Genomic DNA, 208,713 nt, shown 5'->3' with positions numbered 1-208,713 from the left:
CAGGTGCAGAGCAGGCCCCTGGCCAGCACTGAGGGCTCAGCAGGAAGCACTGGGCCTCTGGGGAGGGAGGATGTGAACCTTGACCCCATGGTGGGTACAGGGCTGGGTCCTTAAGGAGTCATGAGGCGGTGAGGGTATCTGTGGCAGTACAGACTTGGAGCTAGGCCAGGCTTCTCCTGCTGGGGATGGGTCTCAGCTTTGGTGCCAAGAATGGCTCCCCATTCACCCACAGGACGTTCTAAGGACCGGCCAGCACCACGTCCACTGGGACAGCAGCAGGGATGGGGAACGGGGATGCTGAGCTGGAGAATATGGTCCCCTTACCCCAGTCGGACCCCCAGTGACTGAGGCCTGAGAGGCAAAGTCCAGGAGCTGCCCGTGTTCTGGAGGACTCCACAGGGGCAGGAGGGGAGGAGGTGGCTGGTCTTCCGTGGAGGGATGGACTGGGGGCTGGGGGCAGGACTGGACAGGACATCAGAGCTCCATGCTGCAGTGACCTCTGTCCCCGACTCTGCTGAGACTCACAGGGGACACAGGGCCCTCTCCTGTCACCCCATCCCGGAAAGGGTTGTTCTCTCCAAGGGTGTGCTGTGACTTTGTCCCAAACAAGGCCTTCTGCAGGTCCCTCTAGTGGGGAGTGTCCTGCCCCCCTTACACTGTACGAAAGGGAGCCAGGAGGATGGCACCACCTCCCATGCGGGTCCCACCACATCCACACGCCCCGGGGCCTGTGCTGCTAAGAACTGAAGACAGCAGGAGCCTGTGACGGACACACAGACGGACAGACGGCACGATGTGAGGACAAGGATGGAAAAGGGAAGACGATGAGACCATACCCCGCTGTGCTTAGATGGCGACCCACCAGGGAGGGGTCTGCCCCTACGGACTCGATCACAGAGAGATGGACACCCATTCGAGGGCATCTCTCTGGTCAAGGTCATAATAGGGTCAGGGTCTGGGTGAGAACTGTCATCCTGTCTGTGAAAGTGACTGATGAACAGGGTGGAGGACGGTATCTCCTCCCAGGTTGGTCCACACCTGTGGACATAGGATTAGTGACCTTATAAGAAGAGACCAGAAACACACCCCCAACCCCGAGTGAGCCACTGAGACAGACCATCTAAGGACAGAGCCAGAAAGTGCCTTCAGGGAGCCGGGAGAGAGCTTGCACTAAAAACAATATTAGGGCATCTTGATCACGGACTTCTGACCTCCAGAACCTTGGTAAAGAAATTTGTGGTGTTTTAGCAACATATGGGTGGTATTTTTCCATGGCTGCCTGAGCTGACTAAGACAGGAGCTGGGAACACTTGTGTGTAGGTGTTTATGGGAGCATTAGTCTTCATTTCTCTGAAATAAAATCCCAAGGGTACAATTCCTAGATTGTACAGTAATGGCATGTTCAGTTTCACAGTAGCTGCAAAGCTGTTTTCTAGGGTGGCTGTGCCACTTTATAGTCCTACCAGCAACACCTGAGCCACCAGGCCCTCTTCTGCGCAGCCAGCATTGGTTCTGCCACTGTTTTTTACTTTAGCCCATCTGCTCCATTCTGACTGGTGTGTAGCGGCAACTCTTTAGGGTGTGATTGACATTCCCCTAATGACTCATGGGGACCATCTTCCCATGTGCTCATCTGACATCTGTACATTCCCGAAAAAATGTCTGTTCACATCATTTCCCAAATTCCACTTGGATTTTAGTTGTTTTGTTTATTGATTAGTTTTCAAACATTTTTCAATGTATATACAAGTTTTTGGATGAATATGTGAGTGGAAAGTATTTTCTCCTACTTTACTGGATTTTTCAACTCCATAAAAAGGACTTTTATAGAAAAATGCTTTTCAATTTACTGTATTTCAATTTATCTTCTTCCTTTCACAAATCATGCATGTATTGTCAAGTCCAAGAATTGTTGCCTAGGTCTAGATAAGGAAGACAATTTCCCTTTTTTTCTTAAACATAAAATGAAAAAGAATGTATATGTTGATTTGAATCACTTTGCTGTGCACCTAAAACTAAAACAACATTGTAAATCCACTATACTTCGAAAAATAAAAATTAAAAAACTTTAAGGAAATAGAATGAAACCTCTGCCAGACGTACCTGACCAGGGTCACTGTGTCTGCTGCTGGGATTCTGGGCTCTCGCAGCAGCATGACCGTGGTCCCCGCAGTGCCAGCTTCCAGCACTGTCCAGCCCACCACACGATAACCTCATCCCCAGAGAGGACGCTTGTGTGTCCCCAAGGCCCAGAGGGGAGCCCAGGATCGGACTGAGAGGTGTGTGCACACGCTGGGGCAGGGGCAGCCTTTCTCACTCAGCACCAGAGAGTTCTGGGGACCTGGGCTCAGGTCTGGAACTCAGGTGCCAGTTTAACTCCTCCTTGGATCCCAGCTGTTCTCTGCTCAGCAGGGAGCCGGTCACAAGGCCAAAGGTGGCAGGAAGGAGATTTGCATGAAGACACCCCTTCTGAGCATAAGAGAGGCCCAGAGGCCCCACCCCAGCTGTGAGCTCAGAGGCAGAGCTCGGGCGTCCCCACCATGGCCTGGACCCGTCTCCTGCTCCCCCTCCTCGCTCTCTGCACAGGTGCTGCCCCCAGGCTCAGCCCGAAAAGTGACCAGAGCTCAGCCCGGTCCAGAACTTCAGCTCAGCACAGGAGCTGCCGCAGGGGGCATGAGGCTACAGGGATGAGACCCTCTTCCTTACCCTCACTCTCCTCTCCTCTCTTGCAGGTTCTGTGGCCTCTTCTGAGCTGACTCAGCCACCTGCGGTGTCCGTGTCCTTGGGACAGACGGCCAGGATCACCTGCCAGGGAGACAGCTTAGGAAGCTATTATGTTCAATGGTACCAGCAGAAGCCAGGCCAGGCCCCTGTGCTGGTCATTTATAAGGATAGCAACCTGGCTTCAGGGATCCCTGACCGATTCTCTGGTTCCAGCTCAGGCAAAATTGCCACCCTGACCATCAGCAGGGCCCAGGCCGAGGACGAGGCTGACTATTACTGTGGGTCAGCTGACAGCAGTGGTTATCTTCACAGTGACACAGGCAGACGGGGAAGTGAGACACAAACCCCCTCCCCGTCTCTCTCTCACTCTCCTCCAGCCCCCAGGAGGATTGTGGAAGAACAGTGACAGGTCTGGCCCAGTTCCCCCAGATCTGAGACCCCCAGGCTGCCCCTCTTCCCAGCCCTCCAGGCAGGCTCTGCACAGGGGGCTCAGGGATGGATTATGGCTGGCAGGACCAGGCTGTCTTAGTGCTGTCTGGCCAGGTCGGGAACTTTGGACAGAGGCCCTGTATGGAAGGACAGACAGAGGGACACGTCCCTCCAGTGGTAGTTTTCCCCACATTTCCATATCGTGGTCCCTGGGCCCCTCTTGGCCCAACTGTCTAGGATTTGACCACAGAATGTCCTATCCCATCTGATGCTGAAGCCCCAGGCTCCCATGGCAGCTGGGATTCTGAATAGAACACGCCAGAGCAGTGGGCATTCTAGCATCTACCTCCTTCTCTCTTCTGGCCTCGTCTACTCATCCACGGCTGCTGGGAGCCTGTGAAAACTCACAGCGGCGCCCTCACTGGGAAATGCTGTTGGTGCAGAAAATGGCCCCCCACCCCGGTTTATCCCCCTGGTCAGAGAGGGTCAGGTGCGTGATGCCTGAGGCCACCATCCCCAGGCTCTGATTCAGTTTAGGACGACCCGAACGGACCAGCTTTAACTCTCCTGCAGAACCCCGAGTCCTCATTTGTGTGACCAAATCCCGGGTCCCCTCCCCTCTGCCGAGTCTCCCCTCCTCATCTCCTTCCAGATTTCCAGGACATGCACTTAACATCTCAGAATCAGCTTCCAGGGAACCCGATCTAAGTTGGCCAGCTGTTCCCAACATGTTCACAGGGTCCCGAGGAGGTTATATATACCCCCAAGTCTCTGTTTTCCTGCCTAAATCCACAGTGTGCTCTTCAAAATCCCCAGTTAGATCTGATTGTCCTTGAATTTTTATAAAACTGTGCATTGGAGGCCAATAAGCTATGGTGAGAATGTTTGTGAAAGAAACTGGCAAAAAACGATTTCTCTATCCAAAGTGATGACTGAAAACTCACCACTATCACGCTGTCCTATGATTAGGTGTTGTAAGTGATGGGGACCACCAAGAACATCTGTTCTGTTTCAAAGTAGGGCCCCAGTTTCACAGTAGACACCCCCATTATACCAAAGCCTCAGTCTTCATCTGAAACAGGATCCAGGGAGGAACTGGGTTGATTTTTGCACAGCTATTGACCCATCAGTTGACTGGATATGTTTCTCCTTCTTGTAAAGAAATAAAACCTTGACATCCTACAATGCATGGCTTTCCTCACAAAAAAAGTCAGTGTCCAAACTCGTAGACGTACAATGAGGAAATTTCTGGGTGACCTTGGAAAACAGTGAATTTACACCCAAAGACCATTTCCCTGGAAAATGCTTAAACAAACATGTGACAACCTGAACAATGGCACATAGATCTCCTGCTTCACACAGAATTCTAGATTCTCCAGGGGAAAGGTCCACATTAGAAATATTAAAATGCCACCTGTGGATTTTTTTTAAAAGAAAAGCCAAAAGTTTCCTCCAAGTGCACTCCTGTCTTGCATGAGGGTGGATGTCTAATTTGGAGGATGGAAACCACATGGGAAAAAATTACGTTCAAAAAGTATTGACAATTACAGATTATTAAATGTACAATTAACTTGTCACACTAATGGACCATGAACCAGCAACAGATGATACTTTATGCACCGAATCCCTAAGACCTAAGCAGTAATTCCAGGATTCCTCCAGAGGAGAGATCATGAAAATGCTGCACTAGTTGCTTTGAATCTGGAGTGTGTTGTTCTTGGGCTTTCTGTTCAGCCCCACGGGGAGCAGGGCGCTGTCAGCCTCGCAGGTGTCAGACGGCCCCAGGGGAGGTGCAGCAGCGCCCCCAGAGGCAGTGGGGAGAACTGACAGGAAGAATCTACAATTTAGGTTGAGAATTTCCCACACCCCCTCCTAACCCAGACATGTTCTAGAACACTCAGAAGAGGCTATTATTTAGGGATTAAGACATCTCTCTTCTCTCTAGCCCCCAAGTGACCTTGGCGTTGTCATTCCCTCTCTCAGCCTCTGCCTTTCCCTGTCAAGTGAGCTCCTCGAGTCCTGGGCTCCAGTCACAGAAGCAAATCTGCAGACATTTATGGAAGACAGTGACTGGTCAGCCACATGGGACAGTAGACAGGGCTCAGGACCAGAGGCACATGCAGCAGCTAAAGCCCCAGCATGGCTGCATGGTGGATACTTGGCAGGGGAGAGGCACTAGTAACCCCCCCGAAGGTCTTCAGCCCTCAGGTAAAGTAGGGAAGGCCGAGGGGTTTGTCTCAACCCACCTGTGTCAATCCTGTTCCTGCTCCCTGGGCTCCAGCCTGTGCTAAGGAGCTGCAAAGACCCGGATTTATTACGTGTGAATCCCCTTTGCTCCACCTGAACACATGTCACTTCTACCCCTCAAATTCTTAACTCAGAGAACATATTACACTGGCCCTGGAGCTGGGTTTACATCCCAGATCCCTCAAGTTTGCCCTGTCCTTTCAGATCCTCCAACACACCGACTCCTCCCCACTGGCCAAGTCTCAGCCCTTCCCACACTCACTTCTTACTACTTGGTTCACCCCAGTCCTGAGGGCAGCTCCAGAGTTATCCCTTTGGAGAGGCCCCCAGCCTCTGATTACAGGACAGCCTGCCTGTCATTGTCTGTCTCTTCTCTGGATTAATTATCCCCACAGCACGCACCACGATGGGGTTCTTTCCCCATCACTAGTTTCGTTAACTGATGCATTTGTGCTCAGACTTTTCCTGCTTGGTCGGAATACATTTTTTTCTTTTTAATTTCAGGACTCACTGATGAAAAGCAGAGGCATGAACAGGCGGGGACCTATTGTAGTCTCACCAAGATAAGTTCTCTGGGTGATCACAGATTCCACGTGGGACCCAAGATCTTGCCAGCATCCAGGTCCCTTGTCCCTATATGTTGGCCTTGCTTTCATTCTTGTGGATGACAGACCTCAGGATGGCTGCTGCAGCTCCAGCTATCACACCATGTTCAAGAGGAAAGGATCTGCGTCAATTCCTGCTATTTCTTTCCTTTACAAGAGCAAGAGTTCCCCGAGATAAACTCCAGCCAACTGACCCTTACATCCCATAGAACAGTGCTGGGCCACCTGGTCAAACCTGATAGCCAGAGACCTGAAAGAAGCAAGTGTTTGGCTTTTAAATAAACACTGCAGGCAATGTGTAGGTGACCGTGGTGGAGATTCTCTGCCAGGTGTGCAAAGCCACTGTGTCCCCTGCACTGCCCCCCACACAGGATGGAAACACCCTTCAAGCAGGGACTGTGTCCTGTTCATGCTGAATTCCCTGGAGGGAATGTGCCAGCCCAAAGTGGGTCTGAATGAACATTTCCCAGTGGGTGTGGTCCTAACCGTGCCTTTGGAACTGTAGCCGCCACCCCGCATCAGGCCCATACCCAAAGCTGGCACCAATAAGAGTCACCCCCTGAGGGAGGTGTCCCCAACTGCCCATCCCACCTGCGTGACCTCCCACCACGCCACAGACAGGAGCAGGGATGCCTCCGTGAGCCCAGCCCCCTCCTCTTCCAGATGAGCCTGTTCATACCTTCACGGGTAATCTCAGCCCCTCGTGCCAGGACGTGAGGCAGACAGAGCCATGGAGGGGGAGTAAATCCTGATTGGGGTCACCATCCCTGGATCAGGGAAATCACCACCTGAGCAGTGGGCTCTGAAATCTACACCTAGAACTGAGTCTCCGCCTCCAGTGTGGAGCAGCCACCAGGGGGCAGCAGAGGTAGCCCGGCAGAGCCACCTGGAGGAGGGGTGTCCTGGGCATCAGGGCTCCAGTACAGGGGAAGAAGTAACCAGGACCTCACACCTGATGACAAGTGTCCTTCCGTTTCTACAGTGTCACTTCACTCTCAAGTACATGTTTCTGTCTCCGTGTGTCCCAAGTCCTGCTCTTGGAGGACGGTGCCTGTTTCCTTGCCCCACACCCACTGCCAGCACACCTAATACTGCTAAAAAGCCACCGCTGTCCAGAAACGCTCATCCTCCCTGTGACCACGTTGCCCCTCCCTTCCCTGTACTCGGAGGCCCCGTCCTCCAGACACAGCTGCTCCTACTCCCTGGAAGCTCTCCCACTGCCCCCTACCTGTCCCTCCACTTACCCCTTACAGGGAAGGGGGGGAACCAGAAATTTCCACACTTCCTGTTTCCCAGTGTCTGACACACAGCAGTCACTCAATCATCTTTCCGTAATTGTGATGTTTATGACATATATATTTTCCCCAGCAACTGAAGGGAAATGGATTAGGACTGACATTCCCTTGCAGAGTTATTAAACCCTGAAGCCCCCTCTCATTCTCTCACAGAGCAAACGTTTCTTTTAGCCCCTTGTCTGTTCCTGCCCCTGAGGCACAATGGGGACACTACAGCCCCGGGAGCTCACAGCCCAGGGTAGACACAGCACCGCAATGGCCTGGAACACTCCATGTGCTTTGTCAAACCGTGAATTTTATTCAGTCTTGGGCCCAGGAGCTGTGATGGGGGGGAGAATCCTGTACAGTCTAAGCCTCTTAGTGTCGCCCATGGAATGAGTTCAGAGAATACAGACCCACCTCTGAGCTCTCAGTGGCCAGGCCCATCCAGGAGTGAGGCCAGGACTCAGACTGGAGTGGAGACGTCACCCCCAGACTACGGGACAGCAGGTGGAGGAGGATCCCCCAGGCCGAGGCGGGGTCTGCAGGGGCCACCCCTCCCTCTCCGTGTCCCTGGGGGCTGAGCCCTTCTCTGAAACCACAGAGCTCTCCAGGCAGACCCCCTGGGCCCGGCTGATTTGCACCCCCGGCAGCTCTCTCTCCAGCAAGGGGATAAGAGAGGCCTGGGAGCCACCCTGCCCAGCCTAGGCCTCGGGGAGCAGACTCGGGGTGCCTCCACCATGGCCTGGACCCCCTCCTCCTCGGCCTCCTGGCTCACTGCACAGGTGCTGCCCCCAGGCTCCGCCCACCCCTGGCCCAGGGCTCGGGGACAGACCTGGCCCTGACTCTGAGCTCAGCAGGGCGCTGCCCGTGGGGACAGGAGACTCCTGGCCCTGCTGCAGGATGGGGGGCTGGAGGGGCTGAAATCTCCCCACTGTGCTCACTGCTGTGTGTGAGCCCCGAGGCGCTGCGCCTGCCAGAGAAAGTGAGGCTCCATCCACCAGCCAGGCCCATGGGCACCTGGGGCTGAGACTGACGGGAGGGGGCGCCCTCGGGGCCCAGAGAATCTTTGGAGCTTAGTCCAGGCCAGGCAGGTGGGGGTCTCTGGACATGGGTTCTTCACCTCCAGCCCACCTGTCCTTTTCTCTCCTGCAGGCATTGTGTCCTCCTATGAACTGACTCAGTCGCCCTCGGTGTCGGTGCCCCTGGGACAGATGACCAGGATCACGTGTGGGGGGAAACAACATTGGAAGTAAAAGTGCTTACTGGTACCAGCAGAAGCCGGGCCAGGCCCCAGTGCTGGTCATCTATCATGATAACGAGAGGCCCTCTGGCATCCCTTACCGGTTCTCAGGATTCAGCTCAGGGAACACAGCCAGCCTGACCCTCAGCGGAGCCCAGGCCGAGGACAAGGGCGACTATTACTGTGCAGTAGCTGATGGCAGTAGGAGCAGCTGGCAGTGACTCACGGTGACACAGGCAGATGGAGAAGTGAGATCCTGACCTCCCTGCCTGGCTCGGCGCTCACTCCACCCGCCTCGGAGCAGCTGGAGGGCAGGCCTGAGGCTCCGGTGTCCTCTGTGCTCTCAGGACCTCTGTTTATCCTGCTGAGAAATGGCGAGTGGGATTCGGTCCTGAGTCATGGAGACTGTCGTCAGCACCCTTGAGCCAGAGGGTTCCCCTTGCCAGCTGTGTCCTAGGACAGCCGTGTCCCCTCTCCAGGCTCAGCTTCTCCACTGGCTTCTCTCAGGAGTGGGGGGAAGATTCCAGATACAGGAAGGAAAGCTTCCGGCGCCTGGTGGCTGCTGGTGGCCCCTGACCCACGGAGGTCATTCTCGTCACTTGTGCCTGATCATCCTGCACTGAGACCCAGGGCCTCCCTGCAACACCCTGAGGCGGGCCCTCAACACCATTGCCCACAATCCTCTAAGAACTGAGCTTTCCCGCGATGCCTGTTCCTTTGTAATTTGACATCTGAAAATTGTCATCAGAAGATTGCAAAATGTTCACATCACTTCTTTACATATATTCATCGGAGTCTAAAAATCGTCATGATTTGATATCCACTGTCCTTAAAATTCTTCTATAACATCCATCTTTCCTTCTGCTTAGACTTGTTTCCATTCCACATCCCTTACTACATTTGGTCTGCTCATACATTTTCATACCTGAAAATCTCATTCATTATCCTGTCATACATCTCTGTCATAATAATGTACATTCATTTAAAATTTTTGAATTTGTTTCATTTCCCGTGATTTTAAGCGCTAAAAGGTTTCTCCCACATTGTTATATCCTAATTATTAGCAGCAGAGTTTGATCAAAACAACATAAATGCATTGACATTTTCATAAATAACTATTAACTAGTGTTGATTCGTGGATCCATCAATTAATATAATTTACCTCTAGAATGAAGTAAGTCCAGCAACAAAGTTGTCCTGGCTTGCGTTTCTATATGAAACAGAGAAACTTTGGTCCATCAATAGGAGTCTTGTAATACAGTGTCACTGCCTGATATGAACTCCTTCCTAGTTATACGCCAAAAATCGTTCTTGGTTGATGGTCAAAAATAGTTTCTCTAAATGATTTATCAGCTGACAGCTCCGTTTCATACTCTTGTAATTTTGTGGAAAGCAAAGGATTGGACGGACACCACCCGACTTCAAGAGGACTCGTGTGGGAGGCAGTTCGATGCACCTCCAGACCCCTCAGGGATGAGGGCTCATTGCCTCACATACTGGGAGAGCCTGCAAGCCGGCTCCATCCCAGAGTCAGCTTTTCGGGGAACCACCCTCAGAGAGGTGTCACCCGGCCACTTGTCATTCATTTTCTCGGGGATAAACACCGAGAAGGCTTGAGCAGAACTTACTAGTTAAATGTATTACTCCTTTACTTAAGAGGCCCCTTGTGTAAGAAGATATAAAGATTGGGGAAAATTTAAATATCACCTTAGTGCAGCTTTGCCAATATGATATCTTTTGAGAAAAATACTTGCATCTTATCATGTGTTTTGAGTATATGCTTCCTCCAAAACCTGAGGCTGCTGACTTGAATCATTTAATCTATGGAAGAGTCTGACCGAGTGATCTAATTTGCACAGCCAGTCCTCACTGCCAAATGTACTATTCGGACGAAGTCCTGTTAGAAGCCTTCCCACTGTATTTGTCAATACAAGTAAACGTGTTAGTGGGCATTTTGAGGAACATCATAAATCACTTTTAATCAAAAGATGTATCTGGTGAGATCAACATTAAAATGATGTAGATCTTCTGCGTTCACTTATCTACATTTATAACTTTTTAAAAACAAGGTAAGTCACAAGGCTATTTGTCGTTATTTAATTAGCCACAGATACTATTGGACACCATGTGAGAAATAAATGTCAGAGTATTTAGCGGTTTGGCTTTTAGTAAGAATGAAGTAAGAATCGAATATAAATCACATTAGTCTTGTTACCCATCAGGACGGAAGCATTTCCTATGAATGGAACAAGGATGTGAGAATGTGTAAGTCTGGACCACCCTCCCAGGGTCCCAAGAGGATTCACCCGGCTGATAGCTGCTGGTGGAACAGTTAAAGGACCAATGGCTGCTACAAAGCCACCACCTGCCAAAGTGGGGTCTCCTCACCGTGGGAGTGTACCCCTCCCAGGTGTCAGTCCAAGCCTTTGGAAAGGACCTGGAAAACAGGTTCTGCCCTACAAATATAAACCCACCTGGTCAGGTGGGGCAGGACCTGCTGGGCACTGGCCATGCCCACTCCAGCACAGGGAAGGGTTGGGCAGACCCTGCAAAAAGCAGTTCCTTGAGCTGGAGGTAACTAGTTTCTCCCAAGTTCCAGACACAGCCAAGACTAGAGTGAGATGAGTAAGACACCCTCCTTGTCTGAGAAATTTAAGGAAGTGCCCCAAAACTCAGTAATCAAGAAAAATAATATTTTGGGAATTCCCTGGAGGTCCAGTGGTTAAGACCGCATGCTTTCACTGACGAGGTCACTGGTTCAATCCCTGGCTGGGGAACTAAGATCCCATAAGCTCCATGGCACGGCCAAATTAAAAAAAAAAAAAAAAAGATAAATAATACTTAATGCAATATTTTTAAAAATTGAAATTAAAGCCCCCCCAAATCCATATGAGTAAAGCACTGAAACAGTAAGTAAAATGAGGATCTGACCATGCACTGGTGTGACTCACCTTAAGCACCCCCACCCCAGGACAAGCCGGGACTCCAGGAAGATGAAGAACAGAGTCCAGCCCCTGCACCCCTCCTCCCCCTCACGGGAACCCCCCGCCCCCACCCTCAGGTCTCACGCCTCCCGCGAGCCACATTTTCTGGGCGTTGCCTCCCTTGACAGCTGGTTTCTGCTGCCCTGTACCGGGCCCTCCCCCTCGGGCTGCATCCCCGGTGGCTGGACTGGGAGAGTTAGAGGTTAAAGCATGGAAATTTTCCAAAGCCCCCAGTTCCAGGCTGGGTCCCACCACCATGTCCAAAAAGGCTGGTCCTCCCAGGTCTCCGGCTGGTACTGGTAAGTCCCAGGACACGGTCTTTACACCAAGTAGCTGTGTGTCTTAGGAAAGAAACTCTCCCTCTCTGTGCTTCAGTTTCTTCATCCGTAGAAGCTACCAGGTTGGTGAGTCTGTGGCGTCTCCAGAAGCAGCAGGATTCTCTCCCTATTTGCTGGAGGACAGTGCAGGTAGGGGGCTGTACCCCCAGGATCGCCAGAGGAGCTGGGATCTTCAGGGTTCCCCGGGCACCCTTCAGAGGGGGCTCAGGAACCACAGAGCCAGATCCTGATTCCAGAAACTTTGTCATATCTCCAGATGGACACTTTGTCCCCCTCTGCCTCAGACCCTCCAGGCCCCAAGAGTAAAACGCTGAAGATGTTAAGAGAAGGACCAGCCGCTTAAGTTTTGGGGATGGTGGGGAGTGGGAGCTGGGGAGACCTAGGCCTGGGAGAGAAGACTCCACTGTGACTATAGGCAGGTGTCTGGGGCCTGTGGGATGGAGAATGGGCAGGGGGCTGACCAGCAGGAGGCAGGGGGCGCCCCTGACACGGGAGCAGGGCAGAAGTGACGGGGCATGACACACCCCTCCACTCCAGGGGAGATGGGTGGGGGCGGGGCACAGAGGAGCCAGGGACCCTGAGTAGGGGATCTGCTGAGCAGGACAGCTGGACCCAGACCTCTCTGGCTCAGCCTGAATCCAGCCCTCGGCCATTCTTGGTCCAGGGAAGGGGTGGGGAAAGTCTGGGCGGCCAGAGCTGCAGCTGCACCAGCTGGGAAGGCCCTGCCCATCCCCCGAGGGTTCCCAGCGTCCAGCCAGACCAGAATTTCCAACCATGGCCACCACAGGAGGATGTGGTCTGCGGTGGCGGCTGCCCAGAGGCCGTGGCAGGTACAGGGTGGAGGATGGGGCACAACTGGAATCACCGAGTTCAGGGACAGCCCCTTTTTCTCCCCGAAATCTGGGGCTGTCCCCAGTGGGTGGGGGGAACCACAGCTTCTGGGCTCCGGGCAGTGGGTGAGTGTCACACCCACACAGGGGTGCGGGGAGGGAGCAGATTCAACCTGGACTCTGGGGCAGGGGCAACGCAGCCCCCAAGGTGCAAGGGGCCCAGGTCCCATGCTGGAGTGGGCCAAGCACCACAATGGGGAGAAGCTGGACTGAATCAGGGCCTCCCAGGGGCTCCCCCATATCCTGCATGATGGCTGGTAGGGCACCCACACCCCGTTACTCTTCAATGCCTGGCCCATGTCCAAGGACAGGGATCTGTCTGTGTGTGCTGTATAGTCCAGCCCTCAGCACCCGGCCCGGCAGCCTGGGGTTCCTCCAAAGCTGCTTTATGAGTTTGGTCAAACTGTGAGGTTTTGATCACCATCATCACCTTCCTTCCCTCCTTCCCCCATCACAACCGTCATTATCAAGAGCTGTGGAGGGTCTGGGATTTGTTCCCGCCCACAAGCTAAAAAGTGAGCCTGCCGCAGTTGCACAGATGCTGGCGGACACAAGATGCTGGGTTGGAGACAAAGGCCAGCATGTTACTCCCAGCAAGAGAGGCAGCCGGCATATCGGCATCACCCTGCACTGGTTCTCTGAGCCCCACAGGGAGATGCAAAGGGGCCAGGAGACACCTGCACATCCACGCTGGGGACCTCAAATCTTTTCTGCCGGACAGTAAGCATGTTTTGCTCCAGAGGGAGACGCTATCTCTACCCTCCAGGGTCATTCATTACACACACATACTCGAAAAGATGATCCAAAACAAAGGCAATCCGTTCCTTTGCTCGTGAGACGTGCAGAAATACAGAGATCCGTGGACATTGTCTCCCAGGGACCCTTATCTATATGAAGAAAATGAAGTCCCAAGCTGTGTGCCTGTTAACGCATCCCATGGAACAGGCTGGACTGATTTTCACCAGATGTAGCAGGAAAGATAAGGAGCATCGGCCTCAAAACATGGGCCAGGGCTTCCCTGGTGGCGCAGTGGTTGAGAGTCCGCCTGCCGATGCAGGGGACATGGGTTCGTGCCCCGGTCCGGGAAGATCCCACATGCCGCGGAGGGGCTGGGCCCGTGAGCCATGGCCGCTGAGCCTGCGCGTCTGGAGCCTGTGCTCCGCAACGGGAGAGGCTGCAGCAGTGGGGGGCCTGCGTACCACAAAAAAAAAATCACGGGCCAGACACCTCTGAAAGGGCCCTCCCAGGAAAGTCACTTTGGGGTCCATCCCTGGGAGGCCTCTTTCAGATTTGCTGAAACAGAAGATTGGGAGGGCTGCAGAGCTGGACTTAAGTTGACATAGGTATTAGGGCTCCTGTGGCCAGAGAGCAACTGGAAAGCCAGAGGGTAGGTGCTGGCTGTGACGAGTGGAAACTTGCAAGCTGCCACTTGGAGTTCTTCCTATACCCAGCAGCCTGACAGCACCAGGACCTAGAGGGAGGGGCATGCCCTGGAGCTGTGTGAGGGCCAGGCCTCTTGACGGTGTGGCATCAGGAAAGTACGGAAGCTGCTTGAACATCAATTTCTTCGTCTTCAAACAGGGGAGAAAAAACAAAATCTCAGCTCAGCAGGGAGCCGGCCCAGTTGTCAGCACTGGATAAACAGCACCCCTCTCATTACTGTATCATGTGTTATCTTCCTGGGCTTCAAAACGGACCCCAACCTAAGCAGACACGTGATCACACTGATCCTCAAGGCCTTCCTACGGCAAAGGAACTGCCCCTATTTTACAGATAAGGAAACTGAGGCCCAGAGGGAACCTCGGTCTGATTGGTGTCAACATTCATGACTTGACATTTCTCATTGAACGCGGGGTATAGAATCACTCCCGCAGGGCCCTTGCCTGGCTGAGAAGCTGAGTGAGGAGTTGACCAGGGACACTACCCAGGCTTGACCAAACCAACCAAGGAAGGGCGATCTTGACTGGCCGGAGTGAAGGCTGCAGGGACCAAGCCAGAGGACTGGTCAGAAGAGAAGCCCCAGCCCACTGCACTCAGGCCTCACTGACTCTTATTCCACGGGAACTCGGCTGCCCTCCCCGGCTCCTCCAGGCCCCAGGGAGATGCTCCACAGCCCAGGGACGCAGTTGCAGAACAGGGAAGGAGAATAGGGCAGGTATGCCCGACCCAGGGACCCGGGGGCGGGGCTGGTGGGCGGGCTTTGCTGTGAAGCCCTTGAGCCCTGGATCCTGACCACAGCAGAGCAGTTAGCAAAGGCCCCCCTGGGAGAGGCCCCAGGAGTAACAGCCATTGATCCTGAAGGGGGCCAGGTGCTGGGGGCAGGGACAGAAAAGGCCCAGGCAGAGGACAGGGCCACGAGGGCCAGGATGCACTGGGACGGCCACTGCCAGTGAGAGGAACTGGGGGCACCTGCCGATCCCCCTCCAGGGAGCCCACACCAGCAGGTCGGCCGAGGCGCCTTTGACCCTGAGGGCACATGAGGCCCAGGTCAGGCCAGGTGGGCCCATGAACACCCCAGGGGTCAGAGCTCTGTCCCCAGGCAGTCCTGGCCTCTAATAGTACTGGGCCTGGCCATGGGCACCCATGGCCTGCTGCCCCCGAAGGCAGCATGGCCCCCCACATGGAAGCCCCGGGAAGTCTCCAGCCTCTGGAGACTGTGGGACAGGTAAGAGGCCGAGGGAGTTGTGGTACAGGGGGACTGGAGGTCCCTTTGACGGGGTGCAGGGGTGAATGACTATAGAAGAGAGGGACAAGAAGGGAGAATCATCCGTAAAGAAGGGGCCTGAGCAGACAGTGGCTTTATTTAAAGTGTTGACATTTTGTCTAGTGTGAATTTGTTTGTATTGATTTTTTTCTTAATATTGTATTAAAGTATCATTTATCTCAATGACTGGATTTTTTTGGTGCCCCTTAAGTTTTGTGCCCAAGACTGGTGCCTCACTTGCCTCGCCCTGGACCTCTGAGCAGGGAGAAACAGGGCAGCAGGGGCAGGACGTACCCAGAAGACACTAATCACTTTAGGGGCAGCAGCCCCACAAGGCAGGTCCTGCCATCATCCCCGTCTTACAGACAGGGATAGAGGTCCAGAAAGGTGAGGCAACCTGCCCAAGTTCACACAACACATGGGCACGGTCCCAGGACTGTGGAAATCCCGGGACTGAACAGGCACCAGCATGTCCTGTGTTTTAAGAAAATGGTGCAAGAGAAGGGGCAGTTTACAAGGCGTCCAGAGAAGGAAGCAAGGGTTTGGCTTGTTGTCCCCCAAGGAGGCCAACTCCTCAACTAAATTCCTGAGTGTTTAACTGGGGCCAAGCCTGAACCAAGCGGGGTCATGTCCAGGCATTGGGCAGACCCATGGGTCATTTTAGGAGCAGTAAGATGGGAGGGGGGGATGCCCGAGCTGGTCTTACAGATCCAGGGTGCTGACACGTGACGGGGCGCTCCAGGCAGAGGGAATGGTCGGGGGTCCGAGGAGGACAGTGAGGTGGCACAGGCCCACAGGGAGCCTCCAGAGCCGGGGAGAGCGGGGTGCAGACTGCTGGGGTCTTGTACACCTCATCCTTTATCCTGGGGTCCAGGAGGAGTCACTGAAGGATTCAAGTGGGGAGCTGTCAGAGTCAGGTTCATGTTTTGAAAAAATGGCTCCAGATAGGAGACCAGTGTGAGTGAGGCCAGATTAGAGGATGGAGAAGGGGCAGTGGAAAGGGGATGGGGAGGGGGTGCTGGTCCATGGTGACCAGGTACCGATATCTCCTATGGAATTGGCAGCTGAATTTAAAGTGACATTATCATGGTAGGGAGAAACGGGCACAGTCACGAACTGTCTATAAAAGACTAAAATGTCCACCCTTTTTAGCAATATGCAATGAGTCATAAAAGAAAGCGTATTTCTTTAAATTGTGTAATTCCACTTCTAGGAATTCACCCTGAGCAGAGGGTGGGGGGAACAACCAAAGATGTAACCAAAGGTTTACAAGCAAGAAACTCAACATTATTAATGATGGGAGAAAACTGGAAATAACCTAGAAATCCAGCAGAAAGGGTGTGACAAAATACAGCATGGAATATCCATCATAAGGAATCTTGCACAAACCTCCAAAATTGTATTTCTGAAATTGGGTTTTTAAAGTATGCGTGCATTTTCAAAAGCCTGTCAGAAAATGTAGAAAAATGTCAATGGTGTGTCTCTGGCAGGTGTGATTTCATCTAGTTTCAATTTTTTACTTTATAATTTTCTGTAGTTATGAAAATGTTCACAAGAAGATATATTTCATTTTTATCTTCAAAAATAATTTTTAATACCAGAGTACTATGTGTTTTTAAAAAGATTAAGTACAGAAGTATATTAGCCTGCAACTAGCTTTTTCAACAGTCTGTTGAGATTTTCTGTATCAGCCCATATGAATCCCCCATGTTCTCCGCACAGCTTTGTAAGACTTCAAAATTTGGATGAAGCAGCATGTCTATAATGATTCTCCTGTTAATGAACATTTAGGTTGTTTCCACTTAAAAATGTGAATTACAAGAGATGCTACATGGAGACCCCCAACGTGTGTAGCTGTGTATCCATACTAAGTACACTGTGTATCTCCACGGGATAGATACCTAAAAGTGGGATTGCTGGATCAGAGAGAACAGGCTTTGAAATTTTCATAGGAGATGCCAGTGGTCCTCCCAAAAGTCTGTTCCAACTTACTCTCACCACAGTGAATGACAGTGCCTTTCCCTCTCCATTGTTGCCAATAATGTGACAGGGTGGATCTTTTTTTATTTTGCATGTCTGATGAGCAAAAATGAGAACAAATGTGTTTGTTTATTTGATCGTTGGTGAAACTTATTTTTCTTTCATATTTTTATTGACTGATTTTATTTCTTCTGTGAATTTCACCAGTCATAATTTTGCCTGGTTTATTTTTCATTCGTTTGGTTGTATTTTCTTAAAGATCTATAAGAAACTCTCCATCTATTTGGGATAGTAACCCCTTATTAAGTATGTACATGGTAAATATTTTTCCCTGATCTGTTTTACACCTTTTGTTTGTGGGGTCTTTCACCATAAAACCTTTTTGATTTTTATATGTCAGATTGGCGGTTTTTCTTTACAGTGTCTGTGATCTGCGGCAAACATAGGGAAGGCATATTCATTTCTATTTTTTTCTATTTTATTCAGGTATTTTCATTGTTTTGGTGTTTGTTTTTACTTCACCTGGAGTTTATTTTTGCGTAGGTAGGAATATAACCTTATATATTTTCCAAATGGAGAGCCAATCATCATATGTTTGTTGAATACAAACATAGCTTTTATCCAATACTGAATTATGGATTTATCACATCCTCTCTGTGGTTCTGTTGATCTAATGATCAATTCCCACATCCTTTCCACCCTGTTTTAATTATTGTAGCTTTACAATGTGTTTCTGTACCTGGTAAAGAACAACCCCGTCGTTATTATTCTCATTCAGAATATTTGTGTCTCTTCTCCATTATTATTCTTACTGTTGGACTTCAGAATCGGTTCGCTAATTTTCAAAAATTATTCCTTTGATGTTGTGCTTGTAATTTCATGAAGTATATGGATTCATTTGAGGGGAATTGATGTCTTTGCTGTTGTGTCCATTAGTCAAGTTGTGTTATATTTTATCCATGCAAATCTTGCACATTTTGTGTTAAGTTTATTCCTAGGACTTTTAATAGAATTTTCATTGAGGTTGTCAGTGTTTCCCAAATTTCATCTCCTCAATAGTTACCTATTGCTCTTGTGTTCAATCATTTTGGTTAATTCTTGTATTAGTTCTAATAGTCCTTCAGCTGATTGTCTTGGGTTTTGTTTTGTTTGTTTGTTGAAGTAAACTAGCCCATCATCTGCAAAGAACAATTTTATCTCATTTTTCCTAACACACTCTTTCCCCCACCTCATCTCACTTCATTGGCTCGAATCTGTAGAATATGATGAATAATAAAAGTAAGAGTGGGAACCCTGACCTTTAAGATGGTTTTACCTTTAAATGTGAGGGTTGCTATAAGTTTTGGGAGATACTCTTTATCAAGTTGAGGATGTTTCCTTAGATAATTAACTTAATAAAAGTCTGGATATTTGCTTTATTTAATCAGAAATAAGTGTTGAATTTATACTGCAGTTCTGTTAAATTTTGTTTCAAAAATCTTATGTGCACACCTTAAACACAACCATGAACAAATAGTTCCACCGCTGAATTAAAAAAATTCTTGTCCCAATGCAAAGGGTTACCTTCTGATTTAGATAAACTGCATTGGGAGATACAATCAGATTTGTCAAAGTTTGAGGATTCTTGTCATCATAAACTCTCAGGGTGAGATTTGGGTGTTTTTTCTTTTTCTGAGTATTTTAAGGGTATTTTGTGTTTAGTAGGATGCCTAGAACACAGAGGGTGATTCAATGAGGGGAAAGCATTCTGGGATGACTCCAGGCCTCTGGCTTGAGGAGAAATCTACTGAAGTGAGAACAATGAGGGGCAGCAAGTTTTCGGGGAACTGTGAGGAGTTTAGATGGGGGATGTTGAGTTTGAGGTGTCTGGAGGGCATTCAAGCAGAGATGCATTCAGGAGGCAGAATGTGCATAAATCTAGAGCCAGAAAGAGAGGTCAGGACTGGAAATAGGGATGCAAGACCCCTGGGCAGTTGTCAGAGTGCACAATGTGGGTCAGAGGCAGAGAGAATGGGAAAACACAGGGGACTGGGAAGGGACCTCAGACTTGACCAGGATGGGGACCTTGTTGGCGTTGACCTGAGAAGTTTCAGGGAGAGATGGGGGTGAGAGGAAGAGGGCTCCCCATACCACATCCCAGCCTGTGAAACAGTGCCAGGCAGACAGGTGCTTGGGGACCATTGTTGGACAGATGGACAAATGATGGATGGATGATGGATACATGGATGGATGGATGGATGGATGGATGGACGAATGATAGATGGATAGATGGATGATGGATGGACAAACATACGGACAGAAAGACAGTGAACTGAGAGAGCAGAGAAGGCTTCATGAAAGAGGAGGAACTGAACTGCATCTCAATGTATGGAGACAACAGGGCAGGGGGTCCCCACATGGGGGCCCCCCAGGAATGACCTGGTGTCCACAGGCCCAGGGAGGAAGCTACCTGGCTGGACTGTGGGAAATTATGGGGAAGGAACACCCAGAAGCCCTAAAATGAGGCCAGGAGAGGTCGGGCAGGTCCAAGCCAGCTCAGGACTCACTCTGCCACACCACATGGCCACCCGAGGGGACTGGGCACTCAGCAGCACCATCAGCACTGAGGATTCAGTGGTCACAGGACAGCCTCAGAGTTGGGGGACACACTGGGTGACAAGGTGTGAGTGGCTCCTTCCTCAGACAGGGGGCTGGGCATGGGGACACCCAGGCGTGCCCCAGCCTCTGGGGGGCTGGCTGCCCACACCCCAGCCCGAGGACACAGCTCCGCCTGCTACAGCTCTGAGCCCGTCACGCCCAGCAGTTCCCTGCTCCATCCTGGCCCCCGGAGGGACAGGCCCCAGGTGCTGGCCCGGCGGGTTTTGGTCCGAGTCTCAGTCACCCTGCTACGTCTTCGGCGGCGGGACCCAGCTCACCGTCCTAGGTAAGTGGCTCTCACGTCTTTCCCAGTCTGTCCCACCCTTGGCTGTCTCGGGAAAGTCACTTTTTTCTCTCTGGGGGCTGCTTCCCCTCTGCCCTCCCAGCTTAAGGACCGACCCCACCTTTCTCCTTGGGGCCTGGGGAGGCAGGTTGGTCTTGGGGTAACCGGCAGGAAGGACCCCAACAGCAGGAGCAGCCACCTCCAGGGTCCAACTGTTGGACATGGCCCATCCAGGGGCCTGGGCTGGGGTTTGGTCCAGGAATGGGGGCTCCTTCCCCTTTTCTAGGGCAGACACTGGCGTAGGGACCAGAGGCTTGTTCTGACAAGAGGCACTGGGGTGGCCTTGGAGACAGTCTCCAAGCCCCAGGGTCTGGGCTGAGGGCCACAAGGGAGGTCAGGGACATAGCGGGAGCTATGACCCAGCCTCCAGGGACACAGAGGAGCAGCCCGAGGGAGGCCCATGGAGGGCAGAGAGACGGGTCCCACTCACTCTGGGCTGAGGCTCTCTGGGCCCTGGCTGGGCTGTGAGGACACAGGGACATGGAGACACAGGTGAGATGGGACAAGGTGACCAGAGGCTCCCAGGATGGTGGTCAGAAACGAGCGGGTCCTGTAGGGCAGAGACTTCTCCGTCCCTGGAGCGCCGACCCCCTGGGGCGCAGGGATCACACCTGTCCAAGGGTCAGCCTCCACCTGCCTCAAAGATTTCATTAGACTCAGGAGATCATGAACAGGGGCTCAGAGCTCACAGCAGCCCCATAAAATCAGAGTCGTCAGAAGTGCTGCATGGGGGCAGCGGTGCCATCCTCTGGGGGAGCAGCTCCAAGAAGACAGCCAAGGTGGGGGGCCTTGCAATCAGAGCAGAGGGATGGGGAGATGGGCAGGGCCTCGGAGGAGTCCCTAGGGCTTTGGTGAGGCAGACCCAGCCCTCGGCGGAACGGCTGAGGCCAGGCTGGGGCAGAGCCATTTCCCGTCAAGGAGAGGAGGCTCCAGGTCCCGCTGTGCAAATGGCTCTGCTTCGGTGCCTCTCCATACACAGTCAGGATTCTGGCACGTGGGGTGGGGGACCCCGGTTGACAGAGGAGGCATCTGGGCTCCTGAAGGATGAAGCCATGTGGGGGCCAGATGCTGGGTTGAGGGCTCAGGAGGTCGGGACCAGATTCCAAACTCAGACTCCAGGTACCAGGAGGAGGGAGGAGAGCTGCCCGGGTTACACACAGGGACACTGAGGCTGCAGATGGAATGGCTTGGCCGGGTCACCTGGGAGGGTGACATGGAAGTTTCTTAGGATCCCCCGACAGAAGGTGAGCAACCCCAGCCATGGCTGCCTGACCTCAGGGGAGCAAGGGCCCGCCTGGGATCCATGCACTGGACTTTGGGCACCTGCGCCCGCTTCTCCTGAGCTCAGGGGCTCCCGCGATGGACGCTGCCCCAGTGACCTCCCGTCTCCCCCTCACTTTGCAGGTCAGCCCAAGTCCCCGCCCTCAGTCACTCTGTTCGCGCCCTCCACTGAGGAGCTCAGCGCCAACAAGGCCACCCTGGTGTGTCTCATCAATGACTTCTACCCGGGCAGCGTGACGGTGGCCTGGAAGGCAGGCAGCACCACCATCACCAGGGGCGTGGAGACCGCCCAGCCCTCGAAACAGAGCAACAGCAAGTACGCGGCCAGCAGCTACCTGGCCCTGACACCAGCGAGTGGAAATCTTATGAGAGCGTCAGCTGCCAGGTCACGCACGAGAGGAGCACAGTGGAGAAGACAGTGTCGCCCTCCGAGTGCACTTAGGTCCTGGTCCTCACATCCTCAGGGGACTGGAGCCACAGGACCCCTGGAGGGTCTACCCACCCACCCTGGTCCCCCCAGCCCTTCCTCCTGCACCCAGTCAATTCTCAATAAAATGTCCTCATTGTCATTCAGAACTCGTGCTCTGCTCATGTTTCTTTCTGCATTTGGTGTCCTGAACTCAACCATCCTCGAAGGGGAACAAAATCCTCCTATCCTTTAAGAAATCAAGATAGAGGATGGAGTCTTGGGACTCTTGTGAGGGATGGTTTCACTGTCACCCAGGAACCCCCTCCTCCAGAGAACATTCGAGAACAGGGAATTGGGTCGCTGCAGGAATGGAAGTCTGTCCACCCTCCCCACCCTCTTCCATGTTTCCTCCTCTGTGTGGACCACCTCCACATCTGATTGTCCCGGTCACACGGTGTTTGGTTGCCAGGGTCCCCAGGACAATACCTCAGCTCCCTTCCCTGGAATCGTCAGCATCACATTCTGGGTTGTGTACCCCTCAGGAGTCCGTCGGTTCTGTAGATGGTGACCCACCGATTCCACGTGTCCTTTTGCTCAAAACCCACCCCGGTAATTCCGCATGACCTCGTCCTAGAGTTCCCACCCCTCCTCATGGCACCTCCTGCTCGCACCTCCCTAGGGAAACAGCCCTGTGCCCCTCCCCCAGGCCTTCCTGTCACACTCTGCACAGGACCCACAGCCCCTGACCCTGGTCCCTCATCCCACACTCCCTCTAGACAGTCCTCCTCCCACTTGCGTCAGGAGGGTCCCGGCTGCCTTCAAGGCTCCTGGGATGAGGCCAGCTCTGCTCTCACCAGTCTCTCGGTGGCCAGCCCACCACCGACCCCACCACAAATGCCAGTAAAAACCATGTGAGTGGTCGACGGGGCCATGAGTCTAACGTCAAGTTTCGGTCTAGGACGGTGCCGTGGACTTGACTGTGTACTGATTCACCATCTTAGATCTGGAATGAGATCTCAGATCAGTGAGATTATTGCTGTAGGAGCTACACAGGACAGGGATCCGAGTGGTTAGAAAGGCAGACACACACGCACATGCACGCACACCGGCACACACACGAGTTACTGCAAACTTGGCCGTGTTGGACATGCCTCTAGGGCACTGGAGCCTCCAGAATCCCTGTGGCCTCGCTCTGCAGAGAGCACAGCTCCATCCCCTCAGGATGCTAAACAGGCTCCTCACCCTCCCACCATGATGCCCCCCATGCTGCTGACCAGGGGACCCCACCTCCTCCAGGAAAGGAAGGTCCCTGGGATGTGATGTGACACCCAGATGTCTCTCCTGCACCTCCCATGCCTGGGGATGGATGGAGCCCCGCTTCCCAGGGCTGAAGTTGCTGGTGGGGTGGGGTCCCCCCACATCCTCCCCGAGGACAGACCAGCCCCCATGACAAGGAGGGTGGCCCTGGGGCCTCTGTGCAGCTGCAGCTGGGCCTGGGCAGGGGGTGGAGGGGTTGTCAGGAGGGTTTATGTTCGAGGCTGTGTCACTGTGTGATGTGTTCGGCGGAGGGACCAAGCTGACCGTCCTGGGTGAGTCTCCCCCTTCCCCTCCTCTTCGGAGTCCACAGTGAAATTTGGGCAGATTTTCTTGTCTTTTCCCTCTTCTCTGGGGCTGGGGTCTCACTCTCCGGGGTCTGTCACCTTCACCCTCTAGGCTGTCCATTGCCCCCAAGCCTGTCATTCTTCACAGAACCTGGTGGCCATGGTGGGGACAGGCTCAGTGACCCTCCTGCCACGCCTCGCTCTTCCCATCCCGAGACTTCCCTCCAGGCCCTTCTTCTCTGGATGCTGGGATGTCAGCTCCCTCCTCAGGGTGCCCAGCCCCAGGGTCTGAGGAGAACGGAGGGGCTGAGGCCCAAGGAATGGGGGTCTCAGGCTGGGGCACTGGGTCCAGGGATGTGGGAAGGACACTGGAAAGAGCTGGACAGAGTATGGGTGTCATCCTGGGACCTTTCTGCTCAGGGACCCCAATGGGGGCTAGTGAGGGACCCCAGAGCCAGGGGCCTTGGAGAGTGGAGGAGGGAACAGTACACGGGGGAAGGGTAGACGAGTGTCCCGTTGAGAAGGTGGCCTCAGGGTGCTAGGTTCCCATCATCCTCCCAGCAAGCAGGCCACCCCAGGCCGCACACATCTCAGGACACTTGGACCTTAAGGGTCACTGCACCAGTTACACACTGGACGTGAGCCCCTAGCTCAGACGCCCAGGGTGGGGACTCCTCATAGGGACAGGTGACAGGAACTGACTCAGCCAGGCAGACAGATGTCCCAGGACAGACAGATCCCCAGCGGGACTTCACAGGTCAGGGGACCCCTCAGAACAGACACAGCCCCAGGCTCAGAACATAACATTTACCCACATGGAAACTCTCATTTGTGGGACTCCCTGGACCCCAGCCCTGGGACTGACGCTCCCTCCACCCTGGCAGCCCTGGAGGGGTCTCTGTGGTCTCTGTGGCAGCCCTAGAGGGTTGGGGGCTGCGAGGCTGGCATCAGGGGGACTGTGCGCAACAAACCCCCCCCGCCAAAAGGGAAGAGAGCCTAAACGGGAGACAGGCAGACGACCTGTATGAGGACACCGGACGAAAACCAGGGGAAGATCTCAGACAGACTGATGCCCAGGACACACAGACACCCAGAGGAAAGAGAGGACCTCAGGGTAGACGCCAGGCAGCACCAGGGAGCAGAGGGTGGGATGTGGTTTATGGGACGTGGGAGCCTGAGGAAGAGATGGAGACTTGCAAGGGAGCCCCGAACTCCCAGGAGTCGGGCACTGAGGATCCCCCGACAGAAGGTGAGCGACCCCAGCCATGGCTGCCTGACCTCAGGGGAGCAAGGGCCCGCCTGCGATCCATGCACTGGACTTTGGGCACCTGCGCCCGCTTCTCCTGAGCTCAGGGGCTCCCGCGATGGACGCTGCCCCAGTGACCTCCCGTCTCCCCCTCACTTTGCAGGTCAGCCCAAGTCCCCGCCCTCAGTCACTCTGTTCGCGCCCTCCACTGAGGAGCTCAGCGCCAACAAGGCCACCCTGGTGTGTCTCATCAATGACTTCTACCCGGGCAGCGTGACGGTGGCCTGGAAGGCAGGCAGCGCCACCATCACCAGGGGCGTGGAGACCGCCCAGCCCTCGAAACAGAGCAACAGCAAGTACGCGGCCAGCAGCTACCTGGCCCTGACGGCCAGCGAGTGGAAATCTTATGAGAGCGTCAGCTGCCAGGTCACGCACGAGGGGAGCACCGTGGAGAAGACAGTGTCGCCCTCCGAGTGCTCTTAGGTCCTGGTCCTCACATCCTCAGGGGACTGGAGCCACAGGACCCCTGGAGGGTCTACCCACCCACCCTGGTCCCCCCAGCCCTTCCTCCTGCACCCAGTCAATTCTCAATAAAATGTCCTCATTGTCATTCAGAACTCGTGCTCTGCTCATGTTTCTTTCTGCATTTGGTGTCCTGAACTCAACCATCCTCGAAGGGGAACAAAATCCTCCTATCCTTTAAGAAATCAAGATAGAGGATGGAGTCTTGGGACTCTTGTGAGGGATGGTTTCACTGTCACCCAGGAACCCCCTCCTCCAGAGAACATTCGAGAACAGGGAATTGGGTCGCTGCAGGAATGGAAGTCTGTCCACCCTCCCCACCCTCTTCCATGTTTCCTCCTCTGTGTGGACCACCTCCACATCTGATTGTCCCGGTCACACGGTGTTTGGTTGCCAGGGTCCCCAGGACAATACCTCAGCTCCCTTCCCTGGAATCGTCAGCATCACATTCTGGGTTGTGTACCCCTCAGGAGTCCGTCGGTTCTGTAGATGGTGACCCACCGATTCCACGTGTCCTTTTGCTCAAAACCCACCCCGGTAATTCCGCATGACCTCGTCCTAGAGTTCCCACCCCTCCTCATGGCACCTCCTGCTCGCACCTCCCTAGGGAAACAGCCCTGTGCCCCTCCCCCAGGCCTTCCTGTCACACTCTGCACAGGACCCACAGCCCCTGACCCTGGTCCCTCATCCCACACTCCCTCTAGACAGTCCTCCTCCCACTTGCGTCAGGAGGGTCCCGGCTGCCTTCAAGGCTCCTGGGACGAGGCCAGCTCTGCTCTCACCAGTCTCTCGGTGGCCAGCCCACCACCGACCCCACCACAAATGCCAGTAAAAACCATGTGAGTGGTCGACGGGGCCATGAGTCTAACGTCAAGTTTCGGTCTAGGACGGTGCCGTGGACTTGACTGTGTACTGATTCACCATCTTAGATCTGGAATGAGATCTCAGATCAGTGAGATTATTGCTGTAGGAGCTACACAGGACAGGGATCCGAGTGGTTAGAAAGGCAGACACACACGCACATGCACGCACACCGGCACACACACGAGTTACTGCAAACTTGGCCGTGTTGGACATGCCTCTAGGGCACTGGAGCCTCCAGAATCCCTGTGGCCTCGCTCTGCAGAGAGCACAGCTCCATCCCCTCAGGATGCTAAACAGGCTCCTCACCCTCCCACCATGATGCCCCCCATGCTGCTGACCAGGGGACCCCACCTCCTCCAGGAAAGGAAGGTCCCTGGGATGTGATGTGACACCCAGATGTCTCTCCTGCACCTCCCATGCCTGGGGATGGATGGAGCCCCGCTTCCCAGGGCTGAAGTTGCTGGTGGGGTGGGGTCCCCCCACATCCTCCCCGAGGACAGACCAGCCCCCATGACAAGGAGGGTGGCCCTGGGGCCTCTGTGCAGCTGCAGCTGGGCCTGGGCAGGGGGTGGAGGGGTTGTCAGGAGGGTTTATGTTCGAGGCTGTGTCACTGTGTGATGTGTTCGGCGGAGGGACCAAGCTGACCGTCCTGGGTGAGTCTCCCCCTTCCCCTCCTCTTCGGAGTCCACAGTGAAATTTGGGCAGATTTTCTTGTCTTTTCCCTCTTCTCTGGGGCTGGGGTCTCACTCTCCGGGGTCTGTCACCTTCACCCTCTAGGCTGTCCATTGCCCCCAAGCCTGTCATTCTTCACAGAACCTGGTGGCCATGGTGGGGACAGGCTCAGTGACCCTCCTGCCACGCCTCGCTCTTCCCATCCCGAGACTTCCCTCCAGGCCCTTCTTCTCTGGATGCTGGGATGTCAGCTCCCTCCTCAGGGTGCCCAGCCCCAGGGTCTGAGGAGAACGGAGGGGCTGAGGCCCAAGGAATGGGGGTCTCAGGCTGGGGCACTGGGTCCAGGGATGTGGGAAGGACACTGGAAAGAGCTGGACAGAGTATGGGTGTCATCCTGGGACCTTTCTGCTCAGGGACCCCAATGGGGGCTAGTGAGGGACCCCAGAGCCAGGGGCCTTGGAGAGTGGAGGAGGGAACAGTACACGGGGGAAGGGTAGACGAGTGTCCCGTTGAGAAGGTGGCCTCAGGGTGCTAGGTTCCCATCATCCTCCCAGCAAGCAGGCCACCCCAGGCCGCACACATCTCAGGACACTTGGACCTTAAGGGTCACTGCACCAGTTACACACTGGACGTGAGCCCCTAGCTCAGACGCCCAGGGTGGGGACTCCTCATAGGGACAGGTGACAGGAACTGACTCAGCCAGGCAGACAGATGTCCCAGGACAGACAGATCCCCAGCGGGACTTCACAGGTCAGGGGACCCCTCAGAACAGACACAGCCCCAGGCTCAGAACATAACATTTACCCACATGGAAACTCTCATTTGTGGGACTCCCTGGACCCCAGCCCTGGGACTGACGCTCCCTCCACCCTGGCAGCCCTGGAGGGGTCTCTGTGGTCTCTGTGGCAGCCCTAGAGGGTTGGGGGCTGCGAGGCTGGCATCAGGGGGACTGTGCGCAACAAACCCCCCCCGCCAAAAGGGAAGAGAGCCTAAACGGGAGACAGGCAGACGACCTGTATGAGGACACCGGACGAAAACCAGGGGAAGATCTCAGACAGACTGATGCCCAGGACACACAGACACCCAGAGGAAAGAGAGGACCTCAGGGTAGACGCCAGGCAGCACCAGGGAGCAGAGGGTGGGATGTGGTTTATGGGACGTGGGAGCCTGAGGAAGAGATGGAGACTTGCAAGGGAGCCCCGAACTCCCAGGAGTCGGGCACTGAGGATCCCCCGACAGAAGGTGAGCGACCCCAGCCATGGCTGCCTGACCTCAGGGGAGCAAGGGCCCGCCTGCGATCCATGCACTGGACTTTGGGCACCTGCGCCCGCTTCTCCTGAGCTCAGGGGCTCCCGCGATGGACGCTGCCCCAGTGACCTCCCGTCTCCCCCTCACTTTGCAGGTCAGCCCAAGTCCCCGCCCTCAGTCACTCTGTTCGCGCCCTCCACTGAGGAGCTCAGCGCCAACAAGGCCACCCTGGTGTGTCTCATCAATGACTTCTACCCGGGCAGCGTGACGGTGGCCTGGAAGGCAGGCAGCGCCACCATCACCAGGGGCGTGGAGACCGCCCAGCCCTCGAAACAGAGCAACAGCAAGTACGCGGCCAGCAGCTACCTGGCCCTGACGGCCAGCGAGTGGAAATCTTATGAGAGCGTCAGCTGCCAGGTCACGCACGAGGGGAGCACCGTGGAGAAGACAGTGTCGCCCTCCGAGTGCTCTTAGGTCCTGGTCCTCACATCCTCAGGGGACTGGAGCCACAGGACCCCTGGAGGGTCTACCCACCCACCCTGGTCCCCCCAGCCCTTCCTCCTGCACCCAGTCAATTCTCAATAAAATGTCCTCATTGTCATTCAGAACTCGTGCTCTGCTCATGTTTCTTTCTGCATTTGGTGTCCTGAACTCAACCATCCTCGAAGGGGAACAAAATCCTCCTATCCTTTAAGAAATCAAGATAGAGGATGGAGTCTTGGGACTCTTGTGAGGGATGGTTTCACTGTCACCCAGGAACCCCCTCCTCCAGAGAACATTCGAGAACAGGGAATTGGGTCGCTGCAGGAATGGAAGTCTGTCCACCCTCCCCACCCTCTTCCATGTTTCCTCCTCTGTGTGGACCACCTCCACATCTGATTGTCCCGGTCACACGGTGTTTGGTTGCCAGGGTCCCCAGGACAATACCTCAGCTCCCTTCCCTGGAATCGTCAGCATCACATTCTGGGTTGTGTACCCCTCAGGAGTCCGTCGGTTCTGTAGATGGTGACCCACCGATTCCACGTGTCCTTTTGCTCAAAACCCACCCCGGTAATTCCGCATGACCTCGTCCTAGAGTTCCCACCCCTCCTCATGGCACCTCCTGCTCGCACCTCCCTAGGGAAACAGCCCTGTGCCCCTCCCCCAGGCCTTCCTGTCACACTCTGCACAGGACCCACAGCCCCTGACCCTGGTCCCTCATCCCACACTCCCTCTAGACAGTCCTCCTCCCACTTGCGTCAGGAGGGTCCCGGCTGCCTTCAAGGCTCCTGGGACGAGGCCAGCTCTGCTCTCACCAGTCTCTCGGTGGCCAGCCCACCACCGACCCCACCACAAATGCCAGTAAAAACCATGTGAGTGGTCGACGGGGCCATGAGTCTAACGTCAAGTTTCGGTCTAGGACGGTGCCGTGGACTTGACTGTGTACTGATTCACCATCTTAGATCTGGAATGAGATCTCAGATCAGTGAGATTATTGCTGTAGGAGCTACACAGGACAGGGATCCGAGTGGTTAGAAAGGCAGACACACACGCACATGCACGCACACCGGCACACACACGAGTTACTGCAAACTTGGCCGTGTTGGACATGCCTCTAGGGCACTGGAGCCTCCAGAATCCCTGTGGCCTCGCTCTGCAGAGAGCACAGCTCCATCCCCTCAGGATGCTAAACAGGCTCCTCACCCTCCCACCATGATGCCCCCCATGCTGCTGACCAGGGGACCCCACCTCCTCCAGGAAAGGAAGGTCCCTGGGATGTGATGTGACACCCAGATGTCTCTCCTGCACCTCCCATGCCTGGGGATGGATGGAGCCCCGCTTCCCAGGGCTGAAGTTGCTGGTGGGGTGGGGTCCCCCCACATCCTCCCCGAGGACAGACCAGCCCCCATGACAAGGAGGGTGGCCCTGGGGCCTCTGTGCAGCTGCAGCTGGGCCTGGGCAGGGGGTGGAGGGGTTGTCAGGAGGGTTTATGTTCGAGGCTGTGTCACTGTGTGATGTGTTCGGCGGAGGGACCAAGCTGACCGTCCTGGGTGAGTCTCCCCCTTCCCCTCCTCTTCGGAGTCCACAGTGAAATTTGGGCAGATTTTCTTGTCTTTTCCCTCTTCTCTGGGGCTGGGGTCTCACTCTCCGGGGTCTGTCACCTTCACCCTCTAGGCTGTCCATTGCCCCCAAGCCTGTCATTCTTCACAGAACCTGGTGGCCATGGTGGGGACAGGCTCAGTGACCCTCCTGCCACGCCTCGCTCTTCCCATCCCGAGACTTCCCTCCAGGCCCTTCTTCTCTGGATGCTGGGATGTCAGCTCCCTCCTCAGGGTGCCCAGCCCCAGGGTCTGAGGAGAACGGAGGGGCTGAGGCCCAAGGAATGGGTGTCTCAGGCTGGGGCACTGGGTCCAGGGATGTGGGAAGGACACTGGAAAGAGCTGGACAGAGTATGGGTGTCATCCTGGGACCTTTCTGCTCAGGGACCCCAATGGGGGCTAGTGAGGGACCCCAGAGCCAGGGGCCTTGGAGAGTGGAGGAGGGAACAGTACACGGGGGAAGGGTAGACGAGTGTCCCGTTGAGAAGGTGGCCTCAGGGTGCTAGGTCCCCATCATCCTCCCAGCAAGCAGGCCACCCCAGGCCGCACACATCTCAGGAGACTTGGACCTTAAGGGTCACTGCACCAGTTACACACTGGACGTGAGCCCCTAGCTCAGACGCCCAGGGTGGGGACTCCTCATAGGGACAGGTGACAGGAACTGACTCAGCCAGGCAGACAGATGTCCCAGGACAGACAGATCCCCAGCGGGACTTCACAGGTCAGGGGACCCCTCAGAACAGACACAGCCCCAGGCTCAGAACATAACATTTACCCACATGGAAACTCTCATTTGTGGGACTCCCTGGACCCCAGCCCTGGGACTGACGCTCCCTCCACCCTGGCAGCCCTGGAGGGGTCTCTGTGGTCTCTGTGGCAGCCCTAGAGGGTTGGGGGCTGCGAGGCTGGCATCAGGGGGACTGTGCGCAACAAACCCCCCCCGCCAAAAGGGAAGAGAGCCTAAACGGGAGACAGGCAGACGACCTGTATGAGGACACCGGACGAAAACCAGGGGAAGATCTCAGACAGACTGATGCCCAGGACACACAGACACCCAGAGGAAAGAGAGGACCTCAGGGTAGACGCCAGGCAGCACCAGGGAGCAGAGGGTGGGATGTGGTTTATGGGACGTGGGAGCCTGAGGAAGAGATGGAGACTTGCAAGGGAGCCCCGAACTCCCAGGAGTCGGGCACTGAGGATCCCCCGACAGAAGGTGAGCGACCCCAGCCATGGCTGCCTGACCTCAGGGGAGCAAGGGCCCGCCTGCGATCCATGCACTGGACTTTGGGCACCTGCGCCCGCTTCTCCTGAGCTCAGGGGCTCCCGCGATGGACGCTGCCCCAGTGACCTCCCGTCTCCCCCTCACTTTGCAGGTCAGCCCAAGTCCCCGCCCTCAGTCACTCTGTTCGCGCCCTCCACTGAGGAGCTCAGCGCCAACAAGGCCACCCTGGTGTGTCTCATCAATGACTTCTACCCGGGCAGCGTGACGGTGGCCTGGAAGGCAGGCAGCGCCACCATCACCAGGGGCGTGGAGACCGCCCAGCCCTCGAAACAGAGCAACAGCAAGTACGCGGCCAGCAGCTACCTGGCCCTGACGGCCAGCGAGTGGAAATCTTATGAGAGCGTCAGCTGCCAGGTCACGCACGAGGGGAGCACCGTGGAGAAGACAGTGTCGCCCTCCGAGTGCTCTTAGGTCCTGGTCCTCACATCCTCAGGGGACTGGAGCCACAGGACCCCTGGAGGGTCTACCCACCCACCCTGGTCCCCCCAGCCCTTCCTCCTGCACCCAGTCAATTCTCAATAAAATGTCCTCATTGTCATTCAGAACTCGTGCTCTGCTCATGTTTCTTTCTGCATTTGGTGTCCTGAACTCAACCATCCTCGAAGGGGAACAAAATCCTCCTATCCTTTAAGAAATCAAGATAGAGGATGGAGTCTTGGGACTCTTGTGAGGGATGGTTTCACTGTCACCCAGGAACCCCCTCCTCCAGAGAACATTCGAGAACAGGGAATTGGGTCACTGCAGGAATGGAAGTCTGTCCACCCTCCCCACCCTCTTCCTCCTCTGTGTGGACCACCTCCACATCTGATTGTCCCGGTCACACGGTGTTTGGTTGCCAGGGTCCCCAGGACAATACCTCAGCTCCCTTCCCTGGAATCGTCAGCATCACATTCTGGATTGTGTACCCCTCAGGAGTCCGTCGGTTCTGTAGATGGTGACCCACCGATTCCACGTGTCCTTTCGCTCAAAACCCACCCCGGTAATTCCGCATGACCTCGTCCTAGAGTTCCCACCCCTCCTCATGGCACCTCCTGCTCGCACCTCCCTAGGGAAACAGCCCTGTGCCCCTCCCCCAGGCCTTCCTGTCACACTCTGCACAGGACCCACAGCCCCTGACCCTGGTCCCTCATCCCACACTCCCTCTAGACAGTCCTCCTCCCACTTGCGTCAGGAGGGTCCCGGCTGCCTTCAAGGCTCCTGGGACGAGGCCAGCTCTGCTCTCACCAGTCACTGGTGGTGGCCAGCCCACCACCGACCCCACCACAAATGCCAGTAAAAACCATGTGAGTGGTCGACGGGGCCATGAATCTAACGTCAAGTTTCGGTCTAGGACGGTGCCGTGGACTTGACTGTGTACTGATTCACCATCTTAGATCTGGAATGAGATCTCAGATCAGTGAGATTATTGCTGTAGGAGCTACACAGGACAGGGATCCGAGTGGTTAGAAAGGCAGACACACACACAGACACACACGCACATGCACACACACCGGCACACACATGAGTTACTGCAAACTTGGCCGTGTTGGACATGCCTCTAGGGCACTGGAGCCTCCAGAATCCCTGTGGCCTCGCTCTGCAGAGAGCACAGCTCCATCCCCTCAGGATGCTAAACAGGCTCCTCACCCTCCCACCATGATGCCCCCCATGCTGCTGACCAGGGGACCCCACCTCCTCCAGGAAAGGAAGGTCCCTGGGATGTGATGTGACACCCAGATGTCTCTCCTGCACCTCCCATGCCTGGGGATGGATGGAGCCCCGCTTCCCAGGGCTAAAGGTGCTGGTGGTGTGGGGTACCCCCTCATCCTCCCCGAGGACAGACCAGCCCCCATGACAAGGAGGGTGGCCCTGGGGCCTCTGTGCAGCTGCAGCTGGGCCTGGGCAGGGGGTGGAGGGGTTGTCAGGAGGGTTTATGTTCGAGGCTGTGTCACTGTGTGCTGCGTTCGGCGGAGGGACCAAGCTGACCGTCCTGGGTGAGTCTCCCCCTTCCCCTCCTCTTCGGGGTCCACAGTGAAATTTGGGCAGATTTTCTTGTCTTTTCCCTCCTGTCTGGGGCTGGGGTCTCACTCTCCGGAGTCTGTCACCTTCATCCTCTAGGCTGTCCATTGCCCCCAAGCCTGTCATTCTTCACAGAACCTGGTGGCCATGGTGGGGACAGGCTCAGTGACCCTCCTGCCACGCCTCGCTCTTCCCATCCCGAGCCTTCCCTCCAGGACCTTCTTCTCTGGATGCTGGGATGTCAGCTCCCTCCTCAGGGTGCCCAGCCCCAGGGTCTGAGAAGAACGGAGGGGCTGAGGCCCAAGGAATGGGGGTCTCAGGCTGGGGCACTGGGTCCAGGGATGTGGGAAGGACACTGGAAAGAGCTGGACAGAGTATGGGTGTCATCCTGGGACCTTTCTGCTCAGGGACCCCAATGGGGGCTAGTGAGGGACCCCAGAGCCAGGGGCCTTGGAGAGTGGAGGAGGGAACAGTACACGGGGGAAGGGTAGACGAGTGTCCCGTTGAGAAGGTGGCCTCAGGGTGCTAGGTCCCAATCATCCTCCCAACAAGCATGCCACCCCAGGCCGCACACATCTCAGGACACTTGGGCCTTAAGGGTCACTGCACCAGTTGCACACTGGACGTGAGCCCCTAGCTCAGACGCCCAGGGTGGGGACTCCTCATAGGGACAGGTGACAGGAACTGACTCGGCCAGGCAGACAGATGTCCCAGGACAGACAGATCCCCAGCGGGACTTCACAGGTCAGGGGACCCCTCAGAACAGACACAGCCCCAGGCTCAGAACATAACATTTACCCACATGGAAACTCTCATTTGTGGGACTCCCTGGACCCCTGCCCTGGGACTGACGCTCCCTCCACCCTGGCAGCCCTGGAGGGGTCTCTGTGGTCTCTGTGGCAGCCCTAGAGGGTTGGGGGCTGCGAGGCTGGCATCAGGGGGACTGTGGGCAGCAAACCCCCCCCGCCAAAAGGGAAGAGAGCCTGAACGGGAGACAGGCAGACGACCTGTATGAGGACACCGGACGAAAACCAGGGGAAGATCTCAGACAGACTGATGCCCAGGACACACAGACACCCAGAGGAAAGAGAGGACCTCAGGGTAGACGCCAGGCAGCACCAGGGAGCAGAGGGTGGGATGTGGTTTATGGGACGTGGGAGCCTGAGGAAGAGATGGAGACTTGCAAGGGAGCCCCGAACTCCCAGGAGTCGGGCACTGAGGATCCCCCGACAGAAGGTGAGCGACCCCAGCCATGGCTGCCTGACCTCAGGGGAGCAAGGGCCCGCCTGCGATCCATGCACTGGACTTTGGGCACCTGCGCCGGCTTCTCCTGAGCTCAGGGGCTCCCGCGATGGACGCTGCCCCAGTGACCTCCCGTCTCCCCCTCACTTTGCAGGTCAGCCCAAGTCCCCGCCCTCAGTCACTCTGTTCGCGCCCTCCACTGAGGAGCTCAGCGCCAACAAGGCCACCCTGGTGTGTCTCATCAATGACTTCTACCCGGGCAGCGTGACGGTGGCCTGGAAGGCAGGCAGCACCACCATCACCAGGGGCGTGGAGACCGCCCAGCCCTCGAAACAGAGCAACAGCAAGTACGCGGCCAGCAGCTACCTGGCCCTGACGGCCAGCGAGTGGAAATCTTATGAGAGCGTCAGCTGCCAGGTCACGCACGAGGGGAGCACCGTGGAGAAGACAGTGTCGCCCTCCGAGTGCTCTTAGGTCCTGGTCCTCACATCCTCAGGGGACTGGAGCCACAGGACCCCTGGAGGGTCTACCCACCCACCCTGGTCCCCCCAGCCCTTCCTCCTGCACCCAGTCAATTCTCAATAAAATGTCCTCATTGTCATTCAGAACTCGTGCTCTGTTCATGTTTCTTTCTGCATTTGGTGTCCTGAACTCAACCATCCTCGAAGGGGAACAAAATCCTCCTATCCTTTAAGAAATCAAGATAGAGGATGGAGTCTTGGGACTCTTGTGAGGGATGGTTTCACTGTCACCCAGGAACCCCCTCCTCCAGAGAACATTCGAGAACAGGGAATTGGGTCGCTGCAGGAATGGAAGTCTGTCCACCCTCCCCACCCTCTTCCATGTTTCCTCCTCTGTGTGGACCACCTCCACATCTGATTGTCCCGGTCACACGGTGTTTGGTTGCCAGGGTCCCCAGGACAATACCTCAGCTCCCTTCCCTGGAATCGTCAGCATCACATTCTGGATTGTGTACCCCTCAGGAGTCCGTCGGTTCTGTAGATGGTGACCCACCGATTCCACGTGTCCTTTTGCTCAAAACCCACCCCGGTAATTCCGCATGACCTCGTCCTAGAGTTCCCACCCCTCCTCATGGCACCTCCTGCTCGCACCTCCCTAGGGAAACAGCCCTGTGCCCCTCCCCCAGGCCTTCCTGTCACACTCTGCACAGGACCCACAGCCCCTGACCCTGGTCCCTCATCCCACACTCCCTCTAGACAGTCCTCCTCCCACTTGCGTCAGGAGGGTCCCGGCTGCCTTCAAGGCTCCTGGGACGAGGCCAGCTCTGCTCTCACCAGTCACTGGTGGTGGCCAGCCCACCACCGACCCCACCACAAATGCCAGTAAAAACCATGTGAGTGGTCGACGGGGCCATGAATCTAACGTCAAGTTTCGGTCTAGGACGGTGCCGTGGACTTGACTGTGTACTGATTCACCATCTTAGATCTGGAATGAGATCTCAGATCAGTGAGATTATTGCTGTAGGAGCTACACAGGACAGGGATCCGAGTGGTTAGAAAGGCAGACACACACACAGACACACACGCACATGCACACACACCGGCACACACATGAGTTACTGCAAACTTGGCCGTGTTGGACATGCCTCTAGGGCACTGGAGCCTCCAGAATCCCTGTGGCCTCGCTCTGCAGAGAGCACAGCTCCATCCCCTCAGGATGCTAAACAGGCTCCTCACCCTCCCACCATGATGCCCCCCATGCTGCTGACCAGGGGACCCCACCTCCTCCAGGAAAGGAAGGTCCCTGGGATGTGATGTGACACCCAGATGTCTCTCCTGCACCTCCCATGCCTGGGGATGGATGGAGCCCCGCTTCCCAGGGCTAAAGGTGCTGGTGGTGTGGGGTCCCCCCTCATCCTCCCCGAGGACAGACCAGCCCCCATGACAAGGAGGGTGGCCCTGGGGCCTCTGTGCAGCTGCAGCTGGGCCTGGGCAGGGGGTGGAGGGGTTGTCAGGAGGGTTTATGTTCGAGGCTGTGTCACTGTGTGCTGCGTTCGGCGGAGGGACCAAGCTGACCGTCCTGGGTGAGTCTCCCCCTTCCCCTCCTCTTCGGGGTCCACAGTGAAATTTGGGCAGATTTTCTTGTCTTTTCCCTCCTGTCTGGGGCTGGGGTCTCACTCTCCGGAGTCTGTCACCTTCATCCTCTAGGCTGTCCATTGCCCCCAAGCCTGTCATTCTTCACAGAACCTGGTGGCCATGGTGGGGACAGGCTCAGTGACCCTCCTGCCACGCCTCGCTCTTCCCATCCCGAGCCTTCCCTCCAGGCCCTTCTTCTCTGGATGCTGGGATGTCAGCTCCCTCCTCAGGGTGCCCAGCCCCAGGGTCTGAGGAGAACGGAGGGGCTGAGGCCCAAGGAATGGGGGTCTCAGGCTGGGGCACTGGGTCCAGGGATGTGGGAAGGACACTGGAAAGAGCTGGACAGAGTATGGGTGTCATCCTGGGACCTTTCTGCTCAGGGACCCCAATGGGGGCTAGTGAGGGACCCCAGAGCCAGGGGCCTTGGAGAGTGGAGGAGGGAACAGTACACGGGGGAAGGGTAGACGAGTGTCCCGTTGAGAAGGTGGCCTCAGGGTGCTAGGTCCCCATCATCCTCCCAGCAAGCAGGCCACCCCAGGCCGCACACATCTCAGGACACTTGGGCCTTAAGGGTCACTGCACCAGTTACACACTGGACGTGAGCCCCTAGCTCAGACGCCCAGGGTGGGGACTTCTCATAGGGACAGGTGACAGGAACTGACTCGGCCAGACAGACAGATGTCCCAGGACAGACAGATCCCCAGCGGGACTTCACAGGTCAGGGGACCCCTCAGAACAGACACAGCCCCAGGCTCAGAACAAAACATTCACTCACATGGAAACTCTCATTTGTGGGACTCCCTGGACCCCAGCCCTGGGACTGACGCTCCCTCCACCCTGGCAGCCCTGGAGGGGTCTCTGTGGTCTCTGTGGCAGCCCTAGAGGGTTGGGGGCTGCGAGGCTGGCATCAGGGGGACTGTGGGCAACAAACCCCCCCCCCCAAACGGGAAGAGAGCCTGAACGGGAGACAGGCAGACGACCTGTATGAGGACACCGGACGAAAACCAGGGGAAGATCTCAGACAGACTGATGCCCAGGACACACAGACACCCAGAGGAAAGAGAGGACCTCAGGGTAGACGCCAGGCAGCACCAGGGAGCAGAGGGTGGGATGTGGTTTATGGGACATGGGAGCCTGAGGAAGAGATGGAGACTTGCAAGGGAGCCCCGAACTCCCAGGAGTCGGGCACTGAGGATCCCCCGACAGAAGGTGAGCGACCCCAGCCATGGCTGCCTGACCTCAGGGGAGCAAGGGCCCGCCTGCGATCCATGCACTGGACTTTGGGCACCTGCGCCCGCTTCTCCTGAGCTCAGGGGCTCCCGCGATGGACGCTGCCCCAGTGACCTCCCGTCTCCCCCTCACTTTGCAGGTCAGCCCAAGTCCCCGCCCTCAGTCACTCTGTTCGCGCCCTCCACTGAGGAGCTCAGCGCCAACAAGGCCACCCTGGTGTGTCTCATCAATGACTTCTACCCGGGCAGCGTGACGGTGGCCTGGAAGGCAGGCAGCACCACCATCACCAGGGGCGTGGAGACCGCCCAGCCCTCGAAACAGAGCAACAGCAAGTACGCGGCCAGCAGCTACCTGGCCCTGACGGCCAGCGAGTGGAAATCTTATGAGAGCGTCAGCTGCCAGGTCACGCACGAGGGGAGCACCGTGGAGAAGACAGTGTCGCCCTCCGAGTGCTCTTAGGTCCTGGTCCTCACATCCTCAGGGGACTGGAGCCACAGGACCCCTGGAGGGTCTACCCACCCACCCTGGTCCCCCCAGCCCTTCCTCCTGCACCCAGTCAATTCTCAATAAAATGTCCTCATTGTCATTCAGAACTCGTGCTCTGCTCATGTTTCTTTCTGCATTTGGTGTCCTGAACTCAACCATCCTCGAAGGGGAACAAAATCCTCTTATCCTTTAAGAAATCAAGATAGAGGATGGAGTCTTGGGACTCCTGTGAGGGATGGTTTCACTGTCACCCAGGAACCCCCTCCTCCAGAGAACATTCGAGAACAGGGAATTGGGTCGCTGCAGGAATGGAAGTCTGTCCACCCTCCCCACCCTCTTCCATGTTTCCTCCTCTGTGTGGACCACCTCCACATCTGATTGTCCCGGTCACACAGTGTTTGGTTGCCAGGGTCCCCAGGACAATACCTCAGCTCCCTTCCCTGGAATCCTCAGCATCGCATTCTGGTTTACTTTCCCCCTCAAGTGTCCTTCTGTCCATTGATGAAGACCCACTGATTCCATGTTTCCTTTGGTTTAAAACTCACCCTGACTATTCCGCATGACCTCGTCCTAGAGTCACCCCCACTTCACCCCCTCCCAGCTCCCTCCTGCTCCCACCTCTCCAGGGATACTGCCTTCTGCCCCTGCCCCAGGCCCTCACTGTCACACTCACAGGAACCTCCATTTCCTGAGCCTGTCACTCATCCCACACTCCCCCGGGGTATCCCTCCTCCCGCTTGTGTCAGGTGGGTCCTGCCTCCATTCAAGGCCCCAGGGCCGAGGTCAGCCTTTCTCTCTCTGATCCTTAGAAGTCAGCCCAGCACTGACTCCACCACAACTGTCTCCTGTCCAAGTGTCCATGGTGGTCGATGGGCGCCATGAGCTCGAGGTCTGGCATCATTTTCTAGGAAGGTGCCGTGGGTTCGTCTGTGAACTGGAACTGTGGAATGGGATCAGAGACCCTCCCAGATGACTGTCCTAGGTGCTAACATAGGATCTCATAGCTGCCCCTTTCATCGCACACACACACACAAAGTTACTAGAAACATGGCCCTGTTGGATGTGCCTCTAAGGAAATGGAGCCTCCAGAATGCCCCGTGGCCTCGCTCTGCAGAGAGAACAGCTCCATCCCCTCAGGGTGCTAAACAGGCTCCACCCTCCCACCACTGACACCCCCCTCAAGCTGCTCTCCTGAAAGGGAGTTCCCTGGGATGTGATGTGACACACAGACATCCCTCCTGCCCCTCCCACAACTGGGGATGGATGGAGCCCCGCTTCCCAGGGGTGAAGTTGCAGGATTGGAGAGGTTTCCCCTTCCCTCCCCAAGGCCAGACTAGCTCCCATGACAAAAAGGGTGGTCCTGGAGCCTCAGTGCAGCTGCAGGTGGGCCTGGGTTAAGGGCTGGGTGGCTGACAGGTGGGTTTATGCTTGAGGCTGTGTCACTGTGTACTGTGTGGACCCAGCTGACCATCCTGAGTGAGTCTCCCCCTTTCCATCTTCTTGGGGTCAGGAGTGACAATTGGGTAGATTTTTCTGTTTTCTCTGTCCTGTCTGGGGCTGGGGTCTGAATTGCTCTGGGGCCTGTAACCCTCACCCTTTAGTCCGTTCACTGTTCTTAGACCCCGGTTGGCGGCAGGATGGGATGGTCTCAGGGAGCCTCTTGCTCCCGGTACTGTGACCCCGAGGTCTCTCCCGGGGACCTTCTCCTCTTGATTCTTCATGTTTCCTTGAGGGATAGTTTCACTCTCACCCAGAAAAGCCCAGAGAATATTCCAGAGCAGGGCACCAGGACCCAGGAGAGCCCACCTCTGCAACTTCCCTACACTTGCTGTTCTTGTGTGGACCTCGCCCACCACCAGCCCTCAGGCCCTCTCCCCCACTCCCCTGCCCCCAGGATAATATCTGAACTGCTTCCCTGGATTCTTCACAATCTGAGACTATGAGGCAAGAAACCCCCTCCCCAAAAGGGCGGAGACCTGACACCAATACAAATGGATGGATGGACATGCTGTATGAGGACATGGGGAGAGGGTCTGGGGGGAGGGGATCTTCAGGCAGACAGATGCCCCGGGAAGGATGAGAGGTCACAGCTGATGTCGGCAGCAGCAGGGAGCACAGGGCAGGAGGTCAAGTTATGAGGACGTGTGAACCTGAAGGGTCAGGGGCCAAAGAGGGTGCCCAGAGCTCCCATGATTAGGGCATCGAGGACTTCCAAGTGGGTCCAATGGTTAAGACTCCGCGCTTCCGCTGCAGGGAGCACAGGTTCCATTCCTGGTCGGGGAACTAAGATCTTGAATGCCACACAGCATGGCCAAAAAAAGAAATTAGGGCATAGAGATTCTCCCAACAGGATCCGGTAGGGTCTCCCCGTGCCCGACCTGGGCCCACCGCAGCCCTCTTCCTGCACCAAACAACCTGCAATACAATGTCCTCATCGTTATTCAGAAATCATGCTCTCTGCTCATTTCTTTTTTTGTCTCGTATTTAATTTGCACCCTCTCCAGAATTCTGGGGGTGGGGTGGGGAATCCTAGGCGCCAGTGAGAAAGTAACTGAAGGGAGAGGCTCACAGTCTCCTGGTTGCCTGGGCATCTCCCAGGCAACCAGCCAGGACACATCACCCATCCGCCCTCTCCTTCTTTCCACTCCTCCTCCAGCACAAGGCCGTGCCCACCCCCTGCCACCTTCCTGGCCGGAGCTGCCCATGACTGGTGACCTCCAGATGAGCCCTCCCTCCCTGCCCTGGTGGGGACGCTCTAGACTGCCCCCCAACCCACATCCTGTCTTTCCTGCCGTAGCCTGGACCCCCTCTGCTTCTGGCCCTGCCCCCAGGATGCCCTCCTCCCTGCCTTCCCAGCTCAGCTCCTGCCCCCCCTCACCCTCCCTGTCACTCCCTAGGGCTGGACCACCCACGGGGGCCAGGACACTCCAGCAACATTGGATTCATGGGCTCTTAAACCTGGGGTCCACCTCAGTTCTTCACCCGATGGCAGGTGCAGGGCTGCAAGAGGAGTAGGAGGAAGCTAGGAAGGAAACTGTCCCACAAAAGCCCTGCCTGGAAGCTCGGGCACGTGACAAAGATCAGCTCTGAGCTCCCCAGGAGCCAATGCGAGGAGGGAATAGGTGCCTCAGAATCTCTGAGATTCAACAAAGCTTTTGCTGGAGGGAAACTGGTATCTCAGCACTGAAGCCAGGTGTCTTGTACCACGGTTAGAAGTGGGGACATGTTTTACCCAAGGCCTCAGCGTTGACGGGAACCGGGCTCTGACACACACACAGGTGATCACCTGGCAGTCTCATGACATGGTAATGACCACCAGGTGGGACAGCTGCCCCTGTATGGGGAGCCCTCCATGTTCCTGTCTCCGGTACAACCAGGTTACCATCTCTGGGGGGTTACATAGTAACTGTACATAGTACTGTTAGGTACATAGTGTAGTTACATAGTAACAGTCCCCTGATTTGGCTCCCAGGGGTGTAGCCAGGAAAGTCCCTGCCCCTGGACCCAGGGTGGACCACCACCCTGCACACACCACACACCCAAGTCCTCTCCCACCCCTGCCTGAGGCCCTCCTGGGTGTCCTGGCACCCCCAAGCTGCCCCCCACTCACAGCCCAGCTATGCCAGGTGGGAGCAAAGAGGTGAGGGGCGTTCTCGCAGGTCTGTGCCAGAAAGGCACGTGCCACCTTTCTGGGGCTTGTCTACTGGACGCCTCCTCCCTTCCGTCATGTTGTCAGTGGGAAAGCCCCGTCCCGTGGAGGGACTTGGTGTCTCTGCAAGGCCCCTGGGGTCTGGGGGCTCCAGCCACTTTGACGATGAAGGGTGTGGTGAGAGACCCAGCCCCAGCCCCGCCCAAGCCCTTCATGCAGGGACCCTGGGCTGTGGAGACCCCACTGCACTTGGGAGTTAGAGGGGTGGGCCATAGAAGTGGGTGACTCTGTCCCTCGGCTCCTGGCTATAATGAATCACCCAAACTCAGAAGCTTTAAACAACATTTATTCTTACAGGTTGGGGGGCAGAAATCCAAAATGAGTCCTACAGGCTGAATTTGAGGTGTCTCAGGGCCAAGCTCCTCCCAGAGCCCGTTTCCAGCCTCTAAAGGAGCCCTAGTCCTCAGCTCGGGTCCCTCCCTCCTGCTTCAAAGCCACAGCAGCTTCTAACCTCTCTCCCTTGCCCCCTGACCTCTGTCCCCATCGCCACACCCCGTCCCCTCCCTCTGACCCTCCCTTCTAAAGCCCCTGCATGGAGCCACCCAGATAATCTAGGATAATCTCCGCATTTCAAGGCCCTTAACTCCATCACATCTGCAAAAGCCCTGTCGCCCCATAAGGGATGTACTCACAGGGTCTGGGGATTAGGACGTGGACAACTTGAGGCCTTATTCGTCTGACCACAGCTCCAGCTCCCAGATCCCCGAGGCCTCGGGGACCTTTGCCCACGTTCCTCTCCCTCTGTGTCCTTCCTGGTCCCTGGGCTGGGCCACTCCTGGGGGCCTCCCAGCCCAGGATCCCCCCCCGTTCCTCCCTTGCCTCCTGCGGCCCCTTCTCCTGGGCTCACAGGAGGAGCCCGGTGTTAGCTTCAGCTCTGGGGCACTGCTTCCCTCCGGCCCCAGCTAAATGCTCTCCAGGCCTTACTTGTCAGTCATCAAACCTCCCTCGGAGGAAGACCCTATAATGACACACGCCCTACGGATGGAGACACAAGGCCCAGAGACCCTGAGTGACCTGCCCACGTTCACGGCAGGACTGAACCCCATCCGCCCACCCGACCCCAGAGCTCAGCTCCTGCCCCCAGGTTCCCAGCCGCCCCCAGTGCCCTGCCCACCCTGGCCAGGCCCTCCTGACTCATCCAGCCTCCTCCCTGGGGACCTCCGAGCCCACCTGAATCAGGTCCCCCTCCCTGGGACCCACGGCTTAAGGGGACAGAGTTGCTGGGGCCCGTGAGGGACCACGGGGGACAGGGGCCTTAGGTCAGAGTGGCTGGCTTCCTCATGTTCTGGGTCAGAAATCAGGGTCAGGGCACTGGGGGAGGGGCCGAGAGAGGGTCGCCTCTTTCTGAAGACCCCACCTCAGTCCAGGCTCCCAGGGAGGGTCACCGCAGGGCTCACCCTTGGTTGCCCCAACACCAGGAGGGTCAGTCCCCAGTAGGTGGCTTCCCAGGCCCAGCCACCCCCCCCCAACTCCCTGGTCTCTGAAGATGCAGGAACTGTCACGACACCTTCAGTCAGGGGCTGCTCTCCGAGGAGCTGTGGATCTGGGGTCCAGGGAAGGGAGCCCAGTGCTAAGCACAGCAGGAACTCAGAGGCCAGGACAGCCCTCCCGCAGCCCCCCAGAGCAGCAGGCCGGCTCCCCTTCTCCCCCAATGAGGCCCCTGTGTCTGCCTCTGCCTTTTCCTGCCAAGAACCTTTGGGGTCCCCACTTCCTCCGGGATGTGAGACTTCACCACAGCTCCTGGGGGGCATGCAGAGGGGCATACGGAAGAGGGGCCCTGAATTCGGGGAATCTCAGGCCCCATGATGGACGGACGCCCTGCCGCGGAGCAGCCACTGGGCTGTCAGCCGTGGGGATGCTTCACCCCTCGGATGTCCCAGCCCATCCGTGAAACCTCAGAGACACCCCACTTCCCTGCGGTCACTGTGACTGCATCCCACTCCAGTCCCCTTCCCTGCAGTTGACACTGGGGCTGGAATCACTACCAGCCCGCGCATGACTCAACCCCTTCCAGGTCTCAGACCACTGGCTGCCAATCAGCTGCTGTTTCCCAAGTGCCTGAGCAAGCCCTGCCCCAGCCGGGACCAGTCCTGGCCCTGCCTGGCCCCGATATGGCAGTAACGGAGGACCCAGACACCAGGCCAGCGGTCAGAGAGCTGGAAGGCCGTCTCCGGGGCCCAGCACCAGCTTTCAAGCCTCAGCAGCTCCCAATTTCCCTCCCGATGGCCATTATAGGCCCACAGACATGATCCTGGGGAAAGAAATAACCCGGAGGTAATGAGATGCCCAGACTCGAGGATGGCCTCTGTGACCTGACAAAATCCTGAGGATCGTACTTCCTCATATGAAAGCGGTAGGGCCACCGAGTGTGAACCCACCCCCCTGAGCCCACGACACAGGGCCCCCCGGCAGGGCCCCTGACTGTGACCTCACTCAGTTAGCAGGCAGCCCCAGTGGCTTCCAAGGCACTCGGTCACTCCAGGGTAAGCCATCTGGCTCACCCAGGCTGCCCCTCTTGGCAGCCATGCACCCACGCTCTGATCCTCAAGGATGGCACCTTGAGGCCAACCCACTTTCCTGTCACCCCCTCCGGGTGGACCTGTCTCCCACCCATGACCCAACTCGGGGCCACGTTCTCTCCAGCCACATCCTCCTCCCTTCAGCCCCTTACAGCACAGCTCTGGGGGCTCCACATTTCCCTCCCTTCCTGCCGTCACCCCATCTTTCCCTGCACTCCTAGGTACCAGTGACCTCCAAGGGGCCCAATCCAACCATCCCCTCTCTGTCCTCCCCACTGTCGGCCTCTGAGTGGACTTGAGAACCACAGTCCGTTCTTTCTCTCTTGAAACTCCTCAGCCCCCAAATCCCCTCTCCTGGGTCCTCTTTCCTCTCCTCTCTCATCCCCTTCCCCATTTGTTCTGTGTTGTCATCAGGTCCCGGGGAGCCAGCGGCCTGGATGCCCTTCCTTCTCTGTCCACGGGAGCTAGAAACTGGCTGCATCTAAAAAGGGCTCGTGGAATATGACTCAGCCATTAAAAAGAATGAAATAATGCCATTTGCAGCAACATGGTTGGACCTGGAGATTATCATACTAAGTGAAGTTAAGTCAGACAGAGAAAGACAAATATCATATGATATCACATATGCAGAATCTAAAAATAGCGACACAAACGAACTTATTTACAAAACAGACACAGACTCACAGACTTAGAGAATGAACTTATGGTTACGGGGGGCGGGGGGGGGCGAGGACGGGAGGGATAGATTAGGAGTTTGAGATTGACATGTACACACTGCTGTATTTGAAATAGATCACCAACAAGGACTTACTGTGTATAGCACAGGGAATTCCGCTCAGTATTCTGTAACAACCTAAATGGGAAAAGGATTTGAAAAAGAATAGATACACGTATATGGATAACTGAATCACTGTGCTGTACACCTGAAACCAACACAACATTTTTAATCAACTGTACTCCGATATAAAGTAAAAAAAATTTTTTAATTAAAAAAAGAAAGGGGCTCCTGTTTCTTTATCCATCCAATCTCCCAGCCCGACCAGGGCTCTGACCTCGCTCCAGGAGGCAGGTGCCCTGAGGGCAGGGGCTGCACCCCCACCCCCTCAGTGCCTCAGAGGATCAGCTGGGTGCTGGACAGGCATCAGGGAGCCTCTTGACGATTGCTGTCAACTTACTGCAGAACTGTCCCCAGCTCTGCCCAGTTGTGGGACTGACCATCCCCAGCTCTGCCTGGTTATGGACTGATTGTCCCCGGCTCTGCTGCAGGTGTCTGTCATCTCTCTGCCACGAGGAAAGAGCCCCAGGTGGGTACTGCCTGTGGATCGTGTTCTAACTCCCCCATACCAGCCCAGGAAGTGGGTGCTAACACCCCCTCACCTAATGGATTAGGAGACAGAGGTTCCAGAGCTGGGGCAGCTGCCCAGGTCCCGCAGGCACTCAGGGCCACACACACGGTGGGCACCCGGGCCCCCCTCATGAGGTCACCTTCCCGCCCCGAGGAGGCTGTGCTGTGCCGGCCGGGAGATGGTGCTGAGCACACGACCCCGCAGCCTCTGGACATCAGAGGCAGCCTAAGGCTCTGTGGTGGGGGGGGGGGGGGAACCCTGGCTCCTCAATCTATACTGACTCGGTGCAGGTAGGGGCAGGCAGGAGGGGGTTCATGGACCTCTGAGTCCATACAGCAAAGCAGTGTGGGTATTGTGGGCCCAATTCACAGAGGAGAGAACTGAGGCTCTGTCAGTGGGATGGGGGTTGGGGGACCTGCCCAGGGTTACAGGGTGAGCTGCTGGCTGACCTGCACCCCCCACCCCCAGCTCTTTCCACGGCTCCTCAGCCCTGCGAGACATGTCATTCATCCATTCACTCACTCATTCATTCAGCAAACCGTCAGCGAGCACTGCTGTGGGCTGGTGCTGGGAGCAAGGAGACAGGACCACCTGCCCTGGAATAGCTCATGCACTGGGGGGACACCCGTAGAGCCCACCGCTGACCCCACCGTGTCCTCAAGCACCCAGGTCAGCCCCCCGCCCGGGGAGCATCTCTCCGCACACCTGAGATAAGATTTCATCCACTGCCCGACCCCAAGTGGCGGATCCCCCAGCAGCCGGCACTGGCACATCTACAGGCTCATCACAGCCCCTCAGGGAGCCTTGAAGTCCCCATCAGGGCTGCCATTGCCCACTTCACAGAGGCGACACTGACCATGAGGGAGGCACCGGGCCTGCCCTGCTCAGCTCCGAGCCGGGACAGCCCCTGCGGACTGGTGGCCCCAGGGCACCGGCAGTGGGGGCGGGTGTCCATGCTGGGCTGACTCTTTGTGGAATAAAAGAGTGTCAGGTCAGGGGAGGGGGCTTGGCCTGGCCCTGCCCTGCCTGCTGTGCAACCCTGGGCAGTGCGCTCTGTCCAGGGCTTCCTTGTGGGAGGCCAAGACTGGGGGAGGTGACTGATGGGGGAGGGTGGTTGTGGCTTCCTTCACAGCAGAGCCCGGAATAGCCCGGGGGGAGGGGAGGGGAGGTGACTGCTGGGGCCCTGGGGGTGGCCTGAGCTGAGCTGGGTGATTCTCCCGGCCCACTGTGAGACTTGCAACGTCACCAAGAGAGCGCAGCCGGGCCAGGTCTGGGCAGGGGGACACCCTTGTCCTTCACCCCACAGTGTTCACCAGAGTGCCGCAGTGGTTGCAAGGGGCTCTGCCCCGGCCTGTGTCTCTCTGGATACAGACCCTCACTCCCAACACAAAGGTCTAAACCCAGGTTTCCAGCCGCTTTGAAAATACAGCTTCCAGGGGTGTCCGCGGAGCAGTCAGCTGTCTGCTGCCACACCCGCTGGTTCAGTGACACAGGACACAGCAAGGTGATGTCTACATCTCTCAGAGCGTGCTGTCCTCCTCCTGGTCAGGTCCTGCGTCCCCAGCCCACCTGTGCCCGTGATGGGGCATCAACCTCCTCCCTGCAGCTCCTGAGCAGGACGGGTGGGAGGAACGGGCCAGGTTACCAGGGTCCCTGGCTGCGCACAGAGGAGCATCCCCCACTGGCATCCACGCGCCAGGCTAAACACTGCTGTGCAGGAGACTTTGTGAGGCTTCGAGGGGACGCGCTCCCTCGAGGTGGCCAGAGAACCCCCGCTTCTGTATGGTCACCTGGAGGTACTGCACACCAGTCTCACGGACACAAACGCAGTGATGTGACAGAGGGTAGTTGGTCCTGGCAGGGCCAGTCTTTGGACCAGTTTTTCTGAAAAGCCAGTTGGTCACCTGGGATCACAGCAAACCTAGTCCTATTTGGCCAGGAATCCCCCAGTGACAGCCTCCCCCAGAACACCTGGCCCAGGGAGGGGTCCAGGGGGTGACCTGCCTCCTAGATTTCACTGACGTCCCCAGTTCATGCCCATGTCTTGGTGTGATTATTTTTTAAATTAATTTGTATTGAAGTACAGTTGATTTACAATGTTGTGTTAGTTTCTGCTGTACAGCAAAGTGCATCAGTTACGTTGCTGAAACCCTGGCCTCTGTTCACCGGTGCTAGATAGAAACGCGGAGACAGAGCTTTGGAAGACTAGAAAAGAACAGCTTTATTACTTTGCCAGGCAAAGGGGGCCACAGCGGGCTAACGTTCTCAAGACTGTGAACCCCTTCCTGGGAAATAGGAAAGGGTCTTACGGTTTCAGGGTGGAAAACAGGGCTGTAGAAAAGGATCGGGACTGACGTAGTCTTGCATTCTTCTTCCCTCCTGGAAACATTGAGATCATTAGGGCTGGCGTCCGGTGGTTCCGGAACAGGTTCTGGTGGTCCTCGAGGTTATCATCCCGTCACCTTTCTGGAATAAAGAATGCTCCCAAAGGAGAGGAGTCTTAGGGAGTGTCGTCTTGGAGAAGTAAACATCAGGTGCATAGTACAACTTTAGCTAGAGGGCAATCATTTTCAGCGGGCAATTAAGCAAGAAAGAGAGGGGAAAAACATATCTGTAGGAGACAGTTTGAACAGGCAGAAAGAATAAGGGCTGAATAAGGGCTAACATAATGGGGGTACCTCAACAAACTTCTGCTACAGCAGTTATACATATACATATATCTACTCTTTTTCAGATTCTATTCCCGCGTAGGTCATTACAGAGTATTGAGTAGAGTTCCCTGTGCTTTACAGTAGGTCCTTATTAGTTATCCATTTTATATATAGTAGTGTGGATATGTCAATCCCAATCTCCCAATTTATCCTTCCCCCTCCCTTACCCCCCGGTAACCATAAGTTTGTTTTCTACATCTGTGACTCTATTTCTGTTTTGTACATAGGTTCATTTGTACCATTTTTTTGGATTCTACGTATACGTGACAAACCCACAGCAGACATCATCCTCAATGGTGAAACACTGAAAGCATTTCCTCTAAGATCAAGAACAAGACAAGGATGTCCACTCTCTCCACTTTTATTTAAAATGTGTTGGAAGTCCTAGCCATGGCAGAGAAGGAAAAGAAATAAAAGGAATCCAAATTGGAAAAGAAGTAAAACTGTCACTGTTTGCAGATGACATGATACTATACATAGAGAATCTAAAGATGCTACCAGAAAACTACTAGAGCTAATCAATGAATTTGGTAAAGTTGCAGGATACAAAATTAATACACAGAAATCTCTTGCATTCCTATACACTAACAACAAAAGATCAGAAAGAGAAGTTAAGGAAACAATCCCATTTACCATCATATCAAAGAGAATAAAATACCTAGGAATAAACCTACCTAAGGAGGCAAAAGACCTATACTCCAAAAACTATAAGATACTGATGAAAGAAATCAAAGATGACACAGATGGAGAGATATACCATGTTCTTGGATCGGAAGAATCAATACTGTCAAAATGACTATACTACCCAAAGCAATCTACAGATTCAATGCAATCCCTATCAAATTACCAACGGCATTTTTTCACAGAATTAGAACAAAAAAGTTTACAATTTGTATGGAAACACAAAAGACCCCAAATAGCCAAAACAATCTTAAGAAAGAAAAACAGAACTGGAAGAATCAGGCTCCCTGACTTCAGACTATACTACAAGATTATTAATAGCGCTCCTTCCACTCCCAGAAATGTCCCAGTGTGGACGATAAATTTTGGTCGTCTGAGTGCAGGGAAACTGTTTGCTGAATGGCTGAATGACTCTCCTTATAATAAGTTAAAATGTGGGGCTCAAGGCCAGCACCAGGCTTTGTGGTCAGCTGACTGTGCAGCGCCATCGAATCCCCTGACAGAGGTGCAGGATGGGGGCAGCAGCCTCACCAAGGGCCACCCCCAGGGGGTCACCATGGGGCTCCTGAGCCCTGTGGACCTTGGCTGGAGCCCTGGTGTGAGCTCACACCGTACCAGCCCATGAGAGCCCTGAGTGTGACCCTGACACCATTTCCCACCCAGTGATAGATCCGCATGTGTGGAAACCTGCAAGGGACGGACCCTCTGGGCAGCCCTCGTCCCCAGGGAAACTGGGAGGAATCAGGGAGAATGTCTGGGGCAACCAGGACAGGGGCCAGGGGAGGGGCTCGGTCATCAGACGCCCTGTGTCCACTCCAGGGACAGAGTAGCTAATGGTCAGCGCGACCCACCAGGGCACTGCCATGTGTGTGCTTCCACACAGATCGGAGTGACACTCTCTTCCTGTGGCCACTCAACCCCCCAGGTCCCTTCTGCTCCTCAGCACGTGGCCTGGGGACACGTCACGTCAGGGCTGGCGTCCACTGAGTATTCTCTGTGCCCGGGCTGTGCGGGGCACCAAAGTCTGGATCCCCCTCCTGTCCTCACCAGGATGGGTAATCCCTGCCCGCCCAGGGCCCGGCCTCCTGGGGACATGCTGGGGCCTCCAGATTGTGCCGGGAGAAAGGAGGAAGCCTCAGCCAGACCCCAAACAGGCTCCCTAAGGAGGACGGAAAGGCTGCTGTGGGCCGGCCGAGAGCAGCTCTCCAAGGGAAGGTGGGACCCCAGAGCAGCCTGGTGAGCCCACCCGCAGCGTCTCTGGTCACACAGGGCCTCCAGCTCAGCGCTAGTGTGGACCAAGTCCCTGCGTGGATGAGACCCACTGCGATCACTGCCCAGGGCAAAGCCACCACTCAGCAGCCCTTTCCTGAGCACCTACGATGTGTGGGGACCTCGGCGGTGGCAACGCAGCTCTGCTGGGCCTCCTGTGGGCACTGGGAAGCAGCCTATAGAGAGGGAGTGGTGTCGTGGAGGATGGCCTCATGCCTTGGAGAAACCAACAAGAGTGAGGGCTGAGGGTGCCCAACTGGGCCTCACAAGGGGCCACGGCCGAGCCTGGAGGTGGCCAGGGGGCAGGACAGCCCTGACTCTGGGTTGGCGGCTTGGGGCCTGTGTCCCCTCCATGCAGCCGGGCTGGTGATAGTGGAAACTCTCTCCCTGGGGTCCAGGAGGGACGGTCAGATGGAAACTAGATGTTTACTGGTCTCTAAGGTTGACTGTTGCTGCCATTAGCATCGGCCTGATCGGGCCCAGCCGGCCTCAGGCCAGCACCCCTGGGCTCCCCATGGGCCCCACCCTCACCCTCACCCCCGCGCAGCTGGCCTGGTGAAACCAAGAGGCCCTGACGCCCGAAATAGCCGGGAAACGCCAACCGGCCCAGCCCGGGGAAGCAGGTGCCTCCCTCTCCCAAGGCTGGGGGGAGGAGTGGCTCCAGTTCTGGAAGCTTCCACCAGCTCCCTTGGAGAAGAGACCTGCGTCACAGCACCCAGGTTGCCCAAGCCCCTGCGCCCAGGCCTAAGCCTGGCAGAGATCACGTCAATCAACCATCAGAAGGGGCATCTTCTGTTCCAGAATCTTGTGTCTGTGCAGGTCATACCCCCTCCTCGGGGTCCCCAGGGACCTCTCTAAACGCTGGGCGTGCAGCTGTGGCTGATGTGGGACACAGCCAGACACTTGGGGTTCAGAGGAGCCCGGGGGGCAGGGCTGGCCAGGGCTGGACACGGGGCACTGCAGTCACACCTTCCCTGCTGTCCCCACACCTAGGACTCTTCTTGGGGAGGGACTGGGCCAAGGATGGGGAAGGGGGAGAAATGGGGACCCTCACAATCACTGCACTGGGACCCCTGGGTCTGGGGTAATAATGAGGAGCCCAGAGCACAGATGTCCCCCAGGAGGCCTCATGCGGTCCTTCCCCAATGGACAGGACCTCAGATTGGTCAGTCACTCATCCATCTGTCTGTCCACCCATCCATCCACCCATCCATCCATCTACTCATCATCCATCAATCCATCCATCCAAAAAGCCTCCCTCAGGCCTCCTGGAGGCCTGGCCTGTGTGGGGCTCTCAGCTACTCATGTCCCAAGCAAGGCAGGACTGGCCCAGTCAAGGCCAAAGTCAGACCTGGAACGTGCCTGCTTCACCATGGAAGGAGGGGCCTTTGGACACTGGGTGCCCTGTTCCCTGCCCAGTCTGCCCTGTGCTTGGTCGATACGCTGAGGTCAAAGAGAGGGCAAGAGGTGTGACAGATGGGCCAGCGTGGTGAGGCCAGCTGCCTCCTGCCCTGTGGGTGACCTGACTCCCCACCTCACCCCCACCCACAGTTACAGGCCTCCCCGATCCACCCTCCAGGCTGACCCTCCCATTCTCTCCTCTCCTCCCCTGTCCTTCTCCAATCAGAGAGTTTCCCAGGACATTCCAGGGCTCCAAGGTCCTGATGGGAGTGGAGATGGGGGACAAGCACCCAGCCACAGTTTCCTGAGTTCACCCCCAAAGACAGCAGATCACTTCCACAGGGTTGACTCCACCAGCTCGTTCTCAGGGGACACTGCCAGTAGGTCCCCCAGCCCAGGGAAGCCGGGAGCCAGGCCACAGGCCACAGCCATAACATCGCATCACCTGACACATGAGCCGTGCAGTACCCGGGGGGCAAATGCTCCCACCCGAGAGCCTGGGGGAGTGTGGCCCTCACCCCAGCACTGACCAATCAGCTCATCAGCCAGTGCTCACTCCCATCGCCCCTCACCGCCTCTGCGGGCCCAGGTCGCGTCCTGGAGGTGAAGCTAAGACAGGGGAACTCGCCCCTGCCCAGCCCAGAGCCCATGGCGCCGAGAGATCCTCCCCCACCAGTAAACATTAGCAGGGAAGACAAGGACGGCGGATCCCGGGGTCCTGGGGGGTCAGCCAAGAGGAGCAGCAGCAACTTCAGCCACCTCAAAACAGGGCCTGGCGGGCTTCCCTGGTGGTGCAGTGGTTGAGAGTCCGCCTGCCGATGCAGGAGACACGGGTTCGTGCCCCGGTCTGGGAAGATCCCACATGCCGCGGTGCGGCTGGGCCCGTGAACCATGGCCGCTGAGCCTGTGTGTCCGGAGCCTGTGCTCCGCAACGGGAGAGGCCACAACAGTGAGAGGCCCGCGTACCACAAAAAAAAAAAAAAAAACAGGGCCTGGGAGCTGGACCCCCAGGGCTGAGGGGCAGAGGGAGGAAGGGCCTCCCGGGGGGTCAGCATGAGCAAAGGCACAGAGCGGGGGGGCCGCAGCAGCCCGCGGCTGGCGCACACAGGTCCCCAGTGGAGCACCCTGACCCCTCCACCTCGGAGACTCCAGACTCCTGTCTCCCGCACCGCCTGGCCCACCATCCTGCTCACCGCCCAGCAAGCCCTTGCATTCGGTGTCACACGGCAGGGCCCTGCCCTGGGGAGGAAGAGGAATCAGACACAGACTGGATGCCAGGCAGAAAGGGACGAGCAGAGGGTGCAGGGAGCAGGCCCAGGGAGGGACCGGGGTTGGGGGGGGGGGCGGGAGTTCTCCAGGGGGGACGGTTCTCTGTGCCGCACACAGTGAGGCCGGCTGGTTGGCCAGAGTGTCCCGAGCCCCGGAGCCCAGCAGAGGGACAGGGACGGGGCTCAGAAGAGGTGAGGCGGGGGGCAGAGGCCCTGAAGGCCTCAGTCCTGACCAGATCTGAGATTCCAAAAGGCAGCTGCGCCCTGAGGCTACTGAGTGGCCTACTGTCCCGAACCATTTACGAAACACGCAACATGAGTTACCCAGCTGAGCCACTTCCGGATTCTATGGGGCTCAGCTAGCATCACCGTCCCATCTCACAGGTAGGAAAACTGAGGCCCAAAATGATTAACATGCCAGAGAGCGAGACAGAGCCAGCCCCCGGCGTTCCCCCTCCCAACCTGGGGCCTCCCCTCTGAGGGACAGGAAACTGAGGCCACACAGGGACAACCGGATGGAAAGCGGCCCTCTGCAAGGCCCCAGAAGCCTTCTGTGGGCAACCTCCCCCCATCACCTCCCAGCCCCAACCCGAGTCAGGGGAGCAGAAAGGAGGCCAGAGAGTGGACCCAGTGGCCACCCCCACTCCATGGCTGGAAGGAGGGAGGGCTGGTGGCAAAGGGCTTGGGAGTGTCCAGACCCCAGGGTGGACAGGGTGGGTCCCCCTCACCCACAGCCCTTCTCAGCCCTTGACCTTAGGCCATTTGCTTCCCTCTGTGGGCTCAGTTTCCTCATCCCATCTGTACAGGGGGTGATAAGTCTCTATCCCAAAGGGTGGGCTTGGGGATTAAAGGAGCCAATGTCTGTGAGGTGCCTGGACCATGGTGACCCTCACCCACCCCAGCCACTGCTGTCACCTCCTGGGCTCTTGCCTGGGGCCTGCCTCTGACATGCTGTGTGACCTTGGGCAAGATAATTCCCCTCTCTGGGCCCCAGCTTTCCCCTCTGCTCAGGGAGTGCTGGGTGAGGGGCCCTGTGGGCCAGAAACTACAGGAAAACTGTCGGATTCCTGGATGAAGGGGCTGAGCAGGGAGGCCCCGGGCCTGGAGGGGCAGTGAGGCCTGAGGTAGGAGCAGGGTGGGGGCCAGGCCAGGACAAGGAAAGGGTGCAGCGGGGGCCCTGCCTGCAGCTGGCCACCGCTGGGAATCCCCAGGCTAAAGTTAACCCTGCGTTGGCCGAAACCAGAACTCAGGGTGACGAAAGGGAGAAGTAAGGGGAAGAGAAACTGAGCCCGTGGTCAGCGGGGCGTGGGACGGGTGACAAACAGGGCCAGGTGTGGCCCGGGACGACGGGACAGGGCAGTTTCAGGGCCGTAGCCGGATGTTTGTGCAGCTCGCAGGTGGGGGTAGCAGAGCCCTCCCCCTCCCCCACCCCCTCCCAGCCCCCTCCCAGCCCCGCCTGGCCCTGATGCCGCCCCCTGGCTGCCTCCCCACAACCTCCCCCAGCTCCATCTTGGGTCCTGGAATCCTGGAGGTCCCGACCCCAGGGGATCTCAGAACCACTCAGGGGTGGCCCCCACTGTCAGCATGGCCCTGGGAAGGGAATAACCCGGGGCACAGAGCGAGTCAGCATGGGAAGGGAGGGGCTCCGGTCCCAGAGTCCCAGCCCTGGGTCCTTCTGGCAGCAGAATGAGTGGATGGGTGGGCAAGGGGGTAAGCACAGGCCTCCGGCTGCCCAAGACTCCGTGATCCTGAGGGGCCCCAGGGAGCCGGACGCATCCCATCTTTTCAGGAGGGAAGGCGTCCCCGCGTCCGTGGGCTGGGGACGCACTCTCCTTTGACCAAGCAGACCCAGCAGTTCATCACCGGCCCAGGGCGCAGAGACGCCGAGGTACCCTGCCCTGCATCTCTAACAGAGATACCGTCAGACAGCCTGACATCCATAGCTCCAAACAGCCTTGGAGACGTGCCATGGGTGGATTCTACCGTGGGGGCCAGGGGACAAGGGCAGGTGACAAGAGGAGGTCTCGTCTGAGCCCATCTTTGTGAAAAGAACATGACTGTTATAGGGAAATGTCTGGAAGGATACACACCAACACACTGAATCCTCCCTGGTAGCAAGATCAGATGTTTATTTTCTTCTTTATGCTTCTCTGTACTTTCTCATTTCTCAAAGAGCGTGGATTACTTTTATCATCAGAAAACGAAACAGTAAACTGATTCAAGATCAACGACACTCTAAAAATGGTGTGTTAGAAGGTTTGAAAGGCATTGTGAAAATAACGTTATCCCCAAGAGGTCACAAGACAGGACCTGGCACGTGTGAGCGTGTCTCTGTATCTACATCCACATCCATGTCCATATCTCTTACCTGTGGCTACCTGTGGCAGTGGACCTACAGGTAGTGTTGGTTTTCATTCGGCACATTTGACTTTTCTGATTTATTGGGTAATTATGAAAAACAAGATTCTTTTCACTTAAGTAAGGGTATTTATTCCAACTCACTTAACGTTCAACAAATATTTATTGCTTGCCTGCTACATCCATGACAGGCTGGGTGCAGGCTTTGGGACTACAGTGATGAAAAGACAGAGAATCATCCCTCTTGAGCAGTGGTCCAATGGGAGAAATGTATGTGGAAAGAGGTCATTACAATGCTGAGATGGATTCTTACCTCTAGGTCTTAGGTCATGTCCAAATCCACGAAACTCTCTCACTGCGCCAGCTCCACACCCAGGCAGGAAGGTTACTGAGCCCCTAAAAACAGAGAGAAGGTGTTCCGGGGGTGCTGAATACCTAGCAGCAGGCATTGAGCAAGGAGGATCAGAGAAAAGCACCCCCCTTTTAAATATAGTTAAAAACAGAAGCCTGAGCGATTGTAAACAAAAAGTTTAAGCAATTTCTGCAAAGAGCAATAAAAACCTTCCCACCAATAAAGCAAATTGGCGTGGGACACAGTCCAGGATCGGCAGAACTTATGAAGGAAAGAGGCGCTGTCTGAAGCAGACCAGAATAGACTTCAAGAATTTTTACCCAGTTCTTTGGACAGGAAGAATTATGTGGTAGATCAGAGCACAGTCCATGTAGGTGAGAAGACCTAGGGTGACAAACTTCTCTGCCGTGTAGGCGACAACTTATCTTGGCAACTAATCTCTCTCCCTGTGTTCTGATCTGGCCGATGTTGATAATATTAGTGGCCACCTCACATTTCCATCTTGAGGAATGCAAGAGGGGATGTACCTAGATCCTTTCACAGAATACCGGGTTCAGTGAATGGAAGAAACAGGTTAGAAATGATTGTTGGAAACTCCCTCTCTGTCACGTAGAGTTTGTTAATCCTAATTACATTTACAGGTGCCATAGGAGCTTGTAGATATGTCATTTCTTTTCTTATACTCCTAAACTCTCTATTTAAACTCTCCACTTAAGGTCATTGCTAGCTAGCAGTCCTGTAAGTGACATGAAGACACCTCAGTTGTCCACTCCTCACTCTCTCCAGAGAAATACAAGTGTTTAACCCCACTCAGTGAGTCTGGTGCTGTGGCCCAGAGCCCCAAAAGGCAGGGACTCAACAGCCATCTCTCTAGCCTGCCTGCCTCCTGCCCCAGCTCCAGCTCCAGAATCCTCATGGACGAAGGAAGAGGTGCAGCCCCCTTCCTGGGCCTGCAGACTCTGCATGTCGCCCCCAGCCCAGTGCCTGGCAACTTCGAGCTCTCAATAAACAGTTTGAATGAGGGAGGGAGGAAGATAAGGACAGGTGAATAGATGGATGAGTGGGTGGGTTGGTGGGTGCATGGGTAGGTGGGTAGTTGGGTGGGTGAGTGGATGGATGGACAGTTGGGTGGATGGGTGGATGGATGGGGAAATAGCTGGATGATTGATGGATGTGTGGGTGGATGGGTCAGTGGCTGGCTGGCTGGCTGGATGATTGATGGATGGGTAGATGAGTGGGTGGATTGGTGAGTTCATGGGTAGGTTAGTAATTGGATGGGTGAATGGATGAGTGGATATTTGTGTGGGTGGGTAGATCCTAATTATGAGAAACACAGAACCTTAGTGCCTGGCAACTCTGTGGAAAGGGGCTGAACGCGACACCCAGGTTCCAATCCCAGCTCTGATCCTGACTTGGTGTGACCTTGGGCCATTTCCTTAGTGCCTCTAAGCCTTGTCCCCTTGCAGGCAAAGATGATGTCAACCCCTGCCCTGCCCATCTCACAAACTGCTGGGAAGAACACCGAAAGGACACATATGCGTGAAGATGTTTTAGAAACCCGAGAGGCTTCTCAGGTGTACTCTTAGCCTTCGAAGGACCTTGCAGGGCATTGAGCTGACTCACCCCTGGCTTTGGAGCACAGCTGTGGAAGAGCCTGAGCTTGGAGCCCCAGACAGACCTGGGTTCCAATCCTGGCTCCACCACTTTCCAAGTGTGTGACCTTGGGCAGGTGACTGTCCTTCCCATGTCCTCCTCTGTGATGCGGAGGTGATGACAGCGGCAGCTACCCCTCGGGGCTGTGAGAGAAATCAGGGGGATCATTCAGGAAAGCACTCAGCACAGCACCCAGTAAAGGTGCAATGATGGATCTGAGGTCTACCATCTGGGGTCACAAAGAAGAGGCTCAATCCTGCCCTCTCTGTAGCAGTGTTCCCTGGAGGCCTGGAGGTGTTCCAGGACATCTAACTCAGGGGTTCAGAAACCCTGAAGTGTGTCTGTAAAAATGCTGATTGTGGGGAGAGATCCAGGGCTTTGTGCAGAAGAGAGGCCATGGCCCGTGGAGGACTAACCGCACTGATCTAATCCAAGGCCCTCATTAAGGAAAAACAGAGACTCTAAGCCACCACAAGGGCACTCGGTGGGTCAGAGGAAGGCCAAGTACACAGGCATTCAGTCCAGCGTGATACCTTCCTTACCCAGCGGCGGGGGCCTGCCTTGGAACACAGGGCCTGAGATAGGATTACCGCCACCTGGTAGCAGCATGTACCAGGCAGAAGCCCCCAGGATGGGGGGGATGGCAGGGGGACCACAGGGGTCACCATTTGGATTGTGCAGTAGGATTGTGAGGAATTTCAACTTTCTTTTTAAATTTGTCTCTCAAGTTTGTTATAAGAGGACTTTAACAATAAATTAAAGTTGAGGGAGAAAGAGGTAGTGGCTGGTGGCAAAACATCTCACCCACTCCCCCAGGGGACTCACAGTTCATGATCTTGTGCTGATGAAAATCAACCCAGCGAGAGGCCCAAACAGAGGGAAATAGAGTTTATCAAACACAAGTGTGACCTGCAGCGGATAATCCAGGGAGGGAACTGCTGAGCCTGGGACAGATCTGTGTCCTGTCTCAGGGCCATCCTGGCAGAGAGGTGCAGGTGCCTCTGGGGCCCCAAAACTCCAGGCCCAGCTGGAGGTAACAGGATGTAGATGAGCTGCAAGGACACAGGTGTCAGCTCAGCATCAGGGAGAATCACGTTGTTTGTTTTCTGAGTTCCTCTTAAAATAGAGTTTACTGGTCTTGGTCTTTGGTTTTAAAATAATAACTGCTCACTGTAAACAACGGGAAGACTACAGAAAAACAAACAGGAGGAAACAAAATGCACCCCATGTATTTCACCCAGAAGAGCCGCCACTAATATTTTGATGGATTTCCTTCGATTTTAATTGTAAACTGTAAAAGCCACGACATAAATCAATAAAATGTATCTGTAAAGTTTAAACAGTAAAAGCAACAGTGGCGATAGTTGCACAGCGCTGTGAATGTGCATTTCGAAACGGTGGATTCTCTGTGATGTGCATTTCCCGTGAACTAACTTCACAGGCTCAGAACGTGGCCACAACCTCAGGAACCCTGATTTCATCATCTCTACTTTTCCTTATAGCTTTAGGTCCTCTGTGTCTGCCCTTACACCAACCACTTTCAACTTCACCTGTTTTTGAACTTCACGTAGATTAAGTTAGAGTGTGTGTCAGGGAACTCCGTTCAGTATTCTGTAACAACCTGAACGGGAAAAGAATTTGAAAAAGAATAGACACCTGTATATGTATAACTGAATCACTTTCTGTACACCTGAAACTATCACGACATTGTTAATCAACTATACTCCAATATAAAATAAAATTTTCTTTAAAAGTTAGACTGTGTGAGTCTTCTTTCTCTCAACACTGCATCTGATACCACCCACACTGCCCAGCGCTGCTTTCACTGTGGACATGGAGGGGCTCCCACCCAGCTGTGTGCCCGGCTGGCCACCACTGGGCAGATCTGCCCCCGGAGTAGGACCACCAACACTGAGGTGGGAGGGAGGGGTTCTCCAGGGCCTGTCATTGTCCAATGCATTGTTTCTACTTGTTTTGTTTTCAAAAATGGAGACAGCTTAATTTTTTCCTGATTATAAAAAGATATACAAACATTCTTTACAAATAAAATGGGGAAAAAGGTATAGAGATGGGAAGTTTCCAGCACAGCCTGAAGATCCCGTTGGTTGTACCGGGTGTGTGTCCTTCCAGACTGGACCTCACATTCCACGCAGACAACAGATCAATGATAGATGATAGATAGATGATGGATAGACAGATGATAGGTACATAGATACATAGATGAAAGATGATAGATAGATTGATAGATAGATACATAGATGACAGAGAGAGGAGAGGAGATAGATGGGTAGATATTTTCCTTTCGTCACTGAACAGCCCGCCCACGCATGTGTGGTAACCTGGGCATGCATCACGCTTGTGAACCTGCGGCTCTCGTGACACTCAGTGGGTCCCTCCGGGCACTACTGTCCCGCACAGGATGCAGCCAACGCCCCGACCTCCATCCCTGGGCAGGGATCCCACCACTGACTGCAGGTTGACCCTCCCCACAGGGATCAAAGGTCATGCCCGTCTAAGGCTTTGAGAGCTCATTCCAGAATGACTTCCAGCATTGCCCCCCACCCCTCAGAGCCCGGGAGGACCCCTGGATCCTAGGGAAGGGATGGCACAGGTGTAGACAGAGAGGGGCCTGAGGATACTGCCCCCTCACCTGTCCCACCCGACCCCTGCTCTGCTCTGAGGCGGGGGTCAGACAGGGGCCTCAAGGCCTCTTCCCAGCTCTTCAGAGCACCCACCACAAGCTGGCCTGAACCAGACGGAAGCCCCCTTCTCAGGGAGTCTTCGGACCCCTCCCCTCCAACTGCGGTTGCCCTGCGTGTCTCCCTGGCAGCACGGAGCCCCCGGTGAGAAGAGAAGGTGCAGAGCTGTGAGCTCAGCCCTCCGCTGCTCTTGGGTTTGACGGGGGGGGGAGTGTGTGAATGCTGGGAGTGGGGGGCTGTGGGCTGGGGTCTGTGGAGTCTGCACAGGTGGAGCTGTGGGAAGGCCCTGTCGGTGGTCTCCACAATCAGAGCCAAAGGAAGGGGTCTGGCCCCTCTGCCCCAGATAACGTCTGGTCCCTCAGCTTCTGAGGCCAGAGACCGCCAGTTTGCCCTTGATGGGGGAGCGTTGGAGGGGAGGTCCCCAGCCCCAGCATCTTCAGCAGCAGGGCCTGATTCCCCATCTCCCAGGCCCTGATCTCAAGAGTCTGGGGTGTCGGGCCCACTGGGGGTCCCGGCTGCCCAGCCCAGCTGCCCCAGGAGCCAGAGTGGGGCGAGGGTTACTGGGGAACCTGGAAGGGGTCTTAGAGATTGGGCCCCACCCACTCAGTTTTCACAGGAGAAACCGGGCCCACAGGGGGCAAAGGACTTGTCCGGGTCACACTGTGAGCCCAGCTGCTGGACTCAAGGCCCAGCTCTCCCCCGCCACACCCGTGATGTTCACACGCCCTTGGCGCTGAGGGGCCCCCTCTGCTCAGCCAGGCTCCAGCCCCGCGACCTGCACCCCAGCACTCAGCACTGGCCATTGTGAGCTGAGGAGTCCTCAGGTTCCGCACCCAAGGCCACAGGGCCAGCACTCTCCCGGCCAGGCCTCCCAGCCAGGCTCCTCTCTGATCAATGGGCCCTGGCCTGGCTTGACTCCTGCAGGCCTAGTGCCTGTCTTCTTCATCTGGGCCTTTGGGGTCCCACCCACACCCCCAGCCACCATCCAGGCTCAGAGGCAGCCCCTGTGCGACATCCCCATAGGTGAGTCTCGGTCCCACCCTGAGCAGACAGCACATGAGGGGGCCGCAGGCATGGTGTCCTGTGCTTATTTATCAGGAACGAGTGGGTACGCAGTGTCAGAGAAGAGAGGCCTTCCAGGCCTCAGGGAGCAGACTGAGCCCCCAGACCAGGGTCCCTTCTGACGGGCCAGGCCCCAGCCCGGCTCTCCCCCAGCCCGGGGGCCTCAGTCCTTGGCTGGGGCCTGGAGCTGGGCCTGTGGGGAGCTGGCCTGGGGGCAGGACGGCCGAGTTTGGGAGCACGGCCAGGCCGTCACCATGCATCGCATGGAGGGTGTCACCCACACAGGGATGTCACCGTCACCTGACTGTGCTCATGGGCCACATGGAGGTGTCCGGGCTGCATTCCTGGTCACATACTCATGTCCCCATACTGTGCCACCCCAACATAGGCATACACACACATTCACACACCCCCACACAGGTGCACACACACGCACACATGCACATACATGCACACACCCCCACACAGGTGCACACACACACGCACACATGCACATACATGCACACACGCTCACACAGGTGCGCACACAGAGGCTCCGGCCGACAGTGCCCTCTATTGGCCACTGTTGTCATTTCTCTGAAAGGTCGCAATCACACCTGCAAAGACCCAGGATGGTTCATTAGATATCCCAGATGCACAAGTCTGGGAAGATCGTTCTCTCCTTTCACAGGGTGGGGGATGTTACCTGGGCAACGTCACACAGCAGGTAAGCGGTGGAGCCCTGGCCCCCGACCCAGATTCCAGCTCATTCCAGCTCCCAAGGCCCTGCCAGAGCCCAGAGGCTGGACCCTCTGGGGCAGCGGAGCTGGGGGTCTTGTACTCCCACCCCCCTCACGTGCACAGGTGCACGGACCCCCAGGAGGGAAGATGCACCATGGGGAGAGGAATCTCCAGACCAGAGAGTCCCCAAGACGGGCCTCCTCGGTGCTGATGGCATGGGGTGTCGGAAGGGGAGGGGGCTGGACTTCACAGAAACCCCAAAATGCCAAGAACACTGACACAGGCGTGCCACACGCACCACACAGAAACAAGAAATGCTAACCTGTGGTCCAATAGCTTAGGTCTTCTCGCAAGAGAAGGAAACTGGTCATGACGGGTCCCCTTGTCCCCCAGGCCCATTGTCCCTCATTCCCCAGGAGAAACAAGCACCATCCACTCCATCCGAAGCCCCTGATCAGCTCCAAAGCCCAGCGCTGCCTTGGGGCCTGCAGACGCAGCAGGGGCCCAAGAGACCAAGTCCTGGAGCAAAGTCCCAGTGGGTGAGGCAGGCCAGACAAACACATTGTATTTACTATAATATGAGGTGTGACAAGCTCTTTAGGAAATGAAGGGGTTGGGGTGACAGCAGTTGGTTTAGGGGGATGGTCAGGAGAAGCCATCCCTGAATGAAGGAGGGGACCCCCGGGAGATGCCTGGGGAGGAGTGGTCCTGACAGAAGGGACAGCAAGTGCAAAGGCCCTGGGGTCATATGTCTGTTGCAGGAACAGCAAGGAGGTCAGTGTAGCCTGATCCAAGGAAGGGGACAGGGGAGGGAGCAGGGCCCTCGGGTGCTTGCAGAGCAGGCTGAGCACCTTAAAATTTGTCCACGTTTTCAAAGGTACCTGGACGATATCATGCTGCCATACCTGCTCCTTCTAACTTCCTGCACATACATCTCTGGGTCTGGGATCCAACCAGTCAAGCAGGGGGAGCCAGATGGCTCAGCGTGTGGACACGGCAGATGCCAGCCAGTCTGCGCAGATGGACATTGGGCAGTTCGATCCTCCCCTCACAGACACGGCCCAGGGAGCCCTGTGCATCCCTGGTGTGCGGTCAGCACTCCTGGAGGGCACACGCCCACCTGGAGCTGCGGGGACACAGCGTCTGCGACCTGTGGCAGCCGGACTCACGGCCCCGGGGACAGCCAAGCCAGGTCCTGCATCTGCGCCACTGCTTGGATTGTGGCCCCTGGACGTTGTCCCCAGCGGTGCACCTCCCCCATGGGGTTAAGTGAGAACCCGGGCGAGGTCCACGGGAGTCACTCGCAGGTCCCTGAGCCCCGCCATCTGGGACCTCTTCCTCTGGGTGGTCGCTGTGGGTCCCCCTGCCATTCCAACGAGGGGACAGCGACCCCTGGCGGCCGAGGAGGGGGAGGCAGGAGGGCCCAGGTTAGAGGAAACGGGGCGGGGCGACACCCGCAGGGCACAGGGAGCCCCCCCTCCCGGTCCCTACTCTCTGGGCTGAAGCTGGGACGGGTGTGCCCATGAGGAGACCCCCACCCAGGTCGCCTCTTCAGACAGAGAGGGAGAAATCTGAGTGGGTGACGCAGGGAACCAAGTCCTTCTGGCCATGACCTTGAAACTGCCCAGGTGACCAGGAAGAAGGAGAGCGCTCCTCTCTGTGAAGAGGATCTGAGCGTCTCTTAATTAGAATCGGCTCTTTGGCTTCTGCTCCCTAAAAAAGGTACAGGAATTCTGCACCTTGAACCAGTTCTGGGGGAATTTAGCAATCAATTTGGGGGAAACTGGCATCTTTACCACATTGAATCTTTCAATCCGTAAATAGCCTCTCTCTCTCTCTCATTAACAGGTTTTAATAATTCTCAATGAAGTTGTATGTAGAATTTTCGCCATAAACAAATGACTTGGGCATGTCTTTAGATTCATCCCTAGTAAACTTATATAAAGTTTTTTGAGATTTTATTGAAATGTAGTTGATTTAGAACATTGTGTTAATTTCTTCTGTACAGCAAAGTGACTCAGTACATACATATACTTTTTCTTATTCTTTTCCATGATGGTTTGTCACAGGATATTGAATATAGTTCTCTGTGCTGTACAGTAGGACCTTGTTGTTTATCCATACTACGTATACTAGTTTGCCTCTGCTAATCCCAAACTCCCATTTCCTCCCTCCCCTACTCACCCTCCCCCTTGGCAACCACAAGTCTGTTCTCTATAAACTGATATTTTTAATGCAATTGTAAAATGTATCCTTCTTAAATGCTATTCTCTATTCATTTGCTGTTATATAGAGATACAGTAAGTTTCTATATTTGAAATTGGACCTGCTAAAGTTGCTACAATTTTTTATAGATTCTGTTAATTTATCTACATTCTGTGGGACTTGCTACATACTTAAACTTATCATCTGTGAAGAATGACAGTTTTGCTGCTATCTTCCCAATTCTTATACATTTCATTTCTTTCCCAGTTATTTCAAAAGCCAGTTCGGGAGGGGGGAGAGTTCCACTTCTGGAACAGCAACACGAAGATTTCCACAGACCCATACCCCAGCCAAAGGGGTGAAAATTATTTTTTAAATTTCTGTATTTATAATAACATTTAAATGTATTTATTTATATGTTTATAATTATATATTTATAATATACAATATATCTATGTTTAGATATATATTTATAAATATATTTATATTTATTATAATATATGTTTGTTATAATTATGTATTTATGATAATATATAAATATATTATATGTTTATAATCGTGTATTTATAATATATGCATATATTGGTTTTATATATTAATTTTAAATTTATGTATTTTAATAATACATAAATTTAAATTTATGTATTTTAAATAATACATAATTTTAAATTTATGTATATATTTTAAGAAATAATATAGTCTTTTTATAAATTTATTTATTTATTCATTTATTTAATTTTTGGCTGCATTGGGTCTTCGCTGCTGCACGCGGGCTTTCTCTGGTTGCTGAGAGTGGGGGCTGCTCTGTTGCGGTGCGTGGGCTTCTCATTGCGGTGGCTTCTCTTGCTGTGGAGCACAGGCTCTAGGCGCATGGGCTTCAGTAGTCGTGGCTCGTAGGCTCTAGAGCACAGGCTCAGTAGTGTGACGCATGGGCTTAGCTGCTCTGCGTCAGCTAAGATGTGGGATCTTCCTGGACCAGGGCTCGAACCTGTGTCCCCTGGATTGACAGGCAGATTCTTAACCACTGCGCCACCAAGGAAGCACACATAGTCTTTACATATAAATATTTAAAGTCTTTAAATATCATTAAAGTCTCTCTATATATATTTAAAGTCTCTGGAAACAGACCTAAGGGCATACAAAAAAAAATGTAATATTTATTCAAGAAAGTCTACTAAAACTTGGCAAGAGCAGTGAGAGTCTGTAACATTTCACCTATGACCTGTTTCCTCCCCCCTCCCAGCCCAACACGACGGCACCTCCACCCCAAGTAGGTGCAGAAAGAACACAGGGCACCCTCCCCACCCAGCTCCAGGTCTAGGTGATATCTTCCTGACATTTTCCCCAGGATAAATGGTTGCCTCTGGGCACGATGCAGGCTGATTGCTCTGCCCCTCAGCTAATAAGCTCCAAACGTGCTTCCTTGTAAAGGAGGATCATACTCACCTGGTCAGACATCATAAATAAAAGACCTGACAGCTACCCCAAAACACCAGGCTGAGACCTTTCAACGCTAGAGAGCGCCAGAGACCGCCCAATCCCATCCAGGCTGCAGGGGCTGCCGCTCAAAACTTGTAAAAACGAATGTAGACTAGGTTTGAATTTCAGAAAAACAACGAATAATAGTTTCAGTATAAGTATGTACCCCGCAATATTTGGAACACACTTATACTAAAAAATTATTCACTGTCCGGGCATCCTGTATCTTACCTAGCAACCCTATTCATGACCGATGAAAAAAGGGAGAACGGCGGTGACTTTGCGTCTTTTTTTCTTTGCTCCTTATTGTGTGTGTATTTGTATTTATCAAACACGTTTTCTTTTCTTCTCAGTACTATTTTATGTAGGAGTTGTTGGAGGTCCGCAGAATATTCAGTGGAACTGTGACTGAGTTTCAAGAGGAATTAACACAGTTGGCTGTGGATACAATGACTCCTGGGAGCAGGTGTCCCTCATTTTGAGGAGAGGGCGAGATCCGGACGCCGAGGTTTGGCCAGCGGTTGCAATGCATGGCTATGCCAGCAGAGGGTGCTGGAGGAACGCGCAAGGCCACAGCGGCCAGAAACCGCCGCCCTGTTTTCCCGCTTTCCTTCCCTTTTACTGAGCACAGGAGCCAGTGATTGGTGTGAGGATGGCCCCGGGTCTGCTCAGCAACCCTGACCGACTGTTTAGCGTAAGTATGTCCCAGATCTCAGCACCTATGCCCCCACCCACGGTAGGATAGGTGGGGGATGAGGGCAGCCCCTGAGATAGTGAAACTGTGGGTCATGATTAGTCAAATCCATTCCACCTGCCGTCACTAATCAAGGCCGTTTTAAGACTTGCACGTCTTCCAAGCACGGAGCCCCAAAGATAAAATATCTGCCCTGGTTGTTTTCTAGAAACTGAGAGTCAGCTGCATCTAGTTGGAGCTGAGCTGGCTAAGACTGGATGGGACACCCCTGACCCTCCCACTGGGCGTGCGCGAGGGTCCGCTCCGTAAAAAGTCCGCCCCCAGATCGTGCTGTGAGCGTGCAGAGGCCGGGAGTTGGTTACACCTGCGCAGAACCACAGTCCCTGCTCCTTTTTCCAATCATTTCCCCCCACCACGCCTCAGACCGCACTGTCCTGCTGCTTGGTTCTCCATCCTGTAAACACCCAGCCCCTTGCTTTCACGGAGGCAGATTTGAGAGTGTTCTCTGGTCTCCTCATTGGCTGCCTTAAGGATAAACCCTCTCTTTGCTGCAAACCTCTGGTTGTTTAAGCGTTTTGGCCTGCTGCACTTTGGGAAAAAAAAAAAAAAAAAAAAAAAAAAAACCTGGTTCCGTAACAATAGCAAAACCATTACGCTAATCCACCGCAATACCCCACAGATTTCTGACCACCAGAGGTTTGTCCTTGAATCCCTACAATAGTGTATTCTTCTAGAAAGCTTCTGTTTAGCCCAGGCCTCCATTTTCCAGATCCCTGGAGGGGCAATGGGGGGAAAGTTTATTAATTCAAACTAATTCAAAATTAATTCAAAAGCAGAAATCCCCAGCTGCCATTTCTGCAGACCAGCTCCTGCTGTGTCCTCAGACCAAGTCTCCCCACCCGGGGGGCTGCTGACCCTGCAGACCTGGGCAGCGCTGCCCCCCCAAGGCCCTCCACAGTGGTGGCACTTCCAAGGCCCACCTCTGGCCACGTCCTGTGGCACGTGGCTTTGCCTCTGGCAGGCTGCACATCGCTGCAAAGTCACACCCTCTTGGGAAAGGTCTGAGTCTCAGCCTGTGTGAGTCCCTTCACTGTCCAGCCTCCCTCTGCCTAGAGGTGGCAGGTAGGACATGAGTGAGCCTCTCAGCCCTCTGTTTCCCTTTTCATGAGCTATCTACTCTTTTTTTTTTTCTTTTGGCTGAGTTGGGTCTTCGTTGCTGCACGCAGACTTTCTCTAGTTGTGGCGAGCGGGGGCCTCTCATTGCGGTGACTTCTCTTGTTGAGGAACACAGACTCTAGGTAGGTGCACGGTCTTCAGTAGTTGTGGCTCGCGGGCTCTAGAACTCAGGCTCAGTAGTTGTGGTGCTCGGGCTTACTTGCTCCGCTGCGAGTGGGATCTTCCCGGACCCCAGCTCGAACCCGTGTCCCCTGCATTGACAGGCGGATTCTTAACCACTGCGCCACCAGGGAAGTCCCGAGTTATCTACCCTTTATAGTAAACATTTCTCCTTCAAATAACTGGTGGGGTTTGTGTCCTGACTCGACCCTCATTGACACAATACAGCATCAAAAGGTGGCCGAGAAACAGAGGTCATTTCCAAACAGTTGCTGTCACTGATCTGAAAGTGAAAACCAAGATGAAGACACCTTCCAGAGAGAAGTGGGAGATGGGGATGGGAGGTGGCCTGAGGTTACCAGTGCTCTTTACCCCAAAGGGCTCAGAAAGTTAGAATTCAAGGTAACAGGAGTTTTAGTCTATGAACTAATGTGTGACCAGGCAAAAAACAAAATTAATTCAAAAAGAAGGTAGGTATGACTCACTAGGGGCATCTCTCCTCAAGTCTTCCTGCAGTGAGTTCTGTAAGCATCTGCTGTGTGTCCACTTCTAGAGTTTCAAAAGCCAGTTTGGGAGGGAGACAGTCCCACTTCTGGAACAGCAACAGGAAGAGCTCCATAGACCCACCCCCAGCAGAAGTGGTGACAGTTATTTTTTAATTTATATATTTATTATAATATTTAAATGTATTTATTTATATATTTAGAATTACATATTTATAATATACAAATATATTTATATGTTTATAGTTACATGTTTATAATATATAAATTTATTGTTTATAATTATATATTTACATAATGCATAAGTATATGTTCATAGTTACATATTTATAATAATATATACATACATTTATTTATGTCTATTATTTATACATATTTTAAATTTGTATGTATAAATTTTAAGAAATAATATACTATTTATATATATTTAAAGTCTCTATAAATTCAGTGTCTCTGGAAATGAGTCTAAGGGCATAGAAAAAATGAAAGATTTATTCAAGAAGTCTATTAAAACTGGCAAGAGCAGTGAGAGTCTGTAGCATTTCACTCATGACTTGTTTCCTTCCACCCCGCTCCCAGCCCACTATGAAGGCACCTCTACTCCATGTAGATACAGAAAGAACACATGGCACCCTCCCCACCCAGCTCCAGGTCAAGGTGGCATCTTACTGAGAGGAGCAGTCTTCAGCACTTTTCATCCCCCCCTCCCACACCCCAGCTACCTGTTGCAGTGGCTAAATTCCAGGTGAGTATGGTTTGTGACACAGAGGCTCTGCCTTGGAGGCAGCACACTGAAAACACTGGGACACCTATCAGCCTCGCCCAGCTCATTTGTAAAGTGGGGATTCCATGCTGGAAGAAGTAAGCCAAGAAGATCAAAGGTGCCCTGATGACTGCCAGATCCTAAAACAGGGTTGTCATTCAGAGAGAAGACACCCAGAGCTGTGGCTCAGAGATTTTTTCCAGGGAGAGAGGTGGGACAAAATAAAGTGCTCTAAGCCCTTCCATAAATGAGCTAACTTTATTTGCAACAGGCTGTGAGAATATTCAAAACTATTGAGCTTGTGGTGAAAAACAATTAAAAGGAGACTGGTAGTGTCTTTAGATATAAGCTGAATCACAGGCCACTAATTTACCAGAGAGAATCAGGAAAAGGGACAACTAAAAAGAGATTAGAACAAATCCCAAACACTGACCTCAAACACAATCCCTGCAAAAGAGCCCAGATTTAATTGGACCAGCCTGTGAAGCAACTGATGCCCCAGGACATTGTTGAGACGATAGAGCAATCAGCTGCAATTAATGAAGCTTATCAGATGGCTATGGTCAGGAAGAGAGGTTCTGGCAAGGGCAATCAGGCCACAGAAAGAAATAAAAGGCATCCAGATGGAAAGGGAAGATGGTGTGACCTTATACATAGAAAATCCTAAGGAATAAACAGAAACACGACTAGAGCTAATGAACACGTTCAGCAAGGTTGCAGGATCCAAGATCAATAGACAAAAATCATTTGTGAGGGCACAAATGGGTACAAAGGTTCAGTTATTCTGGATGAATGAGTTCTGGTGATCTAATATATAGAATGATGGCTGTAGTTAGTAATACTACATTGTATACTTGAAATTTGCTAAGAGAACAGATCTTAAATGTTCTTATCACAATAATGTATAAGTATGTGAGGAGATGGATAGATTAATTGGCTTGATTGTGGTAATCATTACACAATGTATATGTATATCAAAACACCATATTGTGTACCTTAAATATATATAATTTTAATTCGTCACTTATATCTCAATAAAGCTGGGGGGAAAATTCAATTGTATTTCTATACACATAGCAATGAACTATCCAAAAATGAGACTAAAAAAATAATCCCATTTACAATAACATCAAAAGGAGTAGAATACTTAGAAATAAATTTAACAAATGTAGTACAAGACTTGTATTCTGAAAATGGCTAACACTATGGAAAGAAATTAAAGAAGATCTAAATAAATGGAGATATATCTTCTGTTCATGGATTGGAAGACTTAATACTGATAAAATTAGAATACTCTCCAAAGTGGTCTACAGATTCAACCCAATCCTTATAGGAATCCCAACTGGCTTCTCTGCAAAATTAGCAAGCTGATCCTAAAAATAATATGGAACCTCAAAGGACCCAGAGTAGCCAAAACAATCTTGGGAAATAAAAACCAAAGTTGAAGCACTCAAAGTTCCCTGTTTTAAAACTTACTACAAAGCAACCATAATCAAGACAATGGGGTTTTGACAGAGGGATAGATGTACAAATCAATGGAACACAATAAAGAGTCCAGAAATAAACCTGTATTGCTATGGTCAGTTGATTTTTTATAAGGGAGCCAAGCCCATACAATGGGGAAAAATAGTCTTTTCAACAAATGGTGGTGGGAAAACTGTATATCCACACGCAAAATAATTAAGTCAGACCCCCTACCTCACACCATATAAAAAATTAATTCAAAATATGTCAAGAGTCTAGATGTAAGAGCTAAAACTATAACTCTTAAAAAAAAATATATGGGAGTTCCCTGGGGACCTAGTGGTTAGGATTCAGGGCTTTCACTGCCATGACCTGGGGTTCACTCCCTGGTTGGGGAACTAAGATTGCACAAGCCATGTGGCGCAGACCAAAAAAAACCCAAAACATATAAGTAAATCTTTGTGACCTTAGATTCAGCAATGGTTTCTTAGATAGGACACCAAAAGCACACACAACAAAAGAAAAAAAATAAATGAATGGGACTTCATCAAAATTTAAAACTTGTGTGCTTCAAAGACACCGTCAAGAGAATTAAAAGACAACTCACCAAATGGGAAAAATATTTCCAAATCATATGTCCGACAAGGGGCTTGTGTCTGGAACATTACCATTAGCTAGAAATGGTAACGATATGGGTAAATATAAAGACTTTTTAAATTATTTAAATCTCTTTAAAGGATGATAAGTTGTTTAAAAAAGAAATAATACATTTATAAATTAAAATGTAAAATTTATAACAATATATGACAACAATATTGCAAAGGCTAGGAGGGGAGAGACGGAAGTATACTATTGTAAAGGTCTTATATTGTATGTGATATGGAATAATATCACTTGAAGGTATGCTGGGTTAAATTGAAGATGTATACTATAAGCCCTAAAGCAACCACCAAAATAACACAAGACATTATAGTTAATAGGCCAATGAAGGAGATGAAATGAAATCACATACATACACGCATGCAGGCACACACACACACACACACACACACACACACATCAATTAATACAAAAAAGGACCAAAAAAAGAAAATAGAAAACAAATAGCATGATGATATGTTGAAACACCACCACACTAATATTCACATTAAATGTAAGTAGTCTAAATGTGCTAATTAAAAGTCAAGATTATATGATTAAATAAAAGCAGGACCCAACTATATGCTAGCTATAAGAAATCTATATACTTTAAATTAAACTGTACAAATAGGTTAAAAATAAAATGATAGAAAAAGGTATACCATGCTAACACCAAACAAAAGAAAGCTGAAGTAGTTATATTAACATAAAAATTGGGGCTTCCCTGGTGGCACAATAGTTAAGAATCTCCTGCCAATGCAGGGGACACGGGTTCGAGCCCTAGTCCAGGACGATCCCACATGCTGCGGAGCAACTAAGCCTGTGCGCCACAACTACTGAGCCTGCGCTCTAGAGCCTGCGAGCCACAACTACTGAGCCTGCATGCTGCAACTACTGAAGCCAGCGCTCCTAGAGCCTGTGCTCCACAACAAGTGAAGCCACCACAGTGAGAAGCCTGCGCACCCCAATGAAGAGTAGCCCCTGCTCCCTGAAACCAGAGAAAAGCCCGCACGCAGCAACAAAGACCCAACACAGCCAAAAATAAAATAAATAAATTTATTAAATAAATAAAATAAAAATTGACTTCAGAGCAAAGAATATTGCCAGGTACAAAAGGGGTCATTTCATAACAACAAAGGAATCAATTCATCTAAAGGACATAATGTTTATGCATCATGGTATGGTAGACCTATTTGTTGGGTGTGTAAAAAATAAAGATAATAAAGTGAACAATATTAAGACAAATTTTTAACCACTACATAGTGAATTTGATATTAAAAAATGTTCCCTCTCAGTGGTTAAGAAAAAATTATAAAATTAGTTGCCTGGAATCAGAAATAAATGTCCAAAACCAATTGTAATGATTTTTAACAGAATTTGAGTTTGTAACTTTGGCCAGCTTTAAAACAGCTTGGATTCTTACACTAAAAAGAAAAACAACTTAGATGGAAAGATGACAAAAGGAATTATTGCAGTTGTGGAAATCTGTTAGAAAATTATGAGGAAAATGCTATAAAAAGATATTTTACAAAAAGTGAAAGATTTTTAATTAAGCCTCAAAACAATTGCCCATAGAATACAAGGTCTTTCCAATGATACCAAAGATGAATGGATTTGAAATTTGACAATTCACAAGTACCTCTCTGTAGCTTTATTTGAGTCATGTGAGACCCTACCCAGTTAATATTTTGAATACTTTTTGTATCAAAGGACATCCAAACCTATGAAGAAATGTTGCCAATTAGTGACCTAAAAGATGGAACTTGTGACACAGATCTTTTAAACCTTTGACATTTATCAAGAAGAATTCAGCTAAATATGGGAAAAATAGTTTTTTTATTGATATCATGACAGACACTGTTCTACCTATGTTCAGGTTAAAACTCCAGATTTAATGGAGTTTCCCTTGCTTCATTCAATTGTGTGATACATATAAAATCTTGTGCTTAGTTTTTATAGCAGACTTTATGTAAAACATCATGGATGGGTACCATTGTTTAAATCACTCAGTGTATATGTGCAAATAATACAAATCATCACCATGTTATGGAACTGTTGAAAGAAATAGGTGATGAATTTAACGATGTGCTTTTGCCAATGCCCATTGGCCAAGTATGGGAAATTTTACAAAGAATTACTGTAATGTCAGCTGCAATTCAAGATTTTCTTTAAACAAAAGGAATGTTTGTTGAATATTCAATAATCAAAGACCCAAAAATGTTAGTCTGTACTTATATTTCTCACTAATACACACCGTATAAGAATGAGCAAAATTTGAATAGTCAAAAGAAAGGAAAAGCTTATTTGTAACCTAGCTACCCAAGTATAAGAATTTATGTTGAAATCAAAACTTCATAATACGAATCAATAATAATAATTTTACAACTCTCCTAACATGAGTCAGTATGTCAAAGATTTTAATTTTAACTGGCCATGTTATATAATTGGTGGCAAAAAAAATCCAAGATAAACTTGAAGAATGCTTTGCAATATTGATCAATTTAGAAATGCTTTTCAAATTATGCCACGCCTCTGAATTCGATGTCAGTAATATTGAGTCAACAACAAGAGTTAGTGAATTACTTAACTTGGAAAGACATAATTTCGAAACTGATAGCCTTTCGCTTCAAAGTCAGATCAATTCTTCTAAAAAGATGAACTAGTTTTATCATTGACTTAAGGGAAAAGTAAATTTTGGTACTATATTCAGCTACTGGAAAACTTTCAAGTATATTTAGAACAACTTAGTAGGTGAATCTATTTTTTTCAACTGTGAATTTAATTAAATCTAAAGACAAATCAAGTATTTCTAATGAAAAGTTAGCGTGTAAATTGAGATGTGCTGTAAAATATACACCAGATTTCAAAGACTTAATGTGGAAAAAAAAGAATATAAAATATCCCAACAGTTTTTACATTGATCATATATTATAATGTTAATATTTTGGCTTATTGGACATATTGGCTTAACTATTAATAAATTAATTATTTAAATTAATTCCACCTGTTTACTTTTTTAATGTGGCTACTGGAAAATTTTAATTTTTATAGCAAATGAAACAATCAACAAGATGAAAAAGCAACCTACCGAATGGGAGAAAATATTTGCAAACCATAAATCTGATAAGGGGTTAATATCCAAAATGTATAAGAACTCATACAACTCAATAGCAAAAAAACCCAACCCAATTAAATATTAGGCAAGGGCTTCCCTGGTGTCACAGTGGTTGAGAGTCCGCCTGCCAATGCAGGGGACACGGGTTCGTGCCCCGGTCCGGGAAGATCCCACATGCCGCGGAGCGGCTGGGCCTGTGAGCCACGGCCGCTGAGCCTGCGCATCCGGAGCCTGTGCTCCGCAACGGGAGAGGCCCCAGTGGTGAGAGGCCCGCATACCGCAAAAAAAAAAAAAAAAAAATTAGGCAAAGGTCCTAAAAAGACATTTTTCCAAAGAAGACATACAAATGGTCAACAGGGATATGAAAAGATGCTCAACATCACTAATCACCAAGAAAATGTAAATCAAAATCACAATGAGATACCACCACACACCTGTTAGGATGGCTATTAACAAAAAAGTCAAAAGATAACAAGTGTCAGCAAATACGCGGAGAAAGGGGAATACCAGTACACTGTTGATTGGAATGTAAATTGTTGCAGCCACTATGGAAAACAGCATGGAGTTTCCTCAAAACATTAAAAATGGAACTATCCTATGATCCAGTAGTCCCACTTCTGGGGATATATCCAAAGAAAATAAAATCACTATCTCAACATGATATCTATACCCTCTTGTTTATTACAGCATTATGTACAGTAGCCAAGATACGGAAACAACCTAAGTGTCCATGGACAGATGAATGGATGCAAAAATGTGAAATCCTGCCATTTACAAAAACGTGGATGAACTTGGAGGACATTATGCTTAGTGAAATAAACCAGACACAGAAAGACAAATATTGCATGATCTCACTTACATGTGAAATTTTAAAAAAACAAAACGAACAAACAAAAACCCTCCTAGTAACAGAGAGTAGAAGGGTGGTTATCAGGAGCAAAAGTGTGGAGAAAAAGGGGAGATACTAATCAAAGGGTACAAATTTCAGTTATAAGTCTAGAGACTTAATGTGCAGCATGGTGACTATAGTCAATAATAATGTATTGTATACTTGAAATTTGCTAAGAGGGATCTCAAGCGTTCTCACTACACACACAAAAAATGGCAACTGAGGTGATTGATATTCAATTAGCTTGATTATAGTAATTATTTCACAGTGTATACCTGTATCGAACATTACATTGTACACCTTAAATAGACAACTTTTATTTGTCAGTCATATCTCAATGAAGGTAGAAAAAAAATAACATCCGTGATTCACATTATATTTCTCTTGGACAGCACTGAACTATACTAGGACATGGAATTCTGCTCAGGAGGCTGAGAACATAGACTTCTGACCAGCTGCAAGCCTCCTGCCTTGTGGTCAGACTGACTGCTTATTAGGATAATCAAATGGGTTAATACACACAAAGTACATATACATGCAAAGGGTATATCGTATCTTAATATAAATCAGGAATCAAGTCCATTCACCAAACTTCAAATTGATGTTTACTGTTTTTGTGACAATGTAAAGAACCGATAGTGGGTAAATTAGACACCATTAGCATATTATTATTTAATGTGTTTATCACTGGATTTTTTGCCTTCTTTAATCTGGTTAATTTTTTTTTTAAGGTTTTTTTGCCTGACTGTGTCAGGTCTTAGTTGTGGCACGTGGGCTCTTCATTGCAGCACATGGGCTTCTCTCTAGTTGTGGTGGGCTCCAAAGTGTGTGGGCTCTGTAGTTTGCCTCACGCAGGCTCTCTAGTTGAGGCACACAGGCTCAGTAGTTGAGGCGCGCAGGCTTAGTTGCCCTGTGGCATGTGGGATCTTAGTTCCCTGACCAGGGATCAAACCTGCGTCCCCTGCATTGGAAGGCGGATTCTTAACCACTGGACCACCAGAGAAGTCCCTGGTTAATATATTTAGATTAGTTTTTGTTTGTTTATCTGAAGGCTCTGTTTATAGTATTTTATGACACTGTTGTGAAATTCAGCTATATCAAAAAACAAGTTCGGAAAGTTAAAAAAAAAAAAAAAAGTAGGTCTGGCACCTAGCAAGAGCTATATAACTGTTATCTATTATTATTGTTACTAGTATTATTGACCAAGATTTCTAACAGCTCAGCAGAGAAGCACACCAAGGAGAGTAAGGCTTGGCCCAGACTGAAACTTCACACATCACCTATGAAAGATCAAAGTGCAGAAAACTGAGGAGCCTCTGTAACCAGTTGGTCCAACCAGGGCCATGATTAGGGTGAGGCAAGCGAGGCACTTTCCTTGGCGCAAAATTTAAGGGGAGAGGGCACCAAGGAAACTCAGGACTCGGGATAAATAATATTCGAATGCAATCGTTTACTAAATCCAAATCAATGCCCTAAACCCACAATGCACAAAATTTCGAAATGACAAAGACAGGAGGGGTATTGCTGGTTTCTGCCGCCTCAGGTTTCATGTGGTTCGTTCGTAAAGACACGGGTACTGATGCTGCCCCGGTAGCCTCGACCCAGACCCACGCCGCGACCAGCTCTCCGTCCAGGGCGAAGCGATTCCGACCGCCAAAAGGACGGCGTTGTGCCGGGACTGGCGGTGATGGCGTCGGCCTTCGTGCAGCGGAACCCCGAAGGCGGGAACTGGGCCGCGCGAGGCCTGCCCGGAGCTCCCAGGCTGCCCCGGGGCTGTTCCCAGGGTTCCCCGCGGCCGCGCCCCTGGAGCCCCACGGAAGCCATTGCCGCTTGCCGGAAGCCCGCGGCGCTCGCCCGCCCGGGCGCGCCCCCATGGGCATTCCGTGGTATGGCTTCGCCTGGGCTGCGCATGTCTTCACCGCCTGTAGTGCCCTGGACGTCCTGGTGATAGTTTTTTTTTGTTTTTTTTTTTGCGGTACGCGGGCCTCTCACTGTTGTGGCCTCTCCCGCTGCAGAGCACAGGCTCCGGACGCGCAGGCCCAGCGGCCATGGCTCACGGGCCCAGCCGCTCCGCGGCACGTGGGATCTTCCCGGACGGGGGCACGAACCCGCGTCCCCTGCATCGGCAGGCGGACTCCCAACCACTGCGCCACCAGGGAAGCCCCTGGTGATAGTTTTGTACGGTGTTGGTCCTGGGCATCGCGCTATGGGTACGTGGGGCCCGGGGGCTGGGGGGGTAGGCCTGGACACGAGATGGGTTCGATCCTCACCTGCCTGTCACCTGATCCCCACCTCACATCCCTCTCGTTCCCGCCCCTGCACAGCCCTCAGCCGGGACCTCTCCACCCTCCCTGCGCCACCTGTTCCCTACCGAGAGTAAGGGCGCATCCAAGCCCATCTTCCCTCCCCACCCCACAAATAAACAAGCCAGGTGCCCACCGCCTGGAACCCAAGCCGTGTGTAATATGGGGTCGTTCTGATCGATCGTCGTGATGGTGGTGGCAATAGTGACAATTACCCATCCTTAGGCGCTAAAGTGCCTGGTCTGTGCTGAGTGCTTTAAGTGTGTCACATTCTCACAACCAGGCTGTGGATTACAGATGAGGAAACAGGTTCAGAGAGGTCAAGTAACCACAAGGGAATGATGGAGTGCAGATTCGAACCTAGAGCTGCCTGATCTGACGCATGAGCGTAACCACTGCCCAGCAAACAAGACCTCAAAGGTCACATGCAATTTAGGGCCCTAAGTGTTCACTTTGAATTTGAATTGGGCGCTTATATATTCTACTCTAGTATAAGGTTCTCTTAGTAGGGTGGCGACTGGATCTCCTTTACTACCATCTGCCCGCTAGCACTTAACCTGTAGGCACTCACAAAGGTGTCTCGTAACTATACTCCCCAGGGCCAGGCAGTGAAAAGTCCGAGGGCAGGTAGAAAGACTTTGGCCTGTGTCATGGTATCGCCCCTCGGCTAAGCTGTTAACCATCAGAAGCCTCTCCTCGGCCTGCTTCATAAGCAGGAGTATCTGGTGACAGCGCCACCATTCGCTAGCTAGTGGGAGAGTTCATTGCGGGCTGCCCCCACCCAGCTGAGGCTTTCATGCCCATGTGACCTTTACTTCGGGGCGCTTCACCAGGTCACAAGCAGGATCTTACTGTGCAGAATCTGGTCCTTCAAAGCAAGATCACTGGACAGTCTTTTGAGTGCTTACCATGCTGTGAGTGGGCAGATAGAGTAATGAGAATATGGTCTCCATCCTCTTAAGAGAATTTCGTATCTCTCCCAACTGAAAAGAAGTCGGAGGTATTGATATTTATCCAGATCATTCAAACAAACAATTTTTTTCAAATTGGTCTCAGTTATGAGAAACATCCTTCTAGGTGGCCCAGGCCGGGCTCTGAGTAGTGGGCACTTTGGGATCCTTCCCCCAGCTGCTCTCACTGAATTAGGAAGCCCCCACCCAACCTTCTTCCGGGTCTAGTTGGAGCCTAGGTGTGGCCAAGGTCTGAGGACCCGTAAGCCATCCGGCCGCTTCCAAAGGAAACCTACTGTTCCTTCTGTTCTTCTAGGAGCCATAAAACATGTGCTGTTATCCAGAATGCTTTGATCTTTTTCCTTCTTTGTATTGTTATTTTTCCTTTGGTCCTTTTTAAAACTCGTATATTGTTTTTAGTCACGTGCTCACTGTAAGAACTGAGGAGATGCATAACTGTCTAGAGGAGTTATGGTTCCTCCCTCAGCCATTCCCATCCCTCTGAGGTACCCAGGGCCTGTGTGTCCCTCCTCCCTTCCCAGTGCTTACACAGACACATAGGTAAAGGTTTTGCGTTTTTGTCTTTACAAAAAATGTGATCGTATGATACACATTACCCTGCAGTTTGCGTTTTTCCGTTACTACATGATGTGGAGTCCTTCAGGTCTATAGATAGAGATCTAGCTCATGGTTTTTTGTTTTAAATAAATAAATTTATTTATTTATTTGTTTATTTTTGGCTGCATTGGGTCCTCATTGCTGCACCTGGGCTTTTTTCTAGTTGTGGCGAGCAGGGGCTACTCTTTGTTGCAGTGCACAGGCTTCTCATTTCAGTGGCTTCTCGTTGCAGAACACAGGCTCTAGGCATGTGGGCTTCAGTAGTTGTGGCACACAGGCTCAGTAGTTGTGGCTTGCGGGCTCTGGAGCTCAGGGTCAGTAGTTGTGGTGCACGGGCTTAGTTGCTCGCAGCATGTGGAATCTTCCTGGACCGGGTCTCAAACCCATGTCCCCTGCATTGGCAGACGGATTCTTAACCACTGCACCACCAGGGAAGTCCTAGCTCATGTTTTTATTAGATACACAATAGTCAAACACCTGTGTGATTCAGCTCTTCCCTACTCACTGACACTTAGATTGCTGCCAGGTTGTTGTTTTTTAATAAGATTTTTTAAAATATATTTATTTATTTGTTTGTTTATTTTTGGCTGCATTGGGTCTTTGTTGCTGCTGTTGTTTTTAATGTGTTGGTGCTTTTAAGCTGTGTAGCATGGATTCCCGAAATTGGAATTTCTGGGTTGGAAGGGTGTGTTTACTTGAAATTTTAGCAGATATCACTAAATGGCAATCCCCAAAGCTTGTTGAGATTTACATTTCTCACAAGCAGCATATGAGCACATTCTTTCCCCAGGCCTTCACCAGCCTGGTTTGTTACTACTAATTTAATTTTTGTGGGGGGGGGGGGTCCCAGGGTGATGAGTGAGTAGTGGTATGTTACTGCAGCTTTGATTTGCGCTTTCCAGACTCAGCCTACTATGAGATTGACCATATTCTTGTGAGCCTGCTGTCCTTTGATCTTCCTCTTCTGTTGAATAGCCAGTTTATGTGCCCATTTATGAATTGAGTTGTTCGACTTTGCTTTTATCACCTTGTCTGTCATTTGAGTTGCCAATATGTTTTTCCTAAACTCTCATTTTCTAGAGCAGTTGTTCTCAACCTCAGCACTACTGACATTTGGGACCAGATAATTCCTTGTTGTGGGAGGTCTGTCCTGTGTATTATAGGATGCTTAGAAGTATCCCCAAGCCCTGCCCCTTCACAGCCAAAACTGCCTCCAGACATTGCCACATGTCCCTTGGAGGAGTGGGGCAAAAATCACCCCTGGTCGAGAACCACTGGTCTAGACTCTGTTACTGTTGTCTCTCTGTCATCTGATTTGTTTTCACTTTGAAGAAGTCTACTGTCTCTCTTTTCCTTTGCATCTAGATTTCCTGGCTTGCTTAGGAAAGTTTTTACCCACTCCAACATTGTACAAATACTATTCTAAAATTTTTTCTAATATTTTATAGGTTTTAAAATATATTTAGGGAATTCCCTCATAGTCCAGTGGTTAGGACTCCGCGCTTTCACTGCTGAGGGCCCCGGTTCAATCCCTGGTCAGGGAACTAAGATCCTGCAAGCTAAAAAGAAATTTAAATGTCCAGAACATCTGGGATTTCCTTTTGCATATAATGTGATAAAGGAGTCTAGCTTTATTTTCTTTTGTTTCTTAAGCAAACCACCCTTTTCTCACTGAACAGAATTGCCCACGTTTGCACAGATGGGACTCCTGAAATCCTTCATCAGCTTCTGACCGCTGAGCCCCCACAAGGAAATCTTGTTCTTTGTTGCTGGTGCCTTGGCTCCTGCAGGATGTTAAAGGGGAAAAAACCTTACACTTTTGTTTGTTTGTCTTCTCTGTTATCAGTCTCAGCCCCAAGATCTTTGAGAAAGTGGTGGATGCACCTTCTGCCCCAGCAGCCTGGCTGCTGTGGTTGGTGGATTATTCCAGAAAGAGCAGGGAGGAAGGAGGAAGCAGGGACATGTGCATAACCACCCTCTTCCCAGGACCTCCTCTCTTCCTGTCTGGTTCTTTCTTTAATGGGAAGACAGAGTGATTTTATTCATCTTAGAACATTTTGTAAATTCCTTTTAAAAGTTTTAATGCACCTCTCCCTACATACCGCTGATACCTTCCTTAAGAAAGATCAGCTCTGAACATAATGGGCTCTTGATAAATATTTAGTTAATGGATGAAATGAGACTAACTTAATGTGTCTGATTTAGAGTTGTTCTTTGGTTTAAAGGTTTATGATGTGAAAGGACTCCATTAAAAGGCAGATACCCCAGATGGTGGTAATAAGTTCACTTCTCCCACAGAAACACTTTTTTGTCAACCAGTGGTCATCCGTGGGTCCTGCTAGTCCTAGGCAATCCAGGAAATCCCCAGGAATATCTTTTGACCGTACTGGAGTCTGGGAATCAGAGCTGGGGACCTGAGGAGAGAGCCCTTGGGTGCGTTGGGAGGACATCATAGTCTTGGCAACGTGACTGCTCTCCTGGAAAAAGCTAGGCTGGTGTTCAGCTTTGCCATTCCCAGTCAATTGATATATTCGCTGAACCACTCATCTCCAAGTCTCTGCTGGGAGCCATGCACTGGTTAACTATTTGGGGAAAAAATAAAGCAATATTATTTTTACACTAGTGTAGAGAAATGGACAGGCCCATGTGATCTCATAGCTGGGAGAGACCGTGGGCCCTCCTCTAACTCAGCAGGTAGAGACCTCTGTTCCTAAAAAGAATGAAGGGGAAATGGGATCTCTGCAAAGGACATTTACCCATAAGTGAAGGTCATCTGTTTGTGAGACCTGTGTCTTTGAAGCAGTTTGGTTTCTTGGATTCCCCCCCAACACCACCCGTTTTTTTAAGGCTGTATTGTCAAGCAGTCGTGGGACAGTAGAAGACTTCTTCCTGGCTGGCTGAAATCTAGCATGGTGGCAGGTGAGTGTGCCTTGCATGTGCAGTCCAGTTTGGGGGCTGCGTGTGGATTCATTTATTACTTTAATTTGAATGTCTTTTACCCCCAAATAATTTGAAGTTGCTAAATCAGGAAAGTCATTTCATTAGTACTTCCCTTAACTCTTCCATTCAGCTCAGTGTAGTTCAGTAACCATTACTAGGTGCCTGGTAGTACAAGGTATTGCTCTAGATTCTGGGACACAGATAGAACATAGTGAGTCCTGCCCTCTGGAAGCACACAGTGTAGAGTGGGAGTCGGATGTGACTTCTTTTTTTTGGTTTTTTGGTTTTATTTATTTATTTATTTTTATTCAGCAGGTTCTTATTTATCTATTTTATACATGTTGGTGTATAATATGTCAATCCCAATCTCCCAATTCATCCCACCACCACCACCCTTCCCCCGCTCTCCCTCCTTGGTGTCCATACGTTTGTTCTCTACATCTGTGTCTCTATTTCTGCCTTGCAAACCAGTTCATCTGTACCATTTTTCTAGATTCCACATATATGCGTTAATATACAATATTTGTTTTTCTCTTTCTGACTTACTTCACTCTGTATGACAGTCTCTAGGTCCATCCACGTCTCTACAAATGACCCTTTTTATGGCTGAGTTCCATTGTATATATGTACCACATCTTCTTTATCCAGTCATCTGTCGATGGGCATTTAGGTTGCTTCCATGACCTGGCTACTGTAAATAGTGCTGCAATGAACATTGGGGTGCATGTGTCTTTTTGAATTATGGTTTTCTCTGGGTATATGCCCAGTAGTGGGATTGCTGGGTCATATGGTAATTCTATTTTTAGTTTTTTTAAGGAACCTTCATACTGTTCTCCATAGTGGCTGTATCAATTTACATTCCCACCAACAATGCAAGAGGGTTTCCTTTTCTCCACACGCTCTCCAGAATTTGTTGTTCGTAGATTTTCTGATGATGCCCATTCTAACCAGTGTGAGGTGATATCTCATTGTAGTTTTGATTTGCACTTCTCTAATAATTAGTGATGTTAAGCAGCTTTTCATTTGCCTCTTGGCCATCTGTATGTCTTCTTTGGAGAAATGTCTATTTAGGTCTTCTGCCCATTTTTTGATTGGGTTGTTTTGCTTTAATATTGAGTTGCATGAGCTGTTTATATATTTTGGAGATTAATCTTTTGTTGATTCATTTGCAAATATTTTCTCCCATTCTGAGAGTTGTCTTTTTGTCTTGTTTATAGTTTCCTTTGCTGTGCAAAAGCTTTTAAGTTTCATTAGGTCCCATTAGCTTATTTTTGTTTTTATTTCCATTACTCTAGGAGGTGGGTCAAAAAAGATCTTGCTGTGATTTATGTCAAAGAGTGTTCTTCCTATGTTTTCCTCTGTTTTATAGTGTCCGGTCTTACTTTTAGGTCTTTAATCCATTTTGAGTTTATTTTTGTGCATGGTGTTAGTGTTCTAATTTCATTCTTTTACATGTAGCTGTCCAGTTTTCCCAGCACCACTTATTGAAGAGACTTTTCTTTTCTCCATTGTATATCCTTGCCTCCTTTGTCATAGATTAGTTGACCATAGGTGCATGGGTTTATCTCTGGGCTTTCTATCCTGTTCCATTGATCTATATTTCTGTTTTTGTGCTGGTACCATATTGTCTTGATTACTGTAGCTTTGTAGTATAGTCTGAAGTCAGAGAGTCTGATTCCTCCAGCTCCATTTTTTCCCCTCAAGATTGCTTTGGCTATTCAGGGTCTTTTGTGTCTCCATACAAATTTTAAGATTTTTTTGTTCTAGTTTTGTAAAAAATGCCGTTGGTAATTTGATAGGGATTGCATTGAATCTGTAGACTGCTTTGGGTAGTATAGTCATTTTCACAGTATTGATTCTTCCAATCTACAAACATGGTATATCTCTCCATCTGCTTGTGTCATCTTTAATTTCTTTCATCAGTGACTTATAGTTTTCTGAGTACAGGTCTTTTACCTCCTTAGGTAGGTTTATTCCTAGGTATTTTATTCTTTTTGTTGCAATGGTGAATGGGATTGTTTCCTTAATTTCTCTTTCTGAGCTTTCTTCGTTGTGTATAGGAATGCATTAATTTTGTGTCCTGCAACTTTACCAGATTCATCGATTAGCTCTAGTAGATTTCTAGTGGCATCTTTAGGATTTTCTATGTATAATATCATGTCATCAGCAAACAGTGACAGTTTTATTTCTTCTTTTCCAATTTGGATTCCTTTTATTTCTTTTTCTTCTCTGATTGCCATGGCTAGGACTTCCAAAACTATTTTGAATAATAGTGGTGAGAGTGGACATCCTTGTCTTGTTCCTGATCTTAGAGGAAATGCTTTCAGTTTTTCACCATTGAGAATGATGTTTGCTGTGGGTTTGTCGTATATGACCTTTATTATGTTGAGGTAGGTTCCCTCTGTACCCACATTTTGGAGAGGTTTTATCATAAATCAGTGTTGAATTTTGTCAAAAGCTTTTTCTGCATCTATTGAGAATGATCATATGGTTTTTATTCTTCAGTTTGTTAATATGGTGTATCACATTGATTGATTTGCATATATTGAAGAATCCTTGCATCCCTGAGATAAATCCTACTTGATCATGGTGTATGATCCTTTTAATGTGTTGTTGGATTCTGTTTGCTAGTATTTTGTTGAGGATTTTTACGTCTATATTCATCAGTGATATTGGTCTGTAATTTTCTTTTTCTTTGTAGTATCTCTGTCTGGTTTTGGTATCAGGGTGATCGTGGCCTTGTAGAATGAGTTTGGGAGTGTTCCTTCTTCTGCAATTTTTTGGAAGAGTTTGAGAAGGATGGGTGTTAGCTCTTCTCTAAATGTTTGATAGAATTCACCTGTGAAGCCATCTGGTCCTGGACTTTTGTTTATTGGAAGATTTTTAATCATAGTTTCAATTTCATTTCTTGTGATTGGTCTGTTCATATTTTCTATGTCATCCTGGTTCAGTCTTGGAAGGTTATACCTTTCTAAGAATTTGTCCATTTCTTCCAGGTTGTCCATTTTATTGGCATAGAGTTGCTTGTCATAGTCTCTTATGATGCTTTGTATTTCTGCAATGTCCATTGTAACTTCTCCTTTTTCATTTCTAATTTTATTGATTTGAGTCCTCTCCCTCTTTTTCTTGATGAGTCCTGCTAAAGGTTTATCAATTTTGTTTATCTTCTCAAAGAACCAGCTTGTAGTTTTATTGATCTTTGCTGTTGTTTTCTTTGTTTCTATTTCATTTATTTCTGCTCTGATCTTTATGATTTCTTTCCTTCTACTATCTTTGGGTTTTGTTTGTTTTTCTTTCTCTAGTTCCTTTAGGTGTAAGGTTAGATTGTTTATTTGAGATTTTCCTTGTTTCTTGAGGTAGGATTGTATTTGATATAAACTTCCCTCTTAGAACTGCTTTTGCTGCATTCCATAGGTTTTGGATTGTCGTGTTTTCGTTGTCATTTGTCTCTAGGTATTTTTTGATTTCCTCTTTGATTTCTTCAGTGATCTCTTGCTTATTTAGTAACGTATTGTTTAGCCTCCATGTGTTTGTGTTTTTTATGTTTTTTTCCCTGTAATTGATTTCTAATCTCATAGCGTTGTGGTCAGAAAAGATGCTTGATATGACTTCAGTTTTCTTAAGTTTACTGAGGCTTGATTTGTGACCCAAGATGTGATCTATCCTGGAGAATGTTCCATGTGCACTTGAGAAGAAAGTGTAATCTGCTGTTTGGGGATGGAATGTCCTATAAATATCAATTAAATCTATCTGGTCTATTGTGTCATTTAAAGCTTGTGTTTCCTTATTAATTTTCTGTCTGGATGATCTGTCCATTGGTGTAAGTGAGGTGTTAAAGTCCCCCACTATTATTGTGTTACTGTCAATTTCCTCTTTGATAGCTGTTAGCATTTGCATTTGCCTTATGTATTGAGGTGCTCCTATGTTGGGAGCATATATATTTATAATTGTTATATCATCTTCTTGGATTGATCCCTTGATCATTATGTAATTTCCTTCCTTGTCTCTTGTAACATTCTTTATTTTAAAGTCTATTTTATCTGATATGAGTATTGCTACTCCAGCTTTCTTTTGATTTCCATTTGCATGGAATATCTTTTTCCATCCCCTCACTTACAGTCTGTATGTGTCCCTGGGTCTGAAGTGGGTCTCTTGTAGACAGCATATATATGGGTCTTGTTTTTGTATCCATTCAGCAAGCCTGTGTCTTTTGGTTGGAACATTTAATCCATTCACATTTAAGGTAATTATCAATATATATGTTCCTACTGCCATTTTCTTAATTGTTTGGGGTTTGTTTTTGTAGGTCCTTTTCTTCTCTTTTGTTTCCCACTTAGAGAAGCTCTTTTAGCATTTGTTGTAGAGCTGGTTTGGTGGTGCTGAATTCTCTTAGCTTTTGCTTGTCTGTAAAGCTCTTGATTTCTCCGTCAAATCTGAATGAGATCCTTGCCAGGTAGAGTAATCTTGGTTGTAGTTTCTTCCCTTTCATCACTTTAAATATATCATGCCACTCCCTTCTGACTTGTAGAGTTTCTGCTGAGAAATCAGCTGTTAACCTTATGGGAGTTCCCTTGTATGTAATTTGTTGTTTTTCCCTTGTTGCTTTTAATAATTTTTCTTTGTCTTTAATTCTTGACAATTTGATTACTATGTGTCTTGGTGTGTTTCTCCTTGGGTTTATCCTGCCTGGGACTCTCTGCACTTTCTGGACTTGGGTGGCTATTTCCTTTCCCATGTTAGGGACGTTTTTGACTATAATCTCTTCAAATATTTTCTCAGGTCCTTTCTCTCTCTCTTCTCCTTCTGGGACCCCTCTAATGCAAATGTTATTGCATTTAATGTTGTCCCAGAGGTCTCTTAAGCTGTCTTCATTTCTTTTCTTTCTTTTTTCTTTATTATGTTTTGCAGTAGTGAATTCCACCATTCTGTCTTCCAGGTCACTTATCCATTCTTCTGCCTCAGTTATTCTGCTATTGATTCCTTCTAGTGTATTTTTCATTTCATTTATTATATTGTTCATCTCTGTTTGTTTGTTCTTTCATTCTTCTAGTTGTTTGTTCTTTAATTCTTCTAGGTCTTTGAATTGTTTTTTTAATTTAAAAAAATTTTTTTATTTATTTATGGCTACGTTGGGTCTTTGTTGCTGCACATGGGCTTTCTCTAGTTGCAGCAAACGGAGGCTACTCTTCATCGCAGTGCTCGGGCTTCTCATCATGGTGGCTTCTCTTGTTGCAGAGCATGCGCTCTAGGCACGCGGGCTTCAGTAGTTGTGGCTCGCGGGCTCTAGAGCACAGGCTCAGTAGTTGTGGCACACAGGGTTAGTTGTTCCGCGGCACGTGGGATCTTCCCAGACCAGGGACTGAACCTGTTTCCCCTGCATTGGCAGGCAGATTCTTATCCACTGCACCACCAGGGAAACCCTCTTCTAGGTCTTTGTTAAACATTTCTTGCATCTTCTCGATCTTTGCCTCCATTATTTTTCCGAGGTCCTGGATCATCTTTACTATCATTATTCTGAATTATTTTTCTGGAAGGTTGCCTATCTCCACTTCACTTAATTGTTTTTCTGGGGTTTTATCTTGTTCCTTCATCTGGTACATCATCCCCTGCCATTTCATTTTGTCTATCTTTCTGTGAATGTGTTTTTTGTTCCACAGGCTACAGGATTTTAGTTCATCTTGCTTCTGCTGTCTGCCCTCTGGTGGATGAGGTTATCTAAGAGGCTTGTGCAAGCTTCCTGATGGGAGGGACTGGTGGTGGGTAGAGCTGGGTGTTGCTCTGGTGGGCAGAGCTCAGTAAAACTTTAATCTGCTTGTCTGCTGATGGGTGGGGCTGAGTTCCCTCCCTGGTGGTTGTTTGGCCTGTGGCAACCCAGCACTGGAGGCTACAGGCTCTTTGGTGGGGCCAATGGCGGACTCCAAGAGGGCTCATGCCAAGGAGGACTTCCCAGAACTTCTGCTGCCAGTGTCCTTGTCCCCACGGTGAGCCACAGCCATCCCCCGCCTCTGCAGGAGACCCTCCAACACTAGCAGGTAGGTCTGGTTCAGTCTCCTGTGGGGTCACAGCTCCTTCCCCCTGGGTCCTGATGCGCACACTACTTTGTGTGTGTCCTCCAAGAGTGGAGTCTCTGTTTCCCTCAGTCCTGTCAAAGTTCTGCAATCAAATCCTGCTAGACTTCAAAGTCTGATTCTCTGGGAATTCCTCTTCCCGTTGCCAGACCCCTAGGTTGGGAAGCCTGACGTGGGGCTCAGAACCTTCACTCCAGTGGGCGGGCTTCTATGGTATAATTGTTCTCCAGTTTGTGAGTCACCCACCCAGCGGTTATGGGATTTGATTTTATCATGATTGCACCCCTCCTACGGCCTCATTGCAGCTTCTCCTTTGTCTTTGGACGTGGGGTATCTTTTTTGGTGAGTTCCCGTGTCTTCCTGTCGATGATCGTTTAGCAGTTACTTGTGATTCCAGTGCTCTTGCAAGAGGGAGTGAGCGCAAGTCCTTCTACTCCTCCATCTTGAACCAATCCTGGATGTGACTTCTTTTTACGCTATTAGAATTATTGCTTAGTGAACAAACTGTATTATGGTATTGATAAAGAAAATGGAAATAAAAGTAATTTTGCCACTTCAACTTTCTTTCTTTTATACTTTTATTCAGTCAGCAGATATCCGATGGGTATGAATTGCTCTTGTCTGGGCCCTCCATGTGGCTTATTCATGTGGTCGGTGCTCAGGCCTCCTCTTACCTAGCTTGGCGGTGGTGAAACTGAAATTCAGTCCTCCCTCCCACCCCACGTTGCCGCCTGGCTCTCCTCCATTCCTGCTGCTTCACCAGCCACTCGTTCGAGGTCCCCCTGGCTGGTTCTTTCCCATCTCCCTGGCTGCTGAATGCTGGACCTCCCCAGGGCCAGACCCTGGTGTCTCCTTTCCAGTTACACTCACACGCCTGGCGACATGGCATTAAAGACAACTTGCTAGAATGGTAGCAAGTCCCAGCTCTCTCCCTCAACTCCAGTCTTGTGCATCCCGATGCCCGTTTGACACCTGACTAGAAAGGTCTGTCAGGTCTTGCACATGGAACATGCATTCTGCACATCTTCTACTCCTGCCGTCTTCCCTGTCCCTGAACGGCAACTCCATCCTTCTAGTTGCTCAGGTTGACACCCGTGGAGTAGTGTTAGACTCTATTCTCTCTCACCCCAACTTCCAATCCATCACGAAGTCCTGGGACTCGATTTAAAAAACAGATTTGAGATCCAACCCCTTCGCATCAGTGCCTCCAGGCCCATGCTGCCGTCACCCTCACCTGGATTGATTGTAGTAGCCTCGGTGCCCTCCTTCCACTTGTGCTCCTCCACGTCCAACCTCAACAAAGCAGCTGAAGGGTCAGACCATGTCACCTGACTGCTTAAAACCCTCTGGGGGCTCTCATGTCACCCAGAATGAAGGCCCAGCCTGTGTTAGGCCACAGATGATCTGCACCTCCTTACCTCTGTGACCTTGAACAATTTAGCCGTGCTTCTGCCTCAGTGCCATTGCCCCTGCTGCTTCCTCTGCCTGGAGGCTCTCTGCTCTCACAGGTACCCTTGGCTTGCCCCTCACACCTCCTCAGAGAAAGTTGGCCCTGCCCACTGTACTGCACAGCACTTCCTGCTTGCCTTCTTTCTTTTTTTTTTTTTCAATTGGGGTATAGTTGTTTTACAATGTTGTGTTAGTATCTACTGTACAGCGAGGTGAAGTAGAGTTCCCTGTGCTATACAGCAGGTTCTCATTAGTTATCTATTTTATACATATTAGTGTATATTTGTCAATCCCAATCTCCCAGTTCATCCCACCCCCCCTTTCCCCCCTTGGTGCCCGTACATTTGTTCTCTACATCTGTGTCTCTATTTCTGCCTTGCAAACCGGTTCATCTGTACCATTTTTCCAGATTCCACATTTATGTGTTAATATATGATATTTTGTTTTTCTCTTTATGACTTCACTCTGTATGACAGTCTCTAGGTCCATCCACGTCTCTACAAATGGCCCAATTTTGTTTCTTTTTATGGCTGAGTAACATTCCATTATATATATGTACCACACCTTTTTTATCCATTCGTCTGTTGATGGAGATTTAGGTTGCTTCCGTGCCTGTCTGTTTTCTAACCTTTCTTCTTCTCTGTAGGACTTTACTATTTATCACTGTCTATTGTGCTATAAAATAATCCCCTAATTTATCTTGTTCATCCTCTTCTTCCTAAGAGAATGTTAGCTTCATGAGGGCAGGGATTTGTCTGTTTTACTCACTGATGTATTCCTAGTATGTACAACACTGACACATAGTTGGCAGTGGACATTTATTAATAGTTACTGAATTAATGAAGGTACATTTAATGTACTAATGTCTTCCTAGGTCTATATAAACATAGGTAGGTAGATAGAGATATTTTATATTTATACACAGTTGTATAGTGTTATATCATATGGACATTCCACCATTTATGTAACATATTATTGGGCAATTTAGATTGTGTATAGTTTTTCATTATTATGATAAAGGTAGCAAACATTCCTAATAGTAAAAATAACTGCTTGAGTAATTATTACGTGCCTCTTCCAAGATTTTTTTTGCCTTATATTTGTTGGTGCTACAGTGTTTGGGTGCCTGTATGTTCCCAGTTATGTCTTACTAGTGCATTTTATGTTTCATGGTTTAAAAACAAAACAAAAGAACCTCTGTCATATTTAATGCTTTTGGTATTGAATCCTACTTTATCTTATGTTAATATCGTCAATGCTGTGTTTTTTGTTTGTTTTTATCTAAAAGGCTTTGTTATTTTTAGTCTCTCTTAATAATTTGGTTTTAAGTGTATCTTGTGTCAAATATAGCACAGTATTTGGATTTGGATTTGGAATGGAGTGGCTATCTCTACTCAATTAAAATTGGTTTAGGAGGGATTTTGTTCATTTTAAATGCCTCTGGGATTTTTTATTTTGAAAGTAACATATGCTGGTTGTAAAAAAAAAAAAAAAAGTTACAATCCAAGTATGGAACTTGAAATTTTCTTACCATTCTATTTCTATAACCATGATTCCAGTCCCCAGAAGTATTTTTATATATATACTACCAGAATCACTCCCATCTATATATAAACATACATGTGCATAAGTGTAATATGCCCACACAAAATTTTAATGAGATTATATTATCAATATTGTTTACATTATTTTTTATCATTTAATAGAGTTCCTTTATTCTTTCTGTATGCTACATTGTATTTCATCATATTCATGTACCTTAGTATTTTAACCATTCTCTTATAATCAGTTAGATTGTTAATATTTTTAAATTACTTCAAACAGTGATGAAATTACACTCCTGCTAATATTTCTGCAGTTGCAAATAAGTCAGTGGAGCGTGTGGAGGGTGGCAACATAAGAATGCAGTAATACTTTTTTCCCTTCATCCCTTTTTACTTGGCTTCTAATTTATGGTTAGGGTTTGTATAGAAAAAATATGAATGGGAATTCTGCCCAGGGTATAATCCCTTTTGAGGAAATGTATTGATAAAACTCAGGTTGGGTTTATATTTGTGAGAATTAGTTTTTGAAGTTGGACTAAAAGTTCTGATCTGTAATTGTCTTTTGATTTTCAGATAGGTGCTTTTCTTTTTGCCTCGGATATTGGCACTGGGCACTTTATGGGCCTGGCTGGAAAGGGGGTGTCTTCAGGGATTGCTGTTGGGGCCTTCGAGTGGAATGTAAGTAGTGCCTTCTGTAGCAGCTAACCTCCACCTTTATCATTGTCCAAATGAAACATAAAAGCTTGCTTTCAACCCTGAGTAAATATTAAAGACTCCTTGAGAAGTCGTGGAAGAAGGGGACCAGGTCTATGATTTCTCAACAAGATTGTGCTAGTTTTCATTCCTCTTAGTAAAGTAATGAAGAGATAGAGAATGTTTACATTCCAAGGACCATAGGAATACAGTTAGGAGACTAGTCAGGTAGGGAAAAGATCATATTAACACTTAAATACATATGTACATAAACATATACATACATGCATGCACGTATATGTGTGTGTGTACATAGACATACAGATATATTTGTATATATGTGTGTGTATTTATCGGTATGTACACATTTGCAGTATGCAGTTGACCCTTGAAAAACATGCATTTAAACCATGCACATCCGGTTACACGCAGATTTTTTTCAATAAATATAGTACTTTTATTTTCATTTCACAGATCTTTAAATTGACTAAGTGTGGGGAAAAGTTTGTGTTCAATTAGAGATCACAATATGTGGAATCAAAAGAACTAGGGTTTGAGTCCTGATTCTATCCAGATTGTTTCAGCTTCCTGCCCTTGGATGAGTCATTTATCAATTCCTTTGTTTTTGAGACAGATTTAGCTTGACTACCTGGGAGTTGGCACCCCTAACCCCCACATTGTTCACGGGTCAACTGTATACTGAGAATAGGTTCAGCTGGGTTCTTTGAGATATTCAGCTGGTTACTACAAAACTCCTAACTGATCGCCTATGAATACCAGGTTTCAACTATAAAACTTATAAAATGGATTATTTATCTAATCTGTGGAATATATTTGTTATAAGACATAGAATTTGTTCACCTAAATTAATATAAGTGAATTTATGTGTCTTGGGTTAATTAACCTATCTCTATATAAATCACCTGGCCCTTTTTTTTTTTTTTTTTTGATAAATCAGAAAGCTCCCTACTTTCTGGGTCTCATCTTTTCCTCTGGTAGACTACAGAAATAAACAATACTTCTAACAAAGTTAATTCCAGACCTGATAAGGCACCCTGGTCTGTACCACCATTTAGTTCTCAGAATTCGTTCACATCTACTTCATATATTCAACTTACCCCTTCTTTGTAAAGAAAGCCAGAGACAAATGCATTACTTAATTTCAATAGCTTGTGTAAATTTTGGTGTAGTTTCTCTATTATTTCTCTGAATGGTTTCTGATTTTTTCTTTTACTATCTTTTTTGTTTAATTATAAGCCACCTTCGTTTCTATCTGGAAGTAGGCAAACAATAAATTTTAATAAATATCTTGAAAATTGGCTCAGTTAACCCCCCCTAAATTAAGAATGCACCCCTTTATAGGCAAAGATCAAGTGCCTATAAGTTAAGTTTGTTGTACTGGAAGGCTTATGCTTGGGCTGTTATTTGCAAGGTCCCCAGTAATTATGACATTTATTGGGCTCAAAACAGCAACTGAGCTTGCATCTCATTTAAGAGCTTAGCCTAGGTGGGACCCTGATTTAATTGCTCTTCTTTTCTTGGTTTCAGGCTCCATTTATGCTCTGTGTTCTTGGTTGGGTATTTTCTCCCATTTACATTAAGGCTGGGGTGAGTATCCATTAGCGGTTACTCTTTTCTTTACAATATTTTTCCTTACAAATACTGCATATGTACATAAAAACATCCTAGAGGGGGCTTCCCTAGTGGCACAGTGGTTAAGAATCCACCTGCCAATGCAGGGGACGTGGGTTCGAGCCCTGGTCCTGGAGGATTCCACATGCCGCGGAGCAACTGAGCCCATGCGCCACAACTGCTGAGCTTGTGCTATTGAGCCGGCATGCTGCGGCTGCTGAAGGCCGCGTGCCTAGAGCCTGTGCTCCGCAACAGGAGGGGCCGCCACAATCAGAAGCCTGCGCACCGCAGCGGAGAGTGGCCCCCGCTCGCCACAGCTAGAGAAAGCCCGCGCGCAACAACCAAGACCCAACGCAGCCAAAAATAAATTAATTAATTAAATTTAATTAAAATTTAAAAAAAAAATCCTAGAGGACAGGTTAAACTTCTCAGTGTTCTGATCCTTGTACTGATTTCCCTAAATCCTAAGAAATGTCTGAAATAACATCATTCTGACTGGTAAACAGAAGCCAGTAACTGCCTACTGTTTCACTCTGGACCTTACTCAAGAGTTCACTTCTTAAGGCTTTTATAGAAAACATTTTAAAACTTTGTTAAAAAATAAGACCTAAATTAAGAGAACAATTCTGTTAATGACTGGAAGACAACATCCTAAAAATATTAGTTCTCCCTAAATCCAGAAGAAGATGTTTGAGGAACTTGACAAGCTGATTCTAAAATGTATGTAGGAGATAAGGGGACAAAGATGTCAGTGCCTGGCTGAGAGAGAACAAAGAAGAGACTGTCCAGGCCTAGCATCCCCAGGGGTACGTGGCATGATGTCACCAACATGGCAGAATAAGAGTTCTGTCAAAGAACTCCAGTTTAGACTGTCACCCACAGGCAAGAGGGCCTTTGTGGAAGTACAGGAGTCATGCTGTTGGAAAAAAAAAATACCCACGACTGGATGCATTGAAGAGGGTGAGAGGGACAGGTTCACTTTACCCATGTCACCACTCCCCCGAGGTGGCACAGCTCAGTGCCAAGAGAGACCTTCTTAGCCTGAGATTTGTCCCATGGGGGAGAGCGACAGCGTGTAAGTGCCCAGCTACTCTAGCTGCGCAGACTGCTGCCAAAAACACCTACTTCTTTCTCACTCCATCTAGAATATTCAGGTGTGCTGTATGACCGGGGGTGGGGAGTGGCTGGGAGAGCAGCACTCAGGGCTCTCAGATGGCATCAAAGGAACACAAATCCTACTAACCCCCTTGCAAACTCTATCAGGAAGCCTGCCTCTTCACTTGCAGATCTCCCCAGCTGGCCCTCAGACACCCCAACATTCTTCACGCCTCACCCACATATGCCTGCACCTTATGGCCAGCTCCCTTAGCTTACCTCCAATTGTGGCAGTGTTGATTCCTGGCATAAAGCTAGTGAGCACACGTAGAAAGCCAGCCTGACCCTGTGGGATTGGGAAAGCACACAGACGAGCATTCAGCACCACCCTCAGTAAGGCAAGCAAACTGGAGGCTGTCAGCACTCAGCCTGGCTTTGTAGGATCAAGGAAGACATGTGAAGCAGGTGTATCCAAGGAAAGGTCTGAAAAAGCCTCAGAATCCCTAGCAGGACTGATGGAACGTATTTCTCTCCAAAAACCAGTCAGTAAAAAATGGAGGCGGTGACTGCTTCCTCAAATGCAGAAACAGCAACACAAGACTTCAAGGAACTTGAAAAATCGAGGAAACATGACACCACCAAAGGAACACAATAATTTTCCAGTAACCAACTCCAAAGATTTGCCTGATAAAAAGTTCAAGACAGGGGCTTCCCTGGTGGCGCAGTGGTTGAGAGTCCGCCTGCCGATGCAGGGGACACGGGTTTGTGCCCCGGTCCGGGAGGATCCCGCATGCCGCGGAGCGGCTGGGCCCATGAGCCATGGCCGCTGAACCTGCGCATCCGGAGCCTGTGCTCCGCAACGGGAGAGGCCACAACAGTGAGAGGCCCACATACCGCAAAAAAAAAAAAAAAAAAAAAGTTCAAGACAGTTGTTTGAAGGAAGCTCAGTGAGCTACAAGAAAACACAGAAGGACAGCTCAGCGAAATAAGGAAAACAATATGTGAAAGAAATGAGAGGTTTAACAGAGAGATAGGAATCCTAACCATACAAATTCTGGAGCTGAAGATTACAATGAATGAAATGGAACATGCAACTGGGACATCAACATCAGGCTTGGCAAAGCAGAAGAAAGATTCTGTGAACTCAATGATAGGTCATTTGAAATTACGCAGTCAGAGGAGAACAAAGGAAAAAGAGTGAAGAAAGCCTATGTGAGCTATGGGACACCATTAAAAGAAACAATCTACACATTACTGGCATCCCAGAAGAAGAGAGGGAGAAGCAGGCAGAAAGCTTATTTAAAATGGAGAACTTCCCAAATCTGAGGAGAGATTTGGATATCCAAGATGACAAAGCTCATCGGTTCCCCCCCGTTTTAACCCCAAACTATCTTCTCCAAGACACATTATAATAAAACTGTCTGAAATCAAAGACAGAGACGAAATTTTAAAAGCAGGAAAAGAAAAAAAATTCCTCACATACAAGGGAACCCCCATAAGGCTATCAGTGGATTTCTCAGCAGAAGGCTTGCAGGACAGGAGACAGTGAGATGATGTATTCAAAGTGATAAAATAAAAAGACTGCCAACCAAGAATACTTCATCTGGCAGAGTTGGTCTTCAGAAATGAAAGAGAAAAAAAGACTTTCTCAGGCAAACCAAAGCTGGGGAAGTTCATCACCACTAGAGCTGCCTTATAAGAAATGTTGGAAGGAGTCTTCAAGCTGAAATGAAAGGATGCTAATTAGTAACATGAAAACATAGTAAGTAGATAGTCAAAATGAGACTACTCAAATACAGTAAGATGGTGGTACATTAACCACTTAACTCTAAAGGTTAAAGGACAAAAAAGTATTTTTTAAAAACCATAGCTACAATTATTTGTTAACAGATACATAATATAAAAAGAGGTAAATTGTGATATCAAAAACATTAAATGTCAGGCGGGAAGTAAAAGGGTAGAGTTTTCATATGCATTCAAAGTTATCACCTTGAAATAGACTGTTATATCTATGGAAGCCTCCCGGTAACCACAAAGCAAAAAGCTATGCTAGATACACAAAAGAGAAAGGAGAGAACCAAAGCTTACTACTATGGAAAATCATTAATTCACAAAGGAAGGTAGTAAGAGGGGAAGAAAGTAACAGGGAAACTACAAAACAGAAAACAACTACCAAGATGTCATTAGTAAGTCCTTACCTAGCAATAATTACTTTACATGTAAATGAATACTCCAATCAAAAGGCACAGAGTGGATGAATGGATTAAAACTTAGCATGGTGGGACTTCCCTGGTGGTCCACTGGTTAACACTTTGCCTTCCAATGCAGGGAGTAAAGGTTCGATCCCTGGTCGGGGAGCTAAGATCCCACATGCCTCATGGCCTGAAAACCAAAACATGAAACAGAAGCAATATTGTAACAAATTCAGTAAAATGGTCCACATCAAAAGAGTCTTTAAAACAAGAATTAGCATGGTGACTATCATTAACAATACTGTATTATACACTTAACAGTTGCTAAGAGAGTAAATCTTAAATGTTCTCACCACAAAAAAGTGGCAGTTATGTGGGGTGATGGAGATAGTAACTTAAACTTACTGTGCTAATCATTTTGCAATATATACATGTATCAGATCACATCACATACCTTAAACTTGTATGATGTATGTCATAGCTCAATAAATCTGGAAAAAAGTAAATAAAGTGTATGTAGAAGAGCAAAAGCATAAGAATAGCAAAGATATTCCTATCAAAGAAAAATAAGAACTTATCTGACCAAATAGCATGACTTACTATAAAGCTGTAGTAATTAAGACAGTTTGGTATTGGCACAAGGATAAACACATTGACACAAGAGAGAGTGAAAAAGCCCAGAAACACTCATATGTATGAACACCTGATTTATGACATAGACGGCATTGCAGATGACTGAGGAAAGGAGGATCAATTGGTTATCATACGAAAAAAATAAAATTAGATCCCTATTCTACACAAAAATAATTTTGGATTGATTAAAGGCTTAAATAGGAAAGGCAAAAATTCATCTAACTTTTATAAGAAAGTAAAAAATATCTTTATATCCTTGAAGTATGGAAGGATTTTAAAATAATATACAAAAATCCCAAATCTCTGGCTAACCACTAAAGTACACAGGCATAGCTGAGAGCCCAGGGAGCCCAGCCAAAAAAAGATCTGTCTTGCAAAGACAGGACTGTTCCTGGAGAGATTTGTGAGTTTGCTGTGCCAGTGACTGAGCACATTCCCCAGCCCGCACAGGGCAGGCAGTGGAAGACAGAAGTCTTGCTGGTTGGAGGTATCAAGGACATAATTGAGGGCTGGCAAAGCAACCCGAAACTTAGGAGGGGAGCTCCAAAAACGAGGGAGCCAAAGAGAGGGTTAGTCCCCAAATCTCAGTATAAATTCTGCCCAAACCCTTGACTGACTGCCAGGCTACTCAAGTGCAAAGAAAACCTTCAGAGGACCAGGCTAAGTCAGCAGCAGCTGGAAGCTGGAAAACCAAGTGGAGACCTCAGCTTCTGCACTGCAGGGTGGGGGTCAGGGTGGCATGGAAGATATGGTAGTCTGAGTCCAGACACATTCAGTCCCTCCTCAAACAAGAGCACTAATCCTCGGAAGAACAAAACGGATTCTAGAGTGCTACATCATATTATCTATGATGGCCAGTCTTCAACCAAGAATTATTAGATATGCAAAGAAATGGGAAAATAAATATGACCCACACTCAGGGAGAAAAAAAGCAATAAGTAGAAGCTGACTCTGAGCAGGCCCAGATGTAGATTTAACAAAACAAAGACTTCAACTTGCTATTATAAATGTATTCCAAAATGTAAAGGAAAATGTGATATTAATGAGTGAACAAATAGGGCCTCTCAACAGAGAAACTGAAAATGTAGAAAAGAACCAAGTCGGGACTTCCCTGGTAGCGCAGTGGTTAAGAATATGCCTGCCAGTGCAGGGGACATGGGTTCGATCCCTGGTCCAGGAAGATCCCACATACCGTAGAGCAACTAAGCCTGTGTGCCAGAACTACTGAGCCTGCACCACGACTACTGAAACCTGTGCGCCTAGAGCCCATGCTCCGCAACAAGAGAAGCCACCGCTATGAGAAGCCTGCCCACCACAGTGAAGAATACCCCCTGCTCATGGCAACTAGAGAAAGTCCGCACACAGCAATGAAGACCCAATGCAGCCAAAAATTAAAAAAAAATTTTAAATAAAAGTAAAAACCAAAAAAAACAAGTCAAAATTCTCAAGTTGAAAAGCATAGTAGCTGAAATGAAGACTTCACACGAGGGGTTCAACAGCACAATTAAGATGGCAAAAGAGAGAATCAGTGAACTTGAAGATAAGAATTACTCAGGATAAAGGACAGAGGAGAAAAAACTGAAGAAAAAGGAACAAAACCTCAGAGACCTGCAGTACAATATCAATCAATCAGACATGTAATTGGAGTCCCAGAAAGAGAAGAGAAAGAGGCAGAAAAAAATTTTTGAAGAAATAATAACTGAAAATATATCCTTTGGTGGAAAATGTTAATTTACAGATTCAAAATGCTTGACAAACACTAAATAGAATAAACACAAAGAAAACTACACATAGGTTTACATCACAGTCAAACTGCTAAAAGCAAAGATAAAGAGAAGATTTTGAAATTGGTAAAAGAAAAGCAACACATTACATGCAGGGAAACAATGATACAGTTAATAGACGACTTCTCATCAGATACAGTGGAGACCAGAAAACATCAGAATGACATAGTTGGATGCTGAATGGAAGAAAAAGCTGTCAACTGATAGTTCTATACCCAGCAAAAGTATTCTTTAAAAATGAAGATGAGGGGCTTCCCTGGTGGTGCAGTGGTTGAGAGTCCGCCTGCCAATGCAGGGGACACGGGTTCGTGCCCCAGTCCGGGAAGATCCCACATGCCGCGGAGCAGCTAGACCCGTGAGCCATGGCCGCTGAGCCTGTGCATACGGAACCTGTGTTCTGCAACGGGAGAGGCCACAACAGGGAGAGGCCCGCGTAGCGCAAAAAAAAAAAAAAAAAAAAAAAAAGATGAAATATATATAAATAGGGCTTCCCTGGTGGCGCAGTGGTTAAGAATCTGCCTGCCAATGCAGGGGACATGGGTTCAAGTCCTGGTCCAGGAAGATCCCACATGCTGCAGAGCAACTAAGCCTGTGCACCACGACTACTGAAGCCCGTGCGCCTAGAGCCCTGTGCTCCACAACGGGAAAGGCCGCCACAATGAGGGGCCTGCACACCGCAACAAAGAGTGGCCCCCGCTCGCTGCAACTAGAGAGAGCCCATGCACAGTAACAAAGACCCAACACAGCCAAAAATAAATTAAATAAATAAATTTAAAAAGAAAAGAAATACATATAGATATTGAATCATTATGTTGTACACCTGAAACCAATGTAAGGTGATAAGTCACTTATACTTCAATTAAAAAAAGAACTTATTGCAAAAAAAATTTTTTTGAAGGTTATTGGGTAGGTAAAAATTTCTTAGGACACAAAAACCACAAACCATAAAGGAAGAAATAGATATATTGGACTTCAAAGTAAAATTTTAAACTTTAACTCTTAGAAGTATATTTTTAAGAAAGTGAAAAGTCAAGCTAGAGACTGGGAAGGAGTATTTGTAGAACATACTGACAGTAAAAGACTTATATCCTGAATATACATATTTTTTAAAACTCTTAAAGCTTAACAGCAAGAAGACATTTCACCAAAGAAAATATACAGATGGCAAATAATCACATGAAAAGATGTTCACTATCACTGACCGTTAGGAAAATGCTACTTAAAATCAGATCCCGTGCACACCCACTAGAATGGCTGAGATTAAAAGGACTGATGCTACCAAGAGCTGGAGAGGTTGTGGAGCCCCTGGGGCCCGTACCTTTCTGGAGGGAACGTTGGAAAACAGGTTGGCAGTTTCTTACCCAGTTACACCTTAGGATCTAGCCGTTCTGTTCCTGGGTGTGGCACTTCACCCCATCCCAGAGAAATGAAGACGCACGTCCACACACAGACTGATACAGGAAGTTTTAGTCCTAACAGACGAACCTAGAAATAATCTGAATTGGGACAGACAGCACGTGCCATGGTACTAGGTGGCACCGAGGAGCCGTCGAGTGACAGCCCGGGTGAGAAGCAGGATGTGGTACCAGGTGAAAGTAGCAGGACATAGAAGTGCACACACTCTTCTTTTTGGGGGGGGGGGTTGCATTTATTCTTTATTGATTATGGATACTTTCCTTACTAGCCATATGCATTAAAAGAAAATTGTGAACCAGTAAAATAAACCAGACAGAGAAACAAATATTGCATGATATTAATTATATGTGGAATCTTAAAAAAAAAATGTCAAACTCATAGAAACACACAACAGAATGGTGGTTGCCAGGGTTGGGTTGTGGAGGAAATAGGAAGGTCTGCTGGTCGCAAAGGGAAATTCATGAGTGATTTGTGAGCAGGGACTCTGGTGGTTCTGTGACCATTCACACTGGTTTCCCCGGAGCTGTGTGACTCCATGGGTTTGAGCTCCAAGGAAGGCGAGTCTGGCGACAGCTGGTTTTCCAAGACTGGGGTGGTGAGGGTCTTGGCCGCACACCCTTGGGGGCTTAGCAGGGTGTTAGAAATGCCTTATATTTTGAATGTGGTGGTGATCACACAACTGTATACATTTTCCCAAACTCATCAAACTTTACATTTAAAATGGGATAATTTTACTGTGTGTAAACCATGGCTCACAAAACTTAAAAACATACACTTGTGGAGAGGGCATTAAAATTGTGGAAGGCTTTGTCTGCCGTGCAGTCTAAAGCTTGCAGTTGTGAAGCCATAATCCCAGGAAAATCACCTCAGATTGTGACGGATTTTGAGATAAAGTCTTTGAAGAAGTAATTAAGTTAAAATGAGGTCGTTAGGGTGGGTCCTAATCCAGCATGACTTTATGAGATGAGTATATTGGACACAGACACGTACAGAGGGAAGGATGAGCAGATGCAGCGGGGAGATGGTCTCAGCCAGCCGAGGAGACAGGCCTGGCATGCATCCTTCCTCACGGCCCCGCGAGAACCAGCCCCGGACACTGCGAGCTGCCAGCCCCCAGAGCTACAGGGCAATGCGTTTCTGTTGTGTGAGCCACTCTGTCGTACTTTGTGACGGCAACCTTGGCAAACTACTATGAGTAGTGAGTGTGAAACAGCTTAGAGCCTGACTGAGAAGTCAGCCGTGTGTGGTAGCATATGATTAAGAACCAAATGAAGAGGAAATGAATGAAAGCTCCAGGTGTTTAGGAGGGGGCGTGTGGTCCCTGCCAAGCCCCCAGCTAAAGCTGCAGAAAGCAGATGGGATTTGCATGTGTGAGGTGGGGGAACAAGAGCACAGGAGCATATTCGGGACTGGAGGTAGGATGGTATTCAGTTACCGCTGGTTTATTCACTGCCATGAGCCAGGCACTGTGCTAGGAGCCAGGCATCTGATGAGCGAAGAGCGCGCTCCCTGCCACCGAGCACACACAGCGTGAGATGGTGGAGGTAGAAATGAGCAGGGCGGTCTGGGGCACCAGCTCACACACGAGCGGCATTGGCACAGAGGACCAGGTGTGAGAGCTGTGGAGTCAAGTTGTGTCTCCCTTGAGCCCTTGGTATATTTGTAATATGTGATAAAAACATTTGATTTTGCTCTATGATTATTTCATGAAAGTGATTTGTCATCATTTGACATATTCAATTAGCTGCATTTACTTCTGCTTTCCAAAGGTTGAACAGGAAGCTAAATTCCAAGCTTCTTGAAGACAGCGGTTTTGCCTCTTCTTTCCTAGTTCTCCCATCTTAACAGGGGTCCGTGTAATGCAAAGCGAGAGTTGGTGACCCTGCACCTGGTACTCCTGGGCCGCTCCCACCATCAGCCGCATCTCTGTGACAGCCAGCACCTTGTGAGCGCTCTGCCTGATGGTGGCTTCTCTTGTTGCTCCTACAGGTAGTAACATTGCCCAAATATTTGAGGAAGAGGTTTGGTGGCCACTGGAACCAGTTCCTCCTCACTATTCTGTACTTATTCCTTTATATCTTCAGTAAGATCTCGGTGAGTTGTGTAAAAGCCAGCCCAAGGAAGAAAAACACAAAAAAATCGATAGGCAGGACTATGCTAGGTTTGTCGCAGCAGTTCACTCTGGGGCCTCATAAGTTACTTGTCAGCCTCTGCTGTCTAAGCTAAAGTGGAGAAAAAATAGCTTAATGATACACAAAATGAAAGGCAGAGGCATCTTCTTTGCTTCCCAAGCCTGGGTTACAGGCCCCTCCTGTGTGTTCCCAGAGAATGCTGGGCGTCATGTCATCAGGTGATGCCACTCCCCTGCTGGAAACAATCCAGGCACCCCACCACCCTTACAAGAGAACTGAACCTTGTGTTATGACCTGTGAAGCCTTCCTACCCTGGCCCTGCCTCTGGCCTCGTCTCCTCCCCTGTACTCGCCATATCGTTTCCCAAATCCAGCAAGCTTATTCCCACTTGAAGCCCTTGACACCTGCTCTGTACTGTGTCTGGAATGTTCTTCCCCCAGAGTTTTGAAATGTCACTTCCTGGGAGAGGCCTTCCTCGGATGTGCCCAGTCAGTCTCTATTCCATTACTGTTTCTGTTTCCTTTGTAATACACGCCACCATGTGAGAGAATTTATCTGTTTCCTTGCTTGTTATCTGTCTTCTCCACTCTGGTACGAGCTTCTTGAGCCCCGGGCCCTTTCCTGGCTTGCTCCCTGCAATCCCCCTCTGCTGAGAACATGGTTAGCACATAAGGCACTTGACAGGTGTTTTTTTTGAATGACTGAATGAGTGTCACTTATCACACTGCATGGAAATTGCCTATTTGGTGGCCTATCTCCTTCATTAAACATAAGGTACTTGAAGACAGTGACTGAGTTTTGGTAACCCTTGGATCTCCTGAACCCTGACGAGTATCTACCGCATGGCTGGTGCTCAGTAAACATTCGGTGTGTAAATGTTGGGTGTTGGGATAACCTCTGCCCATTGTATCCCTGGCTGTGGAGACCAGAATACCAAAGCACGAGGTTAGCCAGTAAATGACATGCAGGTGCTTCAGAGTCATTGTCAACGAAGCCTGGGGTTAACAAACCCAGCCCGCAGGCCAGTCGGACTAGTGATCTGCTTTGTACAGTCCTTGAGCTAAGAATGGTTTTTACAGTTTTAAAGAGTCGTAAAAAAACAGAAATGGTCTGTGTGTCACAAAGCCTACAGCATTTACCATCTTCCCTTTACAGAAAAAGCTTGCCAGTCCCTGATAAGCAGCCCCCTCTGCCTTTCCCACTGGCGGGACTGCAGGAACAGCTCGCTCCCTGGGCACACTCCCCACTCTGAGGCTCCAAGGAGGAAGAGGCTAAGTTGCATTAACTTAGCCTAATGCTTAAAGTTCCTGACCTTGGCTGAACTCATGGGGCACCAGCTGTGTTGCCCAACAGAACTTGGGTAGACCTCACCCAGTGTCCACTAGGAATGGAGTGGACGTGCTGACTTCAGATGGCCTCTGAGGTCAGCGTCTTTATGGGACAGCTGTTGATAGAGCTGGAAATGAAAGTGCAGCCTGCTACGTTTGTACCCATTTCAGGTGGAGATCTGCACTGGCGCCATGTTCATGAGGCTGGTTTGGGGGTTGGATGTTTACCTGGCCACCGTAGTCTTGCTGTCAGTTACCGGCATTTATGCCATCACAGGTGAGGTTACTCTAACCCCACAGGTATTTGTGTTGACACAAAAGCTCTACTTCTTAGTGAAGTCCTAAAGACATTGAGACAGGGATCTCCAGCTTTTGCATTTTCCCTGAGTCTGTAAGTCACATTGCTGAGGCCTGAAAGGGCCAAACACTGAAAATAATTGAGGCAGGGGTGCCCGAGTTGTGCCCTGCTCCTGGAAATCGTATCAGACCGGCAGAGGCTTTCCAAGAGGATTGACAGGGCCAGCAGTGTTTGGGGTGGGGCAGGCCGCACACTGAAGTCTGCCTGGTGAAGGGGTGAAGGAGCCGGAGCACAGAAAGGGACTGAGAGGAGGAGCTGCTTCAGGGCATCCTGGTTACCTGGTAACCTGGTCAGGCCATCAGATGGGATCACTTAGGCAGACAATTCAAATTTGGAATGTTGATCCCATCTTGGGCTAACGCTATGTAGCATGATACGTGGCATCATAACCTTGGGTAGTGGCAGCTCCCCATCAGCCACGCATCCACGAGGTGAACAGCCGTTCTCTACCCAGACAGCCATTCTGTTTTTCTCTTTCAGTACAGTATTCAATAAATTACATGAGATGGTCGACATTGTATTATAAAATAGGCTTTGTGTTAATGAATTTGCCCGACTCTAAGCTAATGTAAGTGTTCTGAGCACATTTAAGGCAGACCAGGCTAAGCTGTGATGTTCAGTAGGTGAGATGTAGTAAATGCATTTTCGACTTAATAATATTTTCAGCTTACAATGGGCCTATCAGGATGTAACCCCATCATAAGTCAAGGAAGACCTGTATACTTTTTTGCTTAGGAAAACTACCAGATTTTCATTTATCCAAAATGGGAAGTAAAAGGAAATTGGGATATAAAAGAGCAAGATAAGAATCCAACAACAGACCATGAAGGCTGTTCAAGAGAGAAAACAGGGTGTATCTAGTCTAAGCATAAGCAGTTGTAAGGCCCAGTGAGCTCAGGATGGAGGTGTGGGTGTGGAGATGGGCAGACCCGAGTGTGTGGACCAGGCATGCAGAGTAACTTCCCACAGAGTCAGGCGTGGCTCTCCTTTCCCTTTCTCTTGCCTATTCAGGTGGTTTTGCGGCTGCAGTTTATACTGATATCTTACATGCTGGCGTTGTGGTCTGGGCTCAGTCTTGTTAATGGGCTATGGTAAGTAAATCTGGAGAGCAGTGGGCACTGTGGGTGGACTCTTTGAATCTGACAGCTGTCTGGGGCCATTTCAGCACCTTCCTCTCACAGATGAGGAGACCGAGGCCCTCAGAACCCACGAGCGTTGTCTAAGGTCATGTCCGCGTCAGGAGAAGGAGGAGTTGAGGAGTAGGAGGGGTGATGACAAACTCATGCACTTTGAACAGCAGTCAAGAGTGGCCCACCACACTCATCCCCACTCTGTGCCTCTGTCCATGCTCTTCCTCTCCAGTCAGAAGCCCCTCTCCCTTTTGTCCACTCAGTTAAATCCATCTCTCAGGGTCAATGGAAGATCCACCCCTGAGTGTGTGATTCCATGATTGTTCTACCTCTATGTCTTTGTTCTCTGGACTTGTATCACCACCACACAACGTGACTTTTTTTTTTGATGGTACATACCTTGATTGTTCATTGTGTCACATAAATAAGTCATACCCCCCAGGTCCAAACCTTCTTAAGAACCAGAGCCATTGTATCCTTCACACAATGAGTCTCATGCACATGGCAGGTGCTTAGTGAGTAAGACGAATGAAAATAATAGCTGATATAAATTGAGAACCAGGTACCATGCAGGCATTTATCTGTATTGCCTCATTAAATGATCACAGTCATCATGAGGCATAACTACTTTTATTATCCTCATTTTACTGATGAGGAAGCTGAGTTACTCAGTTAAGTAACTTGTTCATGAAACACACCAAAAGTAGAGCTCAGAGCTGGGTCCCTCTAACACCGAAGCCCCCGATATTTGAATAGCATATTACCGTACCTGTAGTGACAATTACACTCACCTTCAAGTGGAAGTTTCCTCCCACTAGCTAGGAGTAGCCTTAGTGAGGTTGGCGGTAACCCACTGTTTCATAAGTCAGAGATTGGTCTTGCAGAAACCTAGAAGGAAAAGCTCTTGGCTCAGGTATGGAAAAATTATTGAAATGATATGCTAGTTCAGTTGAAGGGTTATGGTTCCATAGAGCATGTTGTTGAGCCTCATGGAAGGAGAACAGATAGACTCACACAGAATCACAAACCTCAGTCTTACCATTCAGTAAGCATTAGTGCTCCATGAAGTATACTCAATGCTGTGTTGCTGGGACACAAAATACCTGTCAGGCATGCTCCAAGGAATTTTGTAATGAGCTGGAAAACAATCACTGATTTGAGTGACACAACTATAAACTATAAAACATTCTAAGCCATTGTGTTTGCTCAATGTTAATGGTAAATATCAACTTTATTAAAACTTGCCAAGACCATCCCAATACTTGAGAATGATATCCAATTAAACTTTAGGGGCAGGTGGAATATTCCATTTAATTTTAGCAATTATATCTCTAAATAATTATATATCATTTACTGTTATAGACTGAATGTTTGTATCCCCCCAAAATTCATAAGTTGAAATCCTAACCTCCAATGTGATGGTATTGGGAGTTGGGGCCTTTGGGAGGCAGTTAGGTCATGAGGGAAGAACCTTCACGAATGACATTAGTGCCCTTATAAAAGAGACCCCAGAGAGCTCCCTCGACCCTTCTGCCACATGAGGACACAGTGAGAAGATGGCCAACACCCTGTCAGCCAGCACCTTGATCTTGGACTTCCCAGCCTCCAGAACTGTGGGAAGTAAGCCATTCACTATATGGTATTTTGTTAATAGCAGCCCGAACAGACTAAGACATTTTCTGAGAAATTTAATGGGATTTTTTTTTTACCAGATTATTCATGCTAGTTCTTTTGATAAGTAAACTATTTGGGAGAGGCGTTGTTTTCCTTTAAAAATATACAAGAACTTGTACATCCAAGGGAATGTTGCCTTCAAACAAGTCACCGTGGGAACCTGTGCACATACAATTTTATTTTTTTATTTCTAATTTTTAGGTAAATTTTAGGTAAGGTAAACAAAACAGAAGGGTACACAGTGAAATATTTACCACCCTCAATTTCTCAGTTTGACTCCCCAGAGCCAACCAGTATCATAAGTTTTGTGTACATCCTTCCAGAGATGGTCTTCATATGTACAAGCAAACCTTGGAGATATTGTGGGTTTGGTTCCAGACTACAGCAATGAAGCAAATACCACAATAAAGCAAGTCACATGAATTTTTTGGTTTCCCAGTGCATATAAACTTATATTTACACTATACTGTAGTCTGTTAAGTGTACGATAGCATTATGTCTAAAAACAAGGCACATACCTTAATTTTAAAATAATGCTGTTGGAAAAATGGCACTTATAGACTTGCTCGTTTCAGGGTTGCCACAGACCTTCAATTTGTAAAAAAAAAAAAAAAACAACCAAAAAAACCACATGGTATCTGCAAAGTGCAGTAAAGCAAAACACAATAAGATGAGATATGCCTGTACAAATATTTTTTTTCTCTGTGAGATATATATCTTAATAGAATCAGAACATTTTAAAGCCTGTTTTTCCACCACTGGAACTATATCTTAGGCAAATTTCTATATCAGCAAATAGAGATCTACTGCATCTTTTCTGCTTTTGTATTTGTAATAAACTTTTTATTGAAAAGTGCACAAATCAAAGTGGATAGCTAGATGAAGTGTCACAAAGTGAACACACTCTGGTAGCCAGCACCCAAGTCAAGAAGTTGTCTTTTTGTTTCCTTTTCCAAACTTTATACTTTCGTTTCTTTTTCTTGCCTTATTACACTGGCCAGGACCTTTAGTACAGTACTGAAGACAAGAAGAGGCATCAGTCCTCCTTGTCTCATTCCCAATTTAGAGGGAAAGCTTTGAATATTTCACCATTAAATAAAATGTTTGCTGTCAATTTTTTGTAGATATTTTTTGTCATACTAACAAAGTTCCCTTCTATTCCCAGTTTACTAAGATTGTTTATCATGAGCAGGTTTTGAATTGTATCAAATGTTTTTCCACATTACTGAGGTGATTATATTATTTTTCTCCTTTTTCTTTTAACACAGTTAATTACATTGACTTGGTTTTGAGTGTTAACCTTGCATTCCTGGATTTGTCAAGAGATACCTCAGTTTCCTCTCCAAAGTGGCAATTTTAACTTATATTCTCAGAAATGTATGAGAATATGTGTTTCTTAACCTCCCAGCCAACACTTGATGTTTTTGTGTTTTTTTTAATTTTTAAAAAAGTTTTATTTATTTATTTTTGGCTGCATTGGGTCTTCGTTGCCGTGTACAGGCTTTCTCTCTAGTTGGCAGTGAGCAGGGGCTACTCTTCATTGTGGCACATGGGCTTCTCATTGCAGTGGCTTCTCTTGTTGCAGAGCACAGGCTCTAGGTGTGCAGGTTTCAGTAGTTGTGGCACGCGGGCTCAGTAGTTGTGACTCGCAGGCTCCAGAGAACAGGCTCAGTAGTTGTGGCTCACGGGCTTAGTTGCTCCGCAGCATGTGGGATCTTCCCAGACCAGGGCTTGAACCCGTGTCCCCTGCATTGGCAGGCGGATTCTTAACCACTGTGCCACCAGGGAAGCCCAACACTTGATGTTTTAAGACTTTAAAAAAATATGCCCAGTAGGTGAAACGGGAAAAACAAGTATCTCATTTTTGTTTTAATTAGAAGTTTCCAGACGCTGGTGAGGTTGAGCATCTTTTCATATACTTAGTGGACATTTGTATTTCCTCCTTTGTGGATTACATGTTCATATTCTCTACCACATTTCTTTCCAATAGTTTCCCTCGGCTATTGATGTGTGAGTCCTTCATACGTGATGCAAATCTCTTCTTTTATTCTAACAAATTTTTAACTTGATTTCAGTCATATAAATTTAAAATTTTGAAGTCAAATTTGTCAACCTTCCTTTTCCTTTCTGTGTCTTGTTGAAGAATGTACTACTCCCTAACCCAAGTTCATAAAGATACTCTCCTGTTTTCTTCTAATAACTTTGTGGTTTTGTAGTTCACCTTTTTAAAATCCACATGGAATTCGTTTTTAGAAGTGCCATGAGGTGTCTTATTCACTTCATAGTCACTTGGTATCTTTTCATTGGCTAGTCTTGACTCCATATGATTCTGAACCCATTTCAAAAATCAAGTCTATATCAAAGGAACATGGTTTAATATGCCAAAATAAAAGATTTTTAGTTAAGTAGGTGGAATTATGTGTTTTAGTGCCTTTTAAAAATATTTTTCGGGCTTCCCTGGTGGCACAGTGGTTAAGAATCCGCCTGCCAATGCAGGGGACATGGGTTCGAGCCCTGGGCTGGGAAGATCCTACATGCCGCCGAGGAGCTAAGCACGTGCACCAGAACTACTTAGCCTGCGCTCTAGAGCCCGTGAGCCACAACTACTGAAGCCCGCGTACCTAGAGCCCGTGCTTTGCAATAAGAGAAGCCACCGCAATGAGAAGCCCGCGTGCAGCAACAAAGACCCAACTCAGCCAAAAATAAATAAAATTTTCTTTAATGTTGAGATTTTACACCACTTAGGATATTGAGGGAGAAATGCTATAGGCTCTGTAGAAAATTCCAGATATGAAGTTTCATAAATGTTCTGCTGGAATTGCAGGAAAATGAATATTAATTTCTGATTTAGTCGAGATTCTTCAAATAACTTGAAATAGAACTTTAGTTCCAAACTAGTATAAGCAAATAAGTACTTCCTTGGCTCACCTAAGTGAAAATTCCAGGGCCGTCTTACTTTTGAGCATGGCTCGATCCAGCCTTCTGCATGAGCCAGGTAGACAAAAGAGCTTTAAACTGCCATCCTAGCTTAGAACCCCAAAGCAAAGAAGCAGGCTTTTTTGGTGCCTAAGCAGAAGACTCCTGGGACAAGCTCTGATTAGCCGGGCTTGGGTCCCAAGTCCATTCCTGTTACATCAGCTGCCCAGGTGATGGGGAATATTGGCCAGGCCTGGGTCACATGCCAGATCGGAATGAGTGGTAGGTAGTTTGACGAGGCCCACCTAACTCATATAGGGCGGGATGCAGCTGGAAGAGGGATTCTGTCCCCAGAAGCAGGAGGATGGGGTGCCAGGCATATGACCACCAGTGTCCACTGTACTCTTCTTTTTCTTTGGAGGAGATGGTGTCTTTTCTTAGGTACATACAGTCTTGGCTATTTGCCAGTCCATTGTGTCTCACTCTGCAATCTCGGTTCTTCAGACGTGTGTTATTGTGCAGTTTAAGGTACTGACCAACTGTACGGTGTTTTCAAGCCTTTAAGGAGGTGGGAGGATACCAGGAACTACAGCATAAGTACATCTAAGCCCACCCTCATCTGTGAAGGAAACTGGACCGCCCAGCCGGAATGCTTCATTCCTCGTCTGGATTCTTTCCATATCTTCCGAGACCCCACCACTGGAGACATCCCCTGGCCTGGAGTCATCTTTGGCATCTCCACCCTCTCTTTGTACTACTGGTGCACTGACCAGGTAATCAAATGCGCTGCGCTGACAGGCCTGCGCTGGGGCCTGGGGGTTGGGGGTCTCTGCAGTCTCTGCAGCCACAGGCAGACTTCCCTCCCAGCCTTGTGTGATACCCAAATGTAGTGCAGGACCATGTTCTGTCTGAAAGGGGTCTCTCGGGACTTCCCTGGTGGTCCAGTGATTAAGACTTCACCTTCCAATGCAGGGGGTGCGGCTTCGATCCCTGGTCAGGGTGCTAAGATCCCACATGCCTCACGGCCAAAAAACCAAAACAGAACAGAAGCAATATTGTAACAAGTTCAATAAAGACTTTAAAAATGGTGCACATCAAAAAAAATCTTTAAAAAAATAAAAGGGGTTCCCCCTCCAGTCCTGTCTATAACAGCACTTGTTTTCATTTTTTGCTCCCTCTCATTATCTACAAAGCACAATGTTTGCACATGAAAAATATGTCAGTTCTCCCAAATTGAGTCTAGAAATTAAATACCACTAATCGGTATTTCAGTTGGATTTTTTAAGGACTCAAGCTTATTCTAAAAATTATATGGCTCTCTATCAATGGTTGTTAATGAAATAAACTGTGAAATATTCATACAGTGGAAGGCCAATATAGAAATAAAAAGGAAGTACAGCTACACACCATAGCATGGATGAATCTTTAAAGCATTATACCAAATAAAAGAATCTAAACACAGAAGAGTAGGTGCTGTGTGATTACATTTATATAAAGCTTAACACAGGCAATGCTAAGTTATGTTGTTTAGGTATACACAATTACGTAGCAAAAAATTGTAAAGAAAAAGCAAGGAGGAAATAAAATAGTCATTAAAGCGATCATTTCTGAAGCAAGGGAGAGGGTTGAGGTTGAAAAGAGGCACATATAACGGTGTTGTTCACAATCATTAAAAAGTGGAAACAACCCAAATATCCACCAACGAATGAATGAATAAACAAAATGTGTATCCATGTGTTGGAATATTAGTCAGCCCTAAAAAAGGATGAAGTACAGATACATGCTACACCTTGGATGAACCTCGAAAACATTATGCTAGGTGAAAGAAGCCAGACACAGAAGGTCACCTATTGTATGATTCCTTTTATATGAAATCTCCAGAACAAGCAAATCCATGGAGACAGAAATCCGATTAGTGCTTCCCGGGGGAGGAGGGATGGAGAGTGGCTGCTTCATGGGCCTGGGTGTTCTTCTGGGTGATGAAGAAGCTGTGATGCTGGAGAGAGGTGGATGTGATGCAACACTGGGGATGTACTAAATGATACAGAATTGTTCACTTTAAAACGGTTAATTACATGTTATGTGAATTTCACCTCAATTGTTTAAAAGAGCCATAGAGAGAGGCTTCTGGGGTACCTCAATGTTGCTCCTCTTTTTTTAATTTTGTTCCACCACCATCAGTGAGTTTTTTCATACATTTCTAAATCAGTTAGATTCTTTGTTGCATTCTGTATGCCAGCCTTTGAGTGTTGCACCTCTTGACTTGGTGTTTCCATGGTGCGCTCTGTAATGTGCTACACCATGTTCGTGTGTTATAGCACAATAAAAAGTGTTCAAACCTTTTGTGGAAGGAGAAGATGCCACAAATAGCTAACCCAAGTTTGAAAATGAAGAACAAAGGGGGAGAACTTGCCCGACCAGATATTTAAACTTGGACAAAGTCGCGGTAATACAAGCAGTTTGAAATTCCCAGGAATAGACATATAGACTAACAGAACAGAATAAAGAACTCAGAGACAGACTCATGTACTTATAGGAATTTAATATGTGTTCAAGGAGGCTCCACAAAGCAACAGCAGAGATACATACTCTTCGATGTTGTTAAAAAAAAAAAAAGAAACCAAAACCCAGCTTACTCTTTGGAATAACAAAGCTTCATCCCCACCTAACACTTACACAGAAGTGGACTTCAGATGAATTAAAGACTTAAACGTGGAAAGTAAAGCTGTACTACAATAAAGCGAGGTAATGCTAGTGAATACTTTTGAGTTGGGGGGAGTGTAAATCATATCGGTTTGATCACGTTACACATAAGGCCTTTTTAACAAAGATGCTCTAGACAAAGTTGATGGATGACGGGCTAGAGAAGAATATCAGAATGTTTATAATGAACAGGAGACTAATAGCAAATCCACAAGAAAAAGGAGCTCCAATAGCCATGCAGGCAAAAGATAATGAGAGACAATTTGTAGAAAAGGAAATGCAAACAAACATAAATGCTAACAAGCATATAACCCAGCGTTATCAGGGAAGTGCAATTTAAAACCACAATGAGACTGGCAAAAATTAGAAAGCTTGATGATGTCAACTGTTGAGGAGGACACGGATGTTCAGGAATCCTCTTGCGTTTCTGGTGAGAGTGCAAACGGGGCATGTTTTCTGGAGGGTGATCTGGCAATGCTGAATAAGGTCAAATATATTGTACTCTGTGACCAGTTGGTGATGTTCCTCAGAAACTACCCAGAACTCCTCATCCAAGTTCATAAGGGACCATATATGAGGCCTTGATCACAGTGTTGATTGTGCTAGGTACTGAGGTGGGTGGATGAGATGGGGGTGGGGTGGGAGTGGGGGATACAACTGAGGGCTGCTGTGCATCTGTGAGAAGCCGTGGAGCCACCATACAAGGAGTGGCACTGATGGAGCTTTACCATGTGCTGAGCGGAGGACCAGGAAACAAGATGAGGCCCAGAGCCCAGCACACAGGCGTGATCTGTAATGCAGCCACAGTGTTGTTATTTGTATTCTTCCCTTCTGCTTATTATGTGTCTAATTATGCTGCTTTATATCAATGACAAGAGAAGTCTTTCTGTAAAAATTAGAAAACAGGGTGGAATCAAACCACCACAACCAAGAAACCCTTCCATCAGAAATGATCAGTTAGATTTCAAACTCAAACTTCTGGAAATGAAAAATATTCTTATTGAAATGTAAAACTGAGTAACTGTTAGAATAACAGATTAAACATAGCTGAAGGAAAAAAGTGGTAACCTAGAAGAGAGAACTGGAGAACTTGCCCAGAAAGCACAAAAATGGAAAGTGTGAAAGAGAGACAAAGTGACATGGAAGACAGCATTAAAATACATCCTGTTGGAGTTCCAGGAGAAAAGGGGAGAAGCAATATTTGAAGAGAAAGTGGCTGAGAATTTTTACAGCTGTTGAAAGAACAGGACTCATCAGATTCAGGAATCACAGTGAATCCCAAGCAAATCTACACAAAGTCACCTCCTGATGAAGTTTCAGAACATGAAAGACGAAGAGGAGACTGAAAGCCACCTGAGAGAAAAGATCCCTTGTAGAAGAAGACAGGTACACCCCCAACAGACTGCTCAGCAGCAGCACTGGAACCCAAGGGAGAGGAGTAAACTTTTCAAAGTACTGAGGAAAATGTCCAATTTCAATTACGTGCCCAGCTAAGTATTACTCAATAGCAAGGGCAAAATAAAGGCATAGCCTTCCCTAGAGACTGAATGACGTGCATAAAGAAAAAGGAGGTCCTGGTGAGCAGGAGGGACAGTTAGAGAAGCCGGCCGGCACATGTGCAGATCTGAAGCATTGGCTGAAAATCACCATAATTCTGCACACAGGAAGTAACACAGGACAGAGCTAAAATATCGGACCATAATTAGAGTTAAATCTGTTTGTGGACCTTAAATTGTTCAGAAAGGCACAGATACTGATTTACTTTAGACCTGAAGTTGTATCCATGTCAAAATTTTAAGGGTAATTATTAAAAGCATAGAAGTAGAATCTCTAACTTCCTAACTAGTAAAGAAAATGATTTAAGAAAAAATTTTAATTGAAAAAGAGACAAACTGACCAAAGGAAAATTGTTTTCCTTTGGCCCACTACCATTTTTAAAAAAGAATTCGTCCCTTGCTCCGCTTTGTAATATATGACAACCTATTAAAGTGCTTAGGGCTTTCTGCGTGGAATGATTTCATGCCCCTACGACTATCCTGTCCTCAGAATAAGAGTTGGCTTCTGGGGCTTCCCTGGTGGCGCAGTGGTTGAGAGTCTGCCTGCCGATGCAGGGGACACGGGTTCTTGCCCCGGTACGGGAGGATCCCACATGCCGCGGAGTGGCTGGGCCCGTGAGCCATGGCCGCTGAGCCTGCGCGTCCAGAGCCTGTGCTCCACAACGGGAGAGGCCATAACAGTGAGAGGCCCGCGTACCGCAAAAAAAACCAAAGAGTTGGCTTTTGCTCTGGCCCTGTTCCTTCATCCCCTCCCTTAGAGACCATCTCTTCTGTGTGCAGAGCTAAGCAAAGACCAGGAAGTGCAGCCTGGCTGCCCACCTGCTCAGCAGAGACTCCCAGGCACCGAGAGGCTGTCAGCAGGATGCCCACAGGCCCACTGAGAAGCAATGCCTGCTTACATGAGGCAGGACCACCTTGGGGTTCTTCCTCCTATTAATAAATAATGCATTTGGGAAAGAAAGAAAGCATTAAAGAAGAACATGAAAATCCTACCTGTCAATCCTACCATCCCAGGATTAACCTCTATTGTCATGTTGGTTTATTCCTGTGGACTTTGTATAGAGTCGAGGTGTGTGTGCTATTGTATCCCGTGCCTTTTTGTTACTGTCATGCTATGAGCATTTTTCACATTATTTAAATATTCTTTGAGAACGTAATTTTAATGCATAGAGTACTGCATTGTCTTGATGCACTGGACCATGTCTTTATGTTCTTTCTTAAGTGCTTCTCCATCTGCCCGCTACACCATTCTGCTCGGGCTGAGTGCACACCGCCTCTTACAGCAGGAGCACCGTGAAAGGAGGCGTGAAGCATCTCCCAGGAGACTTTGCATGTTAAGGTCTACACTGGTTCATTTCCACTTGGACAAGTGAAGCTGGTCCCAGTTCTAAACACTCATTTATTACCGGGGACCAAGCTGTGCTTGGATTGTTGTCACAAGGGCAGAGACGGTCTGTGGCCTCTAGAAGGGAGTCTCATCCTTGCCAGGGGACAGCTTGTAAGCACTGTGCTGCTGTGATTGGTGTGCAGTGCTAGCAATGAGGCCAAGGTCAGGCCACCCTCCTCCCCTCTGGTAGCTGTGCACTGAGCAAAACGTGTGCATCGGTCACACATGCCTCCTCTGGCCCTGCATGCCCGGAGACACCTGGGTGATTGGGGTGAGCAGTGGGCACCCCCTCCGAGGGCACACCCTACTGCTACTGCAGGTCACAGTTGTCCTATCTGTGCCGAGGCAGCCTGGGCTTGATACCCTCTGAGAAAGCCCGCCCCCGCCCCCCCCCACCTGTGTTTCCTCGGCAGATTTTTGTCCAGGGCTGCCTGGCAGGGAAGAACATGTCTCGTGAAAGGCGGCTGTGTCTTGTGTGGGTACCTGAAGCTGCTGCCATGTTCAGCATAGTGATGCCAGGGATGATCAGCCGCGTCCTGTACACAGGTAATTCTCGCTCTGCTGTGTCCACACTGATCTTCTCCTCTCTCAGGCATCTACATCTAGGGAGCATGGGGTTATCAGGTCTTCTGCTGGGGAGACTGCTGGGGTTGAGGTGCCCTGCATTGCTTTCTTGGGAGCTCATGGATTTAGATTAGGGATGTGGCTGAGCAGAAGTCTGGCAGGGACCGTGGATGTAGGTGGCAAGAGAGGAATTGGAGAGAGACGAGTTCAGGCGGAGATGAGCCAGCAGACGCTTCCTGCAGTGGCTGGTCTCTGAGTGGCGTTGAGGCGTGGTCCATGGGGAGGTCAGCTGTTCCCCCTGCACTGCAGGCACCGTCCTGCGGGCACTCCTGAGTGCCAGGCATCGTGCTCGGATGTGACCAGTGCTGTCACTGTTCTCACAGCCCCAGGTGTGGCACGTCGATGGAACCCCCAAAGTGGGTCTAGCCCTGAGGCCCACGTTCTTTCTGTTAAGTGCTGTGAGAACGTCCCTGCTGCACTTAATTGAGCTGTCATAATTTCGTGGATGTCCCTCATCCCCATTTCAGCCTCGTTTTACTGCCTTTAGGTGTACTGCCTCTCCTTACCAGATTTGTTTATTCATTAAACCTTTATGGAGCACATACTCAGGTGGTGCGGCCACATGGCCAAAGCAGGTGGCTTCCACGGAGTCTTCTGCCTCAGTGCTTGACAAGGCCAAGCAGAGAGTGAAGACTTTTTATTATGAAGCCACATGTGCAGTAGACGTCTCTAACCCTAATCCATCCTCAGTCTGCCTCTTTTTTAATCCTGATCCCTTTCCAGTTTCAACAGAGAGGAGTGCTCCGTTCCAACATCCCAGGCTTGGTCTTTGGCTGTCAGGCAGCCCTTTCTGGGGTCTCTTAGGTGGTGCCTCCTCGTAGGCTAGAAAATAGGCCTCTGTGCTCGCTAGGACCCCAGAGTCGCCTGTGCTTGGCGGCCCTGCCTCCCCAGCCCCACTTCACCTCACAGCCCACCCCCACGCACTGAGGAGGAAGGCTGGGCGAAACCGCCTGTCTCTTGGCCTCTAGAAGTGGCTGAGGGAGGAGCGAGAAGAGCAGGCCTCAGGAAGCCACACGCCCCCAGCTTCTGACCACCAGGTGAATAGAGTTGGTGGGCTACCCTTGGGAGAGCCGTCAGGGTGGGGAGGGGCCCAGGACCACTTGTCCCTCATCCTCAGAAATGGCCAGACTCACAGACTGTTTATACACACTCATAGAGAGCGGTTTAGCACAAAAGCTCCGCACCTGCCCACATTCCTGGGAGAACACACCTTTCCAGTAACCCAGACGCTCCTGGTCCTAGATTCTGGGTCTCTCCCATGGCCAGAACTGGGGACCAGACACCCGCACGGTGTGATTCTGCCAGTCAGGATTTCCTTGGGGGCCACTGTATTAGTTGAGGCTCTTGAGTGAAAATGACGTGCACTTTTAGCTCCTCTTTCCTCCGAGCTGGTGTCCTCTCAGTCTGTCTGATGGCAGATGACCACCAGCAGCACCAGCCTTCCACCCTCCAGCCCACAACCCCCAGAAAGAGTGTTTCCTTTTCGCCCTCCCAGCAGAAATCCCAGGGGAGTCCCGTGAGCTCACTTGGGTGACAGGGACCAGTCATTGTGGCCAAGGGGAAGGTGTTTCCAGAATGGCCAGGTGGCCCCTGGGCTCCTCCCAGATCATGCCGAAGGAGACTGAGGGCCTGCTCACAGGGCAGGGGGAGGGAGAGCAGGCAGAGGAAAAGCTGCCCCCCTTAGTTTTCCTGACGTCCCCAGTGAAACCCCTTGCTCTCCATGTAAACCCAGGCCCTTCCTGCCTCTTCCTAGTCTACATTGATTCATTGTTTTGGTTTTTTTTCTCAGATGGTAAATTTTTATCTGTTATTTAAGCTCTTGAAGGCCTATCACATTCCCTCCTTTACTTCCCTTTGTCCAAATTTCTCCCCAAATACTCTGAAATAACACCCCTACGGGGCTAAGGGAGTAAGGTCATGAGTGGGCCACTCATCAGTGTATGGATGAATCATCGTTTGCTTTCCTGACACCTGGCTGGGATCATTGAAAGGCTTGTCGAGGTCACAGGGCTTGCTGTGGGTCAAGCAGTGAACTGGCAGAAGCACCGACCCGCTGACTCCTGAGGCCTGACCCCCAGCTCCTGACGCACATGTGGGGTCACGAATTGGAGACGAAGAATCTGCCATCCACACACCGTTCCTAATTTGCTTCCCGTTCCCTGAGCTCAGATTTTAGTGCTCAGGGACCACATGCTGGTGTGACCCTTGTCTCTCTTTGCAGATAAAAGTGGCGTGTGTTGTGCCTTCAGAGTGTGAAAAGTACTGTGGCGCCAGAACTGGCTGCAGCCCTCTCGCCTACCCCGTGCTGGTGGTGGAGCTGCTGCCCAGTGGTAAGAAGTGGAGCTGCCTCCAGGGCTGTGAGTGGACGGTCAGGAGTGAGGGCCCCGGTGGAAGCGTAGGCTGTGGGAGGGGCCCTCGGCATCCCGGGAGCCTTGCGGCCTCCTCTTCCTTTCTCTCTCTCTCTCTCTATCTCTCTCTCTCTCTCTTTTTCTCTCTCTGTCTCTTTCTCTCTCTTTCTCTCTCGGGCACGCGCTCAGGCCCAGCCTCTGCTCGCCCTTTGCACGGTCCCCTCCCTGCAGAACCCACGCCTCTGCTCCTCACTGCCGCAGATGGGCGCTCGACGTTGTTCTAGTCTGTGGGGACGAAGAGGGGAGCAAGACCTCATCCTGCTCTCAAGGAGTTCAGTACAGTGGGACAGGCAGGGGCATGGCTTTCGTCTCACCCACTTAGCCACATCCCAGGGAAACGGGCAAACAAACAGTACAGTCTTTTTAAATTCCGTATTAGCTCTGAGGATAAATAGGCTAGCAATGTTGAGACATTCCCATAAAATACAATGTAGATAGACCTCAGCTGAGGGAAGCACCAACCATCCCACTGTTCAGGAAGGGGGTTGCCCAGCACCCGGGGCTGCAGCCCAGGGCAGTGGGGCACTTGAAGCCAGGCCAATCCAAGAACTCTAGTCTTGGCCTGGCCTGAGTACCTGCTGAATACAGCGGGGCCTTCTGTGCCAGCCCTGTTACCCTCGGGCTTTCCCAGCTATGCATGGGAATCTCTCAGCAAAGCCGCTACCGCCCAGTGGCCTTGCAGGTCAGAAGCCTAGACTGTTACGTTTATAGGTAACACTTGTTGAGAGCTTGCTCTGTGTTGGACATTGTGTTAACCCATCTTCTTACTGTATCGTAATCTTAACAACAGTCTGTGCAGTAGTTACTTTAATACCCACCTTACAGATGGGGACACTGAGGCACAAGGAGCCACATCATCTGTAAAAGGGGTCAGCACTGGTGTCCTTCTCACAGGGCTGTAGGGAGATCATCAGGCTGATGCCTGAAGAGGTGCTCCAGCTCACAGTGAGCACTCACATTATTACGTGAAGACACAGCGGCCAGCTAGCAAGGCTCGTCACAGAGCAAGGGCAGCTATAACGCACTTGATCTATCTTAGATGGACTCCCACTCTGAACAAAATTTACTATGTGGGAACGTTCCTCAGGAGGCCTGAGGCGTCTCCTGGCACGGCCAGAGAGCTGGAGGCCCAGGAAGTGTTCTTTTTCTTCCAGGTGTTCGAGGCTTGATGGTGTCCGCACTCTGGGCCTCTCTCATGTCCTCCCTGACTTCTCTTTTCAGCGGTGCCAGTGCCGTGTTCACAATGGACATCTACACCCAGATACAGCTGATGGCCACTGAAAATGAGCTCATGCTAACAGGAAGGTGAAGGATTCCTCTAATCACATGAGTTACTGCCATCCATGAATCGATGCCCACAAATGTCATTATGTGAAAATGTAGGCTCTAATGCTGCATATAGAGTTATCTTGTTTATATACAGCATGGTGGTGTTTTGTTTGTTGCAGTTTTGCAGTGAAGATGTATTGCTTTTATTTTATTTTATTTTTTTATAAATTTATTTATTTTTGGCTGCGTTGGGTCTTCGTTGCTGCGCATGGGCTTTCTCTAGTTGTGGCGAGCAGGGGCTACTCTTCATTGCGGTGCACAGGCTTCTCATTGTGGTGGCTTCTCTTGTTGTGGAGCACAGACTCTAGGTGCGCAGGCTCAGTAGTTGTGGCTCACGGGTTCTAGAGCACAGGCTCAGTAGTTGTGGCACGTGAGCTTAGTTGCTCCATGGCATGTGGGATCTTCCTGGACCAGGGTTTGAACCCATGTCCCCTTCACTGGCAGGCAGATTCTTAACCACTGTGCCACCAGGGAAGTCCTGTATTGCTTTTATAATCACAAAGAAAATTGTTCCCATTTGGGAAAAAATTAAGTAATAATCACAATGATAACGGGTACATATTAATGTACCCCCCAAACTAGTCCTTGTGAGGAAGTGTATCTACATTATCTCGTTTTCTCTTTCAGTCCTCATGACAACCTTTAAAGGTAAGTTTTAGTTCTTATTCTCACTGTACAAATGGGGGGAGTGGCTCAGAGAAGGTAGTTGGTCTCCCTGAGTCACATGGAAAGCGGATCTCATCCATCTCAGGGCCATGCCATTAACCAGGAGGCCTCACATGCTAGGCATAAGGCAGGGGGTATGAATGTGTAAACACGTGGGCCTCATTCTCATTCTGTAGGGTTTCACACTGGCTGTCCGTGGACCACTTCCAGCCCACACACTTTAAACTTGGCCTACGTTACGCCTCAGATGCCTCCTTCATCCGGTAGCAAGGTACATACTGCTCACTGTCTTATCTGTCTAACCCCTGCAAATTGAGTTTGCTGTTACATTTTGATTAGCATTCCATTGTTTAAAAAGCACTTTTCTGAGAAACTTTAAGAAATAGGTACCGGTTTTATTTAAATTTTTGTAGAACATAGGGGAAAAAGAGGAAGACTTAAATTCATTTCATAAAGCTCAGGATATTGATGCCAAAACTGAACAAATACAGCACAGGAAAAAATTAAAACTAAAGACTCATCTCACTTTTAAATACCAATGCAAAACTTGTAAATAAAATATTAGACACAGATCCAACAATATACTAAAAAAATGTTAAAAGAATGACATCTCATTACCAACTGTGATTGTTTCCCAGAAATACAAGGATGGTTCAATATTAGGAAATGTAGTAACATTACTCACCATATTAATAGATCAAAGAGAAAAATCATATATATCTATTCAGACGATGAAAAGGTATTTGGTAAAATGGGTACCTTTCAACATGACAAAACATATCTGTATCACCCTAAAAGCCAAGTCATGCCTAATGGAACTAGAAAGGAACAAGGCAAGAATGTCCCCCCTTACCAATATATTTATACTTATATATGTGTAAAATAAAGTGTATATATAAGTAGACCTAAATAGATATTTCTCCAAAGAAGATATACAGATTGCCAACAAACACATGGAAGGATGCTCAACATCACTAATCATTAGAGAAATGCAAATCAAAACTACAATGAGGTATCACCTCACACCGGTCAGAATGGCCATCATCAAAAAATCTACAAACAAAAATGATGGAGAGGGTGTGGAGAAAAGGGAGCCCTCTTGCACTGTTGGTGGGAATGTAAATTGATACAGCCACTATGGAAAACAATATGGAGGTTCCTTAAAAAACTAAAAATAGAACTACCATATGACCCAGCAATCCCACTGCTGGGCATATACCCTGAGAGAACCATAATTCAAAAACGGATGTGTACCACAATGTTCATTGCAGCACTATTTAAATAGCCAGGGTATGGAAGCAACCTAAGTGTCCATGAACAGATGAATGGATGAAGAATATGTGGCACATATATATACAATGGAATATTATTCAGCCATAAAAAGAAACAAAACTGAGTTATTTGTAGTGAGGTGGATGGACCTAGAATCTGTCATACAGAGTGAAGTAAGTCAGACAGAAAGAAAAAAACAAATACCATATGCTAACACATATGGAATCTTTTCAAAAAATGGTTCTGATTAACCTAGCGGCAGGACAGGAATAAAGACGCAGACGTAGAGAATGAACTTGAGGACACGGGGTGAGGGAAGGGTGAGCTGGGATGAAGTGAGAGAGTAGCACTGACATATATACACTACCAAACGTAAATAGATAGCTAGTGGGAAGCAGCCGCATAGCACAGGGAGATCAGCCCGGTGCTTTGTGACCACCTAGAGGGGTGGGATAGGGAGTGTAGTAGGGAAGTGCAAGAGGGAGGGGATATGGGGACATATGTATACATATAGCTGATTCGCTTTGTTATACAGCAGAAACTAACACAACATTGTAAAGCAATTATACTCCAATAAAGATGTTAAAAAAAAAAAAGTAGACCCACAGGTGAAGTTAGCAGACAAGGACTTTGAAATAACCTTGATTAATAGGTACAAGAAAATAGAGGGAAAGGTTTATAAAATAGATGAAAAAAATTGGGAAATTTTCCAGAGAATTAGAATTTATAAAAATAAGAAGGTCTAGAATTGAAAAATAAATATCTGAAATTAAGAACTCAATGGATTTGTTAGCAACTGATTGGCTGTAGCAGAAGACACTGTTAGTGGCTTGGAAATGAATTAGTCAACAATATCCAAACTAAAGCACACAGGAGAAAAGGAAGATACACGTGGAACACAGAAGAATAATATATATATAATTGGAAATTATATATATATGTAACTGTAGAAGCAATTTGGAGAAGGTAATGGCCAAGAATATTCCAAATATCTGGACAACTATCCAGAGATCAAGAAATTCCACAAATCGCAGGCAGGATAAATACAAAGGAGACCATACCCAGGCCACATGATAGTGAAACTGCTGGAGACTGGAGATAGAGAAGATCTTTAGAGCAGCCAGAAGAAAGTAAATCACATCACCTTCAAAAGAGCAGCAGAGAGACTGATAGTAGAAGTTTCTACAGAAACTGTAAAAGCCAGGAGGCAGTGGAGTGACATCTTCAAGTGCTAGAAAAACTGCCTACCTGGAATTCAATACCCATCGAAATAGCCTCCAGAGTGGAGGTGAAACAAACAGGTTTTCAGATAAATGCAGGTTGAGAGAATTTATTACAAAAGAATTTCACAATAAGAAATACTAAAGCATGTTCTTTAGGCTGCAGGAAAATTATCCAGACGGAAGAATTGACCTTCAGAGAAGGATGAAGAGCACCAGAAAGGGTAAGTATGTGGGAAATAGAAGTGAGTGAGTGTTGACATAAATAAGAAAGACTGTCTATGGGATTAACAACATATGGAGGCAAAACATATGCCAGTAAAATCCCAGAGAGAATGAGAAGGGGCTAAATGGAGCTTAAGTATTCTCACGTTCTCTTGCTATTCGGGACGTGGTAAAAGTCAAAACTTGTACCAGACTGTGATATGTCAAGGATGCATGTAGTCTCTAGACTAAACAATATAAGAACAGTTCAAGAACGTTTAACAAGTTAATAAAAGTAAAATATGGGATAACTAATAAGTCAAAAGAATAAAAAGAACGTGAAAGGTAGGTTAACTGGAAAACAATAGGATAGCTCCTAAATATATCAGTAATTTCATGAAACAGAGATAGGTAGACTAAGTAGCTGAGTTAAAAGGTGAAGATTATCAGAGCTTTTTTTTTTTAACCAACTGTAATCTACGTAGAAGAGACACCTTCTTTCTTTTCCAGTTTTGTTGGGATAACATTGACATATAACATTGTCTAAGTTTCAGGTGTACAATAATGATTCAGTATATGTATATATTGTGAAATGATCACCACAAGTTTAGTTGATATCTGTCACCTCACATAATTATTTTTTTTTCTTGTGAAAAGAACTTTTAAGATTTACTCTCTTAAAAAAAAAAAGATTTACTCTCTAAGCAACTTTCAAATATACAACATACAAATACACAATCCTGTGTTGTTAACTACAGTCACCATGCTGTACCTTATGTCCCCAGAACCTATTTATCTTATGACTGGAAGTTTGTACCTTTTGGCCACCTTCACCCATTCCCCCCACACCCATCCCCAGTCTGCTCTCTGTTTCTATGAATTCAGGGGTTTTTTAGATTCTACATATAAATGAGACCATACAATACTTGTCTTTCTCTGTCAGACTTATTTCACTTAGTATAATGCCCTAAAGGTTGTCACAAAAGGGAGGATTTTTCTTTTTTGTGGCCGAACGATATTCCATTGTGTATATGTACCACATCTTCTTTATCCATTCATCTGTTAATGAACACTTTGGTTGTTTCTATGTCTTGGCTATTATAAATAGTGTAAAGGGTGTAGAGGTCTCTTCAAGATAGTGATCCTTGTTTCCTTTGGATATGTACCCAGAAGTGGAATTGCTGGATCATGTGGTAGTTCTGTTTTCAGTTTCTTGAGGGACCGTAACACCGTTTTCCACAGTGGCCACACCAGTGTACACTCCCACCAACAGTGCACAAGGGTTCCCTTTTCTCCACATCCTCACCAGCATTTGTTATCTTTTGTCTTTTTGATAATAGCCATTCTAACAGGTATGAAATGGTATCTCATTGTGATTTTGATTTGCATTTCCCTGATCAGTGATGTTGAGCACCTTTTCATGTACCTATTGGCCATTTGAATATCTTCTTTGGAAAAATGTCTATCAGGTCCTTTGTCCATTTTTTAAATTCTATTATTATTATTATGTTGTTGTTGTTATTAAAGTTGTCTGAGTTCCTTAGACAACTAAGGAACTATCAACCCTTTATCAGATGTGTGGTTTGCAAATATTTTCTCCCATTCTGTAGGTTGCCTTTTCATTTTGTTGATTGTTTCTTTGACTGTGTAGAAGCTTTCCAGTTTGATGTAGTCTCACTTGTTTATTTTTTTTTTTATAAATTTATTTATTAATTTTATTTAACTTTTTTTTGGTTGCATTTTGTCTTCGCTTGCATGCGGGTTTTCTCTAGTTGCTGAGAGTGGGGGCTACTCTTTGTTGCGGTGTGTGGGCTTCTCACTGTGGTGGCTTCTCTTGTTTCAGAGCACAGGCTCTAGGCATGCGGGCTTTAGTAGTTGGGACTCATGGGCTCTAGAGCTCAGGCTCAGTAGTTGTGGTGCACGGGTTTAGTTGCTCCGCAGCATGTGGGATCTTCCCGGACCAGGGCTCAAACCCACGTGCCCTGCATTGGCACGTGGATTCTTAACCACTGAGCCACCAGGGAAGCCCTCACTTGCTTATTTTTGTTTCTGTTGCTTGGGATTTTGGTGTCATATCCAAAAAAAAAATCATTACCAAGACCAATATCAAGGATCTTATCCCCTATATTTTATTCTAGGAGTTTTATGGTTTCAGGTCTTATATTTAAATCTTTAAATCATTTTGAGTGGCGTTAAGATAGGGGTCTGGTTTCATCCTTTTGCATATGAACGTTCTATTTTCCCAGCACTATTTATTGAAAAGACTGTCTTTTCTTCATTGAGGTTTCTTGGCTCCCTTGTCAAATATTAGGTGACCATATATGTACGGCTTTATTTCTGGGCTTTAGATTCTGTTCCATTGGTTTATGTGTCTGTTTTTATGCCAGTACCATACTGTTTTGATTACTATAGCTTTGTAATATAGTTCAAAATCAGTATGTGTGATGCTTCCAGATTTGTTCTTCTTTCTCAGGATTACTTTGGCTACTTAGGATCTTTTGTGGTTCCAGATGAATTTTAGGATTATTTTTTTTGAATTCTGTAAAAGATTCCTTTGGGAATTTGATAAGGGTTACATTGAATCTATAGATGGCTTTGGGTAGTGTGGACATTTTAACAATATTAATTCGTCTGATCCATAAACACAAGACATCTTTCTATTTATTTGTGTTTTCTTCAATTTATTTTATCAATGTTTTATAGTTTTCAATGTAGAGACCTTTTATCTCCTTGGTTAAATTTATCCTAAGTATTTTATTGTTTTTGATGCTATCATAAATGGGGTTGTTTTCTTTATTTTTTTCAGATAATTCATTGTTAGTATAAAGAAACAGTACTGATTTTTGTATGTTAGTTTTGTATCCTGAAACTTTATTGAAGAGCGACATCTTCTTTAAGATTGAGGAAAGCTTAAAGAAAACATGAGAAAATACATACCATGCAAATATGAACATAGATGCAGAAAATTTTAACAAAATATTAGCAAATCAGGTCCAGCAACATAGAATAATACACCATGACCATCTGGAGTTTATTCCAGGAATGCAAGTGTAGTTTTTTATTCAAAAATCAATGTACTTGACCACATTAACTGAAAACAGGAGAAAATTATATAGTCATCTTAATAGATAAAAATCATTCAAAATTTTAATACCTATTTTTTAATCTTAGCAAATTAGAGAATTTAAAAGATCTTCTTTATTCAGACTTTTAAACATACATATTCTTTAAAACCTATAGCATTTATCATACTTACTGTTTATATTTGAAAATCTTTTCCCCTGAGATTGGGAACTAGACACATGCATCCACTATAGCCACTTTTCTTCAGCATTGTACTGGAGGTGCTACTCTGCAAAAAGGTGAAAAAGGAAACAAATGTCATAAGGATAGAAAGGGAAGAAATTAAATTGTCATGAAAGACTTCGTAGACAAACCTAAAATTTTAAAGTGAATTTAACAAGACTGATAAAAGATCAAATACAAGAATTAATCATATTTTACACATTACACATTATACATATTACCATTTGTAGTGTCATTAAACCATATCAGATACCTAGGAATAAATCTCACAAAAGATATGAGAAAATTGCTGAAAATTACAAAGCATTGTCGAGAGAAATTAATGAGACCTAAGTATAGCAGGAATATACCATATCTGTGAATTAGAAGATTCAATAATGATATGTTTGTTCTCCCCATATTATTCTACATACTCAGAGTAATCCCAATCAAAATGCAGTAACTTTTTTGTATGCATGTAAAAATTGACAAACGAGTTCTAAAAGTAATATAGAAATGCGAAGAGCAGAGAATATCCAAGGCTATTCTTGAAGATGAACAAAGCTGGAGGATTTATGCTAACAGATACCAATATCTATTGTGAAGTGATACTAATTAGTGTGGTTTTATTGCAGGGGTAGACAAATTAATGGAACAGAATATCAAAAACAGCGCACAGGTATACAGTCATCTAATTCATGACAAAGATTACAGTACAGTGAAGTGGGGAAGGTGGTAAGGGGAGAAGGAACGGTACTGGGTAATTTGGCTATTCCTGATAAAAAGAATATTGACTAACTCCCTTTACACAAAAATCCATTTCAGATGGACTGTGTATCTGAATGCAAAAGGTGAAACAATAAAGCTTTTATTTTTTAAAAGTGGTCAGCATGACACCAGATTGCCAATCACATATCATGTGCATCAACAGTAGCTTTCTTAGCATGTCATTAATAAATTTTTGCATCATGTAGAATTGTGTTACGTATCAGAATGCAAATACCAACGTCTGATTTATAACTTTTGGCTCATATTCTGTAATCCCCACATCTGTCAGGATTTGTGCCATCATCTGTGCATCTTTTGGCATGCTCTTAGGAGAAGCCATATTGCCAGGCTCCATGATAACTGGTGATCAGACTCCTCGAGCTAAATCACCCAATTAAAGTATTCCACCTAGTGCGGTGTACCAGTGAGCACCAATTCCTGGTGTAACAGTGAGCAGAATATTCAGGAGCATCCTCACTGCCATGGCTCCAAGCACCTCCCCAAATTTTACCTTATCCTTTCAGTATCTGTAGGATCTCTAGTAATGGTAATATGTGGGCGTGGAGGGGGTTCTTTTTCTCTTGAGTGAACTTGCCTAGGCGTTTATCAATTTTAATAATTTTTCCAAAGAACTAACTTTGGGGCTTGTTGATTCCTCTGGTTTTTTTCCCCCATTGAATTCTATTTGTTTCCTTTTTTCTATTTACTTTGGATTTACTCTTCTTTTCTTTTTTTTTTTTAGCTTCTTAAATTGGAAATTCATATCACTTGTTTAAAACCTGTCTTATTTTTTACAATTACCACTTAAAACTATAAATTTCCCTTTAAGCTCTGCTTTAGCTGCATCCCACAAATTTTGATATGTTGTGTCTTCATTTTTAATCAGTTCAAAATATTTCCTAATTTCCTTGTGATTTATTTCTGTGTTCATAGATTATTTAGAAGTGTGCTGTTGGATTTTCAAGTATTTAGTACTTTCCTATTTTATTGTTATTGATTTCTAATTTACTTCCACTGTGATCCAAAAACATACTCTATGAGATTTTAATCTTTTGAAATTTATTGATACTTTTGTATTCTTAATTTTTGTCTAGTTCCTCTGTTATATATATTATATATACTGTGTATATTATATACACAGAGGAGGTATTAAAAGCTTCATTTATGATTATGTAGTTGTCTGTTTCTGTCTTATAGTTCTTTCAGGTTTTTTTTTTTACCTCTTATATATTCAAGTTCTGGGATTAGGTGCCCTTATGCTTGTTATGGTTTCCTGAGGAATTAACTTTTTCATCATTATGAAATGTCCCTTTTTATCTCTGATAATACTTCTCGTCTTGAGATTTACTTCATTACTGTTATAGATCACACCAGCTTTCTTATGCTTAGGGTTTATAACATCTTCTACTTTCAACCTGTAAATATATTTAAAATGAGTCCCTTGTAGAGCATATATAGTTGTATCTTGATTCTTTTAATCTAATCTGACAACCTCTGTCTTTATAATTTGAGTTCACTTGCATTTAGTGTAATCATTAATATGGCTGGAAATAGTTTTTATATTTTAATTTCTTTTTGTTGTTCTAGGCATTATAATAGGCATTATTAACCTACCTTAGTGTACTTAAAATTAATATTGTATCATTTTATGTAAAATGTAAGTACCTTGCAACGCTATATGTCATTTTCCCCTTTCATCATTCATGTTATAGTTGTCATATATTTTACATCTACATCCATTATTAACCCCAGAATACAGTGATAGTGATATAATTTTTTGCCTTAAGCAGTCAACTGCCTTTCAAAGAAAATAAAATAAGAAAAAATATATATGTAGCATCTTATATTTTACTCTTTTGGTGCTCATCATTCCTTCTTTTAGGTGCAAGTTTACATCTGTGTTATTTCCCTTCACCCTGAAGAATTTCAGTATGTCTTGTAATGCAGGTCTGTTAGTAACAGACTCTCTCGGTTTTTGTTTATTGGAAAATGTTTTTCTTTCATCTTTATTTATTTTTAAAATTTTTATTTATTTAATTTATTTATTTTGGGATGTGTTGGGTCTTCGTTGCTGCACGCAGGCTTTCTCTAGTTGCGGCGAGGTACACAGGCTTCTCACTGCGGTGGCTTCTCTTGTTGTGGAGCATGGGCCCTAGGTGCGCAGTCTTCAGTAGTTGTGGCACGCGAGCTCAGTAATTGTGGCTTGCAGGCTCTAGAGCACAGGCTCAGTAGTTGTGGCACGTGGGTTTAGTTGCTCCGCGGCATGTGAGATCTTCCTAGACCAGGGCTCGAACCCGTGTCACCTGCGTTGGCAGGCAGATTCTTAACCCCTACGCCACCAGGGAAGCCCTCATCTTTATTTTTGAAGGATACTTTTGCTGGATGTAGAATTCTGAGTTGACAGTATTTTTCTTTTACCACTTTAAAGTATGCTCTTCCATTCTCTTCTGTCCTCTTGTTTCTGATGAGAAGTCATCTATAATTCATAGTACTGCTCTCTGTATGTAATGTGTCTTTTTTCCTGGGCTTTCAAGATTTTCTCTTCATTTTTGGTTTTCAGCAGTTTTGTTATGGTGTGCTGACTGGGCTTTTCTGCACTTCTGAATCTGTAAATTAATGGTTTTCACCAAATATGGGAAATTGTTGACCATCTTTCTCTGCATATTTGTCTTCTGCATCCCTCATCTCTTTTTTTTGTGACTCTACTTACACACATATTTGCTCTTTTGATATTGTTCCACAGATCATTGAGGCTCTCTTTATTTAAAAAATTTTTCTCTGTGTTCTTCAGTTTAGAGTTCTATCAATCTCCCTTTAGGTTTATTGCCCCTTTCTCCTGCCATTTCCAATCTACTGTTAAAGCCAACCTGTGAATTTTTTGTTTCATATTTTGAACCAGAATTTCAGTTCTGGAATTTTTATTTGGTTCCTTTTTAAATTTTTTCTAGTATCCAGTTTCCTGTCATGATTTTGCATCTGTTCACTTATAACTATAATTTCCTTTGAGTCCTTTAACATAACTACAGTAGTTGCTTTGAAGTCCTTGTCTGCTAATTTTAATACCTGAGCCATCTTGGTGTCAGTTTCCATTGATTGCTTTTTTCTTGACTATGGGTTACATTTTCTTCTCCACATGCCTAGAAAATTTTATTATATATTGAACATTGTAGATAACACATTATAGAAATTCTGGATCATGTTCCTCTGAAGAATATTGGTTTTTGTTCAAGCATGCAGGTAAATTACTAGTTGATCCCCTTAAAGTTGTGGAGGCCTGGTTTTTATACTTTGTTAGGGTGACTCTTTCAGTTTTGCTCTAGTCTTATAGCAAGTTCTTAGTCCTGGGAAATAGTCTCTGCTTCTAAGGCATGGACATTCAGGGGTTTTCAGTGAAAAGCCTGAGGTGGTTACCTGGCCCCTCTAACTTGATGAGATTCAAACTCCAATTTCTGTCTCCCCTGCTATAAGCAGGCAATGAAATCTTTGCTTAGCTTTTTCTGCCTTCCAGAAGTTGCTTGTTGGTGGACTATCTGGCAATTCTTCCCCACATGCACAACCGAGGGTTTAAAGGGAGTTTACACAAATCTTTAAAATCAGGTGCCATACTAATCCATCTGAAATCTTTAGAAATGTGTTACCCCTGAAGAAATTAATATTTTCCAGGTATTTTTTTTTTTTTCTTTTTTTTTTTTTTGTGGTGTGCGGGCCTCTCACTGTCATGGCCTCTCCCGTTGCGGAGCATAGGCTCCAGACGCGCAGGCTCAGTAGTTGTGGCTCACAGGCCTAGCCACTCTGTGGCATGTGGGATGTTCCCAGACCGGGGCACGAACCCGTGTCCCCTGCATTGGCAGGTGGATTCTTAACCACTGCGCCACCAAGGAAGCCCCAGGTATTATATATTTTAAGCACCACCATCCCAACACAGTCTCCAAATGTGATGAAAATCTACCCATGATCCAGTAACAGGCAAATGGACCCTCAGTTTTATTTGTCCAGAAGTTGAAGGGTTTTTGCCTGCAGCCCTATGGTCCTATTAATGTTTAGGGGTATGGCTATCTCCTCTGCCACACTTTTGAATGGGCACTTGAATTTAACCTAAGGAATAATTAAAACTAGCTAATAGTTTACAGTTTGTAGATATTTTATTGGCAGGTAAAAAACTCATAAAACTGCCGTTGACTTTTGGTTTAACTTACAGGTTTTTTGTTATAATCTTACTTGCTGTCTCCATTGCATGGGTCCCTGCTATACAAATGGCACACAGGGAACAACTATTTGAATACATGCAAGCAGTTTTAAGTTACCTGATGCCGCCCATTGCTGCCATCTTCCTGCTTGCCATATTTTGCAAGAGAATCACTGAGCAGGTAGGTGGGAGTTGGCATGGCCACGGCATGGCACAGTGTGAGGGCTTGCCTTCACATCATACCTATCTTTGCAAAAGTTGCTCTGAGAGGGTCTCTTGTGCTTCAGGGGTTGACACCGTTGCATCATTTGCTTTCTGAGAGTTGATTTACTCCTGGGCAGCTTTGGTCCGAGCTCCCTCATGCTTGCAGGGGAAAGGCAAGCTCTGATTTGTTTTCTACCCTTTGCAATGTAATCCACTTTCGACGGTGCCACAGATGGTGCAAAACGTGTGGGATCCTCCTGCATGCTCATCTAGCCACAGGAAGATATTCTTCTGTTCCCTCTGTTCATGGATGTTTCCTGCTCAGAGGTTTCAAACTCACAGGGGGATGTTCAGTCATGAGCTCCTACCGCCTTCCCTGCATGAAGACCATCTCCTCCAGCCACACTTAAAACTAAATAAAGATCCCAATTAATGGTTTGATCATTTCATCAGTAAGACTGAAAGCACAGTTTGCCAGAATATTTTCATTCATTATTTGAGTCACATCTTGACCTGTTTCTCCTAACAGCACTGAGCAGCTGGGCCTTGCATGAGTTCCCGAGCATGGTGCCTCTGTGACCTGGCTCCTGCCTGCCTCTCAGCCCTGGCCCTCTCCATACACAGTCCCTAGGCCCCAGCTACTGCTAACCACTTGCAGTGCTGATTGCCTGTCTCATGCCTTTTCTGGCCCCTCTTCATTCCTGTGGACTCTTTGCTTTGCCATGAATATCTTTGTCCACCTCCATCTGGCTGGTGCTTTCTGCAGGCCCATGTCAGGTGTTCAATCCTCCAGACAAATCTGCGAGTGCTTCTTGCTCTGCCTAGCTCACCAGGACTCAATTGAGCACCGAGAATGGGGTGGGGGGCTGCTGGGCTCTGGAGATGCTCTTCTCTGTGCTCTCTTGGGAAGGGCAGGGGCAGAGGAGCAGGCAGTCAGGAGAACCTGCCTCCTACCGGCGATGGTCACCACCCTTGCCGTACTGGGGCCTATCACCAAGTGAAACTGGGGATCTTGTCAGTGGCTCTCCAGCTACCCCTGGTCCAAGGTTACAGCATATTGTGGCTACCTTCCTTGACCTAGAGAACTTCTCCAGGCCTTCTCTCCCACCCTCATCTGGCTTCTGCTGCCCATCTGTTTCTAGATCTTCCCTTTTCTGCACGCCTCCTTCAATAAATGGGTCCTGTGGAACACACCTGGCCTTTGGTTTCAGCTCTTTCTCCAAAATGCTTCCCACATACTGTATCCTCTACCTCCTCCAACATTCAGCCACACCTGAGACAGGCTCCAGATGCAGCTCTAGGACCAAGATGAAGTCCTCACTCTTAAAGAGTGGACTGTCCAGTTGGAGGAGACGGATGATACCCAATGAGCAGATAAGATTTCTGAGAGTGGTGTAGTGCTGTTTAAAAGTCAAAAAGGATCATGGAGGTTAGCAGGGTAGGTGCTGGGGGCAGGGGCAGCACAAGGACATTAGCCAAGGTAGTGGGAGAAGATTTCTCCTAAGAAAGTGACCTCGAACCTGAATCCTGGAGGATGAGCCAGAAACACCAAGATCTAGATAGAGAACCAAGCAGAAAGAAGGGCAAGTACAAAGGCCTGGCTGAGAGCACAGTGGGCAGGCCTGACATGCAGGAAGAGGTCATGCTTAGTGGCTAGAGTAGACTGACCAGGGGAGAGGGCGGGGCCAGGTGAGGTCAGCTCGAGCAGATGAGACTTGCTTCTGAGGGCAGCCATGAGAAGCCACGGTGGTCTTCAGCAGAGTCAGGGCACTCCCTAATCCATGCTTTGAAGAGATCACTCTGGCTTCTTGGACAGCGGGTGAGCAGGAGACCAGGTATGGATTCCACTTGTGTGAGAGAAGGTGGTAGATCGGGATTGAGGTGGTCGCTGTGGAGACGATGGGACGATTTGCTGATTGATTGGTGGTAGGGCAGAATGGAAGGAAAGGGGCCAGGGATGTCTCCTGTGGTTTCTGCCTGAGCTGCCAGGGCGATGGAGGTGCCCCTACAGCAACAGGCAAGACTGAGGTCTCTTTGGACACATTATGTTTGAGATGTGTCTTCACCGTCTAACTTAAAACTGTCTCCAGTATTTCCTAAGTTCTCTGATTGACCTAAGAGAGTGTCCATGCGTCTTCGGTCTGTGTTCAGCCCAAGAAGGTGTCATCTCCTCGCAGTGCTAAGACTGTGCTTCTGCAAGGCATGTGAAGCCCTTGTTATGCTGAGTTTAGCTGACCAGTTTAGACTGGTCAGGAGGCGAGGCTGAGGATGGCTTGTCTCATTCCCCGTCTTCCTCCCAGGCGACTCTCGGGGCTCCTTCTTTGGCAGGGTGCCTTCTGGAGGCTGACTGGTGGACTTCTGATTGGCTTCTGCCGCATGGTGTCCAAGTTTGCCTACGGGGCCTGGAGCTGCTCGACAAACAGCAGGTGCCCTCGGATCATCTGCGGCGTGCACTACCTCTACTTTGCCGTCATCCTCTTCACCATCAGTCTTTTCACCGTCCTGGGGATCTCCTTGTTCACAGACCCGATTCCAGATAAACATGTGAGTGCTGCCATGAGGATGCTCAGGGGTCCACCGCAGTCCCAGTGTCCCTGTGAACCACAAGTTGGCTCTGCCAGCTTTGGAGAAAAGTGGCTGAATTCCTGCATTCTTTTTGAAAGCGGGGTCGGGGGGTGGGGGGGCAGGGGCTGGGGGTTGGGGGGTGACGGTTGGGTCAGAAATAGGCAAATAACCTCCTTGCCTTAAAAACTAAACTAAAAAGCTTTCCAACAGTCCTCTAATTACATATTCACTGAGAATGAGAAGTTTGGTTTTTAAAATACAAAATTTCCTTGAAGTGCTAAGGTTGCTAACCTCAGCGTGAATTAATGTAATCAGGGCAGTCCCAGCTGCCACCCACCCAGAAGGGATTAAGCCAGCAGGAGGGGGGACAGTAATGCTGGCAGTGCTGTGGCTGGTGGCTGGCACACCTCATTCTCCTTTCCCGGCCACTTCCCCCCTCCCAGGAGGCAGGTGTCAGTCACCCCAGTTGGAATATAAAAAGCCTGGGCTCAGAGAAGTCAAGTCACTTGTCCGTGACACCAAAACTAGCCAGCAGCAGGACTGGGCCTGACCAGACTCCATCATGTCACCCACATGGGCATGGCCAGGAGGCTTAGCAGGACAGGGGCTTGGCTGAGCCGAAGAGCAGCAGGGAGGGTCCTAGGTGTCAGAGGTGAGGGCAGGAGGAGCTCAGAAGGGAGGCGGGTCTGTGAGACCCGTGTGCCCTGGGGTCTGGGTGAGAGCTGAGAACTTGGAAGGCCGCCTCCCCTCTGGCCACCTTTCTGCTCAGTAGTTCCTTTTGACCCATTCCTCTCTCGCACACAGCCCCGTGGGATTGGGACGGAGCAAGTGGGGAGGACGGCCAGGAGTGCCCAGGACAGCTCGCCCACCACACGTCCCTGCCCTGCTCCCGGCACGTGGAGAAGCCGTGGGTGCTGGACCCAAGCTCCTGTCTCTCAGGGTCTTAATGGTTGACTTGTCTGACTTCTTTTCTGCTGCTCTTGTATTCTCAACTTTTTGGTCTTGCCCGCTTCTCAGGCAGCCACGTGCTTGAGTGCTTTTCCTGCCCAGCAGCACAGGTGCTCTGGAGAGGAGGGGAGGGAAGCAAAGGGGGAACCGTGCTTTCGGGTCAGTGTCTGCTGCACACTGGGCGCTACCAGGGGAAGCGGGACCACACTCAATCCCATGTTCTTCCTGCCCAGCGGCCTGGTCCACAGGGCTCGTCATGTAATTGGGAAGGCAAATGCAGACGTACAGCATCACCAGGAAGCAACTCAAGGCTAAACCCAGTCTCTGTCACTGACACGGCAGCAGGTTCATTACTGATGTCTTAGTCCGAGAGGCGGGGCTTGGAGGGGCTGCTCAGTCACATTCCCGCTATGTTTGGGGGAGTGGGAGAGGTGGTGGTGCTGAGATTCAAATATACCGAAGCTGGTATAATAGATTAAAACCTGCTCCGGGAGAGACTTGGTGGAAATGTTCGCTTACTTGTGCTTCTGCTGACCCCAACCCTCAAAAAAAGCAAAAAAAAGCAACAGCAATTGGCTGGATTTTACTTCCCAAAGTCTCCATATGTGTTTTCAGGAAGAGAACAAAATAACAGACTAGAAGGGAAGGGATGCTCCCCTTCTGCATCTGCAAATGCCTTGCTGAGCTTGAGCGACTAAGCCTGGCTAGGGACCAGGTCATCCGGGTACCCCAGGTGAACCAGGTCAGGCCTCCTCTGGGCTGCGTGAGTGCTCATCTCTGACAGCCAGGAGGGGCTCCTGGAAGGAAAGCAGAGTTCCCAGGTCTACCCTGCGGGCCCATCCACCAGAAGCAGCAGACCGGAGTGCTGAGCAGCTTCTCCCACCCTGAAGGGCACAGCTTCCTAGACCCTCAGTTACTGGAAGAAGCCCTGAGCGTGTTGCCTCCTACCCTACCATCCAGCCCAAGACACTGAGGTCACCTTTGGGCAGCCACACAACCACACAGGACCAGAGCCAGCACTGAAATCCAGGGTTCCCAGGCGCCTTGCTTTCCCCACCCCATGTTCCTTCTGTCCCTTGTTGGAGTCTAACGACCCTTTTCAGTCCCTCGAGACCCTGGTGCCCAGCTGTGATCCGTGGCACCATAAGGCCTGCGTGACATGGCCCTGGGTGGTGACATGCGCCTGCTCTCCCGCCAGCTACGCCGCCTCTGTTGGAGTTTATGGAACAGCCAAGAGGAAAGGGTCGATCTGGACAAAGACACACAAGGGAAGAGCCCCGCACCGCAGGCACGTCCAGGTGAGAAGGGAGACCCAAAGCCAGAGGAGAGGCCTGTGCTGCTCCTTGCCCCCACCCCCGCTGTCTCCACTCCCAGAAGTGCTTCCAGGCAGAGGCTCCGTCTTTCATTTTCCCAAAGATGCCTTGTGGGTGTTTGTCGAGGGTGAGATGCCTCTCGGCCATCCGTGTGGCTGTCCGGGCCAGAGAGATCCAGATGGGAGAGATCAGCAGGTGCCGGGGGAGGAGAGAAGGGTCCGTGAGGGGCAGAGAAACACAAGTGTCTGGTGATCTAGGAGCGTTGAAGCTGGGGTGGGAGGGATCCACCGAGCCACACAGATCACATTGTGCCTCAGCAGGAGGGGAGGAGGCACTGGGGACAGGGGAGGGACAGCAGGTCACAGAGTCTCACACAGGGATTCAAACCCAGAGGGATTCTGGGAAGTGGGTGGGAGCCTCTGCAAGGAGGAGGGAGCAGCCCCACCCAAGAGGGCGCCGGGGGACACCGCCAAGGACAGCCGATTTCACTGGGGCAAGAAGAGAGAGTTCCGGAAGAGGCTCGGGCCTGGGGGCCCCAGAAGGCCCAGAGGAAAGCTCTCAGCAGATGGGGTCAGAGGCGGAGTGCGGGGGCCCCAGGGAGGGTGACCTGCACCTCCTGAGGCCCTGACGCAAACAGGGATAAAGGCCTAACAAGATTAGCGCTGAGTCTGGGGCAGAGAGTCTGGGGGGACTGTGAGTTTGGAGGAGGGAGGGAGGGAGGGAAGGCCTGCCTGAGGAGAGGCAGTGTTCTGGGGCCCCCTCTCCACTCCTGCCAGGAACGTTCAGAGCCTAGAGGGGCCTGGGACCCTCTCCCGACACCTGCAGGGCAGGGGAGTGGCCTCTCCTGAGCCAGGCTGCCCCGCGCCCCTGGAGGGTACAGGGCTCCCAGGATTGCTCTCCCTCAGGGACAGAGGAACTGCCCGTTGGGGGCCACGTGTGCCGGGGGCTTGTTCTGGGGGCACCTCCGAGCTCCTCTTCTCCCTCGTCCACAATCGTGGGTGGATGCCATGATGATAGTGGCTCACACTTTTTGCCCATTTGGGATGTGCCAAGCACTGTGGAAAGTATGCCTATGTGTGACAGGTACAATTACCATCCCCATTTCAGAGGTGGGGGGACTGAAGCACCAAACATTTAAGTAGTCGGCCCTGGACTCCAAAGATAACCAGGCAGTGGTGCAGCTGGGATTTGAACACAGGCAGTCTGACTCCAAAGCGTGTGCTCTTGGCCACTGGTCTGTCCCATCTCCCGTCATACAGCTCTTGGGCTGTGTTTACATGATCAGTCGCCATTGATATACAGCAACCTTTTTGGGCCTGGCCGCTGCATGATGGTGTGCTGACCCAGACATCTGAGAGACCGAGAGACAGGACCAGCATGTGCTGCTCAGGACCTTTCAGCACCGCAGCAGGTATCTGCGTCTCTGGGGTGCTCTGGCGGCAGCACCTCCCCTGTAACACGGGCCCCTCCGTCACTGGCTGACGGGTTCCGCCATCCCTGGTGCTGCCCCAGCCTCAGGACACACAGCTGGCGTGGTGGCTGCCCAAGGGGATGAGACATGGAACAGGTCACAGCGCACACTTCTCGGACTGAGGTGTGCTTGTCTTATCATCAAAGAGGGATCCGTTCCCAGACTGGCTGGGCTCACGTGTGTGCGGAGCTGGCCGTGGTGCTGACCCGCGCCTGAGCAGGCCTGGGAGCGGCCAGCGTGGGCTGCACTACCAGACACCGGAGGGATATTTAAGCCCCAGAGTGAGACATTTCACTGATTTGGTCCAGAGCTGTGAATAGAAACTTGCCCATAATTCCTAGACTTACCCCGTTCCTGGAGAAAACACCAGTGATTCCCCTTTCAAGGGCCCAGAGGGCCTTACTTTGGGCCAGGTTGTGAGACTGGTACCTACCTGGAGAAGACACGCCCCAAGGTTGCTGAGGAGAGCAGAGCAATTGGGGCTTTTTCCATCCTCAGAGGAGCAGCCACTTGCCCTAGACCTACAGAGCTGTGCTGGGTGTGTGCCAGAGACGGGAGGGGTGGGCCCTCCAGCGCCCAGCGGGGAGGGCCTGCCCCGTGACGGCCGGGGTTCTGGGCCGGCTGAAGGCTCTGCCAGTGCAAGCAAGCATGGCCCAGGCCACACCCCAAGTCCCCGCTCCGTGTCTCTGCGGGCGGTGGGCGGTGGGCGGTGCTCTGAAGCAGCGGCTGAGGGTTGCTCTCCACATCAGAGCCAGTCTGTTGGGCTTCCTGCCGGCCTCACCGCTGAGATGTGAGCCCTAGAAAGACCCCCTCCTGTGTGTGGCCTCTTAGCCTCCTGACCTATGCCTATTCCCTCTGTTCCAGACATATTTGAGGAGGCCAGGAGCTGCCTCTGGAAGGCCTGGGATGTGTTCTGCGGACTGGAGCCACTGCCAGGCCCCAGACTCGCCCCAGAAGAGGCAGTCATGCAGAAGATGGAGTGTGGTGACACGGAAGGGACACAGCACAGTGCCACTTCTGAAAGGACAGAGAAGCGCGACATGCTGGAAGGAACAAAGCTCCGAGACATGCCAGAGATATCCCACTGGAGAAAAGTGCCCAACGTCTGCGGGTTCCTCTTGGTATCGCTCACAGTGCTCTGCCACTTCTACTCCTCCTAGGCAGCCTGCGGGGACGTCTGGGGAACGGGCGAACCACCGCCTCTTGCAAATGCCCTCATCGTCGAGGGGAGGAAACATTTCCTACGGGGAGGCCCACGGACGTGGACCAAGGATCACACTGATGAAAACGCGCCCGCAGCGTCAACGCTGCCGGCTGACGGGCGGCGAAGCCCACTGGTGAGGGCAGAGACCGAAGATGAGCACATCTGTCCTCTGTGCGATGAGTCATTCTCCCCAGATGGCTCCACTGCACAAACACTGGCTTTCACTTTAAATTTAATTTTGGCTTTTTATCTCTAGATATATTTGAGGGTTTTGCTTGTGTTTACTGTCACCATTTCCTTCCTATACCCACCTCTGTTTGCTGTGTTCTCTCCTCCTTTGTAAAGGTATGGCTGCTGGCAAAGATGCTCCTCCTCGCGCCAAGGGTCCCACCCACAAGGGGCTGTGCCTACTGCCAATGACCACACAGGCCAGCTGGCGCCAAGGCTGCCGCGGATGGAAACGTTGGCTCCTGCCTGGACCCGTGGTGGGGCTGAGGCGGTCTCTGCCTGAGGACCAGGCCTCCCTGTGGCTCAGCTCTGGCTGCTCCCCTAAAGGGCAAGTGGAAAGGAAACTTCCCTCCTTGTTGAGCTCCTCCCAGTTCCTCCCAGTCTGCCTGCTACTGGGAGTTGGGCCCAGGGGCTGGATCCCCTTTAGCTGTCAAGTATAGACCAGTCCTGGGCTGTGTCTCTGGGAGAGGCTCCCTAAGCCACCCCTTCCTCTTCCTTCTTCTTAGACCAAAATAAATGATTTGGGTCTTTAGAAAAAGTTTCAGATGCCTTGAAGTGATTTGGGGGAGGCCCACCCAACATTGCAAAAGTCACACTCTGAAGGTGCAGTCGGGACCAGGCCCCCATCCCTCGTTTAGTCTTTCAGCTGACATTTTTGAGTGCCTGCTATGTGCCAGCACTGCTGGGAAGCAGTCATGGACAGAGCTCATGGTCCAGGGAAGTAGACAATGAAACACGAGCGGTGATGGCCAGCACCTCATGTGGCCCGCTATTTCCCTGCCCAGGTTATCATCACGTTCAAGCCATGGAGCCACCTTATGTGGAAGGACCAGAATCAACCACATTTCACAGAGGAGGAGACTGAGCTCAGCCAGGGGACCGAGTAAATGGGCCCTCTGTGCATGTGCACGTGGCAGGAGCGCCCACAAGGAGGAGGCCTCCCATGACTGAAGTGGGAGGTCAGCTAGCTGGATAACAGAGGGACAACATGTGGGAAGACAGGGTGAGGCAAGGGTGTGAGGAGGCCAGAGTGCAGAACTGTGGGAGGTGGGGAGGCGGGGAGGGCAGCGTGGGCAGGGGCTGGACCTGCAGGCCTCAGGCGCTTTGGGATCCTGAGTCTCTGGGAACTTCAGCCAGGAAGGGATGGGATCAGATTTGCTGGCCGCTGCTGGAAGATGAAAGGGCGGCAGGAACACCCGCCAGGAGGCTATTAGAGGAATCCAGGCAAGTTAGCAGCAAAAAAGAAAAGACAAGGGAACAGCATCAAGAGAAGCCAGCAATTAGAAGTAACAGGACTCAAGTACTAGACTTCTGGAGGGAGGGCCCAGGGGTGACTCTCTGGCTTGAACATGTGGGCAGGGGGTGTACCAATTCCAAAGACAGGCCACACTGGAAGAGAGCAGGTGCAGGAGAAAAGTGGAGCACCGTTTGGGACATGTGGAGTTTGAGTTGCATGAAGATACTTATTGCCGTCTTGACAATGTTAAGTCCTCTGCTTCACGAACATGGGATGTCCTTCCATTTATTTAGGTCTTCTAATTTCTTTCAACAGTGTTTTGTTCTCAGCACTCAAGTTTTGCACTTCTTTTGTTAAATTGATTCCTGGGCATTTTATTCTTTTTGATGCTACTGTAAATGAGGTGGGTTTTTTTCTAATTGAGTTATAGTTGATGTACAATATTATGTAAGTTACAGGTGTACAACATAGTGATTCACAATTTTTAAAGGTCATACTCCATTTATAGTTATTTTAAAATATTGGTTATATTTCCTGTTGTACAATATATCCTCGTAGCTTATTTATTTTATACATAAGAGTTTCTACCTCTTAGTCCCTTTTCTTAATTGCATTTTCAGATTGTTCATTGCTTATGTACAGAAAATCCTGCAACTTTGCTGAGCTCGTTTATTAGTTCTAATATTTTTTAAGTGTCTTCCTTGGGATTTTTCATATATAAAATCATGTACTGTGCAAGTAGAAATAGTGTACTTCTTTCTTTCCAACCTGGATGCCTTTTATTTCATTATCTTGCCTAAACTGCCCTGGCTAGAACCTCCAGTACAATGTCAAGTAGAAGTAGTGAGTGCAGACATCCTTGTCTTATTCCTGATCTTAGAGGGAAAGCATCCAGTCTCCTCATCGTTGAGTATGATGTTAGCGGTGAGTTTTTGCAGATGTTATCATGTTGAGGAAATGCCGCTCTTTCTTATTTTGCTGAGAGTTTTTGATTTTGTTTTAGTTTGGGTTTTTTTTATGAATGGGTGTTGGATTTTGTCAGGTGCTTTTTTTGCATCTATTAAGATGATCATGTGGTTTCTGTTCTTTCCTTACACGTTACATTGATTCATTTTCACGTGTTAAGCCAACCTTGCATTCCTGGGATAACTTACAGTCGGTCATGGTGTATAATGATTTTCTCATGTGGCTGGATTTGGTTTGCTAATATTTGGTTGAGTTCTTGTGTCTATATTCATAGAGGTCAATAGTTTTCTTTCTTTATGAGGTCTTTGTCTGGTTTGGGTATCAGGGTAATACTGTCTTCATGGAATGAATTGGGAATTGTCCCCTCTTCTATTTTTTTAAATTAGTTTTTGAAGGACTGGTGTTAATTTTTGCCTGGAGACATTTAAGGGTAAGTATTAAGTTGGATGGAAGGTCCAAACACAGCAGAGAGGCTGGCGCTAGAGACTCAGACTGAGGGGAGAGAAGACAGTGGACCAGCCTAGCTAAGAAGTGAACCTGGTAGAGGAAGCCCAAGTCAGGCAGATGAGATTGTGCAGGAGAGCAAACAGAGATGTCAGGCTAAGAAAGAGGGTTCTTTCTGCAGAGGAGACTAAGAGGGCACAACCAGGGCCCTGGGAGGAGCACCAAGACAGACGCCACAGGAAGGGAGCACTGGCACCTGGGTTACTGCTCGGGCCAAGCACAAAGAGCACAGGAACTTGGCAGCAAGAAGTCCAGAGCCCTTCAAGGAGGTGGTAAGGGTGGAGCCAGCGTGTTATGGTTGAGGAAGGATGAGGAAGTGGAGACCCTCAAGCCCCTGTTTTCCTGAAGGAGGAAAGGTTTCCTCTTACAGGGCCTTTTTTGAGAATGAGATTTAACCTGAAACCCCACCTGGGCCTGGCAGCAGGTCCCTCCCAGTACAAGAGGGGCTGCTTGGGCTAATCCTGGAATCCCAGGATGCAAGCGTCTCTGTGTTTCTGCCAGGAAAGTGAAGGCCCCAGGCACTGGAAGGACTACAAGAAGGCACTCAGCTGGGGATTCTAGCTCTGCAGGTAGCATCTATTCTGGGAGGTTCTGCCCCTCAGGAAGTGTGGCTGCTGGTTGGTGATGTAACAAGGGAAACCTGGTGTGAGGCAGGGAGGCTCGGAAAGCTCACGGGGGAGATTAAGGCTTCGGCTCAGCCCAAACGAGGCCAGCCCTGAAGCTGAGCCGCTCCTACAGCTTCTCCAAGAGAGGTCAGAACCCTGCCAGACCACCTGACAGGTTGGGTCGGGGAGATCAGGGAGTCCCCATGCCTCCTCCCCCTGCAACCTGGCTTCTCCACCCCCTCCAACCCCCTGCAGCCCACCCCCAGGGCTCTCCAGCCTCTTAGCCAGTTTCACGGCGGGAGAAGCAAGGCAGGTGGAGGCACAGGTGGGAGCTCTCTGGAGGGAGGCCTGGCAGACAACAGGGGGAGGGCTGCCGGGGGAGGTCGGCCTCAGGCCAGCCCGAGCTTACGAAGGTGACTTGGCTTTGGAGAACACAGCTGTTTGGGGGGAAGACCTTAAGGAGCTGCCCTGTTCTGAGCTCTCATCCCTGGGGTGGGGGTGGCGGCCTCTTACAACTCACCCTCCTCCAGCAAGAGCCCACTTGGGGTTGCACCTGTGACCTTCCTTCCCACGTGGGGAGGGGCAGACCTGGTGAGCAGGGCCACTCCCAGCCACACCCCATGGGCCTATTCACTGAGCGTCCGGCTCAGGCAGTGCTGTCTGGACCAGCTGTTCCTTCCCCCACACAGCTCCCTGCCCCCACCTTGTCCCTAGATGCTTGGCCCTGCTCTGTGCTTTCCCAGGGGACTCGACCACAGCAGACAGCAGGGATGCCTCGCACCCGGCCCCGGACCCGGGGTTCAGCCTGTGACCCTGTCTTTCTGGTCCAGGCATTTCCCCTTTGGCAGGAGAGAGAAGAGCCGTGACCTGCCCCAGAAACATCAGGTGCCATTTAGACCAAGATAAAGAGATTCAGCGCATTTATTCAGTCATGGGGTCAGCAGGTGGGGCCGGTAAGAGGCTCAGGGTTTCCACTCAATGACTTTGACGGCGATCTGGGCTGCCCGCCGCACAGCCGCGCTGGTGTCCTCCTCGAGGGCCCGGAAGGTGGGCACGTGGGACTGCAGGATCTTGCGGCCCTCGGGGGCCTCGGCCAGCATGGTGAGGACCTTGATGGCATTGAGGCGCGCCTTGCTCAAGGATGAGTGCAGTAGCTCCAGCAGCGGACGGATGGCCTCTGTGTCCAGGGCCGCGTACTTCCCTGCAGGGCACCAATGCCAGGTGTTCCTGGGGTTCCCTGCCCACCTCCCTCACCCCCCAGCCCTCCCAACGCAGGCTCCACACCCTGCCTGCCCCCAGCCTGGGCCCCACAAGCTCCCCAGCCGGCATCTCCCCAACCACCAGGTACCTGTCCCGCAACCCAGTCCTCTCAAGGCAGCATGAGGGGTATTTTGAAAATTAAAATCCAATCGAATGAGAAGGGGAGACGCCCCTCCTTAATCCTTACTTGCTGCCCACCCCCTCACCCGCTGAAATGCCACGCTGCCGCCCCCTGCCCCCTGCCCCCAACCCTCCTACACCGAGCACTCTGCTCTTTGCTGCCAGACCGTCCAGCCCCTTTTGCCCTGCTAGCTCCCCTCTCAGAGGATGCTCTGCCCCCATACTGTGCCCACCGTCTCCCCCAGGTTACTCTTCACTCTGCCGCCCCTGCCAACCTCAGACAGCAGAGGCTGAGACGTCTGGGTCCCCATCACCCAGCACAGAGCCTGGCCTGTGGCAGGGGCTCAGGGCTCCTCGGCTAGAGTGCTAGCTCAGGGAAGTGACCACATCTCCCCCAAATTCCCATGTTGTCCGGGCCCCATGAGAGCCCCCCAGCCCTCCAAGCATTCCTACAGGAAGCCCAGGTAAGACACTGACTGCACTGAGGACGCCCGCGAGATCCACGCTCATGGGGAGCCCCACACTGGGGGTCGGCACCCTGACTGCACGATCAGTCAGAAGGGGGCTGTGGACTCTGGGAAGGCCCCAACCTCTCCCCCTGATGCATCTCAGATTTCACCATCAGGACGAACCGGGGAGTGGCAAGGAGTCCCAGCTCTGGGGGGATCTGCAGACTGCTGATTGAGAATCAGAGGCCCAGGTAGTTAGTTCTCCGTGGATCAGCAAGGAAGCTCAGGGCGTGGGGCTGGCACAGGCAAGGGAAGGTCAGAGGTCCTGCGGGGACCCTAGCCTCCAGGTGGGGAAGCCAGCCCAGGCCCTTCCTACCGCCCAGGTCAGGTGACTGAGCATGGAAGCCTGGCTGCTGGGAGTCCGCATGGGGGAGGTAGCCTTACGCTCCTATGCGCCCCCTCCACACTGAGAAAAGTAACATTGATCAAGAAACACGGCAGAAGCAAGGGCTCCAGTTTCTGCTTAGACCTCAGCATAATGGACTCATGGGTGGCAAACGAATCAATCCCAGAATTTCGGCTCACAAGAGGCCTGGGTCAGATGCAAGAATTCCAAAACCAGGGAACAGAGGGAATAACAGGGAGGGGCCCCAGGTGGTGGGCCCTCTGTGGCCTGGAAGGAGAGGGCGGAGCCTGGGACCAGGGAGGGGCAGTACTCAGCTTGCTAGGGGGCTGCGGTGACCCCACACCCCAAAGGCGCCGACGCCCAGCCAGCAGGCAGCCTCACCTTTGGTGGTCACTGTGACGTACATGAGGGCCCCAGCTGCACTGGCCTGCACCTCCTCTTCCTTGTCCTTCAGCAGGTGCACCAGGATGGGGATGACGTCATGCTGCCACACCTGGTTCTTGCCCTCCAGGGGAATGCTGGGCCAGAGAGGGGGCAGCTGGGTGGCTGCACTTGGAGGAAGAGGGGGACAGGACCACCCCAGGGGGACACCAGGGGAAAGGACTTGTGTTGAGACCATCCCTGGTGGCCACGCCAGGGTGCAGAGGAGCACTGGTGTGAGGTGTGGGTCCCACCCCGACACTCAGATGACCTGGGAGCACGGCCTGGGGCCACAGAAGGCCAGACCCAGGAGCCAGCGGTGGTGAAATGAAGGGAGGTGGCCGCAGCTAAAGCAGCTCTGAGGCTCTGTGATCCTCAGGCTCCAGGCCGGGATTTAGACTGTGATCACAGTGACACTGGGTCACTAGTGACTAGACGCCCGCGGCTCCACGTCCTGACCTGTGAAGGGAGCCACCACCTTCCTCGGAGCAAGTCCAAGTGTGCAGATGGCACCTCCTGTGCTTGCCTTCCTCATGGGAGGGGGACAGCCCTCTCGTTTTTGCCGGGAGTGGGGGCTTCCTGGGACACAGGACTGTCAGGGCTAAACCCAGGCCTGGGCAGGCAGGTGCCCCAGTGGCGGGCTCCTCTTCCCCCAGGGCACAAGCAGGTGAGGGGAAGCAGGGGCCTGGGGCGCCACTCCTGCGCCCCCGCTCCGTCCCTTGTCCCTGCCCAGGCCTCACCTGATTGCGGTTAGTGCTTGGGCTGCTTTGCTCCGGATGTTGCTGTTGGCGCTCAGGAGCTTCTCCTTCAGGAAGGGCACCGCCCCGCTGGCCAGTGCCTCGGTGGCGTCCTCCATCAGGCAGGCGGCCAGCGTGTCCAGGAGGAGCTCCTGGATCCGTTCCTCCTCCCTCTGCAGCTTCCACACCAGCGAGGGGATCAGGCTGCTGTTGACAATGCCCTTGGCCCCTGCAGGACAGGAACGGGCGCTGAGGGTGGGCCAGTGGGCCACCCCCCACCTGTCACCTGTGCTGGGAGCCGGAGGGCTGGCGAGGGGGTGGTATTTGACAAGATAAATTGCAAATCCCCCCTCCCGCTGCCAGGCAGGGGGCCCAAGCAGCCAGCATGTGGCCGTGGGTGACAAGCTGGGGTGAGAACCACGAGGACCCCAAAGGTCCAGCTTTTGGTCGCCTGTTACTGGGGGCACCAGCCTGAAACAGCGGCCTGAGAAGCAGCAGCCACCTCTGCAGGGCCCAGGCACACGGGGAGCCTCCCTCCCCCGCCAGCCATGGTGCAGCAGAGAGAAGGATGGGGTACCCGTCAATCCCCTCCTTCCCATCTGCAACATCTCTGTGATGCTGGAGCCGCAGATCAGCCTGGCCAGCCGTGGGGACAGGAAGAAAGCTTGCAGTGGGGTCTGAGGTAGAAGATTTAGAGTGAACAGGCCAGCATCTTATGTAAAAAGATCTGTGCCCCCAACCACAGCTGGTGGGCAATCCACAGAGTCTGGACAAGGGGTCTAAAGGCGCCTGGTGGCGCTCAGGGAGGGGGCTCCACATGGCACAGGTGGGAGAAAATGCAGCGAGCCACCCCCCTTCCACTGTCAACGGTTCTGCCTCACTCCTTCCAGCCTCTACTCCCACCTGGGGAGTCAGTACATGGCTGGCTGCCTAGAGGAGACCCCAGAGATGGCCCAGGCGGCAGCCCAAGGGTGCTCACAAGTGCCCAGAACTGCTGGCAGAGCGGCCGCTACAGAAAGAGAGTGGGCACCGGGGAGGGTGGCCCTTCCCTGCCGTTCTAGGTGCCACTACCGCCCAACAGCCCACCCTCTCCCCAGCCTCCCCAGCAGCCCAGGCTGCCCACCGTGAAGCCGTCCACAGCCCCCACGGAGGTGCCACCAGTGGACACCTCTGTCTTCTGCCTCCCCAGCTCAACTGTCTAATTTACTCTAGAGAGACAAGTAAACAGGTTCATTAGCCTAAAGGTCTCTGAGTGCCAATTAGCACCAGGGATTTCCTCTTTGAAGACACCACCCAGCCTTCCACCCTCACTCCCCGAGGACATCAAATGGCAGGTGCCTGGGGTTAGAGGGTGGAGAGGCAGGGCAGCATGTCCAGAGGCTCCAGTGCCCCTGGCCAGCTTCTCACTGGGGTGTCGGGTGGAGCCACTAGCTCTGTCCATTTGTTCCCAGCATGCTCACAACACAGGAAAAGCAGTTTCCTGCTGCTTCAAGAGTACTGGGCTTTTTAAGATTTAATATGCACAGATTTAAAAAAAAAAAAAAAAGGCTAGGTTGGACTCCTAAATGCATCCAGCTATGTGACCTTAGACAAGTTACTTACCCTCTCTGAACCTGGTTTCCTCATTATTAATACAAGCCCACCTGGTAGGGGGTTGTGCATATCAGTGGAGTAGGGGGTGGGAAAGTGCTCTGTGTAAGGGACTGTCACCATGTGCCCAGACACCCAGGCCTGGCACAGCGAGAGTCTCCCAAATGCCACCAACATTGAGTTCCAGCTGCAGGCAAGCCTGTGGTTGGGGGTGAGGGCTGAGGAGCAGGATACAGAGATAAAAGCTGCACAGTCCCTGCCCTGCAGGAACACCTGTCAGTGGTCCCAAAGCCACCCCTCCTGGGGGCCTGAGGCCTCTCTCCCCTTCAGCCCTGCCCTCCGTCCGGGCCACCACCAGACAACACATCTGGGCCTCCTGCTCTGGCTCCAGTTCTGGCTCAGGCACCGGCCCCCAGGCTACCTGCCTGCCCCAGCCACAGTCTCGCTCGGCCACGACCTGGACGGCCACTGTCCAGCTCACAGGGCAGAGGTGACAATTTGACCTTCCAAGAAGGACTGTGCTGACCGATGGAGGGATAATGTTCCTGACAGAGGGCCACCTGAGCAAAGGCAGGGGGTGAGGGATTTGTGCATTGTCGATCAGGGCTCGATGGTGGCCTCACTTGCACCCGGGTCTGGGCTTCCCGGGAAAGCCCAGGGAAAGGTGCTGCTGTGGGAGCAACAGGATGGGCACAGGCTTGGGGGGAGGGCAGAGGAAGGGAGTCAAGGCCGGAAGCTGGAGGTGATCACCTCCACTGCTCCCCCGATTGGTGAGGAAACCAAAGCCCAGAGGGACAACTCTAGTGCCCAAGGTCACACAGCAGATGGGGAGAGGCCAGGCCTTCAGCCGCCCGGGTTTTTCTTTCCCAGGCATTCGTCCTGGGCCTCTGCTCCTAGAAATGCTGAGCACCGGGACCCAGTTCATTTTGAGACAGAGGGAGATTAAAAATAAAACGCGTGCCGGGTGTGCCTCTCTGCTCGTTCACTTTGCTTCTTTTCAGCTAAAAGGAGAGCCGCAGGCCTGGCTATTTATAATTAACCCAGATCTGCAAAGCCTTGTTCTAGTTGGGGTGGGGTGGTGCACAGACCCCCAAAAGGAAACAAATCAGAGAAACCCACCAGGCCCCCAACAGCCTAAGACCCGGCTGGCAGGGTTGGGGTGAGCAGGACAGGTGGGGCATGGAGAAGAGCCGGCCAGGAGGGGGCACCCTCGGGCAGTGGGGAGACCCGTGGGAGAGTCTCCGGGACCGGTCATTACTGCCTGGGCTGACAAACGTAGATGAGGAATTCCAGGTCCTAGGGGCTCTGGATGTGCAGCAAGGGAGGCCTGGGGGAGCCGGGCCTTGTGGGGCAGAGGGGCAACGGTAGGAGGCTCGAGTGTGCTCGGGGAGGGCCCAGACTGGCATGGCTACTGGGCCAGGATGGGCTGGTTGATGGACCACAAAGCTCAGCCGGGATTGAGGGTCACTATGCCCCTGGAGTGGAATCGCTGGGGTTGAGGTTTGGCCACTTCCTGGGGGCCACCTCAAAGGGCCCCTTGTCGGCCAGCTCTCCCTACTGGTTGGTGAGGTGCTGGGTGGGCTCAATCACCAGAGGCCCCTTCCCCTTTCTTCCTTGGAGCTGAGCTGTGGTCTCCCGGTCCTGTTCTCCTGGCAAGTGAGGACTCAGCCCCGGGAGCACACATCCGCGCCTGGCGCCCGGGCCCCACCGTGCCTTATCTCAACCCGCCCGCCCAGCTTTAGCCTCGTGTGTCCCCCACTGACCCCACCCACCCCTGTGCCTGCCTTTGCTCGTGGGGAACCCTCGCTGTCCTCAGCTTACTCGGCCCCTCAATAGCACGTGACATGCTGACCATGTTTTCCTCCCGAGATACTCCCCCCGTGGCCCTGGGACCTCAGCTCCCCGCTTCCACCTCTCCAGCTGCTCCTCCATGTACTTAGCAAGCACCCCCCCTCCCTCCAGCATCCCGCACAACGTGGTCCTCGGCCCCCACCATCCCCCCTTTCCCCTCCACCAGGGGCAGCTCCTCTCAGGCTGCAGACACCACACGGCCATCCACTGACGCCAGGTTGCCCGGCCAGCCCCCGGCCTAGGCTGAACTCAGCCTCATGGACTGACTTCTCCGCTTTCTTATTTTCTCTGGGCTGTCTAGCTGACATTTTTACTTGATTCTGCATTTAGATCGACGCACCCTGTGGGACCAGGCCTACCGTAAATAAACATGAAACAAAAACTTTCCATCCTCCTTCTCGAATTTAAAAAGCTGAACTTCAAACTCTCCAGTGGTTCTTAGACCGACGCCCCAATCCTACACAAGGGCCACCAGCCCGCTGCAACTGTTCCCTGCCTCACCCCAGCCTGGCCTTGTGGCATCCTCACGGCTCTGGCCGCACTGGTCCTCTGGGTTCGTCCAGGCCTCACGCTCCTTCACGCGCAGCGTCTTCCCCACCGTGGAACGTGCTTCCTCCCGCCCCAGGTCATGGGCCACCTCCATCCTGCTCCCCCTGCCACAGAGCCCTGATGGGTCTCCCTCTCCAGGCTTCGCACAACCATCACAGGGGTACTATCGTGCAGAGGTTCTAGCAGGCAGGCTTGGGTCTGTCTAAATGCTAGGACTGTGCCGAGCACAGAGGAGGTCGTCAGTAAATGCTTGCTGGTTGAAGGCTTACAATCCCTGCTTGACCCTGGGGGAGCTCTCACTTCCAGGGTCAGGGGAGGGGGCAGCAGCCAGCCCCGTTGGGCCCCTCCGTGGGCTAGCCCCTCATCTCACACCCGGACTGCTGTGCGGGGTCTTCTCATGCTTGCAGCTAGGTTTGCCCCTGCAAACAGCTCACTTCTGACCCCTGGTCCCCCAGTTGCCCTCACCATCTCTGAACATGTGTCAACATGTATCTCCTGTCGGAATCACCCTCTAGGGACCATCTATTGTTATATTTGTCTCCTTTTGATAGAAGAGGGAACTGAGGCTCATCCAGGTGAAATAACTCACCCAAGGGTATACTCTCATCTAGTTGAAACAACTCACCCCCAGGGCAGGGCCTGTGCCTGTTTCCTTCCTGCTACCACGGCCATTGGCCTCTGAATGGACCTCTGGGCAGAGGCCCAGCCTGACCCAGCCTGGCGGTGTGGAGGACACGCACACAAAGCAGCCCCCGATAGTCGGCCACTTTCCACTGGTCCTCAGGGGCCACCCCGAGCCAGCATGTGCCAGGCCTAGTCTAGGTCCGCCTCAAGATGCCCATCACCAACATCTGTCCTGTCTCTGACCATTTAGGCAACACCTTCACAGGTGGGCAACCTTGCTGGGGGATGTAGTGCAATGGTCTCCATTTCACAGCAGAGGAAACACTCTCAGAGAGGTTAGCAGATGACATTGAGATCCACAGTGTCCAGCTGGCAGAGGTGGTCCCTGCCTTCTGACCACAGGCCTGGCCCTATCTCCCTCTGCCAACGGTCCGTCCCAGTGCTTCTGCCCACCAGTGGGGTGATCCTAGTAATAGGACCATGGAGGTGTAGGGTGATAGGGAAGTGTTAGCGGGGAGCATCTGCATTTACCTGGATGCTCTGGGGTGCCCAGAGCATCAGCTTACAGTGATGGAAAGGACAGAGTGGCACTAATGTCTTGGTTCTGGCCTGAGTCTTTAACGCACAGGAGTGAGGGGCTCCTGGTTCTGAGGCCCACAGATTGGCTCCCCCTGAAATTGAAAGCAGAAGTTGGCAGGCGCCCTTTGGTGCATTTTGCTGAGTACCAATGCCTTCTGTGAGCTTCCCAAAGGCGCCCATGGGACCCTGGCCTCAACCGAGCTGGCTCCCTCCCGCCTCTCTGGTCTGGGGGACCGCCCCTGGGCCCCGCTCCTGTCCTCCCTTCTAAGGCAACCTTCCGGGGCCAGGATTGCCAGGGACCCTGAAGAGTCCTTACCCGCTGCAGGCACAGCAGCAAAGATGACTAATGCCCCCTCCCATCGCTGCAAAACGCCACCGGCGTAAACCTTTAGGATTTGTACAGCCCTTTCACACGTCCTAGCCTACTGTCGCGACAACTCAGGGAAGCAGGTGCCACTAGCCCCACTTTGCAAACAGGCTCATTAGAGGTCAGTCCGTTGTCCAAGGTCGCGGAGCTCAGAAAGGGCAGACAGGGTTCGAATTTGGGCCGGGAAGACGGGCGGGGCCGGGGCCATTCACTGCTCTCCGGCTCGGCGTCCCGCGGGGTGGGCGCCCGGCCTCGGCTCAGCGGGATCGCAGAGACCCCGTGGCCGACGGCGGTGGCAGCTGCTGCCGGACCGCGGCTCGCGCGGAGCCGCGGCCCCGCCCCTTCCCGTCGTCATTGGTCCGCGAGCGCGTCCGTCAGCCTCTCGCACCCAATGGGCGGCGGGCCGGCGCTCTTGGCGGGGCTGTGGCGCCCTGAGCGTGGACTCTGGCGGACGCGCGGCTCCCCGCCCGCGGTTGGCCCGGCAACGCGCTGCGCTCGCGGCTCCGCCCCCTGCCGGCGGCGCGGCGCGGGGCGGGCGGACCCGCGGGCGGCGGCGCGGGCGGCGCGGGAGAGCGGGCGGAGGGAGCCAGGCCGGCGGAGCGTGTGCGCCGCCCGCGGCCTGGTCACGTCCCCGCGCGGGCGCCGCCGCCCGCGTCGTGCGGAACGAGGGCGACCCGGCCCGCGCTCGCCGCCCCGCCCGCGCCGCCGGAGCAGCTCGGCCACGCACCGCGCCGCGGCCCGGAGGTGAGTGAGCGCGCGGCGGACCTGGGGACGGGGGGCGCGGCCGGGAGCCCACCCGCCCGCACCGAACCCCGCCCGGGCCTTTGTGCCGGGGCCCGCACGGGTGGGGGGCGCCGGGCGCGACGGCCGGGATGCGGGCCAGGTGGGGGCGGCGCGGCGGGTGTGCCCGCGCGATGGGCAGGGGCGCCGCGGGCAGGCAGGTGTTGGGAGGGGCGCCCGGGCCCAGGAGGGCTGACAGGGGCCCAGGGCAGCTGCTGGTGCAGAGCCGGGCCGGCGACCTTTGGGAGAGGCGCCCGGCGGGGTCTCCCGGGGGACGGCGGGAGCGCCGGCGCGTGGCCTGGGCTGAAACGGAGGCGAGGGCCCCGGAGGCCTGGGCCCCGGGGACGCACGGCTCGCCGTTTTCGGTCACCGCTCTTGCAGCGAGCAGGTTCCTCGGAGGCATTTAGAGCGAGAGGCGAGTATCGACCCGCTGCGATTGTGATAGGTTCCCGGCTCGATATTTTTTCCCTTAAAAGGCGGTGGGGGCTTGGGGTTGGGGGGGGAGGGCCTCGGGCCGGGGCTCAGCGTCCTGCCGGGGACCCGAGGGGCTCTGGCTTCAGGGCGGCGCTGAGTCTCTCTGGGCGTTGGTGGCAGGATTCTGCTGAGGTCGAGAATTGGGGTTCTCTGTGACCAGAGAAGAGGATGGGAAGGCGGCGCCCAGGCCAGGGAGTCCGTGTCTGGGGATGGAGGGACCCGCCTGGGGGGAAATTTGCTGGTCTGGGGAGGCAGCTGTCCCCTGACCGCCCCTTTCTGCCCAAGTGATCTCCCTGCCCTGGGGATCGAGTCCTTCTGCCTTCTGCTCAGTCTGGAGAAGGCTCCTTGGCCAAATTCAATTAAGCAAATGTTTACTGAGCAGTTGCTCCCCCCGGGGCCTGGTGCTGGGGTGGGAGTGAACTGGCCCTGCCCTCCTGGGACTGACTCACTGCCCCCAGGGGGAGAAGCATCTCTGCTCAGAGAACCCAGCCCTGAAGGTGGGTGTTGGGGCCCCAAGTGGGGCCGGGGTCAGACGGGCCTGTGGGCAAAGTGACATTTGAACTGGAGCTTGAAGGACACGGTCACAGTTGGGGTGGGCATTGCGGGCAGAGGGGAGAACGGGGAAGGAGGCCCAGAGAGGGCGCTCAGGCAGTCCAGTCTGGCAGGAGCACAGGAGGTCAGGCGGGAAACGGTGGGTGGAGGCTGCCCAGGGCTGGGGCCGCTGGGGGAAATGGATGACCCTGGCGCCTGCTTCAGTGGTGGCCGCAGTCTCCTCACCTGTGCAAAGAGCAGCTCCGTGACCCAGAACCGAGTGGGCCTGGAGAAGAGCTGGGAAGACCCCGAGGGCTGCTCGCAGCCTAGGACCGCCCTTCCAGGCAGGGCCAGGGTCCTGGGTAACCAACCCCTGGCCTCCTTCCTGGCCAGCATGGAGGATGATGTTGAGCTGGTGGCTCTGTCCCTTTGGGGCGTGGACGTTCGTGAGCAGTAACCGTGGAGACGTGGGAGTCTCCGTGCAGCGGCTGATGGCGAGGGAGGGCCTAGCCATGCCCGGATGCAGTGGTGCACCTTCAGCATTCCCCGTGCTTCAGGGTCGATGGACAAGACGCTGGCATTTGGCTTAAAGCTCTTGTGTGTTGTACCAGACGCTGATTTTCTGAGATGGGAGGTGAATAAAACAGTCCCTCCCCCTCGGAAGGCTGGTGTTACCTTCTGCTGTAGATCTGCTCGCTTGCCCGCTGCCGCTGCCGGGGAGGTTTTTCCCACTGAAGGGGCTGTTTGTCACTCATCTGTGTAGCGTGCCCCCTCCCTGACCCACCCCCAGCCACACACTGGCTTCTGGCCGAGGCCCAGCTTGCTGCAAGGAGAGCAGGGCCCCTGCCTGCCCTCGTGAGGGTGCGTGCTCAGCACGATGAAGCTGCCTTGCTCCGTGCTGTCGCCCGGCCCCTTTCTGGGGCCTGCCATAAGACTCCAGATTTGGGACACGGGGAATGAATTCCCCGTTCTGTCCCCAGCTCCTCAGCTCTTCTGTTTCCTGGAGTCCCAGGAGGAGAAGCACCCTGACTGGCTCTCAGGAGCTTCTAGGGCAATTCCAGGAACTTCTGGGTAGGCAGGAGAACTTGACAAGGCTGCCCAGGGCCCCTGCAGGGAGGCCGGTGGATGCAGGGGCGAACGGCAGGGAAGGCTGGCCTCAGACTCAGGGTGTGGCCCCAGTGGCCTCAGCCCAGCCGCGTGGCTGTCTCGTGTGCACATGCGATGACCAAGTGCCACACTTTCCCCGCCGGTCGTGAGGACAAGGCAGCCCTAACTGCCCCATGCTGGCCCTCTGAAGACCCAAAATTCTGTGCAGCTGTAGGGTATTCTCCCTACTGCCGACCACGGCTGGGCTCGCAGGAACCCTGGAGGAGGTAGATTAGCACACTGCACCCTCAGGAAGGAAACCCGGGCTAACTGAGCCCCAGGGGCAGTCCTGTGGGCTGGCAGGGCAGAGGGCACAGGGCAAACGCTGAGAGTCAGCCCGGGTAGGAGCCCAGAGCGGTGGCCTGACAGCTGTGCAGACTCCGGGGCGGTGGAGGCGGGGAGCCCCAGTGGAGGCGGCGGAAGACCTGGGTCAGGCCTGTCCCTGCTCCCCCCACCCGGCCCCCCGCCCAGCCCCATCCTCTGTGAGCCTCCTCATCCTCACCACAACAGAGCCAAGAGTGCCCTGCCCATCCCCGCACGGTCCTCCCCACATCCACGCTGGCAGGGGAGGCGCCTCCCAGGAGCGAACTGACAGGGACTAACTCACAGGGACCATCTGGATCCCTGGGCTCTCGGGAGAGCCAAGAGAACGGAACCTCACCCGTTTGCTCGGCTCAGCCATTCATTCCTTCGGCTGGTCTTTACCAGCACCTGCAAGGGCTAGGGCCGTTCCCGGCGCAGGGACACGACAGGGGGCAGGGCACACAGCACCCACTCCCGTGGAGCTCCATGAGACCCGGAAGGCTGCCGAACACCCGAGTAGCTGAATGCCAGGCAGGACAAAGGCCGTGAAGAGCCTAAAGCAGAAGGGGGTGGGGGTCCTGTGTGGAGGGGCCGTTGGCGCGGCACCGTGGAGAGGCCATGGGTGAGTTGTGAGACCAACGGAAGAGCACCAGGAGGGAGGACGACAGGTGCAAAGGCCCTGAGGCCAACGCACCTCTGCAGCTGGAGGTCACCCTGCCCCACAAGGTCAGGTGGCTGGAGCCCGGGATGGGGGGGGGGGCGGGGTTGTGGAGCAGGTAAGGTAGGATTATGCTTTTAAAAGACCCATCTGGCAGATGGCATGGGGGCCGCTATAGCATTCAGGGTGAGGGGCTGCTGGCCCAGTGGGGTGGGAGCAGGAGTGGTACTGAGAAGTGGTCGGATGCACGATTTAGCTTAACAAGGACCTGCTGATGGAGAAGAGGAAAGGACCGCTCTGGAAGGACAGAGTTGGCCTTGGCGAGGAGGAAGACTCAGACGCATCGCGAGAGGTGGGGAATTGGGAGTTGGGTTAGACCCAGGTGGACATAGGCATACATGGCAGTCAGAGGGGAGAATCAGGCTGGAACTGGAGACCTGGAGTCCCCCCACCAAGAGTTGGGGGGCAGGGGCCAGCAAGGTCACTCAGGGATCGAGGGCAGGTGGGACCAGAAGGGGCAGAGCCAGGCCTCGGTCCCCACGGCTCAGAGCTGAGCTGAGATTCCAGGGGCCGCACAGGAGGGTGTTCCTGGGAGGGTGGGTCCCCTGCAGTAGGCCTGGGGTGCATGGGGGCTAAGCAACATGGGCAGGACTGGCTACACAATTTGGGGGTCCCTTGTTTAAAATGATTAAGCATTTCAGGACAGTGACAGCAGAGTGTCAGGCTGGGCATGGCGCTCATGTGCACGCCCGGGAAGGCCAGTTGTGGTCGTGGTGGCTGCCAGGACGGTGCCCCGGGCTGGCGTCCACTTTGCCCTTCACCTGCCTCCCATGGGCAGGTGGGCTGTGTCAGGCACTTGGGGCCACGGGGGCTGCACCCTGGCCTCTGTGAGCGGCGCTTCTCCCCCTCTGTCCGTGGAACCCCGGCCTCCATCCCTCAGGCAGGAGACACAGCCAGCTGGTAGAGGACTGGGCAGCCTGTTGGCAGGAGCGGGTGCATGTGGCGGGTGGCCTCACACACAATGGCTTCCTTGAGTTCGTCTCTTTTCCGAAGGAACCTGCTACATCACAGAGTTTTGAGTTATTTGCTTCTAAATTAAGGTATAACTCTCTTTTAGAGATGTCCCCGGAGAATCCATCAGAAAGTGCTAAGGAGTGAGGCTGTTAAAATCCGCGGTGCCGTGCTGGGGGTGGGGTAGGGGGAAGTGGTTGCAGACTCTCGAGACCAGCGCACCCTCCAGCAGCTACTGACCAGCACGCACCCTCCCCAGGCTCCCCCCGCCCCCGCCTCTACTGGCCATGCGGCAGCAGTCAGAGCCCAGCTGCAGAAGGAGCCCCTGCCTCGCCGAGCCCTCTGCCCTGGGAGTGGTGGCGATCAGGTCGTGGCGTTGGGTGGAGGGGAGCGGCCACATGTGTCGTGTCCCCCAGAACCCCCGGGCAGGCGCTTGGGGAGGGCAGCAACGCTCACTTTCTCCTCTCACAGCCAGTTCCGCCAAGAAGGGGCCTATTTTTACTTCGGTTTTCTCCTCTCGGTGGAGGAGGCTCGGACCCGGGGAGGTGGGGTGGCTCCTGCGTGGGCACCAGCCGCCCGGGCCCCGGGTGTGGGTGTCCAGGGACCCTGAGGGCTTCTCAGCAACCCAAGCGGCCCCCACTTCCTGCAGGCAGCCTGCCTCCGTCCACCCCGGGGTCCCCAGGGGTCCAGGAGGGCTGACTGGTGGGGCTGCTGTGCTGGAGGCCGGTGTGGCGCTGGGGCCAGTGCTAAGGTTCTGGCCGTGGCCTGGTCCTTTCCACTGGGAGGACTGGATCATCACAGCTGCTCTTTCTTCTCACCTGCGGCTCTCAGGAACGGTCCACACACAACTTGGGGTGTCCAGGAGGAGGCTCTCAGGCCTCGTAATTCTGTTTTCCCGTTGGGGTCCTCTGTCCAGAACAGCACCTGTGTCCACACCCGCACAGATCCTGTGCCCCTTCCTGCACGTACCCCAGTGTAACCGCTGCCTATTTTCTTTGTCTGTGCTTATTCTCCGTCTCTCTCCTGGACCTGAACATAAGCTCTGTGAGGTCAAGACCTTCGTCTGCTGTTCATCACTGAGAATCTGGCCCCCAGAGCCCGGCCTAGCACTCAGCAGGGAGCCAGGAAACGGCTGTCAAAGGAGGCCGGGAACGTGGCAGGTGAGCAGGCCTTCTGGTGGCTGCAGCCTTCACGTTGGAGAACTGTGGCTCCAGCCCAGTCCTCTGCCCCCGCGAGGTGTGCCTGCCGGTTGACAAACACAAACCACGCGCAGGTGGACAACCACTGGCCGGGTGCCCATCGGGCCCGACTGGTTCACTCACGAGCCAGAGGCAGGCAGGCTGCCCAGCTTCTCACACTGCCCAGGTCCCCCCACCGGGGGTCAGACGCCTCCGGCTGACACTGGTCCCTCAGTGACGCCGTGTGACTCGGTGAGGCCCTAGTCAGTCTGGGAGATTTGCGGTCATGACATTTAGAGTCGCGTCCATGGGAAAGTGTCCTCGGAAGGCGAGGGGGAGATCCTGGTGGTGGGAAAGGACCATGGCGCCCACAGTGACCACATGATGACCAAGTGGCCTTTCCAGACAGCCCTTGTGCTCCAGGATGAGCTCAGCAGGGAGCTTGGTGAAGGGCAAAGAACACTGAATGGGAAGCTGGGAGACCTGGGCCTAGTCCCAGCTCCGCCTGCAGTGTAGACACGGTGAATGCTCTTCACTCTGGGCCTCTGTATCATCACCTTCAGATTAGGCTGGGTCGAGGGTGCAGGTAGTCTTCATTTCTTACTCCAGCTCTGGAGGGGCTGCCCAAAGCAGTGTTGAGAAGGATTCTGAGGCTGTGTGGTGGCTCAGAGGAAAGTGGGCGTGGTTGATTAGTGGTGTCTGCAGTGGTACAGGAAGCGGGATTTAGCCGTTCTTGCCAGGGGCTGCTTGAGCCCACCCACCGCGCCCTCCCTCCTGCCCAGCAGCTCCAGCTCATCCTCCGACCTGTGGCAGCCTCCCCGTACCCTGATCGAGTGAATGAGCAGGTGATTGAGCCTTGTGCTCAGCTCTGCTTGGCGTCGAGCCCCAAGAAGCCTGCCTGGAGCTGGGAGACCAGGTAACCCCTGGTCGTGCTAAGCGGTGTGGTTACAGCTCCAGGTGTTGTAGGCGTGGGGACAGTGCAGGAGGAGGGGGTGGGTGACGGGCAGGGCCGTGGTGTGAGCCCCCGGCTCCCAAGGCTGGGTCACCAGGCTTCACCAGGGATGAAGATGAGAAAAGGCTCCAAGCCGCCAGGAGGGGCCCCTGAAGACCCTGTCAAGGATTTGCCACCTAGCTCCAGCAGGCCCCCGTGACCCCAGCTAGTGTTGCGCACGCCCCCCACCCCGGCCCCGTCCCATCCCTGCCCCACCACTGTGCCCGCGAGGCTATGGGCGGGGCAGGGCGGTGTGGAAGGGGCCAGACCAGGGAAGGAGCAGTCCCCACCTGAGGACCTTTCTCAGGTCGTCTACCTCTGTGCTGACCGAGGGCCTGGCCCTCGCGCCTCCTCCCTGCCCCTGCATGGCACATCCTCTGTGACCCCAGCTGTCCCACTGTGTGTGGCCTCTGGCCTACCCACCTGTCCCCTCTTGCTTCCTGTGGCCCCACAGAGAGACCACCACCGCCAGCCAGCCTACTATCTGGCCCTCTTCAGTGCTTCTGGGTGCAGTGGCTCTGTCCCTGAGTTGGGCTTTCCTCCAGCGTGGTCGCCCCTCTCACCCGCTCTGTTACCTCTGATATGCTGTGCAAACATATTTCTCGATAAAATGCTGGGAAGAAAAATAATTAGAGTGTTGCCTCCATTATCCAATTTCTGATTAATCAAACTCTCTTTGTCCTCGGCCAAAATCTGTTCATTTCCCTTAAACAGTGGGCCAGTGCCAGACATCGATTTCCTGTGTGTTAACACCACGCACGCATGCACATCCCCGGCCCTGCCCCTGCCCCTGCCCCTGCCCCGCGGCGGGGAAGAGGGAGGCACAGACGGGGCCGCCCTGAGTCCCCAGCACCACCCTCTGCCTCCAGGAAGCTCCACGACCTCGACGCACCCACTATCCCAGCTCCAGCTCCTTGGCTGGGCTCCGCCCCACGCGACCTCGGTCTCCAGGTGCATTAGTCTTGTTGCTGGTGGTTCTGGGCTCTCCTGGAGCAGGAGATGGAGGGATGGAGGGCTGGTGCCGAGTGGTGGAGGGTGTGGCTGCTGGGGACCGGGCAGAAGGGTGAGCTGCATCCCCAGCTCTGGAGGGACCAGGACTTTGGGACGCGTACCCCTCACTGGCGCAGGATGGCTGGGGCTGGGCCAGGAGGCCAGGGATGGGGGGCAGGGCCTGTGAGGGGGCCTCAGGGTGCGGATGGGGGCGTGCTTTCAGTGGCAGCCGCAGAAACGCAGTGCTCATAGGCTCACCAGATGGAACGCAGTGCTCATAGGCTCACCAGATGGGGGGACACCCTGGGTGGGGGGGCCCAGAAGCAGGGCAGAGTCAGGGTCGGTCCGGGCCACGCACCACCGTGTCCGTGTCTATGGGGGGGGGAGGGGGGGGAGGCCAAAAGGCCTTGCTAGAAGACTTCCCAGAAGTCCCTGCTGGCCCCTCCCTGCCCTGAGTTGGCCCCTCCCTCACACAGTACAAAGGGCTGGGGTGGATTTATCAGCACCTGCTTCCTGCCAGTTACTTCTGGGCCGTGGGACGCATTAGTGACAAACAGACCAGAGCCCCTGCCCCGTAAAGCCCCTGCCCCATGGAGCCAGCGTCTGTAAGCATGATGGGGTGGGAAACGTGATAAACAAGTCACACAGCAGGTTAGAAAGCAACAGTGCTGTGTGTGTTTGGGGCGTCATAAATAGGATGGGCGGGGGGGTCTCTGACGAGGGGACCCCTGAGCCGCTGGAGTGGATGCCGTGGCTCTTTGGACAGAGGATGTTCCCAGTGGAGGGAAGAGCCAGTGCAGAGGCCCTGAGCTGTCGGGACAGCACAGCAGGAGGGCTGGGGGGTCAGGAGTGGGGAGTGGAGGGAGCATGAGGGCAGGTCACGGGGTCAGGGCTGGTCGCAGAGCCTCGGGGCCACAGAAGGACTTGGACTCCAGCTCCGAACTGAGATAGATGTCTGGCCTGCTGCAGGAAGGTTTTGAGCATAGGAGAGACTCTGCCTTGTGTTTTTACAGGGATCCCCCGTCCACCCCATCGGAAGGAGCAGAGTGTGGGGGTGGGATGGGTCGCTGGGGCAGTCCAGAGGAGGGGCTGAGGGTCGGGCTCCAGGCAGAGGCCCCCTGAGGTCAGGCCCAGCCCTGAGCTGAGGCCTTGGGCCTGTTAGGAAGGGGCGGGGGAACAGAGGGAGGTGTGCTGGGCACACGCTGGCCAGTGTCCCCAGCTCCCCTTCCCACTGCCTGCTTACAAGAACTGCCCTTCCCTCCGAGTGGGGCAGCACTGATTTCATTCACGCTCCAGAGCTCCCCGTCAGTCAGGCTGAGGCGAGGCGAAGCAGTGGCAGAATCCACACCTTCGCCCGGTTCCCGACGGGCCCGTCCTGCGACCCGACCCCCTCAGCTCTCGTCCTCGACCAGTCACGTGCCTGAGCATCCCTGTCTCAGCCTCTGCTTCTCGAGAACCCCATCCAGACAGGGTCAAGGCCACTGTGGGCTTGGACACTCCCGGGGGTGGCCTGTCTCAGAGGGGAGGACCGGGGCCAGCCGCTGAGAGTGACCTGGGGCAGCCGCTGGCCTCGAGAGGACCTACGGGACTGGACGGTGTGCATGCTCTGGGCCCTTCCTTGGCCCTGGGAGTGGGCTAGGCATCTGACTTTTTTGAGCCACGCTGGCCTGGAGACTGAGATCCCGCAGCCTACAGGTCTGCGTGTGATTAGGAGGCTGGGGTAGGAGGCGGTGAGAAGGGCTTGGAAGGAAAAGGGCTGGACGGAGGCAGCGCTCACCTTCCAGGTGAGAAAGAACAGGAAAGGAGCTGTGAGGGAAGGAGGCCTATAGAGCCCTCGCCAGAGAGGGTCCCACCTGGGGGTGACCAGGGCGGGGGCTGGGATCATGGGGGGCCACGCACAGAGGCAGGGCACAGGAAAATCAGTGCCCACCCAGCCCAGGGGCCTGAGTGACGGTCAGCAGTTCCCTTGGCTGCGGAAACCTAGAGCCAGGCTCTTGGTGAGTGCACCTCCTTCCCCTTGAGTGTGGAACCTTCCGGTGTTGTTTATTTATTTACCCCTGGCCTGGAGAAATCTCTGGCCTGGTTTCCTCCTGAGTCAGTGTTCCTCAGGCGATGCTATCACATCTCATCTGGTCGGCCATGGCGGCTGTGGGCCGGAAGGCTGCACACATGGCTGGGGCGTCCAGAGCCACGGGACAGTGCGGGGCCAAGGGAAGGGCCTCTCCCGTCACCTGTAGTGGTCCTGAGGCCAAGGGGCTGCCTGGCCAGGGCAGAGCCAGTTGTTGGAGCCTGTCTGCTGCTGGCGGCGCTGCCCGCCAGCCCCTGTCCTCCTCCCATCTGCTCGGGCTCTGGCTCCAAAATAAGCAGGGAGCAAGGAGGAGGCGAAGGAAGGGGGCTGCTTTCAAGGGGAGACCCGCTGTGGGCCTGGCAGGCAGGCTGGGGTGTGTGGATAAGCTCACCCGGGGCCTGGTCCAGTGGGCTGGGGGGTATCTGTCAGGGGTCCCCAAGTCAGCAGTGTCTGTTCTGTGTATCTTCCCAAGCACCTGCTCAGAGGGAGGTGGAGCTGGGGCCCTGGGGAGGGGGCATGGGGGTCGGGTGTGGCTGGGCAGGAGGAGCCAGCGCCTGAGGAAGGGCCGTCCTGGGTGAGGTCCGGTTCCACTGCCCAGCAGGGGCGCCAGACACTGGGCTCAAGGTCACTCTGGGCGGGTGATAAGTCCAGCCGGTGCTGCAGTGGCCAGGGTCGCTCAAGAGGGAGGCTCTCGCTGGCCTCCGGGGGCACGTTCTCAGCTGGGTGGCGGGGTGGGCAGGGCGCTGTGGGTGTGGGGGTAGGAGACGCAACCAGGGAGGCCGGCTTTGCCCAGAGGGCAGCATCCGGGAGGGCGGCCTGTCCCTGTCCCCTTCCAGTGTTACTGGCATCAAGGTAAGCAGGGGTCATCTCCTCGGAGGAAAAGGTGTGGCTTTTTAGTCCAAAAGTACATGTTGTTGTATCAGAAACCATCAGAGCGTTTGGATTCTGCCATGTGTGATGTCTGCCATGCCCACGAGCTATAAGGTATGAGGGAGGCGTGGCCTGCGCTTGCTTTGCAGACCTTTCCGGGGAAGCCTCGTGCCAGTATCCTCCCTGATGCCTGGATCCAGGCTGGTGATGCAACCCGTGCCCGCCTCCCGCCACCAGTGGCAGCTCCCTGGGAGAACAGGGGTCTCCGGGGGGACAGTTTCTGCCCTCTGGCCCCTGGGGGGGTGGGGGGTCCCTGCCAGGGCAGCCATCTCTGAGCCGCTCCCTAGGGAACTGTGAGAGGGACGCTCCTGGGATGGACCTGCCCTGAGCTGGGCCCAGGCCAGGCAGGCTCCCCCACTGCCCAGCCGAGCCCTTGGTCAGTGTCACCCCAGCTGTCCCCACCCTAGCCCCTCCCCTCCCCCGCATGACTGGTGGCTTCTTGTCGTCTGTCTCCTCCAGCGTCACCTCCTCGGACCTCCCCCAATCCCGCTAGTTGGCCGCCCGCCACACGCACCTTCTCCCCTTCTCCACGGCACTGCTCTTCACCAGTCCCCCCACCAGAACACAAGCCCCTCGGTGCCCAGACTCACCCCATGTCCCCGAGCGCAGAGCAGAGCCTGACACACAGGCTCGGTCCCTCGAGGGTACCGTGATGATCACACAGGGCCCAGGGTCGACTGATGGCCTACTGGGAGGGCCGGGGGGGCCCTGATGGGATGGAACTAGCAGATCAGGGATGGAGCACTTTTCGGAGACGAGGGACAGTGTCTGTCCTGAGTGAGGCCGTGGGGTGCAGCGCTGATGCCACCGCCCAGGGGTCCCAGTGGGGAGGGGGTCAGGCCCGGGTATACTCTTCTGCATCCCAGGAGCCAGGCGGCCACCAAACCATGGAGGTGGCCTGAGGCCACAGCTGTGAGCAGCAGCCCCACCACCCTCCCCCAGCAGGCAGCCTTTATTCTTTCTGTCCTTTTCCTTCAAGGGGAAAATACCAGTTTGGACCCTCCCCCCACCCACCTTGTTCAGGAGGAGCGGGGCCACAGCCTCCCTGGCAACACCCTGGCTGGCAGCTGCGACCCCACTTCCGTTCTGGGTTCCTAATGTCTGAGCTGTGACTTGGGCTTTCCGTTCAAAGCAGAAACACGAGGCCAGTTTTAAAGCACAGGTGCCTAAGTGAAAACGCAAGTCAGTTTAAAGAAAACCACGGGGTAAATAACAGAGCAGGTGACCAGTGGTGCTGTGGGTGCCGGGGGGTCCTGGGTGTTGGAGGACCCACGGGCCCGAGCCCTGCAGGACCCCGAAGGCAGCCCTGAGGAAGTCGCCCCCCTCCCCAAACCTCAGTTTCCACAACTGGGGTGCCGTGCCCAGCTCTGGACACCCCGCAAAGCTGAGGCAGGGAGCCGTACTCTCGGGACAGAGGTGCAGGACGCCCCCCCCGGGGGGCCCCAGTGGCCAAGGGTGCAGCCAGGCCCTCTCCCTGGCCCCCCCCGGTGCCCAGCTCTCCCGAGAAGGCCCCTCCCTGAGGCCCAGCCCTCATCTGCCCTGAGTCTGAGGGCACGTGCAAACGGCCCCATGGGGTCTGCGGGCCCGGGCTGGCTGGGCAGGGGCTGTTGCGCCCAGAGGTAAAAGGCCTGTCGTGGGGCCGCAGCTTGAGTTCACGCGGGTGGAGGCAGGGAGCAGAGGGGCGGGGAGTGGTCAGAAGCGCGCAAGCAAAGGACACGGGCCTGTTGGGTGCCACGGGCGGGTCTAGGCCAGGCTCGAGAAGACCCAACGAGAGGCGCACAGGGACCCGGCACTTGGGCTCAAATGTCCACCCAAAGCGGAACTCTGGGCTCCAGATCACCGGGTGCGCACCGGCAGTGGGAAACGGGTCCTTCTTAAGAGGGGAGGACATGGGTCAGCGGTGACGGCCACAGGGAGGGAGCTGACGCGGGGATGGCAGTTCTGGAGGGCGGGGAGAGGGACCCACTCTTCAGAAGATGGAAACGACTTGGGTGGTTCAGGCCCAGGAGGCCAGTGACAGAGGCGTGTGGACAGGACATGGGCGTTGGGACTCAGGCAGGCCTCCCCGAGGCCTCTACAGAAGGCTGCGGGGGCCCAGGAGCAGCTGCAGGTGGAGGGGGGACAGCGGTGCTGAGTCACAGTCCCACCTAGCTCCGCGGGGGCAAGGGGGGAGGTGAAAAGGCCCAGGACCTCAGACAGCCCTGGTCCCCGCTCTGGCGCTGGGGACTCGCTGGCCAGGGTGTCAGGTGGGTGGTCTCACTCGGCCTTGCTGGCCCTGTGACCTGGACTGCCCTCTGCCCTGGGGTCCCGTGCCCCGCACGGCTGGCCACCTGAGTGACCTCTGCTTGGGCCTCAAACGCCCCCTCTCAAGCACACCCTGATCTAGTGGCCCAGGGCTCAGTGTGGAGCAGGCTTTCCTTGGGGCGGAGAGGGGGTCTGGAGAGGGAGGGGCTGGGCCCGTCTCTCTCAGAGGAAGCAGGACCTGTGAGGAGGGTGCCCCACCCGCCGGGTCCAGGCCTTCTCAGGCCAGTAAGCCGATAAGCAATCTTCTGTCCTTGGAGACCCTCTGGCTTAGCCTGGCTTGGGTGCAACACCTTAGGTGACCTTGACCCTGGGCTCCCTTCCTGCGTCGGGAGTGGGGGCAGGAGGAGCTGCTGGGAGCGAGGTCAGGGGCTGGCGTTGCACAGCCTTGCTCCACCCCAGCTCCTGACACAGCTGCGAAGAGGGTGACAGCGGACCCGGGTGTCACGTGGTTGGAGCTCTGGGCCAGGCCATGGGGGGGCGTCCAGGGTACAGGGCGCCAGATATGCAAAGGCCCCAGAGAGGTGGCAGCAGCGTGTCCCCACCCCTGGCTCCAGGCCGTCACCAGATTCCGTGACATGAGACTTGAGAGGACCGTGTCTGGGGAAGTGTGACAGGAGGGCAAGTGGGCCTGCCAGGCGGTGAGCCAGGGTCCAGGGTTGGGGGTCGGGGGCAGGGCAGGGAGGTTTTGAAGGGAATTATCTGCCTGAGACCACAGGAAGGAGAGCAAGTTTCAGCCACAGGGCTGCTGAGTGGGCTCTGGGTTTGGGGTCCTGCCCTTGCAGCCTTGGGGTCCACAGGTAGGCGGGTCAGTGAGTCCGGGAAGCCTATGAGGGGCTGTGATGGAGCTTGTCAAGACCCTCAAAGGACCCAGTTTCTCCCCACAGCTGCTGGGGGGCCCCCGTGGGTCCACATGTGTAGACCGAGCCTGCCAGGGGTGCACCTGCCGCTTCTCCCCAGCGTCCCCTCTCGAAGAACAGCCCCCCTCCCGCCCTGGGGCCAGACCCTGGGGTGCCCTGAACCCAACCACAGCCCCGTCCCCTGGACTGCTGCGTGCAGAGCCTTCCCTGTCCAGGGATGCTGTTCACGCCTGACTCAGGGAAGAGGCCGGCCCCTCACTCTCGGCGCCAGCCCCCAGCATCCGTGCTGTCCCTCTGATGCCAGGCACGTCCCCATCTCAGGGCCTTTGCACCCGCAGTCCCACTTTCCTCACCACCTCCTTCCCAGACGCCGGCCCCACAACCTGTGCAGCCTGCATCGCCCCCTCCCCCACCCCCACCCCACTCTGGAACTGGGCCCCTCCCTCACCACTGCGCACTTGCTACATTGGTCTGATGCCCACCCTTCTCCGTCAGGGGTCTTCAGCAGTGGCCCCCCTCCATCACCGACAGCTGGCCCAGTAAGTAACTGAATGACAGAGCCCTGACTCGTCCACATGCACGCCTGCTCCCCCCATGCCATGTGCAACGGCACAGATGTGCATGTGCACCTCCCTACGCACACGTACGTGGACCTGCACGCAGGCACTGTGTACACCAGTGTGTGCACACGTGTGCCGTCCTGCACACGGACACAGGCACGGATCTACAGGCATGCGACCACAACACGGATGTGCACCCGCGCTGGGGGCTCCTCCCGCCCCCTCCTCTCTCCCTGTGCCTCTGTCGTCTGTCTCGGTCCAGCCACCCTGCCTTCCTTCGGTTCCCTGGTCACGCCATGGCACCCCTGCCCGCCCCCCCACCGAGTGCCCCTCCCTCCCCCACTCCTCAGTGATTTCCAGCCAGACCCAACAGCGCTGTGGTGGGGCATCCTGGGTGTCGGGACCTGGGGACTCGTGAACAGTTACTGGCCAGGGAATGACGTGGTCGTCCTGCCCTTGGTCCTGTGCCTCTGGGCTGACTGGGGACGTCCTCAGGGGTCCAGGAAAGCCCAGTCAGACCCAAAGAGATCGAAGTGGCGGAGCCTCCGAAGGGGTGGGGCTGTCCCAAGGTCCCCCTGCTCACAGACCTCCCTCCCTGTGTCCGCGCAGAACCCCAGGCTCCACCACCCCATAGGTGGCAGTTGGCTCCCAAACTTGGCCCGACACGCACAGTTGCCCCCAGCCACGATTCCCATATACTCCTCCGTTGCCCTGTGGCTGCACTGGTCAAGGACCACGTGGCCAGCCCCACTTTTCTCATGGGTGTGTTAAAATACAAATAACAAAATTTACCATTTTAACCATTTTTAAATGGTACAGTTTAGTGGCATTAAGTACATTCACGTCGTTGTGCAACCATGACCACCATCATCTCCAGAACCTTTTCATCTTCCCAAACTGAGACTCTGACCCTATTAAGCAACAGCTCCCCAGCCCCTGGCACCATCTACTTTCTGTCCCTACGAACCTGACTGCTCTAAGGACCTTACGTAATTAGAATCCTACGGTATTTGTCCTTTTGTGCCGGGCTTGTTTCACTGAGCATAATGTCCCCAAGGCTCATCCATGTTGTGGCAGGTGTCAGAATTTCCTTCCTTTTTAAGGCTGAATAACATTCCCGTATATGTTTTTATCACATTTTGTTTGTCCATTTGTCTGTCAGTGGACACGAGTTGCTTCTGCTTCTTAGCTGTTGTGGATAATGCTGTTATGAACATGGGTGTACAAAAATTGCTTTGAGACCCTGCTTTCAATTCTTTTGGGTAGGTACCCAGAGGTGGAATTACTGGATCATGTGGTAGATCTGTTTTTGTTTTTGTGAGAAACCTCCGTACTGTTTTCTATAGTAGCTGCACCATTTTACCTTCCCGCCAACGGTGCGCAAGGGTTCCAGTTTCTTCATGTCTCGTCAGTATTCACTGTTTTCTGGGATTTTTTCAATAGTAGCTATCCTTATAGGTGTGAGGTGGTATCTTAGTGTGGTTTTGGTTTGCATTTCTCTAGTAATTAGTGATGAACATCTCTTCATGTTCTTATTGGCCATTCATGTATCTTCATTGTGCATGTCCATTCAAGTCCTTTGCCCAGTTTTGAATCAGGTTGGGCTTTTTGTTGAATTTTAGGAGTTGTCTCTATATTCTAGATATTAATCCCTTATTAGGTATACAAGTTGCAGATGTTTTTTTCCATTCCGTGGATTGCCTCTTTACCTGCTGATACTGTCTTTTGGTGCACAAAAGTTGAACATTTTCATGAAATCCAGTTTGTTTTTTCTTTTGTTGCCTGTACCTTTGGTGTCTTATCCAAGAAATCAGTGCCAAGCCCAGTGTCAGGCAGCTTTTGCCCTATGCTTTTTCCTAAGAGTCTTACAATATTAGGTCTTTGATCCATTTGAAGTTAATTTTTGTATGTGGTGTTTGGTAAGAGCCTCAGTCTGGTGGGAGAGACCAGAGAAGGGACGGGCGTGGTAGGGAGAGGTGGGGTGCCCGCTGGTGGCCACGAGGGCCTGAGTTGGCCCGTGAGGAGCAGGCAGGGGTCCCATGCCAGAGCCAGGTGGAGGGTGGGCTCCCCAGGCTGCATGGGGTTGGGTGCGGGGGGTCGTGTGCAGCGCTTGCGAGGACGCGGCCGACGGTGCAGTCTGTTCAGGTGCAGCCCTGCACGGAGGCAGGGGACAGGCCCGCTGGACCCCATGCCGTGTCACCTGCCCGGGTTAAACTATGTTCCGAGAGAGGGGTCACCACAGGGAGACCCAGCGCCTGGGGGCCTGCTTGTCTCTGGGGGCCCCAGACAATGGGAGGGACCTGTTCTCCTGGGTGACCTTTGTCCCTGTCGCTGATCAGCTGAGGGAGAATTGGCCACTTGGGGCCTGCCTGTACCTGAGACTTTAAGACACAAAATTGAGAAAAACGGAAATGTCAACATGTGGTTCCCCCAGTGTAGCCAGCATCGCCTTCAGGAGGCTGGGCACTGGGGGCCCTGGGCAGACGCTGGGCGGGAGCCAGATGTCCGGGGCTGCCGGCCAAGGGCGGGGCCGGGTCATCAGCAGGGACCAGGGGGCAACCACTGGGTCCCTGTCGCACATACTTATGGTCCAGGGCAAGTCCCTGGCGGGACTCTTGTCTGTAAACCTTTCTTATGACACAGTTCATGAGCGAAGTATAGGAAACATGGTAAAATGCACAAATCCCTTGTAATTTCACAACATAGAGCTCATTGCTGCTTGGAAAATAACTTTGCAGACCTCTGCTCACACAGTACGTGCACGCATGTGTGTGTTGGGGGGCACATGCCTGTGGGTGCGTGTGCTGCCTGTGTCCTATATGCATCGTCCTACGACACTCGCTCGAGCGCACCCACGCCGTTCCCGGAGGGGGGTCATCTCGGGGCTTCTGTTCTAAGCGTGATCGCCATCCTTGCTGGGGCTGTGCCGAATGACCAGCCGTTTAGCCGCTGCTCTCAGCAGAGACGTCTCCTGGTACATCCCCCACCGTGGGCTGTGGGGCTGCGGTGAAGCAGGAGACACTCAGCGCCCCAAGGCTGAACCCCTCCCCACTTGCCGACTGGGCACCTGCTGTGTGCCGGGCCCAAGTGCTGCCGCGGAGGGCGGGGCAGGACGGGGTGGATGCCCAGGTGGCAGAATGGGGGGCGCCCACAGGTGATGGGGATGGGGGTGGGGGGAGCACTGGCTGGGTACCAGGCTCTGTGCCGGCCACTTTACCTCTTGGGGACCAGCTCTGGGTGTGCTGTGATCAGTGAGGGACAGGCTCTGAGACGGGGGTCATGGGCCCGGCCACACAGCTGGGCTGACACTCACCACCCTGAGAGCAGTAGGGTGCATCAGGGTCCCCCCGAGCGGCAGGGGGAGCCCAGGGAGAGAATGGGCTCGGGGTCAGCTCCAGGGCAGGATGGCGGGGACTGGCAGGCACGGAGGCGGCTGGGAGAGTGATGGGCAGGTAGGGGGACATGGACGAGACTCGGGGTCCTTCCCACCCAGGGCCTGCTGTGGGGAGAACGGGGGCATTAGGGGGTGGATGCTGACCATGGCAAGATGGGGGTGCTGCAGGGGGCAGGCAGCCAGGCAGAGGCTGTGTGGATGGGGTGAGAGGGGTGCCGTCCTGGGCTCCCAGGAAGGGGCAGAGGCTGAGCTTTGGGGATGCCCTGGTGGGAAGGACCCAGCCCAGCTGCTGCGGGTGGTCGGGGGAGCCCTGGGAGGAGCATGCAGACCAGACTTCCCGGGTCAACAGGGGGCTGGCAGAGAGCTGGTGCTGAGGCCCTGCACCAGGTGTGAGCACAGCTGCTCCTTATTGACCAGCGGGGGCAGGGGACCTGAAAGGCTTGGCCTGGGACCAGGTAGCCTCTGGGCCGCCCCTGCCTTGCCCTGGACTTGCTATTTCCCAATGGCCTTGCATTACTCTCTGGCCTGTCCTGCCGCCCACACCTGGCCACCGCCCTGCCCATTTGAGAGCCCCTGCCCTGGAGAGAGCAGGAGTGACCCCACTCCCGGGAGGTGGTAAGAGTCGGTAGCACCCAGTTACCCTGGTCTGGGACCCCATGGTAAACATGTGGGTGCAGCGCCAGCAGCTGCAGGAGAGGGTGCGGAACCACCACGTGGAGTCCTAACCACCACCAGACGGAGGTCTGAGGCTCGGCGAGGGTGAGGTCGCCGGGTCTGGGTGGGCAGGGCAGAGTGGCGGGGTGCTGTGCTCTCTTCCCTCTGAAGACCCTCAGGCCTGGTCCTGGCCTAGCTGTGGGCACTCTTTCCTTGAGCGCCGGCCTCAGGCCGCTGGCCGGCGGGGAGGGGTGCGGGGTGGCGGTCAGGCATGTTTTGCTGGGGTTTGAGCTCCACTGGGGGGGCGTGGGGGGGGCTCTGATTCATCATTCCCCAGGCCGCTTCCCGCCGTCCAGGGCTTCCCTGCCCACCCAGCCTGCAGTGGGAGGAGGCTCATGCTGTTCCCTTGTTGGCAGGTGAAGGCGGATGCCCGAGGCAGGGGGACCACAGGGAGAGCCCACGACATCCTTACTGGCAGCCAGCCCTCCAGCCACACTCGGCAGCATCACCCCAGCAACCAGCGACCAGACGGCTTCCCACCGTCAGGAGGACAGGGAATGACTGCGGCGCATCTGGCCCCGCGGTGGCCCTGGGAGGTGGAGTGTCCCTGAGGGAGGGCTCAGCCGCCTCCCACAGCACAAGAGCCATGCCAGCTGGAGAGGAGGCGCCGGGGCAAGGGCTGCAGTGGGGCATGGCCTCGCCCCCCCACCCACGCTGAGCGCTCCAGGGCACCGGCTCCCATCCACTGGGCGCACCTGCCTCCAGTCTCAGCTCCCCCGCTCGGTGGCCACCGGGAGAGGCGCCCCGTCCCGTGCTCCACGTCTGGGCCCGCCGCTGCCGGACCATGGGATGTCGGCAAAGCTCAGAGGAGAAAGAGGCAGCACGGCGGTCCCGGCGAATTGACCGCCACCTGCGTTCGGAGAGCCAGCGGCAGCGCCGCGAGATCAAGCTGCTCCTTCTGGGCACCAGCAACTCGGGCAAGAGCACCATTGTGAAGCAGATGAAGATCATCCACAGCGGCGGCTTCAACCTGGAGGCCTGCAAGGAGTACAAGCCGCTCATTATCTACAACGCCATTGACTCGCTGACCCGCATCATCCGTGCCCTGGCCGCGCTCAAGATCGACTTCCACAACCCCGACCGCGCCTACGACGCCGTGCAGCTGTTCGCGCTGACGGGCCCCGCCGAGAGCAAGGGCGAGATCACACCTGAGCTGCTGGGTGTCATGCGGCGGCTGTGGGCCGACCCCGGGGCGCAGGCCTGCTTCGGCCGCTCCAGCGAGTACCACCTGGAGGACAACGCGGCCTACTACCTGAACGACCTGGAGCGCATCGCCGCGCCCGACTACGTGCCCACCGTGGAGGACATCCTGCGCTCCCGGGACATGACCACGGGCATCGTGGAGAACAAGTTCACCTTCAAGGAGCTCACCTTCAAGATGGTGGACGTGGGCGGGCAGAGGTCAGAGCGCAAAAAGTGGATCCACTGCTTCGAGGGCGTCACCGCCATCATCTTCTGCGTGGAGCTTAGTGGCTACGACCTGAAGCTCTACGAGGACAACCAGACGGTGAGTGCGTGACCGGGCTCTTCTTCTGCTCGTTGCTGCCACGTGGGAGCCGGCGGGATCCTGGCTGTGTCCAGGGCGGGAGGGGAGTGGCTGCTGTCCAAGGGGGGCCAGGGCGGCTCCAGCGAGGACCTCAGGGTAGCGCCTGCTGTCAGGATGTCTGCCTGGAGGGCAGCTCTCGGTGGCCGCCCCAGCTGGGGGGCCCCCAACTCCACTCTAACCCCACCCTGGGTTCCACCGGGCAGGGATACCCTCTGTGCTACGCCACCCTCACTGGCTGCAGACAGCACTGCCCTCGTGGTGCTCACAGGCCCAGGAGGCCTCACCTAGGTGCTGCGAGCAGACCGCACACCCCATGCCTGATGCTCTCGGGGTGCAGAGGGCCAGCTCTCTGCTGAGCAGGGCCTGCTTCTCGGCTCCCAGAACATGTTGGCCACCTGGGGGTGGGGAGGAGGGGAAGCTGGCACCACGAGGGGCTTCGCCGCAGGTGAGGTTGAGTGTGGCCAGGTGCACAGGGAGTGACTCTGGAGGCAAGAGAGAGTCTGGCTGCCCTACAGGACACGGCACAGGCCGGGCATCCAGTTGTTGGTCCGTGCGGCAGTTCAGTAAATGCAGCAGCTCCCACCAGCTGCGCACCGTGCTCCGTCCCAGGAACCTCGGCGCCGCAACCCTGTCTGGGTCCTGAGAGTCTGTCAGCCACAGGGTTAAGAACCTTTTCTGAGGTTTAATCCCCAGGGGTCAGGTAGGGGTGGTAATTCCTTCAGGCCCTCTTCCCAGGCTGAGAACCACCTTGTGGGCTGGGAGCTCAGAGTCACGTGGCAGGGAGACCCCAGAGGTGGGTGCAGTGCAAGAGGTGCTGAGGGACAACCTGGACCCGGTGCTGAGCCAGTGGAGGCTTGCGGGGAGCTGCTGGCAGGTGGGAGCCAGGCCCCTGGCAAGAAGAGGGTGGGCAGTGCACTGCAGGCCCAACCGAGGCAGGAGGCCCAGGCACGGGTGCTGCAGTCTCCCAGGGCACCCAGGAGCGGTGGTGGTGGAGGCCACTCAGACGGATAGGGATGGGTGTGGCTGGGGCCGCCCCCACAGCAGAGGGTCTGTGCCAGGCAGCCACCGAGCAAAGACCTGGCATCTGCCCTTAAGAGGTCTTTGATCCTGAGGGTGGGGGGGCATGGGGGCAAACAGGGAGTCTGCAAAGGAGCTGTAAGTGGTGTTGGGCTGGGTGCCAGGGGCTCGGGGAGGTGGCAAGTTGGCAGGGACCTAGGGGAAGGGGTAATGATGTTCTTGAGGGGGATCCTTCATGCTGGGAAATGAAGGGACCAGGGGACGGGGCGATGCAAGGAAGGGACACCCGGTCTTTTTAGGCAGGTGATGGCTTTATTCGTTGGGTTCAGCAGGGAGTCCTAATTTTGGGCTGCAGCCCCAGGAACTCTGCGGGCGGCTGCAGGTAGTGGCCACTGTGCTGGGCACCTGACTGGCTTTCCGAATAGAGAAGGGTATGCAACACTCTTCAGGTTTGCACGGAGGCCCAGCCTGGTGGAGAAGGGGGAGCAGCTGTAGGAGGCCACGGAGACAGGAGGCAGAGCCGTGTCCCAGTAGCATGGGCCTGGACAGTCTGCAGCTCCCTGTGGGCCAGCCCGTCTTGCTCCCAACACTGTCCTCCAGAGTCTTGTCCCTCTTCCGCCCGCCCGCACTTGAGGGCCATGTGTGGTCTGGGCAGCGGAGGAGCGAGGTCAGGCTGCTCGGTGAGGCATCACCGTGGGCAGAGGGCTTGGGGCTGACCAGGCCCTGAGGTGAAGCGGGGTGCCTGGGCAGGTCTGCAGCCACCTGGGCTCCAGCCGTCTCGCTCTCCGGGTGCCTGCCTGTTTTCGGCTGTGTCCTGAGGCTGGTGGTGGCCTGTGCTCGGAGGCCTCTGGGGGCCACATTTGTCATCTCCAGGACGGGCGTGGTGAATTCCCTCGGTGCTGGGCGGGCTCCCAGACTGTCTGCTGGCACATCCTGCCCGCCGTGTCTGCGCCCACAGGTGTGCCAGGTCATGGCGGCAGGGAGCCTGGTCCCCGCGTGGGTCCCGTGTTTCACGGAGACATGGGGCTGCCCTTCCTGCTCAGAGCCTGTGACGGGTTGGCGGCCCAAGTGGCCCAAGTGTCCTCAAAGATGGGCCCCAGGCCAGGGCTTCTGCCTGAGGCCCTCCCAGCTCCGCCCACTGTCCCCGCGGCCCACAGCCCTTCTCCTCTCTGCTCTGGCCTCGCAGGCTCGGCTCACTCCCACGTGCTCCGAGCTCTCCAGCCTTTAGCACGTGGCCACCCTGTCCCCTGCCCCTCGTACCTTGCCCGCTTGCCCTGTCCTCCAGGTCTTATGTCAGGCATCACCCCCGCCCAGTGCCCGCACACCCCAACATCACCGTTGCTCATTACAGTGGCCCCGTTGTGTGCGAGCAAGTAGCCGCCTGGCTGGGTCACGTCGATGACTGGGTGGACAGGCGGCCCCCGCAGAGGTTTCTCTGTGAGGCCCGTACGTCCTCCTCCTGAAGGCAGCTAGGCTCTGGGGCCATCACAGTATTTCCTGAGGGGAGAGGCCAGCGGCCAGGCCCACGCCCCCTGCCTGCCCACCACCTGGACTCGGCAGGCCTGGGGAGGTGGTTGTTCACCAGAAAAGGAGATTCTCGATGAGAAACTCAAGCAAGGCTGGAAATTCACTGGATTCCAAGTGGTTCTGACCTTTCATGCTCTACCAGCAGTGTCTCGATGAAGAACAGACTGCTGAGCAGAGACAATAGCAGCCATGAGTCCTACCGCCGCTACCGCCGCCGGCGCACGAGGTGGTCCGACTGCCACCTGGGGAGAGCCAGCCTGCCTCTCCGTGCTTGGGGGAGGCGAGCACTGCGGAGGGGCTGGGACTGGGCTGCCACCCTGTCTTCTCCTTTCCAAGGGCCCTGGCAGAGGCCAGGCGGCCAGGAGAAACCAGAGGCTCCCGGGGCCTGGTGCCAGGCTCCGGACACGGCTCCTCGGAGCTCCTCCCCGCTCAGCGCCTGCGGCTTCCTCCCACCCCAACCCCCGCCACTCCCTGCACCTGGTAGAGGCGTCACTGCCCCACCCCCACTTGCCCGCTGGCCTCCTCATCAGCGCGTTCCCAAGGGTGACGTCAAGACCCCTGGGCGCAGAGGGCATGGAGGGCTGCGGCACGTGCAGGGCAGCTCCTGGGCAGGGGGCAGATTCCAGGCGTCTGTGGACCATGGCAACCAGCAGATCCCAGGAGCTGTGCTCAGCCTTGGTGACGATTCCAGGCCCTCGTCCCAGGAGAATTTAATGGGTCCTTGGCCTGCCTAGGGCCCGGCCCCCCTTGCAGTCCTGCAGACACCAGGGGGCCTTCATGTCCCCATGCGGGGCTGTCCAGGGAGCACAGGAGGCCAGAGCACAGCCCAGTCATGTGTCACCTGGTGGGTCCTGTGGGGCGGCAGCCATGCCCAGGGTCCCCATCACAGGTGGGAGGACAGGTCACAGTCCGAGCTCACGCAGCCATGGGCCCTCCCCGAGCCACACCTGCTGCCCGGGGCCAAGGCAGGCTGCCCTGCCCCACCCGCCCTTTGGGGAGCCACTTCCTTCTCCGCCTGGCTCATGGCCTCTTCCCAGGGTAAAGAAAGATGAGAAACTGAGCCATGGCCAGCCTGGGCGCCCACCCCACATGGCAGCCCCTGCAGCACCCCCCCTTTAGTACCTGGCAGGCGGGACCCCAGCACCCTGCTGTCAACTGCCACCCAGCCTCAGCCCAGCGCACCTGCTGATGGACCCATGGCCTCTGCATGGTGGGGTGTCCTTCAGAAGGGGAGGACGAGGCAGCTGTGAGGTGTCAGTGTTCTCACGGGAGCACCCTCAGCGGCTCGCTCGCTGCCCTTTCCTGGTGAAGCTGTCAGCAGGCCTGCCGTGCGCCTGTTGTATACCTGCCGTGCACCTGCTGGGTGGGCAGCCGCGGGCCTTAACGTGTGTGTGCAGTGTGCCCGAGGAGGGGGGCTGCTCCAGGCTGTCCTACAAATAGTGTACTTTGTCATTCAGCCCAAAAAGGGAGCATGTTTCAGTGATACGATGAACGGCACTGTGTCACAAAATGGTGCTGCCTGGGTCTGCGGCAAAACTGACCGTCACCTGCCGGTGACAGAGGGGGTGGCATTTGTGCAAAGGATGTGGTTACAAGTGGGAGATGCGAGAGGTGGATGATACCCGGCTTAGATTAGGAAGGGCCCTGACGTACCCTTCAGTGCCCTTAACCAGCCAACTTTGCCGATGAGGGCACTGAGGCCCAGAGATCACTCTTCATGGGTCCCAGGGTGGGGGCAGTGAGCAGGATTCGGGGGACTTGAGTGGCCATGAGGGTTGGCACTGGCCCAGCAGCCCCCACCCCTTCAGTGGCAGGACCACAGGGAGCTCCAGCAGAGCAGGTCCCCACTCTGCCTCCTGCTCCCGACCCGGTGGAGGACATAGTTCCAGGAACCGTGCCGTGGGGACTTGGGACAGAGCCAGAGAAGCGTGCCATTGACCCGCCAGAGGCCACCAGCCTCCCCCACCAGGCACTGGTCTCCCCAGCAGCTCCTTCTGGTCTCGTGATGTGCCAGGGCCACATGCACCTTTGACCTCTGCAAACCACGCTGCCCCTGGGACAGCAGAGGCCTCCTGGACCAGAGCCAGGAGGCAAAGGCAGCTAGAGGGCCAGGCCCCCGGCAGGGCCACCACGGTGCCTCACACCGGGTGCAGCGAGCACAGGGCTCGGCTGGCCCCGAGCGCTCCCCCCGCTGGCGTCCCCCTCCAGGCTCAGCCCAGCCCTTTTTCTCTGTGGCCTGTTACCCCTCCCAAGTGTTGGAGACGTGTGGCGGCTCGAGGGGGCCAGGTGTGCACTCACAGCCGGATCGTTGGTGGCCCGGAGCCGCTGCCGGCGCTTGTGAACAGTACCCACCTCTGTGTGGGCTCCTCCGGCCCTGGCACTAGCCGGGTTCCTCGCTCCACTGCCTGGCCCTTATCTCAGCCCTAAGGGGGCTGAGGTCATGTGGTCCTCCCCTCTGTGGGCCCTGAGCCTCGCGTGGGTGAGGGGGAGGGTGGGTGGAGAGGCAGCAGCCGCAGCTGGCCCTCCCCTGCTCCCAGGGCAGCCGAGCACGAGGCCCCTCTCTATGGCAACTTCCTCCGTTCTCCCTGCCCTGTCACACTGGGCATTCCCAAGGGCTCCTGCTTCCTGCTCCCTTTGTGCTCAGCTCGTGCCCAGAATAGGTCCTCCAGCAGAGGTCAGCCAGACGGAAGGACAGAAGGACAGGCAGGCCACCTGCCACTCAGTGTGGCCTCCCTCCAGACCCGCTCCTCACCCTGGGATCTTTGTGTGCCCGCCCCTCCATGGCGGCCACCTCCTGCCACGTCACTAGAGCGCCCCCCCAACCCCAGGCACAGGCTGTCACTGGACACAGTGGAGCAGGTGGGACGTGCCCCCCCACCCCATCCACGCTCCACCTCTCCCACACGACAGCCTTTGCCACATGCCCTGGTGGAATCTGCATGGGGGTGTCCACGTGTCCCTCGGATCTAAGGCTGCAATCCTTCCCCCATAGGCGGGTTGGGGTCAGCCTCTTGCCAGGTCGCGGACCAGCCCTGGGAGGGAGGAGGCAGGCGCCATTGGTGCTCTGTGGGCAGCGCTGGCCCCCACCTGCACAGCACACCCATCCACTGGAGGGCAGTGGCTGGCCAGCACCAGCTCACAAGTGCCAATTTTTCCGTTTTTAAGAAGTTTGTGAGCTGTTTGACATAATGTTGGTAGCTTAAAATCAGCCAGGTGAGAGTAATGACACCATGGAAGTTGGCAGCCTCTACAGCCGGCCCCCACCCCAGCCAGATGTTAAACATTCACCAGCCTCCTGCAGCCGGTGACCCCCGAGCCCTGGCTGGAAGGGCCTGCCCGTCAGGCTCATTCATCGGTGAATTACAGTGTTCACTGTCTGCATCCTTTTAAAGAGCTGTCAGCCTCCTCTGTGACCCCTCAGCGCCTCCCTGCTCTGGCCCTGTGACCACACCTGTCTTTTCTGTTCACGTTCGTCCTGCTTGCGAATGGTCATTTGCCAGATGGCTTCACGCTCTCCCCGGGCAGGTTCACGAGAATCAAGCCTCTGCATAGGGGAGCAGCCTGGAGCCGGCTGGTTCTGCCATGTCTGTCAGCATGTTGGACTCACGTGCGAATCTGCTCCAGCTGGGCCTCCCGGGTCCCCGCTTGAGGACAGGCCCCATGGGGCTTGTTCTGGAAGCAGTGAGGGACAGAGGCGACTGTGGCCCTTCCTCCCCTGAGGTCACATGGGGACCGCATTGAGCAACCCCTGGAGGCTAGAGTGGCTCCCCCAGTACCCACATCCGCTGGCCCCATGCTGGCTGTGGCTGGCCCCGAGGCACCCCAGTGCAGCAGCTCTCTGGGTCCAGAGAACCCCAGGGGGCCTCCTGCCCTAGAGACCGCCTTGCAGGGGAGAAGGGAGCAGGGCCTGGACAGATTGGGATGAAGGTGGGGATGGTAATCTGGGCTCGACCTTGCGCGTCCAGCCTGCGTCGTGGGGCCTGTGGGGGCAGCCCACAGAGGCAGGACCGAGGGGTTTGGGGGGGCCATGGAGAGCTGGGCCGGCTGGGCGAGGTCCCGGGTGCCAAGCCCCACTCCCAGCACCGCCTGGGGTAGACATTGCTGCCAGGGCTCATCAGGGCCTCTGCAGCTCCCATGTCTGCGTACATCCTCTCTGCCGGGTGATCTGCTCTTCTCAATGTCCCTGCACCCCGCGGAACATCTGTATCCCGCACTTAACAGGAGCTTCAGGGCAGAGGGACCTCCCCAGCACGCATCCCACTCAGCGCCCAGGCCCGCGGGTTAGTTAGTTTCCTGAGCGCATTAGCCCCACTCCTTACGCACACGTCAGAACCCAGAGGGGTTTTTAAGACGCAGATTATTATTGTTTTAAGGGATTTCTATAATCTGAGAACTGAAAAACAACTTCTCCACTTAGCAAGAACAGGCTCCAGGGAGCTGGCTGAGACCACTGGGGGACCCTCGGTAACCAGCACAGACAACTGGCCTGAACAACACTGAGAAAGGCTTCTGTGCTAACAGAACTCGGGGACTGCCCCCGCCCCCCCGCAGGCCCCTCTGGCTCTGACAGTCTAGTGTTTTGGTAGATCTGAATACAGTCCACTAGGGGAAGGGAGCATGGTCATCTGAGGGGGGCCCCCCGGATAGAGCAGAAGGTGGCCCTGTTCCCTGCACGTGGCTCCCCACTGGACACATGTCCTCAGATCCAGAGACCCAACTCAGGCTGGCCCGGGAACCTGGGCCACAGCTCACCCTGACCCTGTCTTCATCACCCCTAGCTGGTGTCTCCTCAGCTCGTGTATTTGCTCTAATTTCATGAATAAAACCACAGTCACCCAGAGGCCCTGGGCCTCATGTCCTGAGGTTTCTGCTGAGGCCAGCCCCAGGCCACAGCCCCACACACCTTTTCGGGCCTTCGGTGACCCTGGGAAGGCTGACGGCATTCTGGCTGAGGAGGCCCAGAGCCTCCAAGCCACATGGCACAGCTCCATGTTCCCCAGAAGCCATAGCCTCTGGGCCTGTGTCTCAGGCTCCAGGAAACCAGCTCTGCAGCCAACTACCAGCCGCTGGGGAAAGAACAGTCTGGAACAGCTGACTGGGGCAACCTGTAGTTCTTGGGCGGCTTCCCACTCCGGCCCTTTGTTTACTGCCTGCCGGCTCCAGGGACGCCCCCTCGGCTCCTCTTTCAGCCTCATCTGCCCAAAGACAGGACCTCAGGAGGCGAGAGGGGGCCGACCACATGCAGCCCCAGTCCTGTGCGTCCTCAGCTGGACAGGCTGGTCCAGTCGTGGCTCCCTTGTCTGCGAAGCCAGACGACAGATCCGTGGCTCAAGGACAGGATGCAGTTTTGACATCTGCCAGGTGCCTGTGCTTGGTGCCTGCAGGGCCTGGGACTCTGGGGCTGGCGCTCTGATGGAGGGGGATGCCCAGCAGTGGAGCTTAGACCCTGGTCAGCCCCGTGGCCTCCCCTGTGGCCTGGGCCACCCTGCCTGGTTTGGTGGCTGGGAAGGCTGTGGGAATCGCACAGGCCTGCAGGGAACACAGTGCCCTCCTGCCATTTCCTGTTCTTCTCACAAGAGACAACCACCCAGCCCCCCACTCCCCATTCCTGCTCAGGCTTCCCAGGGCCAGGCTGCAAGTGCCTCTCAGTACCGAGGGGTTTTGGGGGGCCATGGAGAGCTGGGCCACCTGGGCGAGGTCCCGGTGCCAAGTCCCACCCCCAGCACAGCCTGGGGCATCAGGATGTGGCATCACCAAGGCCAGAGACCACACTGAATCAGGACAGAGGAGGCGCTGGGCAGAAGTGTCACCACGCTCTCCTTTGATGCCCAAACCTAGCAGGCTGGCCTTTTGTAGCACAGCTGACCGGGGGACCTGGCATTGGGCACCACCAGCCCTGACACAGCACATGTTCCTCCCGGGGCATCCCAGCCCCTGCTGCAGTGGTGTGGGGCCCAGGGAGGGCAGGAGGTCTCTTCTGGACAGCAAGGAGCCCCTGGGGGTGGGAAACCTACTGTCCCCAATGGTTGTGGAGGACATGGATGGAGACACTGCGTGTGACTCCAGCCTGGATTCACTGAGACCACAGCCATGAGCTGCTGACCAGCCGGCCTCTGGCACGCCCTTCCCCCAAACCTTGTTCCTGCTCCTGCCCAGTGCTCTGTCCCCAGGCACAGCTGCTGTGACCCCGTGGCCCGGTATCTCCTGCCATACTGCCAGTCTGGGGGGATGGGCTGGCCCAGCCCTGGGGGTGATACGGGTGGTCACAGCTGGAGGGGGGGTGAGGTTTCGAGGACCCACTCAAGAGGCAGTGACACGAAGACAAGGGCTTGGGAACCAGAAGCAGGGCCCCACCCAGCTTCTTCATCCCCCTGCTTCACCTGCAAAGGGGGCTGAGAGGCTTGGACCGTGCTGGCCAGGGCGAGCACCGGGAGAACGCTGTCAGCCACCGAGTACCTAGCAGGGTGTGGGGTATGTCAGCCACACTGACAGCATCTGGGGCAGGATAAAGCGCCAGGTGCCCCCACAGGTAGGAGCAGTGTTCCCAGGCTCGAGGGCCCTGCCGTGGTCCCAGGGTCCTGCGGAATTCCCTAAACCGCGTCCCGATTGTATGGCTGCACCAGCACGTGGAGGCATCCTTCCTGAGAGAGGCTCTGTCACTTCGATCAGTTTCTCAGTGGAGCTGAGACCCCGGAAGACTGCCCTTGCCCAGCCCCGACACCCTGCTGATGGAGAAGCCAGGGTTATAATGGGCAGCAGTGGCCCAAATATTACTTCCTAAGGATGAGCATTTCTGAAATCCATCTTGTTTGGCCACAAGCAGAGGTTCCCCACTGAGATGTCTACCCACCCCCCAGCCCTGTCCCCAGCTTCTCGTGTCCCTGCAGGAACTGGCCACCTGCTGCCCATGGCTCTCCAGCCTTTCCTCCAGGAGGGGTGGCCCAGGGCTGTGCCCAGGGGTGCAGAAGCTCCATCTTGCTGAACAGTGTTAGGCAAGGGTGTTGGGGCCCAGGGGGTCCTCAATCTGGTCCCAGGAGGGCTGTTTGCACTGCCGTTGCCTCCCGTGGTGGCAGTGATGGTCTGCAAGCCAGGCCAGGCCTGCAGGCACTTGCAGCATGCTGTCTGCTAACTTCCCCGTCAGTGACTGACAGCAGGGGGGCTTGGATCGAGCCAGCAAGATTTAACACAAAAACAAATAGAAAGCAGTTCTCATTTCAGCTGAAGCTGAAAAGGACTGGAAGGACTGGGGCTTTAGAAGAGGCATCCTCCCTGGTAGCGGAGCGGTTGGAGGTCGGGGGAGGTGGGCGGATGAGGTGAGAGCAGGTGGGACCCAGAGCCCAGACCTCATCCTAGGCTGCCACCCTTCCTCCCTGGGCCTGGGCATGACATTGGGAGCTGGGAGCGGGACACAGAGCTCCAGCCCTTGCAGAGCAAGTGCTCCAAGTGTGGCCTTGGGAATCTGGGAGTCAATTCTAACTCAGTCCCCCCCCATGCAAAGTTACGAGATGCCCACTGCCCTCGTCACACCTGCCCGGGGCTCTACTGGACACTTGTGGGATCAGGAATGGTCCTTTCTGGCCCTGAGATCCTGTCGGTCATTGATTCTGAGGCTCAGTGAGAACAGAGAGCAGAAGAATGATGTGTGTTTGGGGTGCAGGGGCTGGCTGGCCACACAGACTCCCAGGGGACAGCTCGGTCAGGTGGGCAAAGTCCCCAGCCAGGGCATGAGCATGTTTTGGTGCTGGGGTGGGGCAGTGACCTGCCTGTGTGGCCCCAGGGTCATCACGTGGCCACCTGTGGTCCATCTGGGCTGTCTGGCTCCTGAGGACGCCAAGGACAGCATGGCTGTGTCAGTGGAAGGGGGGCGCTCGGTGGAGCACACTCGTCCCGAGGCACCCCGGTCCCAGCCCCGTGCCGGGCACCTGGGGAAACGGTGGGGCCCAGGGCGCGGTCCTTCCTCTCCGGGGGCAGATGTCCGGGTGGGAGGACGAGGGCAGGGGAAAGAGGCTGGGCCTCAGGTGCTGTCACGGACCCTGCACACAAACCTCTAAGCCCCCCAGGCGGGCTGCCACACTTGCTGCTACTCTGGGTCACCCTAGCCCCCTCTGAGCCGTATACTTTGGGAGACTGGGGACCAACAAACAGGCTGCCTGGAGAAGGTGGGTGCTGAGCATGGGGCGGGGACAGGTGGCATCAGGCGAGGTGGCCCGAGGCTGAGCTTCCGCTGTTTCTGGCAGGTTCAGGATGGGTTTCAGGCCATTAGGGCCCGAGCACAGCTTCCCCGCAGCCTGTTATCTTGTTTAAACAGCCCTACTGTTTGAAGTGGCAGGCCTGCGGCGCTGTTACTACGAGCGTCACAGCTGTCACTCGATGGGGGGCAGCGGACACACAAACGGTGCCTCTGACCTCTGGACCCGTCGGAACACACTCCCACCCCAGTGAAGCCCCATCTGCCACTGGCCCAAGGCCTGCAGGGCCGAGCCTCCTCCTGCCCCCACCTGGGCTGCAGCAAGCCGCCCCCTGGGAGGTGAGAGGCGGTGGCCCTTTGCTGAGCCCCCTTCTCGTGCCTGGGGAGGGGGGCCAAGGGCTGTGAGCACCAGGACTGTGGGGCGCGAGGTGCACCGCCCCAAGCGCCAATCCCTCTGTGCTGCTCGCTAATCCCCACACTCTGGCCGCGACTTCCGCGGCCCCTCGGGCTGCTCGTCTGCAGGTGGCGCGGAGGCCAGGGGTCAGAGCAGCAGGAACTGGGGCACCGACGGGGACACACAGTGGAGTCGGTCCTGGGGTCGCCGCACAAACCCCGGAGTTTGGGGGAGGAAGATGAACCCCGAGCCTTCATCCCCGTCAGGTCAGGGGGTTCCTGATGGTTTTAAAGCCAGAAGGGCACCTGCCTGTAAACGCTTTTTCCCCTCATTTTGCTCCACGATGGCGCTGAGGCGAGAACGGACACAGGCCACTGCCGGCAAAGGGCCAGGACGGCACGGAGCCTGCTGCGGGGAGCGGGGGAGGCCCAGCGCTGCCAAGTGTCAGGGTCCTGGTTGGGAGGAGGGGAGGCTGGGGGCGCAGGCGGGCCCCTCCCCAGTGGCCAGGTCCGACCACCTGGACAGGCAGGACACGCGGCGCCCGGCGTCCTCTCACTGTAACCCCTGCACACGGCCGCCTTACCGACCACCTACATCCCGCACCATCCAGCCCTGCCTGCCGTGGCCCCGCGGCCAGCAGACCACTCACCCTGCCGGGCGCTGGAGAGAGCAGCCCCCGCAGACCGGGTGGTGGTGCTCAAAGCCACAGCAAATCAACAGAAGGGTTCCAGCTGGCGACTGGCTACTTCAGGGAGGCTCAGGGATGCCCTTGAGAGCCCACCCCTCCGCTGGGACCCAGGGGAGGACAGCCTGGTGAAGGTCCCACGCGGGGATGAGTTGGGGCCAGGCAGAAGGTGCCGGGTCACCCCGCTGGGATGGGAGCTGCTGGAGGGCTATGCACAGGGCAGCGAAGTGACCCCAGGTTGCAGAGACACGGAGCAGAGGCAGGGAGAGGTGGGAAGGAGATTCCAGGTGTGGCTGGAGGTGCCGTCAACTGGACAGTTGCAGGTAGAGCCCATGGCCCGACTCCGGGACCCTGGCCTCTGTTGGGGGGTTGTGTCCACTCGTGGGTACTGCCTCCCCTGGCAGAGGCAGCCAGACAGTGCCCTCCCTCCATGCCACCTGCCCCAGCTTGCTGGCTTGGCACTGGGTGGTCAGTGCACGTGTGTCCGCTCCTAGGGCCTCAGTTCTCTTAAGCCAGGATTGCCCCTTGCTTCTCTCTGTGTTTCCGAGAGTGACTGCTTGACGTCCAGGGAAAGGTGCCGGGAGAGGCCGGGCTTGGATCTTGGACGCCAGTGTCGGTGGTAGGGATGCTGGGCCTCCAGCTTCCTGTCACTGTCTGTCGACCACGTTTCTACCGTGACTCACTTCCCGACAGCCCAGAATAACTGCTATCTCCTGGTTGGCAGGACCTGAAACTCTTGGGTGAGGCCAAGTCCAAGGCCAACCGAGGCAGCCATGGGGGCTTGGGGTGGGGCTGCCTCAGGGCTCCTCGCTCAGGCCCCCACTCCTTTCAGCCTGACCCACTCACATCACCCAGCGAGCCCTAAAGCTGAAATGAGCCGGGGAGAAAGGGGGTCAGACAGAAGATGGGGGGGTGGCGCTGGTTTGAGTGGGCGTCTGGTGCCAAGGGTCAGAGTAGGGGATCAGGGCCTGCACTGGGAGGCCTCTGAGGTCCCAGGGACATGAGAAGGTGGGGTAGGAACGTGCTGAGGGACTGGAAGGGGGACGGGGTGCCGAGAAGCGCCGTGGCTGTGCCTGGTGGAGGGGAAGGCGGCGGCGGGAGGGGCACGGGGAGTGAGCTGCCTGTGCGGCAGGGCCGTGCCAGTCGATCTTGGCCTGGGTGTCCCCAGGGCCCACAGGGTGCAGGGGCAGTGTGGCTCCGTGGGCTCGAGGGCCCAGACTTGAGGAATGGGTGCACTGACCCTGGGCAGCCAAGGGGGAACGCTGCCCACCCCAGAGAGAGAAGGGGGAGGGCGGCAGCACCCCCAGCTCGCCCTGTTGCCCCCGCACAGGCTGCGGCACCACCCACAATGGGCCACCCGTGCAGATGAGCCCCGGGGACAGTCAGGGGCTCATTGCTCCATTAGCCTCATTAATCCAATTCTCCATTCTGGCGCGGCCAGCACTTAGGCTTGGGGGAGGAAGAAGTGAGGAGCGCTAACCAGGTTGGTCTGGACTTGACCCCTGTCATCCAGCTCTGTCCCCAGGCGCCTCCCCGTTGCCTGAGGCCAGGAGCTGGATGGGGATGGCAAGGACCAAGGGGTGGCTGTGGCCATCGGAAGCTCTCCTTGGGGCAGAGGGGCCTGGGCAGGCCAGGCTGGCCCTCACAGCCCCCATTTCCACATCCATAAACGGGGATGTGGGGAGAAGCCCTCACAGCCACTGCTCTGAGAGGAGCAGAGAGCTGGACCTCTGCACATCACAGCAGCCTCCGCGCAGAGGAGGAGCAAGGCCCAGAGCCTCCAGGGGCAGCTGTCGAGGGCGAGGCACCATCCTTCCGTAACAATCCCACCCCCGCCCCTCCCACTGGGAGTGCCACCCACCCAGGGCACTGCAGGCAGGAGCCGGTACCAGAAGGACCTCCCCTCTTCACTGCCCACTGCCCTGCCCGCCAGGGAGAGTGAGATACCCTCAACACCCGGAGGCCCCCCCCCACTCCCAAGAAGTAGACAGTGATGGACAGTGTGGTCTGGCCAGCCAGCTAGGGCTGGGCCTGTGTGCCCCTGTGGAGAGGGACACCTGGCCCAGCTCAAAGATGGAGCGTCTTCTGCCTTCGGTCTGTGTTGCTGTGCTGCTGTGCGAGGCCCGAGGGTGGAGGCTTCCTCCCCAGTTGCCATGGAAACTGCATGCTGAGTGTCCTAAGCTCAACCAAGGGAGGGGAGCAGCTGCCCTGGGTGGCAGCTGCCGTCACAGACTCTCAGTGTTAGGAAGGGCCCGAGGGGCTGCCCCACTCCTGCGCTGGCCAGCGCAGAGGGCAGCTCTGAGGCCTTCTCGCCTGCATCTCCCTGTGGGCACTGGACCACCACCACATCTGCTCTCTTGTCTGCACAGGGCTATAGTGACTCCATCCAGGCCTGGATGAGCCAAGCACACAGGCCCTGCCCTCCTGCAAACACTTCCAATGAGGGACGCGATACTGGGGGTGGGTGTGTGTGTGTGTGGAGAAACACAGATTCTGGTGACAGTGGGGAGCCAGGGCTGCCTGGGGAGGCCCGAGCGTCCCATTCCCATCCCTGCGGGCGTGAGTGGAGGTCTGAGTCATCTCCTGCACCGGCTCTGCACTGGGCTTCTGCCAGGACGGCGCGGCCATGCTGCCTCGCTGCCTGAGGCCTCCAGCTCAGTCTGGGGCTGTTGCTCTGCTCCTTGCCACCCCACCCTGATCCCAGGGAGCCCTCCTGCCTGCACCCCGCAGCCTAAGGGCAGACGCAAGCCAGGGCCTTGCTCGCCTGAGCCACCTCCACGACCCGAGACAAGCTGGAGCCCCAAAAGGGAAATAAGCTCTGGAAGGATAAGGACCCTCGGTGGACGAGTAGGGGAGCTCAGGGCTTCAAGCCACTGGGCAGCCTGAGGGCTGGGCCCAGCCTCTTCCCCACGGAGCCCAAGGCACCTCCCAGCAGGGCCCCCTGAGCACCCCCAGGCCGCACTAGACTTCTCTGCAGCTTTGCATGAAGATAAAAACACCCCTCTCTCACCCCCAACGACCAGCCCCCCACTTCTTTGGTGACAAAGAATAAGCTCTTTCCCTGAGCAGCCAGTGCCATCCGTGGAGGGGTTTTACTCCGGAGGTGCAATCCTGCCTTCACAGCTTTCCACAGTTACAGACGCATCTAACACAGGCCCCGCCACCCCCACCCCTGTGCACCTGCCCGGACCTCGGGACCTGGGTGTGACGGTAGGGCCCACTCGCCCTCTCCCCGCTGGAGAAGGCTGGGGATGTCCAAGCCCGGCTCCCCCGGCAGGGCTCAGGGTGGGCCATGGAGGTCTCGGGGGCTCCTCCCACCCACCAGGCCCAGAGCACAGGGCTCCGGGCCTCACCTGCCTCCCGGGCAGTGGAGGCGGGGAGGGCAGTCAGCGCCGCACAGAGGACGACCCCAGACTTCCCTTTGGGACGTGCCGCTCGCTGGGTCAGACGCGCCTCCGCACCCCTCGAGCCACACCACCACAGAGGGAGCAGAGGCTTGGCTGTTGGTGCCAGCTCGATATCCAGCCCTGGCTGGACCCTCCCCCTTGGCCCATGCAGCCAGGGTGCTGCCAGGAGGCCTCACTGCCTGGTCCCGCCCTCAGCGCCCTTGGAGCCTGGCACCATTGCCCGGGTGGGGCCTGGTGGCTGAGCCTCAGGGCTGGCACCATCGTGGTGAATGGAGCTCATTCATGTCCTCAGCCCAGCCTCCCAGCTCTGCTTCCAGCGTTTAAAGCTAAATTCACAGTTCCCAAGAACAAACACTCCAGGCGCTCCTACAACAGGCAGACCTGGGCTTCCCGGACTGAAACGGAACTGAGAACTCGTGTTAGGGACGAGAAACCTGAGTCCCAGGGTGGGACAGAGCCTCCCTGGGCTCTGAGCCCCAAGCAGCGGAGCCAGCGCCAAGGCCCAGCCCCGCTGCATCCTCTTCCCCCTGCCGGCTGCCCGCTGCGGCCCCAGGCCTTGGCCGTGGCTGGCTTCCTGTTGCCTCATCCTAGCCTCACAGGGCCCCCTGCTCCAGGCCACCTCCCCTTTTATCTCTGAGTCATGCCGTGATGGCCGCTCTGGTCACTGGTGCCTGGCATGGAGACTCAACTTTCCAGAAGTGTCACGTTTTAGCTCCCAGCCTCGTGAGCAGGATCCCTAACAGATCATGCTGTACAGGTGGGGAAACTGAGGCTCAGAACAAACAGGAGCTGGCGGCTGGCAGAGCAGGGGTTCTGGCCCTCGTTGGCCACTCCACAAGCTCACCTCTCCTCCGTCCTCCTCACACCTAGAAGGGCGCCTGGAGCGCCTCTGCCCACGGAGGCTGAGGAGGGGCGGGGGTGCGGGCCTAGCGGTGAAGGTTGTTGGCGTGCCGGCGGGCTGGGGTTTCCGGGTCTCCCGGGCCCTGGGGTTTGGGCCGGTTCTGGGAAGGGCTGAAACCTTGACATCACCAGCACTTTATGAGGTCTGGGACTGGAGCCTCTGCTGTGCCCAGGGCGAGCCGAGCAGTCAGCGTTCGGGTGGCTCCCTTGCCTGTTGGGGAACCCGTGCTCCCCTTTTGTAGAGTGCAGGGCTGGACTTGGGCGTCCACATTTGGGGCCAGTGCCCGCCAGCCAGCCCGCGAGGAAGCCAAAGGCAGCCCTCTTGGCCTATTAAATCAAGGAAATGCTCGCCTGGCAATCGGTGCTGTCCTGTGCCCTTGCAACAGTGAGCGAGGGGCTGAGTGGGTGTCACAGGTTCTGGGCAGCCGTTGGGTCTCCAGGCTGAGCAGTTATGGAGCCCCCAGAGCAGAGGAACCAGGCAGAGCTGGGAGCCAGCAGCCTGGGGGGAGGTGCTGGTGGCCCTGGGGGCTCAGGATGGCAGCTGAGCCGGGTCTGCAGAGTCCAGACCCCTCCCTCTCCATCCCACCTCCCACAGAGGCTCTGTGCCGGTGGGGAGGGAGGCAGGTCTTGGACAAGAGGAGATGAGGTCACCCCAGTGCCAGGGCGCCGGCAGTGAGTGGCATGCAGACTGTCTGCTGGGAAGGCAGCCACAGGCCGAGGCCCAGCAAACCTGGTTTCTCTCAAACCAACACTGTTGCTCCTGCAGCAGTCCTGGTGCTGGGTGCCGTGATCGTCCCCATTTTACAGATGAGGACACTGAGGCTGGGAGAGGAGAAAGGACTTGTCCAAGGTTCAGCGAGCCCTGGTGGTGAGAGCGAACCGCAGGCCGCAAATCTGTACCCATAACAGGGACACCTGCCCTTTCGTGACTCAGGGGAGCCTTCATGGGGGACCAGGGCCGAGGCTCCCCTTCACGCCCCAGCCCCGGCCTCCTCAGGATGTTCCAGGAGCCGGTCTGGTCCAGGCCACCACGGGTGCTGTCACGTGGCGGTTGTGCTCAGGGTAAAGGCCTCCACCACTGAGCTCGGCACTTAGCAAAGATTCCAGTCTCCGACCAGCAAGCTGGAAGCCCCTCAGAGGGGGGTCACCAGCTGCAGCCCCCTGGGGAAAGTCCAGTCTGTTCGATGAGGTTGAGTGTATTCAGACGTGTCCAAGCAGGAGCTTTCTCTGCAAATGGCTGAGAAATGACTTGTGCGCCACCCTGGGGACTGTCCAGCTGCCTCCCAGGGTCTGACGTGTGCTGTTACAAATCACTGGTTCCTGCTCCTTCCCGAGCGTGGGATTGCCACCACTGCCCAGGCCTCTGACGGGAATCATCTGCTGTGTGTCATCTCTGTACACGATGTTTCTCACTGTGAGCAGCTCCTGGAGAGAGCTGGGTGGGCACCAGAGCCCTGGGTGGCATCGCAGGCAAGCAGTCGTGGGGTATTTTCTCCTGGGAGGAGCAGCTGCAGAGCTGAGGGCGTGGAGGGCCTCCTGCTGGGGGAGCACTGGGGTTGGTGCAGACACGGGGTCCTCACCCAGCCCTGGGAGTTGCCTGTCCAGGGCCCCATCCCCTGTGTGAGGTGGGTGGCCTCCCCGGCTTGCAGCGAGAGGATATCTGCGTCAGGCTGGTGGAAGTCATGGCAAGACAAGGCATGATGGGCAGAGTCCGGTGACTCCAAAGCTGCCCCAGCTTCATTCACCCCAGGGCCCAGTGGACCACATGAGGACGGGGCCCAGCCCTGTGACCCACAGCACCAAGTGGGTAGAGTCAGAACCGGGTGCCAGGGTGGCGTCGGGGAGAACGGGGCCACAGCTGGCCCCCAGGCTGAGCACACCCTCAGGACCAGGGAGGCCCTGAACGCAGACCGAGGGACTGGGATTCCATCCTGGTGCCAGAGCACCCCAGACGTGTGCGGCAGGAGGGGGCGCCGGGGTGCGGGGCTGGGAAGAGGAGTCGTGGGTGAGGCCACGGAGGGCGAGCCGAACGGGGAGGGGGCCCTGGGGGAGGCCCTGCCCGGTGCGCCTTCCTCCCGTACGCATACTCTTGTGCGTACTTCTCACGGTTTCCAGAGTTACGGCTCAAAACAGCACGTTCCTTTCTCAGTGATCTGTGATTCAGGTGTCAGCATGCTGCTCGGCCCACGCGCCCATGCGCTGGCTCCTGCGCTGGCTCCAGGAGCCCGCACAGCAGTGGTGGTAGCACCAAGGGGCTCCAGCTCCCCCTGCCCGCCTAGTGCCTTCTGGGATGGCTCCTCTCCTGGCTGAGGGACCTCTGTGTGGTGGGTGCCGGGGCACAGTGCCCCCTTCGCCGTGCTCCCCCAGCGGCTTTGGGGGAGAGCAGGTGGAGCTCCCAGGCTCCTGTGTTTGTCCAGCCCGGCCAGTCAGTGCCTCCCACGGGCTCCCTGAGCGCTGCCCGCCTAAAGGATGGCCCGTGTGGGTCCCCACGGTTTGTCCCAAGGGAGAGGGAGGGAACAGGGAAACCTGAGCCCCACCTGCCTGGAGAGCAAGAGGAGCCCCAGGTGTGGGCAAGGGCCGGACACGAGGGGCGTCTGTCTGTCCTGCTCAGGCCGCACAGCAGTGCCCGTCCTGCCGGCCTCCTCTGCCCTCTGTTGCCTGGCGAGGCTCGGAGGGACGTCTGTGGGGTAGAGGGGCCGGCCCCTGGGGTCTGAAGTCAGCCTGGGGTGCGCTGAGCAGGAAGGGCAGACGCAGCTTGTCGGGGCCCTGGGGCCTGCTCCACGCGGGACGTGGCAGCTGAGCTCTTCCCACGCACACATGCCCTGGAGGACCGACCCCTCTCGGCACACGTGCACTGTTTCAGCAGGAGCAGCTGGCCTGGATGCAGGAGGCACCTGGCTCTCACCCCCAGTGACCTAGCACAGTACATGGAGGCAGGCCCAGGCCCTGTGCAGATGCTCATCCCAGCACCCGTGCCTGGCCCGACTCCACGCTTGCCCACCCATCCTTGAACGCCACTCCACACCCAGGGCTCGGCCTGGCCTGGCCACTGGCCTCTCGTCTCTGGGGCCCCGTCACCGGCACGAGATCTGGGACCTGCTGGCGGCCCTCAGAGCCTGCTCAGCAAGTGTCTGCTCAGTGGATTAATGAATACATGCTAATGGCCACATCTATTATTTATCTGATGTGAAATCTGGGGTCAGAAGCACAGCGTCTGATTGTGACGTCATTCCCATGAGATATGACAGCTCTGCTGGTCCCTACCACGCAGCTTCCGGAAATCCATTAGCACTAATTACTACCCAGTAGAATGTAACATTCCTGGACCACCACATAACTGTGTGTGGAACGTCGTCCGCTCCTCCAGGCACACCTGGGGGTCCTGCATCCTGTTTCTCTCTGCAGAAGGCTTACCCCACCCCACACACACCCAAGACCTGAGACTACTCACTTTCAGAGCGTCTGTTATTCCTGAGCTTGTTCTAAAGAAGGCACAGGGTGGGTTTTGGAAACGGGCCCTCCCCGGTGGAGTGCAGGACCTTGAGGCAATGTCTACGTTGTGGTGGGGGGCGGTGGCTCCTTCTCAGCACTGATGCTGTCAGACCATGTCTCTCAGAGAAGGCAGGTTCTGTGGGAATGCAGGGCTTTGTGGGGCCTCCCCCGGGCACTGCCACCCTGGGGCCAGCAGCACTGCCCGTCCACCTTGGAGGAGCAGCAAGCCTAGAGCTCCTGGCCGTGGGACTTAGAGCACATTTCCTGCCTCTCCAGGCCTCAGTTTCTTTATCTGCAGAATGGGGATAGGAAGGTGTGAGGGTGGAGCAGGCCAGTGCCTGTGTCCACCCATCAGCACCAGCTGCAGCTTCCCTGTTGTTACCACATCGTCAGAAAAGTCCTTAAATCCGATACCTCCGATCTACACTGGCCCCACACTTGGGACGCTCATCTCATTCATTTTACTTTCAAACACGGGGCAGCTTTCACCAGCAGCAGGAGTCCCTTTAGAAGTAGGACGGTCAGTTGTGCGTGGGAGTCAGATGGGGGCCCTAGGTTCCTTGAAAACCCAGAGGCTCCGCAGCAGGGTCACGGTCCTCAAGGGGAGGTAGAGAGGGCCAGGGCCACGCTCTGTGGTCACGGTGCCTCCTGGCCGCCATCCTCGTGTCCTCTGTGCTGGTGGGGGCGGGGCGGCCACGGGATCCTCCGTGTGGCCTTGAGTGAGCACACCGCTGGCAGGGGCCAGGCCTGCCCAGCTCTGCCCTGCACCCTTGCTTTCGTGAACACAGGCCTCCCCCTCGCGGACTCCAGTGAGGACTGATGCCCTGCCTGGCAGGATGGAGGCACGGGGCCAGCCAAACCCCAGCAGGCGGAGCTGACTGCCGGGGAGGCTGCCCATGTGCTGCCTGCGGGGGATGCAGAGACAGTGCCCCCGTGGGAGGCGGGGCTTGCCCGTGCAGGCGCGGGGCCCCAGCCAGCAGCCCTGAAGCCACGTGCTGTCAGCGACCACGGGGGCCAGAGGGGGCCAGCGGAGTCAGAGAGCACAGGGCCAGCTGGGGCCCGGCGGGGAGGGTGCTCTTGGGCCTACCAGGGCCAGGCCGTGCTGACCGCCCCCCCTCCCCCCCCCAGAGCCGGATGGCGGAGAGCCTGCGCCTCTTTGACTCCATCTGCAACAACAACTGGTTCGTCAGCACCTCCCTCATCCTCTTCCTCAACAAGAAGGACCTGCTGGCGCAGAAGATCCGGCGCATCCCGCTCACCGTGTGCTTCCCCGAGTACAGCGGCCAGAACACCTACGAGGAGGCCGCCGTCTACATCCAGCGGCAGTTCGAGGACCTGAACCGCAACAAGGAGACCAAGGAGATCTACTCCCACTTCACCTGTGCCACCGACACCAGTAACATCCAGTTCGTGTTTGACGCCGTGACCGACGTCATCATCCAGAACAACCTCAAGTACATCGGCCTCTGCTGAGGAGCCAGCGTCAGCTGTGGCGAGACTGGGGCATCACACCCCCACCCACGCTGGTGACCAGCACGGGGGCAGAAAACGGGGGCCCGGAGCGTGTCCCCCGCCCCGCCTCCTCGGCCCCCACGTTTCCGCAAACGTGAATATGTACGGATAGATCGCTAGGTAAGTAGACACACTTGCGCACGCACACGCACACACACACGTGCACGCTCTGTAGACAGCAGGCTCCCCGTGTAGCCGAGGGCCTGTGAAGACTTGAGGAGCTGTCACCAAGTCCACCCCGAGCCCCTCCTGCCACACAACCCTGCCTTCCCGACGTGGCCCCACTCTGCATGGGGGTCCGAGGGACCACAGGGAGGGGCGGCCGGCTCCCTGGGAGGAGACCCAGAGCAGGGGCCACGCCGCCCCACGTGCGCGCTGGGACCGGGCACCAGGCCTGCGACAGCACTGACCAGCCCTCCGGCCACTCACAGCTCTTTTTAAACCGCTTCAGAACATGCAACGAAACTCCACGTGGTGACGCGCGTGGCGCGACTTGTCTCGGACCCGGCGAGCTGGGCGCCAGCTTTTCTTCTATGAGTCGGACGTTTTATAAACCGAAACCTGGTTTTTCTCCTCTGACATCCTTTTTCTTTTCTTTTTTTTTTTTTTTTTTTTTTTGGCCAAATCTCGTGGTGTTTCGCAGAAATACAGAAAATTTCCAATGCAGTTGAGTATTCTTTTTTAAATGCAGATTTTCAAAACCTATTTTTTTTTCCGGGTGGTCCTTTTTGTGTCTGGCTTTGCTGAGTGTAAAATTGTTACCTGGACAAGTCTGTCCCTCTGCGCCCGGCAGCAGCCTCGGCGCCGAGTTGTACATAAGCCCGTGCAGCGTCCTCTTGTTACTGGTGCGGTTTCCGCTTCGTTTTTCTTTCAGAAAATAAATGTGATGTATTTAAAGAAGGTCCTTCACCCAGGAGCGAACGAACAATAGCTAAATGTCTTGGTATTTAAAGAGTAAATTACCTGTGGCTTTTCTGCAAGTGGAGGAAAGGGAGGCCAGAGGGCAGCCTCGACTCCTGTGAAGGCTCGGCCGCCTTGCAGCCTGAGGGAGGCCCTTCCTGCTCAGGGCCCGGGGCACTGCCACCGCCACCGCCACGTGGATTACCTTGGCTGAGGGCCGTGTGCAAACACGAAGGCGCCGCCAGAGCCCTTGCCAAACCTCCTCTCGGCCTTTGGTACCCTGAGCCCGAGGTTGGTGTGAGGAGTCACAGCCAAGGACTTTAAGGGATGTCGAGAGGGAAAGAGGAGCTGGTGATCGCACGAAAGTCCGAGATTGTCTACTTTACGAAAATAAAATATCCTGAATGAGCCGAGCCTCGTCCCGAGTGCTGTGTGCGTGGACGGCATGCAGGAGGGTGGCGGGGACACCGTCCGTGCTGAGGTTCCTTTTCCTCTCCCCACTCCCTCCACATGTTTAGGAAAAACCATTTTGAAATGAATGTCAAGAACAAACAACCCGAAGAGTAGAAAGACGCTGCAAAAGAGGGAGATCTGCCAGGCCTGTGTGTCCCGAGGGGCTGAGGTTTGGGGGTAATGATGGCACCAGCCCAGGCTGCACCATCACCTGGACTCCCCCCCACCCTAAAGACACCTCCACTAGGGTCAGAATCATCCCCACAGAGCGGAAGAGATGCCCAGTGGGCCTGGAGGGTGCTGACAGCCCCCCGGCATGAACGGCGAGCCTGCAGGGTGTTTGGAGGAGGGGCCCCACCGGCCCACCGTTGGCTGACTCACCACTGTGGTTAGGGGGCCAAGGGATGGAAAACACAAGGAAGTTTGTTCACACTGCACCGGGCTCCTTGCAGACTATCTTATTCCACACTCATCCCTGCGGCGGGGTGTCAGTGGTGACCCATTTTACGGATGAGGCCCAAGGTCAAGGTCAGGGAGCAGTGGAGCCATCCTCCCCGGGAGGAGCAGAGGGGGCTGGTGCCTCCCAACACCTGGGTCCAAGACCTGGGTCCTCGCCCAGCTCTGCACCTGGACGGCCAGGGCAGGAGCCCACGGGGGCACAGAGCTACCCCATGTCGCCTCCTCAAACCCAGGACCGGACATGAAGCCCCAAGGGAGGGATACAGACAGACACACACGTGTGCAGGTACACAGCACTCAGACACGCGGACCTGGCTTTTGTTCCCCCCACCCCTGAGCCCACGTGGGGGTCCCCTTCACGCCTTCCCACATCACCAAACAGCGAAAACCCAAGGGGGCTTTTGTATAAGAAATAACGTGTGACTTAAGATCTTTGAGACTTATTTTGCACTTTAATGCCAGCTGTGAAAAGAGCAGTAATCTCAGCGTGAGCATCTTTAACTAAAAATACACGGTGAGAGGGAAATGGAAGGATTCTGCCTCCTGCCCAGATGTGTTCAAGGAGGGGGGGAGGCTTCCCTGGGACAGTGGTCCCCTCCCCGCATCCCCCACAGTCTTTATCTGCTCCGGTTCTTCCTCTCATCAGCTGATCCCCCTGCTGACAGGACCGTCCCCATCCTCACGGCCCAAGATCCATCATCCCCTCAGGGCCCAGCACCCCAGGCCATGGAAGAGCGCCCAGGCCAGGGTGAGGCGGGAAGGGGTGTTTGCACCGTCTGACCCGCCTCCTTCCCCTGCTGCCGCCTGAGCAGTGCCTGGCACGGGGGAGGCACGTGCTAAGCTGCATCCAGAGAGGTCCACAGACGCGGTGTTAGCTGCAAGCCCAGGCCCAGCAGAGGGGATGGGGAGAGGGGGCCAGAGTTGGTGGAGGACGGCCCTGAGGGGAGAGGATCCCCTTGCCAGAGTGGCAGGGTCACCACTGGGGGGGGGGGGGGGGGGCTCGTGCTTTGCTAAGTCTGGGTGGGGAGGGGGGCCTACTGTCCGCCAAAGGCTGTCAGGCTGAGGATGTCCACCCCTCACCCTGTGCTCCCATGGATGCAGTGCCCCCATCTCTCTCCAGCCCCCAGTGGTGATGGCGGGATGCCAGGAATGCCCCCGCCGCCTCCCCGCCCAGCCCTGGCTCTCTCCTCTGGGCAGGGAGGGCACCTGCCTCTGCCCACAGCCCAGCTGCACATGAATGGGTCGGCACAGCGGGACAGTGGAGCTGCCCTAAAGGTGGGCCGGCGGCTCTCAGCGCCCAGCACTATGTGTGCCAGGCAGGGCCTGAGACCACCATCAGAGGGCCCACACTTCCAGGGGGCCCCCAAATCCAGTTACAGAGGAATCCTGGGTGTCAGCCTGGAGCCCTCTCCTACAGGATGCTGTGTCCACACAGGGAGGAGATGGGTTCTTCCAGCATCCCTGGCGGCCAGTCACTCAGGGCCTGGAAGACGGGGCGCCTGGCATTTGCCCCACGATCCCGGTTTCTCCTCTCCTGACAAGCAGGTCCAGGCCTGAGAGCCAGAGCAGCCCTGCTGGGCGGCGGCCGGTCCTGCGGCGCCCCCTGCTGGCCACTCTGGGAAACCACGCAGCCAGCTGGACCTGGCCGGGCGCCAGGGCCCAGAAAAGGCCTCGTCCCCACAGATACCCCAACACATGGGCGTGAAGTGCAGCAGGAAAACAACCGACAAATAGTCCTTTAAAATCCTGCATAGAAACTGCTAAACCACCAGTATTTGTTGAGTGCCAGACACGTGCCCAGCACTCCGCCAGGTGCAGAGGGTCCTTCTGGTCGTGGCCGTGGACAGAGAACCCAGACCCATGACCACCAGCACGAGAGCCGCTGCGCCCTGCATGCAGACCGTCCCGGGAGAGCCGCTGGCCCCTTGTGACCTGTTGCTCCCGATGGGCTTCGCTAGCGCCCGAGGCCCCACGCTGGTAAGAGCGCAGCCCCAGAAGTAGATGCCCTCACCCACCCAGACCCCCACCCACAGGCCCAGCGAGGACACCCCCAGGACACGGCTACACGGGCCAACCCAGGAGCTGCTGCGCTCAGGGGCCCCTCAGATGGTCCTCCTGGGGCGCCTACCACAGTGCATGTCCCCCTCCCTCCCTCTAGCTACCCACCCCCACCCCACCCACTGCTACTTACCCCTCCCCAGAGTGTCCCAGGCCTCCCTCTGGGCACGGACTCCTGTGATAAATCCTACGATAAAGTGCAAACTACACCCCCCTGCTCCCCATGGTGAGCCTAGTGCTTGCGGACTCCAGCCTGTCCACCAGAACCCAGAATACCTAGAGCTTTTGTAATTAAGACAGTGTTGGGCTGGCCCAGGTACCTTCTCGGACTGAGTGTGAAAAGCAAAATTCTTTCACTTTCAGAAGAAAATATGGCAGGATACCTCCATGAGCTATTAGCACCAAATTCTCTTAAACAACACCAAAAAAAAGAAAAAAGTCACAAAGGAAAAGATTGATGAAACTCACTACTGTTCAAATGAAAAACTGCTGGACCAATGAACAAACAAACAGAGAAAAGCCACGCAGATAGCCTGGGAAGTGATATTGGCAATATGTGTGACCAGCAATGTGTTAGAATCTCGGATGAATGAAGCACTCCCTCAAATCAATGAGAAATGGAAAAAACAACTCAGCAGAACGGGCTCAGGCTCCTGGGAGGCCCCGGCAGGAAAGGAGATGGAGGCGGTGCTAGGCAGAGAGAAGACGCCCCTTCCCAGCCTTGGGGGATGGCAGAGCCATAGGACAGCGACAGCGACACGGCTTAACACTTGGCCAGGCTGCTGGGAGGGAGCACGACAGGCTCTCCAGCTGGGAAGCAATTGTGCTCTCTGGCCCCATGACGCCCTTCTCTGGGGAAGCCCTGGGGAAAACCAGCTCATGCAGGTCCGCCGGACTGGAGTAAGTTCACTGAATGTAAGTACACACGTTCAAACAAGGGATGGGCGGGCTGGGGTTATAATCAGGAAATGGAACCCGTGACACACATGGGTACATTCCCAATGACAGCATTAGGTTTTTCAAGTACCGAAGGGATACGTACTGCAAAATCCATTTAGAGAGTTTTAAAACACGGAAGGCAAGATCTATATATAATTACACCTATGCCCCCTTCAGTGGAAGCGCAGAATCCTAACCACTGGACCGCCAGGGAATAATACAAAGACATATGTTGGGGATTAAGTCATCCACTATTGGTGGCTCCAGGGAGGGCAGGAGAAAGGGTGCTGGGTGGGGGAGGTTCACAGGGGGCTGTATTTTGTTTTGTTTTGTTTTGTTTGCAGTACGCGGGCCTCTCACTGTTGCGGAGCACAGGCTCCAGACGCGCAGGCTCAGCGGCCATGGCTCACGGGCCCAGCCGCTCCATGGCATGTGGGATCTTCCCGGACCGGGGCACGAACCCATGTCCCCTGCATCAGCAGGCGGACTCTCAACCACTGTGCCACCAGGGAAGCCCAGGGGGCTATATTTTTTTTAAGCAAAAATCTCAAGCAACTATGAAATATGGTTGAATGTTAAGATTTAGCAAATCTGGTGATGGTTCCTGATGTTCGTTATCATCATCTCTCTCTTCCCCTGGACGCTTACACAGGTCACAATGATTTTAAAAGCCTTGAGTGAGAACGGCAAGTCCCCTCTCTCCACACCCTGGGAAGGAATGTTCCTGAGTGGTGAACAGAGGCATCCATGGAGCTCAGCCCCAGAACTGGTCCTTTATGGAGACGCCCCGATATTCCCAGGGGCCCTCAACCATGGTCGCCCAGGAGAACCAGCCAAGGTGCGTTCAAGGAAGATGTGGGCAGGGCCCACCAGGTGACGTGGGATAGGGCCAGGGATGGGTGGTCTTTTAAAAAGACCACCCGGGGTGCTGCTGTCCGGCCTGGCACACCTAGCCCAGCCCAGCTAGAGGAGGGTACGGTCCCGGCTGGGCGGGCAGCAACCCCAGCTCCCAGGCCTCTGCTCAGCCTGCCTCTCTGCACCTGTTCCCTTAGTCATTTCTCTCTGGGCCTTGATTCGGGGAGTATTCCCGCCTGGTCCTCACTTCAGGCCTCTGGAGCAGGGGGTCCCATCAGCCTCAACGTCCCAGATGGGGAAGCAGCCTGTCTAGGGGCACACGGGGAACAAGGGGATGGCAGAGGGACCTGGTCTGTCCAACTCCTGGCCCGGGACATCTTAAGGCCCATGTCGGCCTTAAGGCACCCCCTTTAAGGCCTGATATCCTGCCTCTCGGAATGAGCCCCTCATTTAAAATTGCTCATTGTGTCTTGTGACAGGATGGGTAGCAACCTGACACGAATCTCAACCCTCCAGCTGCGGTCGGTCAGCGGGTGGCCATTACCCTGGACTCAGCGTCAAATTAGCAGGAACAGTCAGCTGGAGGGGACGGTGAGCCCGGGGGTGGGGTCTTTCGTCCTTAAAAACGTGCCCTGGTGCTTCTCACAAGAGGACATTTACAGGGCTCTTGTCACCAGGGAAATACAAATGAAAACCAAAGCGAGACGCAAGCACACACCCACCATCATAGCCAAAAAATCAAGTGTGGGTGCGGATACAGAACGCCTGGGACCCTCATACGCTACTGGTGGGAGCTAAATTGGCAAAACTCTTTTAGGAAGCCATTTGTAGTACCTTCTAAAGCTGGACATAAAGTTGCCCTGTGCCCAGCAATTCTCTCCAAGGCGTATCTCAAAAGAAATGCATACACATGTCCATCGAAAGACATTTGTAAGAATGTTAGCGACCACTGTATTCTCAGCTGCCACGCACTAGAAACAGTTCAAATGGCCATCAGCAACAGAGGGGATAAACAAACCGTAGCGCCCCCATATAGTGTGCATACCACACTGCAGAGCAAATGGGCAAAAATCAGTAATACACAGCGCACAACAGAGACGAAGAAGCTAGGAGCAAAATACTACAGACTGTATGTTTCCACTTATGTCAAGTTTAAAGAGGCACAAACTAACCCGTGGTCTTATAACCTGAAGACAAATCAACCGGTTTACATTTGGGTGAGGGGTGGTGACTGGTAGGGGCAGGTGCCGGCCATACTCCGCACACCTCTTCATCTGGGTAGCGGTGCCCGGAAGTGGCAGGTTCACTTAGTACAAGTTAGTCAAGCGTTCACGTATGACGTGTGCCTTTTTAACATGTATATGGTACCTTAATAAAAGCATAGCTTTTTTAAAAATATGCTCTAAACTGTGATCGGCACGGCAGGCGCCTGACTAGGAGAGGAGGCCGAGGGCCACCCGAGCGCCCACGGTGAGCCTACCTGCAGGCAGCTGCGCCAGGTGCTTGAAGGCCAGGTGCAGGTTCTCCCGGCAGGCTGACTGGGGGTCGCTCAGCAGGAAGGACAGGGCGTGGATGACGTCATGCTCTAAAAAGCCATCTCTGGGGAAGAGAAGTGGGATTTAGACACAACGAACGTGCCACGAGAGGATCCAATAAGAACCTAGAGGCGGTTGCCTGCCCTCCCGGCCCCTGGAACCTAAGCCCGTGCCGGCTGGACGGGACCGCATTCCTGCGGCCTCCGAAGAGAAGGCACAGGCTGGGGGTGGCCCTCACGTCAGGTGAGAGCAGTGCGGCCTGAGTGGTGGAGGACGACTCCAGGCAACAGAAGTGCATGACCAACCTCCCCTGAGCAGCCGGGCTGAGCTGACCGCTTCTCTCCACCTGCCGGGCACACACCTGCGGACTGTCCAGGGCGGCCACGTGCCTCCAAACCCACGTAGGCCCGTTACGCTTCTTGTTACAATGATATAGATTCACTGAACATCAGGTAAGCCAATTTGATGGGAGAAGAGCTGGCGGTTTTTGTTTTTGTTTCGATTTCCTTATGAAAACAAAGGCGAATGTTTTGGGAAACTCCAAGGTCAGTGTCTAAAAAGATAAATAAATAGGGCTTCCCTGCTGGCGCAGTGGTTAAGAATCCACCTGCCAACGCAGGGGACGCGGGTTCGAGCCCTGGTCCGGGAAGATCCCACATGCCGTGGAACAACTAAGCCCGTGCGCCACAACTACTGAGCCTGCGCTCTAGAGCCCGCGAGCCACAACTACTGAAGCCTGCACACCTAGAGACCGTGCTCCACAACGGGAGAAGCCACCACAATGAGAAGCCTGCGCACCGCAATGAAGAGTAGCCCCCGCTCGCCACAACTAGAGGAAGCCCGCACGCAGCAACAAGGACCCAGTGCAGCCAAAAATAAATAAATAAATTTACTTTAAAAATAGTGAGATGATTATAAAGATTCTAGAAGGGTTTTGCATGCAGATTACTTCATTAATATCTGAGTGCTTGCTCTACTTTAAAGGATCAAAGCTCCATGATGTTACAGGTGCTGGTTTAAGCAAAAAAGATGATGGGAAGCTCCATCCAGTGGGCCCATAGCCAAGAAGAGGCACACAGGGATTGGTGACTGCCTAATCGTTTAGGGATTTGGGGTTAAGATGAACTGTTTGAAGGGAAGCTACAATTTCTTCCAATCCTAGCTTTTTAACCATTCCTTCTGATTAACCAACTAACTGCTGGGCCCAGTCACATCTGGTGAGGGTTTCAAGGCTGCATCTCTCGAGGCTGAGGTCAGAAGTAAATGAGAAGTCAGAGCGGGGCCTGGCCCAGTGCCCAGCACACAGGAAGTGCCTGACCGTGCTCTGCCGTGAGGGCTGTATGAGTCGTTCTGGGAGAAGGAAATCACAGTGGGACCCCCAAGTTGCAGGGGCCTTCCCTGACCCCCGGTGTGACGTGTCCGGGCCTCTTCACCCTGCGCCCAGGTGCCCACTCCGAGTCACCCTGCTGGTAAGTCAGCTCTGTAAGCTGTAACTCCCCAAGGTGACAAGAGGCCAGGCCCCTGGCTTCCACGCTCACTCCTCGTGTGGATCCAGGAAGGCAGGAGGTTTCAACATGGGCAGTCACTCAGGGCTTGAGGGGTGACATGACCATTGAGCCCGGCGGACTTCAGAAGTCGGCCCCGGTCACTTCTGCCCTTTGTCCAGCGTGGTGTGCTAGAGTGAGCTGGGTCTTGGAATCCTGGACCCGGGGCACACCAGCTGCCTGCTCCGGGCTCCTCCCCGCCCCTTGCAGTGGTGCTGGGAGGGACATTGGAGAACAGTGTGCCAGTCGCATCAGGTCCTCAGTCGGTGACAGTTTCTGCACCGAGTCGCCCTGCTAAAGGGGTTACAGCCGGGAACCACCCCCCACACCTCCTATGAGGATAAACAGACCTATGGTCACTGTCACTGGGCTCGTAGTTTCCTGTAATCCCCAAACTTCAAGCATCCCTCCTCTCAGCCTCCGTCACCCTCCCTGGGGTTACTCCTAATGTCCAGATCGGGTCCGGAAAGAGGAAAGAGGAGCAGGAAGAATGAGAGAAAGCACTTGTCTGGATCTGTCTCGACCAAGCGCCTTGCCAGGTCAGAGCAGGAAAGGGCGGCCCTGCAGATGCCAGGTTCGAGCCCACTCCCCCGTTCTCCCCGGCACCCATCTGCCCTGTTTGGTGCAACACCTATGAACTGGGGCGCTCACTGTGTCACCACCTCCCCACACGCACCCAGTTCATAGCGACCTGTTGGGCCAGGGCTGCGCAGGGATTGGGCTGGCCACCCCCCTCCCAGGGACCTGACATCAGAACCCAGAGAAGAGACGGGGAGCTGAGGGGTCGAGGGGACCAAGGGGCTGAGGCGGCCATCTGGAGGTGGCCCTGAGCAAGCGGGTGTGTGAGTTCCCAAAGACCACCCATCTGTGGGGAGAGGGATCCAGAGAGAGAGCGCCCACGGCCAACCAAGCCACCACGGGGCTGCCACTTCACGTGCATGAACTCATTTAACTCCCTGGCCCGCGAGCAGCTCATTCAAGGTCGTTCAAGCATGTGCCACGCCGGGGAGGGGTACGGCTCCAAAGCGTGGCACTGATACCCAGAGGCAGCTGCTCACCTGCCCACGTTGTGGGTGGCCATGATATAGAGCACCTCAGTGGTCTTGATGCGCACCAGGTCGTTGGCGTCCTTCAGCAAAGCTTTCAGGCTCTCCAGGCAGCCTACGGGCAGAAAACCCTCTGAACATTCACCAAGCTCAGCAACCAGCTAACCTAGAAGTCGACAAGTGAGCTGATGTCCAGAACGAGAGCACCAGGGCTCTACTGTTTGGGGGTGTGAGGGCATCGTGTGGGTGATGGAGTGTTTCAGAGTCACGGGCGGGGACTCTGGGTGCTAGAAAGGCTCATCCCCCAGGACCCTGTCATCCAAACCCCCTCGTGAATCTCTGCACACCTCCTCCCAGTCCTCCACGGGGTTCAGAAAATGCCCTTTGCGTTTGGAGAGACTGGAAGTCAAATTCCAGCCTTGTCACCCACTAGTCGTGTACCCTTGAAAGGGTTACACCTCGGGAAGCCAGACTGAGCACCTAAAAATCTTGCCTTATTTACTTACGGGGCAACCCTAGCCTCACACTGCTTCTCTCTGAGCCTCCGTTTTCTGCTGTGGGTTGAGGCGGTTCCTTCCCTCCCAGGGCCAGTGCTACGAGGACTAAGGTAACACGGGCACTGAACGTATGGCAGCGCTGGCCCAGAGTCGGGCTCGTTAAATAGCAACCTTTTTTATTGAAGCTCCACCCGGCGTAGGGACCGCTGCCACCATCTCTGGGATTAAACTAGCCCTTCAGATAAGGCTGGTGGGAGAGGCGGCAGTTCACTCATCGTGGGCCTGATCTGGGACAGGTGTGACCGTGCCACTAAAATCAATTCAACTCTTATGTGGGTAATTAAGAGAGTGGGACACAGTGGACACAGGTCCCCGTGTATGTGTGGTTTCAGTAGGGCCAGTGCCTATCTTCTGTGACAGCCTGGCGGGTGAGACAGATAAAGGCCTATTTGGTGGATGTGTGGCCACCGGGTTGAGTCATAGCAGAGGGGGCTGACCACTGGTGGTGTCCAGTTGAGGATGGGCTGACCGGCTGGGAGGGATGCCGTGAAGGGGCCACCTCAAGCTGCTCTGTGTCTGTCCATCCAGACCACAGTCGTGGTCACTTGGGCTGTGCCATGCTCACCTATGCGGATGGCTGTGTAGACGTGCTCGGGGTCGTGCATGAGGTCATACAGAGCCATGAGGGCTTTCTGCCTTGTCAACAGGTCCTCCGACTGCAGCTCCTCGTTCAGCTTGGGCAGCGCCCGGCAGCCGTAGGCAATGGCAGCCTGGGTGGGGTTGATGTCGGGGGGCAGGTACTTGGAGATCTGGGCGTGGGCCATCTTCCCACGCCTCCCGCTCCTGCACAGGGCGCCTCTGTAGCTTTCAAAGTGAAGCTCTGCAGAAACCACTGATTAAAAGAACCCAAAAGTTGTCAACATTGCTACTGTGATTTGGTATTTCTACTTCCATCTTACAGGTGAGCAAACTGAGAGTGAGAGCAATAAAGGGATTTGTTCAAGGCCACAGTGAAGCCCAAACTTCACAGTGAAGTGGCGGCCCAAACTGCAAACTTCGGAGTTCTCCCGATACTTTATAGGCTGGGCCTTGGGGCAAAGGCATTGAAAACACAAACTAAGCCAAATGAGCAAACACTGTATCAGCTCCATTCAGTGCTTATCTCGTGCCAGCAATACCTAATATCCAACTTAGCTACCCCAGGAGGAGGGGACTTCTATTACCCACATTTTATGAAGGAGGAAACTGAGGTTTAGGGACAACGAGCCGTGGAGGTCACGAACTAGGATAGGAGCCAATGTTCAAATCTGGGTCTAGCACATTCACCCATCAGGGACCCACAGTCGGATGCTTCCAGCACATCCATAGAGAAGGAAATAAGGTTAAAGTGTGATTTATTTTTATTACACACACACTTTGAGCAACTGTAGGCAGTGTGGTAGTTAAGTAGTTAAGAATGGGCTCCAGACCCAAGCCAGTGGGTGGCCCTTAACAAGTTATTTCCTCTGTGTCTTTCTGCAGCTCAAAAGGGAGATGATAATAGCACCCACCCCCACCCCAACCCCCGACCCCCGCCAAGCTGCCGTATTCGCTGAGACTCTTGAGCCTGGCTCACCAGGGCTCCAGATACTTTGGCTGAGTTATTATTAAGCGGGTGGTGGTTGTGACCGCGTTTAGTGGCAGTGACAAACCCCAGCCTGTGGGAACCGACTCCACTAAGAGAGGTGAGCCGGACTCTGATTCCGGGCAACTGGTGACTAGGGAAGGAGGAGAAGGGGCCGGGCTGGAAGAGAAGAGGGGGCCCAGCCATTTGGGATCGGGGCTCCCTTCTCAGGAAACGGTGGGCGCCAGGGACAGGGGCCTACCCTCATCTAAGGGGTATGGGCTGCCTTGGGGTGGGAGGGCGCGGGGCCTGTTGATCAGGACCGGGTGGGTCTGGGGACCCCTGGCCCCTGGCCCCTGTCGGCCGCCGCAGACTCACCTGCTTCAGCGCGCAAGGTTCTGTAGCGCTTGCCCGTTGCCAGGCGACCCGGTTGCCAGGCGACCCTGAGCGGCGTCAGCCACGCAGCTCTTGCACACAGGGCGCCCACCGCGCAGGCGCGAACATCCCTAGGCCAGGGCCGGCAGTAAAGCGGGGGTGGTGATATTTTACAGGGTTACTGTGGGGAACAAAGGCGGCTCAGCTTTGTTCATAGTGCAGGAGGGAAGTGTCCATGTGCGCCTTTCTCTGTACTGGGCACTTGGCGCACTGTTAATCCTCAGAGTAAACCTGTGAGGTGATAACAGTCTCCCTTTTACGGACAGGAACCTCAAAGAGGTTCAGTAGCTTCTGCTGAATCACTGAGGCCTGATTCCAGGACTGCTTAGCCCTGGTCCAGGCTCCTTCCTCGGCAGGCTGACTGGCTGGTGACAGCACAGGTCGGCCCCTGCAGTGGACTCAGTGCACTGCTGGCCAGAGCAGTTGTTCTTGAAAGCAAGCCAGAGCCAGCCACCACATACACCAAACCCTCCCAGGGCTCCCCACTGGTCTCAGGACAGAGTCCAGACTCCTAGCCTACCGCTCGCGGCCCTGGGTGATGGCCTCCTCCACACATGCTGGATTCTTTCTTAATCCCCCAAATGGCTAACTCTTTCCTGCAGCTGGGCTGCTTGTAACACTATCCACTTCTTTGTTCTTCAGGACACAACTTGGTGTACTCTTCCACCAGGAAGCCGACCTTCTCCCCAACTCCAAATTAGCGAGTGATCCTATAGCTTAATTACCCCACTGGCACACTTCCCTCTTCTTATTCTCTACTTGCTTGTCTGTTTCCCCCAACAGACTTCCCTGAGGGTGGAGGCCACTTCGGTCCTGGTTCCTTGCCTCGCCGGTGCCAGGAATATACCAGGAGGCCTTTCGGTAAGTGTAGAAGAAGTGAATGGTTAGTGGATTTGAGTCAAGCTTCATAATCAAAGCACTTTCACCGTCTTGTGTGATCCTCACAACAAACCCTTGAAGTACATAGTCAGGTCCATTTTATACCAGAGGAAACTGAGGAGGAAGTTGAGCCACTCAGGGAAGCTCACCCTGAGGCCTGAGCCCTTAGCAGTGAAACTCACTAACAAAGACACCAAGCATCGGCCTCCAGCACGTTTAACTCTGAAACGAAGGCAACTGACTTCGATCTGTGTGCCATGGACCCCACTTTGTGATGTGGATGTCTGCCCCTACTGCTGTCCCTCAAAGGACCAAGTCGTGAAGGGTCTGTCTAACCTAGAGCATCGTAGCTTTTTTACAAAGGTGGTGTGGAGAGCATTGGGCTGGGATTTAGGAAATCTGGGTTCCAAATCTAGTTCTAACTCATGAAGCAAATCCTTTGGAATGTGTGAGCCTTCATTTCCTTGCTTGTGAAATCAGGGAGCTGAATCAAGTAGATTCTCAAAGCTGGGAATTCCAGATCTCTCAGGATTTGGTTACAGAGAGTCTTTTTGTAAAATCGTCCTTCAATTTTCTGTTTTTCAATCTCCTTTTTGTTATTTTTGCAAACACACACATAACATTCTATGTAGCATATATGTTAATTTGTGAGACATAAAAATATAATAAGCACCTGTGAATTCACCATTAGAACATTATCAGTGTCTGCATCCCCTTCCCTTGTCCCATACACGGTCCTCCTCTCCAAAGCTACCATCTCATTTCTGTGGTTCCCATCTCACAAATGCCTCTGGAAGCCATCTGGCCCCACATGCCTCTCTCTGCAAACAGAAACTAGCTCACAGAAGCTCAGTGACTCAGGTCAGCCTTTAAAGAGCCATTAATTATGGAAATTAATGTTGCAGCGTGAGCTCTAGAAGCCAAGGCGGGTGATATTCAGGCATCATCAGGTTCAGAGCTATGCAGATGAAGGTCAGGAAATGGAAGGCGTGTCCATTCCTTGTCACTGCAGGGCGGTCAAATGCCAGTGCTACAGCAAGAGCCTCTTCTTATGCCATGATTGCAGAGAGGAGGAGGTGTCTGTGGGAAAGGTACGCAGCACACCGAAATCCATCAGGGCTAACCCAGAAGGGCCGAGACGGGGGATATTATTGTATTCCCTCTGTTCCAAAATGTTTATTTTCATTTGAATTATTTACCAAATAGGTGATATATGTACATAGAAGAAAATCCAAAAAGAATGAAAGTATAATGTCTCCCTCCCTCCTTGGTCCCCCAGCCAACGGATCGTCCTTACCTATGGCAACCACTGGAATCTTTCCATTGATAAATTTATACGAGTAAATACAATTCATTTACCTTTTAATGTAATGGCAGTATACTTCAGTGTTCACCTTGTTTTTGTAAATGCAGTATTTGTTCACTCATTTAACATTCACTCCATGCCTGCTTATGTGCAGGCACTGTTTGGCTGATGCAATAAGTCGGGTGGACTATACACAAGAACCCCTGCTCTCACTGCGCTCAGTGGAGGCAGACAGACAATCAACATAAACAGCAAGTTATATAATGTGTTAGAAAATGCTAAGTGCCTGGGAGAAATAGAGCAGAATAAGGGGTTGGAAGGATGCGGCAGTTGTAAATAGGATGCCTCATCTAGAGGTGACATCTGAGCAATGTGGCTATCTGGGGACAGAGCCTTCCAGGCCTAGGAGACAGCTGATGCAAGCACCCCGGTGCCTGGCGTGTGGAGGAACAGCAAGGAGGCCAGTGGAGCATGTGTGGGATGGGGGGGGGGGGGGGGGC

General features: G+C 52.9%; 4 protein-coding genes, 1 pseudogene and 4 gene segments (V, D, J or C); 8 read left to right on the top strand and 1 right to left on the bottom strand.

The window, feature by feature from the left end:
* The window catches only part of LOC116739222, a 280,988-nt gene extending 245,536 nt beyond the window's left edge, over nucleotides 1–35,452 (top strand). Inside the window, 3 exon segments of the V gene segment in view lie at nucleotides 1,536–1,539; nucleotides 33,540–33,574; nucleotides 34,996–35,452. Of these exon segments, the coding sequence occupies nucleotides 1,536–1,539; nucleotides 33,540–33,574; nucleotides 34,996–35,315 (359 nt within the window).
* Nucleotides 2,541–25,524, top strand: LOC116739223 (immunoglobulin lambda-1 light chain-like). Its single transcript, XM_032603449.1, has 6 exons — nucleotides 2,541–2,586; nucleotides 2,733–2,809; nucleotides 8,513–8,710; nucleotides 23,090–23,112; nucleotides 23,640–23,677; nucleotides 25,099–25,524. The coding sequence occupies exons 1-6, from the start codon at nucleotides 2,541–2,543 to the stop codon at nucleotides 25,416–25,418; spliced, it is 702 nt and encodes a 233-aa protein (XP_032459340.1). The 3' UTR covers nucleotides 25,419–25,524.
* On the top strand, nucleotides 19,978–22,136 carry LOC116739011 (annotated as a pseudogene).
* On the top strand, nucleotides 26,890–28,852 carry LOC116739224. The segment is given in 2 exon segments: nucleotides 26,890–26,974; nucleotides 28,396–28,852. Coding segments are annotated over 2 exon segments (381 nt in total).
* On the top strand, nucleotides 30,187–32,149 carry LOC116739225. The segment is given in 2 exon segments: nucleotides 30,187–30,271; nucleotides 31,693–32,149. Coding segments are annotated over 2 exon segments (381 nt in total).
* Nucleotides 35,453–36,804: 1,352 nt separating the features above from the next.
* LOC116739326 lies at nucleotides 36,805–38,763 on the top strand. The segment is given in 2 exon segments: nucleotides 36,805–36,885; nucleotides 38,307–38,763. Coding segments are annotated over 2 exon segments (381 nt in total).
* A 38,224-nt stretch (nucleotides 38,764–76,987) lies between these two features.
* LOC116765016 (sodium/glucose cotransporter 1-like) lies at nucleotides 76,988–139,611 on the top strand. The gene is given in 19 exon segments (XM_032654055.1): nucleotides 76,988–77,431; nucleotides 82,206–82,277; nucleotides 91,933–92,037; nucleotides 93,601–93,660; nucleotides 102,794–102,898; nucleotides 104,436–104,541; nucleotides 105,634–105,681; nucleotides 105,684–105,713; nucleotides 110,900–110,942; nucleotides 110,944–111,115; nucleotides 116,402–116,439; nucleotides 116,441–116,484; nucleotides 116,487–116,551; nucleotides 118,834–118,942; nucleotides 120,175–120,325; nucleotides 131,963–132,131; nucleotides 134,483–134,698; nucleotides 136,866–136,965; nucleotides 139,316–139,611. Coding segments are annotated over 19 exon segments (2,373 nt in total).
* A 4,487-nt stretch (nucleotides 139,612–144,098) lies between these two features.
* Nucleotides 144,099–204,882, bottom strand: RSPH14 (radial spoke head 14 homolog). The gene is made up of 6 exons (XM_032603489.1): nucleotides 204,616–204,882; nucleotides 203,506–203,608; nucleotides 200,849–200,967; nucleotides 146,591–146,816; nucleotides 145,812–145,948; nucleotides 144,099–144,396 (listed from the first exon to the last, which is right to left on the bottom strand). The coding sequence occupies exons 1-6, from the start codon at nucleotides 204,812–204,814 to the stop codon at nucleotides 144,158–144,160; spliced, it is 1,023 nt and encodes a 340-aa protein (XP_032459380.1). The 5' UTR covers nucleotides 204,815–204,882; the 3' UTR covers nucleotides 144,099–144,157.
* On the top strand, nucleotides 152,714–193,824 carry GNAZ (G protein subunit alpha z). Its single transcript, XM_032603488.1, has 3 exons — nucleotides 152,714–152,891; nucleotides 171,393–172,543; nucleotides 193,321–193,824. The coding sequence occupies exons 2-3, from the start codon at nucleotides 171,821–171,823 to the stop codon at nucleotides 193,663–193,665; spliced, it is 1,068 nt and encodes a 355-aa protein (XP_032459379.1). The 5' UTR covers nucleotides 152,714–152,891; nucleotides 171,393–171,820; the 3' UTR covers nucleotides 193,666–193,824.
* Nucleotides 204,883–208,713: the final 3,831 nt, after the last annotated feature.

Source organism: Phocoena sinus, chromosome 14, assembly GCF_008692025.1.
Source record: "Phocoena sinus isolate mPhoSin1 chromosome 14, mPhoSin1.pri, whole genome shotgun sequence".
Taxonomy (NCBI): Eukaryota; Metazoa; Chordata; class Mammalia; order Artiodactyla; family Phocoenidae; genus Phocoena; species Phocoena sinus.
Note: the sequence above shows the minus strand (reverse complement) of the source record. Positions and strands in the feature narration are given on the sequence as shown.

Bases quoted from the DNA above. Each gene is read 5' to 3' on its own strand.
- LOC116739223 (XM_032603449.1), top strand. From the start codon at position 2,541: ATGGCCTGGACCCGTCTCCTGCTCCCCCTCCTCGCTCTCTGCACAG. The intron at 23,113-23,639 runs GTGAGATTATTG...TGTGTCACTGTG, and splicing joins TGGAATGAGATCTCAGATCA to TGATGTGTTCGGCGGAGGGA. The intron at 23,678-25,098 runs GTGAGTCTCCCC...CTCACTTTGCAG, and splicing joins GACCAAGCTGACCGTCCTGG to GTCAGCCCAAGTCCCCGCCC.
- RSPH14 (XM_032603489.1), bottom strand. From the start codon at position 204,814: ATGGCCCACGCCCAGATCTCCAAGTACCTGCCCCCCGACATCAACCCC. The intron at 145,949-146,590 runs GTGAGGCCTGGG...TCTCTGGCCCAG, and splicing joins CAAGCACTAACCGCAATCAG to CATTCCCCTGGAGGGCAAGA. The intron at 144,397-145,811 runs GTGAGGCTGCCT...GGTGCCCTGCAG, and splicing joins CGTCACAGTGACCACCAAAG to GGAAGTACGCGGCCCTGGAC.
- GNAZ (XM_032603488.1), top strand. From the start codon at position 171,821: ATGGGATGTCGGCAAAGCTCAGAGGAGAAAGAGGCAGCACGGCGGTCC. The intron at 172,544-193,320 runs GTGAGTGCGTGA...TCCCCCCCCCAG, and splicing joins TCTACGAGGACAACCAGACG to AGCCGGATGGCGGAGAGCCT.